At 35.6% G+C, this 288,358-nt stretch overlaps 1 protein-coding gene across 4 annotated transcripts; it reads right to left on the minus strand.

Annotated features, from left to right (window-relative positions):
- Nucleotides 1-20,460: 20,460 nt before the first annotated feature.
- On the minus strand, nucleotides 20,461-216,921 carry DPH6 (diphthamine biosynthesis 6). 4 transcript variants are annotated; one of them, XR_003611734.2, is made up of 10 exons: nucleotides 216,840-216,921; nucleotides 213,229-213,323; nucleotides 199,685-199,878; nucleotides 110,104-110,177; nucleotides 105,755-105,873; nucleotides 65,345-65,406; nucleotides 41,783-41,877; nucleotides 29,265-29,352; nucleotides 27,595-27,904; nucleotides 20,461-21,061 (listed from the first exon to the last, which is right to left on the minus strand). XR_003611734.2 is itself a non-coding variant. In XM_028119555.2 (9 exons), exons 1-9 carry the CDS (start codon nucleotides 216,860-216,862, stop codon nucleotides 27,851-27,853), a joined length of 804 nt encoding a protein of 267 aa, XP_027975356.1. In that variant the 5' UTR covers nucleotides 216,863-216,921; the 3' UTR covers nucleotides 20,461-27,850. The 4 variants fall into 4 exon arrangements, 3 of the variants coding, with proteins under 3 accessions (XP_027975356.1, XP_027975357.1, XP_027975359.1); XM_028119555.2 differs by having other exon boundaries at nucleotides 20,461-27,904; XM_028119556.2 differs by lacking the exon at nucleotides 216,840-216,921 and adding an exon at nucleotides 216,303-216,658 and having other exon boundaries at nucleotides 20,461-27,904.
- Between the last annotated feature and the right edge of the window lie 71,437 nt (nucleotides 216,922-288,358).

Below are 288,358 nucleotides of genomic sequence, written 5' to 3' on the forward strand. Positions count from 1 at the left end.
TCTGGCTCTCATGATTCCCAAGACAGCAGTATCTCCTTTGCATTAAGTACATAAATGAGATTTATGGCCACTGACCTAATCTTAGATGCCAAAATGTACAGCAGGAACAGCTTTCTGAAAAACTTAATTTAAAATTATGGTGTTAACAAAAGCACTTTAGGAAGCAGACAACACTGCCGGCGTGAATGCACACATGCATCTAGGAGAACTGACTCTAGATAGGTGCCACGGTTATTTGCATAAAGCTTTACAATACATTTCAGAGATACTTCAAATCCACAGGTTTTACTTTTTCTTCCTACCACCCTGATGTTTATGAATTTCCAAAAATGCATATCACCACAGTTGATTTTCATCACTAAGGGTCATTTAATACCAGACATTCATAGGTACAGGTTTTGAGGAGGCTTAGAATAAAGAAAAAATAAATAAACCTGTTTATTCCTTTTCTGAATTTTAAAAGCAGTTTCCTTACTCACTAAATACTTAACTGGATTAGCACCTTGGAGAAAAGAAAAGGCTTGAGCAGTTGCACTTGTAACACTTTATTCCCTGAATGAGAGAAAGGGGGCTGTGATACTGCTAATCCACTGGTAACCACTTGGAGGTTTTCCTGAATACACTGGTTTTTGACCTGAAAAAGAAAGACAAAAAAAGACCAAAAAAAAAAAAAAAAAAAAAAAAGAAGAAGAGGAAAGCAAGCAAGCAAGCAAGCAAGCCAGCAAGAAAATAGTAAATGAAACCTATGCTGACAGATGTCAAGTCAACACTTCCTTAAATAGTCCCATAAAACAGAATTCCTGGAAAAAATAACAACCTGTAGAATAAAATGTCAAGTTGAAGAAACACATCCTTTCCCTTATCATTGGATTTTAACAAGTGAACTATGCATAGTTAGAGGGGTAAACATAAAGTAAAAAAATGTTTCTCAAATGACTTCAAAAATTTTTACTTTTAAGTACAGATTTGAAGTGTACATTTCAGGTCTACTTAAATATATCATCTCCCTGAAACAGGTAAATCATGCCGCCATGTAACATGTACACAGGGCTAAAAAGATTTTCAAACAGTATCACTGAAATTTTGAAATTAAAATGCAGGGTTCAAAAGAACATTGAATTATGTAAATTATCTGAACATTCAATTCTAAATTCCTGTCTTAGTTTAGGTTGTCCCAGAAGAGAGTCTAAAATATGAACTTGGCTGTAGGCAATTTCTTTGGGAGGTGAATCTCAGGAAGCAGAGTGGAGAGGCATGGGGAGTGAGACAGGGAAAGAAAAACCAATAATGCTATTGAGTTCATTAATGATCTGGGCAACCAAGGATCAGTTCTACTGAGGATTCTCTGAGGAACTCTGTAGAATGTGCCTCAAAATTGCTCATCTGAAGGATGTCAGGCTGGTACCTTTATTCATAATCTCCTGTTTCCCATTAGATGAGGGCTGCTGCAGGTGGCAGGAAATCCCTCACACTTCCAAGGCTTCCCTGGCATAAGGGTTGAGTTAACGTCCCTTGGCTTCAGAGAAAGCCCCAGGGCAAAATGGAGAAAAGCACAGCTCAAGCTTCTGGTAGAACATTGTTGGTGTGCCTAGAACTGTTCAGTATTGCTGTAGTTGGGATCGGAGGTGAGGTGACAGCATGTGACAAGGGTATCAAACACCTGTACTCAGATGCTAGGTCACCTACAAAAGCTTTGACTACACTGAATCAGCTCATGGATGCAGATTAGTAAGGCTCTTCATAAATTCAAAGTTTTTGCTTTCATTATTATTCCTAAATTTTAAAAAGTTTTTCTGAAAATAATCTAATTTATAAAAACAATTTATATGTTCATGTAATTAATCCAATGTCCTTTCTGATTAACATTTGTATGTGTGTGTTTGTGTGTGTGTGTACTTTCAAAGAAATTAATGTTTAAACTAGGCAAAAGGATGGGGCACCTGGGTGACTCAAGCAGTTAAGTGTCCGGCTCTTCGGCTCTGGTCATGATCTCAGGGTTGTGAGATTAAGCCCAATCTCAGGCTCCCCACTCAGCGTGTAGTCTGCTTGAGATTCTCTGCCTCTGCTCCTCCCCCTGCTTGTTCACTGTCTTTCTCTCTCTCAAATAAATAAGTAAATCTTTAAACTAGGCAGAAGGAAAAATTAGAAATTTAAAGAAGAAGAGGAAAGAGAAGGAGCCAGTGATACTAAAGGAGAGAAAGAAAAAGTGTTTATGACAGGTATTTATAACAAATAATTTTCACATTGTCTCAACCCTACAAAATTATTTAAATGGAAAATAATGTAATTTGATCAGTTTTGGTTTTTTTTATCTCAATAAAGAAAAATCTGGCTTGGATTAATTTTACATTTTTCAAATGGTTGTGTCAGCATCATGAACACATTGCCTTAATTGTATTTTTTTTAAAAGACCATATATCATGGTGGTTAAAATTGTTCAGGCTTTGAGGTCAGATACTTATGTTTGAATTCTCACTCTACAACTTACCAGCTGTGCAAAATGTTGACAGTGACATATTCAGTAACATATTCAGTAACTGGTACTTTAGAGTTAAATTATATTAGGTTATATAATATATATAAAGCCTTCAAAAAAGTGTCCAACTCATAATAACTGCTCAGTAACACTGGTTATTATTATTTTATTGTATATAGTCTGCAAAAATTAGGTGGTAAAAAGTCATAACAGCAGTTTGTAATCATGTGTATATTCATATACTATTACACTACAAAGCAATAAAGGAGAAAAAGAGCTTCTGAGTAAAATACAGACTCAACTCTTTTGTAGAAGGTGAGTCAATGATTTGCAAGGGGAGGTGGAGTTTCGCTTTGGTCTTCTGTTAAGAAAGAGGATGTTGTCCTCATAATGGTTCACCTCACATGAGCAGTTACCCATAAACAGCTTGTGTGAGGATGCCAAATGCTAAGAAAAAAGATTAGTGAGCGGAATAAGAAATGATGAATCAGGAAGCTTTAAAAAAAGCTGAAATTGGATAGGTAAGTATAATTTACATTTACTCAAGATAAAACCAAGAGGAAAGGCAAAAAGTTTATGAAAATGCAATATATGAGAATGGTAAACAAGTCCATATTGGTGACACTATGCGGTGACTGGTGGAGAATAATAGAAATGCTACTACAGTCATGCAAATACTTGGTGTAGCACAATCATACAAGCAGCAAAAGCATTGTACAATGACAGCATAGAGTTGTGAACTGCTTAAGGGAAAGGGAAAAATAGACAGCTGGTAAAAGCAGAAGACACAAAGTAAGTGCATCAGTAAAAAAAATCTTTAAAAATTTAAAAATTCCAGTAGGAGAAAAGGCTGATCATGCAGTATCAGGCCAGCATTAGAAACTTGTATGTTCAATGGAATATTACTCAGCCATCAGAAAGGATGAATACCCACCATTTACATCGACATGGAGGGGATTAGGCTAAGTGAAGTAAGTCAAGCAGAGAAAGATGATTATCATATGGTTTCACTCATATGTAGAACACAAGGAATAGCCGGAGGACCATAGAGGAAGGGAGGGAAGACTGAAGGGGGGGAAGTCAGAGAGGGAGACGAACCATGAGAGACTATGGACCCCGGGAAACAAACTGAGGGTTTCAGAGAAGAGGGGAGTGGAGGGATGAGGTAGTTGGATGATGGGTATTAACGAAGGCATGTGATGTGATGAGAACTGGGTGTTATATGCCACTAATGAATCAATGAACACTACATCAAAAACTAATGGTGTACTATATGGTGGCTAACTGAACATAATAAAAAAAAATAGCCCCCCCAAAGAAACTTGTATGTTAGTGCCTGTTAATAAATGAGTTCATTTAAATAAGTACATGAACGTTGTGTAAAATAGGACAAAGTAGTATAAATGAACACAAAGTACTGGGCATACCTGTAAGAAACTAAATTTACATTCAATCTGGGTTAAATTTGTTATTGTACACTGCCGTAATGGATCTAAGTTACCACAGGGATCTAATGCACACCAAATAGACAGTAGATATCCATTTTTAATTCTTCAAAGTCCTCTAATTTTAAAAGTGGAATACAGAAGCATACTTGAGATGCTGTAATTTCAGCTTTAAAAGAAACATCAGTTTTTAAAAGATGAAAACGAAGTTTATTTATTTTTTCCTCCAAGACATTATTTAAATTCAAATTCATTAACATATAGTGTAGCATTAGTATCAGGAGTAGAATCTAGTGATTCATCACTTACAATACCCAGTGCTCATCACAAGCGCCCCCTTAATGCTCATCACCCTTTTAGCCCATCCCCCCCTGCCCACCTCCTCTCCAGCAACCCTGTTTGTTCTCTATAGTTAAATTGTTTATTTTAAATAACAACTTTCATCAATTAATCCCAGCAGATGATTGGATTTATAATAAAGTTTAGATTAAAATAGATAAGACACACACAAAACATATGTGAAAGGTAGATTTGTGTATCACAATAGAAAATAATGTACATTTCCCCCCAGTTTTTCCCAAATTGGTTTCCACATGGTTTTTTAAACTGGGCTTTCATATCAAAACATAATGTTCTTATTACATGGGTTTTCATAATATGAATTTAAGAAAAAGTTAAATGTTTTCCTGTAAAACTAACCAATAAATTTTTAGGGAAGTCAAAGATGATTAATTCATGCTCATCTGGTCTGTTTTTCTCAATAACATTAAATGGAGTTTCAATAATTCATGGATTATCTGATTTCTTTCCTTTGGATAAAGTCAAATGAGAATGCTACTCAGCCTAGTATTCCTGCCATTCGGCTTTAACATGTATCAATTCAAGGCTAATCTTTTTCATCTATACTTTCAACCACTTCTCTTTATCGTCACTGTGATTATGTTGAAGGGAATCGCATTTCATCTGTATTTATTTCAGTAAGTTGATAGAGAACTCATTTTTTCTTTTTAAATACAACATTAATATAATTATCACACCTAAAAAAAGTAATTCCTTAATATCAACTATCTTGTCTATGTTCACATCAAAATTCAATGGACTATAATAATATGTAAGATATCTTAGCAGATAGTGCAATAAACGGCCAAAGCAAAATCCACACAACTAATCTGAATACATGCCTTGGTTTTTAAAACACATTTGGTAATTAATTGCACATTGTTCTCAGATGAATTATTAACAGATGAAGTTCTTAAGTATCCAGTATTATTTAATTTAAAATCTCCATTAAGCAATGTAGAAGGACTTTGACTTTACTCACCAATGAGTAAAAGTGTGTTCACTTTTCTTCTGTGAATGCTCATGCTAACTTGTATTAACACATGCACAAACTAAAAAGAGATGATGAACTTCCATGTTCATAACACAGAAGTGCATGAGGTCTTTGTAGTTACACTGCTACCTTATTTTCTATTATATACTACTTCATATGCTAATAACTATTTTAACTGTGGTGACAATGAATAGGTAGAGTCTAGACTACTGTAAAAGATGGCTTTTAAATCAATCATCCTTTGACCAATTTAAAGAGTTGGCCAGTTCACTTCAACAATATCACAGAGGTATTTAGTGATATTTATTGCATATCTGTGATATTATATGTACTGTGATGTTAGCAGTCACTAAGAGAGAAACGGTCTCCCCTCTGATCAAGCTTATAATCTAGGGTAGTAGAAAAACTGTAAAAATATCCCAAAGCAATAAATGCCCATGTGATCTATTTCTTATATTTAGGAAATGTGATATTTAAAACAATCTCTAGCAACATTTGTTTCTCGTGTGGAAAATATGATTTTATTAAGAAAAAAACGAATGAGGAGAAGCGGAAAGGTTCGCATATAGAAGGCTACTCAATTATAATTAATGGGACTAAACTGATTAACTTAGGTTTTTTCCTCTGGATAAGGCATTCATTAATTTTCATGGTTAGCTGTTAGCTGTTTTTAAGGTAGGTGAAATAATTTATAATTTTTTAATAAATTATAATAATTTATAATTAAATGCGAAGTAATCAATTAAGATAAGTCTGAAACATCAAATCACTGTTTTATTATAAGATACCTTTCTTTTTCAGAAGTTTATGATTACCACTGATGACAAAGGGAAGCCAGACCAGAAAGAAAAAGGATTGGAGGGACATACACTAAGTTCAAAGAGAAAAAGTAACTGCCAATCCTAAATCCATTTAAAAATGTTCTCTCTCTCTTTAGAAAAAATATTTCTTCCAAGCTGAAAGCCCCATTATATGCAGTGGAATGGAACCTTAGCTTATTCTCAGGTTGAGTCAAAAGTGTAAACCAGGAATTCAAAATATACATAAATACTTAACCTGAATATGGAAGGAAAGTCTCCAGTTAAGTGAAAGCTGTGCATTTGAAAGTTCCCAATTACTATCCCTCATTCTTTTAGTAAATACAACTCAGGGGCAGCTTAAAAGGAAATTTAAAAAAGTCTAGATTCCCAAAGGATTTATAGTCTCTCATTAGATATTCACTTATTTAGGCAAATAAATAACCAAGTGATAGATATCAAATTGAATCAACAAACAGAAGCAATTAAATAGTATATGATATAATATATTATAAAATATTTTCCCACATGTGTACCACGGTTGAAATTATAAACAAAATAAAAAAATAGATTACCAGAGTCCATAATTTTGTTCTGAACTTTAGTTATAAAAAAGATAGAAAAGTCTTTATTTATGTATTAAGTTACAGTTAAAGAATGTGCAAAAATATAAGCAGATACCAGTATCTATCTTATTTCGAACTGAACTTGAACTATCTTTGGACCTAATCCAGGGAAATTATTTTTAAAACAGTGAAGAATCTTATTTTTATTTATTTATTTATTTATTTATTTATTTATTTATTTATTTATTTAATTTACAAACCCTTGTGTCGAGGGCTGACTTTCAAAAGATCGCAGCGAGAAGAAGAATCTTATTTTTAAAGGGACTTGAATCCTTCCCCCTTGGTTAAACTATTAGAAAAAGATACTAGAAATGTAATGTACAATAGGATGACTATGGCTAACACTGCTGTATGATACAGAGGAATGTTGTTAAGAAAGTAAATCCTAAGAGTTCTCATCATGAGGAGAAAAAGTTTTCCCTTTCTTTTTTCTTTTTTTCTTTTTATTGTATCTATGAAAAGATGGATGTTAGCTGAGTTTATTGTGGTGATCATTTCACTATATATGTGAGTGAAATCATAATGGCTTGTAAACCTTAAACTGTACATATTTGATGTACATCAAATATTTCTCAATAAAAAGTTTTTATATGTTTGAGTTGGATCAACAATCCATGAACTCACACATGTATATAAAAGGATCAACAGAGGCTGTCAAATATGTAGCTGCAAAGTATCATATTAGTGTTTGCTCAATAAGGGTAGAATTTTTGATGTAATGTGGCACCAAACATACTGCTAACATTCATTGTGAAAATACTATCACTTAAATAACATAACAATTTAAACATTTTCTATTAAACAGTAGCCGTTTTCTAATTAAAATATATTACATATTAATATTATTTAATAATATTAGCATTATTAGCATTAAATATTAGCTAATTTATAATATTTCAGACTGATGTGTTTTGGTGAGGTATTGCATGAATCATCAATTCTTGCTGAGACCTTTTTTCTTTTCTGTCGGCAACTATTTTACTGCTCCCAAGAACTTCAATTCCTAATCCCACTTTTAATATATTGAAAAGTCCAAATATAATAAAAGCATTACACTGAAAAAAATTCTTGTTTTCTCAAAGAAATTCTATATTTGCAACAAATTGGGAAGTCCCCCTACCTTTAATATGTAAGTATAGATTATGGCCTTAGATTATAAACCATTAAAGGATTATAAAAGGTTATTGCCTAATTTTAGCACAAATAAATTTAGAAGCAAAAAATCCTGACAAATCATTCTCCATGTTTCTTCTTGTCCTTTTTTTCAGATGCATAAATTTTACACAACTATAATCATACCATAGGCACAACTGTGCCTTTCATTGAAAGGTATGTAATAAGCAATTATCAATGGTGTATAACAAATATTTTCAATGGATGTATTCCACTGAATTGGTGTGCTGTAATTTAATTATTGCCATTAAAAAGAAAAAGCAATGGTGTCCATATTTAAAATGCTTAGAAGAGTATCTGGTATATCCAGTTAAGTTCTGCATTAGTGTTGGCTTTCATTATTGTCATTATTATTGTTATCACTGCAATTGTTCTTAAAGTACTGAAAAAAATAAAACTCAAAAAGAATAAATGAGATATAAAAGTATTCAAATTGAATGGATACATAAACAGTTAACCTTGAACAATGAGGTTAGGGGTGCTGACCCCCCTGTGCAGTTGAAAATCTGCATATAACATTTTTTTCATTTTCCAAATTTTTATTTAAATTCCAGTTGGTTAACATACAGTATAATAGTAGTTTCAGGCATAGAACTTAGTGATTCATCACTTACATACAACATCCAGTGCTAATCACAAGTGCCCTCCTTTAATTTTTTTTGAGTAGGCTCCATACCCAAAGTGGGGCTTAAACTCAGGACCCTAAGATCAAGGGTCATATGCTCTACCGACTGAGCCAGCAAGGTGCCCTAAGTGCCCTCCTTAATCCCCATCACCTATTTCCCCTATCCCTCTACCCACCTCCCCTTTGGTAACCCTCAGTTTGTTCTTTGTAGTTAAGAGTCTATTTCTTGGTTTGCCTCTCTTCCCCCACCCCTCTCCATGTTCATTTGTTTTGTTTCTTAAATTTCACGTATGAGTGAAATCATATGTTATTTGTCTTTCTTTGACTCACTTATTACGTGTATAACTTTTGACTCCCTAAAAACCTAACTACTAATAGCCCACTGCTGACCAAAAGCCTTACTGATAACATAAAGTCAATTAACACACATTTTATATGTTATATTTATTATATACTCAATTATTACAATAAAGCAGGCTAGAGCAAAGAAAATGTTATTAAGAAATCATAAGGAAGAGTAAATACATTCACAGTACTGTACTGTATTTAAAAAAAATCTGTATACAATAGACCCATGCAGTTCAAATCCTTCTTGTTCAGGGGTCACCTGTATACTCTTGTGAAATCCAAGAGAATCAACAAAAAAGATACCAGAAATAAAAAAGAACTTTTGTAAGTTAGAGCTATAAAATCAATTTATAAAAAATCCAAACTTTTATGAAAATAGTAACTTTTTAGAAAACATAATGTAAGAAAATTATAAAGTATAGCTAATACTTAGTAAACATTTGTTAAGTGCCAGGCACTGTTGCAAATACCTTAAATTTATCATATTTATTCATTACCTCTTCAAAACTACCTTATTCATCAAATCTAAGACAACATCTACTGTAGGACACATAATTTCAAAGATATTAAAATATGGAAAACGTGTGTCTTATGATCAGTAAAATTCAGTATTATCATCCCTAGTTTATTTTATTTTTTTAGCAATTTTATTTATTTTAGAGGGGAGAGAGGGAGCACATGTGCACAAATGGGGGGTAGGGGTAGAGGGACAGAGAGAGAGAGAATCTCAAGTAGACTCCACACTGAGTGCAGAGCCTGACAGGGGCCTTGATCCCACCTGAGATCATGACCTGAGCTGAAATCAAGAGTTGGATGCTCAACTGACAGCGCCACCCACGTGCCCCATATTATCTCTATTTTAAAGAAGGAGAAATTGGGACAAGAGATCAGAAAATTTGTTCAAGGGTGGTCAACGTGAAGGTGGAAGGCAGCCTGATTCACTTTCTATTTCTGGGTACACATAAATCAAACTTTTTTCTAAATTAACCTTGTATCCAGAAACTTTACAAAACTTAGCATTAATTCTAAGAAGTTCGTATATTTGTTTTACATTTTCTATTTATACAGTTATAATCTGCAAATAATAATACTTTTATTTCTTCCTTTCCCTAACATACATTTATTTATTCTCCACTGGTTGAACAGAAGTGATGATTTCAAGCATCCTTATTGTGTCTTTAAACTCAAATGAAAAGATTTCATCAGTTCATAATGAAGTATGATGTTTGCTGCATTTTTGCAATGGTTATATGTTTTTGTCTTTGTTATTCTGTTAATATGGTAAATTCATTGACTGATTTCCAGTTGTTAAATCAGCCCTGCATCTTTAGAATAACCCAATTTGGTCATGATGCAGTATTCATTTTATATCTCACAGGTTCAATTTGATAATGTTTTATGAAGGATTTAAAAATCTGTGTTCTTTGTTTCAGAGGTACAGGTCTGTGATTCAACAGTCTTACACAATTCACAGCACTCACCATAGCACATACCTCCCCAGTGTCACCCAGCTACCCCATCCCTCCCACCCCCCACCACTCCAGGAACCCTCAGTTTGTTTCCTGAGATTAAGAATTCCTCATATCAGTGAGATCATATGAAACATGTCTTTCTCTGATTGACTTATTTCACTTAGCATAATACCTTCTAGTTCCATCCACGTCATTGCAAATGGCAAGATTTCATTTTTTTGATGGCTGCATAATGTTCCAGTGTGTGTGTGTGTGTGTGTGTGTGTGTGTGTGTGTGTATATATATATATATATATATATATATATATACCACATCTTCTTTGTCCATTCATCTGTCGATGGACATCTTGGCTCTTTCCATAGTTTGGCTATTGTGGACATTGCTGCTATAAACATTGGGGTGCATGTACCCCTTCAGAACACTACATTTGTATCTCTGGGGTAAATACCCAGTAGTGCAATTGCTGGGTTGTAGGGTAGCTCTATTTTCAACTTTTTGAGGAACCTCCATACTATTTTCCAGAGTGGCTGCACCAGCTTGCATTCCCACCAACAGTGTAGGAGGGTTCCCTTTCTCTGCATCCTCGCCGACATCTGTTGTTTCCTGACTTGTTAATGTTAGCCATTCTGACTGCTGTGAGGTGGTATCTCATTAAGGTTTTGATTTGGATTTCCCTGATGCCAAGCGATGTTGAGTACTTTTTCATGTGTCTGTTGGCCGTTTGGATGTCTTCTTTGGAAAAATGTCTGTTCATGTCTTCTGCCCATTTCTTGATGAGAGATTATGGACTCTGAGAAACAAACTGAGGATTCTAGAGGGGAGGGGGGCGGGGGGATGGGTTAGCCTGGTGATGGGTATTAAAGAGGGCACATATTGAATGGAGCACTGGGTGTTATACGCAAACAATGAATCATGGAACAGTACATCAAAAACTAATGATGTAATGTATGGTGATTAACGTAACAATAAAATTAAATTAAAAACTGTTCTTAAAATTTCTTAATTAAAAAAAATTTTTAAAACTTCTTAATTTCTTAATTATCAGATTTTATTATTTCCATGTATATTTTTTAAAAATATTAGAATCATGAATCAAAGGTAAATATAGATTGAACATATATCAAATATCAGCAAAGATTGACTTTACTCACTAAGTAAAGCTTGTCCAACGCAATCTGAGAGAAGATCCGCTAATGAAAGAACTCTGGAATAAGATGGGGATAGAGATGCAAAAATGGCTAATATCCTACAGGGCAATAACATTCTAACTTTTGGGGTTATTTGTTCTATGTCACAGAAATCATTCACATCCCTACTGGACAAAAATCTGTATGTCAATTAGTAACATCACAGAGTCTAGGCCTTAATCAGTAAATTTTAAACGAAATAAAGTCCATCGCCTAGAGAATTAAATATTATTGTTCAACAACACTCCAGAATAAGATTAGAAGGACATGTGTCATCCACGCTGAAACATTTTCAACAGAAATGTCAGTTATACTTAACAGTAATCTACATTATAAAAACCTCATAAAATGAGTCTCCGATGTTTTTTTGAAAAGTTTATATAAAAATGGCAATTTTTCCCTTATATGCTTGGAAAAATTTACAAATGAAGCTATTTAGACCTGGAAATGTGTGGTTTTTAGTAATAAATTTAGTTTATCTAGTATAAAGGACTATTCAGATTTGGTGTATTTTTCTGGTGTCAGTTTTTTTTTTTAGAATTTTTCCAATTCATCTAGGTTTTCAAGTTTACTAGCATAAAGTGATTGGCAATATCCTCTTTTTTTCCTTTTAACGTCTGAATGAACCATAATGATGTCTTCCTTTTAAGAATCCTGGTACTGTTTACAGTTGACCCTTGAACAACATGGGGTGGGGGCTGGAAGCACCAACCCCTTGTGCAGTTGAAAATCCACATATAACTTTTGACTCTCCCAAAACTTAACAGTCATTTAACACATATTTTGTATGTTATATGTATTATATACTGTATTCTTACAATAAAGTAAAATACAGCAAAGGAAATGTTATTAAGAAAATCATAAGGAAGAGAAAATACATTTATAGTAGTGCACTGCACTCATGGAAAAAAAAATCCATGTTCAAGTGGATCCGTGCAGTTCAAACCTGTGTTGTTCAAGGGTCAGCTATATTGATGCCTTTGCTTTCATTTCAGTGTTGCCAAGTAGTAATCAAATTTAGTCATTTCCAAGAATGAACTGTTGGCTCTGGTGACCTCTTTATTATATGTTTATATTCTATTTAGTTTCTTTTAAAAACTTTATTATTTTTGTTTCTTTGGGTTAAATTGATATTTTTTATCTAACTTCTTATGATGATTGCTTAGCTTATTGATTTTCAGCCAACCTTCTTATCTAATATATATATAGAACATATATATATTTGAAACTATAAATTTCTTTAAAAATTATTGCTTTAATGTTATTTCACAATTTTGATATATCAAAATTTTCATTAGCAATTTGTTAAAGAAATTATTAAGTTCCTTTGGGATTTTTTCTTTGTGTCATGGATTACTTAGAAATTTATTGTTAATTTCCCCATATATGAAGATTTTTCAATCTCTCTTTTTTTTAAAAGATTTTTATTTATTTGAGAGAGAGAGTGCATGAGCAGGGAGGAGGTGCATGAGCAGGGAGGAGAGGCAGAGGGAGAGGGAGAAGGAGGCTCCCCGCTGAGCAGGCAGCACGATGTGGGACTCAATCCCAGGACTCTGGGATCATGACCTGAGCCAAAGGCAGACACTTAACTGAGCCACCCAGGCACCCCTCCATCTCTCTTTTTTTTAATTGTGGTTAAAAACGTGCAACATAAAATTTACTATCTTACCATTTTTTTTTAAAGATTTTTTATTTATTCATGAGAGACAGAGAGAGAGAGAGAAGCAGAGGGAGAAGCAGGCTCCCAAGAAGCAGGGAGCCCGATGCGGGACTCAATCCCAGGACTCTGGGATCATGACCTGAGCCAAAGGCAGACACTTAACTGACTGAGCCACCCAGGCACCACTCCATCTCTCTTTTTTTTAAATTGTGGTTAAAAACATGCAACATAAAATTTACTATCTTACCATTTTTAATGGTACAGTACAGCCCTGTTAACTATATACATATTGTTGTGCAACAGATCTCTAGAGCTTTTTCATCTTGCAACACTGATATACACTGAGTATATACTTACTGAAGAAATACTCATTTCCCTCTCCCGCCCAGCCCCTGGCAACATATATTATACTCACTGTTTCTAAGAGTTTGAATACTTAAATACCTCAAATAAGTGGAATCATGAAGCAATTGTCTTTTTGTGATTGGCTTATTTCACACAGTATAATAACCTAAAGATTCACCTATGTTGTTGCACATGACAGGACTTCCTTCTTTTTTTAAGGCTGAATAATATTCCAATGTATGTATATATCACTTTTTGTTATCCATTCATCTGTCAATGAACATTTAGGTTGTTACCATATCCCAATTATTATGAATACTGCTACAATGAGTGTGAAAGTACGTATTTCTCTTTAAGACCCTAATTTCAATTCTTTTGGATAAATACCCAGAAGTAGGTTTGCTGGGTCATGTGGTAGTTCTACTTTTAATTTTTTGAGGAACCTCTGTACTTCTTTAATTATACAATGGCTGCATCATTTTACATCCCTACCAAAAGTGCACAAGTGTTTCAATTTCTCCACATCCTTACCATCATTTGGTATTTCTTCTTCTGTTTCTTTCTTTCTTTCTTTTTTTTTTTTTTTTTTTGGATAGTTGCAATCCTAATGAATGAGATATCTCACTGTGGTTTTTATTTGCATATCCCTAATGATTAGTGATGCTGAACATATTTTTATACAGCTGTTGGGCATTTGTATACCTTCTTTGGAGAGATGTATGTTAAAGTCCTTTGCCTACTTTTGTTGTTGGGTTGCAGGGGTTCTTCATATATTCTGGATACTAATATGGTTTGCAAATATTTTCTCCCATTCTGTGTGTTGCTTTTTCACTCTTTTGTTGATTTCTTTGCTGTGCATAAGTTTTTAATTTGGATGTAGTCCATTTGTCTATTCTTGACTTTGCTGTCTGTGCTTTTGGTGTCATATCCAAGAAATCACTGCCAAATCCAATGTCATGAAGATTTTTCCCTATGTTATCTTTTTGGAGTTTTACAGTTTTAGGATTTATGTTTAGGTCATTAGCCCATTTTGAATTAATTTTTGCAAATGGTGCTAGGGAAGGGCCCAAATTTATTCTTTTGTATATGGATATACAGTTTTTTCAACACAATTTGTTGAAAATAGTATGCTTTCCCTATTGTGTAGCCTTGGTACTCTTGTTGAAGACATTTGACCATATACATGAAGGTTGATTTCTGGGCTCTCCATTCTGTTCTATTTGTCTACATGTCTGTCTTTATGTTGGTACCATACCGTTTTAATTACTGTAGGTTTGCAATATTTTCTTAAATTAGTAAATGTAAAGCATTGTTTTTTTCAAGATTATCTGGGCTATTTGGGGTCCTTTGAGATTGCATATGAATTTTAGGCTGGTCTTTTCTATTTCTGCAAAATAATAATTAAAAAAGCAATTGGGATTTTAATAGGGATTGCATTAAATCTGTGGATTGCTCTGGGTAGTGTGGATAATTCGACAATATTAAGTCTTCCAACATTTGAACATGGACTGTCTTACCATTTGTTTGTGTCTTCTTTATTTTTTTCAACATTTTTTGGTAGCTTTTAGTGTATAAGCCATTTACCTCCTTGGTTAAGTTTATTCCTAAGTATTTTATTATTTTTGAGGCAATTGTAAATAAGACTGTTTTCTTAATTTCCTTTCAGATTATTGTTAGTGTTTAGACATGCAACTGGCTTTTTTGTGTTGCAACTGGTTTTGTATCTTGAAACTTTGCTGAATTCATTTATTAGTTCTAACAATTTTTTTGAGTGGAATCCTTAAGGTTTTCTACATATAAGATCATATCATCAACCAGAGAAAATTTTACTTCTTCCTTGCTGACTTGTATGATTTTGTTTCCTTTCTTATCTAATTGCTCTGCCTAGAACTTCTAGTACTATATTGAATAGAAATGGTGAGAGATGGCCTTGTCTTTTTCCTAATCTTAGGGGAAAGTATTCAGCTTTTCACCATTGAGAATAATGATAGCTTATGGGCTTTCATTTATCGTTTTTATTATGTTGAAGTAATTTCCTTCTAATTTTAGTTTGAGTGTTTTCATCATGAAAAGGTGTTGAATTTATTAAATGCTTTTTCTGTATCCAGTGAGTCAAGTAGTTACTGTCCTTTAATGTGATATATTGTTTGAGTTTCATATGCTGAACCATCTTTGCATTACATGAATAAATCTCGCTTGGTCACAGTGTATAATTCTTTTATTTTATTATTTATTTTTTAGAGGTAAATTTGGCTATTTTATTTTTTTTGGAGGTAAATTTGGATCTTTATTTTTTTTTTAATTATGTTAGTCACCATACAGTACATCATTAGTTTTTGATGTAGTTTTCCATGATTCATTGTTTGCGTATAACACCCAGTGCTCCATGCAGTACGTGCCCTCCTTAATACCCATCACTGGGCTAACCCATCCCCCCACCCCCTCCCCTCTAGAACCCTCAGTTTCTTTCTCAGAGTCCACAGTCTTTCATGGTTCGTCTCCCCCTCCGATTTACCCCACCTTCATTTTCCCCTTCCTTCTCCTAATGTCCTTCATGCTATTCCTTATGTTCTTTTAATGTATTGTGGAGTTCAGTTTGCTTATATTTTGTTGAGGATTTCTGTATCACTATTCATCAGAGATACCAGACTATAGTTTTCTTTTCTTGTAGTATCTTTGCCTGATTCTGTGCCAGCTTCATAAAATGAGTTTGAAAGTGTTTCCTCCTCTTCACTTTTTTGGAAGAGTTTAGGAAATCATGTTAATTCTTTAAATGTTTGGTAGAATTTTTAGTGAAGCCCTCTGGTTCAGGGCTTTTCTTTGTGGGGAAGTTTTGATTACTGATTTAATCTCCGTGCCAGATACAGTTCTGCTCAGATTTAAAATTTCTTCATGATTTTGTCTTGATAGGTTGTATATTTCTAGAATTTTATCCATTTCTTATAGGTTATACAATTTGTTGGCATTGTTTATAGTAGTCTCCTATGATCCTTTTTATTTCTGCTACACTAGTTGTTTTCTCTGTTATTTTTTATTTTTGTTGAGTCTTCTACTTAGTTTAGCTAAAGGTTTGTCAATTTTGTTGATCTTTAAAAAAAACTCAGTTTCATGTTTTTTTTTCTATTTTTTCCAATTCTTTCATTTATTTCTGCTTTATTCTTTATTATTTCCTTTCCTCTGCTAGCTTTTGGTTTAGTGTGTTCTTTTTCTAGTTCCTTGAAGTATAAAGTTAGTTGTTGATTTGAGTTCTTTTCTTTTGTTTTCAATGTCTCTGTTCACTTTATAAATTTCCCTTTTGGTACTGCTTTTACTGTATCCTATAAGATTTGATGTTTTTTTTCTTTATTTGTCTTAAGATGTTTTCTAATTTCTTGTGATTTTTTCCTTTGACCCATTGATTGTTCAAGAGTGTAATTTTTGACAGATTTATAAATTTTCTAGTTTTCCGTTTGCTATTGATTTCTAGTTTCATTTCATTATAATTGGAAAAGATACTTGATATGATTTCAATCTTCTTAAATTTATTAAGACTTGTTTTGTGGCCTAACAAGTGATCTGTCCTGGAGAATGCTTCTTGTTTGTTTGAGAAGAATGTGTACTCTGCTGTTATTGGGTAGAGTGCTATTTTTATGTCTTTTAGGTCCAATTAGTCTCTAGTATTGTCCAAGCCTTCTATTTTTTATTAGTATTTTTATTATGTTCAATTAGCCACTGTATAGTACATAATTAGTTTTTGATGTAGTGTTCAATGACTCATTGGTTAAATATAACACCCAGTGCTCATCATTTCTGTTTCTTTATTGATCTTTGAACTGGTTGATCTATACATTATTGAAACAGAGGTATCAAAATCTCTACAATTATGGTGTTACTGTCTATTTCTCACATCAATTATCTCCGTGTTTGCTGTATATATTTGGGTACTCTGCTATTAGGTGCATATTTATTATTATACCTTCCTTGTTAATTGACTTTTTTAAAATATTTTTTTATTATGTTAGTCACCATACAGTACATCATTAGTTTTTGATGTAGTGTTCCATGATTCACTGTTTTTTTTTTTAAAGATTTTATTTATTGAGAGAGAGAGAGAATGATAGAGAGAGCATGCGAGGGAGGAGGGCCAGAGGGAGAAGCAGACTCCCTGCCGAGTAGGGAGCCCGATGCAGGACTCGATCCCGGGACTCCAGGGTCATGACCTGAGCCAAAGGCAGCCGCTCAACCAACTGAGCCACCCAGGCGCCCCATGATTCATTGTTTTTAATCATAATGTTTTTTGTCTCTTGCAACAATTTTTGCATTAAAGTCTATTTATCTGATATATGTATGGAAACTCCTGATTTCTTCTGGTTATCATTTTCATGGAATACCTTTTTCCATCCTTTCACACCCAGTTTATGTATGTCCTTATATCTAATATCTCTTGTAGACAGCATATAGTTGTATTTTATTTTTTTATCCATTTAGTCACTCTGTGTCTTTGATTGAAGAGTTTAATCTATTTACATTTAAAGGAATTACTGATAAAGCAGATTTGTTGTCATTTTGTTATGTCCTGTAGTTATTTTATCATTCCTGTCTTGCAGCTGTTTTGGTGTGTTTTATTAATTTTTGGGGGGTGTGGGCATGCTTTGATTGCTTTCTTACTTTTATGCATCTTCTATAGGTATTTTCTTTGTGGTTACTATGGAAATTACATGAAACACCTTATAGTTATTATAATCTATTTAAACTGATAACAACATCAGTCACATATAAAACTCTATTCCTTTACATTTTTCCCCTTCCATTTTATATTACCAATGTCACAAATTACATCTTTGTATATTTTGTATTCTTTAACATAGTTTTATAGTTATGGTTATTTTTTTATTTTTATTTGTAAAATTCCACACCAGAATTAAAAATAGTTTATACGCCACCATTACAGTTATTATAGGATTCTGTATGTTTATATATTTACATTTATCAGAAAGCTCTACATTTTCATATGCTTGTGTCTTTTTCTTCTTTTTTCTCTTTTCAACTTAAAGAACTCCTTTAGCAATACTTTTATGGAAGGCATGTCTACTGGTAATGGACTCCCTCAGCTTTTGTCTGTCTGGGAAGGTCTTTATTTCTCCTTCCTTTCAACTTTTCTGTATGTTTAAAATTTTCCTTAATAAAATGTTGGGATAAAGCAAATATGAAGTTAAGAAAGTTTCAAATAAAAACTAAGAAAATTTATTACTAGCAGACCCACAACAAAAAACATTCAAGACTTTAACATGAATGTTATTACCTAGAATTAAATATTTGCTTATTTTTTAAATTTTTTAAATTTTTTTTTTAAATTTTATTTTATTATGGTATGTTAGTCACCATACAATACATCATTAGTTTTTGATGTAGTGATCCACAATTCATTGTTTTTGTATAACACCCAGTGCTCCATGCAGTACGTGCCCTCCTTAATACCCATCACCGGGCTAACCCATCCCCCCTCCCCCCTCCCCTCTAAAATCCTGTTTGTTTCTCAGAGTCCATCGTCTCTCATGGTTCATCTCTCCCTCTGATTCCCCCCCCCTTTCAGTTTTCCCTTCCTTCTAATGTCCTCCATGCTATTCCTCATGTTCCACAAATAAGTGAAACCATATGATAATTGACTTTCTCTGCTTGACTTATTTCCCTTAGCATAATCTCCTCCAGTCCCATCCATGTTGATATAAAAGTTGGGTATTCATCCTTTCCGATGGCTGAGTAATATTCCATTGTATATATGGAACACATCTTCTTTATCTATTCATCTGTTGAAGGGCATCTTGGCTCTTTCCACAGTTTGGCTATTGCGGACATTGCTGCTATGAACAATGGGGTGCATATGGCTCTTCTTTTCACTACATCTGTGTCTTTGGGGTAAATACCCAGAAGTGAAATTGCTGGGTCACAGAGTAGCTTTATTTTTAATTTTCTGAGGCACCTCCACACTGTTTTCCAAATTTATTTCTTGAGGAAACAAATTATAGTGAAATGGACAAACCATAAACATACCATCAATGAATTTTGATGAATGAATTATTGTCATCCTAAAAGTATCCTCACTTTTATGTCTGAGGGATATTTTTGCTGGGCACAGAATTCTAGGATGACAGTTATTTTCATTTTGTATTACCAAATATATGATTCATTGTTTGGGTTTCCTTTTTTTTTTTTTTCCCGTTTAAAAATTAGGTTTTATTCTAATAGTTGCTTCTTTGAAAGTAGCCTGTTTTTAACACATTTTAAATGTTTTCAATTTCTTTACTTTGCCTTTTGTTTGTAGCAGTGTTATCATCATATGACTAAATATGGATTTTTTATTTAGCTTAGGGTTCATAAAACCTCTTGAATCTGTACCTTGGTGTGTTTCATCAACTTTGGAAAGTTCTCAGCCATTATCTTTTGAAATATTGCAACTTTCCCATTATCCCTCTCCTTTCTTTCTGACACTAATTACATGTATTCTAGACCACTTCATTGTTTCTACTTCTCTTAATCTCTAATGTATACTTTCTATCTTTGTTTCTCTCCATGTTTCATTCTTAATATTTTCTCTTGAACTTTTTTTCCAATTTACTGAATCACTCTTTGGCTGTATCTATAGGCTTCTCACAAGCTCATTACCACTATCTCCCATATGACCAAAAAGTCTGGTCTTATTACTCTCAATCTGGTTTAAATCTGTCACCATGGAAACCCAGGATTCTCATACTATGCTTATTCCATAAAATCGGATCCCCATTTCTATGGACAGTGAGGCAACTTTCTCACTGTTCCCCTTTTTTTATACATTAATTTATTTGTCTCGTTCCATCTTCATGAAGGAAATGATTTTTGAATGTTTAGCTCACTACTGCATCCCTAGTGCTAGGCATATAGATGTAAGCACTCAATAAATGTGTGTTAAATAAGTGAGCAGTATTCCACTTTTCTAAGAAATCACCAAAGTGAAACTTTATAAAAACATCAGAAACTTTATTTTTAAAACAACAATGATAATAACAATAACAAGCTGCATACAAGTGCTTAACAGCTAAATAAATAGTAGGGCAAAATATATAGTCAACTACAATTTGAAAGGAGAGGAGAAAATCAATTGATTGGTTATTTTTATTATCTTCCTCTAAACTGATAGGTCCACCACAGATTTTGGATTAAAAAACACTTTTCCACTGTCCAGTTTGATCCTCTCGACACAGTGGTATTTTGTTACTACTACTGAAATCCATATATTAGGGACAGAAATGAGTCAAGTAGCCCTCTAAATTTGAGTGAATCTGATGCTTGATTTATTACTCTGCTCCAATGACCATTTGCAGCAGCAGTGACTTAGTGCCCAAGGCCAAAATCTCTCTGAATCTCAAGTTATATCATTGAGGTTTGTAGAATTAGGATTTAAAGCTTGTGAAATGCTTTGCTCCCTCTTACCAAATCATTTTTCTGCTCTGTAGCTTGAAGACAAAGGTGGGGGAGAGGGTGGGGTAGAAAAGCTGCACTGAACACGAATGTTGGTGAGTAAAAATCATCATTCATCTTCCTTCTTCCTTTGTCCCTTCTGTAAGGAAATATTTTTGAAGTGGCATAAAGACAATGGCAATGTATCTCTTCGAGTTTATACATGTTGCTATGAGTGGTGAGAGCAAATTCCCATGCATAACAAACTCAAGAGGCCTGCCATCTGAATGCTTCTGGTCCTCTTTTATATTTATTTATTTATACACATATATAGAAATCTTTTTTTTATACACATATATAGAAATCTTTATACACATATATATAAATATTTATACACATATATAGATAAATCTATGGAAAGTTTTAAAGGGCCCTAGTATATATCTTTCCACCTAGACTACAAGAGTGTTGTAGAATAACATTTAAATATTTGTTTAGCACTGGAACTCACTACACCATCTCCACCTCCTGTAGTTAATTTTCTTAATCAAATTTTAAATTTACATGCATTCGCTCATTGTAAGAAGTCACAAATTACAGATATGTAAGTATTAAGCTTTTCTGTTTTTCTTCTTCAGGCCCCTTGCCCCCAAGATAGCCAATATTATCACTCTGGTTATTACGTGCCCACCGTTACCATCCTCATTCAAATATAAATGAATATATAAGCTCCTTGACTCCATCAGTATTTTTCAGAAAAATAGGATCATATCCTATACCTCACTCTAGACAGACTAGATATCTGTCACTGTAATCATGATGCTGGGAATAATGACTACCTGTAATAACTTTGATTTGAACTTAGAAATAAAATTACTTTGTAATTTGTTGTCATTTATAGTGAATTCCATGGGGGGCTAACAGTTTTTTAAACAGAGTTAAGTGCTCATAGGTATTTGTTAGATTGAAGCAAAAAATAAAAGCACAGAGACAGTTTAATGCTATAAAGTTTTTCAAGGTATTTGATGGTATTTCTGAAATAAAGCAAAATAAAATGAAAAGAGCCAAGAATGGGCTATGAGACTATGACATCTTTAAAAGCTACAACTTCTAGGAATGGGGGCTTTTACAATCATGTAAAATATACAATTGTCCCATGAGATTATTTCAACAAAAATCAAAATTAAGTACTAAGCAATAGTAGGCCATTAATAAAATTGGGGCTAAATTTCTGTGAATCTGTTTCTTTAAAAATGCAGTGGCTTTGTCAACAAGTAATTTGAAATATTATTTCCCATAAAGCTGTTTGGAAAATCTAAACAACTACATAAGAAAGAAAAAGCTTGTGAATTGTGGAAAGTAAAAGTCTTGATTCTTCTGTTAAAGGTTATGCATTTTAATATGATCTTTTAGCTGATTTATGTAAAGCTTTGTATTTTTCATTTTCTCAAGCCTGTCACTGCAGTGATGTATGGTACATTTTAGCATCAAGTTTGCCATAAGCAATAAAGTCAAGGCCCCAAAGAAATTTTAATATATTTCCCCATTTTTAACCTGGAGCTTTCCATTATTCAGTTATTTTGTTTGGGATCCTCTGTTTAGTTGACATAAGTTTTATACTCACATAAATAACTTTACAATTTTGACTTAAAGATAAAATTTAAATATTAATTATTAGATAGGTAAGTTTATGGGTCATCATATGTAAAGTGAAAATCTTAGTGATAACTTAAATTTTACACTAACAACCTGTCTAAAGGTTGTATTTTACATTCTAGTTTACTTTAAGAGTATTTTTCTCTAACACCAAGATGAAAGAAAAATGAACGAGAAAGTGACTTTCATTAAATGGTATGCAACATGAAAAGGAAGGATATGTCTATAAAATTCTGTAAGAAGAAAAAATGAAGAAAATAACAATCATTTACAAATTCAAAAATCTTATTCCAGAACCAAGAGCTGTTACAGAGAGTAGAAAAATGAAAAAAGGAACAGTCTTGAAGAAAGTTACAACCTAGTGGAAATAAGTCCTTAAATATTATAACATAAAGCTGATTATTTGTCACAAGAAAGGAAGAAACAAAGTGTTACAACAGTTCATCTGATGTGGCTAAATGTATGAGTATTTGAGTTCAAGCTTGCATCATAGGCAGGTTGTAAACAGTAAAAGGAAATGGAGAAAGGAAGACAGAGAAGATAGAATAAGCAAAGGCAAGTGAGGAGAGAAGAAGAAGGCACAGTAAGGGAGTATCTATCCAATGGTTCTGTACTACTGGAGCAAAGGATACACGTAGAGGGTTCCTGAGAGCAAGTCTGAGAAAGGATGTTATGGTACCATGTTATACAATCTTCAATTAATGTCTAAACATCTTGTTTATTTAGAAAACAATGCAGCTGTATTATGGATTTTTGTGCAGAGACATAAAATCAATATGGCAGTGGAACAGAATATAGGGATAATGAAAGCAAGGAGTTCACTTAAAGAGGCTGTATGTTATCCAAGAGTTTGGGCAAGATATGACTTTAACTAGAGAGATGGGCATGGAGATGGAATGGTGTAAAACATATATTAAAGAATTAGCATGTAAAGAATTAGATAACCAACTGAATGTCATGGTAAAGGAGAGACAGCTGTAATAGATGATGCCAATATTCTGTTCCTGAGTTACTAGGGGGAAAACAGTTGTATTAAAGAACAAAAACAGGCAGAAAGTAAACTTGGAGGGGAAAATGAGTTCAAGGCTTGTACACAATGAACTTGATACATATTGGCAGTGATGCCCAGCAGCGGGTCAGAAATAAGGATCTAGAGATAAGGAGAAAGTGTAGCTATCAGCAGAAAAACCAGAAAGAGAGTGACTTTAGAATCATCTGCATAGAGCTGAAATGTAGATTGTGGGAGAAGACAAAATCCCAGAGACAGAAAATGTGGAAAATGAAAAAAAATGGAACCTTAAAAAGAACTTGGGGTTATATACATTTGTTGAAGGTAAGAAGCAGAGAAACTACTGAAGGACATAGAAGAAATCTTGAGCGAGTAGAAGTCATAATGGTACAGAGACATATAACCATTACAGGGGAATTTTTCAAGGAGATGGTGGACAATATTATCAAGGAAAAGGATTAATTAAAGATTATGAAGATTGAGAAAACATCAACAGCAGTTCATCAAAGTAACCGAGGTCAAGCTAGATTGCAAATGTGTTATAGAATGAATTGAAATTAAAGGAATTTAGGGAACAGATACAGATTTTCAGAGTGATATTCACAGTACTACATTCTACATCTCACTGTTATCTGGGGTGGAATGTTAATTTACTATGAATTTGAAATAGCAATGTGATTTTGATAAAACATGTGAAAAGGATCTGTATTTTTGTCCTCTAGCATTTATTTATCTTTCTTTTGGAAACCATAGTTTGTGCTCCCTCTAGACAATACCCTTCTCTATTCCCTGAGTGAGGTCTGGAGTAAAGATGGTGACTTAGCCCAACCTTTGCCCAAGTCACTGAGATGCAATGGGATTTCTGGGAAAGAAACTCTCACTGTTTCCCTCTGGTTCCACACTAAGAATGTCATATCAAAGCTTGTCATTTGCAAAAAACAAAAAAGGTCTAAAGGAGGCAACATTTAACATAAGTTATAATAATGAAGACAAGTAAAATGTCTTAGCAAAACTAACAAAAGAAATCACAGAACTAAATAAATAAATTGAGAGATATTACATGATCATGGGTAGAAAGACAATATTGTCAAGATGTCGGTTTTTTTCTAATTTGGTCTACAGCTTCAATGCAATCCCAATCAAAATGTCAGCAAGTTACAAACTGATTCTAATATTTATATGGAAAGACTCAGAATAGTCTGAAGACAGAATAGTCAACAAAGTATTGAAGGAAAAGAATAGTCAGAAGGCTGACATTAATGACTTCAAGACAAACTATAACGCTATAGTAATTAAGACATTGTGGTATTGATAAAAGAATAGACAAACAGAGCAATAGAACAGACTAGAGAGTCCAGAAACAGAGCCACACAAATATAGTTAGCTGATCTTTGGCAAAGGAGCAATGCAAATAATGGGGAAAAGATAGTCTTTTCGACAAATGGTGCCAGAACAGCTATACTTCCACATACAAAAAAATGAATCCAGACACAGTCCTTATACTTCTTTATAAAAATTAACTCAAAATGGAACATAGACCCAAATGTAAAATGTAAAACTATAAAACTCCTAGAAGATAACATAAAAGAAAATCTAGATGACCTTTGGTTTGATGATGACTTTTTAGATACAATATCAAAGGCATGATATATGAAAAAAATAATTAATAATTCATTAAAATTAAAACTTCTGCTCTATAAAGGTCAGTGACAAGAGAGTGAGAAGACAGCCACAGACTGGTAGAAAACATTTGCAAAAGACATAGCTGATAAAGAACTATCCAAAATATACAACGAGCTCTTAAAACTCAATAATAAGAAAATAAACAACTCAATTAAAAAATGAGCAAAGATCTGAACAGACACTTCACCAAAGAAGATATAGGAATGGGCAAATAAGCATATGAAAAGATGTTCCACATCAAATGCATTCAGGAAAATGCAAATTTAAAACAAGATAACACTGCACACCTATTAGAATGGCACAAGTCCAAAGTATTGACAATACTGAATACTGATGAAGATGTAGAGCAACAGGAATTCTCATTCATTGCTGGTGGGAATATAAAATTGTACAGCCACACTGGAGGACAGTTTGGTAGTTTCTTACAAAACTAAACATAGTCCTAACCATATGATCTGGCAATCACACTCCTTGGTATTTACCCAACGGAGGTGAAGACAAAATCCTGCACATGGATATTTTTAGCAGCTTTACTTATAATTGCCAAAACTTAGAAGCAACCAAGATGTTCTTTGGTAGGTGAATGAGAAATAAACTGTGGCACATCCAGACAATGGAATATTACTCAACACTTAAAACTTATGGAAAGACATGGAAGAAGTTAAATGCATATTTCTAGGTGAAAAAAGCCAGTGTGAAAAGGCTACACATTGTATGACTGCAATTATATGACATTCTGGAAAAGGTAAAACTATAGAGACTGTAACAAGATCAGTGGCTACCAGGGGTAAGAGGGAAAGAAAGGATGAATAGGCAGAGCACTGAGGATTTCTAGGGCAGTGAAACTATTTTGTATGATGCCATAATGGTGGATATATGTCACTATACATTTGCTCAAACCCACCGAACGTGCAATATTAAGAGTAAGCCATAATGTAAACTATGTACTTTGATAAAGATGTGTCAACGTGGGTTCATCGACTGTAATAAATGTACCACTCTGGCACCAGAAGATGACAGTGGGGAAGGCTGTGCATGTGTGAGGTCTGGGGGGCATATGGGAACTCTGTTCCTTCTGCTCAATTTTTCTGTGAATCCAAAATTGTTGTAAAAAATTAAGTCTATTCAAAATAAAGTTGTCTATGGTCAGCACGGATAGTACCAAAAAATTGTGGTTTTTTTTGTAAGTTGGCTATTGTAGGTAATGCTGCTATAAACATGGAGGTGCATGTATCCCATTGCATTACTATTTCTGTATTCTTTGGGTAAATACCCAGTAGTGAGATTGCTGGATTGCAGGGTAGTTCTATTTTTAACTTTCTGGGGAACCTCCACACTGTTTTCTAGAGTGGCTGCACCGGTTTGCATTCCCACCAACATTGCAAGACAGTTCCCCTTTCTCCACATCCTTGCCGATATCTGCTGCTGCTTGTGTGATTTCAGTCATTCTAACAGGTATGAGGGGATATCTCATTGTAGTTTTGATTTGCATTTCCCTGATGATGAGTGATGTTGAGCATTTATTCATGTGTCTGTTGGCCATCTGTATGTCTTCTTTGGAGAAACGTCTGTCCATGTCTTCTGCCCTTTTTTTAACTGGACTGTTTTTTGGGTGTTGAATTTTGTAAGTTCTTTATATAGTTCAGATACTAACGCTTTATCAGATATGTCATTTGCAGATATCTTCTCCCATTCCTTAGGTTGCCTTTTAGTTTTGTTGATTGCTCCTTTTGCTGTGTAGAAGCTTTTTATTTTGATGAAGTCCCAGTAGTTTATTTTTGCTCTTATTTATTCCCTTGCCTTAGGAGCTTTTATCTAGAAAGAAGCTGCTACGGCCGATGTCAAAGAGGTTATTGCCTGTGTTCTCATCTAGGATTTCTGTGGTTTCAGGTCCCACAATTAGGTCTTTAGTCTATTTTCAATTTAATTTTGTCTATGGTGTAAAAAAGTGGTCCAGTTTCATTCGTTTGCATGTTGCTGTCTAATACTATTTGTTGAAAAGACCTTTTTCCACTGGATATAAAAATTGCATTTTTCATTGTTATAAAACAATCAGTAAGATTTAATGATATTCTTCCTGATTGTCCAATACTATTGATAAAATGAATACTATATCGAAACAAAAATGACAAGTCATGCCAGTACCCAGTAGAATAAACTTGATTGGCTAACTAAAGTGACTGCCTTTTCATTCTCATTTTCAAATGATCTGCATCATTCTATAATTGGCAGAGAGGAGAGCAGGAAAGAGAGAATGAGTACAATAAAACAATGGGATGAAAGTAAATAAATGTTATAGAAATGACAGCTGTAGAGGAAGTAAAAGGGGAAAAAAGGGCACTTACCATGTACAGTCATGGATAGGACATGGTAACTAAAGTCAGAGAAAGTGAATCCTGAGGAAGTCACCAATAATAACGAATGAGACTTTCACATTTCCCCAATTAATCAATGTTTCTATTAACTTCTTCTGATAAAGATATATATTTCTAAGAACAAAAAAAATGCAGAGAAAGAGCTGGATATACTAGCTGAGGAAATGCTATGTAGTTTTCTTCATACAGAAATGGTAGCTTAGTAAACAATGTCCAAAAATGTTCTTCAAGAATTATGTATATAATTAGATGTTCTGTAGTTGTCAGGCACTGGGGACACCTAAAAGAAAAAAAAAAAAGAAGAAGAAGAAGAAGGAAAATGCACCATATTTATTCAGTGTCAGTGAATATTCCACCTTAAAGAAATAACATTCTTTTCTTTAAGAGGGCAAAATGGACTGTGAAAACAAATGAAGTACTAAAACAACAAGGTGAACAATGAGCTATTTAGGTAAAGCTGAGCATACAATGCATACAATGGCTGATATGTATAAACAAAAATTCAGTGGTTTTTTACTTTGTGTGTGTGCACATGGCAGCAATAGTAGCAGAGACCTAGAAAGTAAGAGGTTCCTTTCCCTGGGTATGGAGGATGTTTGAATAGTACAGCTTCATTTTCTCGAGGATTACCAGCTTTTTGGGAAAAGGTCACCAATAATCATCTTCTAGCTTAATTCAGTGATCTACTTTCAATCCTGTCTATTCTAATTTTTCTAGACACTGATAACTATTTTCTTCCTTTGGAAACTCTTTTGTCCTGATTTCTGGAGTTACCATTCTTTTCCTTCCTTTGCCAATCTTCATTAAACCTCTTGATTCTTCAGATTCCCCTATCATGCATATATATACATAAAACTAGGCCTCAAGACTTGGTGGCAGAACACCAAAGATGCAGAAAACTTCTTCTAATCCTTTATATTTAAAGTAGCAGACTTTTAAAAAAACTTTATTTAATTCTAGTTAGTTAACATACAGTGCAATATTGGTTTCAGGAGTAGAATTCAGTGATTCATCACTTACATACAACACCCAGTAAGGAGGAGATCTTTAATCAAAGGGTCTAATCCAGATCTTTACCTATTCCACAAGACATCCTTAAATTGACATTCTGCTGTATCTTGACAATCAATGTATTTAAAATAAAACTCTTTATCACACTTTTGTTTCACTTTCCATCTTTCACTTGTACTTCTGTTCTCTTTGATATTTTTGGAAAAGCTCTTATTTCTTCTTTTCCTCCACTCTTAAACTTTGTATAATGAAGCTCCAATTCATTCCTAAACCTTTCCCCTCATGCTTATGTACGATAAACAAATTCTTTTTTTACTAGGTGACTTAATATTTGCTTATATACTGTCCTGTCTTCTCATTGCTTAATGTATGTATGATTCCCTTTTTAACTGAATTGCAAACTCTTCAGAAATGTAATTTCTTAGGCATCATACAGAGTTCTCAAAACCATAAATATCTGCAAAATTCTTAGTTACTGACTGAGGATCTGGGGGAAAAAATCACTAATGATAAAATGACTTTTTTTTTACCCTTTTATCTGTTGTTATAGAATTAAAGATACAGAGCCAATGCCTAAATCCCCATTTTCTCTTGAAATCACTGTGAAAGTGAATCTTAGGTTTACTTGCCTTGTCCTCCAAGTGCAATTCCAAAAAGCGTAGATAAGCAACAGGTGCAAATGCATCAGCTGAATGTGTGACCACTTCTGATGAATCACTAAAACACAAAAATTTTATAATGCATTTATTTACTACATAAATTGTGGCAAATTGTTCTCTGCTAGTGACTAGAAGAAACCAAAAATCCTCCTTTTGTATTTATTTCCACTGATAAACAACATGTAGTGATTAACACCTATTTTTAATAACCTAATATTTAATTGGAAAAGGATCAAGGATGCTAAATTTACAAGAAAAAGTAAAGAAGCTTTTGTCTTTGTAACGACACAGTTCAACTTTCAGGTTCACTCAAAGCTCTCTGAACAGTTTTGAGACTTAAAATTCCTATTCAATTTCATTTTCACAAATTTGCTTGGTAGGGGCTAACCATTAAACAACAGCGCTTTATCTTCATTATTCCTTTCATTTTCAAGAGGTAATTCATTCAGTGTTTCACACAAAATCTCAATTATCCTTCACAAAAGCAGTACTGGTGACGGTTTTAAGCTCTAGGTGAACTCTTCACACTGCAATATCATTGCTATTAAAATTGATTGTCTGACATAGTAATTACCACATTCAGGTAAAATGGTATGAACTGCTTGCCGGCACCATATGGATACATGTAAATTAACTCAACTTTTATCAAAGATACCCTGTAAAGCACATATGAATAACTAAGATTATGTGTGAAGTTCTAATAACTAATTATTTTTTATTGTTGTTTATTAAGAAAGCAATAGTGTTTTGCATTTCAACTGAAATTTTAAAAATAGAATTTCCCCATATCTCTTTAATGCCTTGGGAACTAGTTCCATTGTTTATATTAATACATTGCTAGCATTTCAACCTTTGTAGGATAGCAAAACAAACTGTTACTTTATTTGACTTTGCCATTAATGTAAGATATTTTTGAGTCAACTTTTGTAATGTAAAGTTATTTAGTGGCAATAAAAGGAACCTCAAAATACTTGGCTCCAAAATATTAAATTTTCATGGGCAAAATCTGTTTACTTTTCCCTTTGAACGATCAGAGATAGAGAAGAAAATGTCTGATGATTAAAAAAGTCAACTACCATTCATGAGCCTTTAATATCAAATATGCCTCTTGTTAATGCTTAGGAGGAAATAACATTAAGAAGGGCTCCTGTGACATTACAAGGAAAGCAACTTATGTTATAAAAGAAACAGAATTATTAAAGAGTCAGGATCCTGACAGAAAGATATAACTTGCCTTCACAGGCTACATAACCAAAAGATGTCTCTGGTATAACGAGGAGGAAGAGAAAGAGAAAGTAAAGAGGCCGGCTTGCTTTCTCCCATCTGCCCTTCTGGCTTGTTAGCCCTAGTCTTGTTTTTTCTACTTACTCCAAAATTGCTTGTTCTGGTTGTATCTTGGCTCATCGATCAGATTCAAATTCCAATTCCTATGTACAACCTTACTCTTACATTAAATGTCCATCTCCCTGCTCCTGATCTCAGCCTTGGAAACTGACCCTGAGCCTTAATTATGCCTAATCTAGGCATCTTGGTTTTGATATCCTTGACAATGGAGTGCACCAAAACTATCATTAACCCAGAACCAACGCTATGTCAGTAGAAAGGGTTTCGGGCCCTCCCTTCTCATGCCAGTTATCTGCATTAGAAACAGAAGGTTGACAGCAAATAGCTCATTTAACTAATGTAATTATTACATTCAGAATAAAGATGTTATACAGAAAAAAATATAGAATATTCTAAGCACCAAATAAACAATATGATTTTTATGGATTCTATGAAAACCCAGAATCTCTAATTGACTAACATCATTTCATTCACTTATACAAAGCCAGACAACTGGAAGAGACCAGATCTCAAAGGAACAGTTTTTAGTTTCAAACAGAATAATGTCCTATTGCTTTTCTTTTCCCTTTCAGAAACTCAAATGAAACTCAACTTTCAAGGATCTTTGGTTTCTGTCTGCTTCATGGATTTTTCTGAAACCCAGAGTAGGATCTGTTGGAAATCCTCAGAGTGACCCAGAAAATAAAGACCAATTGTGCCACAGCAAAAATGTTTTCCAGTTGGCTACTCTCCTCCCCTTTCCCTGTTAATGCAAGTAGTCTGGGCACTACCTCTTATTCAACCAAGGCTTTTCTGTAGCCAGGGGGTTAGCCCATGTTCCCTTTCACTGCTGCATTAGGCTTAGCCTTAGATACAATTTCAAAAGGACAGCTAAGTCAGGCCAGGCTCCCAAGGTGTGAGGCCAGGCCCTATCCCCTCACTTCAAAACAAAAAACCTGATGTTATCTCTTGAGACAGCCATGGTCTTTGTTCCTACCTCTCCTCTAAGAAGACAACTGTATACATGTATTCCCTGTGGACTCACACTTATCCTCATAGACATCTCCAGTATCATCTCTGTGAAGCCTTCCTTGACATTTTCCAATAGTCCTAGTTTTCTCCTTTTCTGTGTTTTCATAATGTGTTCACAGCCTTTTCATTGCACATCCACTACATTATAATTATGTGTTTGTATGCTTGTCTTTCTTCTTAGAGAGGGACCAAGTTTTGATCACCTTTGTCTGACTCTCCCCTACCCCACCCCTCTTGGCTCAGTACAGAGAACATTGTCTGGTACTCATCAAACATTTGTTGAATAAATGACTGTAGTTGAAATTCTGTTAAGTATTTTCACATTACACACTAACTATTGAACTCTCATAAACCCACACTGATTTTTTAATTACCTATCTTCTCATGAATACATACTTTTTCATATGTGTATACTGCAGGTATACATGTACATATATACATGCACACACACCAATGTACCATATGCCATCTCTAGCATAATAAAGATAACATTTAATAGCCTAAAAATTTAAATATAAGGAAAATAGTTCATAAATTTAAATAAATCCCAGGTGATACAGGATAGATGTCAGAGGGTAGATAAGTACTTGATTCATCCCCACTGCTAAATGCCACATTGTGACGCCCTGTGCTGAATTATTCCTTGAGTGGGTAGGAAACAGGAGTAGGTGGGAAAAATAAGTACAAAGTGTTTTAACCATAGATTTTAGTCCTTCTTTCCTTCCTTCCATCCATCCATCCCATGTGTAGCAACTTTACATTAGAGTATAGTAATATTAATAACTCAAATGGAAAGATGGGGATGTATCAAATACTCACATTTTGAAAATATGTTCATTAATAGAAGAAAATCACTTTCATTAATACAACATTAAGAGTTCAATTCTTATGTCTGAAAAACATACATATGTATTTTTAAAGTAAGAAGTAATATGAAAGTAGGCTCTTTGAGGACCTACAATTGTCCCACAATTATTCTCCTTTCATAAAGGCTAAACTGTAATTCTTTTCCTCAAGGCCTCTCAGAAAAAAACCCTTCACTTCCTGATCTAAAAACTCTATCCAGAAGTGAGCAATCACATACTAATTGACATGAAAAGTGAATTGTAAAATGCTCTAGTTAGAACATTTTTAAATTACTTCCAGATAAAGACTGTTATATCAGTCTTTCCTACAAGATTTTAAAAATGTTAATTGGGGCAAAATGTATCTTATAATAAGCTTCCAGAACCACCCCAATTTCTCTAAATTACTTCATTATACAAAAAGGATTCAATCTGTGTTTTTGAAAAAAAGTCCTAATGATAATCAAGTCATTTTGCAAGTAAATGTTTATTTTTTCTCCCCTTAGAGGTGATCTTCTCTTTTTCATCAAAAAAAAAAAAAAAATTTGAATCAGACATTTGAAATGGGATTCCTAATCATCAATTAGTTTTATGCCAATTGTGGCAGACCATAGAGCAGGAGAAATTTTAATTTGTCCAAAGAATGAATTCAAAGTTAAAAGATCCAGTATTATTAATGGTCAATTGTTAACAACTAGTTACAAGAACTAAACTTATCTTTTAACTGAATGTGCAATGTACATTCACTCACAGTATCACATTTAGTGCTTATTAGATAGGTATGATATGGACATTTTCTATTTTAAAGAGGAGTTAAGATTTTATATATAATAGGTGACATGCTTTTTCCACTAAACTAGGATATGTCCCAACCTATAACCTCCAATTATAACCTAAAAAGGAACACATACAAGTAAGTGACAATGGGGTAAGTAAAAACAAGTAAATAACAAATGACAAATTAATTCAACAATATTTAACACTTATTAGTGACAACTATGTGTTCTAAGAGTTCAAGAATGAGAACAAGCCCTAGAGGGGATGGCAGCAAAAGCCTTTAAAAACGGAAGGATTTTTACAGCATGGAAAATATAGCCAGTGGTACTATAGTAGTAGTGCTGTATGGTGACAGATGGTGGCTACACTTGTGGGCAAAGCATAACCTATAGACTTGTCAAATTGCTATGTTGTACACCTGAAAGTAATGTAATGTAATGCTGTGTGTCAACTATATTTCAATTAAAAAGAAAAGGAAAGAAAGGAAGGATTTAGTAAAGAGGAGAAAAATGGGAAGGCAAGCCAGAGAAAAGGCATTAAGTAAGAAAGTAATGAAGGTGAGGCATAGCCTATGAAGAAAAAAGCATAGAATATGCTTAAGCATTAGAATTAGATGAGTGATGAACTGATAAGTGAGTAGGAATGAAAAGACAGTGCTTCCGCTGTGTTCTCAAGATACACACCTGTATGTTAGCACTTATGTAATTGATTTGCCTGTCTCTCCTGTTACAGGAACAACTTCTACAGAGCAGAGCAGTAGCTTGCAGAGTTCCAACCACATAATTCACCTCAATAAATGACTGTTCAAATGAACCCAACAGCTCATTTCAGCACTAACATACCTCTCTGACATCCCTCTCTATAATAGCATGACTAAATTCTCTCATGCCATTGTCTCGGCCAGGCTCAGATTGCCTTGCCTACAAATGATATCCACAAAAGTTTCAGTTTGGTGGGGGGGGGGGGAGATGGCGAAGGAATAGGAGACCCTATTCCAACCAGTCCCCGGAGTTGAGCTGGATATCTACCAGACCACTCTGAACACCCACAAAATCAGCCTGAGATGTAAGAAGATAGATCTGGATCTCCACAAACAGAATATCACAGGCAGTTGGTTTTGAGGTAGGAAACGGGGAGCCGTGATTCTGCGGGCAGATATTGGAGGATAAAGAAAGGGGGAGGGAGCCGAGCCGTGGGGATCCCACACCACTGGTGAGCGATAGCCTCCCACGCTGGTGACTGGGCACAGACTCACAGACTGGTAGCGGCGGGGAAAGGACTTTAGGGCAGCCCCCTGGAAGGAAACTGGAGCGGCATAAGTGAACTGGGGGCGGCTGGTGGTTTGAGAAGCACAAAGGTTAGAGACGTGCCCCCGTTCCCTGACCTGGAGGTGAGGACTGGGGACATTGCAGTTTATAGCAGCACAGACAGAAATGGAGATAGTGTGGCCTGGAGAGCTCACTGAAGAACATACTGCGATCTCTCTGCTCTGAGGCAGAGGGTTGGAAACGTTTTTTTCTGCTCTGACTCTCCGAAGAGATGCGGAAAGCCACCAGGGAAAGCCACCGGAGAACAAGAGCCCATCCCCCGCCACAGGGGGCAGGGCAACTCTGCCCAAACAGGGTTGCCTGAGTAACAGCGCGGCAGGCCCCACCCGAGAAGATAGGCTGGGAAAACAAGAGGCCAGGAACCCTAAGGTCCCTAGAAAACATGTGCATCTTGCTTGGGTTGTGGTCAATAATTTGGACTCTATACATTCCTTCAACCACCCCTCAATAGAATGACTAGGAGGAGGAACCCCCAAAATAGGAAAGACTCAGAGACTATGACTATGACACAGATTTACAAATGGATTCAGATATAACCAAGATGTTGGAGATGGAATTCAGGCTAGCAATTGTGAAAACAATAGCTAGAATGGAGAAATCGATTAATGGCAACATAGTCTCTAGGGGCAGAAATGAAAGCTGAATTGGCAGAACTTAAAAATGCTATCAATTAGATCTAATCTAATCTAGATAATCTAACAGCTAGGGTAAGTGAGGCAGAAGAACGAATTAGTGACCTAGAAGACCAATTAGTAGATAAAAAGGGAAAAAAGGAGGCCAGGGAAAAACAACTCAGAATCCATGAAAACAGAATCAGAGAAATAAGTGACACCATGAAACGTTCCAATGTCAGAATTACTGGAATCCCTGAGGGGGTGGAGAGAGAGGACTAGAAGATATATTTCAGCAAATCGTAGCTGAGAACTTCTCTAATCTGGGGAATGAAACAAACATTCATGTCCTAGAGGCAGAGAGGACTCCTCCCAAGATCAAGGAAAACAGGCCAACACCCCAGCATATAATAGTAAAACTCACAAATCTTAGAAACAAGGAAACCATCTTAAGGGCAGTTAGGGGGAAGAGATTCCTTACATACAGAGGGAGGAACATCAGAATAACGTCAGACCGACCTGGCAAGCCAGAAAGGCCTGGCAAGACATATTAAGGGTACTAAACGAGAAGAACACGCAGCCAAGAATACTTTATCCAGCAAGGCTATCACTTAGAATGGATGGAGAGATGCAGAGCTTCCAAGACCGGCAGAAACTGAAAGAATATGTGACCACTAAGCCGGCCCTGCAAGAAATATTAAGAGGGGTTCTATAAAAGGAGAAAGACCTCAAGAGTGATATAGAAAATAAATTTACAGGGACAATCTAGAAAAACAAGGTCTTCACAGGCAACATGATAACAATTAATTAATATCTTTCAATAATCACTCTCAACATGAATGGCCTAAATGCTCCCATAAAACGGCATAGGGTTGCAGACTGGATAAAAAGACAGGATATGCTGTCTATAAGTGACTCATCTGGAACCTAAAGATACATCCAGACTGAAAGTGAAGGGATGGAGATCCATCTTCCATGCCAGCGGACCTCAAAAGAAAGCTGGGGTAGCAATTCTTATATCAGACAAATTAGATTTTAAACTAAAGACTGTAGTTAGAGACACAGAAGGACACTATATCATTCTTAAAGGGTCTATCCAACAAGAAGATCTAAAAATTGTAAATATCTACGCCCCCAACATGGGAGCAGCCATCTACATAAGCCAACTGTTAACCAAAATAAAGAGTCATATTGATAACAATACGTTAATTGTAGGAGACCTCAGTACTCCACTCTCAGCAATAGACAGATCACCTAAGCAGAAAATCAACAAAGAAACAAGAGCTTTGAATGACACACTGGACCACATGGACCTCATAGATATATACAGAACATTCCACCCTAAAACAACAGAATACTCATTCTTCTTGAGTGCACGTGGAACTTTCTCCAGAATAGACCACATGGGTCACAAATCAGGTCTCAACCGATACCAAAAGATTGAGATTATTCCCTGCATATTCTCAGACCATAATGCTTTAAAACTGGAACTCAATCACAAGAAAAAATTTGGAAGAAATTCAAACACTTGGACGCTAAAGACCACTCTGCTCAAAAATGTTTGGGTCAACCAGGAAATCAAAGAAGAACTTAAACAGTTCATGGAAACCAATGAGAACAAAAGCACATCGGTCCAAAACCTATGGGACACCGCAAAGGTGGTCCTAAGTGGGAAATACATAGCCATCCAAGCCTCACGCAAAAAAATAGAAAAATCCCGAATTCACCAACTAATTCTACACCTTAAAGAACCAGAGAAAAAGCAACAAATGATGGGTAAGCCACACATTAGAAGAGAAATAATTAAGATTAGAGCAGAGATCAATGAATTAGAAACCAGAAACACAGTAGATCAGATCAATGAAATTAGAAGCTGGTTCTTTGAAAGAATTAATAAGATCCATAAACCACTGGCCAGACTTATCTAAAAGAAAAGAGAAAGGACCCAAATTAATAAAATTTTTAATGAAAGGGGAGAGATCTCGACTAACACCAAGGAAATACAAACAATTATTAGAAATTATTATCAACAATTATATGCCAATAAGCTGAGCAACCTGGATGAAATGGATGCCTTCATGAAAACCTACAAACTCCCAAGACTGAAACAGGAGGAAACTGACAACCTGAATAGGCCAATAACCAGTAACGAGATTGAAGGAGTGATCAAAAACCTCCCCAAAAACAAGAGTCCCGGGCCTGGTGAATTCCCTGGGGAATTCCACCAAACATTCAAAGAAGAAATAATACCTATTCTCCTGAAGCTGTTTCAAAAAATAGAAACAGAAGAAAGCTTCCAGACTCATTCTATGAGGCCAGCATTACCTTAATCCCCAAACCAGGCAAAGAACCCATCAAAAAGGAGAATTTCAGACCGATATCCCTGATGAATATGGATTCCAAAATCCTCAACAAAATCCTAGCTAATAGGATCCAACAATACATTAAAAGGATCATCCACCAAGACCAAGTGGGATTTATCCCCGGGATGCAAGGGTGGTTCAACATTCACAAATCAATCAGTGTGATAGAACACATTAATAAGAGGAGAGACAAGATCCATATGGCCCTCTCAATTGATACAGAAAAAGCATTTGACAAAATACAGCATCCTTTCCTGATTAAAACTCTTCAGAGTATAGGGATAGAGGGACCATTCCTCAAGTTTCTAAAATCCATCTATGAAAAACCCATAGTGAATATCATCCTCAATGGGGAAAAGCTGAGAGCCTTTCCCTTAAGATCAGGAACATGTCAAGGATACCCACTCTCACCACTATTGTTCAACATAGTACTAGAAGCCCTAGCAACAGCAATCAGACGACAAAAAGAAATACAAAGTATTCAAACTGGCAAAGAAGAAGTCAAACTCTCTCTTTTCACAGATGACACGATACTTTATGTGGAAAACCCAAAAGACTCCACCCCAAATTACTAGAACTCATACAGCAATTCAGTAATGTGGCAGGATACAAAATCAATGCACAGAAATCAGTTGCTTTCTTATACACTAACAATGCTACTGTAGAAAGAGAAATTAGAGAAATGATTCCATTTACAACAGCACCAAAAACTGTAAGTTACCTCGGAATAAACCTAACCAAAGAGGTAAAGGATCTATACTTTAGGAACTACGGAACACTCATGAAAGAAATTGAAGAAGACATAAAAAGATGGAAAAACATTCCATGCTCATGGATTGGAAGAATGAACATTGTTAAAATGTCTATGCTACCCAGAGCAATCTACACCTTCAATGCCATCCTGATCAAAATTCCAAAGACATTTTTCAAAGTGCTGGAACAAACAATCCTAAAATTTGTATGGAATCAGAAAAGACCCCGAATCACCAAGGAAATGTTGAAAAAGAAAAAAAAAAGCTGGGGGTTTCACACTGCCCGTTTTCAAGCTATATTACAAAGCTGTGATCACCAAGATAGCATGGTACTGGCACAAAAACAGACATATAGACCAATGGAACAGAATAGAGAGCCCAGATATGGACCCTCAACTCTATGGTCAAATAATCTTCGACAAAGCAGGAAAAAATATGCAATGGAAAAAAGACAGTCTCTTCAATAAATGGTGCTGGGAAAATTGGACAGCCACATGCAGAAGACTGAAACTCGACCATTCTCTAACACCATACACAAAGATAAACTCAAAATGGATGAAAGACCTCAATGTGAGATAGGAATCCATCAAAATCCTAGAGGAGAACATAGGCAGTAACCTCTTTGACATCAACCACAGCAACTTCTTTCAAGATACATCTCCAAAAGCTAGTGAAACAAAAGCAAGAATGAACTTTTTGGGACTTCATCAAGATAAAAAGCTTCTGCACAGCAAAGGAAATAGTCAACAAAACAAAGAGGCAACCCACAGAATCAGAGAAGATCTTTGCAAATGACACTACAGATAAAGGGCTGGTATCCAAGATCTATAAAGAACTTCTCAAACTCAACACCCAAAAAACAAATAGTCAAGTCAAAAAATGGGAAAAGACATGAACAGACACTTCTCTGAAGAAGACATACAAATGGCTAACAGACACATGAGAAAATGTTCATCATCATTAGCCATCAGGGAAATTCAAATCAAAACCACATTGAGATACCACCTTACACTACTTAGAATGGCAAATATTGACAAGGCAAGAAACAACAAATGTTGGAGAGGTTGTGGAGAAAGGGGACCCCTCTTACACCATTGGTGGGAATGCAAGTTGGCATAGCCACTTTGGAAAACAGTGTGGAGGTGCCTCAGAAAATTAAAAATAGAGCTGCCCTATGACCCAGCAATTGCACTTCTGGGTATTTACCCCAAAGACAGAGATGTACTGAAAAGAAGGGCTATATGGACCCCAATGTTCATAGCAGCCATGTCCGCAACAGCCAAACTGTGGAATGAGCCAAGATGCCCTTCAACAGATGAATGGATAAAGAAGATGTGGTCCATATATATAATGGAATATTACTCAGCCACCAGAAAGGATAAATACCCAACTTTTACATCAACATGGATGGGACTGGAGGAGGTTATGCTAAGTGAAATAAGTCAAGCAGAGAAAGTCAATTATCATATGGTTTCACTTATTTGTGGACCATAAGGAATAGCATGGAGGACATTAGGAGAAGGAAGGGAAAACTGAAGGGGGGGAATCGGAGGGAGTGATGAACCATGAGAGACTGTGGACTTTGAGAAACAAACTGAGGTTTCTAGAGGGGAGGGGGAAGGGGGATGGGTTAGCCTGGTGATGGGTATTAAGGAGGGCATGTACTGCATGGAGCACTGGGTGTTATACAAAAACAATGAATCATGGATCACTACATCAAAAACTAATGACTACCATAACATAATAAAATAAAATTTAAAAAAAAGTTTCAGTTTTCAGGTCTAAAGCACTATAATAAATAGACCTTCTGGTTATGTAGTATAAAGCAGTACATCTTTATAATTCTAGATTGTTCATAAAGACTTCTAGGACCTCAAGTTGTCAAGTAAATGGGAAAAGTTGTATTCTTCGGCATTTTTCTCTTATCGTGCCTTTTTTTTTTTTTGCTAATTTAGTTAGTCCCATATTAATTAAGTAAATATACTGTAAGTTCCCCATTATACTGTAATTTCACCCACACATGCAAATACTCCTCTTTAATAACAAAACAGTATTTTCTTATAGAAGTAAGAGCTAATGTACACTTCACTCACGGATTATTTTGTGATCAGAGTAGCCAGAAGAAATATCTCCCACATATGAACTTATAACTTTTATCCCTTACCATCTTGTATCTTAATTGTACACAGATGTCTTCCGCTCAACCTCTGAAAGCATCAATGGTGCCCAGTAGAATGCGTTAGACAATAATAGGTACTTGATAAATATTTGCCAAATAAATTATTCTGTCGATGATTATTAATGGAAAAGAAGTTAAAAGAACATGAAAAAAGTAAGAGTGGATGAATATACATATATGATAATGAAAAATGCCTTGGCCATGTTTCACTAGATAAATGTATTTTTTAGAAAATTCACCTAGAGTTGTCTTAATTTTCTTTTATTTAAAAAAAGATTTTATTTATTTATTTGTCAGTGAGAGAGCGAGAGAGCACAAGCAAGGGGAAGGGCAGAGGGAGAAGCAGGCTCTTTGCCGAGCAAGGAACCCGATGCGGGACTCAATCCCAGGACCCTGGGATCATGACCTGAGCTGAAGGCAGACACTTAATTGACTGAGCCACCTAGGCGTCCCGTTTTAACTTTCATAGATCACTCCTCTGCTTGTTATTAATATGTAGAAAGAAATCACCCCTTAGTGGTGAACATGTTGAAGCTGTCCACTCGATACAGGACGCCAATCTTTCATCAGATGTGGTTCCTGAAGTCAAGCATAATTCTGCCAATCTTTTCCAAGAATAAGAGCTTAGGAAAAGCAGATAAAGTGCTCTCTTAGCATAGGAGAAGAGCAACACAAATTAGAGTACAGATAACAATGTTAACAGACTGAAAAAAAAAGAAAGTTCTTGTTTTTCATTACACTAATTTTAACAATCTAGGGCAAAGAAATCCCAGTGCTTACCATAAACCGAATTCACTCAAAAACAAAGTTTATATGTAAAAATAACCCCAAATAGTAAAAGAGAAATGTTTAGCATTACTATTCCAAGTTGTAAAAGCCAAGAAAAAGGAGAGGATGGAGTTAATGGAACCCACAGGCTACTGATGTGGCAGTTTATCAAATGTGGCTGTAATGAAAGATAAATAATATAGGCAATTCACACTTCATGAAAGGATAAAAGTGTCAGTGTGTAGGTACCACTTTTACTGCAGGGCATAATCAGCAAGTAAACGAAAGTGCAATGTCTAAAAAGTTTATAGCCTTCTACGAAGGCCTCGTCTTGTCAGGTATTGATTTAGGTATTCAGACGACTTCACTGGTATTAAACAAATTGAGTGTTTGTGAACTTAGAGGACACGTTCTATTTCTACCAACAAAAGTTGCCTCAAGCTTAATGTTAAGTTGTTTCCATCACTTCAATTTAAGGAAAGGGAAGAAAATGCTGAAATGATATCTTACACAATTATTTTCTTCTTAAATAGAGGGCAATCCAAAGTGAATGTTTCATACTCTCCACCTTCTCCACAAACATGGACTCCATACTTCTTAGAAAGCTGGAAGTAAGAGAACAACAACAACAATAAAACAGGAAACTTAAAATTAGACAGCAAAAATGCTCACTTAACTAATATTATTTTTTCCTAAAAAAAAAATCCATGCAAGAAACTTTAATTCCAAAATATATCACAAGCCACAGGAAAATAACTTTATATTTCTACTTAAAACATGTGTTTAAGGCCATTTGAAAATGTTATCATTAAAGCACAGGAGTTTTATTAATCTCAAAATCCTTATAAAAAGATGTAAAGGGCCAACACTTTATGTGTAACAAGAAAACTTAGAGATTACCATAAATTTTAGGAATGACACTAGCTTTAGATTCAAAGAAGGCTAAGGAGAAAAGGTACTTAGTCATGAGGTAGTAAATTAGACTGCATGTGGCCAAACTGGGCTTCCCCCTGCCCTTTGACCTATATGTGAATGGCGGTAAAAATAGGTTGTGTTTAGAGCATTTCTTGGAGACACAGAGAAAGCAATCTAAGGGCTCTCCTTTGGCCTGTGAACAAAAGGGAGTCAACAAACATGGTTATTATGCTTAAGGTTATTAATGGTGAAGTTCCAAAGGTACTGAGAACTGATGAAGTTCCAAAGCTGTAGACAAGCCTTAGGAACGTCTGACTCCAAGAAAGTTTGGGATAGCTTATCATGTTGTCTAATTAAACCTGAAATTAAAAAAACAAGCAAGCAAAGAAACAACGAACAACCTGCAATCTGCATTAAATATAAGCTATATTATTTAAATAATCTTGAGACTGGGAGTAAAATAATTTCCCATTCGGCTGGTATATGGCTGGAATCAGTGGCAGGGAACACTCTCACTGACGATGTCAGAAAAGCTTCCTGTTCTTGTGTTGAGGCTTTATTACTATGTTCTATCTCCTTCACTCTGAATTTCATAGCTTTCCCTGCTTATAGCCTCTCCTAGTCCAAAGTCCTCATTGCCCAAAGGAAGAGTGACTCCATGGATGTTCACTGTGCTGGCACTATGGCCTAAGTCTTCAGGTTTATATAGTTATGCATTTATTTCTCTAGTTATTTTTGTGGTTGTGCTATAATTCTGCATCCATTACATTTAAACTCTTGACTATGTGCCCTTAGCGACTTAAAGCATGGATCTGTGAGAATTCTACTGCTCTTTTCAAGGATCAGCAGTAATGTGAATGACACCGTAAAGCCAAACAGTAAGAAAAGTGAAGGAAAGAAAGCTGGGGTGGCATTTTCTGTATGAGTTCACAAGAGCAAAGCAGAAATTTTCACCACCTTGAGTCATGAAGTAGAGAAGCGGCAAGACAGAATTATGGCAGTTGGTCCTTATGGGAGCAGATAACAGGAACAGATTACTTTACCATATTAAATCAAATTAAATTAATATCTGCTCTGCAATATAAATGTAGAAATAATAACAGGATATGGGTTTCAGGGATGTTTCCTCGTTCTGCTGGCTAGGGTTTGTCCTCTTTTTTGATGATATCCTTTTCACTGGTCTTCCCATTCAGCAACTTTCCACCAAATGAACCTTCTGATCTCCCCTTTATGGTAAGTCTTTTTATGAGGGAGTATACCTTATCAATTATTAGCTTCCTTTCACTGGAAAATTTTTTACTTAAGCTTTGCATAATTTCTATAATCTACCACCAAAGAATAACTGGATTTTTAAATTAAAGTTGGCATGGCTGTTATCCTACTGAAGTAGTTCTATTAGTCTCTAGTAAAAATAATATAAGCTGCTATCTTAAACCAACATATTATCATTATAAAAAGACTGCCAGTATTTGGAAATCTAAAATTTGTATGTATCCAGTGATATTTTCAGTTCACAAAAATATCTCCATAATATTAATTCATATCACTTCTTCAACCAGTACTTATTGAACGATGATTATTAGGCAGGTCGTGTGAGATGAGGAAGATCTGAAGTAAACAAGACAACATCCCTGGTCTTTTGAAGCTTATCAAATATACTACACCCTATATTTCAACAATGCAAGATAATAAAACAGTGATGTAGCATCTATAAATAACACACACAATCTCCTCTCCCTTTCTATTACTGATTCATCAGCATGAACACAGATTTTAGGCCAAGAAATCTGAATAAAGAGCTCAGTGGTTTCTATAGCAGATGAACCAAGAAGTCGTCTATGTCTTTTGCAGCCACTCTAAACTCTACTAGCTTCAAGCTCTAATAGACATAAGTCCTCAGAGAAAAAATCCATCTTTATTGGCTTACTTTCAGCCAGCTTCAAGACCCTTTGATATTCTGTGAAAAGCTTCTGAAGAAGTGAAGCCCATGCTAGTCAACCACTTTCTGTAATGAATTTTGTGCTAAGACACAGCATTCTCTTAGAAATCGACATCTTTGTAGCACAAAAGCATGATGTATACCCATCATAGAGAGGGTCAGTTTAGGGAAGTGGAGAATCCAGACATGCACATTCCAGAAACATGTTTGTGGTACAAAACATTCAATTTAGTTTTCTAAAGCCTGTTAAGTCTTTGTTCTAATACTTGCACTGTTCACAGAAAGTTGCAACTTTATTCCTAACATGTCTCCAGTCTGTGTCTGGTTTCAACTCAAAATTGCCATTATTGCATGCTAACACTTGATCATTCCAAATATGGTTTTGCAATTCCCTTTGATAAGTTTCTCTATCAGTCTTACTGTCACTGAAAATGCTAAATAGGTAAGAGTTTTTCTAAAGTTTGGTTTCTCACTGAATCGTCATGATTCTTTCCATAATTTAAGTACACAAAATAGCAATCTTTATTGAAAAGTGAAAAATAAATATTTTCTCCTATTGCCTATTTCTTCACTAAGGCCCAATATTCGTTAATGATTAAAATATATTTAACAGTTTCAGTTCGTATGTAAAAAGTCGAAGTACAGTTATTCTCACCGTAGCAGCAAAAGTATGCCAGACAGGTTACAAAATCATGCTTTTTTGTTTTACATACAGAGAGGTGAGAATGTAAAGAAATCTGGATAAACTAAATTCCAGATCAGGGTGAGCCTTTCCTAGGTGAGTAAAGATCAATAGCCACCTTCCTAATGGGAAAACAATATTCTTCCACAGATGAGGGAATTCCATCAGTGTGTGTAGAAAGCAGCCAAACACATGACCATCTGTGGACTTCTGTGATGGCTTGTTAGAGTCCAGAGGAGACCCGGGGAGTCTGTATAGCCTACCAATTCTTTCCCATAGCTTTCCAATTCTTTCCCAAAGGCCTTAACCAAGTGCACATAGTGGCTACATGCAGAAGGCCGGGGCCAGGACAGAAGAGGAGAGAGATTCCTTTGGAAACATTTGCTCCTTGAGTCTTTTCTATTGAGCTTTCACCGTGCCAAAGGCTGGAGACAGGGCAGGAAAACTAAGATTTTTTTCCAAGGCTTGGAAGGTCAGGAAGAAGGTAAGGAGAGGCTCAGAGCAATAAGCCTGTGAAAAGGCACAAAACACTGGTGGCAGGATAGTAAAGCAGGGGAGGAGAGGGAGGGAGGAAAGATAGGGGAGAGGAAAGGGGAGGAAAGGGGTGAAAAGGGGAGGGGAAGAAAAGGAGAGACAGAGACAGAGATATCTAGACTCACTGAAGCATAGACCACAAGCCCTGATAAATGAAGAGACCTGATTACTACTCTTAAAGCATTTGAAACAAGTAGTAAACTGAAACTAAATGCAACTCATATCAGAACCAGCTCAACTGGAGATTAAACAGAATAAACACCCCAAACTAGCTGTCATACAGAGGAAGGGATGTGGCTTTTGGGGGGGTAATATTTACTATAATAATATAGTAAATAATATTTTACTTTAGTCTCTACTGTTCTTTTTTATTCGGTATCTACCATAAAATATGTAAAAAAAAAATAGATGTCAAAAAGTGAAAAACTGTGACCTATAATCAATAGAAAAACAAACAGAAAAGCAGAAACAGACACGACATTAATCAAATATCAGACTCAATAGGCAAAGACTATAATGTAACTATTGCAAGTATGTTAAAGGATTTAGTGAAAAAGATAGATGAAATTCATGAACAGAGAGTAGTTTCAGCAAAGATGGAAACCAGGGATAGACAGATCTAGGTTCACATCCTGGCTCCAACACTTATTAGGCACAGGACCTGGGATCAGTTACTTAACTTCTCTGAATTTCCATTTTCCTAGGTAATACCTACCCTTATTAAGGGCATGTTGTGACTGTTAAAACAGATAAATGATACATGCAAAGCTTTTAACTCAGTCCCTAATGCACAGGAAACATTCAATACATGGTATTTTTTCTCTCTTAGATTAATTTGTCCTTCCCTTGGGCCTTCTGCTCTTTTATCTATGTATTCCCTTCTTTGAGGATCATGACCACTACTATATCTATTACTTCTATGCAAATGGTTCTCAAAGCAAAAACCCTAGCCACTCATCTCTCTCCCATATATTAGTCCCCACTCAAAATTCTTATCGAGTTTTACTTGGGAGCCTTGTTTTAAATTTAACATGAATAAAACAAAGCTCTTGATTTTTTTTTCTCATAACCACTTCTCCCTGCTCAATCTTGTATTTCTGTAATGGTTTGATCACACTGAAAGCTTGAAATACTGAAGAACTTAACTCCTTCCTTTCCTTCTGTCATTCCTTCTGCCACAGAGCCTACATTTTAAAATTTTTTATTAATTCATTTATTGAATCAAATCTTTACTCAGTACTTACTAAGTGCCAGATCCTATTCTATATGTGAGGGGCATGGCAGTGAATAAGATGGATAGAGCGTACAAACGTCTTCTATTCTAACATCCTTCATGATCACTTCACACTTGAACTATTACAGTCATCTCTTATCTTCCTGCTTAGTTTTCACACCTCCCAATCTATCATATATATTATCACCATACTAACTTTCCTTAACAATAAATGACCATGGCACTCATCTGCTTAAAACTTTTTGGTGACTATTACCTATTCCATAAAAATCAAACTCTGTAGACTGACAGTCAAACACTTCAGCCATTTGGCCCCAATCCTTGCATGGATATAAAGATATAAAGCCAATACAACAGATAAAATAAAATAAAAATTCAAAAGGATCTTATGATACTAAATCTTATAAAATGAAATATAAACTGATAAAACCCAATATTTAGTTTCCTTTTCTTCAGCTTAAAAGGAATTGCCCTTGTTACAGTCTGTGTGACTATCCTATGCTGCCTTGTGATATATTTCTATACTGCATCACTATGTACCTCCTGAACTTGAAATTTTTCATGTGTGATTTTTTCCTCATGAAACTATTTTCTAAATCCCTAAGACTTTCTCCTAGTTCCTTTATAGCAGTGTGTAGCACTCAGTACTTAGTGACCAACTGGGTGTCCTCCTTATGGTCCAGATACCCATGCATACTCCCAGAAAAGGGCCTGATAGACATAACATGTAGATCTAATCTGAACTAGAAATAAAGCCACTCTTAATCAGAATTACCAAGTAAAAGAGCAGAGAAAGTTACTGACTTCTTTTTCTCTACTCCTAGAAACTGCATTTTTATCCTCTGGTGTTGGAAACCTGAAAAAGTAAATAAAATTCACACGTGACAGTCAATGTTTTCCTTATCTCATTAGCCACTGAATCAGTGATGTCACATTCTACCCCTCCACCCCCATTCTTAGCCATTTGGGGAATGTTATATAGAAAAAGATTTGGACCAGACAACCACTGGGTAAGATTAATACACATACTATTTTATCTGGCATCCACCATTTGGTCCTAACCTTTGTATGAATACAAAGATATAAAGCTAATACAATAGATAAAATAAAAGTTCTAAAGGATCTTAAACAATTGAAAAGAAATATGTTGCTGTTTTCTAACCAGTTGGATTATTAATAAAACAAGATAATTTTTTTACTTATTACACAATATAATTTTCATTGCATAAAAGCATGTTCATTGCTTCACATATATCTAAATTGTGCTATGTTCTCTTTTAGATAAAGCTTTTGGGGAAAGTGAGCATTGGTTTGCCATCTAACTGTTGTTAAGATAAGCATTTTGAAAAGCATTTTGAACAGATGTGGCTGACTTGGGTCATTTCATGGATTATAAGAATGCCTTGGAGTCTGAACATTTAAAAAGTGAATTCCTAGTAAAAAGGAAATCACTTATATGATTCTATTTTTTCTGGCATACTTATTTATATAGATGAATATTCATACTCATAATAATTTCATTTGAATGCCACTGATTATTGAACTGAAAAAGTTAAGGGCATCTGGTTTCCGTTTAATTTTTATCCCCTTAAAAGATTATAATAAACCCAATTGTGAGAATTTATTAAATCAAGATTTTTCTTCTTTTAAACCTGCCTCATTTATCTGTTAGTCATCTTAAAATTAGGATGAAAAAAGTCAAATCAAATCACACTTCATCCCTCTCACCATCTATAGAAAACCATGAGGTTTATAATAACTGCTAAAATTTCATTTTATAAATGATATGCTTAACATACAAAATAGTTTCATGCTGCATATAATCATTCATAGAACTTACTCAAGAAGTATTTATTGAGTATCTACTATAGGTTTGGCATTGTTTTAGGTGCTGGGGATAATGATGGGAGCATTATTATCCCCAGCCTTATGTGTTACTTTTTCTCATGAAACTATTTTCTCATGAATAGTTTCTCATGAAACTATTTTCTAAATCCTTAAGACTCTCTCCTAGTTCCTTTATAGCAGTGTGTAGCACAGTAGTACTTAGTGACCAATAGGGTGCCCTCCTTATGGTCCAGATACCAATGCATACTCCCAGGGAGAGAGGCTGGGGGAGAACAGCCTATTGTCTGGAGGTACAGGCAGAAAGTTAAACAAGAAATTACAATAATGGGTAGTGATTGCTTTGGTGGATACATGAGATGCTGTGGAATTGTAAAGTACAGTACCTAACCAGACGGAACCCAAAGGCTTCTCCAAGTAAAACTTAAGCTGATATCTGAAGAATGAGTTAACCAGAAAAGTCTAAAAGAGAGAGAGGGAGAGGCCGAGGGAGAGAGAGAAGACAGGAGAGAAGGAAAGACTGTTCCAGACAGAACAGTGTATGTTAAGTCCCAGAGCACATGATGGGTACTAGAAACTGAAGGAAGTATGGCATAGCTGGATCATAGCTAGATGAATAATGGTGAGATGAGGCTGACTAGAAAGAGAACATATCTTATGGGACTTCATAAGTCATGCTAAGTCATTATCCTAAGGTCCGTGAGAACCCATGATAGGTTTTAAGCAGAAAGCTGAACTGATCACATTTATCTCTTAGAAACAGTCTGGTTGCACAGTGGAGAATGGACTGGAGGGGAGTAAGTTACGAAGCACAAAGAACTGAGAAGTTGCTGGAGTAATCTAGGCAGGAGGTGAAGATTTCCTGAACTGGGGAAATAGCAGTGAGGACAGAGAGGAGAGGGCAGATATTTTGAGAGATATTGTTGGGAAGCTGAGTAAGTGATTAATTGAATGGAGGAGTGAGGAAAGTTAAAAAAGAATTAAGGAAAATCCCCAGCTTTCTGCATTGGGAAACTGGACGGATGGTGGTTGTGTTTATTGGTACCTCAGTATGAATAGGAGTTCGCTGGGAGAGTACAATGACCTTATCCTTTTCAAATTTTATGTGGCATGATACTATGATATATATACCATGTATGTTTCTAAGCTATTGTTAAGCTACTCTGATGCCTTCCTGCTGCTCCTAAACTATATATATCCCTCATGAATCTCTGTAATCTATTCTTCTTAATCAATTTATTCCCTTGGATATAACCCATGCACTCTGTCGCTTCAACCATCACCTTTATGCTATTCTGCTGCTGCAAAAACCAACAGTATAACTATTAATTAAAGACCATTTATCTTATGCCTTAAAGTTAAGAAGAATGATATAATTATTTAATCCTCAAAATGTCTTTTAAGAATACAAAAGAGCATAGGTTCTGAAATCAGATAGACTGAAGCACATATTCAACATCTGCTACTTCCCAGCTGTATGACTGTGGAAAATTAACTCACCCTCTGAATGATCCCTCATCTGTAAAATGTAAATATCAATGGTCACAACCTCAGGTTAGTTGATCAAATAAAATAATGCATAAAAAGCACTTAGCACAGAGTATGCCACTTAGTAAGCATTTGCTAAATACACAGCTTTACTATAAAAGTAGGCAAAGCACATATTTGTTGAAGACCCGAGAGTACGAATTTTAACAAACACTGTAAAATATCACGAAAATAAGAATACTCTTTTTAAAAAATTTTTTTATTGTTATGTTAATCACCATACATTACATCATTAGTTTTTGATGTAGTGTTCCATGATTCATTGTTTGTGCATAACACCCAGTGCTCCATGCAGAATGTGCCCTCTTTAATACCCATCACCAGGCTAACCCATCCACCCACCCTCCTCTCCTCTAGAACCCTGTTTGTTTTTCAGAGTCCATCGTCCCTCATGGTTCGTCTCCCCCTCTGACTTACTCCCCTTCATTCTTCCCCTCCTGCTATCTTCTTCTTTTTCTTTTTTCTTTTAACATGTTGCATTATTTGTTTCAGAAGTACAGATCTGTGATTCAACAGTCTTGCACAATTCACAGCGCTCACCATAGCACATACCCTACCCACTATCAGCCAGCCACCCATCCCTCCCACCCCCACCACTCCAGCAACCCTCAGTTTGTTTCCTGAGATTAAGAATTCCTCATATCAGTGAGGTCATATGATACATGTCTTTCTCTGATTGACTTAAAATAAGAATACTCTTAATGAACACTTAAGGAACAGTTCTAAACCTTTAAAATTTTATGCAACTCTTATATTAAAATTCATCTACTTTTTTGAACAATGAGAAAATAATCCTGGGGGAAAAACCCACAAAGGATAAAATAATTTTAGAATTCATTTGTTCGCTAATCAAATGATAATTTTAGGAAACTGCAGAAGTTTAAGAAGCAATAATAACGATTATTCCATAGTTTATTTATTTATTAAGTTATGTTAATCACCTTACATTACACCATTAGTTTCTGATGTAGTGTTCCATGATTCATTGTTTGTGTATAACACCAGGTGCTCCATTCAGTACGTGCCCTCTTTAATACCCATCACCAGGCTAACCCCTCCCCCCCCAGAACCCTTAGTTTGTTTCTCAGAGTCCACAGTCTCTCATGGTTCGTCTCCCCCTCTGATTTCCCTACCCTTCATTATACCCTTCCTACTGTCTTCTTCTTTTTTTGTAACATAAAATGTATTATTTGTTTCAGAGGTACAGGTCTGCGATTCAACATTCTCACACAATTCACAGAGCTCACCATAGCACATACCGAGCCCAACGTCTATCACCCAGCCACCCCATCCCTTCCATCCCCCACCACTCCAGCAACCCTCAGTCTGTTTCCTGAGATTAAGAATTCCTCATATCAGTGAGATCATATGATGTCTTTCTCTGATCGATTTATTTCGCTCAGCATAATACCCTCCAGTTCCATCCACGTTGTTGCAAATGGCAAGATTTCATTCCTTCTGATGACTGCATAATATTCCATTGTTTGGCTATTATGGACATTGCTGCTATAAACATCCCCTTTGGGGATGTCCCCCTTGCACATACCCCTTTGGATCCTTACATTTGTATCTTGGGGGTAAATACCCAGTAGTGCAATTGCTGAGTTGTAGGGTAGCTCTATTTTCAACTTTTTGAGGAACCTCCATACTGTTTTCCAGAGTGGCTGCACCAGCTTGCATTCCCAACAGTGTAGGAGGGTTCCCCTTTCTCCGCACCCCCACCAACATCTGTCATTTCCTGACTTGTTAATTTTAGCCATTCTGACTGGTGTGAGGTGGTTTTGATTTGGATTTCCCTGATGCCGAGCGATGTTGAGCACTTTTTCATGTGTCTGTTGGCCATTTGGATGTCTTCTTTGGAAAAATGTCTGTTGATGTCTTCTGCCCATTTCTTGATTGGATCATTTGGTCTTTCGGTGTTGAGTTTAAGGAGTTCTTTATAGATTTTGGATACTAGCCCTTTATCTGATACGTCATTTGCAAATATCTTCTCCCATTCTGTCGGTTGTCTTCTGGTTTTGTTGACTGTTTCTTTTGCTGTGCAAAACCCTTTTATCTTGATGAAGTCCCAAAAGTTCATTTTTGCTCTTGCTTCCCTTGCCTTTGGCGATGTTTCTAGGAAGAAGTTGCTGCAGCTGAGGTCGAAGAGATTGCTGCCTGTGTTCTCCTTTAGGATTTTGATGGACTCCTGTCTCACATGTAGGTCTTTCAACCATTTTGAGTCTATTTGTGTGTGTGGTGTAAGGATATGGTCCAGTTTCATTCTTCTGCATGTGGCTGTCCAATTTTCCCAACACCATTTGTTGAAGAGACTGTCTTTTTTCTACTGGACATTCTTTCCTGCTTTGTTGAAGATTAGTTGACCATAGAGTTGAGGGTCCATTTCTGGGCTCTCTAGTCTGTTCCACCGATCTATGTGTCTGTTTTTGTGCCAGTACCGTACTGTCTTGATGATTACAGCTTTGTAATAGAGCTTTAAGTCTGGAATTGTGATGCCAGCAGCTTTGCTTTTCTTTTTCAACATTCCTCTGGCTATTCGGGGTCTTTTCTGGTTCCATACAAATTTAAGGATTATTTGTTCCATTTCTTTGGAAAAGCTGATGGTATTTTGATAGGGATTGCATCGAATGTGTAGATTGCTCTAGGTAGTGTTGACATCTTCACAATATTTGTTCTTCCAATCCATGAGCATGGAAAGTTTTTCCATTTCTTTGTGTCTTCCTCAATTTCTTTCATGAGTATTTTATAGTTTTCTGAGTACAGATCCCTTGCATCTTTGGTTAGATTTATTCCTAGGTATCTTATGATTTTGGGTGCAATTGTAAATGGGATCGACTCCTTAATTTCTCTTTCTTCTGTCTTGTTGTGGGTGTATAGGAATGCCACTGATTTCTGTGCATTTTGTATCCTGCCACCTTACTGAATTCCTGTATGAGTTCTAGCAGTTTTGGGGTGGAGTCTTTTGGGTTTTCCACATAAAGTATCATATCATCTGCAAACAGTGAGAGTTTGACTTCTTCTTGCCGATCTGGATGTCTTTTATTTCTTTTTGTTGTCTGATTGCTGTGGCTAGGACTTCTAATACTATGTTGAATAGCAGTGGTGATAGTGGACATCCCTGCCGTGTTCCTGACCTTAGGGGGAAAGCTCTCAGTTTTTTCCCATTGAGAATGATATTGGCTGTGGGTTTTTCATAGATGGCTTTTGTGATATTGAGGTATGTACCCTCTATCACTATACTCTGAAGAGTTCTGATCAAGAAAGGATGCTGTACTTTGTCAAATACTTTTTCTGCATCTATTGAGAGAATCATATGGTTCTTGTTCTTTATTAATGTATTGTATCACATTGATTTGCAGATATTGAACCAACTTTGCAGCCCAGGGATAAATCCCACTTGGTCGTGGTGAATAATCCTTTTAATGTACTGTTGGATCCTGCTGGCTAGTATTTTGGTGAGATTTTTTGCATCCATGTTCATCAAAGATATTGGTTGGTAATTCTTCTTTTTGATGGAGTCTTTTTCTGGTTTTGGGATCAAGGTAATGGTGGCCTCATAAAATGAGTTTGGAAGTTTTCCTTTCATTTCTATTTTTTGGAACAGTTTCAGAAGAATAGGTATTAATTCTTCTTTAAATGTTTGGTAGAATCCCCCTGGGAAGCCATCTGGCCCCAGGCTTTTTTTGTTGGGGGATATTTGATTACTGCTTCAATTTCCTTAGTAGTTATAGGTCTGTTCAGGTTTTCTATTTCTTTCTGGTTCAGTTTTGGCAGTTTATACATCTCTAGGAATGCACCCATTTCTTCCAGATTATCTAATTTGCTGGCATATAGTTGCTCATAATATGTTCTTATAATTGTATTTCTTTGGTGTTGGTTGTGATCTTTCCTCTTTCATTCATGATTTTATTTATTTGGGTCCTTTCTCTTTTCTTTTTGATAAGTCTGGCCAGGGGGTTATCAATCTTGTTAATTCTTTCAAAGAACCAGCACCTAGTTTCTTTGATCTGTTCTACTGTTCTTCTACTTCATTGATTTCTGCTCTGACCTTTATTATTTCTCTTCTCCTGCTGGGTTTAGGCTTTATTTGCTGTTCTTTCTCCAGCTCCTTTAGGTGTAGGGTTAGGTTGTGTATTGAGAGAAGAAACAAGAAACTTCTTGTTTCTTGAGAAAGGCTTGTATTGCTATATACTTTCCTCTCAGGACTGCCTTTGCTGTATCCCAAAGATTTTGGACAGTTGTGTTTTCATTTTCATTGGTTTCCATGAATTTTTTTAATTCTTCTTTAATTTCCTGGTTGACCCATTCATTCTTTAGTAGGATGCTCTTTAGCCTCCATGTATTTGAGTTCTTTCTAACCTTCCTCTTGTGATTGAGTTCTAGTTTCAAAGCATTGTGGTCTGAAAATATGCAGGGAATAATCCCAATCTTTTGGTACCAGTTGAGACCTGATTTGTGACCTAGGATGGGATCTATTCTGGAGAATGTTCCATGGGCACTAGAGAAGAATGTGTGTTCTGTTGCTTTGGGATGTAATGTTTTCAATATATCTGTGAAGTCCATTTGGTCCAGTGTGTCATTTAAAGTCTTTATTTCCTTGTTGATCTTTTGCTTAGATGATATGCCCATCTCAGTGAGGGGGGTGTTAAAGTCCCCCACTATTATTGTATTGTTGTCGATGTGTTTCTTTGCTTTTGTTTTAATTGGCTTATATAATTGGCTGCTCCCATGTTAGGGGCATAGATATTTATAATTGTTAGATCTTCTTGTTGGATAGACCCTTTAAGTAGGATATAGTGTCCTTCCTCATCTCTTATTACAGTCTTTGGTTTAAAATCTAATTTGTCTGATTTAAGGATTGCCACCCCAGCTTTCTTTTGGTGTGCATTAGCATGGAAAATGGTTTTCCACCCCCTCACTTTCAATGTGGGGGTGTCTTTTGGTCTAAAACAAGTCTCTTGCAGACAGCATATCAATGGGTCTTGTTTTTTTTATCCAATATGATACCCTGTGTCTTTTGATTGGGGCATTTAGCCCATTTACATTCAGGGTAACTATTGAAAGGTATGAATTTAGTGCCATTGTATTGTCTGTAAGGTGACTGCTACTGTATACTGTCTGTGTTCCTTTCTGGTATATGTTACTTTTAGGCTCTCTCTTTGCTTAGAGGACCTCTTTCAGTATTTCTTGTAGGGCTGGTTTTGTGTTTGCAAATTCCTTTAGTGTTTGTTTGTCCTGGAAGCTTTTTATCTCTCCTTCTATTTTCAATGACAGCCTAACTGGATATAGTATTCTTGGCTGCATATTTTTCTCATTTAGAATTCAGAATGATGATTTTAAAGATACTAGCTGGGTTTGAAAAAAGCATGGAGGATATTAGAGAAACCCTTTACGGAGAAATAAAGGAACTAAAATGTAACCAAGTCGAATTGAAAAAGGCTGTTAATGAGATGCAATAAAAAGTGGAGGCTCTAACTGCTAGGATAAATGAGGCAGAAGAGAGAATTAGTGATATAGAAGACCAAATGATGGAAAATAAAGAAGCTGAGAAAAAGAGAGATAAACAACTACTGGATCAAGAGGGCAGAATTCGAGAGATAAATGATACCATAAGACAAAACAATATTAGAATAATTGGGATCCCAGAAGAAGGAGAGAGAGGGGCAGAAGGCATATTGGAGCAAATTATAGCAGAGAACTTCCCTAATCTGGGGAAGGAAACAGGCATCAAAATCCAGAAAGCACAAAGAACCCCCCTCAAAATCAATAAAAATAGGTCAACACCCCGACATCTAATAGTAAAACTTACGAGTCTCAGAGACAAAGAGAAAATCCTGAAAGCAGCTCAGGATAAGAGATCTGTAACCTACAATGGTAGAAACATTAGATTGGCAACAGACCTATCCACAGAGACCTGGCAGGCCAGAAAGGACTGGCATGACATATTCAGAGCACTAAATGAGAAAAATATGCATCCATAGTTAATTTAGAGTAATAAATGTACAATCCTTACAGTTGTATTTTTTGACCCAGAAATTATATTCCTGGGAATTTATCTGAAGCAGGTAATAATCAGAAATGTATAGGAAGATTTATTAGGAATAATCATAATCATAACATTGTTTATAACAATTTTAAAATAAGTAACATTGTTTATAATAACTAAGAAATAACAAATATTTCCAACAAGAGGTAACTCATTGAATTTGTCATAATACATTCATACATAGGATACAGATATGATGGAATCCACACAGCCATTAATATATTTTCTAAGCATATTCAATTATGTGGGAAAATAAATATGACATAATGCTAGAGAACAAAGTACACAAATTATATGTATAATCAAACCTAATTATGTAAATAAAATATTTAACTATGTGAACTTGTGTGAAAAATAAACTCTTAGGAAATAAATCATTACAGAGTATACCAACATGTTAGCCATGTGCATCACAGGACAGAAATCTATGTTTTTTATACTTCTCTATACTTAATTATATCTCAAATTTTCAGCAATATGTAGGTATTTTATGTTGTTTTTTCTAATTATGATTTCTTTGTATACTTTATCCCCCTTTTTTCCCTTATGACAGACAAACATTTAAAAATATTTAATGTATATCTTTTGTCTACATCTTTGCAAATGTATTTTGTGTGCCTATATTTTTAATTCATTTCAGTGTTACTTTTATGCATTCAACACTTTGCTGCTCTATGCACAACGAATATACTTTTCTAACTGCAGACTTGTATCTCATAATGTGCACTCACCACATTTTAACTATCTGCTCTTCCAGCAGTGGACATTCATATTGCCTCCAACAACCCCAACACCAACAAAAATAACCCTGCAAAGACTATATTCACTAATGTCCCCTTATGGAATGATAGGATGGGGATATTTAATCTAGGAACTGCAATACTGCCCTTCAGAATGGTAGTACCAATCTACATTTCTAAGGTTCTGTAAATCTTCACCTGTCAACATTTGGCATTATCCAGTTTTCTAATTTTTGCCAAACTGGTACAAGGTAACATCTCACTGTTTCTTTAATTTGTACTTCTCTGATTACTAAATCCATTTGAGCATCTCCTCACATCTAGATTTGGTTTTGAGATATTCTTTTCTGTATAGTAGTTCTCCATAGATTTTGCAATTTTTCTGTTAGAATTGTTACCTACATGTTGATATATGTCAGTTAACAATCTCCAGTTATAGTGTCTATCCAGTTTTGTTTTGTTTTTTTTTTTTTTGTAAGGCAGTAAAGTTTCAGAATTATTCTTAAGTAATAGCAAATTTTACTCATAATATTAAACATCACTAACATTTATTGAGTACTGAGAATGTGCCAGATACTAAGCTAATCACCCCTTACTTCTATTATATATGTGGGAAACTAACTAGATCAACATTTGAGGTAAGCAGTAGCATCAGGATTCATACCTGGCCTCCTGGGTACAGAGTTAACTTGCTGATTGCTGTCCTATGCTGCCTCTTACCCATGTGATCTGACTGAACTATGAAAAGGACCCTTGCCCAAAGGTATCATCTTTTCTCTACCACCTCTGCCACCAACCTGTCATTCTCACAAATAATATTAATTTCTTCAAGGGCAATCATTGTAATATATAAAAATTCCCTTAACTGAAAAATATTAACTCTTGGATACAATAATAAAGGATTAATGTATTAGCTGAAATAACATTACATTTTATAAGTCATGTCCACCCACATTACACAATGGGTACCTAACAGGTGGTTCAGGATATCTGAGGCAGGTGAACAAAATGGGTTCCTCTACTTAACCCCTTCTTCTCCCACCCCTACAAATTCAAAGGTTTTGTTTTCTCTCTTTTTGAATTTCTTATTCAGGAGAGTTGTGTCAACAAGATGAAAAATGAATATGTGGTTGATTTTTTATCTCACTTAATGAGGTTAATGACATTATTCATAAAGATAAGGACATATATATATCTAGTCCTTAAAATCTGATATGTCTTAGGCAGCGATGGAGAAGTCAGAGTCCTAGAAAATAAGTTTTTAAAAAATAAAAAACAGCCATACCCTCTAAATGCTGAAAGAAGATGAGAGTTTGACAAATGACGCATTTGCTTTTATATTAGAATCACTGTGCTCTAAGTACATCAGGCAACTGATTGAGTCTCCTTTATGAGCATATGTAAAAATGAAAGGAAAAAGAGAAAGCAAAAAACCTGGGTTAAAATCTGGGTTGTGTCAGATAACTGTTGTACATGTAGTGAAAAACAAATTGGTAACAAATTGGTGTAAAAATTTATTAGGCACTCACTTGATAGAAAGCTCATGTACACACAAATTAGACTACGCAGAAGCCAGAGAAAAAGACACTTTAGATTGTTTTGCATAATTTTCTATACCTATCAGGAAAAATAATTCCTGTTCAAAATGTGCAATTAGCCGTTAATATTCAATCTTTCCCTTTGAGCAACTTTTACCATTCTGAGAAGCTACTTGTCAAAACTGTCAAAAATAACTACAGCTAAATCCTACAGTAAAATCTCTTCAAACGCTGCTTCTGTTCTTTCTTCTCACTACTTTACTCCTGCAACTCCAGTTACAGGTATGACAAACTTCTCTCCCTTACATCTCTTAGAGTCTTCCCTTTACTTTCAATCCCGTTTTCTTTGGGCTTCAGCCTGGATACTTTATATCACCCTATCTTCTGGGTCTTCAATTGTCTATACAACTGTATCAAATCTACTGGTAAACCCATGTATTGTGTTCTTAATTTCAGGTTTTGCATTTTAAGTCCTAGAATTCTATTTGATTCTCTCATAAAGAGTCCAAATTGCCCCTAAAATAGTTCATCTTCTCGCCCAATGCCACAGTCACTTTAAAGTCTAAATCTGATAATTTGATCATATGGATCCTCTGACACTGTTTCTAGTATGTGTTTTTCTCTTGCTTTCAGTTCTCTCATCAGATCTCCTGATATGCTTGGTCATTTCTCATTGTCTGCTGAAAACTGTATGTGAAATATTTTAGAGATAATCTGAGGATTTGAATCTTGTTATCTTCTTAAAGAGAGAAATAGGCAATACGAGGAACACCAGATTACTTTAAGTCAGTCTAGAACTGATATGATTCAAAGCTGGATATAAGTATTTGCAAGGCCTGGATTATTTCTGGTTTGCCTTTACCCCTAAGGTGTAACCCATTCAGGAGTCCAACTGAATATGTGGATGGTTAACCAGGTCCACTCCACTCTGGTTTGCCCTGAATTCCAATTTTTGTCTCTTTAACACTATGAAGCTGCAGAAAGCCGTACTCAGCTTCTTGCCTGGAGTTTTCTCCTCAACTTCTTGGTATCCCTGTACCATTTTTTGAATTAGAAAATGTCTTAAGGGGATTAGAGGCTCTGTTCTCACTGGAATTCTGGCCCCTCAAATTTTCTCATTTTTGGTAATTCCCTAATGCCTTCCAACATTATTTTTGTTTTAATTCCATATAACTATTCTAATTATTTTAATAGGGAGAACTGGTCTGATGTAAGTTATTCCATCATAGCTGAAAATGGATATCTTCAATGTCTATTGCAATTAAAAATATACGTACATTCTGACCCAGTATTTCCATTCTAGGATTTTATCCTACAGATAAATTCATATACACCCTAAAATATATGCACAGTAATGTTCATTCTAGCATTATTTGAAATAGCAAAAGACATGAAAGAAATCAGTAAGGAATAAAGCCCATCAATAAAGAAGAGGCTCAATATATTATCCACATAGTGAAGTCATGAAAACAAATTACCTTGATCCTTATGTGTTAAAATGGAAGACGGAGAATAATATGCACAGTATGCTCCAATTTTGGTAAAAACGAATAAACCATGCATATACATTTACATATGCAAAAAAAGCTTTTGAAGAGATACCTCAGAATAGAGAAGAGTGGTTTCTCTGGGAAAGAAAACTGGGGGGCTTGGAGTCAGTGGAAAAGTTTTCATTATTTGAAAGTTTCATTATTTGCCGTTTGATATTGATTTGATAAAAAATAAATTTGAATTTATTTTTTACACATTGCATACTCTAATGTTATAATAAACATTAGAAAAATATATAGCATGAGAAGTGCTACATACATACTAGGAGTCAAAGAAGAAAATGGCAGCTCAAAGGAGGCTTATTTAAGCAAGAGTTTAAAACTTAGACTTTAACAACAGATTGGATTTAGTTGAGTGAAGGAGAGAGAAAGTCTGCAGAGAAGGGGAGTAGAACATGGAGGAAGAAGGGAGTACTCACTTTAGGGTAACCATTAATAGTTCCAAACTCATGAAGGATAGGGCGGATGTAGGAGACTGCCTAACTTACAAGACTCTTTTTCCCCAAGGACAGATTGCATTGTGTTAAGGAGTTTAAATTTTATTTGAGGGAATGGGGAACAATGCAAAATTTTATTTTGAGGGAATGGGGAACAAGAACAAGATCAGATTTGCCCTTCACATGTATGATGATGACAGCCCTGTGGCTTACCCAAGGGGTAAGGTGGGGAGGAGACAGACTTGAGCTAAAAGATTATAATAACCTAGGGGAAACCCTAATGTAGTGACAATGAGGATTAAATGGGACAGATTATAAGATGTTAAGAAGGTAGAATTAAAAGGAGCGGGGGCCTTATTTATGAATAATGGAATGTATGAAATAATTTATTACAATTCACTTTTTATTGGTCTTGGACAACTGAGTAGACAATGGAACACTTCACTGTCAGGGAACATAAAAATGGCATAGATATGTCAGCAAAGAAATGTTCAGTTCTGCACAGCTGAAGTTGAAGTGATTGAGTACATCTAAGAGAGGAAGGTATCTAGCAGAATACAGATGTCTGGAGCATAAAAATATGGTGGAGGAATAGACTTAATTGTCATAAGAATAAAATTGGTAGCTGAAGTCATGGGGGTGTTTAATATCACCACAGGCTATGGATGAAACAACTTATAAGAGGTGGAATATATCCATGGTAAGCCCCAAAAGGAAGCTAACAAAATACTCAGAAAGCTTTCAGAAGTAAGTAGTGGAAGCCAATGGATGACGATGGTTTCAAGAAGGCTTAACATTCTTTCAGAGAAATCTAAAAATACAGAGCCTGAAGTGTGTTACTGGTATTGAAGAAATAGGAGATGATACATTTGATCACTGTGTTAGAATTACCTAGTGCTTGTGGAAAGAGCCAAGATGTCCATCGACAGATGAATGGATAAAGAAGAGGTGGTATATATATACAATGGAATATTATGCAGCCATCAAAAGGAATGAGATCTTGCCATCTGCAACGACGTGGATGGAACTGGAGGGTGTTATGCTGAGTGAAATAAGTCAATTAGAGAAAGACATGTATCATATGACCTCACTGATATGAGGAATTCTTAATCTCAGGAAACAAACAGGGTTGCTGGAGTGGGGGTGGGGTGGGAGGGATGGGGTGGCTGGGTGATAGACATTGGGGAGGGTATGTGCTATGGTGAGCGCTATGAATTGTGCAAGACTGTTGAATCACAGACCTGTACATCTGAAACAAATAATGCAATATATGTTAAGAAAAAAAAAAAAGAAGATAGCAGGAGGGGAAGAATGAAGGGTAAATCTGTGGGGGAGACGAACCATGAGAGACGATGGACTCTGAAAAACAAACTGAGGGTTCTAGAGGGGAGGGGGGTGGGGGGATGGGTTAGCCTGGTGATGGGTATTAAAGAGGGCACATTCTGTGTGGAGCACTGGGTGTTATGCACAAACAATGAATCATGGAACACTACATCAAAAACTAATGATGTAATGTGTGGTGATTAACATAACAATAAAAAATTTAAAGAAAAAAAAAGAATTACCTAATGCTTGTTTAAAGATTAGATTCCTAGCCCTCTGAACTGAGATTTCTTAGGGTGGGAGAAGAGTGTATATTTTAACAAGGTCCCCAATAAATTTCACTCTCAGGTCTGAGAATAACTATGGCAGACTTTAAACTCCTTTAGAACAAGGATCTTGTTTAATTCATCATGTATCCTTAGTGCTCATCACAGCATTTGCCATATAACAGGTCCTCAATAAATATGAAGTAATTTAAGGATGATAGTAGTGAATGGACAGATAGACAGATGAACACATAACTGAATGAAAGAACTAAAGAACTAATGTCTTTGCCAAAATCTTGGTAGGATTATTGGAGCTTACATTCTGGTGGGGTGGGTGAAGGGGTGACAGATAATATACACGTAAGCAGGTAGACGATTTGTAGAGATAATCTGTAGAGATCTGTGTTAGCTAGGGTAGTCGGGGAAAGCTTTTCTGAGGAGGGAGCATCTGAGTTGTCACTTACATTACGAGAAAGCATTAACCATGTGGCGGTATGAAGGAAAAAAACATTTGAGGCAGAACAAAGTCCTAAGGAGAAAAGGGGTGAATACAGTGTATTTAAGTAATAAGGAGGTATCTGTGGCTCAGGCTCAGTGAGTTAGATAGAGGCTGGTGGAAAATGAGGATGCTGATCATATACAGTTTCATCAGTTGTGATCTCGTAAGAATTTGGATGTTATTCTATGAGAAACTATTTAAATTTTAAACAAAGCAGAGATGTGATTTGATTTACACTTTAAAAAAATTACTCTGGCATCTATATGAATAATGGATTGTAGCAGGACAATGGTGGAAGTAAGCAGACCAGTCAGAGGTTGATGAAGTATTCCAGACAATAGATGATTATCTTGTGGTGGTAGCGCCAGAGACAGTGAGAAGTGTTTGGGTTTAGAATATACTCTGGAGATAGAGAAGACAAGACCATGCTAATGGGTTGGCCAGAGTTAAGTAAGGGAAAGAGGAGTCTGAAGAATTTGTATTTTAGCCAGTAAGCAATGGGGACTCAAATTTTGTGAGTGAGTGACACAATTACAGTAGAATATATTAGAACAGTTATCTTGAAGCAGTAAGCAAAATGAATTCTTTGGGAAATAAAATGGAAGATAGAGGCAAATTTGGAGTTGTCAGTAATACTCTAGGCCTGAAGTGACAGGCACTGAACTAAGGTGATGACAAAAGGAATGGCAAAAAGTGATGGATATAAAGGCCACAATCAAGTTTATGGAGATTTAATTTGCAGTGCCTCTAGGCACTAGGACCTGGCAGAGAAATGTGGGCTAGAAATATTTGGGAGTCATCCAAATATAGCTAGTTTTTAAAGCCATGTGAGTGACTGAGGTCATCTGGAAAAAGGTGATAGAGTGAAAACGGAGCCTAGCCTAGGAACCGGCAAAAAAGACTAAGAGTGACGAGAACAAAAGGAGAAAAACTAGGAGAATGTGGCATCATGGATGCTGATGGAAGCATTTTAAGGAGGAGTGTTTAAAACTGTCAAATAAGGGCTAAGAAGTGTTGGTTGGGTTTGGTAAAATAGAGATCTTGCGTGAGCTTTGTCAGAGCTGTATCCATTTAGAGGTGGAAAAAGAAGCAAGGCTCCAGGTATAAGAGGTGTCTGAGACATGAAGAAGCACTGACCATCAACATGGATAACACTCCTAACTTTTTGGTTTTGAAGCAAAGAAGAGAAGTAGCTAGAGGAATAACTAGAGTGGAGGGAGGGAATCTTCAGAATGGCAGAGATGGTGGTATGTTTCAGTATGATGTGAGAGAGGAGGAAGCTACTGGCGGGGTGAGTGATTGCTGCTCATGGGATCCAGAGCACAGTAAAGGGGTGAGCCATACGTGGGAGGAAGTGTACTTTTCCCAGTTACAGGAAGCAAAAATATGCAAGGGTGGTGCTCAGAGGCAGAGGGATTCCCAGGATGATGGTTTCTATTTTCTTTGTGAAGAAACAAACCATCCAGGGGAAAAGTGAAGGGGACTGAATTTTGAGGAGAGAAGGAATGCAATAGCCATTATGGAGAATGGGTAGATAAGTTTTCCAGAGAAATATGAGATTGCTTGGCCATGCTGAAGATTGAATAAAATGATTTCTGCAATTTTGTGTTTAAATATTCTATGATAATATCCAGGTTAACTCATAATTGACATCATGGCAATCCCAAGCCTTATATGTCTATTCTACAAAGAACCTCTACATGTTTGACACCTGAACTCATAACTTTAAATTTATGGAGCAGCTTACAAAAAGCCCTTTTGTCAAAGCCCCAGTCTCTCCTTTCCCAGGTTCTCTTTCTTTTACACCCATAATTTTAATTTCATTATTTATCTACATTGTTTTTTTCAGAAGCAAAATTTAATCTGATGATAGGGAATAGATGTAAACATAGATATGTTGGCCATAACACAAATTGCTGTGAGAAAAGTCCTATCAGAGTAGCATAAAAAAACATGTCATCAACTTAAATTATCTAGAAATCAAATATAATTTGTCACAATTATATTCTCATTTCATTTTAATTTTTATCTTTACTACTTGCCTCACATATATTAGATGGTTACTGATGTTTAGTGAAAAAAGGAATAAACATTTCAGGGATTTCTAAGCATTTGGTACATATTGATAAACCATAAAATAATCAAGTGCAAATAACTGAAAGAAAATCCAAAAACCATAAAGTTAGTAAAGAAGGTAGTAACTGCTAGCACATCACATTAATTATATTAACAATATCCAGAGATAATGTTGATAAATTAAGAGATGGGGAGGGGAACATGATAACTTATTAGAGGAGTTCAGTTCTTTCACAGAAGCAAGGTAATTTTCTTTTTTCCATCATAACTGTGAAATGAAATACTCTCATCATTATACTCCTTTAGTTGTCATTGCCATGCAAATAACATTTGCCCCAATCTCTCATAAAATATAATAATAACAGTTAATAGAAAATAATGAAAATAACTAAATCTTCTTTAAAGTTTCGAACACATTTAGGATTTGACAATCATAATGGGTTAAATGATTGTTACTTGAAACCTTAAAATAATTTTTTTTTGCTACTCTGCAAGTTAATTTCCTAATTGGTAAAAGAGAAGAGATTAGATTAGATCATCTCTGAAGGAAGTTCCTACTCACATTTTTGATTGAAAAGCATCTGATCACAGAGACTATCAGCTACTTTAGGAGTATAGTACTTCATATATAGCATACAATGTCCATGTTAATAAAAAAAACCTTCTGACAGGACAGTTTTCTTTTAGGAATAGCTTACTTCTTTATTCAGACCAAAAAACTGGTAATGATTTTCATAATTAATTTTTGATATCTTCATATCCATTAATTTTTTTCACAAAACTATATCATGAATGCTATCAGAGTTTTTCCAAAATAAAATTAATTTTATAATCATATCATGGCCTTATTTTTTTCTTCCTTTAGATGCCTATATTTTGAGAAATAGTATAAATTCTTACCTCTAAGAGATAAGGTTCCATTTGATCCAGGGTTTTTCCAAGATGCTTATCTGGATCTAAACCTGCCAAGAAAGATTACAATTTTTTTTTTTTTTTTTAGGTAACTATCAGATTGGAAGTCTAAAGACATATTCCTCCCCTTCCCTTGGCCTCTCCTTGCCTAGGAAACCAGTATGTGATTATTTCAAATTGCTTTGATTCTAAAGTAAAATGTATTTGGCTCGTATTTACTTTCCTATTCCCCTTGGGTAACCGGTTTTCTTGCTCCTGAAAAATAAGTTCCATACCAAATCATTTCATTGCACTGTGTCAACTTCCAGATGCATTGTTTTAATCCATTTTAGAGCAACAGTAATTTAGATGGAAAAAGAGGTATCATTTCAAACATAGGACATTTATATCCTTGGTATTTTAATTATTACAGTTATTTTACTCATGGACAATAGTGAGAATTTTCTTATGTATCTCTGTTTTATCTAACTTTAAAATTCTAACTTAGAGAGTAAGAGTAGAAAATAGAAGAGCGGTAGACCCTTATGCCTATATATTTAATTCACTTCATAGGAGGACACAGATATGGACACAAATAATTATATTCTCAAATTAAATGACATTTCATTTCAATGACCACTTGTCTGATAATATATTTTCTAAACAAAGATAGAGACAACTCTGAAAAATCATTATTGTACCAATGGCATGTGCACAATCTTAAAGATGTTCAACTACAGAGTTTATGTAGGTGATAAGGTATAGGCAGACAAGTAAGGGCAATAAACTCTTCCCACATACGAAAACTAACTTGCCAGGGAAGAAAAAGTTACATGCCACAAGTTTGCTATGAAATGAAAGAATTCATTTTAGATATTACATCCATAATACATTTAGATATTTATACACATAATACATGTATTGACTTAGTCTCATTTAAATAAGTTATTTTTATTTTTTGTTGGCTTAAATTATTTAGCTTATTAATTACACAAACTGATTAATAATTTTCTGCTTCTAGTTGGATACCTGTTTTGGTAACATGTTATTTCTTATATCACATATCAGAAGAAGGGAAGTCAGGCAAAGATTGAAAACTCTTTTGCCATTGAGTATTTTTAGGTGAAACTCAAGGCAAACAACTCAGATCAATAGCACTAGACAGATTTTTCATGTCAACTCCCTTCACAGCAATCTTATTCTCATGGTATATTCACTAAAATTAAAATTTCCAGGAGATGGGTGAACATGTAGATGAACCAATCACTGATTCTGTCCAGTTCCTCTACTTCTATCACCATTTAGCAATTCAGTATTTAGAATGAATAAGTAAATGAAATACTTTGAAAGAAACACCCATGTAATCACCACCCAGATTTAACGAGCATTAATGTGCTGTATTTCCTCTACAACATTTTTTTAAAAGAAATAACCACCACCAACACAACAGAACATAACAGTGTATCTACTCTTAATCTATATCCCCTACACTTCTACATGGTAACCACTCTTTTGAAGTTGGTGAGTTACTAATAATGTTTTTATAATTTTACTACAAATGTAGGTATCCAGTGTTTAGTATTGTTCATGTATATTAAATTTTTACATGAATAATACAAACTTTAATTTGATTTTTTCAATTCACATTACTGAGATTTACTTATATTGATTACCGTGGCTCTAGTCCATTCATTTTTTTATTGTATTCTATTCCATTATATCGATAAGCCAGAATTTAATTCTACATTTTCCAGCAGATGGGTATTTGGGCCCTGGGTTGTTCCTAATTTCTGTTTTGCCACAAGTACTTTTTATGCTGCAGTGAATATGCTTTTATATGAAATTACCATGATATATAATTGTATATATTACTGTATATATGCACGTGTGTGTGTATAATCTTTAAGTCTATTAGATATTGCCAAATTGCTCTTCAAAGCAGTATTACCAATTTGTACTTCCACTATCAGGACATAGAATTCCTACCTCACATAATGCAAAAATAATTTAGTGGTGTCAGAATTTTAAATCTTTGCTAATCTGATATATAAATATATATAAAATTGTTTTAGATACTTGTTTTCATTTTCTTTTTTTTTTTAAAAAGGTTTTATTTATTTATTTGACAGAGAGAGACATAGCGAGAGAGGGAACACAAGCAGGGGGAGTGGGGGGAGGGAGAAGCAGGCTTCCTGCTGAGCAGGGAGCCCGATGTGGGGCTCGATCCCCCAACCCTGGGACCATGACCTGAGCTGAAGGCAGATGCTTAATGACTGAGCCACCCAGGCGCCCCTAATTTTCATTTTCTGATTATTATTAAAAGTAAGAACCATACCCAACACAGATGGTTTCCTAGGTGAATTCTACTAATTTTTAAGGAAGAGTTATTCTACTATATTTAAGGAAGAGTTAATACTTACTCTTCTCGAACTATTCCAAAAAGTAGAAGAGAAGGAAAACTTCCAAATTCATTCTATAAGGCCCACATTACCCTGATAATGAAAATCAGATAAAGAAACTACAGAAAAAGAAAACTACAGGCCAATACCTCTGATGAACATAGATAAAAATCCACAGTAAGATATTAGCGAACTGAATCCAACAATACATTTAAAAAAACATCATTCACTATGATCATGTGGGATTTATTCCAGGGATACAAGGGTGGTTCAGTATTTGCAAACCAATCAAAATGATACACCAAGTTGGCAAAATAAAGGATAACAGCTATATGATCATGTCAATAGATGCAGAAAAAGCATTTGACAAAGTACAACCTTCATTCATGATAAAAACTCTCAACAAAGTAGGTTTAAAAGGAACATAGCTCAACATAATAAAGGCCATATATGAAAAACCTACAGCTAACTTCATTCTAAATTGTGAAAAACAAAGCTCTTCCTCTAACATCAGGAACAAGACAAGCATGTCGACTCTCTTCCCTTTTATTTAATATAGTACTAGTGGGTGCCTGGGTGGCTCAGTCGTTAAGCATCTGCTTTCGGCTCAGGTCATGACCCCAAGGTCCTGGGATAGAGTCCCACATCAGGCTCCCTGCTCAGCGGGAAGCCTGCTTCTCCCTCTCCCACTCCCCCTGCTTGTGTTCCTGCTCTCGCTATCTCTCTCTGTCAAATAAATAAATAAATAAAATCTTAAAACAAACAAACAGTATAGTACTAGATGTCCTAGACATAGCAATCAGGCAAAAAAAGAAGTAAAAGGCATCCAAATTGGTAAGGAATAGGTAAAACTTTCACTATTTGCAGATGACATGATACTATAGAATATACGGAAAACCCTACAGACTCCACCAAAAAAAACTGCTAAAACTGATATATAGATTTAATAAAGTTGTAAGATAGAAAATTAATACACAAAAAATCTGCTGCATTCCTATACACTAATAATGATAGCAGAAAGAGAAATTATGAAAATAATTCCATTTAAAATAGCACCAAAAAGAACAAAATACCTATGAATAAACTTAGCAAAGGAAATGAAAGACCTATAATTCAAAAGCTATAAATCAATGATGAAAGAAAGTGAACTTGACACAAACAAATGGAAAGATATTCCATGATCACTGACTGGAAGAACCAATACTATTAAAATGTCCATACCACCTGAAGCAATCTATAGATTTAATGCAATCCCTATCAAAATACCAATAACATTTTACATGGAACTAGAACAAATAGTCCTAAAATTATATGGAACCACAAAAGACCCCAAATAGCCAAAGCAATCTTGAGAAAAAAGGACAAAGCTGGAGGTATCACAATTCCAGATTTCAGGATATACTATAAAGCTTTAGTGATAAAAACAGTATGGTACTGGTACAAAATAGGGTTATATAGATCAATGGAAAACAGATCTATAGTTACAGAGATCAACTGAACAGAATGGAGAGCACAGAAATAAACCCACACATTTATGGTCAATTAATCTATGAAAAAGGAGGGAGGAATAAAGAATATACAATGGGGAAAAGACAGTCTCCAATAAATGGTGCTGGGAAAACCAAATGAATGAAACTGGACCACTTTCTTATACCATATACAAAAATGAAATGGATTAAAGACCTAAATGTGAGACCTAAATTCATAAAACTCCTAGAAGAAAACATAGGTAGTAATTTCTTTGACATCAGCCATAGAAACATTTTTCCAGGTATGTCTCCTAAGGCAAGGGAAACAAAGGCAAAATCCAACTACTGGGACTATATCAAAATAAAAAGTTTTGCACAGTGAAGGAAACCATCAACAAAACAAAAAGCAACTACTGAATAGTTGCAAATGATGTATCCAGTAAGGTGTTAATATCCAAAATATATAAAGGGGGAATTTCCACAACTCAGCATCAAAAAACCCCCACAAATAATCTATTTAAAAACCAGCAAGAACCTGAATGGACATTTTTTTTCAAAGACATACATATGGCCAACAGACACATGAAAAAATGCTCAAAATCACTCATCATCAGGGGAATGCAAATTAAAACCATAATGAGGTATCAATTTACACCTGCTGGAATGGCTAAAATAAAAAAAAACACAAGAAATAAGTATTTGTGAGCATGTGGAGACAAAGGAACCCTTGTGCATTGTTGGCGGGACTGCAAACTGGTGCAGCCAATGTGGAAAACAGTATGGAGGTTCCTGAAAAAATTATGCTTTATGTATTTGAGAGCTATGTTGTTATGTGCATACACACTCACAATTTCTAAAACTTTTTGATAAGATTATTCCTTTTATCAACAAGTGATGACCTATTCATCTGCATATATCTTCATACATGATTTTTATCTTATATTCTATTTATCAACATTACAACACCAACTTTATTTTGTTAATATTTTACTGGCACATATTTTTCCATTATTTATTCTCAAATTTTCTGTGTGCTTTTGTTTTAGATGCCACTTATAAACTACATATAACTGGGTTTTTTAAAAATTTTATCCTATCTTATAAATACAACTCTAAAGAATGGAGTTTAACCATTTTACATTTTTAACATTTTATGTTATATGTCTGGATCTGTTTCTATCATCTTATAGACTTCCTGTTTTATTAAGCTTTATACATATTTGTTCCTCTGCTATTTTCTGCCTCATGCTGTATTGAAAGGATTTTTGTCTGTTTGCTGATTAAGAAGCTGTGGACTGAATTTCTACTCTTTCAGTAATCACTTGTAATTTTTTTCAAAGATTCCATTTATTTATTTGACAGAGAGAGAGAGAGAGCACAAGCAGAGAGAGCGACAGGCAGAGGGAGAGGGAGAAGAAGGCTCCTGCTGAGCAGGGATCCTGATGCAGGGCTTGATCCCAGGACCCTGGGGTCATGACCTGAGCAGAAGGCAGACACTCAACTGACTGAGCCACCCAGGCACCCCAATCGCTTGTAATTTTTAACATACATTCAAAACTATATTTTTGAAGTCTAAATGTATTATCTAAGAGTTATGAATCTTAGAATATAAATTTAACAATTTGTTTAACACCCTTTTGACTGAGGGAAGTTAGCATGTTTTCACTAGATACTAAATAAGCCCCACCATTTCAGTTGCTATTACTGTGTTAACTTGTAACATTTTGTCAAGAAAAAATTAAGCCCACCAACATATTTTACAATGTCTATGTTCCCAACTGTTTCTCATTCATTTCTCCTACAATTCAATCTATTTCTAACTGAAATCCATTCTTTATTTTTTTACTGAAGATCTGTGAGTGGTAAAGTCTCTGAGGTTTTAGATGTCTTATAATGTCCTATTTCACTCTCATCATTACATAATAATTTGGTTGTAATATACTACTTCTTTAGAAATTAGTCATTCTTAATAAGATTTATGCTGTCAGTCTGACAGTGGTTCCCCTATAAGAAATATTTATTTTTTCTGTGCAAAATTGTTTTTCAATGTCCTTGAGACACTCCGTAATTTTAATATGTGTGGATGCATGTTTACTTTTATTTATACTGTACAGAACCTAATATACACTTTCAATTCTAAAACTTACACTTTTCTTCAAGTCTAGAAAATTTTCAGTCATTATATCTGTAAATACTATTTTCTGCCTTTTCTTCTATTTTTTTTCTGAAACATCTATTACACAAATATTGCAATTTCCAATGTATCCTGCATATTTTTAAATGGCTCTTAAAATTTTTTTCTCTCTCTCTATGTTGCCTTTTGGGTCATTTTTTTCCTGCTTCATTCATTCTTTCTTTGACTTGGCTCACCTAGAGTTTATTCTGCCCACTGAGCTTTTTGTTTTTTAAGTGACTGTACGTTTCATTTTCAATATTTCTAATTGGTTACTTTTCATGTCACCTTGTTGCTGTTTCACTGTGACTTATTTTTCTTCTTTTTTTAAAAGATTTTGTTTATTTATTTGACAGAGAGAGAGAGAGCACACAAGCAGGGGGAGCGGCAGGCAGAGAGAGAAACAGGCTCTCCGCTGTCTCCATGCGGGACAGTATGATTTATTTTTCTAATTGATTGCTCTTTCTTTAATGGATGTTTTATTTTTCTTTATCTCTTTGAGGTTCTCCCTCATATGGGGCACTTTCAGTCTCTGCTTTCCCCCAGGATTATAATCTCCCAACTGTTTTTGCTTGTTTCCTAACCCTCTGTATTATAGCCCCATGGTTCAGTCCTGCTTACTATTTTGTGTCTACTCATTTCTACTTCACAGAGACGTTTATAATTTTTTCCAGCATAGATATGTCTTTCATACTTTTCCTTCATAAATTCATATAAAGCATGAATGTACAAGACTAGCATGAATGGAAGTTACTGTTTATCTTTCCTTCCAACTCCTTGATTCTTACATATCGGTCAAACAACATAACCTATCTTACTCAGCATTTAGGCACACACCATTAAAATCAAAGTCTCTCATGAATGATAATTTCTGTTTTGCTTCTTTGTAAGGGTCTGGGAATAAACAAATGCCTGTCTACAGTCATGAAGGGAATTTAAGAGCGTATGGTTTTACACAGGTAAGACTGGGAGATCAAACTGATCTTCCCATTTTTCTTACAATCTTTTAATTCATTATAGAATCATCAAGTCTCAGCTCTGAACTGTTAACGTATAGAAATGGCCGTTGCATCTCATTTCAGTGATTGCTGCATTCCATGATGTAGATAAAGTAATTTTGTTTGCCTTTAGATAAGAGTCAGTAGAATATGTAAACATAAGCCACATGGGGCACACGTTTTTCCACATGAATCTGTGATCAACACACAAGCACACTATGTTAAAAATTAGTTGATTATTTCAATATTTTTCTGTATTCATAGAAATATTTTCAATTTATTTATTCCTGGGCTAAGCACTGAACACTCTGTGGCACTAAAAATATTAGTTCAAAACTTAAAACTTAAGGAAGATTTTCAAATATTTTCCTGAAACACATTATAGACCATTTCAATACAGTCGAAAATTATTGTAAAGCTATAAAATAGCTAAAATAAAAGAGCTACATTTCTTTTCTGTCCAGAGTTAATAATGAAATAAGCTGCATGTGTAAGTCTTTATAGTATGGTAACAGGGTCTGAGTCATGTTCAGTGAGCATGGTAGGTGCTGCTATGATGGTCTGATGCTTCAGACGCTTCACACAGGGAAGACGACCAATCAGTAACATTTCACATACACAAAGCAATAGATGATTTCACTGGACATATAAAAACCAAGAGAATGGCAGGACCTGAGAAATAAACAACTTTGACACATTATAAATTTATCTGAGGTTAGATCTGGTGATTTTGGTGGGCTTCTTTGGCATGAAAAATGATTTAAAAGTTCTTATCTCATGATCTGATACTATTTTAATAGACTATAATTCTTTTCTGAAAGGTGTCTAAGTTTCATAATGAAACCATCTAGATTCAATCTAATAGTCTCCATATTCTCTTGAATGAATCTTTCTACTTTAAATCAACACTGTATATGATACACACTTGGGTCAGGCTAACATATTCCACTGTACGTGATTATGACTACTTGAGTCCTTTTCTCCTGATACTTTGCTGGGTAATCTGAGTGCAATCTGTCTTTGCTTCCATTTTTCTGTTCATTAGAAAGTGACAAATCATTGGGGACTTCATCATCACTGCCCATATGACATGCCCATATGAAATTTCAGACTGCTTTTATAAAATCTTTTCTTGGATAAGATCCAGAGATCACTAGCAATTCAAGCTACTCTCTTTGAGAAATCAACGGCCTAAAACCACCCTGATCTCAGAGATCTCTTCTAAATCAGTTGACACTATCACACGTGGGATGATATTAGTCAGGGATGTGGTAGGAAGATTATTCATCCTATCCCAGAATATAGTCAGACATGGAATTTTTCTTAAGAAATCTTTACTGCCTAGAACACTTATGATTCCATAAATATTAAACTACATGCAAATGAAAACTCTCTGTAACTTATTTTTATAAATATAATGAAAGATTGAATATTTAATTTTCTTACACATCCACATATTTTTTCACAAGTTTCCTCATTTAGAAACATTCTAGCATTGTATGTACAGTCTTTATATTTAATTTCTCTAAATGGAAAAATATTATTATTTAAAAAAATTTAAAACAAGGATCTGGAGAAACAAATCACTTTAACATGAAAAAACTGTTAGCTTATCTATAATTATGAAGCCCAAGGATGTCAGTCTTTTATCTCATGTATTTTTGGTTTGGGTATTTTTTTTTAAAGATTTATTTATTTATTTGAGAGAGAGAAAGCACAAGCAGGAGGGCCAGAGGGAGAGAGAATCTCAAGCACACTCTGTGCTGAGTGTGAAACCTGATGGGGGCTTGATCTCAGGACCCTGATAACACAACCTGAGTCGAAACCAACAGATGTTCAACCAACTGTGCCACCCAGGCACCCCAGGTTTGGGCCTTTAAAAAAAAATTTTATTTGTTTGACAGAGAGAGAGGGAGAGCGAGCACAAGCAGGGGAGCAGCAGAGGGAGAGGGCGAAGCAGGCTCCCTGTTAAGCAGGGAGCCTGATGTGGGGCTCGATCCCAGGACCCCAGAAAAATGACCTGAGCCAAAGGCAGACGCTTACTGACTGAGCCACTCAGGCGCCCTGGTTTGGGTATTTTTTAACTAGATGATATGCATGGAGAATTCTGATGTTCTTGAATGTCTCTCCTAACTGAGTCCTTCATAACTGAAAATGGAAGGTTGGGGTCAGATTAGTATCAAAAAATATTTTTATTATCGGGTTTATTTTTTAACTTTCATGCTTTAAATGGTTTAAAGAGAAACAGTTTAAATAATGAAGTCAATGTTTGAGTTAAAATTTAACACAAAGGTTAGACATTAATAACTTCTCAGTTTAATTTCTTGTTTTACTAGTAAGAATCCGCTTACACTTCTAAGTACAAGCAAAGATGCTAATATACCAATATATTTGTATTATATTCTATTACATAGTCATTTTATGTATGTATGTATGTATGTATGTATGTATGTATGTATGTATGTATGTAATCTCCATACCAATGTGGGGCTTGAAGTCACAACCCTGAGATCAAGAGTCGCATGCTCTACCGACTGAGCCAGCCAGGCACCCCATATACAGATCCATTTTAAAGTATAAGAATATATAACAATACCTCAGTAATTTTTAAAGCTATCGTATACATTCATTCTATTTTCAATTTCTAAGCAATAGCCATTTAACTGGTATATGTAGTCAGTCCCAAAGGCATATAATCTCTTTCTTTAAATAAACCCTACTATCTAGACCCAATACAATTTCAGTATAATTTGAAAATTTCTCTCCTAATCTTTGTAATGTGATCATTCCCATTTTATTTTATATAAAATTGCATTATGTTAAAACCCTTTGAGGGGCTGTGAAAAGCCTATGAAAAAGCCACAATGGTTCATGAGCTTTTTCAATGAAATTCAACTTTATCTAAAAGCTTCAATTTATCCCGGTCCTTGAAAAAGATGTTTCTTTTTTTATATACATTCAATTTTGGTGTCTTTTCTTGTGAAGCCTGGCTCATGAATGGACATAAACTATGCTTCCCCAAAACCATAACAGTCTGTTTAATTTACCTCCCTGAATCAGCAAGTGGTAGAATGCGAGTCTCAATGTATCTATCTCCCCTATGAAAACCTTTTTAATCATTGGGAAGGTTATATTTATTAATGTTAATATACATATCAATATCAAGAAATATCAATATTAATAAAGAAGATGATTACAATCCATAGAGTAAATTTTAACTCAAATACATAAATAAGTTACTTAAAAGTTACTAACAAATTTTTCTCCAAAGTGCAGAAAAAAATTTACTATAAATCCTGATACCTAACCATTTAATCATGTCTTATAGACATTCCTTGATGGAAGCTCGGTGGATGAATAAACCCACAACAAGACCTAGGCACTGGCTAACTCCATGCAGAATTAAGAAATTAATTAGGAGGAAGAACCATAATTTGCAGAGCTGACATCTATTTTACTTTACTTTCATGTATCAATGGGAAGCAATTACAGTTCAATTAAAATATTCAATTTTATTACTTTACTGACTGACCTTGAAGTTAATGCCTGTTTTATTTAATTGCATCATCTATGAATAAATGTTAACCCTACAGTGTTAAGCCCCATTATTTTCAATGCATTTTTCAACTTCTCAACTGAATTATATCAGTCAATTTATTATCTACTGTCATGAAAGCAAGTGGAGGTTTATTTCTTCATGACAGCCCAATATATGATGAGAGAAACATCACAAAATGTTTGATAATGCTATTTTTAAGAGTCAAGTAAAATGAATTGTGTTCTCATCTTAACTTTTGTAGCCTAGACTTTTACTGTAAAATCGGTAGGTGGTATCAGAAGAGGTATAATCACTCTGAGAAGCAATTTCCGGTTTGCCTATAATTCTTGATAAATTCAGTACAGACAGGAATGGAGCATTCCATGTATCTTCAAAAGCTATGCATACCACCCCCCCCAATAATCTTTTCCTATTTCTACCAGATTGACCAGCCACCAGAATAAGTAGATCCCATTTAAAAAACTAATGGTTTTGCTGGTAAATACAACTTCTTTTTTGTTGTTGTTGTTCCTAGACTCCAGTTGAGCACACCATTATTCTACAAATGAGCATTTTAGAAATAAAACTACTAAACTTATGTTAAAATGAACAGATAAAACTGATTATGCAATCTCCAAAGTAAAGACAAGCTCACATATTCTGAAAGTTCAATATTTATTTCACTCTCCAGATTTTCCATTTCTACAATTAGACCACTAAATGCTTAACCTTAGAGGCTGCACTGGAACTCATCTCAACATAGCTTCGTTCTGAAATCCATTAATTGGTATTTTACTTCAGTGTAAGTAATATAAAGGAGACTAAGATACTTTATAGATTCACCTTTAAGATCCATGACATCCATAAAATGAGTGACTAATAAATCATATTAAGTATAATTATGCAATTAGTGATAATCAATACTTGCTGTTGATCCCAAATGGTCCTTTTTTCTACCTTTAAGAACATTATACAGTTAACATGTAAAAAATGAATCAAAAATAAAAAATAATGAGTTTCAAACAGAGGGATTTTTTTAAAGGGGGGATTTGAAATTATTTATTTCAAAAACATCTTCCTAACTTTTCATAGTAGTATTTAACAAGATAAGTACTGGAAACTGGAAGAAGCTCAAAGTGAGTAGGGAGTGTCTGAAGGAGTAAAAGTTGTGGTTAAAAAAGTAGACAGAAGCCAGATCCTACAGGGCCTTGTGTTTCATCTTAAAGAATTTACACTTGAATATCAGGCCACAGAGAAGACAGAGAAATGCTAAGCAGAGGAATGACATGATCCAATTTGACTTTCAGAAAGATCATTCTAGCTACAGTCTAATTCCTTGGCAGGAAACAAGACTGAAGGCAAGAAGGCAAATAAAGGGGCTGCTACAATAATGCGAGAGAATGTAACTGACAAGGCAATTGGTATGAAAGGAAAAGAACAGATTTGAGAGCAACATATAATAGGTAGGATATATAGCACTTGCTGATGAACTAGGTATGGGAAATACAGGAAAGAGAAAAGCTAAGGATGATTTTCAGGTTTCTGACTTTTGGATAAATTTAAAGATGGTGATAACATTTACTTCAGGTATAGGACAATAACAGAAGAAGATTTGGGAAGGAAAATAAAGGTAGAATCAATTTAGACATGTATTTGAGGTTCCAGAGAATCACCCAAGAAGAGATATCTAATTTGCAATTAGATATAAGGGGTTAAAGTTCAGTACAGACGTCTGGCCTAGAGATACTAATGTAGGGATAGAAACTATGAGATAAAAATACTCAAGGAGGATATGCAAAGTGAGAAGAGAAAATACAGGAAAGAGCTTTACGGAATATCAAACTTTAATTGACACTGTAGTCAGAGAGCTGTCCAAAATACAAATCTGATCTGGTCATTTTCATTTTAAAAATCTTTCAGCCATATTCTGGGCAAGATGGTTATATGAGCACTGGCTTCTGATTCTTTCTTTTTCTTCCTGTGATGGTTAATTTTATGTGTCAACTTGAATGGGTCATGAAGTTCCCAGATTAAAACATTGTTTCTGGGTGTATCTGTGAGGGTGTTTCTGGATGAGACTGGTATTTGAATCTGTGGTCCTAGTGAAGTAGACTGCCCTCCCCAATGTGGGTGAGCCTCAATCAATCCATTAAGGGACTGGGTAGAACAAGGCACAGAGAAAGGAGGAACATACCTCCCTTTTCCTGCCTCAGTGCTTAAATTGGGACATAATCACATCTCCTCTTGCCTTTGGGCTTGGATTTACATCATTGGCTCCCCTCATTCTCAGGTCTTCCAACTTGGACTAAATTACAGCACTAGTTTTCTTGGGTCTCCAACTTGTAGGCAGCAAACCGTGGGACTTCTCAGCTTCCATAATCATGTAAGTCAATTAATTCTTCATAATACATCTCCTTTTATAATTTATTGGCTCTGTTTCTCTGAGGAATACATTGCCTAATACAGTTCTCCATTCCAAACCCCACTAAAAAAAAATCACTGAATAAAGGAAGAAAAGATCAGGATTGAAACTACCCAGAACTTGAACTAAATTCTGCTTGAGTGAAGATGTAATCAAATTCAAAGTCTGTCCTAAGACCTTTCCAGTGAAAGAATAACTTGTTAGAAAAACAAGCAAAGGGGACTCTAGAGAATCCTGATAATAGCCCATATTTCAGATCTTGCATTTTGACATGCAATTCCTCATCTGGTTCTTAACGTTAAGTTTATACTGACTGTGACCTATATACATTTATACAAATTTGGGACATCAACCAATAAAATAGTACCTATCTGAAAGAGAATTCACCAGAGGACAAACCCTATAAACTTTATAACATATCCTTACTCCAAGCAACTTTAATAGATAAATATTGGGCCCCTAACTAATATAGGATAGTCTCACTTTCCAACCATGGCAAATACAGAATAATATTGGTTTTAAGGTACTAAACACAAATATCTGTTTGGACAATATAGTGTTTAAATAGTTTTACAACTGAATAGACAAATAGAAAAAGATTTGTGGACTTACTTTCCAGAAGGAGTTTTCAGTTAATTGTTACATATTATCATGGAAGTTGTTTTAGTGTAAGTTGCCTGACACAGACAAATGTTACTACAGAGGGCTAGCTTTTTAATAGCTGCATTAAATAAGATCTTATTTTTTTGTGAATACTGCATTCTGCATATTTTTTATTTTTATAGAATGGAGAGAATTGGAGCTACTGGTTGAGATGAAGGTAGAAGGATAGGTTTTAGAAATATAATATAGTACATCTTTCTTATAAGGCAATATAGTATATATATTAATATACACAGTAGCTATGGGATGGACAGGATCTTATCTATTAAAAAATTCAAAGAACATATGCATACCAGCACCAAACAGTAATAGACACAACTTATTTTTAGAACAGCCTGCCCTACTGAGAGGGGAAAAAAAATGTTAGCAATAAAATGAACAAAATCAGCATTTATTTCCTTTGCTGTTATAATCTATTACTCCCCTTTACAGACTGAGCAAAGGCGCTCTATTCAGAGAGGGGGGCTGTGGGACTGGTAGTATTTGTATTTGAATCTTAAGGAAATATTATATCACATATACTCAGAATTTGATATTTAAACCTCAATTAATTTCCTCCTCAATTTAAAACAGTAGGTAATTTACAATATATTTGGGAAATGTTAAAAGTCTCAACTTTTGATGTTTTAACACTTAAGTTAGGAGTTTAAAAATTCTATGTTAAAGTATTTTGTATAAAGATAGAAATATATTTCTAATAGAATTAACTATACTTGAATGCACATTAAGTAACCTTTTTTAACAAAATAATTATTTGGACAAAGTTCAGGTAAAAAATGATATGTTAACTATAGAATATGAATGAATAATGCAAATTGCTTCTAACCTGTACTGTTCAGCATTATTTGCTAGGAAGGCTATTGTAATGAGTGGTTTTAATTATGTCCATTATTATCCAATTGAATGACAGAAGAGCACAATGTGGAGAAGCAATAATTAATATGCCTTATCTTGGCCAATTTGGGCAGTTACAAAAGAGGAAATAGATTAATATGACATACAGGAATTACCACAGGTGAGTATGTGTAGGAGTGGAACTCAGGAACTGGGAAGGTTGCAAAATTAAAGCTCATGTTCTAATTAGTATGGCCATCTTTGAATATTAACCCAGAGGGGCAGACTTTAAGAAGTATATATTAAAAATCTGAGGGGAAAAGAAAAAAGGTTAGCAGACCTCTAGGAGGGAAGTAAAGGACTTAAAAACTATCCAGGCTGCTTGGAAACAGATAAGGACGCTGGCCATGAGAGAGGTATGCACTATGTCATTATCTGAAAGGTCAAAAGAGAAATCTGTGGATTTCTCCACAGACATTTATGAACACACTTAAGGTATTTAGAACATTTTTTAACACTTAACATTTTTTTCTGAAATACTAAAAATATATTCTCAAAGAAAGAGAGGATCTGAAAAATAAAAAGACAAAAGGTAACATGAGGACTAGACAGCTAACATGAATGTTTGGACCAAGTGCTGACTTTCTCCCCATCAATGAGGACTTCCAGTGAAGACAGCAAGTGAGAGGAAGAGAAGCAGCAGAGAAGTTTAATTCAGTTTTGTTTGGCATTGACCTTGTCTGTACAGGATACTAGGGAAACGACTATTCCAAGGGCACTTTCTGAGAAAATCAGTGGGGCAGTAACAGAGAGCAATCTCCTAGGAGGAAATAATAGAGCAACTTGAGAAATTCCACAGCAATAAATCACCATGACCAGATGGTATTCAACTGAGAGTTACTGAAGTAAATAAAGTGTGAAATGGCTGAGCTACAGATGAGGATATGCAATGTATCTGGAAAACCAGAAACTGTTTTCAAATACTGCGACTTTGCTAATATGGTCACTTTTCTGTAGGAAAGAAAAAAACAATCAAATTAAGATTTATAGAATTACAGACCAGTGGCTCTCTTGGTGATAATGGAGAAACTGATAGAGTCTAATTAAGAATAGCTTCCTTCAACATCAGGATAAGGTTAACCTGCTAAGGTCAAATCACCCACTGAGTCTATAAAGAGAACACTGTTTTTCTCCATCCTATTAAACTTATCTGGAAATGTCAATAAAATACTAGATAGAAGTAAACCAGTAAATGTAATTTATTTGGGAATTACATGAAGCTTTTAACAAGGTCACATGAGACTATTGGGGAAAATAAATAAGCACAGTCTTTGGGAGGAGAGGCCACAAGAGAAACTTCTGTCATTAACTGTAAAACTTGCTAAGTATCGAGAACAAAGTTTCAGGGACAATTTCTCTTTTCTTCCCTAACACTAAGTTACTGCTTCCAAAAGTACAGATCACCTTCAAACTAGAAAAAAAAAGAATTTCACTATAGACAAGATGCAGAGTAACAGAGTAGAAAAGAAAGGTATGCTCTGCAATCAAGAAGAAAACAAGAGAACAAAAGACAATGGCAAGATAAGCATGTAACAAAATTTTTACCTATCCAATGGAATATGAATACCATAACTGGGCTTAAATTTCTCATCACTGTGCTCTCTGTAAGCATCAGAGTCTAATAAAACTAGCAAGTAGTAAAGTAATGAGATGGACTTCTATATATTCAAATGAGGGCTGTCACCTTCAAAGTGGTAGTCTTTGCACACTATATGTTTATTCCAATAGTACTAGATATTTGTCATTAAACCATTTCTAAAATTTTCTCTACAGAACCTGCCTTCAGAGCCAGTGGCATACACCCAAAGGTGACAAAGCTTCATCCTTCGGCAATGGAGCCAGAAGCCATTAGGGAAGGATAGCATTTCCCCCCAAATGCAACTTTTGTTAGCCCAATTCTACAACCTCTGATTACCATCTCTGTGACATACAGCACAGGGGAGCCATCTCATGTGGGAAGAGGCAAGAGCCATGGAATAGAGGCTTGAAGAAATCACACAAAGGCCTGGGGCAACCTCCTATGCTATTATTTGAGAGTTCTCCAAATGTTAGAAAGTTCTCATACCAAACCAAGACATGTTTTGCCATATAACTTCCACTTGCTCTTAGAGTTGTCCTCTGAAGCCACGAAAAGTACTAGCAGTCTTTCAAATATTGTGGGTTGCTATAAAAATCCCCATTCTCCTTGGCCCAATAGCCTGCTACCTTCACTTCAGGCTAAATAGATAGTTCCTTTAAATAGTCTTCCTATGGCCCCATTGCTTGTCCTTTCATTGTTATGGTCACTCTCCACTCACTAAACTATAGATGTTCCTGTGTCCCATTTTAATGCAATCTTTCCCTCTGTTTAAAAAAGCAATTTCTGTTCATTTTAGGAAATATAAAAAGCATTAGCAAAAATTTTAGAATTTTCATGTTAACATTTTCTCGTGGTATCTTCTGCTAATCCACTGTCATTTTTATTTTCAGGTTTTTTTTTTTTTTATAAATACCTTTTGCATAGATCTGAGATCCAACTATTTATCCTGACTTTTTCTTAAATTGCTATAGCTCTAAACTTCTTAAATGAAGGTGCTATAATGAGACACAATATTCCACATTAACTCTGTTAATGCAACCCCTCAGATCTCTTTAGCTGCTTTGGCAGCCACAGTGTACCACTGACACATATGTGATGTCACACAACCTCAAAGGTTTTTCTCTCAAGTGCTAGTATTAAGTGATAGCTCACCCATCCTGTATTGTGGAGTTGGTTTTAGGGATTAACATTCAGAACTCTTTTTATCTACTCTTACTATACTTTACCTGGTCAGATTTAGACCCTACTCCCAATCAATGAATATGAATCAGTATTCTGAATGTATCATTCAAAGTATTAGTGATCCCAAGAACCTCTGTGTCATCTACATATTTTATGAGCATGCCCTTCAAGGGCTCATTCAAATAGTTGTTTAAAGGAAGAAAAGTGTAGGATAAAGAAAGAGTGATACAGGCCTTCCTACATGTGATACTGACTTATTATCAACTTCATATTAGTTTTATTTAACTAAATATGAATTGACTATTATATCACTTGTTTTTATCTTAATTATTTACATATATACATTTTACATATAAAATCTGGTGTCTTTGAAAAACTCTAAGTAAATTAAAGCAAATTTTAAATATTAACAGAACTCAATATTGAAAGGATCTGTGTAATGAAAAAAATCTATCCCAAACATAAGTAATGCTTTGCTAACGCTGTTTTATTTTAACTGTATATTGGTGTGTAGTATTTATGAGTTAGGAGTGGTAAAAATTAAAACAGTGATTGAACAGGAGCTAGATCCTAGCAGATCATGGACATAAGAGCTAAAACTAGTCTGTGAGGGGAAAAAGTATGGGGGAGATTAATTTGTTAATGTGGAACTGTACCTTGAAACAAGGTTAACCTTGTTAATATGTAAAGACGGAATTAAGAAAGAAATAATCAAAATACGATATCTATCTGTTCAAATATATGTTAAGTGAACCTTGACCTTTTCCAGGGAAAGTATATAGAAAAAGGGGAACAAAGATGAAAGTAGTTTGAAGTCATGCTAATGCTAATGAATTAGGGACACAGATATAATAATTGTATACTATCAGCTACATTCACTTCTGAATGGAGTCTATTATTTGGTAATGCATTCATTACCACTTGGTTTATAAAGTACTACAGTTATTTACCTAAAAGATAAATAGATAACCTGTACTTTAACTTTTTTGCTACTTGATATGTTAAACAAGCTTCATACTTAAAAAAAAAAAAAAATGCAATTATTGAAGCACAGCTGAATGGCCCCAGAGCACACAGGCTCCATTAAATTTACTTACATCTAATTACTCCTGCCTGAGGCAGGTGAGAAATTTACTCTTATAAGATCTTTCTTTATCCGGTAGCCAAAAAATAAAATGAAATAAAATCAGTGATTTTCAATCTAATTACTATCTAAAACTATTTGTAGCACTTGCTCTTTCAGACCCTATAAAGCTGGGCTTTGTGCAATAAGCATTATAATTATGTTTTTAACTGCTTAATACAAACATTTCCTCCTAGAAAAATTAGTGTAAATCATCATCGATGTCAACTATGAATTCATTTCTTCTACTTTTCAAATTAAACATTTTAGGGTCATTTAAAAACATTGTTTTTAGAAACTGTGATACTGTTCCAGTTTCCCAAAACATGTAACTTTATATGATCTTAAATATCTTTTAAAAACCAAATAAAAATGTGAGATTAACAAGTACAGCTTAAGAAGCCAAAAAGCTCCAAGATTCAACCAACCATAGTTCAGACACTGACTTTTCTGGACCTGTCAAAAACAGAAAAATACATCTCCTAGCTCCATTTCCATTGAAAACCACAGGCTTTGGGGCGCCTGGGTGACTCAGTTGTTAAGTATCTACCTTCAGCTCAGCTCATGATCCCAGGATCCTGGGATGGAGCCCCACATCAGGCTCCCTGCTCTGCGGGAAAGCCTGCTTCTCCCTCTCCCACTCCCCCTGCTTGTGTTCCCTGTCTCACTGTCTCTCTCTCTCTGTCAAATAAATAAATAAAATCTTAAAAAAAAAAGAAAGAAAACCACAGGCTTTAATTGTCTTGTCTGTATTCCATCTCTTGCATGGGAAACTTCCAGTGATTTTTATAGGTGGAGATAGAAAGAGAGGTATATTAGATTTATGTTATAGTACACTTATACAGCACCCATGCTTCTTTTTTGCCAAACAGGAAAATGAAACAGCAAATGAAGTGTATGAGAAAGCTCACCCACTAAGTATATTTGTTCACATATGTCACTACATATCAAAAGTCACTCATGATTACCCCTAGACCCATCTAGCAGTAATAATAATGTGTGTAACACGTTAAGCCATTCAAAAAACTTTCATTTTAGTAATAAATGTTTAGTAGGACAGATGTAAAACATTTGTTTTATTGATTAGAAAATGGGAGCTGTGAAAATGGAGGTCCTGGGTCTAAGTGGATTCTCTAGACTGCAAGGCTAAGACATGATAAAATCAGGCGCTGAAATGACATATTTTGATTCTGAATCCAGTCCTCTTTCTTAAAGATCAAGTTAAACCATAATAAAATAAAAAAGGTGCCCCTTAAACTATAGTGCATAGGCAGCAATGTGCTACAGTCTATAATGACCCATATTAACATGGCATACCATCTTAGAACAATTTTGTTATAAAAATTAAAGAAATAAATACACAAAACAATGGAATATAATGAGGATGAGCATTCTGATATTAGGCATACACTGAAAAGTCTAAGAGACAGCACAACAGATTATTATAATAGGCAGAGAGTAGTCCTCACTTTTGGCTGCCCCTTAGAATTAATCACTCAGCAAACTTTTAACAAATACCAATATCTATGCCTCACCCCAGAACCACCAAATTAGACTATCAGGGTGTGGGACCTACACATAAATACTTTTTCAAAGTCTCTCTGGAGGATTCTGATGTGCAACCATGGTTGAGAATGACTGATACAAAATATTACACAAGTGGGTGAACAAAATATGGACAAGGTTCTTCCAGTTAAATACAAGGCAAAGAAGTACATGAAAGAAGAATAGAAGAAAAAAATCCTACATGTTTGAAATGAGTAAGAATGGAAAATATCTTACAGAAGAGTATATTGCTGATTTATACTCCTGAAAGAGATACAATCTTCCAGATACAGTGTTTGCTGCAGCTGAGTTTCCTACCGTCATTCACTATCCTCTTGGGTGGTTTTCCAGACTCACATATATAACAGAGCTCTCAGACTAGGCAAAGTCCTACCAGAAATTAGCCCAATGAACACAACTAGAAAGAGAGAAAAGGGGCCTGATTGTAGGGAAGGAAGTGAGAAGAGCTGTTTAATCAAATTGAAAGCATTTCCGCATCCCAGGGGAGGAGGGAATAGGTACATCAATAAAAAGTGTAGGATTATTGCCAAAGCAATCTCAAATAAGAACAAAGCTGGAGGTATCACAATCCCAGATTTCAAGATACACTACAAAGTTGTAGTAATCAAAACAGTATGTTATACTGGCACAAAAACAGACACATAGATCAATGGAATAGAATACAGAGCCTAGAAGTAAACCCACACTTTTACAGTCAATTAATCTATGACAAAGGAGGCAAGAATATACAATGGAGAAAAGACAATCTCTTCAACAAATGGTGCTGGGAAAATTGGACGATGACATGTAAAAGAATGAAACTGGACCACTTTCTTACATCATATACAAAAATAAACTCAAAATGGATTAAAAGACCAAAATTTGAGACCTGAAATCATAAAACTTCTAGAAGAAAACATAGGCAGTAATTTCTCTGACATGAGCTGTAGAAACATCTTTCTATATATGTCTACTCAAGCAAAATTAAACTATTGGGACTACACCAAAACAAAAAGCTTTTGCACAGTGAAGGAAACCATCAACAAAACAAAAAAGGAACCTACTGAATGGGAGAAGATATTTGCAAATGATACATCTAATAAGGGGTTAATATCCAAAACATATAAAAAACTTATACAACTCAACACCAAAAAAAAAAAAAAAACCCCAAATAGTTTGATTAAAAAATGGGCAGAGGACCTGAACTGAACAGACATACAGATGGCCAACAGACACATGAAAAGATGCTCGACATCACTCATCACCAGGCAAGTGGAAATCAAAACCACAGTATCACCTCATACCCGTCAGAATGGCTCAAATCAAAAACACAGTAAACAACAGGTGTTGGCGAGGACGTGGAGAAGAAAAAAACCACCTTGTGCACAGTTGATGAGAATGTAAATTGGTGCAGCTACTGTGGAAAACAGTATACAGGTTTCTAAAAAATTAAAAATAGAACTACCATATGATTCAATAATTCCACTTCTGGGTGTTTATCCAAACAAAATGAAAACACTAATTCAAAAAGATATATATACCCCTATGTCTATTGTAGCATTATTCTTATGGCTAAGATATGGAAGCAACCCAAATGTCCAATGATAGATGAATGGATAAAAAAGATGTGGGGTGTGTGTGTGTGCGTGTGTGTGCGTATACACACACACACAATGGAATATTACTCAGCCATAAAAAAAAGAAGAATTAAATCTTGCCATTTGCAACAACATGGATGGACCTAGAGGATATAATGCTAAGCGAAATAAGCCAGTCAGAGAAAGACATATTATTTCACTCATATGTGGAATTAAAGAAACAAAACAAACAAAGAAAAAGACAAACAAGAAAACAGACTATTAAGTACAGAGAACAAACTGGCAGTTGCCAGAGGGGAGGTGAGTGAGGAGATGGGTGAAAACAAAACAAAAGTGTTGAATTATCATAAAAAAATATAAACATGAATAAACAAACAGGTAAGTTACTTACAACAGTAGAAAACTCAAGTTATACATTAACCTGTGTAAGCTTTCATATGTTAAGGCAAAAGAAAGATAACCTGGGCTCAAGAAAAAAATTGTTTTTGAGATATAGACAATTCCTGAGACAGGTATCAAAGAGATATTCCACTTGAATGAATTAAGGAAAAAATGAAGAGATCACAAATAAGGAAGTTGAAACATAAAATAATTAGTGGTGAGCACCAAAACCTGGTCAGATATATAATTGTGTCAAATAAGTTTTACAAATCAGACTGTTAAATGTAAATGTCAAATTCATTTTTGAAAGAGAAGCAATATATATAATAATAATTAGTAAAAACAACAATATGGGTTCAAACTTCAGGGCCTAGAAAATGGTGGGGGGAATGGATTGGAAAAAGTAAAGAATGACAACAACTAGCATATATACCAAAACGTACAAGCAAAGGATCCAAATTCCTTTAAATTAGAATAAGAACTGTATGAAGATAGCTTTTCAATGTGGAAAATCAGTGGCATTCTCCCAGGCAGAAAAGCAAGATTTGAAGTTAAAACCCCTCAAAGATACCCAGCTCACAGTGAAATTGCCAGACTAGAATGAAATTCCATTAGGTCTCTCTAGACGAGTTTGTAAACCTCTCCTATACTAAGCTAGACAGTAAATGCTTTAGGTTTTGTGAGCCATGTGTTCTCTTTTGCAAACACTCAACTCTTCCACCGTACCAACACAGCAGCCATAAATAAAAAATGAACATGAATAAGCATGAGTATGTTCTAATAAAACTTTATTTACATATTCAGGTGGTGGGCCAGATTTAGCCTCAAGTAGTAGTCTGATGATCTCTGCAGTAGACCGGTAGTTCTTTACTTTAACTTCATATTGGGATTAGAGGCCTGAGGAGCTCTAAAAACACATATGTGCCTCGGTTCCATCCCCAGATATTCTAACTTAATCAGTCTGGGTTACAGCTTGGGCACAGGATTTCTAAAAGGTCAACAGTTGACTCTGATGTGAAGCCAAAGTTAAAAACCATTGTTCTAGAAACTTGACCCAGGTCTTTCATATATGCACCTATTGGGGTGGCGGGGGGGGAAGGAGGCAGAAATGTCTTTATTTGGCTGTGACATTCCCAAATGTACTACCTCAGGCTCTGCTATAAAATATATAAATTAACTGTGAGAGTACCAGAGCACGTAGTCCTGAAAATATTTATATTCATCTCTATTACCAGCTTATAAACTAGTGCATATCAGACCCAACACAACAAATATATTTCTGAAAAAATGCGGCAGGTCAGTTTGAATCAAAGGCCAATCCTCTGTATCCCTGGGATCTAAGGATCCCCAATAGGACTATGTTTCTGGCCTTTCTATGTGCCTACCCCCTTAAATTCCTTATATTGATTAGGAAGAACTGAAAAGATGTTATTGCATTTTTTATATCAATATTTAAAGAATAAGTTAAAGAATGTTTTTGAAAAGATTAGGCTAATCCCTCCCAGAAAAACAAAAAACATTAAAATATTCCATATAGAAAAAGTAGAAAACAAAGAAAAAAGCAGTAAGTCATCAAAAGCTGATGACAAAGTGCACAAAATAAAAAACTGAGAAATAACTTATTATATCATAAACTAGGTTAAAAAATCCCCTCAAAATTTCCAAGAACTGAAATATTTCCTGAGTGTATTATCTGAACAAAATGTGATTGAGCTAGAAATCAATTTAATAAAAGATAAATACAAAACCCTCATATTTGGAAACTAAGTAGTGCATGAAATTAAGCAATGCATATCTAAATAACTTATGGGTTAGAGAATAAATTCAATACAAAGCAGAAAATACTTTGAACTGGTAATGAAAATACAACTATAGCTTCAGTTAAAGGAAAACTTATAGCTTAAACATACCTACTAGAAAACAAGGGTGAAATTTAGTGTATATGTATGCATCAAGTAATTAGAAAGCATTTCATAACATATACAAATATTGAATCATTATGTTGTAGGGGCGGAGCAAGATGGCGGAGGAGTAGGAGACCTGGATTTCGTCTGGTCTCAGGAATTCAGCTGAATGGTATCAAACCATTCTGAACATCTACGAACTCAACAGGAGATTGAAGAAAAGAATAGCAACAACTCTCTGAACAGAAAAGTGACCACTTTCTGGAAGGTAGGACGTGCGGAGAAGTGAATCTGAGGTGATATTCGGGAGGATAGACAGCGGGGGAGGGGGCCTCCATCGGCCGCTTCTGGCAAGTGCTAGAGCCGCGGAGCACAAAATCAGAACTTTTAGAAGTCGGCTCCACTGAGGGACGTCGCTCCAGTGGCTAAGTGGGGGGTGGAACCCTCACGGGACAGTGGGGTCTCAGGACCCTCCGGGTCACAGAAAGACCGGGGGTGCCTGAGTGCGGCAGAGCTCCCAGGTATCGGAGCAGGGAAGCCGGCTGCAGAGACGGAGCTGAGGCGTGGGCTCTCCGCTCAGGGTTGTCATAAACTGTGATCCGTGGCACAGTTCGGCCACTGCTCCTCCAGCAGGGACCAAACAAGTGGCAGAGCCAGGGAGACTCCCCTTCCTCCCACGGGAGGAGCGGCGCGGGAGCACACCGCAGGGATCTGCTGGGTTTGGAGACTCCACACGGGGTTGGGTGCCAGAGATAGAAACGCTCGGTCACAGGCCGGGTGAGCACGGAGTGCGGCCGGAGACCGGGGAGACGGGAGTGACTGCTTTTCTCTGGGGGCGCACTGAGGAGCGGGGCTGAGTTCTGGGCTCCCCTGGGGGGAGATTGGGAGGCCGCAATTTTCATTCTCGTCCTCCAAAGCTGTACCGAGAGCTTGCAGGGAACAAAAGCTCCTGAGAGCAATCCTGGGCAGATTGCTTAGCCTGGACGACAAGGGCGGGTCAATTCTGCCTCGAGCAAAGACATTTGGGAACCACAGCAACAGGCCCCTCCCCCAGAAGATCAGCACCAACAGCCAGCCAAGACCAAGTTTACTGATCAAGGAAAATGGGAGAATTCCAGCGCTAGGGGAATACTGCACATAGAATTAATGGCTTTTTTTACCATGATTCATTAGTCTTTCAAGGTTAATTTTTTTAACAGTTTTTTTTTTTTTTAGTTTTCTTTTTCCCTTTTTCAACTAACATCTTATCAATCCCTTTTTTAAAAAAACATTTTTATTTTTCATTTTTAGAGTCATATTCTATCCCTTCATAGTAGTTACCCTTATTTTTGGCATATATATATATATATATATAGTTATCTCTTTAAAATGTTGACATACAGTTTCTTCTAACAGATCAAAATATACCCTAAATCACTAGTGTGTGGCTTTGTTCTAGTCTCCTGCCTGATCATATTCTCTCCCTTTTTCTTTCTTTTTTAAATCTTCTTCTTTCTTTTTTCAAACAACTTCTTATCAATTCCTTTTATAAAACCTTTTATAATTTTCATCTTTACATTCATATTCCATCCCTTCCTTTTATCAGCCCTTATTTTGTACATATATAAGTCTTTCTTTCTTTAAAATTTTAGGAGGTACTTTCTTCTAACAGACCAAAATACACCCCAAATCTAGTGTGTGGCACTGATCTATGCACTAGCCTGATCATATTTGATCATATTCTGTTTTTTTTTTGTTTTGTTCTGTTTTTGTTTTTATCTTTTTCTTTTTTTCCCTCTTTCTTTTCTCTTTCTTTACCTCTCTTTTCCCCTGGTTTCAGGTCTTTTCTGATTTGATTAGAGTATATTTTCTGGGGATGTTGTTAACCTGTTAGCATTTTGTTCTCTCATTCATCTATTCTCCTGTGGACAAAATGACAAGATGGAAAAAAATCACCTCAAAAAAAGAACAAGAGGTAGTACCGTCTGCCAGGGACCTACTCAATACAGACATTAGTGCGATGTCGGACCTAGGGTTCAGAATCATGACTTTAGAGATACTAGCTGGGCTTGAAAAAAGCGGGGAAGTTATTAGAGAAGCCGTTTCTGGAGAAATAAGAGAACTAAAATCTAACCAAGTCGAAATCAAAAAGGCTTTTAATGAGGTGCAATAAAAAACGGGGGCACTAACTGCTAGGATAAATGAGGCAGAAGAGAGAATCAGCAATATTGAAGACCAAATGATGGAAAATAAAGAAGCTGAGAAAAAGAGAGATAAACAATTACTGGATCATGAGGGCAGAATTCGAGAGATAAGCAATACAATAAGATGAAACAACATTAGAATAACTGGGATCACAGAAGAAGAAGAAAGAGAGAGAGGGGCAGAAGGTATATTGGAGCAAAATATAGCAGAGAATTTCCCTATTGTGGGGAAGGAAATAGGCATCAAAATCCAGGAGGCACAGAGAACCCATCTCAAAATCAATAAAAATAGGTCAACACCCCGACATCTAATAGTAAAACTTACGAGTCTCAGAGAGGAAGAGAAAATCTTGAACAGCTCGGGAGAAGAGATATGTAACTTATAATGGTAGAAACATTAGATTGGCAACAGACCTATCCACAGAGACCTGGCAGGCCAGAAAGGACTTCATTGATATATTCAGAGCACTAAATGAGAAAAATATCCAGCCAAGAATACTATATCCAGCTAGGCTCTCATTGAAAATAGAAGGAGAGATAAAAATCTTCCAGGACAAACAAAAACTAAAGGAATTTGCAAACACAAAACCAGCCCTCCAAGAAATATTGAAAGGGGTCCTCTAAGCAAAGAGAGAGCCTAAAAGCAACATAGACCAGAAAGGAACAAAGACGATATACAGTAACAGTCACCTTACAGGCAATACAATGGCACGAAATTCATATCTTTCAATAGTTACCCTAAATGTAAATGGGCTAAATGCCCCAATCAAAAGACACAGGCTATCAGATTGGATTAAAAAACAAGACCCATCGATATGCTGTCTGCAAGAGACTCATTTTAGACCCAAAGACACCCCCACATTGAAAGTGAGGGGGTGGAAAACCATTTACCATGCTAATGGACAACAAAAGAAACCTGGGGTGGCAATCCTTTTATCAGACAAATTAGATTTTAAAACAAAGACTGTAATAAGAGATGAGGAAGGACACTATATCCTACTTAAAGGGTATCTCCAACAAGAAGACCTAACAATTGTAAATATCTATGCCCCTAACATGGGAGCAGCCAATTATATAAGACAATTGATAACAAAAGCAAAGAAACACATTGACAACAATACAATAATAGTGGGGGACTTTAACACCCCCCTGACTGAAATGGACAGATCATCTAAGCAAAAGATCAACAAGGAAATAAAGACTTGAAATGACACACTGGACCAAATGGACTTCACAGACATATTCAGAACATTCCATTCCAAAGCAACAGAATATGCATTCTTCTCTAGTGCCCATGGAACATTCTCTAGAATAGATCCCATCCTAGATCACAAATCAGGTCTCAACCGGTACCAAAAGATTGAGATCATTCCCTGTATATTTTCAGACCACAATGCTTTGAAACTAGAACTCAATCACAAGAGGAAAGTTGGAAAGAACTCAAATACATGGAGGCTAAAGAGCATCCTACTAAAGAATGAATGGGTCAACCAGGGAATTAAAGAAGAATTAAAAAAATTCATGGAAACCAATGAAAATGAAAGCACAACAGTTCAAAATCTTTGGGATACAGCAACGGCAGTCCTGAGAGGAAAGTATATAGCAATACAAGCCTTTCTCAAGAAAAAAGAAAGATCTCAAATACACAACCTAACCCTACACCTAAAGGAGCTAGAGAAAAACCAGCAAATAAAGCCTAAACCCAGCAGGAGAAGAGAAGTAATAAACATCAGAGCAGAAATCAATGAAACAGAAACCAAAAGAACAGTAGAACAGATCAATGAAACTAGCAGCTGGTTCTTTGAAAGAATTAACAAGATTGATAACTCCCTGGCGAGACTTATCAAAAAGAAAAGAGAAATGACCCAAATCAACAAAATCATGAATGAAAGAGGAGAGATCACAACCAACACCAAAGAAATACAAACAATTATAAGAACATATGAACAACTCTATGCCAGCAACTTACATAACCTGGAAGAAATGGATGCATTCCTAGAGATGTATCAACTACCAAAATTGAACCAGGAAGAAATAGAAAACCTGAACAGACCTATAACCACTAAGGAAATTGAAGCAGTCATCAAAAATCTCCCAAGAAACAAAAGCCCAGGGCCAGATGACTTCCCAGGGGGATTCTACCAAACATTTAAAGAAGAATTAATACCTATTCTCCTGAAACTGTTCCAAAAAATAGAAATGGAAGGAAAACTTCCAAACTCATTTTATGAGGCCACCATTACCTTGATCCCAAAACCAGAAAAAGACCCCATCAAAAAGGAGAATTACAGACCAATATCCTTGATGAACATGGATGTAAAAATTCTCACCAAAATACTAGCCAGCAGGATCCAACAGTACATTAAAAGGATTATTCACCATGACCAAGTGGGATTTATCCCTGGGATGCAAGGTTGGTTCAACATCCACAAATCAATCAACGTGATACAATATATTAACAAAAGAAAGAACAAGAATCATATGATCCTCTCAATAGATGCAGAAAAAGCATTTGACAAAGTACAGCATCCTTTCTTGATCAAAACTCTTCAGAGTACAGGGATAGAGGGTATGTACCTCAATATCATAAAAGCCATCTATGAAAAACCTACAGTGAATATCATTCTCAATGGGGAAAAGCTGAGAGCTGTCCCTCTAAGGTCAGGAACGCGGCAGGGATGTCCACTCTCACCACTGCTATTCAACATAGTATTAGAAGTCCTAGCCACAGCAATCAGACAACAAAAAGAAATCAAAGGCATCCAAATCGGCAAAGAGGAAGTCAAACTCTCACTCTTTGCAGATGATATGATACTGTATGTGGAAAACCCAAAAGACTCCACCCCAAAACTGCTAGAACTCATACAGGAATTCAGTCAAGTGGCAGGATATAAAATCAATGCACAGAAATCAGTGGCATTCCTATACACCAACAACAAGACAGAAGAGAGGCAAATCAAGGAGTCAATCCCATTTACAACTGCACCCAAAACCATAAGATACCTAGGAATAAATCAAACCAAAGAGGCAAAGAATCTGTACTTAGAAATCTATAAAATACTCATGAGAGAAGTTGAGGAAGACACAAAGAAATGGAAAAACGTTCCTTGCTCATGGATTGGAAGAACAAACATTGTGAAGATGTCAATGCTACCTAGAGCAATCTACACATTCAATGCAATCCCCATCAAAATAGCATCCAGTTTTTTCAAGGAAATGGAACAAATCATCCTAAAATTTGTATGGAACCAGAAGAGACCCCGAATAGCCAGAGGAATGTTGAAAAAGAAAAGCAAAGCTGGTGGCATCACAATTCCGGACTTCCAGCCTATTACAAAGCTGTCATCATCAAGACAGTATGGTACTGGCACAAAAACAGACACATAGATCAATGGAACAGAACAGAGAGCCCAGAAATGGACCCTCAACTCTATGGTCAATTAATCTTTGACAAAGCAGGAAAGAATGTCCAATGGAAAAAAGACGGTCTCTTCAACAAATGGTGTTGGGAAAACTGGACAGCCACATGCAGAAGAATGAAACTGGACCATTTCCTTATAGCACACACAAAAATAGACTCCAAATGGTTGAAAGACCTACATGTGAGAAAGGAGTCCATCAAAATCCTAAAGGAGAACACAGGCAGCAATCTCTTCGACCTCAGCTGCAGCAACTTCTTCCTAGAAACATCGCCAAAGACAAGGGAAGCCAGGGCAAAAATGAACTATTGGGATTTCATCAAGATAAAAAGCTTCTGCACAGCAAAAGAAGCAGTCAACAAAACCAAAAGACAACCGACAGAATGGGAGAAAATATTTGCAAATGATATATCAGATAAAGGGCTAACATCCAAAATTTATAAAGAACTTATCCAACTCAACACCCAAAGAACAAATAATCCAATCAAGAAATGGGGAGAAGACATGAACAGACATTTTTCCAAAGAAGACATCCAAATGGCCAACAGACACATGAAAAAGTGCTCAACATCGCTCGGCATCAGGGAAATCCAAATCAAAACCTCAATGAGATACCACCTCACACCAGTCAGAATGACTGAAATTAACAAGTCAGGAAACGACAGATGTTGGCGGGGATGCGGAGAAAGGGGAACCCTCCTACACTGTTGGTGGGAATGCAAGCTGGTGCAACCACTCTGGGAAACAGTATGGAGGTTCCTAAAACAGTTGAAAATAGAGCTACCATACGATCCAGCAATTGCAGTATGGGGTATTTACCACAAAGATACAAATGTAGGGATCCGAAGCGGTACGTGCACCCCAATGTTTATAGCAGGAATGTCCACAATAGCCAAACTGTGGAAAGAGCCAAGATGTCCATCGACAGATGAATGGATAAAGAAGATGTGGTATATATACACAATGGAACATTATGCAGCCATCAAAAGGAATGAGATCTTGCCATTTGCAACGACGTGGATGGAAGTGGAGGGTGTTATGCTGAGTGAAATAAGTCAATCAGAGAAGGACATGTATCATATGACCTCACTGATATAAGGAATTCTTAATATCAGGAAACAAACAGGGTTGCTGGAGTGGTGGGGGGTGGGAGCGATGGGGTGGCTGGGTGATAGACATTGGGGAGGGTATGTGATATAGTGAGTGCTGTAAATTGTGCAAGACTGTTGAATCACAGGTCTGTACCTCTGAAAAATAATGCAATATATGTTAAGGAAAAAAAAAAGAAGATAGGAGGAGGGGAAGAATGAAGGGGGGTAAATCGGAGGGGGAGACAAACCATGAGAGACGATGGACTCTGAAAAACAAACTGAGGGTTCTAGAGGGGAGGTGGGTAGGGGGATTGGTTAGCCTGGTGATGGGTATTAAAGAGGGCACGTTCTGCATGGAGTACTGGGTGTTATGCACAAACAATGAATCATGGAATACTACATCTCAAAATAATGATGTAATATATGGTGATTTACATAGCAATAAAAAAAATTTAACGTATTATTATGTTGTACACCTGAAACTAGTATAATGTTGTTTATGTCAATTATATCGCAGTTAAAAAAAAGAAGTTAGAAATGATGAACAGCAATTTAAATCCAAAAAGAGTACAAGGGAAGGAATAATAAAGATAGAAAGGAATAAAATAGAATACCAATATGTAATACAGAAAACCAACAAAATCAAAAGACTAATAAAATTGATAAACCCCTATAAGACTGATATAGGCAAGGAAAAGAACAAATTACCAATTGGAATGAAAAAGACATCACTACTGATCCTACAGATGACAGGACAATGAGAAGACATTAGGAATTACTTTATACCTATTATTTTCACAACTTAGAAGAAATGGAAAAATTCTGGGAAAAACAAAATTTATCAAGCTGAAATAAGAAACAGAAAACCTAAACAGTCAATCTAACAAAGAAATTGAATTTCTAATTGAAAACTTCCCCAAAAGATAGCTCCATGTCCAGATGGCTTAAGCAATGAGTACTTCAAAACACTGAAGAAAACATTAATACCAATCCTACAGAAAAACTTTCAGATAATAAAAAAGAAACAACTACAAAGCTTTATGAAGCCAGTGTAACATTATTCACACCTGTCATTACTAGAAAAAAAATTATAGGTCAATCCCTCTTAGGAACATATATGCAAAATTCCTAAACAGAGTAACAGCAAAATGAATAAAGCAATATATGTAAAAGATAATTCATTACAAAATATTACATGCCAATAAAAAGAAATCAAATACTGATTCATGGTATAATATAGATGAATCTTGAAAATACTATTCCAAGTGAAAGAACCCAGTCACAAAAGACCACATATTTTAGGAGTCCATTCACATGAAATAGGCAAATATATGAAGATATAGAATAGGCAAATCTATAAGGATGCAAAGTAGCTTTGTGGGGCCTAGGACTACAGATGTGAAGGGAAGGTTGGGGAAAATGGGAAATGACTGCTAATGCATACAAGTTTCTTTCTGCTGATTATGGTGGTAATTGCACCATCATGTGAATATACTAGAAAACACTGAATTGTACACTTTAAATGTGTGGATTAGATATGTTAATTATATCTCCAAAACTGTTAAAAAATAGTGTACAGTATATAATAGCTTTATGCTCAGAATAAATAGATCTAGAACTCAAAAAAATGGTAGGGGAAATCCAAAAAAAAATGAATGTAAAAAGTTCTTTTTAGCTATTCTCAACAATCATATCGGTGGTAGTAGTAGCAGCATTGTTATTCTGAGATTGTTTCATATATTGCTAAATTTTTAATATCTATATTTATTAATATGCTGAATGCTAACATGAGTTTCCTGGAGCAGAACAGATGATTATTACTACTTACATATAGTAAGTAGATAATACCATTCTGGCTCTTCTCTGCGCCAGCTCTTAACCCAGGAGCAAGGTGATGAGAATGAGATGTAATCTTTCAAGTAATTGCATCTACAGAAGGTAAGGAATCCCCAAAAAATAAATCTGCATGTTTACTTAGGAAAAAGGAGACCGTTGTTTCCCCTTCCCTTTGGAGTTTCCTTGAAAATACAAAGGAAAAGACTTGTGTCTTCACACTTTAGAATGCAAAAAAAAAAAAAAAATCTCTCTGGGGGTAATAAACATCTCCAAGATCCTGGCCTCATCCCCCCATCTTGAAATACAAACATATACCTCCAGAGAAGTAAATCCCTCTGGAGTTCTCACCGTTCAGTCATACATTACATTGTAATGCTTGTGTTTTAGTCTAGGTCCCAAGTTTCTTTTAAATTAGCTCAGAAAACTCTAACCATGCAGCAATGAAAAAACACATCAGGGAGAGGTCCAGGAGCACGTCCTTCCCTGTCACAGTGGATATACTGCGGCCCAGATTAGCATGTGAGGTCAATTAGAATCATAGCAATGTTCTCCATTTCTTGTCCAACAAAAACAACTCTTCTCATGCACATTCACATTCACAGTGACTGGGGTGGTGACCAGAGCATACTGTTCAATAAATTCTTGATTCCATCTGGTTTGAGAATATAACTATATCCCAGACATCACAGTACAGGCTTTAATAGTCATTGGATTCCAGATGTCATTATGCAAGAAGCTCTCTTCAGGACAACACAGTGTCATTCCGTTATCCGTCCAATCTCAACCAATGTACCATGGGAAGGACAAATCCCCTTTATATCTCTCGTACCTTGGCCATTAGAAAACAAGCATAAAGGCCACACTGTCCAGTAATGTCCCACCATAATCTAGACCAACCACAGTATTTCCATAGTTGGCATCCTTAGCTTGGCTTCTGATACTCCTGATCATTGATCTTTAAAAACATCAAATGCCATAATGATTAGAATATTAAATAGTCTTTCCTGGGCAAGGATACAAGTCATCTTCCTGCACTGTTGACGGATATGATGTTCCATTAAAGTAAATACTCTTATTAGTCCAGTCATTTAAAGCTTTGTTGTCCCTCCAGGGCCATTTCTAGATGCAGCCAGTCTCCTGGAAGAGGGCTCCCTCTAGTGTCTCTATTTGGACTAGCAAGTCTTCTTCATCATGATGAGCTTTCAGGAGCGTTATTTTGGTCTGATATAGTACCCCAAATCCCTGCAGAACATCTGGCACAGAGAAGGCAAGAGCAATCAAGCTACAACATGGGTTATTACCATAGTATATTAGTAATATCTGTGCAATTTAGGAAAACTGCACACAAAAATAACGAAGTCCAATGAGGTCATCAATAGGTATATTATACCAAATACAGCTCTGCCTGGGTGTCATAGGTTTTCTGTAAGTGTATTTTGCATAACTCCACAAAGGAGTTATCAGTAATATTGATTCATTATATCTTCTCCAAATCTATCTCCCTCAAGGGTGGTGTTTCCTTAAATAAATTCCACTTTCACTGACATATTCTGTATTCAAAGGACTACACCAAGTTACGGCAGGCAACAGAAATCTGTTTACCATTATACCTAGGTAGATGTCTTAGCAACATACTGTTTTGATTTATGCCTACAAAGTCTACTGTTCAGAGTCTCCCACTATATAATTCATTAGTAATTATCAAGTCAGCAGAAGCATGATCAGAATGGTAACTATTGCCTTTAAACCAGTAACTGAATGGTAACTGCAATAAACTACCCTTACATTGAGTCATCAAGTGGCACTCTGTCATTTAGTTGCTCCAAATTATCCAGGTGGAATCTTTAGGTAGAGCTTGTACATCAGCAACTTCCCTTCTCTGCAAAAACAGGTCCTGAGTTTCTCTTGACATCAGTCAAGTAGTCAGCATCAGATCCGAGAGGGATACATAAAATTCTCTAGCTCGGAGGTCCTGGCACAGAGGTCACATGATTGTACCCCTCCATGGAATTGTAATCCACTTATAGGTGCCTTTCTATCTCCTATGATTCCCTCTATTTCCGTTTATTACCTGTTTGACCCATATATATCCTTTCCCCTATGATTGGTCTTTCTGGGTCTGTAGATGTGTTATAAATCCACAGGGCCAGTAAAAACAGCAGCCTTGTTAACACATCTCCTTGGAGTCACTCCCAGGCTGATATAGAATTTGACAGATAAAGAATCACAGGACACATGGCCCTCTGTTTACAGACAGACCTTAATTTGCCTACATAGGTGAAGCTATGACATAACCTTAAAGAGTCTTTAAGAATATGCACTGTCAAACTTAGTGGTTTTAATACTGTACTTAGTGCATTGATAATACTTTCCTTTGATACATGTAACTTTAAAGTCAGCCCTGGAGCCACCAGATCAAGCAAGACAAAAGAAAAACCATGAAATAGGAAAAAATATATAGTTGTGTACTTGCACTGTGCCCCATTATTTCATTCCCACCTCCTAATCCTAGAAACCTTTCCAGCAGAGTCTTGGCATTACTTCCTTTTATAGAAAACCATTTAATTAGTTGAACTAACCCTTAAATCTTTTTCTTTTTCTTAGCCAGTCATTTTAATTAACTAGTGCATCAATTGCCCATTACAATTTTCCATGACACCACTGTTCTGAGAGTGTTAATATTGTTATGTCCATAAAATATTTTTTGTCCATTTCTGTGTATTTGTAGCAGTAAAATATATTTCTCTAATTCCTGTGGTCAGAGAGTATACTTTGCCTGATTTCAGTATAATTACATATACTGAGATTTGTTTTATGATCCACAATATGGTCTATCTTGGTGAATGGTCCATGTGCACTTGGAAAGACTATGTAGTTTGCTGTTAATGGATGGAGTATAAGTGCCAAGTAGGTCAAATTGGTCGGTAGTGTTGTTCAAACTTCCTATATTCCTAATGATTTTCTGTCTACTTGGTTTAACTATTACTGAAAAGAGATGTTGAAAGTTCCATGTATAATTATGGATTTGTCCATTTCTTTTTGTATCAGTTTCATGTTGTATATCTTAAAGTCCTGTTATTGGTATATTAATCTTTAAATTGTTATGCTCTCTTGATAAACTGACCCCTTATCATGATGAAATGCCTCTCTTTATCCCTAATAATATTCACTGTTCTAAGGACTACTTTATCCGATGTTAATATAACCAGTTCAACTCTTTTAATTAGTATTACCATATCTCTATTCTTTCCATTTTAACGTATGTTTCTATAATTAAAGCACATTTCTTATAGAGAGCATATAGTTGTTGGGCCTTAGTTTTTTGTTTTTTATTCAAATCTGAAAATTGCTCCCTTTTGTTTGGAGGTGTTGAGATCATTTACATTTAATATAATTATTAAAATGATTATGTCTAAATCTACCATCTCACTTTTTGTTTTCTCTTTGTCTCATCTGTTTTATGCTCTTTTTTTTTTATCCTTTCTTGTCTTCTTCTGGATTATCTTACAATAATTCAATTTCTTCTCCACTACTGGCCTATTACCTATACTTTTTTTTTTAAAATAGTTTCTTTATAGTTTACATTTTACAACTTTAAGTTATCACAGTCTACCTTCAAACAATATACAATATCATGTATAATTTAAGAATCTTATACACTATACTTTCCCCATTCTGTTATTTGTGCCACTGCAATTATATATTTTACTTCCCATTTGCTACCAACCCCACAACACACTTCTTTTTTGCTTTAAATAATTTAATACATTGTTAAAGAGATTCAAAAAGTTAAAATAGATTTAGAATTTATCTACTCTATTTATTATTTTACTGCTCTTTATCCTTTATAAGATTAAATTTCATCAATTATTATTTTCCTTCTGTCCAAAGAACTCTTTAATATTACTTATAATGCAGATCTGCAGGTGATGAATTCTCTCAACCTTTGTACATCTGAAATGTCTTCATCTGATCTTCATTTTGAAATTTAACTGAGCATAAAATTCTTGGTGATTTTTATTGATTTTCATCACTTTAAAGATGTCTTTTCATTATTTTCCAGTTTACATCACTTTAAAGATGTCTTTTCATCATCTTCCAGTTACTTCTGAAGCAAAGTCTGCTGACATTTTTATCTTTACTTACTGTATAAAATTAATCTTTTCACACTGGCTGCTTTTAGGACTCTTTCTTTACCACTGGTTTTCAGCAATTCAGTTATGATGTGCTTTGTGATCTTCTTCATATTTCTTCTGTTTGGGGTTCACTGAAATTTTGGATCTGTAAATTTATGGTTTTCATCAAATTGGGAAAATATTTTGGCCATTATTTCTTCGAATATTCTCTCCATTCCCTCTCCTGAGACTCTAACACTTGTTAGGCTGCTTGATACAGTCTAAGAGCTCGCTAATGTTGTCTTAATTATTTTCAGTCCCCCTTTTTTCCCTCTATGCTTCATTTTTGACAGTTTCTATTTGTCTTTGGGTTTACTCATCTCTTCTGCAATGTCTAATTGCTGTACATGGTTCACTTCAGATAATGCATTTTTGAAGCTGTATTTGGGCCTTTTATATCTTTTATTTTCCTTGTCATAATCATAATTCTACTTTTTTTGAGCACACTAAGCATACTTATAAGAGCTGTTTTAACTTCCTTGCAAGCTATTTCCAAATCTGGGTCTATTCTGATTGATTTTCTCAGTATCAATCAAATGTTCTTGCTTCTTTGCATGCCTGATAATTTAGATGCAAGGCATTGTGAATTTTATATTACTATGTATTAGATTTTATAGTATTCCTTTAAATAGTTTAGGATTTTGTAGAATTACTATATGATCCAGTAATTGCTCTACTGTGTATTTACTCAAAGAATATGAAAACACTCATTTGAAAAGATTTATGCACCCCTTGCTTATTGCAGCATTGTTTACAATAACCAAATCATGGAAGCAGACCAAGTGTCCATCCACAGATGAAGATATATACATATATGTGTGTGTGTGTGTATTCTGTATATATATAGTATACACACACAATGGAATATTACTCAGCCAGAAAAAAGAATGAACTCTTGCCATTTGCAACAACATGGATGGGCCTAGAGGATATAATTCTAAGCAAAATAGTCATAGAAAGACAAGTACCATATGATTTTTCACTCATATGTGGAATTTAAGAGACAAAATAAATGAACAAAGGAAAAAAAAGAGATTAAAAGAAAGACTACTAACTATAGAGGACAAACTGATGGTTATCAGAGGGGAGGTGGGTGGGGGTAGGGGGTAGGACAAAATAGGTAAAGGGGATTAAGAGTACACTTATCCTGATGAGCACTAAGTAAGTATAGAATAGTTGACTATATTGTACACCTGAAACTAATATAACACTATATGCTAACTATCCTGGAATTTAAAAAAAAATGGAAAAAAATAGTTTAGGATTTTGTTCTGGCATGAGTTATTTATTAGATCAGGTTCATAGCAGCCTTTAGTCTAAGGCTCATGACTACTAAGGCACTAGCTGTTTGAGGACTCTGCTTGAGGTAAATCTACATTTACTGACATAGAAAAAATCCCTAAGACATACTGCTGAGTAAAAAAGTCAAGTTGTCAACCGGAGTTGACATACAGAGTATAATACCATTCATGTAATATTAAAAAACCCCATAAAACAATCATAGTATTTCTACTCATACAAATATACATACCAAAAAAAAAAGTGTGATCTAGAAAGATGATCTGTTATTACTCTGGTACATATTTCTGGGAAAGGGAGTGGTTGGAGGGAAAGGAGAGAACAGAAACACATGGAAACTTTATCTATAAAAATTTAACATGTGCCAAGAATATTTTCATGTAATACTCATACAATTAAAAAAAAGTATTTCTAAAAGTCAGGACTGTTCTTAAATACAATGTGTACATGGTTCTTTAAATAAGTCTAAACCCAGAAACTTCTTAAAACACTAAGCTGTTAATGTGCAGATTTCACGAGTTCACTGATGCCTATAAGAGACCAAGGTTATGTGACACAATTATCAGAAATACATTTTTTAAAGATTTTATTTATTTTTTTGACAGAGAGAGAGAGTATGCAAGCACACAAAAGCAGGGGGGAGCAGCAAAGGGAGAGGGAGAAGCAGGCTTCCTGCTGAGCAGGGAGCCTGATGCAGGACTTGATCCCAGAACCCTGGGATTATGACTTGAGCTGACGGCAGATGCTTAACTGACTGAGCCACCCAGGTGCCCCCAGAAATACATTTTTATTCATCCATGTAGAACTGACTCTTTTCTAAGACCACTCTATAACTAATGCGCCACAGAATTCTGCTGAATCCCTCTCCCTATGGAAAGGTCCTATTGTCCCACTTTTTGATTAAAAGCCTTCCTGAAAATTTTAAATAGGCGGGGAAGAAATCTTGGAAACCTACCTCACATCATTTATGTTTCTGCGTCCTTAGAAATAATGTCCCACTCAATAAACCATTCCTTAACACTGTTCTCAAGAATAACTTTTTCTTTGCACAATTTTAGGTAATCAATAGAAACTATGTGCTATAAATGTTAAAATCAGATCTATACTTTTGCCATTGGAATGATGAAGACAAATTAGCTCAGTTTTACACTTCATCCAAAAGTTTAACACAGTTAAACGCCATCTCTAACCCCTCCATAGAGGCAAACACACATCCACACAAATGAAAAAAATACACAGTATCAGTTACACTATAATAAAGGTGTCAGCAAGGTTATATCTTACGGCTCTTTCTTTCTAATGAGATAGGTTCTCTGGGTTCTAATCCATTCTATTGTCCACTCCATTTAGGTAAAAGTGACAGAATGTGTACTGTCCAGTGAGGTGTCACATGACCTTCATTACAGAAGTAGGCAATCTTAGAAAATCCAAAAGAAAGAGTAACAAACAAAGAGAAAGCAAGAGAGCATACTCTGTATAGATTTATGTAGAAACTCACAGGACAAATATATCTATAGTGAGAACTTCAATCATAAGGGTTGCTGAGCAACCTGTTCTCAAAAATGAGAATACCCCATCTCGGTCTTTTTCTTGTTAACAGCTGAGGAGATCAACTTCAGGTTCTCAATATAGCACTTTCCACTAAAGACAACATTTCACCTTCAACAAGGAAAGAGTAGCTTCGTGTTTACCAAGGAGAAATATTATGGGATCTTTCTTTTAATGTTGTTTAAAATGTGAATTTGTTTCAAAATCTTCCACAGCTTGAGACCTCGTTATTTCTGAGATCAGCAATGTAAACTTGCAAATGAGGTACACGATTTAGGCTTTGAGAAACCTGAGGCTCCAGGGCATTTACTGTAATAGGTTCATGAAATAAATGCATTGAGCTCAAACCCTATGGTTTCTTGAAAGTGAATATAATTATAAAAATTCAAAACAACAAATTAAGTGTGTTCGTATGTAATATCCATATTTGAATCACATTACCTACCACCTGCCTGTTGTGTCTATGCTAACTGATCAAATGACATTCTCTCAAAGATAATTTTCTTACCATCCCCAACAAAAACCTACTACTCTGCTTATTTCTGACACCACAAAGCCAATCATTCTATTTTAGCATAGTCAAAATATGTTTAAAAAATATATGAAAAAAATCACATGGTGTTCCAAATACAGATTTTAAGAAGCTTCGAAAAAAAGAAAAAGAAAAAAGAAAAAAAGAAAGAAATCAACCTACTTTTCCTGTTTCCTATGAACCTGGGTTCCAAATCCTATAAAAAGAACTTAAATCGAAGGACCAAAATATAATAACAATTTTAGAGACAGCTGTACATTTAAAAAAGAAAATGATGAGGATCACTTGTAATCACTTTGGTAAATGGTCAAAAGCCCATTTGAAACTTCCCCCTACTCAATTTGTTCAGTTGTGACTCCACATTTTTATATTCTAAATTAGTCTTCCTTTTCTGTTGTAACTGCATATTAGTGAATACAGATTATCTATGTGGTAACAGACAGCTCCCTTGAAAGTCTGGCTACATACCCAAAGCTGCTACTTTGATGATGATTGCTTGAATGTTAGATGATATCATCTCTCGGAGCAAATCTTCCTGGTTTCTCTGCCAAAGGTAAGCTAAAGGCTGGAGATTAAGCCTTTTACACCTATAAAATAAAAAGAAAAAAATCAGATGATATCTTGACATTCTATACTTGGATCCACAGCAATTACTTTGATTCTAAACATAATGCTCCTCTCAAGGATTTTAGCATTTAAAATGCTTAAAAAACATGTTTTGCATAATGACGTTTATATATACAACATAAACATATTTAATTTCCACAGGCTATGCATAAACAGATAAAAATGAAATCTCCAAGCAGATTAGAAATATTAATTTTAGTAAGACTCTAAGTTTAGAAATCTATGCTAAAAAGCTTCCAAATGCCGATGGATGGTTATTCCTGCTCTTAGAACTTCCTTGGGTATCAAAATTGTGAGGCATATGCAAAACAGGCAAATCAATTTATCCTAATAAAATGATCATATATTGATTAACTTTACAATACCTATGGTTACATGCACTATTCTTCTCTAACTCTGACATTTTTAAAAAGAGTTTGACTTTGAGTGAAAAATAATAATAAGAACAAAAAGTACAATATATCGAGCACCAAATATGCTGGAGGCATTGTATTACATACTTTACATTACGGTGCAATAGAAAGAATATAGGTTTTGGAGTCAAGACAAATCTGGATTTGAAACCTCCTCTGGCACTCACTAGCTGCATGACTTTGACAGGTCAACTAAACTTGAGATCTTTAGTTTCCTAGTTCATAAATCGGAAAAAAAATATCTCCTTTCAAAGTTCTTGAGAAGATTAAGAAATTAGAAAGTGAAGTCATCCTTTACTCCTTTTTTTTTTTTTCCTTCACATTTCTTACCCAATCTACCATAACACACAACATGATCATTCTTCATCAATACCACTGTTAACACTCAGGTCTGAGTCACCATTATCTTTCATGTCCATATCCCCCTAACTTCTTTCCTTGCTTCTGTCTTTGCCCTTTTAAAATCAGTTTTCAATGCAGCAATCAGTGTGATCCTTTTAAGACATAAAATGGATCATGGGATTCCTCGGCTCAAACTCTCCCCATCACTCCTTGTAAATCCTTGCAATAGACCTACATGGATCTCACTCTGGTTAGCTCTCATAGCTCATCTCCTACTGCTTTCCCTTCACTCCAACCCACCACCACTGGCCTGCTCACTCTTGTCTAATATACCAGCCATGCTTCCTACCTTCTTCACTTGTTTCATGCCTTTGCTTAAATGTCACTTTCTCAAGGAGGACTATAATGATTAAAAGTAGCATAGATAAAGAAAATAGTACAATGCCTGGATAAAATAGATATTCAATAAATGGCAGTCAAAGCCAAGTGACTTGCCCAAGTCAGAGTAAGAGGCTGAGATCAGATTTCAAATAAAAAAAACAGCTCTAAAACCCAGCATCTGTAAGTTTGCCTGGCTGACTACTCCAGCCCACAATGATCTTTCTCTCAGAAAACCCCAATACTTAATAAACATACCACATATTTGGTCATTTACTCATACATGGCCTTAAAAATATCACTCTTTTTTTCCATGTATATATACCCTGACTTCCAAAGACACCAAAACCTTCCTACTGCAGATTGTTTTACATACTTCCCCTTGGCAAAATGTCCCATCTATTGCAATGTTGAGGCGGTTAATAAACAAAAATAATAAAACTGAAAGTCCCCATGTAACAAAAGCATAATAATTCTAGCTGTCTTCCCACCAGTATTTAATGCCTACCAATCAAACTGGTCTCTACCTTTTTTAGCTAAGATTTTTTTTTTAATTGAAAAAACCTTATTCTCTTCCTATCTTTATTGTAAAATTCTTGGTTTTTGCTTGATAGCCATAATCTTTTGACTATCTCTAGACTTAAGTCAAGCTTTTTTGCTTATTTAAATTCTTTAACAGTTCAAAATATCATGGTTCAAATACACTTCCTCTGTAAGTCACTACTGCATTTGAGCTTGTGACATTTATTAAATACTTTATATCTTGAAAATACACTAATGCAATACAAACTACAAATTGAAGACAGACTAATTCAAAACTGAGCTTGTAAACCAATGGACTCCTAGTAACACTGCTTTAAAATTTCCAAGGATAAAATTATTGGAGATACGCTTTATTCTAAAATCAGAGTATTTTAACCATGTGTTGAAGTGCACCTGAGATTGTTTTAAGAAAAATCTTGCCTCTATCTATGGGTATGCTCTGGACCCTTCTCCCATATAGATATAAGGCAGCTTCCTAATCAGGAGCACATTTTCATTTGGCTTTAACTTTCATAAATATCAGCCCCATCTACAGTTTGGCTACCCATTAAACCATGTGGGCTTGAACTTATTAAAAAACACAGATTTGTAAACTAAATAATTCTCAGAGAATATGACCTAAAACTTGATGAAAATAGTATTTCTAACATATGGTTTAAGGGATATGCAATCCATCTCCATCTGTAGATCAGTCGTTCTCAAATGTAGGCGAGCAGAATGGAGGGAAATCTTTTTCAAACTACACATATGACCTCTCCCCACTTCCACCTCCACTCTCCCTTCTCCAAAGATACTGATACCCCCAAAATATGAGATCATCATATTCCCCTTCATTTAATTATGCTTTGTCCTATATTTCTTTCATTTATTTAAAAAATTTTGGATTTTTAAAAAAGTTTTACTTTTATTTATTTATTTATTTTTTAGTAATCTCTACACCCAACGTGGGTCTCAAACTCATGACCCTGGGAGATCAAGAAACACATGCTCTTCCGATTGAGACAGCCAGATGCCCCTAAAAATTTTGGATTTTTGACTGCCTTAAATTCACTGTAGAATTAAAAGATAAAATAAATGCAATTAAAAAAAGTTTAAGCCAATTAATATGTAAGTTTTTGATGTGATAGTCAATATGAATGCTTCTTTGTCAAGAATATAAAACTATGGGCGCCTGGGTGGCTCAGTCGTTAAGCGTCTGCCTTTGGCTCAGGTCATGATCCCAGGGTTCTGGGATCGAGTCCCACATCGGGCTCCCTGCTCAGAGGGGAGCCTGCTTCTCCCTCTCCCACTCCCCCTGCTTGTGTTCCTGCTCTTGCTATCTCTCTCTCTCTCTGTCAAATAAATACATAAAATCTTAAAAAAAAAATTACCTTTAAAAAAAAAGAATACAAAACTATTACACAAATACAACCCTTTTCTGATTTCCATTTATCCTTTCGAATGGCAAAATACTTATTTCTAGTTCAAGTTGTGCTCAAGATGAATCCTGGAGTCCATATTTTCTTTTTTGCTAATATAATTATATATAAAGTCTCTATACAGTATTTTACTTATCCAAATAAACTAAAAGTGAAAAATAAATTCAGGTGATGTTTTGCAAGCCGACATGAAATAATCAATATTATCATTAGACTTTATGGTTTTTGAATAGATCAATCCCAAAAGGATCAATACCAAAATATTCTGGTATTTGGAGATACAATGTTTTACCAGTGCTACATCCTTTGGAGGGTGAGGAAGATGAAGAGAGCAATAATCTAAAAAGTCCTTGAAAGTTGAATGGCTTTGTTATATAAGTATTCTAATCACATGAATATTTTTGGCCAAGAGTTGAATTCTGAAGACCAAAGAAGGAAAGATTCCTTAATAAGCTTTTTTTTCCCTTAAAATGTCACTGAATTCCTGGGGTGTCTGGGTGATACAGTAGGTTAAGCACCTGACTCTTGGTTTCAGCTCAGGTCTGATCTCAGGGTCCTGAGATCGAGCCCTGCATCAGGCTCCATGCTCAGTGAGGAGTCCACTTGGGTTTCTCTCTCCCTCTCCATCTCTCTTCCCCCTTCCTCTTTCTCTAAAATAAATAAATAAATTAAAAAAAAATACCACTGCATTCCTTTTACTAACTCCTGATTTTTATTACCAATGATGATGAGTTAAAAGGGATTAAAAGGTATACTGATTCAAAAAAGAAAACACTGAAAACAATACTTTTGACTTTAAAAATCTTTGTCCTGATTTTTTATTATAAATAATTTATTTTTCCTTATGTAAGTAAGCTGGAGTTTTCTCCATGTGTGATAGCAGGATAGAAAAAAAGTAAAAGTACAATTTTTATTATTTAGGTAATACAGGTAGGTAGTTCCATGAAGAATGTAGAATATACATTCTATTTATTATTTGGATACAATTACATTTATAATTTATTCCCATTCTTAAAATACATGTAATTTAAAAATATAGGACAAATTTTAAAAAATAAAATAAAGTATAATATAGGACAAATTAATGTTCTCTTACACATTTTCTACTCGAACACGCTGATAGTCAGAAAGTATAGCACCTACTGATATCCCCTCTACTTCTTCTTTTTCCTGAAAATAAAACAAAAAATATAACTTTAAAAATAAACATGTGGCTATGCATCATGCTCTGAAAATTATTAAAGAACAGTGTCTCATCTAGAAAACCATCTTGAAGCAGAATAATTTATGAAAATGCAATCCATATTCAGAAAAAATAAATACATAGATTTAAGTCATACTCTCAGCTGTGGGAAAAATAATTATTCTTTTTACTTAAAATCCAAATAACTAGAGAATATTTTCTGTGGAGAAGGCAAAGATTTAGATGGTACTTTCAAATGTTTTCTCACTTAACATACTTTTAAAAATTCGATGATGTTCAGTCAAAATTTTTGAGAAATTTCTATTTAAGGACAATATTTTCTCAGACTGAGTAACTTTAAAAAAAATAAGCAATGGCATAAGTAGAAAAGGGAACACAATGATTTTTATTTGTATCTCAGAAAAGGTGATTAACAGGAGCATCCAGGAAGCAGAGATGGTAGAGCTATTACCTGGATAACAGTATAGCACAGTGGATAAAAAATTCCATGATGAGAAGGAAGCAATGAATTATCATCAACAGAGTTACAAATGAGAATACCCAGCACTACATCCAGCAGAGTCTCATAGGAAAGAGGACTAGTCTACCCAGTGTGCTCATTAATGATGCAGGAGATGTAAATTCAAATATGATCAAGTTTGCAAATGATACAAAGCTACAATAGATAAAAAAAAAATGAAGAGGAGATCAATCAAGTACATGTATGGATACGGAGAACTTGGGTATTTAGAAGGACAGTTCTAAGAAGAGATTTAATGTAAAGAAGTGTAAGATAGTACACTTAGGGAAGAATAATATACAGTGTAGGTATACACTAGGGAACTGTTATCTAGAAAGCAGATGTGAAGAAAGTGACTAGGGGGTAATTACTAATAACAAACTGAATAGAAATTCTCTGAATAGGCATAAAAGAAAATCCATCCCAGCATATGGAGTATAGAAGAAACTACTTGAGAGAGATGACTTCATTATTAATACTCTTTCCATACTTGGAAATCTACAAAGAAAAGCAATAGTGTCTCACATAAAAACATATGTAATACTTGAAGACATAGTGAAATAACCGAGTGTGTCCTAATAGGATGCCATAATAAATAAACAACAAAATGCACAAAAGGAATCTCTCATGTCTTTGGAGATAAAACCAATTTAAAGTTTCCCCTCCAAAATGATAAAGAAATATATGCCCAAAATAAAATGATTCTATTAGATAAGGATGACAGGAAAAAGCAATTTCCTATACTTCCCTAGTTTAGCAAATCTGTGAGAGCATTTGCTTATAACCTTTCTCTTCACTTCCTAGTCATTTTCTTTTCATAAAAGTCATTGTATTCATTAGAAAAGGTCAAGGCATAGTGTTCCTGAATAAATACACAGATCAGAGTAGTGGACAGTGTCATCAAAAGATAAAAATCAGTTATATTCCTATACCATATAGTTGTTTATAAGTTCTGCCATAAGAAAATGTCAAGTACTGAATATTGTGTGTGTGTGTGTATTTCTCTAGACATCAAGAAAATAAAGACAAGAGCCACTGGTATTTTTCTCTTTTAAATTCAAGTTAACTTTAAGTCAAGACATTGTTAAAATAAAAATTGCCATTTATTATCCATTTAAAATGTACCATCCTTCTATGATTCTCATTACCACCCTAAATAGTTATTATTTAATTCTTCTTAGTCTACACTTTTTCTCTGGAATTCTCTACCATTTCTATCTCTTTTATTTTCTATTTGGTAATACCTAAATAATCAGCTCTAGAATTATATACCAAACTGAATTTGGACTATTCTTCCAAACTAGGCCGAAATCCGAATCATTATCTTTTTTAATGTGAAAAATTTTTTTTATTAATTTTTTAAAATTTTATTTCCAGTATAGTTAAAATACAGTGTAATATTAGTTTCAGGTGTACAATATAGTGATTCAACACTTCCATACATCACCCTGTACTCATCAAGATTGTTGTACTCTTAGCCCCCTCCCCCTATTTCACCCATCTCCCCCCTCCCCCACCTCCCCTCTGGTAACAGTCTGTTTGTTCCCTATAGTTAAGAGTCTGTTTGGGGTTTGTCTTTTTTTTTTCTCCTTTGTTCATTTGTTTTGTTTCTTAAATTCTCCATATGAGTGAAATCATGTGATACTTGTCTTTCTTTGACTGGCTTATTTTACTTAGAATTATACCGTCTAGGTCCATCCATGTTGTTGTAAATGGCAAGATTTCATTCTTTTTTAATGACTGAATAATATTCCATCATATATATAATATTCCATTACAGACACACACACACACACACACACACACACACACACACACACACACAAACTGTGTCCAGTTGTATAAAGGCTCTTCCCTTGCAGGAAACAGGGATAAAACTAAAGACTCAGTTTGGTTTTGCTGCTGAAAAATATACAAAATACCTTAGAATAAACAGTTGAGGTCAAACATTATGAACCCACTATTTATATCTGCCTACTCTTGATCTGAGGACAGTTAACAACCACAGTGCAAGGCAGAGTTGATGGTAGGACTGTCAAGTTCTCCATCTGGGAAATCATAATCTTAATATAGATCTAACTACTGACTTGCTCAACAACCATGATTACTACTACCCCCATTAAAAATCTAGCCCTACCACATACTAGCTCTGTGATTTTGAACAAGATACATAAATTTCTCTGTGTTTCAGTTTCCTTATTCACAGTGAGGATAATAATAGTTCCTATTTTCTAGTGTTACTGTGAAGACTGAGTAAAATAATCCAGATAAATAACAGTGTCCAGCACCTAGTAAATAGTCAGTAAATATTTTCTTCTGTCATTATCTGAATATTCTTCATTATTACTGCTACTTCTATAACTACTTCTGTTACTACTACTATTACTACTACTAACTACTACCACCCCCCCCCCCCACTACTATTACTACAATGGGATGAAGGCCTAACTTGACTGACAAAACCCTTCCTGGGCATTAACTTCTTGCTCACTACCACTCCTCAACCCTAGCCTACTAACCTGTGGTGGTTAGTTTCACTTGTTAACTTGAGTGGGCTGGTAAAATATTATTTCTGTGAGGATATTTCTGAAAGAGATTTTTATCATTTGAATTGGCAAACTGAATAAAGAAGATAACCCTAACCACTGAGGTGGGCATCATGCAATCCACAGAAGTCCTGAATAGAAATAAAAGGTAGAGGAAGGATGAATTTACTCTCTGCTTAAGCTAGGATATCCACCTTCTCCTGCCCTCAGACATTGGCACTCCTGGTTCTTGGGCCTTAGAACTTACACTGAAATTTATATAAATGGCTGCCCTGGTTCTTAGACTTTGGGGTTTGGACTGGAACCATACCACCAGCTTTCTGAAGCCCCCAGCTTGCAAATGGCAGATCACAGGACTTCTCAGCCTCCATAATCAGATGATAATCTCTCATAATAAATCTCTTTCTGTACATCTTTATATATCCTTAGTTCCATGTTTCTCTACAGAACCATGACTAATAAATAACCCTTAACCCTCAACTCTACAGTCCAGTTACAACAAACTTTTCCAACATAGTGAGTCCTAAATAAACCAAGGGTAAGACTTCTGTTGAATCCTTAACCATTTAGAACATACTACTAACTTCAAAGAAAGGCAAAATAGACCTTTAAAAGATAAAAATCTAACAGTCCATCTACTCCATGAAGCTAATAGGCCCTGACCCATGACCTATATCTCCTGGGGAAAAAAAAGTTACTAAATTAACGATAGTAGCAAAATAATAGCAGTGGAAGTGTCAACTAAGAAACGGAGAAAATGACTACTAGAATCAAAGATAAACTGAGGCTGCATGAAGACAGAGCCAAATAAACCACCCAATGCTATAATGGAAATAAAAAATGAATGTGTTAGAGAAAATAGTTAACACAGAATCCAGGATCTATAAATCTGGCCACATTCAAACCACCTTCATATGATACGATTCCATGACCACTGAGCAATCTTTAGACTTTAATTTAGGTTGCCTTTCAAACCCAGAAAGATTATACTAATCCATCAAAACAAGCATTCTCATCCTTTTAACACAAATGCTTACATTATAAATATAAATGAATGAGCTGACATTCTGGTTTACACAGTCTTAAACATTTGATTTATATTAATCTATACTCTCAGAGAGACTGACAACTTCTTGGTACATGGTCAAAACTGTCTCTACTCCTGAATCGCAGACCTGCACCTCTGAAGCAAATAATACATTATATGTTAAAAAAAGAAGAAGAAGAAGAAGAAGATAGCAGGAAGGGAAAAATGAAGGGGGGGAAATTGGAGGGGGAGATGAACCATGAGAGACTATGGACTCTGAGAAACAAACTGAGGGTTCTAGAGGGGAGGGGGTGGGGGGATGGGTTAGCCTGGTGATGGGTATTAAAGAGGGCACGTACTGAATGGAGCACTGGGTGTTATATGCAAACAATGAATCATGGAACACTACATCAAAAACTAATGATGTCATGTATGGTGATTAACATAACATAATAAAAAAAATTCAGATAAAAAACAAAACAAAACAAAAAACCCAAGTCTCTGACCTGGAGAACTATCCCACAGTGCTCACCAAAGTAATATTGCCAAGCTTAACCAGTCATGTAACCCTTTCCAACAATAATGCCAATTGTCATTGTTCTTTAAGTATTTACTTAAGTAACAAAATAAGGGGCTTGACATATAAGGCATGGTCAACAGTATGGAGTAGCTGCAGTGGAAAGCACGCATTAAGAAATGGAAGGAAAAAAAGGCTAGAAAAGGTAGTTTGGGATCATTCTGTTCAGAAATGTGGCCTGCAACCTGAAGGCAATGAAGGGCCCTTCCCTGTACAGATTTTTAAAAATAACTCTATTGAGGCACGATTTATATACAATAAACTGTATCCATTTAAAGTGCACAATTTATTGAGTTTTAACAAATGTATATTTCAGTGAAACTACCACCACAATCAAGGTACAAATCATTATGATAATACCCAAATGATACCTTGTGCCTCTCTGCAGTCCAACCCTTCCTTCACTCCTGGCTCCAGGCTTTATGTCATTATGCATTAGTTTGCACTTTCTCAAATGTCACATATATAGTATGATATAATATATATCCTTTTGTTTCTAGCTTCTTTCACTGAGTATGATTTTGAGATTGATTCATGTTGTGTGTATCCATAGCTCATTCCTTTGTATTCCATTTTAATCCATTGTATGGATATACCACATCTGTTTATCCATTCTTTTGTTGATGGATATTTGGTTTGCTTCTAGTTTGGGGGTTCTTGTGAATAAAGCTGCTATGAATTTTCCTATACGTCTTTGTGTGAATATATATTTTCATTTCTCTTGGATTGTGCTAAGGATTTTAAGAAATAAGTAATGATCATATTTACAAGTGGAAAGACAAGACTGGTGACAGTGTTAAGGGTAAACTAGAGAGTACAGAAAGAGAAGGAGCTTAGTCTGAAAGAATTGAAGGATGGAGATAAGAAGCTAAATTCCAAAAACAATTTAAAGACAAAATTAATAAAACTTGGGAACCATCAGCACAGAGACCAGAAGCACACACAGAGGGTGGGACCAAGTGACTATTAGCTAGGAACTACATGTCTTAAAACAAAATACTGAGTTTATTTAGCTTTGCATATGTTTTTCCAGTTTGTTTGCTAGGTATCCAAAGCAGAAAAGACTATTAGGTATATTGAATACTCTGGTGCTCAAGAGAGTATAGAAAAAGGTGGGGGTGTTATCAGCATATAAGAGAACTTAAAGCTGCAGGGGCAAACAAGAACCCCAAGAAGCAGGACATAGAGTGAGAAGAGGGCTCAGTGTAAGACTGTGAGGGTACAGTAAAATGTAAGGACTGTAAATGTAAATGTAAGGACTGTAAATGTAAATGTAAGGGCTGTAAATGTAAATGTAAGAAAGAGACTTCAGTGAAGACACTGGAAAAGAGTGGTGATGATAATAAGAGACGCAGCAAGGACAGAGTAATGGTGTACGCACCAATACTATTCTGATGAAAAGGAAAGATATTACCAAGTGCCTACTATATACCAAAATTTGTGCTCAGTAATTTGTATATCTTCTCTTGGTTATTCCTTATAGCAATCCAAAATACTATTAAACTGATTTTATATGTGAAAAAATAAAATCATTCCATTCAAGTTGACACAGCTGGTCAACAGAATAAGCAGCCTTTACATTGAGGCCTGTCTGCCAACCACACCTGTGCTCTTGCTTATATACATAGTGTCACACACTGTACAAAGTTCAAAAGAACCACTGTATTTTCCAATTAATAAGTTAGTTATGACCACTGTGGAGAAAGCTGTAGTCATGTTTGATGAAAGCAAGAATGAAATACTTGACAAGTACCATTGCCAAATTTTTCAAAAAATGAATTTCAGGTACTTAGTAAAATAACTGATGAATCAAACAATGAATATCTATTGCTAAATTCAACACAATTCATAGAATTTTGAGAGTGGACACATATTAAATTACATTCTTGTCATCTAGATGAACAAAGGCAGAGAAGATAAAAATAAAAAATAAAAATGTCAGTAATAAGTTAGAGACAAAGACTGCACCCTCAATAGCCGGGCATACTGCTGAGCCACAGGAGCGCTCAGACACAAGTGGACACTACTCAGCTTAGAACATCATCACTATCAATGACAGATGTGTTAGTCCAACTCAGGAAATAGTGAAGTCAGCGATGGCATCACTGAGTACTAGAAACAGCAGTGCATAATACCATGAAACATTTATATTAGTTATTGCTTTCAAAAATGCTCTAAGGTAGACTATCATCATCTTCTTTGTTTTGTAAATAAAAAATGCTAAAAGATATTTACGAAGTCAGCTAAGCACACATCACAGGGCCATTTGTTGCCTAGAGCACCCGTTCCCCCAATCTTTGTCAATGTGAGATACAAGCAAGACTGCTGAGAAGTGAGTCCAGGCAGCTATCTGAACAATATGGCCAGTTGTAACGACAGAGGGGACATTTGCAAAAGCAAACGCATACTCACAAACTGGCACAAACACAGCTTCATTATTCCCAGCATGTGGTACTACATATATAAGAAAGAACACAGGTATGGTTTGCAGACAGGCCTCAATAAAAACAAATTAGCACGTGGGAGACATACCAAAGATCAAAATTTCTATCATTCTAAGTAGTCAGCAAATTGTTCAATATCATTTTTTTATGTAGAGAATCCCCCCCACCAATTTTCACTGTCAACTTTATCATATACCACATTCCTATACATGTTTAAGTCTTCTGTGTACATTCTGTTCTGTTCCACTGATTTGACTATTTCTGGGTCAGCACCACATTGTTTTAATTATAGCACCTTCAGAATATGTCTGAATACCTGTTAGTGCATATCTAATCCTTGTCTTTTTAAGTTGGGAGATACTAGTAAAGCTTCTTAGATTTTTCTGCAATTATATTTGACAAATCGGCACTGCACTCTTAAGGCAGAGGATTGTGGTTTGACCTTCAGCATTACTTTCCTTTTGAAACAAATTGTATTGTGTTTTTAATTAAGCATAACCATCCAGAATACATAGATGATTTTTTTCCCTGCTCTTGGGAAACCATTCTAAACATTTAGAAAATAAGGAACATAAAAGCCTGAAAGATCTAAGGATCATTAACTCTATCAGCCTATCGGTATCTGTTACCTATAGATTCTGCCTCCTCCTATGAAAATGGTCTCCTAAGCCCTAAGTGCTCCTAAGCATCCCTTCGCATGAGATCCCAATCCATCTAGACAGCTTAAGGACTAACCTTTCTATTTTTGTTTTCCCCCGCACCATCAATTTTTACTCTTGGTTCATCATTATATAATATGCTGTGATAGCTGCCAAAAACTCATGTCCTCTTCCAGGTATCATTATTTCTATTAGAGTAAAATTCTTCCAAAGAGCTTATATGTTTTTCTCCATTTCCTTATCATCCATTCTCTTTTAAACCCACTCTAGGCAACCCTGAGTTCCCATCAGTCTATTAAAACCTCTCTTATCATGTCAGTCAGTGACCACTAGGTTTGCCAAATTCAATGGTCAATTCTCTGTCATTATCTTACTTGAATTCTTCTTCCTACCTTAATGGCTGTTTCTCATTTTCCCTTATGGGCTCCTTGTCCTCTTCATTACCTCTAAAAATTAAAGTGCCCAGAGTTCAGTCCCTGGCTCTCTTCCCTTCTCTAGCTATATTCATCCCCCGGTGATTTCATCTGGTTGTATGGCTCTAAATACAATCTGTGTAACTCCTGCCTCTCTCAGATCCACAGTCCAAATGTCTGCTCTAATGCCTATCTGAATATCTACTAAGTATCTCAAACTTGAACAGATTCAAATCAAAACTCTTGATTCAGGCATGTATACCCATCATACCCAGAGGTCCTTCCATATGGCTCCTCATCTTAGGAAATGACATTGCACGTATATTATTGTTCGGGCCAAAAATCTTAGAGTCATTCATGACTTTTCTTTCCCTTATGACCTACATCCAATCAAGCAATAGTTCTATTAGCTCCATCTTCCAAAAACTTCCAAAATCCAACCACTTATCATCTCCTCCACCATTACCACTAGTCCTCATCACCATCACTCTCAATCGGACTATTGCAATAGTTTTCTAACTGGCTTCTCTAAGTCCACACTTCCTCCCTAGAATTTATCTCCATAAAGTAACCAGGGATCTTTCAAAGTGTAAGCCAGAACACGCTCCCTGACTGAAAATCCTCTAATGGCTTCCCATGCTACTTAAGAGTAATATACAAGCTCCCTGTGAACAATATATAAGGTTCTAAATGACCTGGAACCTCCTAATTTCTCTGACATCACCATCTACTACTATCCTCTCAGCTCATTCCAAGGATCCACACTACACTTATTGTTACTCAAACACTTAAGCGTGTTTACATCTCAGAATTTCCTTACCTATGCCTATGACACACTTCCTGTAGATATTTACATAATTTTTTCCTTCACTTTCTTAGGGTCTTGCTCAAGTATCTCAGAGAGGCCTTCTCTGACTTCTTTCTAAAATAGTCCCACTCCGCCCTCACTATCCCTCCTAACCCTGTCACTATTTCCTTGCCTTGGCTTTATTTTCTTCATAGCATTACCTGAAATTACATCATATATTTACTTATTTAATTTTTAAATGTATGTCTTCAGCTATATGAGGGCAGGTACTTATCCTGTTTCCCTATAGCCCCAGCTCCAGAAAAGTACCTGGGACAACACTGAATCTTCAATAATTGCATTGTAATTGAATGAAGTTGATTAAATAAAATTACAGTACTTCTCTACTTCAACAGTTATCCAAAACAAAACTAAGCTAACAAATAAAAATAAAAATACCATTTTGTAACATAGATGACAAACAGTTAATGTCTTTCTCTTTCAAACTAGTAAGGAATGGGTTAACACCAAACAGTAAAAATGAGAAAAGGTATTACTAGGTATTTTTAAGAGAATAAATACAAATGACTAATTTCAACCTTCAGACGAACAAAGAAAATACAAGCTGGAATTACTTTTTGTCAAACAAATATATACATCTGTGGGTGTAATTTGATTAAAATTTGATTAACAGTCAGAGATGATTAGGATATGGAGTTGCATAAGCTCATGCACCACAGATGAAGTTGTTAGCAGTACATCCTTTCTGAAAACCAATTTTGCAATATGTATCAAGAAGTCTTATTATGTGTATTCTTAGACTCAGCATTTTCATATTTTACTTCCAGAAATTTAGTCTATAAAAATAACTAACTTTGCACAAAAGTTTATTTATAAAGATATTCATCTGATTTACATTCTTCATGTTATTGGAACAGAAATCTGAAAATCCTAAAATCTCAAATAATAGAAGAATGGCTGACTAAACCATGATACATTTAGAAGAGCAAAAACAAAGCAGTCATTAAAAAAATATTTTCAAAGGCTATGCAATATAAGGAACTATTTATGACATAAGGCTCAGTGAAAAAAATTTCCACAGGTTGTGTATTAAAATATATGGATTTTTTTGGAAATATCCATAGACATGGAAAGACCAGAAATAGACCAAATTATAATAGTGCTTATTTCTAAATAGTATTTAATGTTTCTATTTTATTTATAACTTTATACCTTCTCAAATATTTTTATACCATGTGGATTACCTTTTCTTTTTTTAAATTTTATTTATTATTTATTTGAGAGAGAGAATGAGCTAGAGAGAGAGAGCATGAGGGGGGGGAGGGTCCGAGGGAGAAGCAGACTCCCCGCTGAGCAGGGAGCCCGATGCGGGACTCGATCCCGGGACTCCAGGATCATGACCTGAGCTGAAGGCAGTCGCCCAACCAACTGAGCCACCCAGGCGCCCCTGTATTACCTTTTCAATCAGGGGAAATATTATTAAAAATACATTTATGCATATGTGTATTCATCATTTATCCCACGTGTGGATATACTGGCAGGCAAAATTACTCATGTATTTATTAAACAGCAGTGAATAAAACCCTACTGTGTGACCAATCCTATATTAGGAAGGGGAAAACACATTTGAAAGCAGCACGGCTGCTGACCTTAAGAAATTAAAATCCCATAGGGATGCAGGAGAATGGACATTTTAAATAAAATAAGTGATAGAAGTCTATACAAAGTATAATAAATTACAAAAGAAGGAATTCTTGTCAGAGAGGAATGACATTGGGAAATACATTTAAAAAAATCATATCCCAAGTATTGAGTAGTCAGAAATATTGATTCTTTGCCCTTCTTGACTATAGGAAAACAGGTAACTGCTCCTACTACTGTCTTCCTATATATTCCTTAATATACCATTTATGTACAAAATCCACCAAATATTTTTCTTCAAAGAAACAAGTCTGACTCTAAAAAGAAATATATATTATAAAACTTATCTGCTAACTAACTGACACAATCCTAATTGCCTATCTTCATTTGGTATCTGATTATATGGTTGAATCTTCTATAATTAAACAACCAATTAATAAGGGCCTAATATGCCATTAGTCCTACTCTTAATCACCAAAAGAAGTATGAACACAGACCTGCCCATAGTCCTAAAGCCTTATAAATGCCTACTCTTAAAATCAGCACCCTAAATATCATGAACACTGACACACAAGAATAGAAAGGGACTTCTACTATGAAAGGTACCAGATCTGATTTTCTCATCATATGTGAACCTATCACAGCTAAAAGGCACCCAACACAGGCTGGGATGGTGAAGGCATTTAGCCATCTGGTAATAGTGATAATTACAAGTTTATAAGGACGGTTTCAAGGTAGAAATCCAAACCCAAATTATATTTGTTTCACTTGTCCCCATATGAAGAGGTTGGTTCACAAAGACAACAAGATAAATTGAAAACAAGCTGTCCTTTATTTTTTTACAAATGAAAACTAGACCTACTTATTCCAAAGATAAGAAGATATGCAGCTTGCATTTATCGGGGAAATTATTTTCTTTGAAAAATGCCTCAGTTACCAGTATTATTCTGTTAATGAGTTCCTGCCTGTTGAGAAAAAAATGATCTGCTGAATTTAAAGTGTTTTTCATCTGAAAAGCATTCTAACATTTTTAATATGAACCATTCATTAAAGAAGCGCACTTGCATTAGAGCTTTGAGTGGTGATATTTGGACTTCTGGCAACATGACATTATTAAATAAGAAACATTTGTGAATGCCAATGATGTTCTAGGGCCTGGATAACTAAACAAGAAATTTATACGGCCAGTAAAGCACTAGATGCTTTTCCTTAAACTTCCAATTCTTCACTTGAGTAGAATTATACAAGTCCAGCTTTAAAAAAAAAAAAAAAAATAGAGAAATGAATACTGTTTTATATGAAGAAATTCTGAAAGTAATGCTGAGAATTTTCAAATGGCAATGATTTCAAATGATACATATCCTGACTAAAATTTTTGTTTGACTTATTAAAAGGCTTTTATTTTTCTTAGCATCATCAATATAAGACATTTCTGAAATGGAAAATGATCACCATCTGGAGTGCTTCCATTAAACAGTGAGCTCATGACAGAGTATTAGGTCACTAATTTGTACGATTATTGTCTCCCTTTGTGAGCTTTCTCAATTAAATAGGGAAAAAGTTGTTAAGGCTGAAAATTAAATGACAAAGAAATTGCAGAAAATCATAATCATTTGTCATTTATTTCTGTTTAAAGCTAGCGCCTTATTTTACGTTTGGGTCTCCACAGTGTGACCCTCCCAGTTCTGAATAAATTAGCTGTTTGCTACATAGTGAGTCCCAACTTCAAAGCAGAAACCGAGAGTTTGCTGTTCATCCTAGACCAAATTCAACCTAAATATGAAGCTGAACAGAAATCTAGAACTATAGTTACAGCTTTTCAATTGAGTTTCCCAAAAATATTCTTCTCGCTAAAGTGATAAGGAGACTTCTGTGAAACTCTTTAACAACAATAACAACATAAATAAAAAAAGGATTAAATTGTTAATCCTTGTTGGGAGAATAAAGCAACAATCAAAAAGTATTCAATTCTAAGCAAATCAGCTTGGTAGAAAGTATCTAATCTGTTTAGAAGCTGCTTTCTACACTTATTTTTTAAGCTTCTAAGGAAATTTCCTTTGATTCGTTTGAGATAACTTTGAAAATACAACTCATATAAATGAGAATTATTTTTATATGATTTAAAACTATTCCAGTTTTATTGAGTTATAACTGACAAATGAAATTGTAAGCTATTCAAAACGTGCAATGTGGTGATTTGATATACACATACATTTTGAAAGAATTCAGAATTCTTACTATCAAGTTAATGAACACATCCATCACCTATTTCCTTTTTATTTTTTCTTTTGTTGAGAACATTTAAATTCTACTCTCAAAGCAAATTTCAATGATACAATATGGTATTATGAACAATAGTAACATGTTATATATTAGATCCTCAGAACCTTATTCACCCTACAACTTGAAGTTTATACCCTTTTATCACCCTCTCCCTATTTCCCACATTCCTCAGCCCTGGCAACCACAAATAGTCCCACACAAATGTTAGGATTTTTTTTTTTTCTATATCAGTGAAAAATGCCATTAGAATTTTGATAGGATTGCAATGAATCTGTAAATCACTTTGGAGAATATGAACATTTTAACAACATTAATTCTTCCAATCAATAAGCATGCATTGTTAAGGACATTAACACTGTTGTACCATTAGACTTACATTTTTATTTATTTTTTTATTTTTATTATTTTTCAAAGATTTTATTTATTTATTTGACAGAGAGAGAGCAAGCATAGGGGGAGCAGCAAAGAGAAAGAAGCAGGCTCTCTGCTGAGCAAGGAGCCTGACACGGGGCTCGATCCCAGGACCCTGGGATCGTGACCAGAGCCGAACGCAGACACTCAAGTGACTGAGCCACCCAGGCGCCCCTAGACTTATATTTTTAAAAGATTATGTGGGAGTATTGATCAGAAAAGTATAAAGTTAGAAGCAGAACATCTACTCAGGAAACCCTAAAAGAAGTCTAAGTAAAAATATGATCAAGGCCTAAACTACGGTAGTGGTTATGATGATAACAAGGAAATGGCAGATCTGTGACATAAGAAAAGACCAACAGATTTTAGTGGCATGTGGCTGGGAAAGGAATCCAGAATGCTCTCAAGTTTTTGGCTTGGTCACTCGATGGAGAGCAATGGCTTTGATTTTATAAGAAATAACACACATTTGGGGAGGAATATTATGAGTACTATTTAGGCCATTGAGTCTTATGGGCCTTTAGTCATTCAGTGAGAACTGTCCAGTTGACAGTTGGGTATGGAGCTCAGAAAACAGGTATAATTGGTGATATAAATGTGTACATCAGTGGTAGCTGAAACCACGAGAAGAGATCAAATAGCAAGGAAGTGTGGACTAAAAGAAGATGAAGAATGAAGCTGTAAGGAACCATAACGTTTATAAAGTGGGCAGAGAAAGAAGGGTCTTGAAAGAAAATTAAGGACAGAGAGACAGATGGGAAACTAGGAGGGAGGAATATCACAGAAGTCAAGGTCAAAAAGGTTTTAAAAAGAAGGAAAGCCCACAGTTCTGAGTATCACAAAGAGGTCAAAGAAAGGAAAGAGTAGGGGGAAAAAAAACAATAAAATGTGTCCATCTGATTTGGTTGTTACTGACCTTAACAAGAGAAATTTTAATAAATTGGTGTTGATGGAAATCAAACTGAAGCAGGATAATAAAATGGGCAATGAGAAAGAAAATAAGTAAAAATATATATTCCAAAAAGACTTGTTAAAAAGACATGGTGTAAGTGCCTGAAAGGAAGGTAGACTCAGAGTAGAATGTAGTATGTTTAGTGCCTAAAGTTCACAGAACACATTGGTGGCACCACTATGGAAAAAATCTGGTATGCCATTTCCCTGTTCAGTCTTACTTCTACTAACATACAGAAACATGATCTAGTTCAAGAATGACAGTCACGAGAAAATGTACCTAGCCTTCATAATCTCGTAAAGCATGCGTGTCCTTCAAAAAGCAAAACAAAAGAAAATCCCTTACCTTTACACCTCAGTTATAAACAGTAATTATGATCTCAGAAGAAAAGCTTTTTTTAAGTTTGTATCTTTCCTTTAAAAACATGTACAAAATTAAATTTCCATGATTACTACAGAAAACTGATTTACAGTGAAAAGAATACATGATACACAATATTAAATGTAACGAAGGAAGTTAATAAAGTGAATTATTAAAGAAAGAAAAACAGGAAAAGGGAAGACTTGAATTAAAATGCTCAGCTTCACAGCATACCCCAAAACAAAATCTTGTATATATCTAACTCTAAGAAGTATAGTTTCTTCATGAAATACAAATGATAATATCTAGTTCAGGGTTGTGTGAGGCAACTAACAGAACAGAAAAGATAGTACTCAAATATTCATAAAAAGCAAACAAATATTGGTTGCTTTATTAACCTCCTTTATTTAATTTCTCTATTTTTGTCACTAACTTCACCCAGCCTCAAAACAAACAAGTAACTTTAGACTCTCCACTGTCTGAGGATGCTTGCTTGGAGCCAGACAGGCATTGAGACACAAAGACCCCCCATATCTAGTCACTACGTAGGGCAAATTAGGCACTTCACTATATACTCTCAGTTCAGATCCTCCCAGCTCTCCCTAAAAACATCAATGGGTCCTCCACTGCTCATTCGACCTCTAATTTCTTCTCCCTCCAACTGACCCAACTAACAATTTATCTTCCCCAAATCAACCTCTTTGTATTCCCCATCTGCCAAATAAATTTCTCTCTCTAATCTACATTTTCATAAATCCTTTACATAACTATCTACTAGTTAGGCTGACTGCGCTAATTTCCATCTCCCAACCTTTGTTCTTACTCAACTTTCCATTCGCAATTTTCTATCCATCCTCTGGCCCCAATCTCCACCAAGTACAATCCTACTCATTCTTTACAACCCATTAAGCCACACCTCGTTCCTTTGATCAGAAATGATCCCTCCCTCCCTTAAGCCTTTTACATCTCTTACTCTGTACATTTCTTGAAGCCCTTTACCTATGTTATTTTATATGTATGTTCTAAGTTCTATTAGATTCTTTTAGTCACCACATAGCACCCTAAGTATAGTGTCTTCTATTCAGTCTTCAAAAAGTACATGAGAAGAATTCAGTCTTTTTAAGGGATTCTACAGTTATTAATAAATGTAGAGGATGGCTATTTTATTAATTATTTAGCAATATTAAAGTTACACAAAATTAGGACTTCAGTGACTATATCAGTCAAAGCCCAACTAGAAAAACAGAAACCACTCTAAGAATTTAAAGAAAAGTACAGGGAATTGATTACACAGATGATTACACAGATGATAGTGAGGTAACCCAGGACCAGCAGTAACAGAAAGGAGTAACTGTTCCTAAGCCAAAGGGCAAAAGACTTCTCCAGAGCCCAGGAACCAAGTAGTATGGCAGCAGCTGGAACCTCAGTGGATGTGTCTAATAGGAATTGAAGCAAGAGGCAAGCCAGCCACAGCAGATACTCCACCCAGAAAGAAAAGAAAGTGTCAGGGTTTCTCCCTTCCTTTTGACTGTCAGTCTCCCCAGTGGCTTACACTGCCCAAATCCAAGGGAAAGCCAGCTAAAAGGAGCAAGGGAATCTAAGCCCCCCCGCCAAGGGAAACTGAGCCCCTTTGGTATACCGAACAGTGCCTAGAACGGTCAAAGAATGGGTATGAAGACAAAGAGGTCCAGGACCAAGCAGTACAATGACCTTAACAATATGTAATTATTTAAGAAAATTTAAAGAAAGGAAAAAAAAAAAGTACTTACCAAAGTAAAATGTCTAAAAATCAATAACAGACAAATCCCAACATTTTTTTTTTCTCAGTAAATTACTCATTATTTGAGTTTCTATGTGCATTCTAGATTAAGCAATACATGGGCAGACATCACCTGTACATTCATGGAGCTTACTGTCTAATAAAGGGCATTCCAGAATACATCATCCTTTTAAATAGATATAGAAATATCATAAAATTCAGTGGTTTCCAGCATCGCCACATAAAAGTTAAGGTTATCAGCGCTACTGGAAATTTTCTTTTCTTCTGAGTGCTAATCTGGAAAATGACAGAAACAACTTCACTGACTATACCAAAAATGGAAATTTAGGAGGAACAGTCTTTAAGATGCTTGATTTCAAACTAAGAAATACTTTGCTAGGAGTCAGGCAGGGATAGCAAAAGAATCTATGTTTACATGTGCTCATTAATAAATGCCACACAGATTACTAAACAAACAGGAGTTGTCTCATTTTTACATGGCCTGGTGAAAATTCTGGAAAAGAATGAAGTCATGGTGCCAGCTTAAAGATGAAGCAAGTGTTGAGATTTTCATATGCTCACCAAATAAATCAGAGGCATCATTATCAGGTCAAGGACTTAACATTGAGTTATGTATTCCCTTCATTAAAAAAGTAAAAAAGAAAAGCCTAGATTAAAAATAATATAATCGGGGTGCCTGGGTGGCTCAGTCGTTAAGCATCTGCCTTTGGCTCAGCTCATGATCCTGGAGTCCTGGGATCGAGCCCCGCATCGGGCTCCCTGCTCTGCAGGAAGCCTGCTTCTCCCTCTCCCACTCCCCCTGCTTGTGTTCCCTCTCTCGCTGTGTCTCTGTCAAATAAATAAAATCTTTAAAAATATATATATAACCATTGTATTAGGAAAAGCCCACTTCCTCCTGTGTTTTTCCTTCACTCTCACACCCAGAGTACTTCTGATGCCAGATGTGTGGGTTTTTTCCCCACATCAAGCAATTCTGCAATACCAGTGTCCTACAATTTAACTCAATTCTGACACTAGCTGCCTGGAGTTAACATCAGATCCCACAGTTAATGGCTCAGTCCTATAAGACTGCCTCCCCCCACCCTTCACATGCCAATTGCAAGTGGTAGGTCCCTAGGTTATCCACAACTTCTGTCACTTGACTACAAACTGGAGGTCCCCGTAAACATTCTGAACATTTTGAATTCTGAACCAGGTGAATGCACTGCCTCCTCAATAAATAAATAAAATAAAGCAACATCAACAATAAAATCCTCTAAATCTTTGCCCTTAGCAAATTTGGCAGGAAACTGATTTCTAAACCAAGTTAATTTCTTCCCATCTCTAAGAAAGAGAAAAATTCAAGGGAAAAATTCCAATTAGCTCTGATCTGCATATTATTGCCTGAAGTGCTGTTACAGCTACAGAGTCACTAGGTTTAAAAGTCTAGCAGAATGTTGCCACATAAACATATGGAATTGCACAAAGGAGAAGCAAATACTGAAGACCAGTTACATTCTTAACAATTCTTTGCCCTCGATAAACACACAGACATGTGTGCATGTATGCACGCACACACGCGTGCACACACACATACACCAGCCATAACATTAAAGTTTCAAGGCAGAGACTGTACTTTTCAGAATTATTTCAAGGTTAACCTACTGACGGCATGCACAGGGTTAGGCAGTTAAGACAAAACACAGATCTATTTGCCAATTTTTCATGGTAGATCATCTTTTAGTTACTCATTTTAGCATTCTTGAGGAAAAAGAGTGCTGACCACCAGCCAAACAGTATTTCTGTCAAACCATATTGGAATATTATATAAATGTAAAAAGTTAAAATAATTAAAAGATTCTTAAGGTTGATTATTAGTATCATCTAACTAATGAATATCAGCTTTATAATTGCACTGAAAACTATTAAGTAAATGCATGAAATATCTTCATTCAGATCTTTGATATCAAAAGTTGGGACATAAATGCCCAGTCCTATGAAAGGGGTAGTGAGAATACTGCCCCTCATGCTACCTGTAAACTATCACAATTGAGAGAACCGAAGACAGCTTAAACAGCTGAAATCATTCTTGATTTTATCTCTCCTTCAGGCTTCACCTCTGAATCTGGATAATGAAGCAGACATAGTGAAGTACATTTAATCTAAATGCACGGTTATCTTGGTTCCAGCTAGCAAACATTAGATATTGGTATAGAATAGAGATAGGATATTAAACGAAACTTGGAGATGGTCCTTTATAGGTCTTCTTTCCAAGCATTAAACTGCACATACATCCAAGAGATCACTGCTGTGACTTTCTAGGTCAGGGTCACATACCAGCTGTGGGGCAGATCTAGAAATAAACCCCAGATCAGTAATGGTTTCAGAAGCTATAGACATCAATATTCATTTAGTTTCTCCAAACTTTTCCTGCAATCAAAGGCCCTCAGAAATCATAAAACTAGAGAACCTAATTGGAGCCAGTATTCCAAACTTGCCAAGGTCTTTCCAGACTGAGCACTGACTGAGATGACATCCAGTTACAATTAAGGGACGCGATGCTATTGGGGCCACACTGATGAAGTTGAATTATGTATTTCTTAGGTCAAGTCTTTGATATTCTGTGGTCAATTTCAGAAAAACAAACTTTTCTGATACAGATGCTAAAAAATGGGGGATTTTAATGTTGTTTTGAGGCATTTTGTATTTTGCCAAAGTTATGTTAACATTTTATTATTTTATCTTTTTTTAAAGATTTTATTTATTTATCTGACAGAGAGTGAGATAGCGAGAGAGGGAACACAAGCAGGGGGAGTGGAAGAGGGAGAAGCAGGTTTCCCGCAGAGCAGGGAGCCCGATGTGGGGCTTGATCCCAGGACCCTGAGATAGTGAGCTGAAGGCAGTCGCTTACCGACTGAGCCACCCAGGTGCCCCTAAGTTAACATTTTAATATCATTAATTTCTGAACATAAAGCACCAGAGGAACCTGAAATTAATGTAAAAGAAGACAGGCTTAAAAAAAAAGCCAAGAAAAGGGATAAGGGTAGCAGAACAATAAAAAGAAAAAAAAAAACTGGGAGAATATTAAAAAGCAATGTAAGCCACAGTCTCTGCCTTCAAAGAGTTTACCTGTTGCTAGAAAAATAGATATATAAATGGAGAATTAATACAAAACAGTAAATGAAAAGAACAAGAATTTTTATAAAATAAAACATCAAAACATTGCTATAAGAGGATACAAAGAGTAAAGAAGAAATGAAAAGGAAAGATTTTAACAAAAACCTTGAAAAACATACAGCCATTTTCAATGATAAAAACTATTAGATGATTTATAAAAGCAAGAAATATTCCTAACTGACTGAGTTCCCATAACAGAAATGGTATCTTATAGGATATATGTTTCTGATAATCACTAACTGTGGATCTTTGGCCAAGATTCCAAACTTCTCTGGATCTCAGTTCCCTCACTGGTAAATGAGAGGTTTAGACTTCTTTTCATGTCTATTATTTTGATATTGAGCTGTTGAGACCAATAAACATGGTTGCGTCTAAGGAAAGGATGATGGAACAACATGATCTGAAGAGGTACATTGTGACTCAGTCCTGCTGTGTTAAATCAAATAAATGAAACACAGGCTCACTTTTTCTAAAGCCCACCAGAGGTTATCAAAGGAATTAGTATAAATAAATGCTAGCAATGATCTTTAATTCTGAAACACCAGAAAATTAGAAAACTCATTTAAACACAATCTAAAAACCTTAAGTTTTTTAAAAAGTTCACATAGAAGCACAAAGACACCACTTAATTTGATGATTTTAGTTTATTGCTATTACAGTATACACTATATTCCATTTACAACAGAAAAAATATACAAAAACTTTGTGATTACAAAGTCTTCAAGATCTATCCTATGAGATTACTCAGAGGTGAAACTTCTTTAAAACAAGGACCTATGATTAATTAAGTACAATAGGGAGTGACTAGATTAAGTCCCACTTGCCAGTAATAATGTGTATTATAAAGAAATCCCAATGTATTGATTTAGTCTTCAGAATATTCATTATAGAACAATTATAGCACACTAAAAGTGTTAAGAAAAATAATCTATGAAATGTAGGTAGCAAAAGACTATGCATATTTCTAGTTAATAAAACTTTTCATTTTTCATAACATTTTCTTTCCATGGGAATTACTAAAATTTTCTGTTCTAAAAATGAACATGAGACTTTCAAAAACTAAACCAAACAAAATAAAAACAAATACAATTGTAAATTATGACAAAAGACATTAAGAGATAGGCACAATACTTTATCATATCTATAAAGACTTCTTAATTATATGTTTTATTTTTCATACAAGCTGAAGTGATATTATTTTAGCTTTTATTATATATACCCTATGCATATCATTAATGAAAGTGGGAGAAAACCCTGGAGGCTTACTGCTAGATTAAAATGTACAATTATACAATAAGTATATATCAAAGTATAACATTTATTGTCTGAATTACATAAAATTTTAAATAAATCCTTTTTTAGATTTTTTTGTTGTTTTGTTAAGGGGTCTTTGGAGGGGAGGGAGGTTTTCTCTTAAATATTAACATGGAGTTACTTTGCTTTGTTATACAGCATAAAATATTTTTCCATGTTAAAAATGAATCATATTAAGCAGTGTTAAGAGCTATATAACAAACAAAGGTACTGCAAAGGCCCATAGCATCAGTGTACTTCATCAACCCAGCATATTCATTCATTAGAGTGGTGCCATCATACACTTGGATAGCAGTGATGTATTGGTTCCTGGTAGATGTATTACTTTTACAGGTCAGACCAGTGTAATATTTTATAAACTACAGTACACAGTGATTTCATTCATTTAGAAATTTCATTTCCTTGTCACAGCCTAAAATGAGTTTTTCTGAACGTTCATAGTAGTTTCATTTTCCATTTCCAAAATGTCTTAACTGGCCAACTAACCAATTGTTTAAATTAGTGTGACTTACATGGGTTTTCTTCAATTTCACATTCTCACTTCTTATCTAGCCATCTTAGGGTTCAGCAAAAAGAAAATTAGTGATAATGCTTTCAATTTAATTAGTATATTACATGCACTGTAATTATTAGCGGGAAATGTTATATTAATGAATGTAAAAGTTAGCAGTAAATTACCTTGTAGCTATTATCAATTTCCCAAGCTACTGCTCCTTAAGATAACCCTCTCCCTATGGTCCTTCCGGTAATTTTTCTTTGCCTGATAAACATGATGATTAAATAGCACACAGAGCAAACCTTTGATACTTTTTAAATTAAATCCATGCCCAGCCTAAGGGCTGTGTCTGATTTCAACTAAATGTGTCAGTTAATCAGATAAAAAATTATCAGTAACTCAAAGAAACAGCAGCCTTAGGCTTCATCAGTGCCAGGGAAAGCTGAACAAAATAAGACATTCAGACAATATCACATTATGTGTAAAGGTTACTGATAAGCCTACAACTAAACAGAACTGCTTACCACTGTAACAATGTCTGTCTGGAAAGAAATGTTATAGTCAACATTCAAATTCCTCTAAAATATTAAAGAAAAAATGTAATTTAGAAAAAAGGCTAGGGATACTTTATCCGTACACACAAACACACATGCACACACATACATTTGTAAACAATTCACATAAAGATAGTAAAATTATACAGTGGGTTAGGAAAGTGGAATTCTTAAAACTAGATTCTTGGAGAATTGAAAAAGAACTTATTATAGAACTTATTACCACTACTTCTAGGATACTTCAAAAATTGTACCAAGTAAACCAAATATTTCATGGTTTGTTAGGGGAAGGTATATATAAATTCAAGATTATTTATCCACAGAGTTCTACCTAGTGTCTACAATGATGAAATTTCACCATTTTTTTAAAAACCTGCAGTAGTCTAAGACTATAGCAAAATCCTAAATTAATTAAAAAGCAGATCAATTTTAACCTGTAACAATGAGCATCAGTAGTCATTTATTTTCAATATTAGCAATTAAAATAATACATATTATCAGGGTCCTGATTATTTTAATAAGAGGATTTAAAAACTCCTACAATTATTAGAGAGGCTGGCAAACCCTTAAACTTTCACAGTATATTATGATTTTCAAAGCATTCTCAGATTCCTAATTAAGATTGCTGTAACTACAGAAGGATATCTTATAAACTGATATATCAGTAACAACTGCAAGAAAGAAGCTAAATCTGAAAAGAATAGAAAATTATCATTGCAATACATAATGGGCAGTAGCTATGAAAAATGCATTTATAGAGCAGGAGTCCCAAACCTTCTAACAAAGAAAATTTCAAATTAATACTCCATTATCTTTATTCTTCTCTTCTACTATAATCAGATAATGTATTCAACTGCAACAGAATTCTCATTCCTCTTTATCAACTGCAACTTTTCAGGAAGTAGACCTATGACAGGAGAATTAGGCCAATTCTAAAATATAAGCTGCTAAATATCGAAGACCCATACAAATTAAAGTTATCCAACAAAATTTCACACTCACTACCCACATAAAAATATAAGATTATTATATCGTTAAGTCTGGATTCTCAATACATTGAAACACTTAACACAGACCCTCTGAAACCACTACTTTAATTAAGAATGATCTAGGAGGGGAGGGGTGAGGATGGGCAAAATAGGGGAAGGGGACGAGGAGGGAGAAACTTCCAGTTATAAACTAAATAAGTCATGGGGATGTAAAGTACAACATAGGGAATATAGTCAATAATACTGTAATAACTTTGTATGGTGACAGACGGTAACTAACTACACTTACCGTGGTGAGCATTTTGTAATGTATACAACTGTCAAATCATTATGTTGTACACCTGAAATTAATATAAGATTGCATTTCAACTATACTTTAATTAAAAAAAAAGAAAAATAATTATCTGAAGTGCAGAGGAAGTGGTTTTGCTTTCCCAACTGCTATAAGCAGCAATGTATACCCTTCAGGAAACACTTCTGACGATGGAAGTCCGTCAAGGACTAAAACTGCTTAAAATTAACACAGGCTATTGCTTCTCCAAGACATCTACACATTTCAGAGTTCACCAAAGAGCAACTGAAAAATTATCTTAAGGTTACAAGGTGAAATTTGAACTGGTTACCAAGAGGTGACTTGATTTAGATGCTCTTAGCAGTCCCCAGGGCTCTCTGGTCTCTTCCCATACCAGGGTTTGTTAGTGCATGCTCCCTTTGACCTCTGCATGTCTCACATTAATGGTCACAACACTGTCCCTCTGAATACTCCACAACTTCAAATCTATGCAAGAGTGTTAACAACTTGTTTAAATAAAAAAGAAATAATGATTTGTAAGTATTAGAAATTCTAACTGAAAAGAAAATTATCAAAAGCTTTAGTTGAGACTCTATAATTGCAATAGTAGGTCCACCCTCTACAAGTAACTGAAAGGAAAATAAGAATAATGTCATTTATTAAAATAATGTATTTGTTATTGGATTCTAAATATACTTTACTGTTTTTAAATGTATTTTCCTGAATAGTGAAAATGTTAGTCTTTTAAAAAATTACTCTAATGATAATATTTATTTTGGTATGTGATGACTGATATAAATCATATTAAACTTTGAAGAAAATAAAATAAAAGTTAATCTTAAATATTTGTATTTTATAGCAATAATCAAATTTAGCTCCTAGGGTGAGTTCAAGCCAATAAGAAGACTTTGTAACAATATTACCTAAAATAAATCTAATATCAGGTAGATAATTATTGGTAGCCCAATATATGTATGCATTTTGTTTTCCACTTTAAAAGTTCAGATATTTACAGAACATTTGCTTATAGATAATTCTTTCAGGAAATCCTATGTAAGGATGACCTCCATCAGAGACCTGATGATGACTCACATTTGAAACTGAATATAAGCTTCCTGAGACTTAATAAACTAAAATTATTCTGCAGTGATGAGGTGCCAATGAGCAACCACAACAATTAAATCTAAAGGCTAAAGGTTTCTATCCAACAGCAACTACATAAATAGCAATGCCTATAGAATGCCTGTAAAACCTATAGTAAATATTTTTATTCTTAAACAAAATCTTTAATGTTTAAAACAAGCACTATCATATTTTATATACCATTCTAATATTTAACTTAACTCCACTAAAATAATGGAATAAGAAAATCTAAACCACTTCATATTTAAGAGTGGGCATTGTCTTTAAGAAAATGTTATTTTTAAGATAAGAAATAAGAATTTGTCCTATTTTTCCCATATGAACCCTATCACTGGGTAACTGCTGGATAACCGAATAATAGGCAAAGGGATGACTCTCTTTATAGAATATTCCAACTAATAAATAAAGAAGGAATGACAGAATCAGTAATATCACCATTGTGCAACATCCTGTTAAATAAATAAATCTAAGGAACAATCATCAACAGTTGTTAACACCACAGAGACATAATTAAACATTATATGTCTCCTGATGGAAGAACATAAAACCATTTGTGAGGTATTCTTAAAAAACAAACAAACAAAAAAAACCCCTGAATTTGAAGAGAACCTAAACACAAACCTTTATATTTATGGCCAATTGATTTTTGACAAACTTTCCAAGGCAATTCAATGGGGAAAAGAATAGGTTTTTAACAAATGGTACTGAGACTACTGGATGTCCATATGCACACTAATTAATTTGGAAGCTTACCTCACACCATACACAAAACAATACTAAAAAATACATTTATATCGCAAATGTAAAGGTAAGAGCTAAAACTATAAAACATTTAGAAGTAAATGCAGAGGAAATCTGAATGGTCTTAGCTTAAAAAAACGCCAAAAGCAAAATTCATAAGAGAAAAAAATTGCGAATTAGACTTCCTCATATTTTAAAATTTCACACTTAAAAGATGAAAAGATAAGCCATGGACTAAGGGAAAACATTTGCAAACCATATATCTGATAAAAGATTTGTATACACACTTTATAAAGAGTTTTTTTAAATTTTATTTTGTTATATTAATCACCATACAATACATCATTAGTTTTTGATGTAGTGTTCCATGATTCATTGTTTGCATATAACACCCAGTGCTCCATTCAATACGTGCCCTCTTTAATACCCATCACCAGGCTAACCCATCCCCCCGCCCAGAACCCTCAGTTTGTTTCTCAGAGTCCATAGTTTCTCATGGTTCATCTCCTCCTCCGATTTCCCCCTCTTCATTTTTCCCTTCCTACTATCTTTTTTTTTTTTTTAACATATAATGTATTATTTGTTTCAGAGGTACAGGTCTGTGATTCATCAGTGTTACACAATTCACAGCACTCACCATAGCAGATACCCTCCCCAATGTCCATCACCCAGCTACCCCATCCCTCCCACCCCCCACCACTACTGAATGATAAGAATACAAATGACAATAGTCTAGCAAAGAAGACAAATGAATGGCTACTAAGCATATGAAAAGATGCTCAGCATCTTTAGTCATTAAGGAAATGCATATTAAAACTACAATGAGATTCCAGTCATACCCATTAAAATGTCTACAATCAAAAAGAGAGACAATAACAAGTGGTGAGGAGAATGTGGAGAAACTAAAACCCTCATTCACTGTGGGTAGGGATGTAAAATGGTGCAACCATGTTTGAAAACAATTTGGCAATTCCTTAGAAAGTTGAGCATAAATTTACCCTATATCCAGCAATTCCATTTCTGGTGTCTATACATGAGAAATGAAAATATATGTAACACAAAATCTATATGTGAATGTTCATAGCACCATTATATATATATATATATATATTAGCCCCAAACTGGAAAAAAATGTGGCATATCTATATAATGGAATGCCATTCTGCAATAAAAAGGAATGAAATAATGCAAAATGTACAACATGGATGGACCTAAAAAACATCATGGTAAATGAAAGAAACTGAACACAGAAGACTATATATTAGATTATTTCATTTATATGAAATGTTCAGAAGAGGCAAATTCATAGAGACAGAAAGGAGATTTAAAAACAAAGAAGATAGCAGGAAGGGAAAAATGAAGCGGAGGGAAATTGGAGGTGAGACAAACCATGAGAGACTATGGACTCTAAGAAACAGAGTTCTAGACGGGAGGTGGGTGGGGGAATGGGTTAGCCTGGTGATGGGTATTAAGGAGGGCACGTACTGCATGGAGCACTGGGTGTTATACGCAAACAATGAATCATGGAACACTACATCAAAAACAAATGGTGTAATGTATGGTGATTAACATAATTATAAAAAAAATGATTAAGTAGGTTTCCTGGGGTTGAGATATGGGAGCAAAGCCTGTGAATGCAAATGATACAGAGAAACTCACTGGAATAGAGATGTTCTAAAGCTGGATTATGGTAATGACTGCACTACTCTGTAGATCTACTAAAATCATTATACTATACAGTTATGGATAATCTTATATTACACAATGGGTAAATTTTATAGCATGTTGTAAATTATGCCTCAATAAAGCTATAAAAAAATCAACAATGAATAAGGGGTAGGGAGACACAGATGAAACAAGATTGGTAATAGCCTGATAATTTTTAAAGTTGGTTAAATATTAGTTTTCTATTGCTGCATAAGAAATTATTCCAAAATTTATTGGTTTAAAACAAGAAGTTTTTATTATTTTGCAGATTTTGTGCTTAGGAATCCAAGTACAGCTTAGCTGGACACCTCTGGTGTAAGGTCTCTCATGAAGTTGCAATCATGCTGTAGCTAAGGCAATGATCTCATCTGAAGATACAAGAGGGGCAATATCTGTTTTCAAGCTCACTTACATGGTTACTGTCAGAATTCAGTTCCTCATGGACTTTTACACCAACAGTGCCAGTTTCTTACTGACTGTTGCCAGAGGCCTTCCTCAGTGCCTTGCTATGTTGACCTTGCTCAAAGTGATTGAGCATTAGAGCCAGAAAGGAAGCACACAAGATAAAAACAAACAAACAAGTCTTTTTTTTTTCTTTTTAAAGGTTTTATTTATTTATTTGAGAGAGAGATAGCATAGTGGGGATAAGGGACAGAGGGAGAAAGAGAAGCAGGCTCCCCACTAAGCAGGGAGCCCCATATGGGACTCAGTCCCAGGACCCTGAGATCATGACCTGAACCGAAGGCAGACACTTAACCCACTGAGCCACCCTGGTACCCCCAAAACCAGTCTTTTTGTAACCTAATCTTGGAGTGACATCCCATCACTTTAGCTATATTCTTTTGGTTAGAAGTAAGTCACCAGGTCTAGCCCACATGCAAAGGAAGAGTATTACAAAAGGCCACAGATGCTAGGAAGCACAGATCATTGAGGGCCATCTTAGAGGTTGCCAAATGCAATTACCAAGGTGATTGGTAATTGGGTTAGTTACACTATATCCTACTTTGATGTAAGTTTGAAATTTTCCATGACAAAAAGCTCAAAAACAAAGAGAAAATACTATTTTTAGAAACTAAATATAAGGAAGTTTCTACAAAGTAGCAAGATAATGAAAGTATCATTAAATGAAAAAAGCCTGATCATTTTCACATTTATTGACCACTTACCATGCAGGAGACAATGTTCTAAATGCTTAACATGTATTAATGTAATTTAACTTTCACAACAATCCTCTGTGGTAGGTATTACTAAATCACAATTTTAAAGATGAGAAAAATGAGGCACAGACAGGTTAAATAACTTGTCCAAGGTCACATAGCTAGTGTGAGGTAGAACCAAAGAGTTCCATAGTGCTAGGGAGGGGGATGGGGATTGGATGGCACATAGAGAACACATCAAAAGTTTAGAATTAGGAATTCTTGGTGAAGGGGACTGAGATTTTTTGTCGTGACATATTAATGTTTAAATCATGACTACACTATTCATGTGTCATTTTATGTTACTATGTCAAAATAACCGAATGGTCTTAACTCTCCTTTGTCAACTCCATTACAAGATCAGGTCATTATGAAGATAAATTTATTTCGATGGTTCATCTTCTGCTCAAAACTTCAGCATGGATGATCTTCAGATATAAACAATTTTTAATAGCTAACCTAATTTCACATTTATACATATCATAATGTGGCCAACTGTTCTTTTCAACTCTCTTTTGTTCTACCAAATCACATGCCTTCATCAGTCTCTGATCAGTTGGCAAGGTAAGACTTCCTTTTCCCCTGCTACACTCTCTCTGTGTCAGAGTCAAATGTGTAATAATAACTTGTTTGGATAGCACACCTCTGAATTTATGAAGTAAGTTCATACATATTATCTTATTCGATCCTTCTCACAACAGACTGTGATGATTTGATAGTTTACTATAGCACTGCTAAATTTAGGTCCTGCTAAATTTAGATTATAGTGATAATGATGAAAAGGTAGTGAATTCAAATCTCAAACGCAGATGACTGCTTCTTAGTCCAGGGCCCTTCCCAGTACCCACTGTCCTTCTCTAGATAGTTCCGGAATTCAGGAGATCACAAATCACTAGCTACCTTAAGTAATTAAATATAAGAAAAAAAGAAAAAGGAATACATTTCACATCATGTAAAATTCAGTTCTGTGGAACTATAAAAGGGAAAAATGGTAAGGAAAGGAAATTATAATAAAAATGGAATTAAGAAATCTGGTTGAGTACCATAGACACTATAATTCAGAAATAATGAGACTTGAATTTTACTAAATTCCCTAAAAATACAAGATTGATACTGCAACTTTGTGCACAGCAAGATATAAAATCACTTAACAACTTGTAATTTCAATGAATGTAGTAAATACATATTTAGTTGTTTGTCCAGCATCTCTTTTCTGCAAACTGCCCACCCACCATCTATGTGGTAACCACAGTGATTTTAATGGGCACTCCAAGCTGGGTAATAGTTGACTTCTCAGAAGTTTGAAATTGGAATGAAGAGATTTCAATCTCAGCCTAAAATGGGCTCTTGAAAAGAGAGTTATAACCTTGGAAACTATTAGCAGCCATGTTTTCTACTACATGACCTGTGGATCTGAGAAAATCAATCTACTGAGAGAAAATAGAGTGGATAAACAAAGAGAAAGAGAAAGTTTTCAAAGTGCTCCAAACCCTAATCCTAGTTTCATGAGATTCCCTTCTCTCCTTAAAAGTTTTTTTTTAATTTTATTATGTTATGTTAATCACCATACATCACATCATTAGTTTTTGATGTAGTATTCCATGATTCATTGCTTAAAATAGTTTTTTCTAGCTTAACTTGGTTTGTCACTTGTAACCAGAAATCCAACTAATATGTTACACACACAGAATATTATGCATATTAATAAATACTAACTATAGTTATAACCAAAACTTATACTCTAAATTCCTGCAGGAAAAGACCTGTATCTTTCTCATGTTTAAATTTCTCTGAAGAGATCAAAAATATCTACCCCAGAGCAAATATTTGGAAAGATCTCCTTAATATAGTAAGTGGGGGGGAAAAAAACTGAGGTATTCAATAGTACATAGAATGAGATCCCTTTGGTTTACAAACTAAAAGATTAAATATGAAAACCATTTTTTTCTAGTGCAATATGCAAAAACTATTAAATGTTTGGCTCTGGGAGGATGGAAAACAAAGTCTACCTTCATGTGCAGTTATATCGTCTAATAATGCATCTTTTTTTAATACACTAACAAGGGTTACCTGGGTTATGGGATTCCAAGATGTTTTTATCATTCCTCTGAATTTAAAAACCTAATAATGATTACTTTTAAAAAATTGCAAAAAGAAATAAACAATTAGACAAAATGGTTGAAAATGCATAAGCCCAGAAGGAATGCCCCCCATGCAGAAGGGCCACCCAAACTTAAAGAAAATAGTCAATGCTAAGAGAAGACTGGGAAATTATCTCTCTACTTGGACTAAATCTATTCCAGGCTCACTAGTCCTTTTTCAACCACCTCAATTCTTGGGTTAATTGGCACTTCCCTTACCAGTCACGTCTGAGATTTGTGTAGCTCCCTCTTAGTCCTCTTAAAGAAAAACAAAACTAAAACACAGAAAGGACAGCCTGAATTGCCAGTCATGATGAGAGATGTGTAGTAGATCAAATGAATGTGGAATGTAGCTAATAAATGAACTATGTTCCACCACTGTAAAACAAATACCTTCAGACTGAAAAAGGAAAAAAATATAAATTACTATGTATATGTGACCACATAGAGCCATATAAGGATAGCAATCTGTCGTGTCAACATTTCATCTTCTTTAGGTCCGGTATTACATGAAAGAATATTTTCTCATAATAAATTCATGTGTGCCACTTCATTCATGCTATTTTATTTAGAATTTCTCTTTTCTAAGATAGCCTCCTGGGACATGCATCTCATTTTCATGAGGGTCCCTGAGAGACTTGAGCATACAGTATTTACTTCAGTACAATGTCAACAACATATTGCAGAACATTTCATCTAAAATAATAATAGAAAATGTTCAGCCATCTTTCCATTTGGAAAAATATATCTGGAAGAATGTGATGTCTGACGAAATCCACATTGTTTAAACACACTGTGCCATCTCAGCTTGCTTTGGGAATTTAAAGACATATATATGTATGTGTATATATATATATATATATATATATATACACACACACACACATACACACACACACATATTTTTTAAAAGAATGGAAGAATGTAGACAGATAAAAGTCTGTACAACACTAGGGAAGAGAAAATTAATGGATATCTACATACTGTTCCTGGCACAGAGTAAACAGGAACACCATAAGGTTAGCTGACTATCTGACTTGCCCCAAAGTAAAATGACCAGATTCGCAGATAAAGAAAAATTATCTACAAAGTAGACTGTTTCTGAAGTTAGTATCCTAAACCAAGCTCTTTCAAGTTCTTCCTATAATCACTTCCTCAGTGATTCTGTCAATTAATCATCCAGACTGTCATGGTCAACATCAAACATGAAGCCAGTGAAAGAAGAGAATTAAATCACCTATTAGGTTACTCAAGTTTTTCATTCAGACATGAGAATATTCGCCAGGAAACAAATGAAAATTATTTATCATATGGGTGCTAGGAGGTAATCCATAAAATTTCCCTCCCTCTTTATCAGTAATAGCAAACCACAGGAATAAGATTTCCTAAGATTCAGAAACGTTCTTTCTCTCATAAAGGATATTTCCACTGACTACCACTGACAGATTTGCAAATTGGAGAGCACTGCTAACAATTAGAGTTGTTAAACTAAATGCTTGCTCTCTGCTAAGAGTTTTAAATGTATTAATCTTATTTAATCTTCACTATAACTTCATAAGGTATGTTCTTTTATTTTTAATTTTACAAATAAGAATACTGAAGTAGAGAGGGACTAAGTAACTTGCTCAAGAACTCTTAGGGCCATATGGCATCAGGATCTAAACCCTGGCAAATTGGCCTGAGTCCAGGCGTATAACCACTACACTAAAAACCAGAGTAAAGGTATTGAAAAAAATGAATAATTAATTCCAGTATTTCGGTTTCCTAGACAATATGTAGAACTTACAAATATAGATCCAAATGTGTAAATTACTTTGATGTGATTTTTAGTGCTATCTTTAACGTTAAAAAAAAAAAGATGGTTCTATTTTCTACCATGAGAAGGCCACTAACTTTAAATTCTTTACCCAAGAATAGTGGATTCAGGGCGCCTGGGTGGCTCAGTTGGTTAAGCGACTGCCTTCGGCTCAGGTCATGATCCTGGAGTCCCAGGATCGAGTCCCGCAGCGGGCTCGCTGCTCAGCGGGGAGTCTGCTTCTCCCTCTGACCTTCTTCCCTCTCATGCTCTCTCTCTACCATTCTCTCTCTCTCTCTCAGTAAATAAATAAAAATCTTAAAAAAAAAGAATAGTGGATTCATGGTGATCTACCAACATTCTCTCATTTGCAAACAAAATAAAACATATTTGGGGTAGTTCTCCTTGGTTAAATTTAATCTATAGTCACAGACAAAACAAAGCTAACTGGCTCACCATTTCTAAATATATGAATTAAACAGCCACAAATATCAAGTGTGTGTGTATTGTGTGGCAAGTGTATACAAACTTCAACCCACAAAAAAGTTATGTTTTACAAATCTATTTTAAATAATGGTTAGACTCCCAGGCTCATTTGCTGAACTAATAATAATATTCCCATAGATACATGTAATGAAAAAAAAAAGTAGAAAGCAGTAGTTAAAATTTTAGTAATGAAACAATAACAAAAAGAATTGGATTTAAAACAACACAAAAAAGCTTTTATCTCATACATGTAGTACTTGAAGGAAAACATATTTAATGGAAGAACAAGGCTGGAGCAGAATGGGACATTCTGGGATACCTGAAGGGTTATTACAGGCATTTTAAGAGTCTTACTAGGTTAGATTTAGTCATTTTAGAATTTTAGAGATTAAATTATTCAATTCTATTTTATCACTTGGAAACAGGACTATGATTCTTCATTTATCTAATTTCACTGCATGACAGCTTTGTTGATATCGAAGGCATGTGAAGTACTTTGGTGTAGGAAGAGGAGTGTTGGGGCAGTCAGACTAGATGGTCTAGGAAGGAGGAACAGTGTACAAGCACACATATGGGGGCAAATAATGATGTCTTAATTCAGAGAGCTCTTATATTTCATTTGGAAGAATTTTAATAACATTTTTGTTGCTCCTGCTGTATTTTTTGAGTCTGAGATTAAAATGTATTATTATCCATCTATTTTAAGATTCTATTAAAATTAAAACTTCTACCCAGCATAACGTATCACAGCCTTCTAGAGAAAGCTCTGGAGCCAACTTTCTGGGATCGAATCATGACTCCATCATTTATTAGCTGTGTGACCTGAAGCAAGTTTCTTATCTTTCTGTGCCTCAGTCTTCTAATCTGTAAAAGCGACAGATAAAATAGTATTGTCAGAGTTATTTTAAGGACTTTGTTAATGCATGTAAATCACACAGAACAGTGTCTGCTCAAAAGCAGGCAATTTTTTTTAAAGACTTATTTATTTGAGAGAGAGAGAGAGAGACTGGGGGTGGAAGGGGCAGAGGGAGGGGGAGAGAATCTTAAGCAGAACCTGCGGGGCTCAATCTCACGACCCTGAGATCACGATTTGAGTGGAAATCAAGAGTTGGACCCTCAACCAACTGAGCCACCCAGGTGCCCCAAAAGCAGGCAATATTTAATTGCTCAAAAAAATACTACCTTTAGTTATTACTACTCTTACTACTATTATAGCTACCATTATGATTACTCCTTGTCATGCATCTATATCAATGACCCAAAGTACAGTCTGTGACATACTTTATAATGATTTCCAGATGGCTCTAAATGATAACAATTTGTGCAAAGCACCGTTTAATCTTTTGTACATTCTCACTTATTTCGGAGCACCAAACGCTGAAATAAAAGAAACTGGAGCAGTTATTTTCATTAGTAAATGAAAATAAATTATATAACAACATTGGATACCTGTGTAGCAAAAACTAAAGAAACAAAAATTGTGTTAAAATACTAAAATGTTGATCATAAATATCTAGAGATTCTGAAAGAGTAGATATCTGAGTTTTTAACTTTTTTAATGAAACTCACACTTCAAACTAATTTTCCCAGTTTCCTCCAAATCATTCCTTTCAAATTTTACAGGAGACATCACAAAACTAGGAGACATCACAAAACTTCAATTTCCAATGAGCAAAAAATTCCTGTCTTCTACTATTTTCCATATCAAAAGTATCCAACAGTAAATTCTATTAACTTTTCTCCATTATAGCAACAATTAAGATTCAAATAGTCTATGAGCTTCAAAGTTAGTTCAGGATTAAAAACAAAACAAACGGGTGCCTGGGTGGCTCACTGGGTTAAGCATCCAACTCTTGATTTTGGCTGTGGTCATGATCTCATGGGCTGTGAGATGGAGCCCCACCTTGGGCTCCCTGCTGGGTGTGGAGCCTGCTTAAGATTCTCTCTCTCCCTCTCCCTCTGACCCTCCCCCACCTCTCCGTCTCTTAAATAAATAAAATAAAATGTTTTAAAACAAAACAAATTTAAAAACTCAACAAATGAACAATGAGCAATAGAAAGAAAGCTATCCTAATCAGGTAAAAACTATAAAATTCCCATAGCATGTATGTTACTTAATAGTGAAATACTAAAGGCTTTTTATTCCGAGATCAGGATAAAAGTCATTATTCACAGGTGACATGATTGTTTATGGAGAATATCCAAAATAATTAATAGAAACACTTTAAGAATAAGTGAATTTAGCAAGATCACTATATATAAGCTCAATATTCAAAAAGAAATTGTATGTCTATATTTCAGCAACAAATAACTTGATACCATTGTGTTATGGGCTGAATTGTGTCCCCTTAAAATTCGTATGTTAAAGTCCTTAACCCTCAGTACCTTAGAATGTGACTGTATTTGGAGACGGGGTCTTAAAAGAGGTAATTAAAATAAAATGAGGTCATGTGGGCAGGCCCTAATCCTTTTGACTGGTGTCCTTATAAGAAGAGATTAAAACACAGACATGCTCACAGACACAGAAGGAAGACCATGTGAAGATACAGAGAGAAGAGTGTCATTTAAAAACCAAGGAGAGAAGTCTCAGAATAAAACCAATCCTATGAACACCTTGATCTTGGACTTCTAGCCTCCAGAACTATGAGGAAATAAATTTCTGTTGTTTAAGTCACCCACTCTGTAGTACTTTGTAATGGCAGCTCTAGCAAACTAATAAACATTGGCTGTAACATCAAAAAACACCCAGACATAAGTCTAAAGAAATATGTGCATGACTTCTACATAGAAAACTTCAAAATACTATTTAGAGGAATTAAAGAAGATCCAAATAAATAAAGGGACATACTACGTTCATGTATTAAAGACTCAATATTGTAATGATGTCAGTTCTCCTCAAATTAATCTATAGATTCAGTGTAATCCCAATCATAATCCCAGCAGATTATTTTTGTAGAAACTGGCAACTTGATTCTAAGATAGCTGAAAACAGCCATGGCACTCTTAAAGTACAAAGGTGGAGAAATTACACTACCAGATAGCAAGACTTGTTATAAAGCTGCAATAATTCAAAAAGTATTCTAGTGAACCCATGGTAGAAATCAGAGAATTCAGAAAAAGATTGACACATATATGGCCACCTGATTTATAACAAAAATGATAATGCGATATAATAAGGTTTTTTCAATACATAATACTGGGACCAATGAATTTCCATTCGGGAAAAAAGAGTGAATCTTTACCCCTAGTTCACACCATACACAAATAAATTTCAAGTGTACATCTAAATGTGTGAATAAACAATAGTTTCTAAAAGACAGTACAGGAGAGTGTGTTTATAACTTGGGGTTGGGGAAAGATTCCTTAAACAAGGCATAAAAACACCTTACCTAATCATGGAAAAAAAAAAAGAAATGCTAATTTAAAATTTGTTTAATCAAAAAAGTAGAAGATACTTTTCTACCACAGACTAAAAGATATTTGTAGTATGAGAGTCCCCCTTTTTGGGATTTCGCTTTTCTTGGTCTCAGTTACCTGCAGTCAACCACAATGTGGAAGCACATGTTCCTCCTTTCTGACATATCATCGGAAGGTCAATAGTAGCGTAATACCACATCACCATGCCTACATCATTCATCTCACTTCATCTCATCATGTGGGCATTTTATCATCTCACACCATCACAAGAAGGGTAAGTACAGTATAATAAGATATTTTTGAGAGACAGAGACCATGTTTACATAACTTTCATTACAGTATACTGTTATAATTGTTCTACTAGTAGTTATTGTTGTTACTTTTTTACTGTGACTAATTTATAAATTAAACTTTATCATAGGTAGGTATTATAGGAAAACACCATGTGTATAGGGTTCAGTATCCACAGTGCCAGGCATCCACTGGGGTCTTGGAACATATCCCCCACAGATAAGGAGGTGACTATAGTACATGTACCTGACAAAAGACTTGTATCAAAAACATAACTCCTAAATCAGTATCAGAGAAAATCAAATAAAAAAATGTGCAACAAACTTTACCAGGCCCTACCCCCCAAAAAATATCAAAATGGCCAAAAAAATATGAAAAATTTTCGTATCAGCAGAGAAATGCAAATTAAAGCCATAATGCCCAACATTATACCAACCAGAATAACTTTTTTCTTTTTAACTGTCAATGACAAGAGCTGGCAACGATGTAGAACAACTGGAACTCTTTTTTTTTTTTTTAAGATTTATTTATTTATTTGAGAGAGAGACAGACAGAGATAGTGAGAGAGAGCACGAGCAGGGAGGAGAGGGAGAAGGAGGCTGAGCTGACAGCCTGATGCGGGGCTCAATCCCAGCACCCTAGGATCATGACCTGAGCCAAAGGCAGACACTTAACAACTGAGCCACCCAGGCGCCCCACAACTGGAACACTTATATGTTGTTGGTGGGAGTATAAATTGGTACAGTCATTTTGGAAAGCTATATGGTAGCACCTAATAAAGCTGAACATATGCATACCCTGTAACTTAGCAATTTGACTCCTATACACATTCCTAACAGAAATGGATACATATGCAACACCAAAAGATACATACAAGTATTCACAGCAGCACTTTCTATAAGGGACCTAAACTGGAAATAACCCAAATGACCATCAAGAGTAGAATAAATAAGCAAAATAAGGTATATCCATACATTAAAATATTATGCTACAGTAAAAGTGCACATTTTACCACCACATGCAAACACAGAAGTATCTCATAGCCATAAAAGGATCAAAAGGAGCCAAACTCCTAAATATTGTGAGGCTGACTATATGATATTAGGAAAAGACAAAAATAACCTGTGGGGATGGAAGCCCTTGGTAAAGGGAGAGTTGTGACCAGGAGTGGATATAAGGGAGTTCCAAGGTGCTCTTTTGTATAAAACTTTGGAGCCTTAAACTGTTCATTCAAATGCATTCAAACCTTATTTTTGAAGTATAATGCACATATGGAAAAGTGTATCAAAGGGGACAGCCTGATGAATACTCACAAACAAAACAACCTATGTGACTGCTACCCAAATCCACCTACTTCTCCAGACTCTTCACACATCAGTCTCAGCTTTCACTCCATATACTGCGACCATACTGTCTTTCTCCCAGCCTATTGCTGCTTGCCAGGCCACTCTCCTGCTGCTAGGTTTCCATCTCTGGGATGGAAACACTTCCTTTCCAGCACTCACTCAGATACTGTCCAACTGAAGAAACCTCTTTAACACTCAAGCCTCACTTCAAGGAAGCCTTTCCAGGGGCACCTGGCTGGCACAGTCAGTTTAGCGCCCACTCCTGGTTTCTGCTCAAGTCGTGATCTCAAGCCCCTCTGTGCTCAGTGCAGAGTCTGCTGGAGTTTCTCTCTCCCTCTCCCTCTGCCCCTGCTCCCTGCCCTTTCTCTCTCTCTCTAATAAATCTTTAAAAAATAAAAAAGAAAGCCTTTCCAAATCTTTGACCAGTTTAAATTCCTTCTTATGGCCTCTTCTACCTCTCCTTTGTAGCACTTGTCATAGATGCAATTTTCTGTTTTAGATGGTTTGTTGGATTAATGTCTATAGACACTAATAACTAATTATGTAATTAATTAGTAATTAACATAGACATTAATTACTAGACTCTAAGCAGATGCTCACCATTACACTCCTAGCAGTGAGTGTAGGGCCTGTCAAACAAGTACTCAATGTTAAGTGAAGGAACGAAAAGAAATACAATGAATTCAAACTATAAAATTATATCATGCAATCAGGAAATGGTTTTAGTGAGTTTTCCTCTATACTGAAATTTTTATTTTTGCTGTTTTCCAAGAGTGAATTTCCAACAAGTTACACATTTTAGAAACCATCACTGACACCAAGATACAAAGCTATCTAGCAAAGTTGGAACTGACTGTTCTTTAAAATATGTGCCTCTTTCATACAGCATGTTTGCTTGCCCCAGGAAGGGTACTCCCAAGGTTTTTATAACCATACCTGTAGTCAGAAGGAAGAGCTCCGTAACATGGTTAACTCATTCCTAGTAAAAACAAACCAAAACAACAAACCCTTTTCATCAATCTCTACATTCTGTGGGGAAAAGGAAAATGACTACTAACTCTGCCAATATATCAAAATTTCAATCAACCCTCAATAAAATGGAGAGAAAAGGATGACTCAAAAATCAGTTAAAAGTGATAAAACCAGGGGCACCTGGGTGGCTCAGTCGTTAAGCGTCTGCCTTTGGCTCAGGTCATGGTCCCAGGGTCCTGGGATTGAGCCCTGCATCGGGCTCCCTGCTCAGCGGGAAGCCTGCTTCTCCCTCTCCCATTCCCCCTGCTTGTGTTCCCTCTCTGTCAGATAAATAAGAAATCCAAAGCACAAAATGGAACTAATTCAAACTTAGTTAAAATTATCCAATATCATTTCAAAACTATTTATTGAAAGTATCGGATATTTAAAAAACAACTGCTATTCTACTAACATTGCCCAATAGTGTAAAAATAATACAAGTAAAATAGTTTACAAATACCAAATACCACATGAGCTAAAAGATAATAGACCAAAAGAACTATCTGTTAAAATGGTATATTATTGTTCACAGCTGGGGAGCTGTGTTCTTTTTTCAACACTAGAAGAAAGCCTATGCAATATTAGTTCATCCCTCTGTAAACCAACCTCCTCACTTTCTATAGTTTGAGTAGACACAAGACCATAAATCCAGCATTGTGCAAAATCACTGCTGAACTTAACAGTTAGTACCTTCTCTCTCTTGGGTTTAGAGACATCTCATAATTCAGAAGTTAAAAACTCATGCCCTTCATATTATCTCAAATACCTTTCTAACTATGCTCCTGGATATTTGTAAGCTCTCAGGAGGCTTTTCTCAGATAAATCTAGAATGATGAAATATATACAAAACAAAACCCTCTGAGTCTCAGGTCCCTCATTTTTAACGGCAAGGTCATGAGCTGATAGGGGTACTAGTTTCTCTCTTTCCTGTTCCTCATCTTTCCTCTCCTCCCTACTCTCAGTCTGAAAAATCAAATCACTTCTTGGGAGAGAATCAGAGAATTCCCTTATTCCCTGACTACCCATAAGAAACATATTTCTGCACAGGTTGTCAAATGGTTATCAAAGTGTAAGATTAGGTTATCCAGGAATCTTCTTCTCATTCCCTCACTCCATCCCACATCTCTCCACTTCCAAGAAGTACAGTTAAGAAACTGCTGCTAGCAGGAAGTACATGCTTCCTTACTGATGGGAATGGGTCATTCTACTGTGGGATTAGGCACAATATGATCCTTAATAATTTCTATGTAATTCCAAACAACAGACACTTCCTGATACGTTATCACATTTTTTCCACAATGCCAAGTCTTACAAATTATAATTTCCTATCTAACACAGCCCAAATTCTTATATTTTTGTTATATTCCCTTTTAGTCTCTATCCATAGTTGCTTTTACATAGATGCTATTAAAGTGCATATGTAATTTGGTATCTTGTTATAGTCTTGTATATGTTAAAATATAGGCTTTAGCACCTACTTTCAGGATGCATAAAATATCCCACCTAATGGGATTATTTATTTAACCATCCCCACAATGTTATATACCTCTTAGAATAGCAAGTTCCTGTAGTTTGCTATTCCTTGAGAAAGTCACTCTATACTTCTTGATTTTCCTAAATTTGTCTCTTTCCAGCTCTAAAATACCAAATACAGAATGAAGTTGTTCATCCTTCTTACACTCCTTTCCAATTCCTTTTGTTATGGCCAAAGCTTCACTTGAGATGTTATGACCAGAATCAAACGAAATAGTCTAAGGGCAGGACATTCAGAGCTTATCCAAAAGTAGAATCCTTCCTCTCTCCCTTCGTTCCTTTCTTTCTTCCACCCCCCAAGTTCTTTTCCGGATTATTATGAGATTTAATGTATCTTTTCGGCTATAAAAACATATTAAGAGGGGCACCTGGCATGATCCTGGAGTCCCAGGATCGAGTCCCACATCGGGCTCCCTGCTTACCTCTGACCCTCTTCCCTCTCATGCTATCTCTCATTCTCTCTCTCTCAAATAAATAAATAAAATCTTGAAAAAAAAAAAAAGGGCACCTGGGTGGCTCAGTGGGTTAAGCGTCTGCCTCCAGTTCAGGTAATGATCCCAGGATCCTGGAATCCAGCCCCACATCAGGCTCCCTGCTCAGCAGGGAGGCTGCTTCTCCCTCTCTCTCTGCTGCTCCCCCTGCTTGTGTGTGCGCTCTCTCTCTCTGTCAAATAAATGGATAAACAAAATCTTTAAAAAAAAATATTAGAGGGGCGCCTGGGTGGCTCAGTCGTTAAGTGTCTGCCTTCGGCTCAGGTCATGATCCCAGGGTCCTGGGATCGAGCCCCGCATCGGGCTCCCTGCTCCGTGGGAAGCCTGCTTCTCCCTCTCCCACTCCTCCTGCTTGTGTTTCCTCTCTCTCTGTGTCTCTCTCTGTCAAATAAATAAATAAAATCTTTAAAAAAAATAAAATAAAAATAAAATAAAATATTAGACTGATGTCAATACTTCCTCTGTCCCAACCTACCAAATTTGGGCCAAGTGCAGATTTTATTAACAACACAGAATTCAGAAATATCTCTGTCCTTTACTCCACCCCTATAAAAATCTGGCAAAAGGTTTAGATTTGAAATAGGAATTTTCTATGGTTTTGGAAGAGGGAAGAGTTAAGAGAGATGGTCCCTGCCTACTACTATGGGATAGAGGCCCTAAGCCCCTAATGTCAATAGCATGGCCAAATCACTGCCATACCAGTAAGTGAACTTGTTTAAGTATTAAGGGGAATACCAGTTACAACAGCAAAAGGAAATCACAGGTTATGGGTCTAGCAGATGCTTGCCTTATAACTTTCTTGGAAACTGTCTGGCAGGTTTGCCTATTGGTCATCGGGGCAAGGGTGTCATGCTGGTGAGCTTCCCATTTAACTCACTAAGTACCCTGCCAATAGCGGCAGCAGTGTCAACAGAAGCAGGAATGATGTTCCTGGCAATAACATGCCCATAACAACCAGCTTGCTGAAGGGACCATGCAGTATTCTGGATGTCAGCAAGGTCACAGACTGCAATGGTGTAACTTGTTTTCCATAGTGCCAAGAGGTCAAGAAGTTGAGAGGTAAGAGGTGAAGCTAAAGTTGACATACTATTTTAGGTTCACTTCTATGATTAATATGAGAAACACTTTGGTCCTACCCTTTAAGTAAGCCCTCTATTTTTACGGAATAATGGATATGTTGTGTTTACACCACAACATAATCAGTTATCATAATCACCCCTTATGATGCTGATGGATCTTATCCTGGGAAGACAACAATAGGCTCTCCCTTGATCAGAAGCTTGCTATTTTCAGTCTTGAACTTCATATACTTTCCATAAGTAGAATCATAATGTTATGGTCAATGGAAGGGCGCAACATTCCCTACCTTGCAAATATTTTCAGCATACTAACAAGGAGCCCAATATGATCTAAGTCACTTTAATTTGATATTCACTATCTTTTCTTAGAACTGCATCTGCTAGCAATGCAACCTAGTGATCAAGGAGACTGAATGCCAGAGCTATTTTTACAAACAAGTTTATATTGACTTGGGGATCCCTGCCATGATTTAAATAATAATTCAACCTATCGTCCTAAAAGCAGTATTTTACTATATACTTGTTCACACGAAGCCTAAACTCCCAGTGCTTTATTCACTAGCATTTATTTATTCACTTAACAAGTAACTGGGAAGCTCAAATATGGACAAGCCACCCTGCCCACACAAACCTGGCTATTTTCCAGCATCTTGTTTCTATTAGGAATAAACTCTTCTAAGCTAGCAGATTTTAACATGTACTCTCTTTTTGTGATAATTAACTTTTAACATTAAATAAAAATAGGTCTTAGTTTGAGTACGCATTCTATGAATTTCCCCATTCAGAAGATTGCCCAATTATTTCTCCCCTTTTATCCCTGTCTCATTGCTCATTCTCTTTTCAAAAACTGCTTCCTCAACTTCATAATTATCAACAGTAATAACAACCTAAGATATGGAAAAACATTAGAAGCTTCCTCTCACATTTATATCACACTCTGTTGAAAACTATGCCTCTCATTATCATGTTTCTTTATTTTTGAGCAAAGTGATGCTCATGAATGCCAGAGCAGCCTTCCTGTTAGCATTAATGTTTAGCTCAGTTGAAAAACTCAACTGTTCTCTAAACTGTTGACATGGGTCAATTTCTGACAACTGTAACTTTTTCTAGGAACCTTCATCGTGTTTCACATGAGATGAAAAACAGAAAAATTAGTTGCATATTACTTTTCTGGAAAGTTAACCCAGCTGTTTGTTTGTTTTCAAATAAATACAGTGAAATGTGTTCCTCAAAAATTAACCATAAAATAGAATTCTAATCGTATTTTTGTTCCTTCATTAAGGAACCTCAGAAACTCAAATTACTACATTTATCTTCTGGAGAAAAGTAGAAAGCTATTCTGATTTAAATTTTGTTCATGTACTTTTAAGAGTGGCTATATTTTAAAATAGTTCTCAAGAGTTTTCATAATCAGGGTAAGAGGATTATTCAATGGGTCAAAGATGCTCTCAAGCCAGACCTTAACTAATCTAAGTTTAGCATTCCCAAAATAAGTCCAATTCTTATCATGTAGTTAGTAGATATTCTTAACTTGACTTTAATCTCTCATTTGATAAATAACCTAGAATTATGATGCTTTAATGGCCCCAACTGGAAAACAATAGCTTTAAAATGCTCACTTAGAGGACTGGGGGGTGGGAGCAGGAAACTTACTCCTTCAAAGCCTGTTTATGCAAACTGATGTTTAATTTTAGATGCTACTCTGGGTTTTTCTATGTTTATAATTAAGATACAGCTAATTATCATATCGGCACCAAGACATCACAGGAATCTGTACACGTTAAGTGAAGCATTCTATGTTGAAAATTATTGAAGCTGGAGACAGCTACGTGGGGATTCATAATGCTATTCTCTCTACTTTTATACATGCTTGAAATTTTTGTCAATCAAAAGTTAAAAAAGAAAAAAAGTTAAGCATTAAATGAGACTTTGGGTAGTTACCAGAGTGAGAAGAAATGAAACAAAATATCAGAGTCTCTGCATTTCTATTTCCAATCTCTCTCCCTTTATTGACAAATAATCTCCCAGAGTTTTGACTGTTTTCTATTTATGAGTCCAAACTATAAGCACTCAATCTCTCACAAGTTAAAAAAAAAGTGAGTAGTTGACATTGGGGTTATTTAATAATCCTTTGTAATATAAATTAATGTATACTAAGTGAAAGTATTCTAAAGATTACTCTCCATGCTAAAAAATGTTTAATAAATAAAATATAGGGGCCACCTGGGTGGCTGAACCATTGTCTGTCTTCGGCTCAGGTCATGATCCCAGAGTCCTGGGATCGAGCCCCACATCGGGGTCCCTGCTCAGCAGGAAGCCTGCTTCTCCCTCTCCCACTCCCCCTGCTTGTGTTCCCTCTCTCGCTGTCTCTCTCTCTATCAAATAAATAAAATCTTAAAAAAATTAAAATAAAATATAGGAGAAACACTTAAAAAGGAATATTTGGAAAAAAACTAATGAAATAACTCTTGAAACAACTTACATAATACAGAAAAACTGCAACTTTGTTATGCACACATTTATTTAACTTATTTGTGGATGTCTCATTTTGTTTTTAATTCATTTAGGTGGGCAGTCTAGGCATCTATGTCTACTTAGTCTCATTACTAATGCTAGGGTGGGAGGACTATTCATTTGGTTCTATAAATTGTTTTCTTTTTTTTTAAAAGATTTTATTTATTTATTTGAGAGAGAGAGCGAGAGTACAAGCAGGGGGAGCAGCAGGGGGAGAGGGAGAAGCAGCCTCCCCACTGAGCAGGGAGCCCGATGTGGGACTCGATCCCAGGACTCTGGGACCATCACCTGAGCCGAAGGCCATCGCTCAATCAAATGAGCCACCCAGGCACCCTATAAATTGTTTTCTGGCATGTGATTCTTTCATCACTGATACATTAAGTGACCATCAAAGAGTGACTGTATCATCTGTTGTTTGTTGCCCAGAAAATATTGTCTTTGAGCAGCTGTATTTGTTTAAATGCATAGTAATGCTGCATTCTCCCCTCCGAAGTATAGAGGGTGATTCTCATAGAAATTTTACTTAGCAGTTATTGTCTGTAATAATTTCTGAAATGCTTTATTTATATATTCCATAATAAAATACATTTATTACTTACCTTCGATATAAGTAACTTCCTAAAAGAGAGATCTTACTATCAAATATCCTTAATTTTCTTTTCAATTTAACTAAAATTAAGTTTGAAAGATTGTCTCCTTTTCAAATTTCTGGTTTCCAACCACACATGGGCTCTGGGCAGTTTGGCAATCCTCAGTCCCCTTTTCCTTTCTCCTAAGAGATCGTTCCAAATATTTAAAATTCTCCTCAAATCCTTTAATTACTTCCATCATCTCTACTCATTTGAGGGAGATGGCTTTGCCTCTAAGATCACAGAGCAAAATAGCAGCTACTGGATGGATAGTCCTTTATCATTCCGTTTCTCATTTCTAAACATAACTATATTCTTCTGCCTAGATCTAACCCACCAACCTGTGCTCTGCACACAATCATTTCCATATCTTCTGGATCTTATTCAATCACTTGTGCCTTGAGTAACTTTTCTATTGGCTGCTTTTTCTTAATTGATAAACATAACCCAATCTCTCTCATCTTACAAAACTCTTTCCTTCTATTGATCAGCCATCTCTTCCTCCTTAACAGAACACTTCATGGGGGAAAAACAAAACATCTATTTTCAACCCTAAATAATAGCATGTAACAATAATAATAAGCAACACTATATTAACTCATTCAATCCTCACAGCCACTCTATAAGGTAGGCAATTTTTTTTAAGTTTACTTATTTAAGTAATCTCTACATCCAAGGTGGGGCTTGAACTCACAACCCCAAGATCAAGAGTCCCATGCTTACCAACTGAGCCAGCCATGCACCCCATAAGGTAGACAATTTTTATCCCCATTTTCTGAAAGAAGAAACTGAGGTACAGTGAGGTAAAATAACTTGCCCAAAGTCACATAGCTGGAAAGTGGCAGCTGGGAAACCAGGTATCTGAGTCCATGTTCTTTCCCACTGTGCAACACTTTATCCCCATATTTACTCACATGATTTTGATTATTAATTATATGCTGATGATCACTACCATCAATTTATCTAGTCTTGATTTCTCCCTATTTATTTTTTCTAGTTCCTATTTTAAGATACCTTAATATATCTGAAAGACCCAGACTCCATCTCTCCTCTCCTTTGCTTCCTCTACCTTACTATAAAATACAACTCTATCCACTTTGCTTCTTAACTTACAAATCTTGAATGACTCCCCATTAGTTACAGAATGGGGTTTACAAATTCTTCAGTAAGGCACACAAGGTTTGTCATAACCTGTTCCCAAATTACCTTCTTACTCCTACTGCTGCCATTCTTTTACATATCCTCCAGTCACCAAACTTTAAGAAGTATGTGCCATACTTTGTCACATCCCATGCTCCACACATAATGTCCTCTCAGTTTGGAAAATCATTTTTAATCTTCTTGTCTTGATGAATCATTACTCATCTGTATTGTCCCAACTGCCCATGTGCCCCTTCCCCGGGTAAAAGCTAATCTCTCTCTCCTACCTCTTATGTTCCCAAAACATTTGTTAAAAAAAAAGTAATAACTCTATTGTCATAATATAAGATTGTATTGTCATTAATAATCTAGACTATGAGCTCTCAGAGAGCTGGGATATTATCTTATTGATTATTTGTATTCAGTACCCAGAACAAGAGCAGTCACTCAGAACACATATGATGAATGAATAGGTGTAGCTCTTTTTTAATATTCAAAATCAATGTGCCCTGGACATGGGAAGGTAAATTAATATATCATAATACATCACAGAAAACACCATAATCTTAATTAATCATTATTTGCCCATGAAATGCCTAAAAACTTAGCAACACACACAGCATATTTTTGTTTAAATATTAATACAAGTACAGATCCTTTCTCTGGAAGTGCCACTGAGCAAAGAAATCTACCATCTAAACAAGCGATCTTTAATAATAAAATACATGAAAACAGAAAGAAACCATAAATGTTAGGCCATCTCTGAGCCACAAAACTTGATAATGAATAGCCATCAAATTGTAAGTACTACAAAATATCCCCATGAACTAAACAGGGAAGTGTTAAGTCTCAATAGTTTCCCCACACTGATTCCTTGATATATAAAATATTTTGGCTCTGGTATGACACAGTCATGGCATTTACCAAATGGCTTATTAAATCATATTTATAAATCACAACAACATCAACTTACATGCCCGACTAAATATAAATGTGAGGTGGACTGAAGCTGTCTCGTTGAGCCTCAAGTGTGGGAAACACATTCCTCTTAAGTAAATTTTTAAAGAAAAACTCAACCATAAAGCAATGTGATTTCCACTATGTTTTTTTTTAAAGATTTTACTTATTTATTTGAGAGAGAGAGAGAGAGAGAGAGCATGTGAGCATGAGCAGGGGGAGGGGCAGAGGGAGAAGCAGACTCCCTGCTCAGCAGGGAGCCCGATGTAGGGCTTCATCCCAGGACTCCAGGATCCTGACCCAAGCTGAAGGCAGCCAATTAACTGACTGAGCCACCTGGTCGCCCCTCCACTATGCTTTAAATGGTTGTTTCCTCTGCAAGCATTTCCTCTTAATTCTACTAAGAAAAAAAAAAAGTAAAGATTACAAAATAAGGTGATGAGAGGAATTCAAAGTAGCACAGAGTATGGAAATGATGAAATACCCAGTTTGGTTATCTACACTATGATGAAGTTAATTAAATGTCTTATTTCTTTAAAAACTGATGAGTATCTCACCGACAGTTTTTTTCCTAATTTATATTAAATTCTAGTATCAACATTCTTTGATTGCATTTAATAATATGAGTGATTCTGATCCTAAAGTTACTGTGTTGTTTATATGTGAGCGTCCACATAAGGGCTGGTCTAAGTTCAGAGTTCAAAATAATTCAACTTTTAATACATATAATGAAAAATTACACCTAAGTCACTCACCAGAACACAAAGGCAACATTAATATTGCTGCTGTAGACTAAACAAAAGCAGGAGTGATCAGTCTTTAAACTTTTACTGTTTTTCTAGCCTTAAGCAGGAAAAGCATTTTGGAAATATAGGGCTCATTAAAGAACACCCTTTAAACTACTGTTGAAACTTAGGATTTTTACCTTATATGTGGAACTCTGAACAGAAATTTATTAACCATTCTTATTTACACTTGTCAGAATTTTAAGATTTTATACTCTACAGAGAACAGCTGACATTCAACATAGCAAAGTTCATTATTAAAACCATAGTATGCCAAGTCCAAGACACAAAAGAGAAATAAAACTTTGATTTGTTAAGAAAAACCTTATCGTGCACAATTTACTTTTCCTCCTACATCACCGAGTTTATATTTTTATCTTACTTAGGATCGATGGCCTAAAAATACAATGAATTAAAATTAATTAATTAAAAATAATTTAATACAAATAATAAATCTCCAAAATACTGGAACACAAACAAATCTTTAGGAATGCTTAAATAAAAATTCTGGAGCTTGAAAAAGAGCTATTTACATGCTTCCCTGCATTAACAAAAGGGCAGGTAATAATGATGGCTTGTATGACAATATTGTCTTTGTTAGTTTAGCCCCAACAGAACTAAAGATTTCCTGATTACAACTTTGTAATCTAAGTCAACTGAAAAGATTTCTGGGGAAGGGAAACAAAGAGGAGTCTGAGTGCTAGCATTAAAGTGGAATATATTACCTAAGTTTACTCTTCAGTGTGGGACACTGTAAATAAGAGGGGCTCCTACTTCAACAGCCCATGCTAGGTCATGACCTGAACTCACTGTACTGGTGTAAAAGAGAAAGTTGTACTGGAGTCTCAGATTTGCATGCTTCTCTGCTTCACCTTCAGGATCCTGTAATCACATAGGGCCTTACAATGAATTGTTCAGTCTGTACTGTATCTCATTGTCAGGATTTTTAAACAGTTGCTTTTTTATTGTAATGAGCCAATTATGAGCCAGTCACTCAAGCAGTCATTAACAATAGATTTTTTTAATTGCATTTTTAATGAATTTTATTTTGGATAAAAGCCCTTAAAAGTACCTATGGCAAAGGGTAATCATACATTGAATTAACAGCAAAATCTGTTTAATAATGACTTGTCTTTTATTTACTACAACAAAATAAATTCCAGTGAGAATGCTAACAAATTGACAGTGTCAGGGAAAAAAGGCTGGGGGTTGGGGGAGGGAGTTGTATCTATGCTGCTAAAAAAATTAAAATGAAAACATGCTTTTTTTGCATTTAGCTATGTCCTCGTTCTTTCCTCATTTTAAGGCACAAATAAAACATTACCCGATCAACACAGACCTTCCTCTATATTTAAAAAATAGTTATTAATATTTTATCCATAAGCTATCAATAATGTTTAATATAATTATAAAATAAGCTAAACTGAAAAAAAAACAAATTTAATGTATTCATTCCTAAAGATGAATGTAATATACAGGTAAGATATGTTAAAAGTTAAAACTGTTGCTTAAACAAAACACTAAGTGTAAAAATCTTCATTCATCTTGAAATATTTCTATGCATGTATGAATAGAAATGTCCTTGCTGAAGATAAAAAGTAATCTTAATGAAAATGTGAATAAGCATAGTTTATGATCAGATACAAAAATGTATTTTTTAAGTTGACTGTTGAAATCTCCTGTCTTAATCATAATTAAGAGTCCACTACTCAGCATAATTTAATAAATCCATTAATTAGGAAGTTTTAAGGATGCACACTGCCACTAGAAAAATTATCTCTCTAAGGGTTATACATGTCATACTCTGGTTGGATTTTAAGGTTTTTAATCCATTAAAATCACTCACATGCAAAGAGAAAAAATACCTCTATCATCTATCTATCTATCTATCTATCTATCTATCTATCTTATACTGTATATATATTTCAAGATTCCTAGAATAAGGGTCACTACACACTCTGATTCTGTAAAGAAAAAAACTTTTTTGAATGTTCAAGGTCTTAAAAACCTTGCATTATCTGCCTCAAGAATGGGCTGACTGAAAACACGAGCCTCTGCAGCCTCTGGTTAATTAATCCACGGGCTGAATGACAGTGCGCCTAGGGGCATGGCGCTGGCATCCTACACAGGGTCCCAACGTGCTTTAAGCCTTGGATAGCTACATTCTGCACGCCAAGACTTTGCCCAACAAATAGCAGAGGCCTATAGAGCCTTTTTTCTTCTGAGACGTTCCATTTAATTAATGTAATCCCTCTTTATCTTAAAGTTTTAATAAATTTAGAAGGTGAGAAAAAATCAACACATTTATGACACTGAATGCAGTAACTAGTTGCTCTAACACTTTTTTTTATGTACCCAAAAGGCTTCTTTACAAGGCAAAAGAAAATGAAAGCAAAAAATGGTGTAACACGTTCAGAATTTTCAAACTTGATCTGTTAAAAAATATATTTGTACAACCCAATGTTTAAGAATTCCATTAAATGAATCTGGTCATTTCCATTTTGCTGGGCTTAAAGATTTTAATGTTATAAAAGTATAAACCATACACCCACCCCAAAACTCTTCGAAAATTACTAATAACTAATCTTGAGCTAGGTAAGGCTATTTTTTTTAGCAACAGGATACAAAGGACATTCTCCTAATCCCTTTTACTGCCAGAACAAAACATCTTTCAAATCAAGATAAAATCGCTACATCATGAATGTTAATATCATTCTGAGAAAAATAATACCTTATGACTAGAAAAGACCATCCCTTTAGGGAGAAATGTTGTGTTAAAGTGGATTATTCTTTTAGTAGTGTAATAGAATGGCTTCTACTTAGTCCCAGATGGAAAATCAAAATCTGCATTTAAATGGAAATATTTTAAAACAGATAGGAAAAAGGCTTAAACCGTAAGGAATACCTCCTTCTTTACATTTTAAAAATCCAAAATGCTTCATGAGAACTTTTCTGGAAGGTATGGCTTTAAGATTTTATATGTATGTTTGTTTCATTTTCATGAAGAGCTTGCAGGGCAACATAATTTCAGTTTTGTGATTAACATATACTATTTATGCCTATTTTATCAAATTTATAAATTGGATCAAGAAGTTGAGCTGTGGAATTTTTAGCATTCCAATAAACAGATTTATGGTTTAGGTTTATGCAAAGTTAATAAGAATGAGTCCTCTATTATATTCCTATTTTTTAACCATGATGTTTTATATGTAATTCTTACAAAGCAATAGCAGTTTGTTGAAATCAAATAAAATCTGAGTTTCTCCTAGCATTTGACTCAAATCACCACCATGGTTAGAGTAAAAAGAAAGCAAAATGTTAGGCAATATTATAACAACTGCTCTTTGCAGCCTAAAAGATTATTTTCAGTTCTTCAATAGTTGGGGCAATTTTCTTAAATCCTGAAGGAGCCTGACAGCACTGCACATTTCTTAATGCTTGCATTTACTTTTACATTATAAAACAATAAAACAGCAGGATAATGTTCATGCAGTTTAGAGATCTGTAACATTACCACAAATAATTCTACTGTATTATGGCAAAACATAAGCTTTTTAAATGTAGGCTGCCTAAAGAAAGGGCAATCTATATTCATTGAAAGTACATCGACAGATAAGATTGGAAATATAACTTAAATGTTGTACCTAGTTCTAAAATAATGGTTGAAATGGTTTGAAAAAGCAAAATCCATGCTAGATGAAATTTTTTTTGGTCATAAATTAAAATACAATTAATTTTCAAGCATGGTGCTTACTGGCAAGGGAAAGGCTTCCCACATTTCTTTCTTTGAGTTTATAACAGACTACGTGGCTTCAGCCACCTCAGGAACCAACTACATTAGATAATTTGATCATTTTTCCTCAACAATGTTATAACTCGAGCTACTTTACAATTACCCACTTTAAAGATGCAGGTGCTTTGATGGTGACTAATGGATTGCAAATAATGGGCCAACCTGCAGAAGCTGGCCATAGCATTTCCGTTCTAAAATCAGCCCATCTTCCAGTCACTCTGTTGCAGGTTCTGATACGTCCTTTTTGTCGGAAGCTGTCCATTTTTGTACAGGAAATTGTGTGGATCTCTTTATTTAAAAGACATGAAACACATCTTATTTAAAAGCATAATGGGAACAACTCCTGTGTAGGTAATGGGTGATTTTCTCACTTTCATCAGGTAATTTATTTCAATCCAGCTGTCCATGATGAGAAAGAACAAAGCATTTCTCTGCTGTAACTCAATTCTCCTTTACACTGGCGCCTCCATCCCTGGTCCCAATTCCCACCTCTCACCCTCACTCCCAGAACTTGCACAAGAGAAGTTTTTCAATGGGAGATGACATATCATTAAATCTCATCACCAAAAGAAGCCCCGAGACACATCATCATTAGTCTGCACTAAGCAGCAAACTAAATCAGGGAAGCTGTACATGGGGCCATCACAGAATATCCAAGACTCGCAGATCATTTAAATCACCAGGCTCTACACTTGCCTACGCTAGAGAACTGTAGAAACATGGCAAATTACATTTTTAAAAGAAATTGTACGCCCCTCATCCTTGTAAATATTAGACTCTTACAGCCAGTGAATGAACAAACTGACCTTTAAATTCAAATATTTCTGTTCTAAATAAACGATACTTTCAGTTAGAAGGGAACCAGAGTCTAAAACCTCACCACCCACAGCAGGGCCTCAGATCAGCAGAACTGGCATCACCTAGGCACGTGTCAGAAGAATGTCAGACTCCACCCAGACCAACTGAATCAGAACCTGAATGTTTAATAAGATGCCCAGATGACTCATCTACATATTGAAGTTTCAGAAGCCCTGGTCTAAATTTTGTTCTAGTTGCACTGTGTATTCTTCATTGAGAGACAGAGAGCAGTTAAGGACGAACAGCTTGTACTCATAAAAACCCTTAAATGTTACAGATGACCACAATTTAAATAATGAAAGAGAAAACAGGGAGAAAATGTAAGTTAAAACTTCGGCAACTAAATTAGATCTAGACCCTGCAATCTTTGTTTTTTAACACTTGAAAATTCACGTAGAGGGAGGTGTGCACGTGCCTGCCCAAATGCATATAGCAGATGAGAGAGGAAGATGGGAAAAACAGAATGGAAGTGACAGGAAAAAGAATCAGAAGAGAATGGAACTACGAAGTATGTACAGTGCACAGAGGTAGGTAAGTTTAGAGCCTGAAAGGAGAAGAAACAAAGTGAAAACCCAGCCGCTTGGAGAGAAGCAGCAATATCACCCTCAAAAACACTCCCACAGGCCCCTCTTATACATACAAGCCCAAGTGTGCTGGAATGCTGGTCATATTACTAACAAGAAACTACCAAGAAATAAGTATAACATAAACAGAGTCTGTCACAGAAGCTGTTATCCCCTAATACTAATTATACAACAATACAAGTAAACACAGAAAGAATTAGTTCTGAGAAAGCAAAGAGACCAACAGCAAAAGGTAGTTATAATACTAAAAAGGTGATCTAATATTCTTTCTCCAAAGTCTAAATAATCATTTAGTTATAATTACCATAAAATCAACATTACCTGTTTTATTCTTACAAATGAACTTACTATTATTATAGTACTATTATTATTGTTATTATACTAAGTCCACTAAATTCAAAATAGTAGCACTATTGTTTTTAATGACATTAATAATATAAGAAAGCATAAGATATTTTATATGGGATATTTAGTGAACATAAAGTCATAGCTTACACCTGCAATAATTTGTAGAGTGTGAAATATGCCTAAAAGATTATGCTTGATATACCCCAAATGATTAATCTCCTATGATTAATCCAATAGTCTATCGAAAAAATTAGAAATAATTTCTAAATACTGCCAAACTTAATGATGCCAATAGAAAATAAACCAGTTGATAGCCAGAGAATACAATGTGGCTAGTCACAAAATAGAACCTGTCAGAAAAAATGAGTTATAATTAACATTATATCTGGAACTTAAAAAATATAGATATATGTTACTATGTCTTTATCTGTGTTCATCCACTTGGCACATTAGTATACAATATACTAAAATTCAGCCCATTTCTCAACTGATCATTTTTTGAATGTAATCTCACTGAAACACTGGAAAATGACTTCTCACAATATGGGGAGGAAAAAAATCACCCTATGCCTTGCATTAGATGACTGAGCTGCCCTAACACATATCTCTTTGGTTTTGTTCCAAGAGTAAAACGCAGTCAAAGATGGGCAGAATGCTACTCCCAGCTTGTATTCACCACATGCCAGGAACTGTAAAAATAGAATTCCAAGTTGAGGTTTCAGATACATTAAACAAAGACTTAGAATTTCAAAATATAAATAATGCATGCATAAATAGGTATATTATTTATGGAAATCAAGTAGGCAATATGTATCAATGGTCTTAAAAGTAATCATATACTTTGATCCATTAATTTTATATCTAGAAATCTGTCCTATGAAATTAATATTTTTAAATGTAGACAATAATTGATGTACCCACATCAAAGTGCTATAATTTATACTAAAAATTAGATTCAACCTAATTTATAAAATTAGGGAATCATTAAGGAAATTATTATACAGCTACATGATGGAAGTAGTCATTAAATTATGTTCACAAAGAGGTTTTAATGGCATGGAAAAATGCTCCTGATATTTTAAGTTAAAAGAAGGAAGTCTACAAAGTTATATATACAAATGATTATACATATGTGTGTGTGTGTGTGTGTGTGTGTGTGTGTGTGTGTGTGTGTGTGTGTGTATCTATGACAGTATGTTAAATATATATGTGCGGAAATATGTCAAAATGTTAACTCTGAATGACTGAATTTTGAGTAAGATCTTCACATTTTTTTATACTTTCATGTCTTTTCCTTAATTTAAAAAACAGTTGTAAGTAGCAAAGAATATTAAGGAGTAATTTAGATAAAAAAAAACAAGGCATGAAGAACAAGGGTGAGAACCCTGCAAAGTCACAACAAAGCTATTTCACTAAAGAGAGAAAGTGTGTGTGTCTGCAAGAGGAGTACTAAGAACCTAGTCCCAGAGGAAAGAAGCTTTTGGACTACCTGAAAGGTAGAAGACGGATAAAAAACACAGATAGGTAGGTATAAAGACAATGAAAGTGTAATAAAAGAATGGAGAAAAGTCCAATCTATTAGAATCTAATAACTAGACAAAGAAAGCAAAGGAGATATCATCAATGCCAGTGTTTTTACCATGCAAAAGCATCAAGTAGTTGCAGAAAGTAAAATATATTTATATTTATATATTTTAGGAGGCTTATTCCAAATCTTGGGTTAAATATAAGAAACTGGTTACTATCAAATCATAACAAAACACAATTTATAGATCCTCATTTTGTTTTCTACAAAGTTGATAACTACAAAGACTGCTTTTTTTCTTTTCAGAGTTAAAACATCTTTAAACTGTGCAGATAATGAAAATTATATACTTAAAAATGAGTATAATTCACAAATTGCATATTTTATAAAACAATATTTTAGCTACTTTGTTAATTAGTAAGTTTGTTGTAATTTACTATACTTTCCATTAACGTTCCTTGGTTGTAAATGCTTCATAATCATTTCTATTTCAGATTGCTTGATGGATCAGTTGATTTCAAATCAATAAAAACATGGGTTCAAGAGTAGCCACACTAAAGGCATTATATAAAACAGATAATGCAGTGAATGCAATGATTTTACACACAGTAGGGAATTGGTAATTATCAATTAACAATAAAGCAGAAAACATCAACATAAGTTTACATCTTCTAACTATGTAAAATCTTCACAAACTAGATTAGTTTTATCTGTTATATAGCATTGTTTTGTCTAAAATATACACAAATAACAGTCTGAGAAAAAACAATATGCATAATAGCATGAAGGAAAAATCAGGCTAATCAAGATGAAGACAGAATTTCTGTGTAAGTATAAAAGCTTAAAAACTCCAGCTGAAAACAAGACCCACTGATACTAACCTAAAATTAAAATTTATAATATTACCTAGCCTTTGACAGAACCTAGTCTATGATGGCCCTAAAGAATGTCTGAAATAAATGTGAAGATGCTTCTTTAAGTAATGGTGGGGGGCACTCACTGGCTTTCCAAAACAACTAATTTAAAATAGGAAAGTAAATACAGTCTAATTAATGATCTCGGGATACACTGAATTGAAAGTTTGATTTAATTTTAGTATTAAATCATACTTCATATTTTGGCAAACACCTTATAGTAGTACTGTGGTGGAAGCATTAAAAAACGATGTTAATATGTAATTATCTGCTCTCTGTTGGAGAGGACAAGGATAAGGAAGAAACCTAGAGACTGTAAGGCTGAATTGGCTAAGAATAAATGATAAGTTATTTCAAGGTATCAATCAAAAGTATAAGCCAAATCAAGAATCAAAAGTATAATTCTCAAACAGGCACAGATAGTGCAATACTGAGCGCCTTAAATATCACAGGATTCTTAGGAGAAACTCAAAAACAATGGACAGATGAGGAAGGATGAATGCTAAGTCATGGAACAAAGAGGTACACTATAAGGAATATGGAGTATTTTTAAAAGAGCAAAGAATTCACCACAAATAATAACTGTGATGAATACATAGCAGTAACCTTCTCCCTCCTTGAGAAAGGCACTGCGCCTTAATCTACATCTCCAGCAACTAGAAAAAAGCCTGCAACAAACCAAGAGAAAAAAAAGTATATTAACATTCTACAACTCATACAGCATGTGTAAACACTATGAATAACAGTTATATACTGTGTGACTTCTTATCTTTGCACCTCTAGAATTTATCATTTTATTGAAGTTCAAAGAAAAAGGCATATAGAATAAAATCATCTGACGAAGTTCCTCCTCATATTGTTTCTCATATAAACTTTTCCAAAATGTTGGTGATGTGTCCATTTTCTGCCCACAAAGCTTTCCCAATAAGAAGATTTTAGTAGATGGGACCCTATAGAAAAACTGAACTGTGGAAAATATTCAATTAATTCCAGTTGGTATCCAGCTAAAGCAAAGTCCAAAACAAACACATTGAAATGCACAAAATTTGACTTGATATTTGCCAATGCCAAAGCAACTGATACATGAATGACTAAGAGGAAAGACAAAGACAAAATAAGGAACAGGAGAATTTCTACCACACTATTCCTGAATTCACAGGACAGTTAGCTTCTCTAAGAACCAGATCAACAGAGAAACCATGACAGATAAAAATGATCTTATTAAACTAGTTAAGAATGAGCAATGCTCCATTGCTCCCATGCAAGAGAAACATTTTATCTAGTAACTTGGATAATATTATTAATAATATTAACAATACTATTAACGTTAGTTAACACTATTATTATTGGGGAGCCTGGGTGGCTCAGTCATTAAGTGTCTGCCTTTGCTCAGGTCATGATCCCAGAGTCCTGGGATGGAGCCCCGCATCCAGCTCCCTGCTCTGTGGGAGGCCTGCTTCTCCCTCTCCCACTCCCCCTGCTTGTGTTCCCTTTCTCGCTGTGTCTCTCTTTGTCAAATAAATAAATAAAATCTTAAAAAAAATATTATTATTATTAATGTAATAGTTAACATTTATTGAGGCTTCCTTTATGATCTATTTCACATGGATTATCCCATTAAATGCTCATGACAATCCTATGATATAGGTACTATCACTAACCCCAACTTTACAAATGTGAAAGCCAAACTGTAGAGAAGTTAACTAAACCAAGGTCATATAGGTAGCATGTGGTAGAGCCTAGAACACAGACACATCTGACACCAGAAGCCCCACTTATCTCTTGTAGGCAAAAAACCAAAAAACAAAAAAGCATTTCTTATTACACACAATACTGATTTCCCTAAATATATGTAATTATAAAGATATCATTGGACATCATTAAAGTAAAAGATGAAAATATACAGTGTAACACGGGTTCTCAACCTTTTTGGTCTCAGACACTGATACGTGCAACATACTGTCCCTTCTTACAATCCAGTGATGGAGTTGAGGAGGAAATACCATCCAGTTAATCCTGATAGACCCAGAGCTGTCTGTCCCACCCTGAGAATTCCACAATATACATACCTATATCTTTATGTATAAGCAATGCTACTTATAGCCCCACCCAAATCTTGCTTGCGGCTTAAAAAGATTAATAAATAAAATGTATATTCAAAGATTTTGCCACGATTCTCTCATGCAAGACTCATGTTAAAAAAAATCACATACTTCAATATTAACTCATAATAAAGAAAGCTGAATTAATAAAAAAGAATAAAATGTTACTTTTTTCTTGGGTTTAATCTGTTTCATTCAGCAGCAATGATCTCGTCTCATATTCTACCACCTTGAAGAAATTTAAAGGATTTCTTTGGAGGACTGCTATAAAATTATCATTGACATTTTAATTAAAAAAAGAAATGTATGTAGAATAAACAGGACATTTCCTCTAACAGTCTGCAGTGGCTGCTCCATTGCTTCTTTGTACAGTCTTGGTAAATTATGCAGGCTCTCACTAGACAGAGCAGCTGTATTTCACTGTCTTCAGTAATGTAATCTACATTTATCATTATTTTAATTAAGCAGATTCTTAATTTGGTACTTTCATCGCAAAGAAAAATACCTTATTCGTTTTTTTTTTTTTTTGGTAGACAGCATGTTGTCAGTCTTATAAACCAGAATTTAATTTTAAACATGATTCTTACTGCAACTGGTCGCTATTTTTTTTTAAAACTACCATATTTGGTTTATTAAAAGCTTGTTCAGTTTCATTCTATCAGTTTAAAACATTGGTTCCTTCTTTATAATGTCTAAAAAAAAAGGTACTTCCACAGTTCTCAATTTTAACCCAAGTAATATACTAAAAACAATGTGATTTATTATAATATTAAACTCAGGATTCAAAATTAATATAAAGCACAAATAAGAACTCTACAAGAAAAATAATGCTTTACTCAATGTTGAGAAAATTCAATTCACAAGTTCTTTGTGCAAGATTATTTTTATCATCAGGTCACTTGAAGTGTCTGAATCTGTAGCTAAATCCATCACTGTGGAATGCAACAGCTTTTAATCATCTTGAAGACAAGTTCTGAATATTTTTTATTCATTTCCCATTATTATTTGTAGTCACAAGTTAATTCCTAAAAAATAAATTGGTGAATTACACTTGAAATGTGCTTGCCTAAATGGTTCACATAGAAACAATTACTCTAATAGTGCAATGACACACTAAACTGTGCATTTTAATACATATGGTATCTCAAATATTCTATGTCAATAAGGGAAGTCCTGATATTAAAAAAAATTCTGTATTTAGCATATATTAATTGAGCATCTTTTATGTGCCAGGTAAAGAATCAGCTGCTTTGAATTCAAACCAAAGAACAAAGCCTCTGCACAAAAGAGACAAAGAGAGAACGTATGTGTACACACACATATACATATATGGTATAGTAAAGTGGTTTCTAAACTTTGTTCCTTCAAAGAGAGACTTTAGGCCCCCATCTCCACTTCAACCAGAAAAGCTCCATTTTCATCTGTTTTTTATAAATCAGTCTTTTTTTGTAACTGGGTAGAGAAAGCAAAATCCACTTACCTAGAAAATATGAAGAAAGGCTCTAGACTACTACTGACAACACAGGCAAATGCAAAGCATCCTAAGTTTTCTCAGATACACTAAGGGAAAACAAAAGACTCTTTCCTTGAGTTTCATTTATTATCAGTTTTCACATGTTGCCAAATATTGGTTTGTGGGTAAATGTCCACTAAAGTTTATAAACATGGCTTATTTAAGAAGTTTGGGGATGAAGTCTGTAAAGAATTGAAAGTTAATGTGCACCTCATTTTATCAGTCCACATTACCAAGAAATGCCATGTCGCTTTCAGATTCACATAAACCATCAGAAGTTATGAGAAGGAAATTTTTGAAAAATCTAAAGTACATTAAATGTGTTCTGGATTTTTATTAAAACTTCCTTGTATAAAACAATGCCATTTACCTTCACGCTGTGATTTTTGGAACAAAGTAACCACTTGGACATTTATAATAACTTGGCCAACTAATATATATCTAATCCCTCACAAAAACCTCAAAAGATAAGCTATTTTTACTCCCATTTTGCAGATAAGAAAGCAGGCTCAGAAATTCAGAAATGTGTTCACCATTACATAGTGAATACATGGAGAAGCTAGGATTTGGGCCCATGCCCTTTTTACTAAAACACTTTCAAAAGCAAAATAAACTTAGCCCATGGAATTATTCACTTCTAATCACAGCTAAATATGACACCTGCTTTTATTATCATTTAATAACTTCACATAAAGTTGTGTTTACAATGAAAAATTTAGCTATCAATATATATAATCAAATAGGTAACCAATAAAGAAAGGAAGGCAAATCTAAAATTTAAATCAATGCTAATGAATGACAAATACTTTAGACATTGTGTAACTCCCTTGGTTTGAATTTAAATAATGTCCTGTATAAAGCCTGGGTTGCCCAATTCAGGAACAAGTAAAAGTTAAGTTCTAGGCAGCCCACTTAGGCTCTAATTAAATAGAAGACATGAGTACAAAGGAACTAAATTATTTTTTAAAATACTCCTATTGGAACTCAACTTCAAAAAGATATTTCATGAAGAGACAGTACAGCTTGTAAGATTCCTTCTATCTCAAATTACTCTGATGAATGTCTGATAAAACTTGAGATTTACCACTAGGTAACAACAAGAGGTAGCCAATAATTCTAAATGAAAACTCAGAATGGTCCTTTGTTCCCTTTGTTTAAAGTAAAGCCGCTAGTGAAAAACAAGAATGTCTACTTAGGAAAAAGGAGTCTCTTGTCTGCACAAAAATTAAATTTAAATATCCTGCTTCCTACCTGAATATTTCAAATCATCTACATGTATCTACTGTTCACTAAAAGACTACAGAGGGCACTGTTGCATCAGCTTTGAAGCTTTACAATAGAAGCCTAGAAAAGCTGTAACGTAACAATTTCTTAAAGGGTCAAATGCATGAAAATCTACCAAGCTTAATATAAGGGATAAAACCAAAATGTACTTTTTTTAAAATAGGCTGGACTTCACTGGGACCAAAAAAAAAAACTTAACAAAAACAACTGTCAAATTGAGAACACTGCACGGCACACATTTTGCATTTCCTTTTGTAGTGCTTTCATGAGAAAGGTAACTAATCATAGCACCTCCTTATCCAATGGAAACAGGAGCCCATTGCAGAATCCTTTTTACAATCAATAGGAAAATGAATGTGGCACCTCATGCAATCTTTCCATAATTCCATCAACAGAAAGAATGCACTCTGTTTGCATACTTTTGTCTAAAAGGCCAATTCCATTTGTCCCCTCTTTGGGTAAAATGACAGCTACAGATCAATCACTCTTGCATGAAAGTAAACACACCGCAAAAAAAACAAAACAAAAAAAGAATCAAAACTGAAATCCTCACCGTTTTTAAACGTAATTTTGTTACACACATAGGAACTCAAACTCAAAGCAAAATAGAAAAAGCAGGTTTTTTTCTCATAGACATGCATTTTCGTGCTATTGTGCAATAGTACTGGGGGGGGATACAAAATTTTAAAGTTACAACTCACAAATATTATAATTAGATATGAATAGCATTCAATTAAGCTTCTGTACATTTTCTGTTCTCTCACATCATTCCTGCTACAATTCTTTGAAACTAAATTAATTAAGTACAGTGCCAGGGGTTTTTTTAATACATGTTTGCAATGTATTACATAAGACTAGTATATAAAATATGAAGCTTTTTATTACACTACCACTTTTTTCCACTTGCTTATTCACCAAAAATTTAAATTTCTGATACTGCAAATAATACAAAAATGAAAGAAAGTTATTTTATTTTGATAATTTATAAAAATAATGTCTCAAATTGCTTAACCTCTGTAGAAACACTAACATTAGCTGTAAGAATTACATCATGGCCAGGCAACTAGAGATAACACGTAAAATGAGAAAGGAGGATACTCCATTAATGCATATCAGATCACAATGCCACATCACATATTAGATAAATCAACATTAATACACATGTCATCATAAAACTAAGGCCTCTAATAAAGAATCTCAAATTCCCTAGAAAAACAGTATACAACTCATTTTGTCACTCTCAAACTTCCAGAGAGATTAGCACCTTCTCTGAAATCAAAGTGCAGAACTGTGAAAGTGTTAAAAATTCTTCAATAATATGTCAACCTACTCATAAATCAAAAAAAAGGGTAGGGGCTTCAGATGGTACGTAGATTTCATTTTACGACAAAAGCCTCGGTTTAACAAGTTATTTTCAGCCAATAAAAGTCAAAAGTAAAGCATTGTTAAAATGGGCAGCACTGACTCTAAGGCTGTAACTTATTAAGTTAACCAAAATGCTACTTGAGTATTGCTCCCTTAAATTATTAATTTATGAGTTTTGCTTAGTCTCCTCCTGAGGCAAGGTGGTTTGCAGGTATGTTGAATACATGTAAATAAACAGAAGGCTTTTATAATAGTCTAATAACACACCAAACATAATAAAATGAACACTGAATGCACAATCCTATGAACCAAGTTTATATAAATGGGCTATATAATTTAAAGAAACTGTAAGATCCTCTAGGAAGTAAATGCACAAATTCAGAAAAATTAAACACAAGCCTATTGATTTTCATTGATCTGATAAAATGCTTACAACAAAATTAAAATGTTGCTGTGCCTATGAAGAATATGTCACATGCAATTTTGAAGAAATATAAGAGAAAATGTCATAAACTGTTAGAAAATTTATTTGCAATATTGCTTTTCATCTACCTTAAGTATGACTGCAAAAAATAATCAGGTAATGTCTTTTTAATATTCAGTGTATTTAAATAGATATTTTAGTTTACTATTGTAGAAACAAACGCAACATATTAAAATCCATTTTAGTTAACTCTAATTTATGCAAAGCTTGATTGTGAGCAATAGCTGCTAAAAGGATGCAGCATTGTTGATTCATATACAAGCATTTTACTTAACTACATTGGATAATAGCAGTGCTCCTAAAGGAGTATAAAAAGCAAAGTGATTAGCAGTCATTACTGTTAATTAGTGCTCACATTACATTCCTTGGGATGAATCTCCTTTAAGTTGAATACATGGGAAGTTTATTTTTTAAAGAACTGCCAAACCTTGCCTAGGTAAGTATTAGAATAAATCATCAACTATCAGTAAACAGACTAAAAAACAGGGACAGATCAGCATCCAATTAGTATGTCTAAGTTTTTAAACAGGAAAAGGGTTGAGGGGAATGAGTAAAACTGGAAACTCATACTTCACATTCTGCAATCTCACTGATAAAAGGAGGAAATGTGTGTTTATCAAACTTGCTGTGAGTGCACAGTTCATTTGGAGTCCTGTAAACAATTGCCTGACTGCCCACTTCCAAATGCATGTGAAAATCTTGGAGATTCGGAGCATCATATTCAGCAAGCAAGGTCACTCTAGTGATGCCCTGGAAATGGGAAATTAGGAAAACGTGGCAATCAGAGGTTTAGGGCTGACCAGAAAAAGCCCTCAGGCTGGTTTACCATCTTTCACCACCAGTCAGGCTGTCTCTGCTTATTCAGTATTAACACAACAGGAATGGGAATGAATGAAAGAACTCCACACACCTAACTGGGACATTGGCTTTCTTGTTTAGAAAATGACAGGCATTTGTCACAGGAAAAAAAAAGTAAAAAAAACAAAAAACAAAAAAACCCCACAACAACCATAAAACTCAAACACGGCTTTCAAGAACAAGCACTGAAAGAAAAACAGGCTCCTCATGAACCTTCAGCAAAGAACCTAGGGAATGGCGACATCCTGTTGATTCTCAGGTTTCCTCTCTTCCGAAACCATTCTGTGCATTTTAAAATGGAGGCCAAATCTTTGACAAAGAAGCTTTAAATACAGTGTATGGTCGTTAGAGGGAAAAACGTTTAAAAATTCAATTGTGCAAAAATTATATAATCATTCTTATTACTTTGTATATGCAGATCTAAAATATGTCCTTCAATTATTTTTCTATGCATATATTCTACAAATAAGTTTTACAAAAATATAATCATATACCATTCAGGGTATTTGGTAATCTATTTGCTTCTCTTAATAACATACACAGATGTTGGGGTGCCCTAGTGGCTCAGTTGGTTAAGTGACTGATTTCAGCTCAGGTCGTGATCCTGGAGTCCCAGTATTGAGTCCCGTGTCGGGCTCCCTGCTCAGGGGGTAGTGTGCTTCTCCTTATACCCTCCCCCTTCTCATGTTCTCTCTCTCTCAAATAAATAAATAAAATCTTAAAAAAAAATAACAGACACAGATGTATTTCTATAATTTCATTTTGATGCTATATAGATACACCATAATTCAGTTTGCCAGCCATTTCTAAATCTTTGAATACATCTTTATTTCCTTAGAATAAATTTCCCAAAGTGGAAATGCTTGGTAAGGGAGTCTATTTTTTGGGTCTGATGAGATCTGCCAAATTACCTCAAAAAGGCTGAACCAATTTATAGGGCGGCTGGTAGCACATAGGATACCCACTGCTTCAAAACCAGTATCATTTCTTAATCCTGCCAAAGTGATAGCCGCGTTTTTGAGTTAGTGAAGTTGCATGTTTTTTGGCCATTTGGATTTCTTTCTCTACGAACTGCCTGTTCATATCCTTAGCCCATTTCTCTATTTGGAGGCCAGCTTTTAAAAATCCAAAAAATAGTGAGAAATTCTTCTCAAATGCTACATTAGAGGATCCCAAAAAGAGATTAGTTTGAAGAGGTAGATGGTAATTATATAGACATTTTCAAAGACCCTATTAGGGTGGGTAACTTCATATGAGACTCCTTTACAACATATATTATAGAAGGAGACTTCCCAACTCACCCAAAAAGAAAAATTAAAAACTGAACTGGTTTAAATATTATCTCATTGAAGCTCCCTTTATTTTCTATAAATGGAAAATCTATTATATTAATCTATTAATCTGGAATTAACAGTACTGTTCTGTTGTTGTCTCTCTCTCTCTTTTTTAATTTTCTGTTATTCCAGGGAACAGTTTGCACACACAAAAAATGCTAATTGTCTTATTAGCTATTTTGATAAGTCATGGAAACAGACTGTAACTATAGATGATGGACAGGTTCCTCATGCTATTATTACCCTGGATCAAGGACTTAATTAAAATGTGTCATTCTTGAGAAAAGTACTAAGCATAAGAAAAAAATGAAAAATGCCCTCTCCCCCAAGTGAGCTCAATTAGGGCCTTTTCTCACAGAACCAAGGAACTGACAAAGTAGCCAAATATACTAATTCCTACTTTATCTTTAGAAACAGGTTTAGATTAGAATGTAATTTCAAGCTATAGATCATGTCTTTTCTTTTTCAAACAAACCATAGATTAAAGCTGTTACCTAGAACAGTGCTTTTCAAACTGTGTTAAAGACAAGGTTTTTTTCCTTTTACTTTCCAAAATTTTGAAGACAGAAATGTCTGTAAAATACGATTAAAATAAATTACAAAAAAAAAGAAATTTTAAAAAGATATAAAATACAAAGCATTTTTTGTTATTAGACTCAACAGATACAAAATTACTCTCAAACAACCATAAAAGTTTCCAAATGCTTATTTTCCATTTCTATAAATAGCTGACCTTGGACCAATAACAATTACTTCATGGACTAGCACCAGCCCCTAGACCACATTCAAGTAGCAACAATTTAAAATAATTCTGAGAGCTATGAAATGAGATGAGATCAAACACAGATAGATCACTTTGATCCTTGACTCAATAATATCACTTCCCCTTAACAAACCACAGGCCCACCCCTCTGTCTCACAGTTAATTCGCACATGCCTGATTCATTTACATATATGTACTATATATGTACTATTATATGATAATATCTGCATGATAACATGAGATTGTGCTAGGAGGCAAAAGAACACAGTGATTAAAAGTACACAATGTACTACTTTCTAGCTGTGCAATCTTGGACAAGTGACTTAACCTCTCGGTATCTCAGTTTATTTATTTGCAAAACAGAGAAAATAAACCAGAGTTGATAAAGATAAATTAGAATATAATGTATATAATGTATAACAGTGCCTGACAGATAGTGCTGCATAAACAGCATCAATTAAATTATAATGCAGAAATAATTGAAAAACAAATCACATGGCTCTGGGCTTTCTAACAATTAATATAAAAAGAAAACTAGAATGAGTTGCATGATTTACAGTGTTCACACAATAATAACTGTCCAACAGTTATAGTAAGGCCAAACTATTACAAAGATCATGAGAAATTCCACCCCTGGAGTGTCATAGAGTTGAATGTGTGATATGGTAAAAATCCGGGGCGCCTGGGTAGCTCAGTCTGTTAAGTGTCCAACTCTTGATTTCCGCTCAGGTCCTGATCTCAGGGTCCTGAACTCAGGGTTGTGAGATCAAGCCCAGTGTTACACTCCATGCTCAGCAGGGAGTCTGCTTGAGATTCTCTCCCTCTGGCCCTTGGCCCTGTATGCACGTGTGCACACTCTCTCAAATAAATAAATGAATCTTTAAAATAAAAAAATATGGTAAAAATCCTCAACAGCACCCTTAGAGCAAATGTACAACAAAAATTTTGAGCATCTCATATGGACAAGGTCTCATGTTGAGCACTGAAGAGTATCCAAAATTGAAAAACACAGTCCTTGCCTTTAATAGGTATAAGCTAACAACGAAGATATACTGTATATGCAAGTAATTATATAAAACAAGGCATAATGTAATAACTTCCCTCAAGTCACTAAACACAACAGAAATTCAAAAAATGAAAGCTACACTTAAGGAAATCACCTTTTGAATCCCTATTCTCCTTCAACACAAAACCCAAGGGTCTATTATGAGCCAGCCAAACCATGTACAGGTCCCCAAGTCTATTGTTCCTTCTCTGGTCCCCATCACTTCCTACCTGAAATTTTAAGATACCACTTTGCACTCTATTCTCTTTGAAATTTTAATATCCTTCTTGAGAGATGCATGTCATCCTCATCTGTTCTCAGGTGCTACCTCCATTCTACTCTTCTCTTTACTTTTTGTAAGGCCTAGAGGGCCCCTCTGACCTTATAGCACCTAGCACAGTACGTGCTACAGGCTCAAAGGCCAACTGATTCCTGAGTTGAGTAGTCATGAATACCCTCAGGTTACAAGGTTTTCTGAAATTGATGGCTAAAACAGTAGTTATTAGACTTTTGAAGAGACCAGTGTGAGACTATAATAAAAATCCGGACCTCTCCCCAGAAAAATGTACATATACAAAAACTTTGCACGAAATTTCAGAGTTCAAAAACACGTCTCTCCCCTAGATTAAGAAATCTTGTCTTATAATATCACATTATAAGAATGTGATATTATATATGTGCACTGAATTCCACTAGACTGATTTTTATTAGCTTTCTATGACCAAGTCCAGGTTATATGACCACTCAAATTAGTGGAACTTTGGTGAGGGTTAAGAAAGTCACCAAAATGACTATGAGACCAGTAAAAATTATTGAAAGAGCTAAATTGCGAAAAGTTCAAAAGGGAGACTGAATTATTTACCAAATAACGATGATTCTCCCTACTCTCCTCACTTCCCAGCAAAATTAGTGTGTAGGAAAGAATCCATAAGGCAACTGGTCTTAAAATAGACCTTGGGTCATTTCAATGGCTCTGGAATCAATCCTATAGTAGGAAGCAAAGAATTCTGTATAAGGAAGGTTAATAAATGTCTGATAAATAATTTCTGCCTTTCTGATTTCTCTATGTATTTTTATAGAAATCTATCAGGAACAATATTAGCTGAATTTTGTCAGGGTTAGATGGGCTTAACTTTGTTCACTAAGTTTAATTTAACAACTGCTCATTAAGCACCCAGTGTGTGTAAGTATACAAAATAACCACATGACCCAGCACTGTAGATGTTATGAATAACTGTGAAGTAATTCCACTGGCATTGAGAGGTAATAGCTTTCACATACAGGATTGCACATAATGGCCCTTTTCTATTGCCACTGGACATTTAAAGAGTCATTTTAAAAATCTCTTAATTTTTCATATTCTCTTTCAAAAGTTTAAATTCTCTAAAGTCAGTTCATGTAACTTTCAAATGGAAGTTCTTGCTTGAGGCTTTTCATAAATGAGTTAATAGAAAATACACTGCTTAGATTTTAAAGATGAGCATAGGATTAAATCTTAAAAGAACATGCCAAAATAAGTTTTGATGGGAAGAAAGCTATAAGTAAAAACCTTTGTCATCTTTGGGTTCACTTCCTTATCTTCTTTTGAAATGACCCACGCGTCAGTTTATTCATGTAGGTAACTAGATAGAAAACATCAATTCCACATGTCCTTAGAAGGTTCAATTATCTGAATGAAAGAGTATGAAAAAGACTCAAGGGGGCCAAAAATTAAAGGCAACAAATGTAGAAAGATAAATTCAATCTAATATAAAATACAAATTTGCCTGTATTAAAACCCTTTTTCACAATTTGAATGATTACCATTTTTTTTCTTCTCTGTATTAACTTACTAATAAAGTCAAGAGGAATTACACTCATCTCAATGCCAACTTGCAGCTACTACTTAATATTAATGCACTAATGGAACTTTGTATGTAATGGAAAAAAAAAAATAAAACCCTGACTTTATTTAGCTTCACTGGATTATTTTGGAAGCAAAGGAATAAAGAAGAAAGACCTGGCACTAACATGTAGTTGGCAGGGTACAAAAACAACAACAAAAAATAAAACGAAACTAATTTATACAGCATCTTTCTTCCTAGAAACCTAAAGAGATTCTCATATATTTTCACCTTTATTCTCAAAACAGATAAATAAAAAAAGATATATCCATAGTTTACAGATGCAATAAATGAATTCCAGAGGAGTATAGTTAAACACAATGCCTGTATAGTTCAACAGTTGTATAAAGTTCCATAAAAAATAAAAAATGAAATACAATCCCTGCTTCTCAAGGTACTTAAAATCTTTAAACAAAAATCCACAAGATAAACAAAACAAAACAAAACCTAGTAGCTCTGTATATCGAGATAGATTAAGTACTATAAGAGAAACACAATGTTATATGAAGGTTCCAGAGAGGAAGATATTACATTCAGTAGGGGCATTTGAAGGAAAATACCAAAGGAGATGACATGTGAAAGACGCAATTGGAGAGGAAAGGTTATTTCTGCCTATAACACAGCACTATGCAGGAAAGACATGGACTGTGGGGGGAAAAATGAGCTCTAACATAGTCTAGTATAGATGGAAAGTAGGTTCCGTGTAGGGGAATACTGGGAAAAGATGAAAGATAAGTTGAAGTCATATAATAGAGGACCTGACAAATCAATGGTAAGCAACAAAGATTTTTGGTGAAGAGAGGAATGTGATTGCATCTACACTTTAGTAAAACTAATCTGGCAGGAGTTTGAAGGATAAATTATAGAGTGAGAGGAAAACCATAAATGGAATATAAGGGGTCAATTAATTTACAGGCCTGAAGCCAGGTTCAATCTGACATGATGCCCAAAAGCCTACAGAACCTATTTAGACTTTATATTTTGTAAATAAGTGCAGCTAAATCAAACTAAAAAAATCTGCATAGCTAGAGAAACAATCAACAAAATGAAAAGATATCTACAGAATAAGATACCTGCAAATCATATATCAGATAAAAGGTTAATACCTAAAATATATAAAGAATTCATACGATTCACTAGCAAACAAAACAAAAGAGCAAAAACAACAACAAAACCCCCTCACAAATAAATGGGCAGTGGAATGGAATAGGTATCTTTTCAAATAAGACATCCAAATGGCCAACAGGTACATGAAAAGGTGCTCAACATCATTAATCATCAGAGAAATGCAAATCAAAACCACAATGAGATATCACCTCACATTTGTTAAAATGGCTATCATCAAAAAGGCAATAGATAACAAGTGCTGGTGAGGGTGTGGAGAAAAGGGAATACCTGGGCACTGTTGGTAGGAATGTAAATTGGTACAGCTGCTTATGGAAAAACAGTATGGAGGTTCTTGAAAAAAACTAAAACCATATGACCCAGCAATCCCACCGCTGGGTATATATTCAAAGGAAATGAAAACAGGGTCTCAAAGAGATAATCTGCACTCCCATTGTTCACTGCTGCATTATTCCCAACAGCCAAGATATGGGAACAACCTAACCAATCAACAGATAAATGGATAAGGAACATGTGATATACATATATCTCATTATACTAAGTGAAATAAGTCAGAGAAAAACACATGTGGAATCTAAAAAAATCCAAACCCAGAGAAACAGAGACTAGAGTGGTGGTCACCAAGGGCTGGGGGGGTGGGGTCAATAGGAAGATGTTGATTTCTAGCTATAAGATTAACAAGTTCTGGGGATCTAATGTACAGCACAAAAAGGTAGATCTTAAATGTTCTCACTACAAAAGGAAATGGTAATTTAAGTGATGGAATGGAGGTGTTAGCTAATGCTAGGATGATAATTGTTTTGCAATTTATAAATGCACCAAGTCAAAGCATTGTACACCTTAAACTTATATAATATTACATGTCAATTATATCAATAAAGCTAAAAAGACTATATTTTACATGTAAATACCAGTAATTTACTGGTTTACCAGTAATTTACCAGTCATTACCAGTAATTTACTGGTAAAAACCAGTAAATAACGTTTCAATGCAATTATTATGATAATTTAAATCCCACCTAAATGCATTATTATGATAAACTCATTAATATACATTTTGCTTCCTCCTGTGAGTTCACAGTAGGTGATTTTATTTAGAATTGAGAAAAAAGGATAAAATATTTTAGTTGCTATGTACCACATATAATATGAAAAAAAATTAAATGTTCAATTAAAAGGACCATCAAGACTAACATTTATTTATTTATTTTTTATTTTAATCACTGGGTACTCATCAAAACAAGTACACTCCTCAATCTCTGTCAACTAACTATTTCGCCCATCTCCCCACTCCTCACCCCTCTCCCCTCTGGTAACCATCAGTTTGTTCTCTATAGTTAAAAAGAGTCTCCTTCTTGGTTTGTCTTTTTCCCTTTGCTCATTTGTTTTATTTCTTAAATTCTACCTATGAGTGAAATCATATGGTATTTAACTTCCTCTGATTTCGCTTAGCATTATACTCTCTAGCTCTACCCATGTTATTACAAATGGCAAGATTTCATTCTCTTTTTTTTTTCTTAAAGATTTTATTTATTTACTTGACAGAGAGAGAGTGAGAGAGCACAAGCAGGGGGAACAGTGGAGGGAGAAGGAGAAGTCTCCCCGCCGAGCAGGGAGCCTGATGCAGAGCTCCATCCCAGGACACTGGAATCATGACCTGGGCTGAAGGCGGACGCTTAACCGACTGAGCCACCCAGGCACCCCAAGATTTCATTCTTTTTTATGGCTGAATAATATTCCTCTGTGTGTGTGTGTGTGTGTGTGTGTGTGTGTGTGTATGTATAGATACATCACCTCTTTATCCATTCATCAATCAATGGATAGTTGGGTTGCTTCTATAACTTGGCTATTGTAAATAAAGCTGCTATAAACATAGCAGTGCATGTATTCTTTTGAGTTTGTGTTTTTGTATTCTTTGGGTAAATATCCAGTAATGCAATTGCTGGATCATATGATAGTTCTATTTTTAACTTTCTGAGGAACCTCCACATTGTTTTCTAGAGTGGCTGTACCAGTTTGCATTCCCACCAACAGTGCAAGAGGGTTCATTTTTCTCCACATCCTTGCCAACACCTGTTGTAAGACTAACATTTATTAGGAGTTAATCTTGATTAAATGACCCCAGCTTGATATGAGCATCTTCTATACCATCCTATACTAAAGAGATGACAAAGATAGGGTGCTGTAAAATTTAATATCATAAAATTTGTAATATATAGCTATTGTAATTCACTTTTATTATCAATACTGCCCAGTGAAATCTGAATTAATTAGCAATGGAACTGTTAGTTTACAAAGTACTTTATATAGACTCCCTATCACTTTTTATTTAAATACCATCTTTTTGTTTAAGCCACCATCAAGCCCTATCAATCCACCTCTGCTTTCATTTCTTTGAAAAAAGTTGATGGTATTTTGATAGGGATTGCATTAAATGTGTAGATTGCTCTAGGTAGCATAGACATCTTCACAATATTTGTTCTTCCAATCCATGAGAATGGAATGTTTTTCCATTTCTTTGTGTCTTCCTCAACTTCTTTCATGAGTATTCTATAGTTTTCTGAGTACAGATCCGTTGCCTCTTTGGTTAGATTTATTCCTAGGTATCTTATGGTTTTGGGTGCAATTGTAAATGGGATCGACTCCATCATTTCTCTTTCTTCTGTCTTGTTGTTGGTGTATAGAAATGCATCTGATTTCTGTGCATTGATTTTATATCCGGCCACTTTACTGAATTCCTGTATGAGTTCTAGCAGTTTTGGGGTACAGTCTTTTGGGTTTTCACATAAAGTATCATAACATCTGCAAAGAGTGAGAGTTTGACTTCCTCTTTGCCGATTTGGATGCCTTTGATTTCTTTTTGTTGTCTGATTGCTGAGGACTTTAGTACTATGTTGAATAGCAGTGGTGATAGTGGACATCCCTGCCATGTTCCTGACCTTAGGGGAAAAGATCTGTTTTTCCCCATTGAGAATGATATTTGCTGTGGGTTTTTCATAGATGGCTTTTATGATATTGAGGTATGTACGTACTCTCTATCCCTACACTGTGAAGAGTTTTAATCAAGAAAGGATGCTGTACTTTATCAAATGCTTTTTCTGCATCTATTGAGAGGATCATACGGTTCTTGTCCTTTCTTTTATTAATTTATTGTATCACACTGATTTGTGGATGTTGAACCAACTTGCAGCCCAGGAATAAATCCTAGTTGGTCGTGGTGAGTAATCCTTCTAATGTACTGTTGGATCCTATTGGACAATATTTTGGTGAGAATTTTTGCATCCATGTTCATCAGGGATATTAGTCTGTAATTCTTTTTCATGGGGTCTTTGTCTGGTTTTGGGATCAAGGTAATGCTGGCTTCATAAAATGAGTTTGGAAGTTTTCTTTCCATTTCTATTTTATTTATTAATTTTGGAACAGGTTCAGAAGAATAAGTATTCATTCATCTTTAAATGTTTGGTAGAATTCCCCTGGGAAGCCATCTGGCCCTGGGCTCTTGTTTATTGGGAAATTTTTGATTACTGCTTCAATTTCCTTACTGGTTATGAGTCTGTTCAGGTTTTCTATTTCTTCCTGGTTCAGTTTTGGTAGTTTATATGTCTATGAGAAAGCATCCATTTCTTCTCAAATTTGTTTAACCATAACAATTTAACAGCCTAGAATATACATAATATACATGCATACACACACATGTGAATGCACATTTCACAAAATATAATTAACCTTACTACGTACAATGCATTTTGATATTTTTCTATTTTATTCTAATCTCTTTCATTTAAAGGGAAAGAAAATGGTGTGACACATACCACCTTAAAATACCACCTTAGGGGCTTTCTACTGCCTAGATAACCCTTGGCTTAAAATTTAAGACACTCTTTTTGCTTCAATCAACCTTTCAGACTGATTTTCCACTACTCCTCAAACTCTGAGCTCTAGCCACATTGAACTTCTTGCTATTTCCCTAATATATCTCATGATTTCCTGCTTCCATGACTTTGGCTAAGCTCTGCCCCTAATTTGCAACTTTCTTTAAGCCAATCACCCATGCTGCCTTTGTCAAAATCGAAACAACCCTCAAGGATAACAAATGTAATTTCCCCCGTAAGACCCTCCCAATGCCCCAACACAAGATGCTTTTTCCTCAGAATCCCTCTAGCCCTTTAAATTGCATTCTCCAGTGGCAGTTCTACCTTGTAATATTTTCTTTGTGTATGTGTCTTATCTCCTCAGGCTCTGTGAAGGCTGAGACTATCTCATACATCTCTTTACACTACTGGTACATTATAAGCATCCTATTAATGTTTGCAGAATGAAAGACATAAAAGAGTCTAAATTGCAGTAGTATCAAGTTAAAGTTAACAGGAAAAGTCAAGGTCAATTAATACAATCTTTGGATTCACTCAATTTTTTCTCACATCAGCATGTCACAGAGAAGGCCTCCATTGAATCATCTCTTAACAATAATAATAATTTAAAAAACTCTAAATATTTATTGATCTTATCTTTGCTTTTTATGGCTATTGTATGATTTAGGAACTATAAATCTGCTGAATGAAGATGTTCCCAATTTAAAAGGGAAAGTCATGGGGTGCCTGGGTGGCTTAGTTGGTTAAGAGTCTGACTCCTGATTTCAGTTCAGGTCATGATCTCAGGGTCATGAGATTGAGCCCCACATGGGATTCTCTTTCTCCCTCTGCCCTTCCTCACCCCTGGTTGCATGTGCATGTGCTCCATCTCTCTTAAAAAAAAGGGGGGAGGGAAGTAGATGTAAAAAGATCAGTTTAAGATCTATCATATTGTTGTGTGATTATCAATAAAGTCCTGTGCTACAAAAATATGTTAAGGATGACAATAAATGAATAAAGTAATTTATATTTTTAAGTTTTGATAATATTTTCTCAGTCATTTAATAGACAATATAACAAAGACAAGGTAAACTACAGGTCTAGAGATGAAGTAAAAGACTGTAGGACAGAAACATACATCTAGTGTCTTAGACAACACAACTCCAAAGTAGATATCTACAAAAAGTTTCTTACAACATAAACGGTAGAATAGTCAGGAAAAAAGACAAAAAGTCAATAGGACACAGACAACAGAGGCTTGAAAGACAAGTCAAATATACCCACATACTTTAAAATATATAGAGTAGATGTTAAAATAGAAATCTACAGTTTGTGGAAGAATGGAATACACGTACATAAAAGTCAACAAGTGAATTTATAGAGGCAGTGAGTCAGGCAAAAAATATAGTATACATGTGCCTCTTTAATATACATACACTCTCAGTGATATTAGAGAAAGTTCAAGATCGAGGAGACAGAATGATCATTTTGCTACAATAAGGTAGTCACATTTTCTAGGCTTTAGGGGGAATCTACAGATGAAGACTCTAGATCTGTGATAAGTTTACAAACTATAATAATTGACAAGTATAATCCAACATTTTATTTCCAGACAGATCTTCCATCATGTGCTTTCTATGCATGCTTGACCTTATTGTCTGAAGGGCCGGCGATAACACAGCCTCAATAAAATCACACCTGGGAGTCAAAATGACACTTGTCTGTGCTAATTCCAACTATTCTGTTTGGGGTCCAGAATCGATACTAGCAAAACATTTCTTGCGCCAAGGGACCAGGTTTAATGTCCAAAATCTTAGGAACTGACAGGGCTTGAGGCAAGCTGTGCAATGCTGAAGAGCCAGGAGCAATCTCTACAGGGCTAGGTGCCTGTTTAATTAACAGTATGTCTGGGTCCTCCCTGAAAATCTTAAGGCCCTCTTATATGTTTCTCATACTCTAAACCCTTTGGATTTGCTTCAAGCCACCCAACCACCTAGGGTTTTTTTTCACCAAGATTCAAAGTGAAAAGAGATCCACAGAGCAATTTTCCACCATAATAAGCGTGTTTCCTAACATGCAGATACCAAAAACAATTTGAAAAAGTGTCTGTTCAGCATTTTTATAAAATATTCTGCAGCTGGAAATTATTCTTGGTACACTTAATAGTTACACTGCCAAATCTGATAGGATATCTTATTTTGCAAAGTTTCACAATGATGCCTATTCCATGTAAGCTTCTAAGTGGAAAAACAAAAAATGAATTTACTAATGCTTTTACATTGTATTTTGTAACAGTGTTGTGGCTCCCCTGAATTAGATAAATTATTATATAAAATATAATTTGTTAAAGTTTGGACTAATTTGTTCAACAATCCTTTAAAAGTCATCCATTTGCTGGAAATACTGTTGGACACTAGAGATATAAAAATGAAGAGTACTGCCTATGTCTTTTTTTTTTTTAAGATTTTATTTATTTGACAGAGAGAGATACAGTGAGAGAGGGAACACAAGCAGGGGGAGTGGGAGAGGGAGAAGCAGATCCTCTGCGGAGCAGGGAGCCCGATGCGGGACTCGATCCCAGGAGCCTGGGATCATGACCTGAGCTGAAGGCAGACGCTTATCGACTGAGCGACCCAGGCGCCCCTGCCTATGTCTTTGAGGGTCTCACGGTCTAGCAAGAGACAGTCACATAAGCAATCCTACTAATGTCATGAGAAAAACTGTAAAGGTATAGACAAGCAGACAAGGAAAAGATAGGAAGTAGATAAATGAGACCCAATTTCATAGAAGGGTATGAGGTGAGAAGAGGTTCTTCAGCATAGAGATCAGAGTATGGAAAAGGACAGGCAAAGATTTAGACATGAAAAGCAATCTCCTAGAAACCTAATTAGTTCATTATAACTTGAACCCAGAAATTTGTGTGGGAATGACAGAATCAGACAGGCAGGAATGCAAGGATCTCTTCTTAAAGAGTCTTTTGTATCAGGCTAATGTGTTTGTTGTTTGTCTTAATCCCGGGTTATTTAAGTATTTATGCAGATATGTATAGTAGAGGGGCTGAATGGTGCACAAGGCAATACTGAAGGCAAGTTAATAAGTTAGGAGACTCCTGCACACTACAGGTGAAAAACCAGGAATGGTGAGAATGAGAGCAAAGGGTCAGATATCAGAAGTCACGGAAGCAATATCAACAAGTCCTAGAGATCTAATAGTAGTGGTTGGCATGGGAATTGAGAGAAAGTAGTGAGGCTCCAGGTTAGACTTAGGTGATAGGGTAAATGAGGATGATTTTAACTAAGAGGGAAATATAGGAAATGGAGCAAGTTCGTGCAGAAAGAGAATGAGTAAATTTTGAATTTGTTGAGTTTATCATGCCTATAGAATATTAAGGTGGAGAAATCATGAGCAACTGAATACAAGTCCCAGAGTATAAGCTCACTGTTGTGGTTCCAATGATCAACTATTTTTGAAAGAGGGTAAGAGGGAAGGAGGTAGAGAAGAGATGGAAGAAAGGAGGGACGGAGATACTGAAAGAAGAACCATTTAGGATGGTGTCCAAGTTTGTAAGCAGCTGAAACCTATTTATTTTTCAGGAAACCTGCTGCTTTTTACCTCCCTGACACAGTTTGCACTTCTACCAGCAACAGCCTGCTTTGTATTTGGAGACCCACTTTATCCCTAATGGGTTCTTCCCACAGAACCACAGTAAAATAGGAGGGGGTGGAGCAAAATGGCGGAGGAGTAGGAGACCTGGATTTCATCTGGTCTCAGGAATTCAGCTGGATAGGGATCAAACCATTCTGAACACCTACAAATCTCCTGTTGAGTTCGAAGAACTCAGGAGATGGAAGAAAAGGATAGCAACAACACTGAACAGAAAAACGACCACTTTCTGGAAGGTAGGATGTGCGGAGAAGTGAATCTGAGGCGATATTCGGGAGGATAGATGGCGGGGGAGGGGATTTCCGTTGGCCGCTTCTGGCAAGTGATAGAGCCGCGGAGCACAAAATCGGAACTTTTAGAAGTCGGCTCCACTGAGGGACATCGCTCCAGTGGCTAAGCAGGGGGTGGAGCCCTCGTGGGAAACTGTGGTCTCAGGACCCTCGGGGGTCACAGAAAGACCGGGGGTCCCTGAGTGTGGCAGAGTTCCGAGGTATGAGACCAGGGAAACGAGCTGCAAAGATGGAGCCGAGGTGCGGGCTCTCAGCTCAGGGTTGCCATAAACTGTGATCGGTGACAGTGGGGCCACTGCTCCTCCAGCAGGAACCCAGCAAGCGGCAAAGCCGGGGAGACTCCCTTCCTCCCTGGGGAGGAGTGGCGTGGGAGCGCACCGAAGGGATCTGCTGGGTTTGGAGACTCCACACCGAGTCGGGTGCCAGAGATAGAAATGCTCAGTCACAAAGCAGGTGAGTACAGAGTGTGGCCAGAGACCAGAGAGACGGGAGTGATTGACTGCTTTTCTCTGGGGATGCACTGAGGAGTGGGGCCCCGAGTTCTCGGCTCCTCCGGGCAGAGATTGGGAGACCGCAATTTCACTCTCGTCCTCCAAAGCTGTTCGGAAAGCTTGCAGGGAACAAAAGCTTCTGAGAGCAAACCCGAGCAGATTGCTTAGCCAGGACCAGCAAGGGCGGGACAATTCTGCCTCCAGCAAAGACTTTTGGGAACCACGGCAACAAGCCCCTCCCCCAGAAGATCAGCAAGAACCACCAGCCAAGACCAAGTTTACCCATCAAGGAGAACTCCAGCGCTAGGGGAATACTGCACATACAATTCATGGCTTTTTTACCATGATTCATTAGTTTTTCAAAGTTAATTTAACTGTTTTTTTATTCGAATTTTTCTTTTTCCCTTTTTAAACCAACATCTTATCAATCCCTATTTTTTAAAAAAACATTTTTATTTTTCATATAGAGTCATATTCTATCCCTTCATAGTAGTTACCCTTATGTTTGGCATAAATATATAATTTGTTCTCTTTATAAAATTCTGAGACACACTTTCTTCTAACATATCAAAATATACCCTAAATCTCTAGGGTATGGCTTTGTTCTAGTCTCCTGCCTGATCACATTCTCTCCCCCTTTTTTTTTCTTTCTTTCCTTTTTTTTTTACTCCATTTCTTTTTTCATCTACTTATCAATTCCTTTTTTAAAGTTTTTTATACTTTCCATCTTTACACTCATATTCCATCCCTTCATAGTATCAACTCTTATTTTGTATATATATGTCTTTCTTTCCTTAAAATTGTAGGAGGCACTTTCTTCTAACAGACCAAAATACACCCAAAATCTAGTGTGTGGCACTGATCTATACAATAACGGGATCATATTTGATCATATTCTGTTTTTTTTGTTTTGTTCTGTTTTTGTTTGTTTTTATCTTTTTTTTTCCTTCTTTTCTCTTTCTTTTTTCTTTCTTTCCATTTGTTTTCCCCTGGTTTCAGGTCTTTTCTGATTTGATTAAAGTATATTTTCTGGGGACATTGTTAACTGGTTAGCATTTTATTCTCTCATTCCTCTATTCTCCTCTGGACAAAATGACAAGATGGAAAAAATCACCTCAACAAAAAGAACAAGAAGTAGTACCGTCTGACAGGGAGCTACTCAATACGGATATTAGAGCGATGTCAGACCTAGAGTTCAGAATCATGATTTTAAAGATACTAGCTCAGCTTGAAAATAGCATGGAAGTTATTAGAGAAACCTTTCTGGAGAAATAAAAGAACTAAAATCTAACCAAGTCAAAATCAAAAAGGCTATTCATGTGGTGCAATAAAAAATGGAGGCACTAACTTCTAGGATAAATGAGGCAGAAGAGAGAATCAGCAATATAGAAGACCAAATGATGGAAAATAAAGAAGCTGAGAAAAAGAGAGATAAACAATTACTGGATCACGAGGGCAGAATTCGAGAGATAAGCAATACAATAAGATGAAACATTAGAATACTTGGGATCCCAGAAGAAGAAGAAAGAGAGAGAGGGGCAGAAGGTATATTGGAGCAAAATATAGCAGAGAATTTCCCTATTGTGGGGAAGGAAACAGGCATCAAAATCCAGGAGGCACAGAGAACCCCTCTCAAAATCAATAAAAATAGGTCAACACCCCGACATCTAATAGTAAAACTTACGAGTCTCAGAGACAAAGAGAAAATCTTGAACAGCTCGGGAGAAGAGATATGTAACCTATAATGGTAGAAACATTAGATTGGCAACAGACCTATCCACAGAGACCTCTCAGGCCAGAAAGGACTGGCAGAATATCTTCAGAGCACTAAATGAGAAAAATATGCAGCCAAGAATACTATATCCAGCTACACTCTCTTTGAAAATAGAAGAAGAGATAAAAAGCTTCCAGGACAAACAAAAACTAAAGGAATTGGCAAACACGAAACCAAGAAATATTGAAAGGGGTCCTCTAAGCAAAGAGAGAGCCTAAAAGCAGCATAGACCAGAAAGGAACACAGACAATATACAGCAGAGTCACCTTACAGGCAATACAATGACACTAAATTCATACCTTTCAATAGTTACCCTGAATGTAAATGGGCTAAATGCCCCAAACAAAAGACACAGGCTATCAGATTGGATTAAAAAACAAGACCCATCAATATGCTGTCTGCATGAGACTCATTTTAGACCCAAAGGCACCCCCACATTGAAAGTGAGGGGGTGGAAAACCATTTACCATGCTAATGGACAACAAAAGAAACCTGGGGTGGCAATCCTTTTATCAGACAAATTAGATTTTAAAACAAAGACTGTACTAAGAGATGAGGAAGGACACTATATCCTACTTAAAGGGTCTATCCAACAAGAAGATCTAACAATTGTAAATATCTATGCCCCTAACATGGGAGCAACCAATTATGTAGGCAATTGATAACAAAAGCAAAGAAACACGCTGACAACAACACATTAATAGTGGGGGACTTTAACACCCCCCCCGACTGAAATGGACAGATCATCTAAGCAAAAGATCAACAAGGAAATAAAGACTTTAAATGACACACTGGACCAAATGGACTTCACAGACATATTTGGAACATTCTACCCAAAGCAATGGAATACACATTCTTCTCTAGTGCCCATGGAACATTCTCCAGAATAGATCCCATCCTAGGTCACAAATCAGGTCTCAACCAGTACCAAAAGATTGGGATCATTCCCTGCGTATTTTCAGACCACAATGCTTTGAAACTAGAACTCAATCACAAGAGGAAAGTCAGAAAGAACTCAAATACATGGAGGCTAAAGAGCATCCTACTAAAGAATGAATGGGTCAACCAGGAAATTAAACAAGAATTTTAAAAATTCATGGAAACCAATGAAAATAAAAACACAACTGTTCAAAATCTTTGGGATGCAGCAAAGGTAGTCCTGAGAGGAAAGTATAGAGCAATACAAGCCTTTCTCAAGAAACAAGAAAGGTCTCAAATATACAACCTAACCCTACACCTAAAGGAGCTAGAGACAAAACAGCAAATAAAGTCTAAACCCAGCAGGAGAAGAGAAATAATAAACATCAGAGCAGAAATCAATGAAACAGAAACCAAAAGAACAGTAGAACAGATCAACGAAACTAGGAGCTGGTTCTTTGAAAGAATTAACAAGTTTGATAAACCCCTGGCCAGACATCAAAAAGAAAAATGACCCAAATCAACAAAATCATGAATGAAAGAGGAGAGATCACAACCAATACCAAAGAAATACAAACAATTATAAGAACATATTATGAGCAACTCTATGCCAGTAAATTAGATAAGCTGGAAGAAATGGATGCTTTCCTAGACATGTATCCACTACCAAAACTGAACCAGGAAGAAACAGAAAACCTGAACAGACCTTTAACCACTAAGGAAATTGAAGCAGTCATCAAAAATCTCCCAACAAACAAAAGCCCAGGGCCAGACGACTTCCCAGGGGAATTCTACCAAACATTTAAAGACAAATTAATACCTATTCTCCTGAAACTGTTCCAAAAAATAGAAATGGAAGGAAAACTTCCAAACTCATTTTATGAGGCCACCATTACCTTGATCCAAAACCAAAGACCCCATCAAAAAGGAGAATTACAGACCAATATCCTTGATGAACATGGATGCAAAAATTCTCACCAAAGTACTAGCCAATAGGATCCAACAGTACATTAAAAAGATTATTCACCACGACCAAGTGGGATTTATCCCTGGGCTGCAAGGTTGGTTTAACATCTGCAAATCAATCAACGTGATACAATATATAAACAAAAGAAAGAACGAGAATCATATGATCCTCCCAACAGATGCAGAAAAAGCATTTGACAAAGTACAGCATCCTTTCTTGATCAGAACTCTTCAGAGTATAGGGATAGAGGGTACATACCTTAATACCATAAAAGCCATCTATGAAAAACCTACAGCGAATATCATTCTCAATGGGGAAAAACTGAGAGCTGTCCCCCTAAGGTCAGGAACGTGGCAGGGATGTCCACTATCACCACTGCTATTCAACATAGTATTAGAAGTCCTAGCCACAGCAATCAGACAACAAAAAGAAATCAAAGGCATCCAAATCGGCAAGGAGGAAATCAAACTCTCACTCTTTGCAGATGATATGATACTGTATGTGGAAAACCCAAAAGACTCCACCCCAAAACTGCTAGAACTCATACAGGAATTCAGTCAAGTGGCAGGATATAAAATCAATGCACAGAAATCAGTGGCATTCCTATACACCAACAACAAGACAGAAGAAAGAGAAATTAAGGAGTCGATCCCATTTACAGTTGCACCCAAAACCATAAGATACCTAGGAATGAATCTAACCAAAGAGGCAATGGATCTGTACTCAGAAAACTATAGAATACTCACGAAAGAAATTGAGGAAGACACAAAGAAATGGAAAAACCTTCCATGCTCATGGATTGGAAGAACAAACATTGTGAAGACATCAATGCTACCTAGAGCAATCTACACATTCATTGCAATCCCCATCAAAGTACCATCCATTGTTTTCAAAGAAATGGAACAAATAATCCTAAAATTTGTATGGAACCAGAAAACACTCCGAATAGCCAGAGGGCCGTTGAAAAAGAAAAGCAAAGCTGGCAGCATCAGAATTCCGGACTTCTGGCTCTATTACAAAGCTGTCATCAAGACAGTATGATACTGGCACAAAAACAGACACATAGATCAATAGAACAGAATAGAGAGCCCAGAAATGGACTCTCAACTCTATGGTTAACTAATCTTTGACAAAGCAGGAAAGAATGTCCAATGGAAGAAAGACAGTCTCTTCAACAAATGGTGTTGGGAAAATTGGACAGCCACATGCAGAAGAATGAAACTGGACCATTTCCTTACACCACACACAAAAATAGACTCCAAATGGTTGAAAGACCTAAATGTGAGACAAGAGTCCATCAAAATCCTAAAGGAGAACACAGGCGGCAACCTCTTTTACCTCAGTCGCAGCAACTTATTTCTCGAAACATCGCCAAAGGCAAGGGAATCAAGGACAAAAATGAACTATTGGGATTTCATCAAGTAAAAAAGCTTTTACACAGCAAAAGAAACAGTCAACAAAACCAAAAGACAACCGACAGAATGGGAGAAAATATTTGCAAATGACATATCAGGTAAAGGGCTAATATCCAAAATCTATAAAGAACTTATCAAACTCAACACCCAAAGAACAAATGATCCAATGAAGAAATGGGTAGAAGACATGAACAGACATTTTTCCAAAGAAGACATCCAAATGGCCAACAGATACATGAAAAAGTGCTCAATGTCGCTCGGCATCAGGAAAATCCAAATCAAAACCTCAATGAGACACCACCTCACACCCGTCAGAATGGGTAAAATTAACAAGTCAAGAAACGACAGATGTTGGCGGGGATGCGGAGAAAGGGGAACCCTCCTACACTGTTGGTGGGAATGCAAGCTGGTGCAACCACTCTGGAAAACAGTATGGAGGTTCCTCAAACAGTTGAAAATAGAGCTACCATACGATCTAGCAATTGCACTACTGGGTATTTGCCACAAAGATACAAATGTAGGGATCCGAAGGGGTACGTGCACCCCAATGTTTATAGCAGCAATGTCCACAATAGCCAAACTGTGGGAAGAGCCATGATGTCCATCGACAGGTGAATGGATAAAGAAGCAGTGGTATATATACACAATGGAATATTATGCAGCCGTCAAAAGGAATGAGATCTTGCCATTTGCAACAACGTGGATGGAACTGGAGGGTGTTATGCTGAGTGAAATAAGTCAATCAAAGAAAGATATGTATCATATGACCTCACTGATATGAAGAATTCTTCATCTCAGGAAACAAACTGAGGGTTGCTGGAGTGGTGGGGGATGGGAGGGAGGGGGTGGCTGGGTGATAGAGATTGGGTAGGGTATGTGCTATGGTGAGCACTGTGAATTGTGCAAGACTGTTGAATCACAGATCTGTACATCTGAAACAAATAATGCAATATATGTTAAGCAAAAAGAAAAGAAGAAGAAGATAGTAGGAGGGGAATAATGAAGGGGGGGAAATCGCAGGGAGAGACGAACCATGAGAGATGATGGACTCTGAGAAACAAACGGGTTTCTAGAGGGGAGGGGGTGGGGGGATGTGTTAGCTTGGTGATGGGTATTATAGAGGGCATGTTCTGTGTGGAGCACTGGGTGTTATGCACAAACAATGAATCATGGAACAGTACATCAAAAACTAATGATGTAATGTATGGTGATTAACATAACAATAAAAAATTTAAAGTGGAAAAAAAAAAAAGAACCATAGTAAACTATAGTTCCAGTAATCATGACTCCATCTCTTGCTCCAGGAATGGCATATGAACTAAGCCTACCAGTCAAACGAAATCATCTTCTCCCAACAACTGGCTCATGGATGATACAAGTCAGGCCACTAAGCGACAATAAAATATAACTGGGTTTTCCTTTGAGTTATTTTAAAAGACTGGAGCTTTTTCTACTAGATTTGAACCAGGAAGAATGTAACCAGGAACCATCTTCTGACTATAAGGATCTAGTTAGAGAATGGAATCAACAGAAAATAAAAGAAAGAGATGGAAACGGGGAAAAAAAGATTCTGATTATATAATTTGTTTCCTGTATCTAGTTTACTTGAAGCCAAACTTATCTTTAGGTTATTGTCAATAAAGTCTCCTTTTCTTAAAGGAACCCTTGTGCACTACTGGTGGTAATGCAAACTGGTGCAGCCACTGTGGAAAACAGTATGGAGGTTCCTCAAAAAGTTATAAATAGAACTAACATATGATCCAATAATTCCACTACTGGATATTTACCCAAAGAATACAAAACACTAATTTGAAAAGATATACGCACTCCTATGTTTACTGTAGCATTATTTACAATAGTGAAATTATGGAAGCAGCTCAGGTGTTCATTGATAGATGAATGGATAAAGAAGAGGTGGCATACATATATTCAATGGAATATTATTCAGCGATAAAAAAGAACGAAATCTTGCCATTTGCAATAACATGGATGGATCTAGAGAATATAATGCTAAGTGAAATAAATCAGTCAGAGAAAGACAAATACCAATGATTTCACTCACATCTGGAATTTAAGAAACAAAACAAATGAATAAAGCAAAAGAGACAAACCAAGAAGGAAACTCTTGTAATCAACATAAATCTAACCAATACAAACAGTAAAGTGGCAATTGATGTTTTCTAAAAATATTAAGTTAAAATCTAGTTTTTAAAAAATCAGTTATTTATAAACTTTTCTATAAAAAGTAAACATTCTGTTTAAAAAACAAAGACAATTACTCATTATCATATTCAAATTATAATATAAGTGTTAATTAAGGAATTTAAGATCATCAACACCAAGATAAAATGCCTAATGAGAAAAAGAATATGAGAGAAGAAAAGTAGCAAGGATTAGAAGAGGAAGACTGAAACTGAATATTCAACTTTGGGAAGAATATGAAATGAATTCCATTAGAATGAAATTAACACAGATTTCTGGATGAAGAGAGTTTATTAAAATAAAAACAAAGGTAAAACCTCTAGAAAACAAAGAGAATATGGGGCAGGCAGGGGCAGACATCAATGGCAAAAGGATTTCAATAAATTTCTTGAATCAACAGATCAAGAAGGAACAATGACTGATAAATCAGCATAAGAAGCTGTAACCTACTATTTGTATTGAAGAGAAGAAAGCCAAGGAAGAAAACAAACTAGGCTACATTATCCTGAACTCCAGGTACGACAAGTGTGAGATGTGGGGCTGAAAACTCTAAAATCAAAAATGTTCACAGTCAGCTTTGCTCTTGCCTTATTCTTAGATATGAATACACAACCAAAACAGCTGAGAAAAGACTACAACATGAAAGAGAAAAAAATAAAAGAAAAAAGACCCTAAAGAAAACATTAATATTTTAGGAAACAAAAGATGATGTTTAAAAAAACTAATTTGATGTTATATCTATTGAAGGAGAAATAAGCTGTTATAAAAAAGAAACAATCAATAAACAAAGTTACTGAATACTGAAAATATGATTGCTAAGAAAGTAGGGCATTTAAAAAGGAAATCTCACATAATGTACAACAAAATGACACAAGGGTAGAAAATGTGAAAAAAGACAAGAGACATGAAGATTCAATCTAGGATGTCTAACATCTGATCAATGAGAGTAACAGAAAAGGAGAATAGAGAGAATCAGGAGAGCAAATTATCAAATAAAGGAAGAGGATGTCACAGAGCCTTCCTCAAACTGCAATCATATGGGCTCTGCTATGTTTTGTGTCAGATTTGATATCAGGTTTTCTTCCATCCAAAAACAAAAAGCCATAGCAGTTCTAGGTCTTACATCCACACATCCTTCTGTACTAGAGAAAATGTTTATCTTTTGCCAACCATCTCTCATCCTAGGCTTCATTCTATTTGGTACACATAGGTTAACAAAACCATCCCTGATCCAATCACCATAGTCAGGAGAATGCCATGTTGTGACTGGCTTTCACCTGGATTAATACCATCCCTAAACGGTCATTATGGGAAAAAGGACAGGCACATGCTGTCACTCAACAGGAAGCTCAGAACAGATACTGGAGAAGCAACCTTCAATATCGAATGCATTATTGTGACATTTCAGTACACCAACCATAAAGACACAATCATAAAATTTAACAGGGAGGAAAAACGACTTAGCTTAAAAGAACAAAAATCACATCAGCCTCAAACTTCTCATCAGCAAAATGTTACCAGACCATAGCACAATATCTTCAATGGTTTGAGGAAAAATTACTTTTCAATCTAAAATTTTAAGTTCAAACAACGTATCCATGAAATGTGGTGGCAGAAAAGGAACATCGCCAAAATATAAGGATTTCAAAGTACCTTCTCTATGGAAGTTTCTTAAAGATGGACTCTACTTGAAAAGAGGGAATAACCAAGAAAGAGGAAGATACCAGGAACAGTAAGAAGTGCCTCCAAACCACTGGAGAAAGAATGAGTATGTTAATCCTTAAATATATTCCCCATAGGGATATGGTGTTTACATGTACCCTTCAGTAATGATTACATTTCTTCCATGACTTAAAAAGAAAACACAAAGAATTTGAAAATTACTGTATTTCCCGGAAATAATCCAAGTTATCTATATGCCAAATTAATCCAGATGAAAACCATGGAGACATTTTAATATTAAATAAATTCTAAAGAATTAAAAAAGGCTAGCTATATGAAAATCAGGTTATTTTGTAACTTTGAGATATACATATGTATCTACTTGTCATAATCACCTGGTAATCTATGAGACATAAAGGCTTATTACATTTCTATTAGTTTTCAAAACTTCTACAAAATAGTTAATCATTGCGACTTCTTTTCAGCAATTAGTCATCAACATACTTTGCAAAAAGAAACCTCTCCTACTCAAAAATTAGCTCTACTATTTTGGGGAAAAAAGAGATACAAAACCAAAAGACTGACGTACATTATAAAAGTCACAAAACTGCAACCTGTTATAAATAAATGTTTACAATGAAAATGAATCTAAATGCTTCCAAAGCTCATTAATAGTCAAAGGATTAAAAATTGCAATTCCATCTTTTTCTTAGAATGAGTAAACACTAACTTGAAGAATTATAGTTCTTCTAGATTCGTTTTTTTCCATAATTACTCAATTATTTGTTAGAATATGTAAGACCTCTATTGGAATCCTTACACCAGTGTTTCATAAATGGATTTAACTATAAAACCTCGTTATACAATATCTTCCATAAAAGCAATATATTTCCAATATTTATGTCCTTAAAATATCCTACAGTAAAATTACTATTTCTATACAGAAAAAGAAGGAATATTTAGTCCCCGACAACTTGATAACATCTCTTTCAACTATAGTTATAATTATCATGTACGAACTTCCAAAGCAGTTGTCAAGATTTAACATTAGCATTAATTTATGTCATAACTGACGGTTACTATAAAGATAATGGCAAAGCATCCATTTCTCCAAAGACAGCATGGATCAAAAGGGAAATTTCTTCTTAATTACTACTAATCTGCCCATTTTTAATTAAATTGATTAGTAATTTATTATCCTTCCCTTTCTTGGAAGGCTGTTATTATCACATAGTTTCTCCAAAGTTATCAGTTATCAGTGATTTTTAAGCAATCCAATTACTTCTCATGTGAGTCCCACCATTTTGTAATATCGGTTTATGCTAAAAACTTATTACCCAATTTCTTTGTACCCTGAAAAAGAAATTTAAAAAATGCAGACTTTGCACTCATTATTTCACACCTTAAAGAGAACAGTGTCAAGATCTTATTTATATAGAGAAGACCATTTAAGGTGGAACTTTTATGCCCTTCTCCCTTGTTTGAAAATCAAAATAGTTGTCATTAGTATGTCTCTTCCCACAGGAAAGAAGGGAGGTCCCTGAAATTTCCTTTGAAAAATATCTACTTCTTATGCTATCCATAACTAAATTATGGCATTATTCGAAAAATTTTCCCTATCAGTTTCTTTTTTAAAGGGTAAAAAAAAAATGAAAATGTTCTGACATACAAAATGAGAAATATTTCAATCAAGCAAACTTTGAAAGAATTTAAATGCTTCATATATTTTTCTTAATCAAAATCCTTAATTGGTATTAAGCTTTGATCAGCATCAAATTTAAAGTATAACACTGAAGTAACTATTTGAGACCAGCAAATTTTCATGACATTAGTTCATAATGTAACTTCTGAAAAGCCGAGCTTCTCTGAAGAATGAGAAAATGAAATGCAATGTCCCTTGGTAGAAAGGAAAGAAATCTTCCTTTCTTTTGTGAAAAAATGCTAAGACAAGCAGGAAATATCAGCTTAAAGTCTCTATTTCATTAGATATGCCTTGTATGAACTGACTATAGCTGACTGAAAAAAATTCATGTTAAGAAAAATACAGAATGTATTCAAACAGTTAACTATCAATGAAAACGAAAAGATAATGGCTTAGTATAAAATAATCTCCATGAATTAACATGTACTGAATATAGTATCTATTAGATATATGAGTCCCATACTTTCTCTCCTAAATTTTCTATTTAGAAAAATTAACAATGAATGCACAATGGCTGCTAAACTCTTAGGTACCAGGACTTAAGTATTTAATTTATACCTCTCTTACTAGATTTAAGCAAGGCTCAGTCTCTCACTTTCATTAGGTCTACTTAAATTTCACCATACCAAAAAGGTCTTGCTTGACCACCCCTCGTCATCACTCCTTATCACCTTGACTGTTTCATTCTTCTCCATAATACTCTTTACCACCAAGCATATGATTTGCTTGTCTATTATCTGTTTGCTTCCACTGGAAAGTAAGCTCCAGCAAAACAAGGCTTTGTCTGATCTGTTCATTGCCCTATCTCCAGTGCCTAGAACTATATACCATGCACATAGTAGGCATTCAATAAGTATTTGCTTAAAAAAAGATTAAAATTTCATCAGCTACAAAATCCTAAGGAAAACTTAATTAAATATCATCTGACAACCCTGAATGCCAAACAATACCAAAAGTTTTGTTTTTAAGTAGTATTTAATATAAAGACATAGTAAGTTTTCTTTTCATCCAAAAACACAAAATATCTTTTCAAACAATAGTTGGAACACTAACAGTTGTTAATTATTTATTACTAAATAATTCAGGTAATGGAATGAACAGTTTTTAATTATTTATTACTAAATAATTCAGTTGATGTAATTGGTCACTGGGCATACCTTAACAAGTTTCAAAAGCTCATAGAGATCTTCAACCTCATCACCTTCACATTTGGTGTACACTCGTCCTGTATCCACACTCCTTCCTCTTATAGTGCGGCGATAGAGGGGAAGAGCCATCGCTTCTGCATACAAATCAATTGCGTGATGACCCACTGTCTGATACATGTAGCTATCCAGCTCATCTGACCCCACTAAAACAATGAAAGTGGAAATAATCAGTAAAACAGAGTAAAAAAGAAAGATTTGAAAGTTCATCAGAGTTTCACTGCTTGGAGACTTACTATATCTCTCTGCATTTATGAAGTGAAATAAAGAGTTGCACATTTGTCCATAGCTGCATCCAGTTCACATCAGCTCTAGTCATCTCTACTGCTAATTACAAATACATATAAATTTTTAAAACTATATACAATAAATGTTTAAAGAGAAGAATATAGCCAATAAATTTTGATTAGTTTATTCAATTAAAGATTCTATTACATAAATGTTTCTCAAATCATTCAAGGTTATTTACAAAGTCATCTAGAGTTCTAGGAAAAAAAACCTTTTTTAACTAAATAGCTACTTGGTTAACAAGTGAAAATATTTATAAAAATAAATTACATGCTCTTGATATATTTTATATTCAGTATTTCAAACAAGACATATAAAAATATATAAATTATGAGGCAGTCAAAGATGGCTGCATAAAAAGAACATGAACTCACCTCCTTCCTCAGATATACCAAAACTACAGTTACATATGGAATAATTCCTGTTGAATTCTAGCTGAATAGCCCCCTCCACAACAAGGGATAAATGGGCCACATCAAGGTGGGTGGCAGAAGCAGAGACTCGATCTCACCCCAAACCCTAGTAGTGACCTACAATAGGGAGGGATCTCACAATACTGAAGCCTCTCTCTGAGGAGTGAGGGGTTTATGCTATCTGACACCCCAACCCTGTACGACCTGCACTGGAAAGACAAGGCCCCCCCCAAACATCTGGCTTTGAAAACCAATGGGGCATACACCCAGGAGGACTGGGGGAATGCAGGGATTTGAGATACTCCTTTTGAGGAGCTTGTGCAATGACTCACTCCTCCCAGGACCCAGCAAAAAGTCAGCAGTTTGAGAAATGACTGGATTATACGTGAAGATTCATTTGCTAATATAGAAGTGTCTGCTGAAGGAGCAGGGACAAGTGGGGACTTTCTTTGGAGATGGAAAGCATCATTTTCCCCACTCTCCATCTCTCTCTATTTTACTAGTACTGGTGGCAAGTGCAGGTGTCTGGCCCCCAGCACTTTTCTCCTACATGGGTAAAGTTATGGGCTTGCCCCACCCTCAGTGCTCTTTCCTGGCCTTGGTAAGTCCATGGCTAAGCCCCAGCTCCAGTGCTCTTTTCCTGCATTGCCAAAGCTGTGGGCATGTTCTACCCCAGTGCTCCTCCCACATCTTGCTAAAGCCATGAGTGTGCTCTGCACCCAGCACTCTTCCCCTGCATGACTATAACCCTCAGCACTCTCCTGCAGCCGCACTAAAGCTGGCCATCAAGCACAGTCCATACAAGGGATACCCCTTGATTACCCAGCCTGATAGCAGAGGGGCTTCTGTTGCTGGGCCCCACAGGACTATAAAAATCAGAAAGACAGTTCTACACAGGTTACCAAACCCATAGCACTGCACAGACAGCAATCAAGTGTGCCTGTGAAAAAGGCCCATCTACTTGTCCTAGAGTTTCAACCTGTGGAACAGGCTTCATGTTAGTCACATATCTAGAGATTACAGGGGTTCTCTCAGGGACCAAAGGCAGGGAGATACCTTCTTTGAGCCCTCCCGTGGCCTTATCACAGCTCACTGATACCTCCTGGAAAGAAGTGTATACACTTGTCTGAAGCCCTGCTTTTTATAACTGTTGCCCAGGGGACACCTCCAGATCTTCTGGTCTGGCAGCAGAGTTTACACTTGTAGTCCCACAGAAGTGTATATATTTGCATTCTTTAAAAGCTGCTGCCTGAGAATCTGTTTCCAGTCAGCCTGAAATGAGGTCTTGACTTGAGATCACTCTGTTTGGAACACTGACAGGTCTTGGCACTCCTTCAACAATGGGGACCAAGAATAAATCAGTCTACTTAGACAATCACAAAAGTTCATGAGACTACCAAGAGCTAGGGCAAAGCTGAACAACACAGTTCAACTCCTACAGAAGGCCAGCTTTAGTGAGGCTGTAGGAGAGTACTGAGAGTTATAGTGATGCAGGGGAAGAGTGCTGAGTGCAGAGCACATTCATGGCTTTAGCAAGATGTGGGAGGAACACTGGGGTAGGACATGCCCACAGCTTTGGCAATGCACGAAAAGAGCACTGGAGCTGGGGTTCACCCGTGGATTTACCAAGGCCGGGAAAGAGAGCTGAGGGTGGGGCATGCCCATAACTTTACCCATTCCTTACCAATTCCTTAAAGATTGGAAGAGGTGGCTGTTTCATCTAATACATAGAAACAAACAGAGAGAGTAAAGCAAACTGAGAAAATAAAGGAATATGTTCCAAATTAAAGAACAAGAAAAAACATCAGAAAAACATCCTAATGAAGTGGAATTAAGTAATTCCCCTGATTTAGAGTTCAAAGCAGTATTCATAAAGATGTTCACTGAACTCAAGCAAAGAATGGATGAGCACAGTGAAACTTTAACAATGAGGCAGAAAATATAAGAAAGTACCAAACAGAAGTCACAGAGCTGAAGAATACAATAACTGAATTGAAAAATACATTACAGGGGTTTAATAGCAGACTAGACAAAGTAGAAAAAGGGATCAGTGAGCTTCAAGACAAAGCAATGGAACTCATCCAAAAAGAGCAGTAAAAAGAAAAAAAAATTAACTGAAGATAGAGACTTACGAGACAACATTAAGGGTAATAACATTCACATTACTGAGGTTCCAAAGGAGAAGAGAGAAAGAAGCAGAAAGCTTATTGAAGAAATAATGGCTGAAAACTTCCCTAACCTGAGGAAACAGACATCCAGGTCCAGAAAGCAAAGAGAGTTCCAAATAAGATGAACCCAAAAAAATCCATACCAAGATACATTATAATTAAAATATCAAAAGGTAAAGATAAAGAGAGAATATTAAAAGCAGCAAGAAAAAAAGCTACCAGTTACATACAAGGGAAGCCCCGCGCCCCCATAAGACTATCAGCTGATTTTTCAGCAGAAACTCTGCAGGCCAGAAGAGGGTATTATAATATACTCAAAGTGCTGAAAGGGAAAACAAAACAAAACAAAACTTCCAACCAAGAATAATCTACCTAGCAAAATTATCTTTCAGAATTGAAGGAGAGATAATGAGTTTTCCAGACAAGAAAAACTAAAGGAGTTTACCACCACTAAACTGGCCTTATAAGAAATTTTAAAGGGGGGGCGCCTGGGTGGCTCAGATGGTTAAGCGTCTGCCTTCGGCTCAGGTCATGATCCCAGGGTCCTGGGATCGGGTCCCGCATCAGGCTCCCTGCTCCTCGGGAGCCTGCTTCTCCCTCTGCCTCTCTCTCTCTCTCTCTCTCTCTCTCTCTGTCTCTCATGAATAAATAAATAAAATCTTTAAAAAAAAAATTTTAAAGGGACTTCTTTAGGGTATAAAGAAAGGGCACTATCTAATAACTAGAACACATATGCAAGTAAAAATCTAATGGGCAAATAAATAGTAAAGGTAGTAAATTAACCACATAAAATCAGCTTAAAGGCTAAAGAGCAAAAGTAGAAAAATTATAACTGCAATAGTCATTTAAGGGATATACAAAATTAAAAGATGTACAATATTAGAAACATAAAATGTGGGGGAGGGAATGTAGCTTTTAGAATGCATTCAAATTAAAGTTGCTATCAACTTAAAACAGACTGCTATATATAGACTGTTATATATATATGAAACTTAACCAAAAACAACCAAAAACCAAAAACCAAAAACCTATAGTAGATACACAGAAAATAATAAGAAAGGAATCTAAACATAACACTAAAAAAAGGCATTAAACCAAAAGGGAAGACAGCAAGAAAAGAAGAAATTAACAGAGAGAAACTACAAAAAGACAGAAAACTTAACAAAATGAGAATATGTTATATACCTATCAATAATTACTTTAAATATAAATGGACCACATTTTCCAATCAAAAGACACAGTGTGACTGAATGGATTTATTAAAAAAAAAAGCAAATCACAAGACTCATCTCTTTTGCCTAAAAGAGACTAACTTTATTATTTTTTTAAAGATTTTATTTATTTGACAGAGAGAGACACAGCGAGAGAGGAAACACAAGCAGGAGGAGTGGGAGAGGGAGAAGCAGGCTTCCCACGGAGGAGGGAGCCTGATGCGGGGCCTGGGATCATGACCTGAGCCAAAGGCAGACGCTTAATGACTGAGCCACCCAGGTGCCCCAAGAGACTAACTTTAGATCTAAGGACACACAAAGAATGAAAATCAAGGGATGGAAAAGATATTCCATGCAAATGGAAACAAAAAGAAAAGTGGTATTGCTATACTTGTATCTGACAAAATAGACTTTAAAACAAAGACAGTAACAAAAGACAAAGAGCATCATACAATGAGAAAAGGGTCAATCCAAAAAGATGATATAAAATTTGTAAGTATTTGTGTGCCAATAGAGAAGCACCTAATTATATAAATATTACAAGATCAAATATTACCAGACCAAAAGGAGAAATTAACAGCAATACAATATAGTAGAGAACTTTAATACCCCTACTTACATCAATAAATAGATCATCCAGAGAGAAAAATCAACAAGGAAACATCAGCCTTAAATGACACATAAGACCAGATGGACTTGATATTTTATACAGAACATCCCATCCAAAAGCAGCAGAATACACACATTCTTCTCAAGTGCACACAGAACATTCTCCAGGATAGATCTCATATTAGGCCACAAAAAAATACAATAAATTTAAGAAGTCTGAAATAATATTGAGCATATTCTCTGACCACAACAGTATGAAAACTAGAGATCAATTACAAGAAGAAAACTGGAAAAATCACAAGTATGTGGAGATTAAACAACATGCTACTGAACTAATGGGTCAATAAAGAAATCAAAGGGGAAGTCAAAAAATACCTTGAGACAAATGAAAATGGAAATGCAACAATCCGACATCTATGGGATGCAGCAAAGGCAGTTATCAGAGGGTAGTTCATAGCAATATGGGCCTACCTCAAGAAACAAGACAAATCTCAAATAGATCATCTAACTTAACATCTAAAGAACTAGAAAAAGAATAAACAAAGCCCAAAGTTAGAAGTAAGGGAACAACACAGAGTAGAGCAGAAATAAATGAAATAGAGATTAAAAAGACAAAAGAGAAGATCAATGAAATTAAGAGCTGGTTCTTGGAAAATGTAAAATTGACAAAACTTTAGCTAGAGTCAGCAAGAAAATAAGAGGACTTTGAATAAATAAAATCAGAAATGAAAGAGGACATGTTACAACTGATACCACATAAATACAAAGGATCATTGGTGTTAAGAACAATTACATGCCAAGAAATTGGGCAATGTAGAAGAAATGGATGTTTTTAGAAACATACAGTCTTCCAAGACTAAATCTTGAAGAAATTGAAAATCTGAAGAAAGTACCAACTAGTAAGGAGATTGAATCAGGAATCAAAAACCTCCCAACAAACAAAAGTCCAGGACCAAATGGTTTCACTGGTGAATTCTACCAAACATTCAAAAAAGATTTTATACCTATCATTCTCAAACTCCTCCAAAAAAACTTAAGAACACTTTCAAACTCATTTTACAAGGCCAGCTTTACCCTGATAACAAACCAGAGTAGAATACCACAAAATGAGAAAATAACAGGCCAAATATCCCTAAGGAACACAGATGCAAAAATCCTCAACAAAATATTAGCCAAATGAATTCAACAATACATTAACAGGAACATACACCATGATCAAGTGGGATTTACTCCAGGGTAGTAAGACAGTTCAACATCTGCAAATCAATTAACATGAGGCACCACATTAACAAATGAAGGCTAAAAATCATATGATCACCTCAACAGATGCAGAAAAAGCATTTAACAAAATTTGGCATCCATTTACAATAAAAATTCTCAGCAAAATGGATATAGAGGGAATGTACCTCAACATAATAAAGGCTATGTATAACAAGACTACAGCTAACATCATACTCAATAGTGAGAAGTTGAAAGCTTTTCCTCTAAGACTGGAATAAGACAATGACACCCATTCTCATCACTTTTTTAAAAAAGATTTTATTTATTTGAGACATAGAGAGAGAACATGAGCAGAGAGAGGGGCAGAGACAGAGAATCTCAAGCAGACTTTGCACTGAGCATAGGGCCCGACACGGGGCTCGATCCCACAACCCATGAGATCATGACTTGAGCCAAAACCAAGAGCTCGATACTTAACCAACTGAGCCACCCAGGCACCCCGCCACTCTCATCGCTTTTATTCAACATAGTACTGGAAGCCCTGGTCACAGCAAGTAAGCAAGAAAAAACAGTCCACATTAGGAAGAAGTAAAACTGTCACTATTTGCAGATGACATGATACTAGATATATAAATATATATAGTATACTAGATACTAGATATATATATATATAAAACCCTACAGACTCCACAAAAAAACTATTAGAACTAATGAATGAATTCAGAAAAGTTGCAGGATACAAAATCAGTATACAGAAGTCTGTCACATTTTTGTACACTAATGACAAACCACCAAAAAGAGAAATCAAGAAAACAATTCTATTTACAATTGCATCAAAAAGAATAAAATACCTAGGAATAAATCTAACCAAGGAGGTAAAAGTCCTGCAAACTGAAAACTATAAAGATACTGGTGAAAGAAACTGAAGAGGACACAAATAAATGGAAAGATACTCCATGCTCATGGGTCGGAAGAATTAACATTGTTAAGATGTCCATACTAAACCAAAGCAATCTATAGATTCAATGCATTACCTATCAAAATTCCCATGACACTTTTCACAGAACTAGACCAAATAATTTTAAAACTTATATGGAACTGGGCACCTGGGTGGCTCAGTTGGTTAAGAGACTGCCTTCAGCTCAGGTCACGATCCTGGAGTCCCGGGATCGAGTCCCACATCGGGCTCCCTGCTCAGCGGGGAGTCTGCTTCTCCCTCTGACCCTACCCCCTCTTGGGCTCTCTCTCTCTCTCACTCTCTCTCTCTCTCAAATAAATAAATAAAATCTTAAAAAAAAAAAAAAAAAACTTATATGGAACTACAAAAGACCCTCAATGGCCAAACCAATCTTGAGAAAGAAGAATAAACAAGGAGGTGTCAAGCTCCTTGACTTCAAACTGTACTACAAAGCTATAATAATCAAAACAATATGGTATTGGCATAAAAACAGACACATAGAGCAGTGGAAAAGAATAGTGAGCCCACAAATAAACCCACACATAGTGGCCAATTACTTTACTACAAAGGAGCCAAGAATATACATTGGGGAAAGGATAGTCTCTTCAATAAATGGTGTTGAGAAAGCTGGACAGTCACCTTCAAAAGAATAAAACTACATATACCATATACTAAATGAATTCAAAATAGATTAAAGACTTGAACAAATTAGAACTCAAAATAGATGAAAGACCTGAAACCATAATAATTCTAGAAGAAAACAAAGATGGTAAGTTCTTTGACACTGGTCTTGGCATTGAATTTTTGGATTTGACTCCAAAAGCAAAAATAAGCAAATGGGACTACACCTATCTAAAAAGCTTCTACATAGCAAAAGAAACTATCTACAAAATGAAAAAGGAATGGAAGAAAAGATTTTCAAATCATATATCCAATAAAGGGTTAATAGCCAAAATATATAAAGAACTTATACAACTTGAGAGCAAAAACAAAACAAAAAACCAAACAATCCACATAAAAATGGTCAGAGGATCTAAACAGGTATTTTTCCAAAGAAGACATAGAGGTGACCAACAGGCACATGAAAAAAATGTTAAACATCATGAATTATCAGAGAATCAAATCAAAACCACAACGAGCACTTCATACTGGCCAGAATGGCAATTATTAATAAGATAAAAAAAAAATGACAAGAGTTGGAGAGGATGCGGAGAAAAGGGAATCCTCCTACACTACTAGTGGAAATGTAAATTGATACAGCTAATATGGAAAACAGTATGGTGGTTACTAAAAAAATTAAAACTAGCACTACCATATGATCCAGCAATTCCACCTCTGGGTATTCATCCAAAGAAAACAAAAATGCTAATTCAAAAAGATATATGCAACTCCATGTTCACTGCAGCATTATTTACAATAACCAGGACATGGAAACAATAGTGTCCATCAATGGACAAATGGGTACAGAAGATGTGGCAATATATATTGCCACATACAAGGGCATCATGCTAAGTGGAGTAAGTCGGACAGAGAAAGACAAATATCAAATGATCTCACTTACATATGGCATTTAAAAAGCAAAACAAATGAACAAACAAACAAAAACCCAAAACAAAACCATACAGATAAAGAGAACAGATTTGTGGTTATCAGAGGAAAAGGGAATTGAAGGCAGATGGGCAAAATGGGTCAAGGTGGTAAATTGTATAGTGATAGATGGTAAGCAGATGTATTGTGGTAATTATTTTGTAGGTTAAACAAATATTGAATTATTATGTTGTGTACCTGAAACTAATACATTATATACCAATTTTATCTCAATAAAAAAATAACAATAAATCACCATGTCTCAGGTGGACCCATAAGTTTTGTAATATATTTTAAATAAAATTGTTTATCTAAAAAAAGGAAAAAAGGGGCATCTGGGTGGATCAGTCATTAAGCGTCTGCCTTTGGCTCAGGTCATGATCCCAGGGTCCTGGGATCGAACCCCGCATCAGGCTCCCTGCTCTGCGGGAAGCCTGTTCTCCCTCTCCTGCTTCCTCTGCTTGTGTTCCCTCTTTTACTGTGTCTCTCTCTGTCAAATAAATAAATAAAATCTTAAAAAAAAATTAAATAAAAAATATAAAAATTAAAAAAAGAAATTCAATACTGTTAGAGCAGTTAAAAATGAGTACAGAAACATAACTTAAGGTAAGCAGTAAACACAATCACTGGTTGTCACAAGATTTCACAAATATTGATATAGGTAAAATATTCAAAATAGATGAGTTAAATCAGACTTTTTGATGATACAAATAAACTTACAAATATGTTGGAACACTTTTTGATCTCACATATTTACTTTTTAGAAAAAAGAATCATGAATGTACAAGATATTATTTGCAGATATTCATCATAGCATTATTTATAATATACTAAAAATTATAGTGTATTCATATAATGAAATACTATACAACCATTAATATAATTTTGAAGACAAGCATTTCCTTTTTTTTTAATTTATTATTGAGGCATAATTGACATACAATGTTATATTAGTTTTGATTTGACAATTCTATACATTGTTCAGTGCTTACACAATAAACATAGTCATCTGCCACCAGGCAACATTATTACAATACTATTGACTATATTCCCTATGCTGTGCTTTAGAACCCCATTTTATAAATATAAGTCTGTACCTCTTAACCTACTTCATCTATTTCATCCATCCCTCCACCCACTTCCCCAACAACCACTAGCTGTTTTCTGTATTTTAAGAGTCTGGTTTTTTGTGTTTGTTCATTTCTTTAGTTTAGATTCCACATACAAATGAAATCATATAATATTTGTCTATCCCTGTCTGACTTATTTCACTTAGCATAATGCCCTCTAGGCCCATCCACGTTGTTGCAAATGAAGAAGGAGCATTTTCTAAATCATGTTCTATAGAATAGGAATCCCATGAGATATTAATAGGTACTATATGCAAAAAGGATTCCATGGTCAAATAAGTTTATTAAAAATGGGGATAACCATGTTCAGTAGGTGTCTTTGCTGAATTCTTTCTAGGCTAACGTGCTTTAAGGTGCTCCAATAAGGGTAGAGAGTACGAACCATCTCTGAAATTTATGTATCCTTAGAAGACTTACATTTCATCAGGTATTTGTGTTTCAAAGAAGATACCTAGGAAATGCTGTGATGGGATAATATTTAATGACATGGAAGATGTTCACAATAAAAAAAAAAGCTTACAAAACAATTTGTTTGACCTGTATGTATGCATATATGCCAAGAATATCCAGTGAATGTGAGTATGAAGGATAAACTATAAAAAGGGATGAAAATTGTTACTTTAAGGGCCCCTTCTGTAATCAAAACTGTCACCATATGCCATCACATTTTTGCTTACCAGGTCTGAACCCAATCCACACATCAGATTGGCTTCCATGTACTTGCATTATTATTACATAACTATCTATTCCTGGTCTCAGTAGGAAGTAAAGATATAGCCAAAGTCACATAAAAACCTTTCAGCTTATCCTCATCTCAGACTTACACTGGATCTTTAAATGTATTAATTTTAAAGAATATTGATACAACTGAATTTATATATTTAAGAACTCTGAGCTTCTCAGCAAAAAACCTCCTGATGTTAGCATAATAATTAAAACATTTTACTGACTGGGATGCCTCAGTGGCTCAGTGGGTTGAGCATCTGACTCTTGTTTTCAGCTCCTGTCAGTCTCAGTCTTGAGCCCCCTGTCAGGCTCAGTGCTTAGTGGGGAGTCTGCTTGGGATTCTCTCTCTCCCTCTCCCAATCCCCCCAACCCCCACTGCTCACATGCTTGTGCTCTCACTCTTTCTCTGTCTCTCTAGGATAAATAAATAAATCTTAACAACAACAACAACATTTTACTGACTTCAAAAACCTAGAAAACAATTTTCCTTTAAGGCTCCATTTAGTCCTAACCACAACATAACTTGTATTAATGGAATCTACATTGCAACAATGGTTTGAGATCAAATAAAATCAAAAGGCTCCACTGTTGCCTGAAGCACCTCAATTAACATTTTACAAAAGTTCCTACTACAAATTTAAAGAGATGGTTTTGTGAATTTTATGACAAGTTCACATTATCCCCATTGATGGGAATAAATTCCTTTGCAGACTACCCACTGAAAACCCAGTGCCATGAATTCACTCTAACCAGTTTCATACTGGAGTCCTCTCTACCAGTCATTCCTCATTAAGGTTCCTTTTACAACATGCTTGGATGGGGGGAAAGGAAGTCAATCAATGAAACATTCAATAATCACCAACTTCCTGCTGACTTTAAATCAAGATTAGCTAAACCTTTCCCATCTACTAACCCACAGCCATCCATTCTCTTCCACTACAATTACTAGAGTTTCAGCTGATTTTCTAGCTTTTACCTCATAAGATTTTAATTCCATTTACTATTGAATTTTTTCTAACAGTATTCTAAGTAAATGTCTCCATTCCATTCTGAGGTATAATTTAGAGATACCCTTTATTTATCATCTTGCCCAACCTGCCAGTGAATCATGAGCACATGGAAGATTATACATTAATGATTCAGTACAAAGTAACTAAAATAATTCAAGTAGAAAAGCTTAAGACAAGATCAAAACTCCAGGGAGGGAAATTATATCATTGTATGTATTATATATATTATATAAACTTCTGCCTTTTAAATACCAAGACCTTCCAGACAGAAAGCTTAAAAAACCCACTTGGCTGATTAGCCATAGGCAATAAGGGAATTTTTTTCCTTTGATAACAGAACATAAGCCTGTAACAAAATTCTGCTTCTTCTTTTATAATATAGAAGTTACAGTATAGTTCCCACTCACCCTTAATCAAAGAATTTTCTCTTTATTATTTAAAGTCAGAAAAAGGAGGTCATTTTCCAAACACCTTATTTCTAAAATGCTGTTATTATTCGTCATTGAAATCCTAGTGCAAAATCCTAGAGTACGTGTTAACCTCTATAAGACCTGTTTTCTATTTCTTCCTATAAAATATTTCTAACCTCTATCTTCCCACTTCACTTCCAGCATTACTTGGGTCTTAATTGTGAAGGAAAGAAAATTCAAATATCTGACTGAAATAATTGCTTGCTCTTCCAGGCCTAATTCTGGTTAGGTCATTATTCATCTGCCCACCAGTAACTGAGTGAATGCCTACTAGAGGCACAGAGCTGTCCCAAGTGCTGAGGTGCAATTAAAGAAACATAGAAGATCTGACCTTCTTCTCAAGAATCTTATAAGCAATCTATTTGGGGATAAAAATCAAAGACAAAATAAACAGACAACAACTGTAAAATGACATAAAAACAAAAATTCAACAGACTGGCAGTCTTGAGGAAGGAAGGAAGAAAGAAAAAAGGGACATATTTAGCACTAGATTCAGATTCAACTAAATTTACTGGATGCTTACTTCATGCCAGGAACTCTAATTAGTGTTTTCACATATACTACTCATTTAATTCATCCTAAAATAACAATAGAACAAAAGCATGGTCTTGAAAAAAGCTGAGTAAAGGGGATGATAAAAAGATCTTACTAGAAGAGCCATGTGGAGAAGCAGTTTAAATAAAGTCAGACAAGTGTTAATCTCTCCCTATTATACTTTAACAGTTAATATCTATAGTTATATGGGTGTAAAAGAAGAGTATAAAAGGCAAATTGGTGAGTATTTTTCTTTTTAAAAAAATTCTAATTGGGAAAAAAGTACAGCCAGGTGTGGTGATAGATGTTAACTATACTTATTATGGCAATCATTTTTCAATATATACAAATACCAAATCATTATGTTGTACAGCTAAAACTCATATAATGCTATGTGTCAATCAGATCTCAAAAAAATAAAAGAAATTGTTGAAGGTTGAATCCTAACATCCAGAGTTCAAAATGTGATCTTATTGGGAACTAGGGTCACTGCATATGTAATAAGTTAAAATGAGATCATTAGGGTGGACTCTTAATCCAATATGACTCATGTTCTTATCTATAGAGGAAACTTGGACACAGAGAAGGACACAGGGAAAAATTTCTGATGAGGGAAATTTCACTGGGAAGAAAAGTGAAAAACACAGTTAAAATGAGATCTGTGAATTATCTGTGGATGTCCTTGTTATCACGGCAAATAAAAAGTAGAAATGTGTTGCTTTATGCCTCTCTCAAGTCTTACATGTTTAGCTTACATCTAAGATGGATCATTTATCAATGTATGTCTTATTTCCCAAGTTCCTAGAGGTTGTGTCTTATCTACCTGTATGTTGGTTACAACACCTGGAAATGTGGAACAGCAGTACACTCTGAAGTAAGGAGATTCAAGGGTTCAAGTCTCAGCTCTGCAAGTTTATTCTAGCTATTTACCTTGGACAAATTTATAAAACTAGGAGTCTCAATATCCTTGTCTAATAAAACTCTCTAGGAGTTCTTATGAAGAATAAAAGATATGCAATTAAAAACATTTAGCATAGAACCTAGCATCTAATTAGGTGCTAAATATATATTAGTTCCATTTTTGTCTTTGCAGGCTGCACACAATAGAACACAATTACGAAGTTGGAGTCCCAGTCATTTAGAGAATTTCCAAATAAAGGTATACACTTACCTTGGTTTTCAGCTGGTCTCAGATTTGCTAAAGCAACAATCTGATGCCCAGCAGCAATGCACTGCATCATATTGTAACAGCTATCCTTCCCACCACTAAAAAAGAAATAAAAAGATAAGTATCAGGTTACTGATCATTATTAAACATAGAATCATTAGATATCAAAATATATTTATTCAACTTTTCCAAATACTTGAGGGACTGCTATACAATTAAAATACAAAAAAAAAACACATGTAATTTCCATAGCATTGAGCAAATGAATCTGAATGCCTGAGGTTGCTACTCATAAAAGGCTTATGAAATTATGTGCCATTTTAACAAAGAGCATTCTAAACAAAATATGGTAACTCTTTGGTTTATAATAGTGCCTTTCCTTTATATACAAAGTGCTTTGAAAATAAAAAAAATGATTTCATTTTTATATTATATATATTCCTTAGATGAAATTCTCTATGGAAAAGTAGAAAAAAATCTGTTCTACTACTGTAAGAAGTCTACTGTAAGAAATCTAACAATTGGCCACCATCACCAATGAAAGGCTCAAATTAAAGATTTGAGATCCAATCTAATGACAAAGTTTGATGTACTTTGTGGGTTCACATTTTCTAGAGACAGAAAACAAAACGCTGAAGTTAAGTATCCGTACAATCAGTACGTTAGCCATCACTGTATATATGATGGCAGGATAGGCTTGAGCCTTAGAGCTAATAAACAGATTGAAAGGAACTTCTAAATTCTAGGACCAAATCTCCTGAGGGCAGGGGCAAATCACTTAGTCAAGACAAGTAGTTTCATCTATAACAAGGCTGAATGGCAACCTTTATGCCAACAGCAACCTTTATGACAAGTTCATCTAATAACAAGGTTGAATGGCAACCTTTATTTTGGTTTAAAATCGGCTGTTTCTCGCTAGACATATTTCTTCCTTCATTATCATTGCCTCTCTTTCTTCCCCTCCTTTTCCATTCTTTCTATTTTTTGCCTAAAATCTGCAAGTGTACCTCCAGGCAATAGTCAGATATACTTACAGCCCAAGAAACTTTTAAAAAGGGACTGCTTTTCCTAGAAGCTGGCCCTTTTGCTTTGTATTTTAGTTCCCAACATTTATCTGCCTCTACTACATCCAATCAGTAACTACCATTCCAGAACTTCTCATGGGAGATCTCAAGAGGCATAATGAAATTATACATCATGCTCCCTTTCCTCAGATTCTAATAGTCCCCTATTACATCTTCCACAACTTCCCCTATTGAACTTCACTGCTCTATTTTCTCAGGACAAAAAGATTTGACTAATTCTTTAGAATATTTAGAATATTAAAGATTAACAGGTATATAACCACAATTCTAATTCTTCAGAATATTAAAGATTAAAGGGTATACATCCACAATCAGAACTTAGCTTTATAATTCATTTGAAAATATGCTAAAATTTCAAACATGGTTTTAAAATAGTATTTCCTAGGGGCGCCTGGGTGACTCAGTTGGTTAAGTGTCTGCCCCTGGCTCAGGTCATGATCCCAGGGTCTTGGAATCAAGCCCTGCATCAGGCTTCCTGCTCAGCAGGGAGTCTGCTTCTCCCTCTGCCTGCCACTCCCCTTGCTCATGCTCTCTCTCTCTAATAAATAAATAAAATCTAAAAAAACCAAAAAACAAAAACACAGTATTTCCCAAACTGTGTTCTATGGAACACTAGTGTCCAATAAAGACTGTAAGAACAAAAGGTTTGGGAAACGCTGAGTAACTCACTCACCTCTCAGAACATTATGAAGTACATAAGCATATGTTAGGTGAGAAGTCCTACAAAAGATGAGAATTTTAGTTCCCAACTCTGGTATACTAAGCAAAGTCACTCAATGTGCTCATTATAAAACTAGAGAATGGTTTAGCTAATTCTCGGTATGTCATTCAACTGTGAAACTGAATAATTCAATCTTTTGTGTATAAGGAGAATAATGTTCTTTATGTTCTAAAGATATGTGAAAATCTTGGTTTCATTTATTCCTTAGAGCACACAAACATATTCCATCTCTCATTTTAGTACACATACACACACACACACAAGATATATTACAAATAGATTCACTGTATTTAAGTTTAAATTCATATATATTCAAATGTATATTCATATAAATGTATGCATTCATATTCATATAAATTATGTTATATATTCATACTTATAGCATTCATTCTCCTAACATTTATACAGATCCTACAATTTAGCAAGAATTTTCCAACACTGCCATTTTTAAGTAATTTGCTTTTTTATCTTAACAGTAATATATGCACATTACTGAATATTTACTGTAATGGATTACAGCAATCTTGTATCCTTCCTTCCAAGATCTGAATCTTCAGTTGGTGTATCTCACTTCAGTGGTTAAACTGGCAAACTGCATATGATGTGAATTACTCATTTCCTGGACTACTTTTTATTCTTGTCTATTTGATCAAATGAAGACCACAGTGGTCAGAGATTAATCACTTACAGAAGAAAATTTGCTGAATAACAGTAATTATTTTGAGGTTATAGAGTCCTAAAAATGGCATCGAAGTAAAATAAATTGGAATATTCCAGACACTACAGAAGAGATCAGAATGTTACATCAAGAGTTCTTAACAGGTCACTATTGTTAGCCAGTATCAGTTAATTAGATCATTGAACAAAAAAGTTTATGAAATCTTTAATGGGCTTACAAAAGAAAACATGGTTGTGGTGCATCTCATATATTCTATACAGGTCCAAATCTCATCAAATTTTCAAGTACTGCACTCTAAATTCCCTTTTAAATGGTACTACGTTTACTTTTGCTTCAGTTTACAGATTGCATATGGACACATTTAAACTGGCCAGTCTTAGGTTATTTTAGGACTTACTTCAGACACCTAAATATGATGAGCTACTATAGATTTCAAACTTCTTTTGGAATAGACTATGTTACCATAGGTCAATCTAAAAGCACTTAAAGTGTATTAAAAGCAACTGGCTTTAGAATAAAACTGATAAAATTCCATTTTAATCCCGAGGGAAGAGACCCTTTTCCTGTACTTGAGCCCCAAGGTAAAACACACCTTTGTCATAAGCTGGTGAGGGAGAGGTGGCCTCCTTAAGTGGGAGGGGCCTGGAGCTATTAACAGCCTCGGGGGATAAAGGCGGACCCGAAGGACCGACCAGAAAGACTGAAGGAACTATGGAAGAGGACTAAGTGAAACCGTGGCTTTCAAACGTCACTGTCCGTTACACTTTTTAAGAATGCGACCCTGGGCCGAGTCAGAACAATGAAACCAGTGCTCTGGCAAGAGAAACCAGACATGGGTGGGTTTTAAAGTTCCGCCGGTGAATCCAAGTTTGAGGGTCAGAAAATCAGAGAGGCGGGGACAGGGAGACAGGAGCAGCGCCGAATCCAGCGCCGCGGAACACCGAGGGCAATGGCCTGAAAACTCCGCCTCTTCCTGTGGCCGGGAGGAGCCGCTGGACCCCCCGACACGCGGTTCCCGCACACTCTCTTTACCGCGCAGCCGAAAGCGGTAGCTGCAGCTCCCACCAATCAGCAGGAAAGGATGAGAGGCTGGCAGGTGGGGAGGAAGGCCGCTCCGGCGCCGCGTTACCTGATCAGAGCAGCGACCCTCATGCTGGGCACAGTGCGCGTGCGTGCGGCGGGCGACGGCGGGAGCCGGGAAGTTGCGGCCGTAACCCGCCGCCGCCGCCGCCGCCGCCGCCCGCCGTGACGCGCCCCGGGGCCTCGCGCGGGTGTTCGCCTCGCCGCCTGTCATTGGCCCGGCACGGCGACCCTTGTGACTGCCTGCCAGACGCCCGGCCGGGGAGGATGCGCCACGTCGGCGCCTCGTCCCTGTGACGGGGACCTCCTGGCCCGGAAAAGAATGATGTTTAGGCACGTCCTGACCACCTAAGTGAGGGCACTGAAGCTGCTCGGGAAAGGGCAGGGTCGGCGTCGCCGAGCCCAAGTGCGGTGGCCGTGTATTTGTTTCGGTAGGAGAATATTCAAAGTCATTTATGCTGCAAATTGAAACACTTTGAACGTGCAGAGGGAGAGGAAGTTTGCCTTTACTTCCTTAGTCACCTGCAAAAAAACTAACTGCACTCTTTGTTTTTTTTTTTTTTTTTAACCTTATATCTCCTTTGTATTATAAATCTAAGTCTGGAGCTAGCCCCCTGATCTCGAAGCCACCTGACCTCGAAGCCCCCTGGGGTTTGGCCCTTTGCGTAGTACAGAAGCTGAGAAGCCGGGGAAAGAGAACAGAAAGAAAGAAAAAAGAAAATCTAGCTTCCAAATTCATTCACTAAGTATTGAATGCCTCTCGTGTACCAGGCACTGATTTAGGCCCTTTGGGATACATCCGTGAATAAAACAAGGATCACTATCCTAGAGTTTATATAGGGTGGATAGAGCAGACAATATACAGGTTAAGAAAATTATATAGTATGTTAAAAAGTGATAAGTGCTATGAAAAAAAAGTAGAGATTGAGAGGATTCAGGAAGTAGGGAGGATTTGGAGTAGGCGGAAGGGCAAGTTGCAGAATTAAAGGGCTAGATAGGACTTACTGGGAAGGTGGGAGTTGAGGCAACTTAAAAGAGGACAGTTAGCTGTGTATAACCAGGGGTGTGCTCCAGGCAGGAGGAAAAGCTAGAGCTTTTAAGAATACATCTATTAGGAGGCTAATGCAGCAATGAGGAGAGAAATGATGGATCCTGGAACCAGGATGGTACTAGTAAATTTGGTGAGAAGTAGGAGGAGTCTAGGTCTATTTTCAAGGTAGAGTCAATTTAAATGGACGGATTAGATATGGGATGTGAAAGAAAGAAAACCATGAAGGATGGTACCAAAGTCATGAATTAAATAATATATGTAAGATATTTAGAATTATGCCCAGTATATAACAGTCATTCAATTTAATTATACTGTAATGTTCTTATTAACTCCAGTACTCTTCGTATGAGTGACTACAGCAGTGACAGTCAGCAGTGACTTAAGCATCTAAAATGATGCATTTTTAAAATTATGCATTTGTGGATATTTACCAAATGAGTCAAGTATTTAAAGAGTTTATAGTGTAGTTGAGGACATAAGACAAATCTATTAAACAGATATTCACAATACAAAAGGACATATTTTGGAAGTAACAAGTTATGTAATGCATATGTCAAGAACCCCATGAGTTGAACCCAAGAGGGTAAATGCTAGAATGAGGGCAGGATTTCAAAGATGGGCAGAAAAGAGCAGGAGGAACAATTGGACCTTACAAACAAAGGTAACAAGACAGGAGGAGTTCAGAGCATGTTACCCAAAATATGCTGCTTCAACATGTTGATTATTTTACATTAAAGGCACTTGAGAAACAGTAGATGCAGGAAGGGCACTCTGACCCTTTTTATTCCTGAAAGGAGGGAGTAAAACTCCCCTACAGAAGGTCCCCTCCCTGTACCAGGGATAAAGAAGATATTCTTATTGCCAGAGAAAGGGAACTGAGGAATAGAGGTGATAATGACTTAAACATTCATTCCTAAGGGGTTGTAGACTTTAGTTATCATACCCTTCTTAGTCCAGGGTTATTGGGTATATCCATTCACAGGTACCATTGGGCAAGGGAATACCAGGAGGCACCCAAGTAGATCACCTGGGCTCCATAACTATTCTTCCTCGTCTCTGCTATGTGAAAGCAGTCCCATCTCTTCTCGCTAATAAGGGTCAATTATCCTTGGTTGCTGGCCCCTGGGTGCAAAGGGTTAAAAATGTCCTACCACTAAATATCTTATATTTCAATAGATCCCCACTGTTGTGCCCCTGGTAAGAAAGAAAACCTTGAAGACTGGGACTTCTAACTCTGCTCAGTTGTGGGAGGTGAAGCACAATATTCCCCCCTGGGTCATTGGGAGTGATTGTAAATGAGACCATTCTTGCTTTCACCCCTTAGTTCCCTGATCCATATATTTTTCCTATTGGAAACATAGTTCCATACAGAGATCTCTGATTTAGTGCCTATACTATATCGTGAAGGATGGTGCACCATCATTGTTGAGTATTGTCTTTGAGCTGCTGACCTAGCTGTTAACTTCAGTAGGCTTTTCCAGTACTCTGTGAGGACAGTTTCATGTAAATAGTACAGTATATGATACAACAATTAGATCTCATGGATATGGGCCCATTCCTGTACTTCATTCTCTGTGAAATGGGTATATTTATGAATGCTGTGCTAGATGGGATTCTGTGCTTGTAGAGTTAGCACTGCTAGCAGAGGCATTGCAGACCAGAAAGGCCAGTTAGTATCCCTTCTATGTTCAGTCATATTCTGGGAGTAGCCCGGCGAGGCATGGTATGCTATGAACTCCACAGTGGATCCAAAAGTATGGCAGTTGAAAGGTGTCAGTCATCTGTGCTTCCCACAGCAGGTGTTTTTGAAAGGATATCTGAGTGGGTCACCTCCATGGCTGCCACACCGATGCAAAATGACTTTTACAGCATCACATGATGAGGAACAGGAATGTTTACACTACTTGTTTCATATTGGTCCTGTTGGAGTAAGAAATGTAGAATGAAGAGTTCATTTAAACTTAGAATAGTATTTGAAGGAGAGTCAATCTGAATTTGTAAAAATCTAAATAATAAGCAACAGTATTTTTGTATTTTTTTATTTTATTATGTTATGTTAATCACCATACATCATTAGTTTTGATGTAGTGTTCCATGATTCATTGTTTGCGTATAACACCCAGTGCTCCATGCAGTACGTGCCCTCTTTAATACCCATCACCAGGCTAACCCATCCCCCCACCCTCCTCCCCTCTAGAACCCTCAGTTTGTTTCTCAGAGTCCATAGTCTCTCATGGTTCATCTCCCCCTCTGATTTCCCCCCCTTCATTTTTCCCTTCCTACTATCTTCTTTTTTTTTTTTTTTTTTTAACATATAATGTATTATTTGTTTCAGAGGTACAGGTCTGTGATTCAACAGTCTTACACAATTCACAGCCCTCACCGTAGTACATACCCTCCCCAGTGTCTATCACCCAGCCACCCCATCCCTGCCGCCCCCCACCACTCCAGCAACCTCTAGGTATTTATCCCAGAGAAATAAACACATATGTCCCTGCAAAAAAAATGTGTTACATGAATGTTTATAGCAGCATTATTTATAATAGCTGAAAACAAAAGCAACCCAAATCTCCATTATGGGTGAATGGATAAACAAATGGTATACCATGGAATACTGCTCAGCAATACACACAACAATATGGATGAATTTCAAAAGCATGCCAAGTGAAAGAAGTCAAACACAAAAGACTGCATTAAGGACGATTTTGTTTGTATGAAATTCTAAACAAGGCAAAGCTACTAGTGATAGAGGATCAGTGTTGTCTGGGGTCAGGGATGAGGAGAGGTCAATCAATGGCAAAAGGCCTTGAGGGGACTTTTTATAGTGAAGGTGCTGTTCTACATATTGCTAATAGCAGTAGTTATACAATGGTATGCAATTACCAAAATTCATCAAACTCTACACTTAAAATTTGTTAAAATTTTTATATGCAATTAATGTCTTAACAAATTGTCAGTAAGTTATTGATAAGGATGGAGCCAGTTTTTATTATTTGATAAATGATACTCCATTAATTCACTTTCTCAAAATGAGTATATGTATATGTACTATAGGAAATAAAATTTGAAGGAGACTAGAGTATTTGTAGCCATTGGTGGGATATCCTTTTTCTTTCATTCTTTTTCCCAAACAATGGGAGTTCTGGAATTCTGTTTCTAAGATGTTCTAGGAGGGGCTATGTATTTAAAAGTGGAGGCAAGGGGACTTGTCTTGAATCTGCATTTGTATGGTAAGCAATACTCTTATTTAAGTTGTGAGTTTATTCGAGAGTAGTATTAGACATTTTAGGGGAGCCAAAGCCTCCAAAACCATCTTTAGTTGCTTTACAGTTTCAAATACTATATTGATTTTAGGCACCAGTCAGTTATAATATCTGAAAGGCAATTTGCATTACACATTAATATTATCAACAACGTATTTTACAACTGCCTTAAGGGTAAGATTTTACTTTTGCAGTTATCTAATTTCTTCACTGTTCTGTGTGTCTTTTCATTGTTCTGTTTTACTATACCCAATTTCATAGAGAAAGATAACAGTACCATATGTGTTGATTTTATTTCCAAATTCTGACAAATCTTTACATTTAGACCCTTTATCCCTTTACAGTCTCTATGTGTATATTCAATAAATTAAAATGTAATACCAACCCTGTTTTTAGCCTGTGTCCTTTTTGTGGACTTCTGACTATATCAAAGGTTGAAAAGTTATTCCAGTATTTTCCTAAAAATATGTTTTGGAGTTGGGCATGCTTGAGTTTGAATTCTGGTTCTGAGATATTAGTTTGTAATTTGGCAAGATGTTTTTCCTCCAGCTGTAAAATAGGGATATCCATGCTTACCTTATGAAATGAAGATTAAATATAAATAAATGCACTGGTCACAGTATCTGTCACATGCAAACTCTTAAGCAAACACTACAAATTATAGAACAGGGCTTTATAACTAATAAGCCATAAAGGGATGAAGATGGGTTCATATAAAAATACTCAGCCCAAAAGAAGGCAAGAATAAAAGAGGAAAAGGCAAACAAAAAAATGAGACAGAAAACAAATAAGCTGGTAGATTTAAATCTAGCAATATCAATAATCCCATTAAATGTTAATGTCCAAACACCTAAAATACAGGTTGAAAGATTCAACAAAAAAGCAAGACCCAACTACTCTGTTTACAAGAAACACTGTATAAGCATGAAGTCACAGACAAGTTAGAAGTAAAAGGATGGAAAGAAGACATATACTATGCAAACACTGGTCAAAAGAAAGCTGGAGTGAGTGACTATATACACATCAGAAAATGTAGTTTTCAGAGCAAGGAATAAAATTAGTCTCTCCGCTTCCTTAGACCTCCAATCCCCCAGATCCCTTCCTGTGAGGCAACACATTACCCATTTTTCTGTATCTTTCCAGAATGAGTTTATGAATATATAAGCATATATCACTTTTATTTTTCACCAAGGGGAGTATACTATATTCACTGTCGTGTACTTTATTCTTCCAAATATATCTAGGACATTATTCTGTATCACTACATATAGATTTATCTCATTCTTTTTAACTACTGTATGGTAAAGAATGAAGTTTTTTTGAAGGTCTCCATCAAGAACACTAGGGCTCCAAATTCTAGCTAACATGGCTAAGTGAAAACTCCTCAAAATATGATTGGAAAGTTTAAAGAACTCTGGACACCTGCATTTCCAGCACATTCAAAACTAAGGTCAATATCCTGACATATCACAGTCCCACCAGTTATTCCAAGTCAAACTTCTACCAGTTTGTTATTTTTTGAGGACGTGTTCCTCCAACTATTTAGTCTCCATACTAAATCTTAACTTCCCCTTCTCCTTTGTTTCCCCAGTCTGTAACTAAGTCTTACAGTTTCTACTCTCAAGGTGTCTTAACAAGTTGGAGATGGATGATGAAATTCTTCTTGAAGTTCATTGTTAACCTATTCAATGCATTGGAGCTAAGAGTAATATCTGAAACCAGTTCCAAGCTCCTTTGCCAGATGTTTTGTCTATAAAATTGCATCATAGAATTTAAGAGGTTTTTTTTAAGTGATAAATTGATGTTTTTCATATTCCCTATTTGAAAAGTTTCTTTCCAGATTCCTTCTTTATAATTGTATTCATTGTTATTCTTATTTAGGAAGATATTCTGGTCTGGTGGGATATATAGCTTTATAATTATAAAGTGGAATTATGGATCATCTTTTGACAAGCTCCAAGTATTTTAACAAGTTCTGTTTCATATATCTTAATAATATCCCTTTGAAATAGGTTGAAGAAATTTTTTTTCAATTTACTAACGAAAGAACAGACACATAGATATATCAGGTAATTAGTGCTTGGCTGCACAGTGTGTTAGTGACCAAGCTAGAACTAGAACCCAGGTTTCTGACTTTCAAGCCAGATTATGTTTCAGAATCATAAAACTGTCTACTCTGTAATTTTGAAAAAGTAATGGTGTATACTCTCACACATTCTGAATTTCTAGAGCTGTAGCAATAATCCATTAAAAAAAGAAAGTCTTCCTTAGAGAACCTCATTGGAAAAGAACATTTCTCGAGAAATGTAGAGAAAGGCATGTTCAATCAGTGATTTTCTTCATTAAGTACTTCTCTATAAAATGAGCTTAAAATGTGATGACATCAGATTCAATGTTACATCTATTTTTATTCCTCTAAAATATTGTCCAAACATATAAATGCCCTAGACTCTAAATCAATCATTTGAAAGTAGTTGACTACAGCTTTGAAAATATTGGGAGCATTGTAAGCATCATGCCCATGTGTCATTTCTTTTTCATCATGGAACATATATAGCCTGCAGTCACTCATAGCAATATCTCATGGTTCTAGAAGAGTCTTATGAATAACTTTGTCCAGCTATGTATTTCTGAGTAGTTAGATGAACTCAAAATCCAACAAACTAAATTCTAAATGGTGACTCAATGGCAGAAGGAATAGTTAAATAAACTAGTTTATTTAAATGGAAAACCCATATTTCTTTGAAGTGGAGCAGTTTCCAAGAAGAACTGGAAAAACTAGCATATGAAAGGAGAATTTAAACTTGGAACATTTTCATTACAATTATAGAATACATTAGAATTTGATCAAACAACATTTATTTATGGCCTTTTCACTTTGAGCTTTATTTCATCAAGATTTCTGTACATTGGTGTTGTTTTTTTTTTTATAGAACCTGGGATATTTAAAATTTTATTGTGTTTAGCAATGTGTATTTTGGATTATGTGTGTAAATAATTCTAATATGGTTTTTCATCATCTATTATCTGAGTATGTGCACATACGTGAAGAATCAGTGATATTTGAGAACTATTCAGGTGTGAGGAAGGAGAACATAGAGTTGGTATGATTTAACTTATCTGCAATAAAAAACATGACAAATGAAATAGGTAAGATTTTTAAGCAAGCAAAATTTAGTTTATCAGCATCTATGGAATCAAAATAATGAGGGATGGTTTTGTTTTGTTTTTTAAGATTTTATTTATTTGTCAGAGAGCAAGAGAGAGAGAGAGCACAAGCAGGGGGAGCAGAGGGAGAGGGAGGAGCAGACCCCTCTGAGAGGGGAGCCCGATGCGGGACTCAATCCCAGGACCCTGGGATCATGACCTGAGCTGAAAGCAGATGCTTAACCGACTGAGCCACCCAGGCGTTCCTTTAATGAGGGATGTTTGTTGATAAATAATAGATAGTGAATACTTAAAACAGTTTATCATGCAACTGGCACTATAATTTCAGAAATTAAACAAAAGAATATTCTTCTGTATCTCCTTACAAACATTTATTTTAATTTTTCCACATTTAATTTTTGTTTGTACATATACACACATAATTTTAACATAATTATTTTGAGTGCATGTAATTTTGTATTTTGACCTGGAAAAATGAATGCTTTTTGCAGACAAGAAATTCTTTGGAAAATTGTGGTGGATATTAATTTGATTTGACATTTTAAAATATTGATAATAAAAATATTTAGGAAGAATCCTTCTCTAAAATCCCATCAAGTATTTTTTAAAATAAAAGGTGGAGTTATAAATTAATAAAGAACAAATAAATTAATGTACTTGATTTATTTATAGGATTTTCTTTCTTTTTCTTTATCACTAATTCCTTTGCCCCTCTCAGGCAAAAGAAAATTTATATGTCCTTAATTCTGCCTTCTTTTAAAATGCATAGTAAGGGGGCATCTGGGTGGTTCAGTCTTCTGTCTTTGGCTCAGGTCATGGTCCCAGGTCCTGGGATCAAGCCCCATATCAGGCTCCCTGCTCAGCGGGAAGCCTGCTTCTCCCTCTCCCACTCCCCCTGCTTGTGTTCCCTCTCGCACTCTCTCTCGCTCTGTCAAATAAATAAATAAAATCTTTAAAAAAATAAAATAAAATGCATAGTAAGTGTTGTCAATCAGTTGAAATATTCTAATGCTATTAGTGTAGAATACTAATGAGTGTGAATGGATGGGAACATCTTGCCCATATAAGTTAGATGTAATTAAATATTCAGTATTAATTTTGTATCTCATGGAAAAGACTTTTGTTTCCTAAGACTTACCAAGACTTTTCAAAACTACCTGATTTCCATCCATTGTCAAGATTCCATCTGGTAAATGTAGTAGCTTTTATTACTGTACACTAAATTTTCTAATTTCCTTCCTTATGGAAAGAAGGACTCTTATGGAGTCCCTTGCTGAGAGACCATCGATCGCTGCCCAGTGATCAAGTGATTTGTTTTGGCCAATGAAATGAGCAGTGGTCATAGAATTCACTTCTGGGAAGAGTCCTTAAGAGCCAGTACATGGTTCATTGATTCTCTTTTCCCTGTCTCAAGAGACTGACAATCATCAGCCATTGCTCTAAAAGCCTAGGTCTTGAAACAGAGCCCTTAGCTGTTTGGACATTTACCATGACTGAGAAGTGAACCTTTCTTGTTGCAAACCACTGAGATTTTAGAGGTCACTGAAATTAGGAGGCCACTGAGTTATCTCAGGGAGGAGATAATCCTTCCGATATAGGTGGGCAGCAACCAGGAAAGCATGTGTAGGAAAGGCTTCTAAACGCATTAGATCAAAGAAAATTAACTGTGACATTGAATAAGGCAAAATTTACCTCATCTTAACACTTACAAAAATAGCAAATGTTTTTCCTTAAAGTCACTTTTCAAGATCCTCAAATAGTTTTAGTTTACAGACCTCTTTGATGCAAAGACACAGAAGACTCTATTTGCTAAAACTTAAATACACATATACTTACCTCTTTACTCTTGACTATGTGATATTTAACATCTCATACAATAAACCTTCCTGGATATGGGAGGCTAGGCAAGATACCCCTCACATTGTACCTTGTGCTTTTTGGTTGTAACATATTAAATGTCTATATTCCCGCTACAATCTCAGGTTCACAAAGGCAAAGAATGTCCTGTTTTATTGCACCAGTCAAGCTAATGGCAGGAAGCTGGAATTTGAAAGAAATTGAATGAAAGGATTATTTGTGTGTGTGTGTTATGGGCAGGATTAAGTAATCACCCAGGGAGGTTGAGACACCCAGGAACGAGCAATACTGTGAAGATAATAGTACCTATATATCTGAAGAGACAAGGGAAGAAAATGATATCATTAGATCTTTTTTTTAAAGATTTTATTTATTTATTTGAGAGAGAGAATGAGATAGAGAGAACATGAGAGGGGGAAGGGTCAGAGGGAGAAGCAGACTCTGTGCCGAGCAGGGAGCCCGATGTGGGACTCGATTCCGGGCCTCCAGGATTATGACCTGAGCCGAAGGCAGTTGCTTAACCAACTGAGCCACCCAGGTTCCCCTCATTAGATCTTTTTTAGATACTAGAGCGATAGAAGAGGGGCCACTCAATAGGAGCTGCAATACTAGAGAGGACAGCCACTACCGAAATAGTGCACCAAAAAAGGGAAATCCCTGGGGAAGAAATTCCCTGGTCTCTTTCTCCATCTGCTCTGCCAACTCCTATGAGGGCCTCCCACTGGCTGACTCTCACAGAAAGTCAGAGGATAAGGAAGCCTTTTGATACAGTTCACAGAGGTCAACCCCTTACAGGCACAGAGCAAAGCAGAGAAGGATGAGGAATGAGTCTTAGGAGGGCAAACAAAAGAATGTACACACCTCTTTTTTGTTATATTTCCAGTTCCTGTTTGTTTGCCTGGTGCATAGGAAGTGCTTAAAGATAAGTGATGAGTGAAAGAATGAATAGAATAGACACCAAAAGCAAAGTAATCTGGATGCTTAGATGCAGGCTGCTCCTCTTAATTTTTAGGAAATTATACTTCAATGAGTCGTCTTGTCATTGAATATTGTCATAAGGGACTTTCAGATATTGATGTTAAATACTTCTAAACCACATTTTGAACTCCTGTGAAGAACACTGAGAAGCAAAGTAACTGGGGAAGCAATTATTAAAGAGATCATATTGGTATGCAAAAATGAAGTGACTCAGTTTGAACAAGTTTATTGAGTAGATAATTAAGTGAAGAAGGTAAGTCATAAAATGTAATTCATGGTGTGCAGTGACAACACAAGTACTCAAATAATCACTGGTATTGGTACTGGGTGGAATGTCAACCGGGGCAAGGCATTAGGAGATAATGTGGTTGTGACATTTGATCACTACAGCTGCAATGATGATTAAAAGATTTAGAGATGGGTTGGCTATCTCTTTGTTGTAAAGCTTGTAAGAAAGAAAAAGTGAAGCTTAGTGCTTGAACTCTTAAACCAAAACATGAAAGGAATATCAGAAAGTTTCTATGGAAGTTTTAAGGAAGATTTTCTAACCTAGGGTCCACCTTTAGAATTCCCATCTCTTATATTAGGGTAGGGGCATTTGTTGGGAAGAAGTGAAACACTTGAGATTTGAGGTGGGACATTTGGGCAGGCATAGGTGAGGCTGAGAATTTAGAACCTCCAGTTGTCTTGAACCTGCCTTGAGAGTGAAAGCAGCTCTCTTCCATTGTCTGAAAAACCAGTTTTTCCTTGTAGGAAAACTCTTCAGTAACTTCTTCTCAAGACACTCCTCCCTCATTCAACACCCCTTATTGCTTTTAGGGCCATAAAGAGAATTAAATACCAGTGGAACCCTGAGGGAAAATTACAAGGTCTGCTCTGGGGGGAGATCATCTTACCAATTTGTATAAGCAAGAATTGGCAGGCATAAATTAGGTTGAATTCTAAAGAGATTAGGTTGAGGCGAATGAACTGTAAGATTGAATTAGGACAGGGATTCTCAAAGTGTGGTTGTTGGGCCAGTCAGCATCAGTTATCACCTGAGAACTTATTAGAAATGCAAATCCCAAGTCCTGTCCTATACCTAATGAATCAGAAACTCTAGGGCATGAGGCTCGGAAATCTGTTTTAACAAATCCTCTGGGTGATTCTGGTACATGTTAAAGTTTGAGAACCACCAGAATATGCTAAATGTATGTATGTGACCTCTACTGGGATTTGAGGTTTAGTATTTTAGCAAGAACAGTTGGGAGTGAGTCTCATAGTTGGCTGGTATGGAAGCCTGGACTTAACAGTTGCCCATAGTCAATGAGGTTGAGATTAAGACCTGACATAATGTAGGAAAGGAAATTTGATACCTTAGAGAAATGAGAATGTTAGAACAGATTTAAAATGTTCCATTGGCTCTATTGTCCTCTCACCTTCGTTACCCCCAGAACATCCTGAGGTCACTTCTTTCATTCAAAACATATTAAAATGCATTGGTGAGGGGAACAGCCACATCCTTGAAAATCTCTGTGGTGGCTGTCTCTAACAGCTAATGATGGTTATGGGTAGTGGTGCCATGAAAATGAACTCCCTGACTTGAACAGAAAAAAATGGGATCCCAAAGTAGTAGGGCCAGGTGTGTATTCTTAACTGTGAGACAAGATGGCATGATTATTCTAAAAGGACATAGTTTCCAGAATGGTAATCAGGGTGTTTTGACTAGCATGGACATGTGCCAATGACTAAGTGATCATAAGGTTATTGGGAATTAAACAGATGGGCAACCTTCTAAGGTGTTTCTTGATTTACATAAAATTAAAACTGACTTATAGATTGTCATAGAATTCTTAGCCTCATATGCAGTTTCCAGACTTAAGGCAACATGCAGATCTGAAGCCCTTTAATTAAGGAGCAGGCCAGGTTCTTTTGAGGAAGAATGTGTCCTTCAATATAGCCACAAATGAGGTCCATGGCTTTTCCAAATAAACCTACTTATTTACTTACCAAGATAATTTTTTTGGTGGGGGAGAGGAGGAATTCCCAGGCCTTCCGGAGGTTTTTAGATAATGACTCTGAGATAATGTTAGTTCTTAAGCTATAAAACACCATGAGGTACAATAGTCATAGTATGGACTTAGGGAGGTCAAGTGATAAATGAAATCTTGACTCCATTCTGTCTGATAGTAGCTCTAATTAGTCCACAGACCGATCCTGTGGTTATTTGCACAGTTTCTGAATATATTCTCAAATAGACATTTTTCTCAGCTGAGGCACCAGCTTAGAGACAACCCCTGGTTGGGATGCCTGAGTGACTCAGTGGGTTAAGCATCTGACTCTTGATTTTGGCTCGGGTCATGATCTCAGAGTTCTGAGATGGAGCCCTGCAATGGGCTCTGCACTGGGCATGGAGCATGCTTGGAATTCTCTCTCTCCTTCTCCCCCCTATCCCTGCCTAGCCAAAAAAAAGAAAAGAAACAACCACTAGTGAATTTAGGTTGCTATGCTATAGAATGCAGTTGTGGAACCAAAGAGTAGAGGTGGAAGCTACTTCTCTCACTTTTATATCTTATATTTCATTTAAGGGTTCAGAAGGTTTAGAAGTTCTAATTTCCAAGGTAAGACAATTTCTGCCAGGCAACATAGTCACTATTCCATTAAATTAGAAGCTGAGACTGTCCTTTGGCTATTTTGGGCTTCTCATGCTGGAGAACCAACAGGAAGACCTTACTCTACTGGCTAAGGTAATTGGATCCAATTGCCATAGGGAAATTGGTTTACCATGATACAGTAGGGACAAGGACAACATGGTAGAACTAAGGGGTTTCGCTGAAGAACCTTTTACTATTCCTTAAGAATGGTCAATGGGAAAACATGGAAGCTCAATAAAGACAGCACCACTAAAGATTTTAAGTTGTGGGAATAAAGGTTTGGGTCACCCTACTGGGTAAATAAGCCCAATCAGCAAAAATACAGGGAAAAACAAGTTCTGGATAACTAATCTCATGATTAGTTACAGAACCAGATATTATAGTGGCTCTGTCTTATGTTGATTTGTTTTCTTTTTCCTCTTTTCTCTGCTACTGAATTTGAAAAGTTCTGATGGGAGCTTAATTATAATTTAAGTTTCAGGAAAGGGCATGGATGAACTGAAATTACTCCAGGATTATAGAATAGCTGATGGGATTTAGCATCACTTTTGTGTGAAGAGCAAGAGTTTCTTCATGAAAGGGCAAAAATAAATGCTGTGAGGCAAAGGGTGAACTGTGCTGGTTTTCTCTGACTTCTCTCCTTTCCCATGTATCAGTTATCTGTTGCTGGATAACAAATTTCTTCCATATCCAGCAGCTTAAAACAATTCTTTATCATCTCACAATTTCTGTGGGTCAGAAATCCAGACATAGCTTAACTAGGTCCTATGGCTCAGGTTCTCTCAGAGGGCTAAATCCTCATCCAGAGACTTGACTAGTGAAGGATCCACTTCCAAGCTCACTCACATAGATATTGACAGGATTTAGTTCCTCATGTGGTTGTTGAACTGAGGACCTCAGTTCCTTGCTAGGCTAGAGACTTTTCTCACTTCCTTGCCATATGAGGCTCTCCATAGGGAATTTCATAACATGGAAACTGGCTTCCCATAGAATGAGCAAATGAGAGAGCAAGAGAATATCCAAGATGGAAGCTCAAGATGGAAGCCAGGATGGAACCATATCATGGAAGGATATTCTAACACTTTTGTCATATGCTGTTCATCAGAAGTTTGTTACTATGTCCAGCCTACCTTCAAGGGGAAGATACTACACAAAGGAATGTATACCAGGAGGCAGGGATCATTGGGAGCTACCTCAGGGGCTGCTTCTTATACCCCCAATTCATTCTCTTCCCTAATATGAATGTCAGTTAAACTGCATTAGCCAGATCCTTGCCCACTAGCTTTCTGTTGGGTTTTGTCAATGAGAGTTTCAAGGCAGGAGACTAAAAGACAAAAGAGAAGTCAGAATATTTCTTTCCCTGCTTTCTGTCTTCATTCTGTGTTTCTGGCTGTATTCTTCTGCAAGAAGAATATATATATATATATATATATATTCAGAATACTGGTATTTCCTCCCTTACACACTTTAGGCCTGGGAATGGTTTAGGCTTCCCATAGTTGCCAGTCCTTGGACACCTCAACCTCCCTTGCTGATTCTTCACTTCTGCACACACCTCTATAAATGGTCCTTCCACTGAATTCTTTTGTTTCCCTGCTAGCACCTTGAATGATACATGTCTCTTAAGACAAGAGATTGTATATTATTTTTTTTAGTCCTAGTGCTTAACATGATAGGCACTTAGTTAATGTTGAATGATTAAGTGGATGGATGGATGGGTGAACCTAGTTTGAGTAATATGAAAGAAAAGAAAGAGAAAATATTTTAAATTACGTGAAAATTCTTCACTGACACAGAATGGGCCTAATGTGTTTTATCTGAGACCATAAATTAGAAAAGAATTAAGTTAATTAAGTTATTTCTAAAGAAAAATGATAATTTTAAAGAAGTAATTTTTTTTTCTTCTGATAAACTAGAGTGTAAGGGGAGTTTTTTCAGAGGATTATCAAATTTATGGAGGCAAAATGCATACTGCATTGGCTTAATATGAAATAACCATAATTAAAGGGTGTGGTTATTTTTATGCCATTCCTAAACAATTAAGATTATTCCAGCCATATGCGTCATTAAAAAACTTTTACCAGTGATTTTTAAATTTGTGTTAATAATCAAGGGCAATTAAGCTGATGTTTGAAAGTATTTAAGAGTTTTAGGTATAAAATGCTTCACAACAAACCATACTGTGTTCTAAATACCAATGTACAAAAAGTAAGGAACTTTAACCCTTTGAAGAAAGACAACTAAGAGGATTTACTGTGTTAGATGACCTCATTCTGCAACAGGTAATATTGTGGATATCTGGCATTTTCACAATTTCCTTTGTGAGGGCAAAGTACCATATCCTCTGAGATGTTGGCTTATGTCCCTTTGCCACTATAGTATAAAATTCCCTTAGTGTTCTGGGTTTTAATTTCCTTGTTAATATAATGCAAATCTTTAAAAAAAATCTGTTTTTATTTTGTAATGTGTGTTAAATCAGCCTTGCAAATAGTTTTCAAAAATTGTATTTTTCCTACCTGCCCTCACCTCAGGAGACATTTTTTTGGGCAGTAAATTCATAGTCCTTATTACTCCTAAGGCCCACATGGTTACTTACAGAGGGCAAGTGAATAAGGGAATATTTTCAAGACCCATGTAAAGACTATCAGGAAGAGCAAAATTTAAGGCAGAGTCCAGGCAACCCAAAAACATTTTATTAGTGGAAAATTTATTTTTTAAATGCATTTTTATATAGCCCAATTACGTAGCTAATTTATGTTTTAAAAAATATCTAGGAGTACCTTTTCTTGTCTTAATTGGCGGTTTTACTGGCACAGCATTGACAACAGCCCTCATTAATACAACATTCATTGCACTTAAAGAAACCTAAGATGGTACGCTGTACAGTGTAAAAATATCTCAAACAACTCTGCCCCTTCTTCCCAACATTTGCGATCAGTAAAATCAAAAAGCTGAGAGAAATTAATAAAGTGACAGAAACCAATAATATTCAAAAAGAAACTCTAACACTAAAAACCTCAACTTAATTAGGTCCTTTCTTCCATTTCAAACACAGACATGCACAGGCCTACATATATCTTTTTTTTTTTTTAAAGATTTTATTTATTTATTTGAGAGAGAGATAGCACGAGAGGGAAGAGGGTCAGAGGGAGAAGCAGACTCCCTGCTGAGCAGGGAGCCCGATTGAGCCACCCAGGCGCCCCCCTACATATATCTTAATATCAGTGTTTTCAAGGACGTGTTCATTTATGCAGATTTGAACTACCTTACAGATCCCAAAAGAAGCAAAAGGTCTAGGAAATTGTTCAGTTAACTGAGAATCAAGAATTGTTTTAATTAAAAATATTTGTAATCAACCTCCCAAGTGGGTAATAAAATATGTCTGAATGTGAAATAGGCAAAAGAAAAAAAATCACAAATCCATTTATTTTCCCCAAATCAAAACATTATATTGAGAAATCTGTTACTCACTCACCTGCCAAGTTCTAAGATTAGAAATCTTTGTTTTTGCTGTAACAGTTGATGCTACTGAAAACTGCTAAGTCGCTTGAGGTACCTGTTCCCCTGTTCCCTGTTCTATTTCAGATGTTTCTTCTTCAATAATTTTTTAATTAAAAAGCTTTACAGATCACCCTACACTTATAGTCATAAGTACAATGCTTTCAGATTTTTTCCCCTCTCTTGTGTGTATATGTATACCTGTAATTCTCCAGATCTCTTAAAATAAGTACTGTCCTATAGGCTAAAACAAAGCTACAAGTACAATCATTGTCTGTCTCAGGTCTCTAATTATCTCATGGATTTCTACCATTGAATTAATTAGCTTCTAAACTTCTTGACTCTGTTGACCATGTAGTAACTTTTTTCAGTATCATCTGCTCTTAGTCTTGTTCATAGTTAAAAAAAATAATAGTAAATCAACCTTTTTCTGTAGGTTTCATTTGAACATGACTTGACCTGTCACCACAGCCATCAGTCACCCTTTCATTAAGACAACTACTTCTTTATGCATAATATTACCATGGTATATTTGTTTCTTTGGAATAGAGAGAAATGTATTAAACCACTGATAGTATCATGTGTTACGAGGTGTTACAAGACCAGAGTCTGCTGAAAACCATTCTTCTTCCTACCTGGTATGGTGTATGAAACTCTTACCATCAGGGGCACTCCCTTTAGTTAAGCTAAAGGCGCCAGGACAATTACGTATTCTGATAATGTTACAAGGGAAGACATCTAATAACACAACAAATCACGCATGCTTGGGGTAACTTGAAACCTACCTAAACAAAATAAAACCCATAACCCTTGCCAGTAGGGTTGGGATCAAACGAAATTTTCCACTGAGACTTCAAATTCTACAACTTTTCCATTATTTAAGGTACATTCTTCAAAACTCCAGAAAGAAATTCCCAACACACCACCATATAGCTGAGGTTTAGAGAAAGCTTCAAAGATTAAGAAATGTGTGTAAAAGATCTTAAACAACAGAGCTGTTTTTGTTCATTCTCCCCTCCTCTTCTACAAAGAAAAACAAGAACATGGGTGACCTATGAGGATAAGGAAAACAGATCTCCATCTATAAGCCTGTAAGAGGCCATTGAAAACAAGAGTATGAAAAGAAGTTTTAAAAGTTATAAGGAACACATTCAGAGAAGACTTTCAAATGAAAACAAGCAATTAATGAATTGAGTAACAACAGAAATTGAGCATATGCCAAGGCCTGCCAAGGCCTGCTATCTATCTTATGCTTCTTTGGTGGGAGAAATTGCTTTCTTTTACTGTGTGACTCTATCCTGAGCTTTGTGCCATTTGGAGGAAAGAAATGTGCTCAGTAAATAGAATTATCATTACCAGTAGCAGAATGAGAAACTTAGTGGGTTTATTGTTTAGAAGCCATTCCAAGTAAGAATTAAAGTTTGTCTGAAAATAACTTTATACAAAGAGTGTATTGTAGCTGCCAGTCAATAAACTATAACGTACTAGAATAACTACATGGACAATATGAAATGATATTGTAAGCAGTTTGTTCATATGTGCAAATACAGTTGACCCTCGAACAACACAGGGGTTAGAGGCACCAGCCCTTTGTGCAGTTGAAAATCCACATATAACTTTTGACTTCCTGAGAACTTAGCTACTAAATAGCCTACTTTTTACTGAAAGCCTTACTGATAGCATAAACAGTCAATTAATATATATTTTGTATGATATATGTATTGCATACTGTATTCTTAAAGTAAGCTAGAGAAAAGAAAATGCTATTTAGAAAATAATAAGAAAGAGAAAATACATTTACAGTACTGTACTGTATTTATAAAAAAAAAATACGTGTATAAGCAGACCCGTGCAGTTCAAACCTGTGCTGCTCAAGAGTCAGATGTACTTAATCTGGATAATTTAATGAAGTAGTTATGACCTTCGGCAAGTTTGATGATCTTACTTTGTGTGCCTCACTTTCACTATCCTTAAAATAGGAATAACAAAGAACCTATCTTATAATTTGCTTTGCTACTATTAACTTGTACAACATTTACAAAATATCTGGAGCTGTGCCTGGTACAAAGTAAGCACTCAATAAATATTATTACCAGCCCCTTAAAAAATTAGAGGCTTTTGTTAAAATATCTAAGTGCTTCAATTCTCTAGTATACCTTAATGATACGGGTTTTGTATAAATGCCTATAATAGGCTAAATTATATCCCCCAGTGATATCCAGGTGAGTCCATCTCTGGAACCTATGAATATTCCTTCAAATGGCAAAAGGATCTTTGCATATGTGATTAAGTTAAGAATCTTGAGATTGTGAGATTTTCATGTATTATCCAGATGGGCTTTAAAGATTTATTTATTTATTTTTTAGAGAGAGAGAGAGAGAGAGAGAGCATGAGATGGGGGAGGGTCAGAGGGAGAAGCAGACTCTCTGCTGAGCAGGGAGCTTGAGGTGGGACTGGATCCTGGGACTCCAGGATCATGACCTGAGCCGAAGGCAGTCGCTTAACAAACTGAGCCACCCAGGCGCCCTGCAGGTGGGCTTTAAATGTAATCATAAACATTCTTATAAGAGAGAGGCAGAGGAAGATTTGCATATAGAAGGCCATATGATGACTAAAACAAGATGATGTTATACTGGCTTTTAAAGATGAAGGAAGGGACCAGAAGCCAAGGAATGCAAGGAATTCAGTTCCTGAAGCTGGAAAAGGCAGGAAACAGATTTTCTCCTAGAGCTTCCAGAATGAGTGTAGTCCTTGACATCTTGATATTAGCCCAGTGAAACTGATTTTGGACAACTGTAAAAGAATAAATTTCTGTTCTATTAAGCCACTAAGTTTGGGGGAATTTTTTATAGCAGCAATAGGAAACCGATGTACTGTCATACCATCTTATAAATGCATTTATTACACATGTACTATGGGGTGCAATGGTTATGGGAACGTGTGGTTGTCTGGTTTAGACAGTCAAAATATGGATGTATTTGCTTGAATTTTGCAAACTGATGAGATTTCTCTGGCCTTCTGTCTCACTCCCAGTGTCCACAACTGTTTTATTTCAACTATTTAGACAGAGCTATGGGCATTGAGTGGGAGGCCCTTTTAGCTTTCTTTCTATGCTTAAGTTATCACTTCAAACACGTACTCTTTAAGTTGCTTATCTCAGGTATGATGATAATACTTTTTAGGTGGCTGTTTTAATATAAGCACACAGACCGGCCACATTTTACAAAGCAAGAAGTGGTTGAAGGAATGGTGGTGGTGTAGAAAATACTGGCTTTGGAGCCAGGTAAATCCAAGTTTGAATCCTGGGTCTATTATAAACTTTGAGACCTTTATCATCCTTGGGCTATAGTTTCCTCCTGTGTAAAAAAGGATTTTTTTTAAGTGCCATATATGGTAAAAATTGTGTCATTTGCATTTATAAACAGATGACAATGCTCCAAGTCCACATTGCTCTTAGTGGCAGGAATTCCAGTCATTTTCCCAGAAGTTCCCCTCATCAAATGTTTCTGAGAATGTGAGTCTCTACTCATGGCAGCAAATCAGATGATGCCTCTAGCTGGACTTCAAAACTGTTGGGCCCTTAAGAGACCTTGGTATCTATTGGTCCCGGAAGCCGTGGTGGTACTTCTGCTGCCTGCTCTACCTCTGAGACAGGCTGCAACCTACTCTGGTGCCCTCTCAGAAGATCTACACTAAATCTCCAGAAAAAAAGAATACCAAGAATGGATTTTTTAGATGAGTGGCCAAAGGTGAAAAACGTCCTTTCTTCTATGTTATACTTAAGGCATATTCCAGAGCAGATAACTGGGTCACAAACCAGCATCTTGGAGATTTTATGTTTCAGCTCTTTTGATTCTCCCACACACGATTGCTTTCCCCTTGGCACAATCCCCAGTACTGAATTTGATGAATCCAGAAGGATGGTGGCAAGAATTTAGATAAACTCACATAGACAAATCCAACAAGTATTATTTGAGAGAAGTCAGCTTTGTTTAGGAGAGCTTCTTAATTTCTTATAGATGATACCAAGAAAGAACTGTGACCTTCTAGGAATAACCACAGTGTCTTGACTAAGACACAACACTTAGCCCAGATTAAAAATTTAATCTCAGGCTGGTCTCTGCAGAGAATAAAATTCATTAAATTTGCAGATGTTTTCCTTAGAACTTACCATATTGCCAATCTTCAGAACTTATGTGATCCTTATGAGCCTGGAGGTGACAAGCCAGTAAACTATCTCAGAAAACATCTAACTATGAAGGGATAAAAAAGGTTTATCTAGTCCTCTGACAAAATTTTCAAGTCCCATGACTTTCTCCACTGAGTCAAACATTTCACTGTGGACTAGCCAGATCATTCATTTGGTGATAAATGATTATCCACCTAAACCTACTCATAAAAGTATATAGCATTAGGTTTTATTTCCATTGGGGAATAATCTCTCTTGCCTACTGATTAATCAAATAGAAACAGTGTCCCAAGGTTTAAACGGTTCTAACTTTTGGGGATGACACATTCTCCCCATTATAATGAATATCTGCAAAGCCTACAAAATGTGGTGTATAATAAATATTAAGAGGCTTTTTTTTTTTTTTTTGTCATCCATGGACCCCAGGTTAAGAACTCCTGAGACACAAAGAATTTCAAATGTAAAGCAAGATTTTCAGATGACATCTGTGTGATAACACAAACTTCAGGGGTTCAGGTTGGATTTTTATTCTATCATGACATTGAGTTGCTCACCGTCAGTTGGATTATCTTTAATGCATTCGAATGGTAGAGTTGGTCAAAATAAATACTATATATGATTTGATATCACAAATAGATTTTTTTAAAAATTCCTATTTATATTGCAGAGCACATTAGTTTGCTAGAGCTGCTGTAAGAAAACAGCACAGACTCGGTGGCTTAAACAATAGAAATTTATTTTCTCACAGTTCTGGAGACTGGAAGTCCAAGATCAAGGTGTTGGCAGGGCTGGTTTCTTCTGAGGCTTCTCTCTTTGGTCTGCAGATGGCTGCCCTATTGCTGCTTTTTCATTTGGTCATCCCTCTAGGTTTGCATCTCTGGTGTTTCTTCACGAGTCCAAATTTTCTCTTTTTGGAAGGACACTAGTCACATTGGATTCGGACCCACCCATATGATTTCATTTATCATCGATGACTTCTTTAAAGGCCCTATTTCCAAATACAGTCACATTCTGAGGTACTGAGGCTCTGGGGCTTCACCATATGAATTTTGAGGGAGACACAATTCAGGCCATAACATAGTGTCTGGATTTAATTGCCTTTATTTGCCTCTAAAAGTATTATTTCACATGTCCAAATTTTTATAGTTAAATTATCCTTCAAGTTGTATAGAAATTGCACCTTATTTTCTTAGGTTAACCTGATGTCAATAAAAATGGTATCATTAATTTGTGGTCCAAAGAGAATAACCATAGACAAAGGTTTTGTAAAGTAAAATAGTAATACCTTGAGTTTGATGAGCTTTTCATGATTTTAAATGTCATCATGAAATAAATAATACTTTATATATAGTCTTAGAAAGATTTATAATATTTAATTGTTGTGTTTGCTTTTTATGTAGAAGAACTGGTATACAGGTTGTTCTTGGCAATGTAAGGACTGTACAAATGATATTTCGGTCCTTACCACCCTACTTATTTGGTTATGTTATAAGCATATCAATAACATATTTGCAAATCTGCCAGCTGAGGATGAAACTTACAAGGGAAAAATAATCGGTGGGTTTATACTACAATAGGCTAAAAGATCAAACATTAGACATTTATTTACAAATAGTATATTTATTGTTAACTTTCACTGTTAAATTAACCTTCTCAAATAAAATATCTTATATTGGTGTGCATGCAGAAACGACAAAAGGTGAATACAAAGAGGGGAAAATTATACAGCTGAAGCATGGCCACAAATCCAAAGCAAATAAAATTAATATTGGATATTAAAATGGTAAATATTTAGGCAATAAATCTTAGCATATCAAGGTTATCAGTAGGTCAACTTCCACATTTGTGAAAAAGGTATCAGAAAAGAGACCACTCTACTTAGTCCTTTTCCCTCACCAAAGATCTTTTTACAAACAGGAAATCAGGATTTTGTGAGAATTTGGCTTTTTTTTTTCCATTTTCCAATTTCCAAACCAGTTTTGAGCAATATTAAAGGCATTTAAATTCAGGAAATATGCAAAATATCAACAGAATTTTAACCCTAATGCACAGTGCGTCAGATGAACGACGGAAATAATTGCTGTCGGTTTGTACTTTTTTGACCAATAATTCTCTGTATTTCCTGCAAGTAACTTGAGTGATGCAAATGACCTTATTTTTACAGCATGCTTTTATTAAATAGTTTATTATTTTGGCAGACTAATAAAGATTTTGGTATTTGCTTTTATTTGCAATAATATTACCACCACATAAAAAAGGATTTTATGTTCTTTTTGAGGAACAAGGAGGATAAAAGTGGTGATGGATAGCACAACTGAGGCATCAGCAATGAGCTGGAAATGAGACACATAAATATGAAAGCAGAGCTAAGAAAATAGAACTGCACCCTTGGCCTTTCTTAAAAGAACATGCACACTTCATGGTTCATTCACACTGTTACAGAAACTCCTTTTGTTTCCAGTGAATCAGAGAATGCTCGCAGTCTGAAACGTTATTCTCGCTCATAGCTGACTGACTCCTTCTATTTAATTAGACTTATTCCAGGAAAATATTTCTAAGCTTTCTGAGGATGTTTTGATTTGAGGAAAAAAATAATCAATTGAAAAGTTGGTGGATGGAGGGGCTGAAGGGGAAATCAAAACAGATTTACTATTTTCACCATTATTTAGCACAGGGCACAGAAATGAAAGCGTTGTGCACTGTCACGTCTTTGTGGTTGGGCAGTTGTGTAGTATTTAAGGATATTCGATGAAGGTGGCTACGCAATAGAACGTGTCTTTAAGGACAAGTAATATTCAACATGTATATAGAAACATTGGACAGACCACATTAGATGGAGGCTTTGGGAATTATAGCATTATATCTTGCCAGTGATGGTACGTGTTTATTCAAAAATTGTAATTGTTTGCATGTTGTGTGTTTTCTGATTTAATGTCGGTATGTAAATTTTGCATGTCAAATATTATATATTTATTGTCAGCAGAGTATGTTTGGCATTAATTTTTATCTTCTTCCATTAATAACTTGTTTCCTCATAGCAGTATTTAATTGTTACCACGAATGAAAGCAGATTGTGATGAAGAAACCAGAGGGAAGGTAAATCTCTTATCAGGGCCAGAATCTGAATTGGCACAGAGTAGCTCTTAGCTAAGTAATATTCATACGTAGAACTATTTTTCTTTGCACATGGCAGTACAGCCAATAGATGAAAGTAGAAAGAAGTATTATGTTGTGAGCCGAGAAATCCACTGCTTCATTATCGACATAATTCGGATCTTGCAGAGGGAGAGAGCTCTACCATTTGGACTCTTGTCTCAAAGGCTTACAATAGACATGATTCTGACAAGAGGTTGGTGGTAGCAGAACAGACTTAACAATTAATGGTATGCCAAGGCTGAGTTCAGAGAATTGCTTTACCCAATGCCAATCATTCATTCCTGGCAGCAGTACTTCACATCTTTCCTGGGATGCCATCCAGCCACAGTGGCATCTAAAATATATCAAGCAGTGTTGTTACAGTTGGAGGTGAAATTGAAATTTGCGCCAAACAGAAGTGACAAATTCACATGGCTGAGTGTTGCCTAGCAATCAGGTCCAAGGGGGACGCGGCAATTCTGCCTTTACCCGCAGGGGTGTGTGAGGGGGGAAGAAACATTTACATTAGAGCCTAGGTGGTCTCACAAGTACAGCCAGGTATATGACAGACTTCATTTCCCTTCCAGGGTGTAAGGAGGTAAGGTATTAGAGCAGCATAGGGAAAGGAGGGCAGCAGCTGAAGTTGGTAGGGTAAGCAGCATTCAAGGCAGAGATTCTCAGCAATTAATCTGGGGGAGGGGGAGAGCAGCAAGATGCCAAGATGCCAGACACGCTGCAGAAATTCGTGGCAACTGGCCATCCTGCTGCCTTTTGACTGCAGGCCTCTGATGCACCTCTGTTCAGCTGACACTTGGCAGCTATGTGGCCCCAGGGTAAAGGGAGCAAATGGTGGCTTTTTCTTCTCAGAAATCCACCTGGGAGCCAAGCTCGGGGTGGCCAACCAGATTCAAAAGATTCATGGAAGGAATGGAATAGTCAAGCTATAAATCCTTGTCTTGTGCCCTCATTTACTATTTCTTTTTTGGGTTCCCCATTCCATCTATTTTGTACTGGTCTTTTCTTTACCTTGGAGAATACTACCCAAACTCCCCCTGTGCTGTCCTCTAAAGTGTGAAATGATTATCAAATCAATGATTAACATACGAAACAGCAAGTGGTTATACTAAAATACCAACTCTGGGGGAGGAGGCACACTGCTTGCTTTATAAAATATTCTCAGGTCACAGACTGAGAAATTTTGTGCAAATACATTATTTTTCAACCACACCCTTATTTGGAAGAAGCATAAACCTGGACATTTGTAGAATGGATTTAACTGTTTGATGGAGGGATTTATGGAGGTATTAACAGCGACCACACCACAGATTATTTTCCTCTTTGCCTACATTTCTTGTTCTTTTTCTCTTTAACTACTGGGGACTAGTTAACCTGCTGGGTCTAGTCTTCACTGTTTATGAGAGAGGAGCCCAATCTCAGCTGAAATGGTGGATGCTGTCATTTCCTGGTGTGATCCCCCTACTTCACAGGCTTACTCATAATGGGTCTCAGGCTTTAGTGAATTGTCAATGTTGCAAACCTTCAGCACCATGTCTATGGTGTTTGGCTGGATTTGTATGTAAACTGTTCTTTTTCTCAAAGAGACTATAAATTACTAAGGGCAGGAACCATTTTTTCTAAGCAGAGTCAGATAAGATAGACAGGTGAAACTGCAAAGTGCTATCCAATTAGATTTTGTTATTCCTATTATGTGTAGAATGCTCTCCATTTTGCAACAGATGTTCAATAAATGCTGGTGGATCAATGGATGGACTGAATAAACGGGTGAATTGATAATGACTGAGGACTATATAAAACTACACATGAATTTAAGAGATTATATAGAGCATAAAGCTAATAATAACTAATATGATAATAATAATAATGCAATAATAATTATATGGACTGCTCATTTTGTGTCATCCTAAGTTCTTTCCATAAATTAATTCATTTAAGTCTCACAACAATATGAAGTAGATATTATGATTTAAAGTGAGGGGATTGTTGCTCAGAAATGTCGATCAATTTTCCCAAATTTTAAGTAAGGAGAACTGCCTTCTAACTGGACTTCAGAAGTAACCTCCATTAATGGTGTTAATTACCTATATACGAAAATGTAAAATTTGGATCTATTCCATTTGAGTTCTGTAAGCATGGAGAGCTAAGGCAGAATGCAGTCAGTACACTATTGTGGTAGGCAGAAGAGTGGCCCTTCCAAATGATGACATCCCAATCCCTGGAACCCCTGAATATGCTAGTTTACATGGCAAAGGAAGAATAAAGTTGCAGATGGAATTATGGTTGCTAATTGACTGACCGTGATCTGGGGGAAGGTTAGCCTGGATTATCCAGGTGGGCCCACTATAATCACAGGATTCTTAAATGGGAGAGGGAGGAAGAGGAGTCAGTGTTAGAGAGATGCAGTGTGAGAGACTTGACTGATGTTACTGGCTTTGAAGATGGAAGGGACTACTACCCAACGAATGCACACCATCTCGAAGACGCTGGAAAAGGCAAGAAAATGGACTTTACCCCAGGCCCTACCAATACCTCATTTTCAACCTGGTGAGATCCATTTTGGACTTCTACCTCAGAATTGTAGGATAATAAATTCGTGTTGAAGTCATTAAGACTGTGGTAACTGGCTGGGCGCCTGGGTGGCTCAGTTGGTTAAGCGACTGCCTTTGGCTCACGTCATGATCCTGGAGTCCCGGGATCGAGTCCCACATCGGGCTCCCTGCTTAGCGAGGGGTCTGCTTCTCCCTCTGACCCTCTTCCCTCTCGTGCTCTCTGTCTCTCATTCTCTCTCTCAAATAAATAAATAAAAATCTTAAAAAAAAAAAGACTGTGGTAATTGGTTGTCGCAGAAACAGGAAACTAATAAAGCTTTCAAATTTTAAGTTTACAGAACAAATTTTGACTCCTTGCAAATCCAACACTGAAATTTAGTAACATAACTTTTGAGAGTTGGAAGTTGGAAGTCTTGGCCTGACTTAGCTTCATTATTAATTTCATTTTCGTTTGAACTATGTACAAGCCAAATCTCTCCACTTAACATTGTAGAATTCCTCAACACTTTTCTTCTCTAAAACAAGCAGTGTCTATTTTTATTCCATTTTAACCATATTATGATATTTAAAATTAGAAGCGCAGTCATACAAAATTACTCAGGAAAGAGAGACATGAAGTCCGATGGACCATAACTGAAACTTTTTTGTCCTGTTCACCTTCCTTGCTCTTGTTTTCCCATCTACCTCTACCTGTCCTTTGTTAACTCTCAAAATGATGATGATCACCTCAAATCTGGTAAGTCCCTGGCTAAAGATCCATAAGGATGCATTTTTTTTTTTTAAGTCTCAGTATCCTAGTATTTTTATTGTTCTTATTTTCCCCTTTAATAATAGTAATAACAACAGTAATAATAGATGAAATTTATGAAGCACTTTCTGATGTAGGAAAACATTAGGGTTCGAAGCCAATGGCCAAAAAAAAAAAAAAAATTCTTGAGACATCTTTGGTGCAAAAAGGTGATTTTGTTAAAACACGGGGACAGGACCCGTGGGCAGAAAGAGCTGTAGTGGGGTCGTGAGGGGTGGCGATTTTATACCTACAAGTTGGGGAGGGGGTTGTAGGGATAGCATAAGTCTCTAGGGAATTTTGGAAACAAGGTTCTCAGGATCTTGAGGGGACTTAGCTATTGTCGAGAAAAGGTCATTTATTACCATCTAAAATAAAACCTTAATTACGAGACCCTTCAGATGTGTATCGGCGGGTCATATGCATGGGGTATGATTGCCAACACATATCTTGGGGATTTTGAGATAAAGGATAATTTCTGAAGGAATTTTTCTATGTTAAAGCAGACTTGCAGGATGAGGGGGGCTAGGTGGGCCTTTTGATCTTAGCAAGGTGTTGACATCGACATAGAGGCAGTTGAGTCCCTAGACGAACGTCACTCGGCCTGTTTTAAGGATTTGTCAGTGGGCTGTAGGTAGTAAGGAAATTTAATCATTTTTCTTCCGCCTTTGTTTCCCACATCACTTTCTACATACCATTACTTTGTTAAAGGCTTTACAGATGTCATTTAATCCTCATAAAATTTTAGAAGGTAAGTACTTTTGTTATTTCTGTTTTTCAGATAAGAAAAATGAGGCATAAAGCAGGTTAGAAACTTGCCCTAGTCCCTTAACTCAAAAGTGGAAAAGCTGAGATTCACATCCAGAGGATGGTCTACCTTCAGGTGAATGATCTTAAACTTACACTCTGCTGCCTTGTTTAATGTCACCCTGGGAGCAGCTGCAAGCCCCTCTGCTAGTCAGGAAGTAATTGAATTATTCACAGTGCTTAAGATAACAAAAGATAACTGTTCTTAAGTGCTCGGTCTTGAGGATAGCCCTAGGTGGTCAAGAAATAAATAAACATGGGGGAGGTAGAAATCCTGGCAGGTGTTGTGCACTCAAAAGCCAAGGTTATCCATATCAGAAAGTAGACCCTGAGCATATCAAGGAAGGGCTCTTGGCTTATTTAATGTCCTATTTTGAGCATTTAGCGCCAAGCTCAGTTTATAGTGTTTCACCAGTGATTCTAAATATGGGTTTGCTGGACCACCAGGAATGTGACGATAATATTGGAGAATCCATGTGTTTTACAGTCACTATTCGAAAATGTCAAAGGAAATTATCCATCTACAATGATAAGACTGCACAGACTGTTTAAAAAGATGAATTTCTTGTCTGTTGGCTAGAATTCTACCAGTTTAGTAAGATTATATACTGGTTACTTCATCATGACCAGAAGCTTTGATTAATAGATGTGTATGTACAATAAAATGGGTAACCAAATATGGCTTAAAATGAATTTTGTTTGAAGAACAGAATGTTTCAAAACAAGGGTCCATGAATTATATAATGAGTACAATGAATTATGAACTTTACTTGATGGTGATGATGCAGGCAGGCTGAGTCTGAAAACCCAGAGGAGAGTCCTATAGGACCATCCAAGAAGGTCCTTGGCTTCATGCAGGTAGAAATCAAATGCGAGCCAGAGAACATGAAAACAAAGTTTACTGAATAGTTTAAGTGACAGAGACAAACAGACGGCATGTGTGGGAGACTCAAAAAGGAAAGGAGAATGAGTCTCATTGTTGCTTAGGGTTAGGGATTTATATTGGAAAGGGGTCTAGGGTTTGCATTCCTTTGGGACTCCAAGGTAGGGTCTGATCAAGGGTGAATGTCAGGGGAACAATAGGTGTTATTTCATAAATTACCAAAGGCAATGATGCCAGTGACAGCGGAGATTTGCTCAAAGCTAATGTCTTGGATCCTGCTTGAGATCTGGCTCTTCTTAGATGTTATCAAGTGTTTGGGGCCTAGGACAAAACTCAGAGATTAACTTTCTTGCTTCCCCCTTGAAATGAGAACATAGCTTCTTTGGCTTATTCAGAGGCAAAATATGGATCATGAGTAAATGGAGCCTAGAAGAAAAACAGCAGAGATGGAGCCTTTCTAAAATGCAGTCCCTTCAGTTTCCCTACCTCAGTGGAAACACTGAGAACCATAATGCATACTCAAGTGTTAATCACAAAAGTCGAGTGATTTGCAAAGAGCCGCATTATACCTTATGCTTGCTTCTGTTAATACATTACTTCATGCTAATTAGCTCAACTTTTGTGACCAGTGACATGTATCTGAGCTCAGGCCACACAGAAAGACTGCAAGTTTTAATTAGAGGGGAAGTAATTTTCTAGAAACAGCAACAAAAGTTTATCTATTAGGAAGTATTAAGGGGCTAGTTTCTTTTGGGTTGGGGGTGTAGGCATAGAAAATAACATAAGGAGGAGAAAAGTATTGAAAGAAGAGATGAGACAATACAGCTAGAGACAAACATTGTCTACTGTACAATTTGCCTATTCCTGGCACTTTTAACCAAAACAAGAGCAATTAATAAATAATTTCTCTACTTTAAAGTCCTGTGCTATACAGAATAAGGTTCTTAATCATTGTCCTCAAGGGGAAATGGGACATACACACAGAACTGGCGCTAGGGTGAGGAGAGGGAGGCACTTTGTCTAAGCATATGGAAAACATAAATGGTGACCTGAAATAAACCATAATTTTATCCAACAGTATAGTAGATATCATGAGGTAGTACCAAAAGAATTAACCAGGGACAGGAAATGATGCGAAATTTAAGGGAAGGAGCCATCATTATTGCCTGGAATCAAGAGGTTCAGAGCCAATGTACTGGGATCTGGAGGGGGCATCCATCTGACTTGCCCAGTATTCTCAGACATGTACCACACTGGATTATTCTTACTAAAATAGATTTTTTTTTTTCATTCTCCTCTTAATAAACAGAAGAGAGCGGGCGAAGCTCAAGAGACTTCTTTTTTCATTTCATGACAACCCTAGTATCCTCAACCTCGCTGGTCCATGCTGTTGCACTAATCAGAGTGCGGGGCCCATGGATCCACTTGATAAACAACTTCTAATTACATGGTAAAACATACAAACATTTAACTTAGAGAAGATCTCACTAAATAGCCACTTCACCACTTCCTAGCAGTACGAGGTTGGGTTAGTTATTGATTTTATTCTCCTTATCTGTATATTGGGACAGCTAACTTCTACACAAAAGGTTAAGTACACCATAAGCATAACTGAAATAACACATAAAAGTATCTGATATCTATCAGACCCTCAAATATTGACTATAAATTTGAAAAGTGACCATATGGGTATAGGCAGATGGAAGCTAACACCTGTAGTCTAGGGGAGTTGTGTGGTGTTTAGAAACTGGGTTCTGCTGGTCTTCAAATTTCTTTTCTACAAAACGAAGGGATTGAACAAGTGGATTTGGAAGGTCACAGAAATTCTCATGGTCTCTGTTTCTGAGAAGCAAGATGTTAATGAACCACCCTAATCAAATTCTTTCTAGGCCCCAAAACACTGATACAGTATTGAATATAAAAATAATGGAAACCATTAACTAAAAAGACAACATCTGTCTGCTCCTTGGGCATATGCTTATGGCTTGGATATATATCAGTTGGTGCCAGTCAGTAATGATATTACTGGATGGCAAAAACAAAAAGTAGTGCGCATTTTATTAAGCCAAATTATTCAGCTTGATAAGAAACTACATTTTATTCAGGGATTCTTCCCACTACGTTAGTATCAAATTGTCTTTTCATGATAGGATAGAGATAAAGATTCCTGAAAGGGAAAATGAAAAGTTGGCAACTCTATGTCTGTTTCCCCATTGTTTTTTACTGTTGATTAATTTTCAGGTTCATAAAATTGAAATCTAGAAATCACTGACCTGGAGCATCCTCCCCCCCATAAGTAGTTTTTATTTTGATCTTAGCATCGACATTATCAATAACAATGTTGAGAACAGAGTTTCTAAAAAGAATGTTTGATTGTTCATTGAAAAGTACCAAGTTTTTTGGAAGCCTCGCTAACCTTTCTCAGCATCAAAGTTTAATAACCCATCCTCCCCTTGCCCCCACTCTGAGGAGAAAAAGATTAGAAAGAAGGGGCAAGAGTCAGATTTTTTTTTTTTTTTCTGCTCCTGGGGGATCCTACTGAGTGCACTGTTTACAAGTGTGGAAATGGCACAGAGGAAACCCACTTACTGCTGGAAAGGAAGAGTCGGATCAGGCAGGCGACCTCCTCACATGAGCCTGCTCAGAAGGCTTGTCTGTTCTGACCTAGCTCCAGGCAAGTAGCTCTCAGGCCTGTTTGGGGTAAGTGATAAAAAGAAGATAGAACATCATCAACAGCAGTTTCAATGTCAGCGTGGCTGCTTGAGTTGCCACACTCCCAGCAGAATAATATAATGAAGTTTTGGAGGATTTTCACGAGATGAAATTTTAACAGATATATTAGAAAAACTGAGGGAGGTAATTTTATAGAAGTTGAAATTTCATGCATACTGATAGATTTTTAAATCCATTGTAAAGGCTTGGTTTTGATCACCTTCTGACTGACTTTTGAACACATTTCTATTGTAAATTAGTAAACTGTTATAATGACTAGAGACATTTTCTAACTTAAGAACTCAATTGTGAAATTGTTAATCCATAAGTGATTTATCAAATGTAAAAAACTGCTATTGTTGCTACCATTTTTCTGACATAGCAATATTTTTTGTATTCTTATTGTTGTCTCTCTATGGAATTTGCTTGAAAAATGTTTGTTTGTATATGTTAACCTTGAGTGTTACATTGAGTTATATCAGACCTGTTGTTCAGACATATTGACATTAAAAGAAACAAAGGGACACCAAATTGACTTTGAGAGTTCACCATATAAATCTGTTATCAGAACCGAGGACATGTATTTAGAAGTTTGGTTGGCTCAAACTATATCAGGCCCCAGTGATAGTCCTAGGTACTTGTTTCGTCTGAACATAGATTCATATATGATGGAATGTGCCAAACAACTTCAGGTCAGTGGATGACAGGAATGGCTGCAATAATACAAATAGATTCAACAACAGCAATGATATCCTATAAACGTTTATTCCCTAGAGAAAGAACATGCCCTCCAACACGTCATTGTCCTGTCCTCAGTTAAGGTTTGATATTTTATTGCTCAGTAAAGGATCCCACCCTTTGACCTCTTCTGAGTTGATAATTATTGATTGTAATTCAATTTATCTTTTTGGAAAGTACAGAAAGGAGTTTTAACTCTTTCCTATTCTTATGCATCACTTGTGACTTGTATCAAAATACCATGAATGCGGGGCACCTGCGTGGCTCAGTGGACTAGGCTGCTGCCTTTGGCTCAGGTCTTGATCCTGGGATCTAGCCCCTCCTGGCTCCTTGCTCAGTGGGGGTGTCTGTTTCTCCCTCTCCTTCTGGTTCCTCCCCCATGCTTGTGCTCTTGTCTCTTTTTTTCAAATAAATAAATAAAATCTTAAAAAAATACCATGAAAGCATGCACCTGTCTTCTTAAGGTTTATTCTGACTGTGTGTATCTGTTTGGTAGTGTTGGAAGGGAAGGTAGTAAGAACAGCCAGTTATATTTTAACAAAACACTTGAATTTCATAAAGCAAAGTTTATATTTAGTATTTTTCTCTTTTAAGCCAATAAAAGACTGTACATTTAGTTCATCTATTACAAGGTAAATTGACTTGAGAAATGTTTATTTTCTTTAGCTGTTTAATTTTGTATTTTGACTTTGAAAACTATTTTTAAATTCTTTCCCTATCCTCATTGCCTATAATTTTTAAAGATGCTCATCAGTAAGAGTAGATCTCCAGGTATGTATTTGTGAAGGTAGGGAAGGGGGACACATGCAACCTTATTGTCTCTCTATCCTTTAGACTTACTAAAAAATGCTTTAAAGGACATATTATGTTTTAATCACATCATCAACAAAATTCAAAAATGGGAATTTTTTTCATAATTGCCTCAAAACTAAAACAGTCTAAAGAATATCTGTGACCTCATGCTACCTCAAGAACGTAAGTCAGGCATGGTTGTTCAAGTGTGGTTCCCTGCCAGGTCATACAAGGTAGGATTTTTAAATTCTGGACTTTCAGACAAGAAGTTTTAAAGAATGAACACATAGTCTGCCTCTAAATCAATTTCTTTTGGAATCAGTATGTGTTCTTCTGGGAGTTTGGGGGCATATGCACACTACATTTGTGTGCAGGATTTGAATGGACCACTCTGGGAACAAGCTATATATTTCTATGTAGGAGTGTGTATGTATATACACACACGTTTAGTAGTCTAATAAAAAAGAACCCATAGGCCTATATTCAAGCGTAAGTGCACATATTCATATTTTATTCTCAAGCACAATTCTGACATCATTGACACTTTGTGTTGGAATAGGACAAAATGGTGTCACCAAAGAGGAAAATTAATTCACTCAATCCTTACTATGCTCTGGAAACCATACAATTCATTATAAGCATATTGCCAAAACAAAGACAAACAAACAGTATGTGTATCCTATTAGATCTAAATCATAGAAGGGAGCTGATCTGGTGGAAAATATAGTGCATCCGGCCTTGAGCATTCTGAGTTGTACTCATGAAGTACTGCATGCCTAGGTTCCATTCTAGTTTCATATAATTTACACAGGGTTATTATACATTGTGCCTCTTCCCAAATCAGCTAGCACCATAAGAGGCTCATGCATTATGGAGCCTGGGGAACACTCAGGATCAGTCCAAGAATGCTGTGTCCATGGGGGAAAAGACAAAGTAAAAATCAGTCCCTACCTAAATGCACAAAGAATGTTGCTCTCTAAATGTCAGATGTTCCTGATGCCCTACCTGTGAAAGTCTAATGGCTGGTCTCAAGAAGTATGTCACGGAGAGTTTGGATAGATAATTTAAGCTGTCGTGAAGTTGGGGAGAGTGGCTGGTTAAATCCTTCGTGAGCTTGCTTCTTCTCCAAACACACTTCACAGTGTCTAACACACAAACACACTTTATTGAGAACCAGAGGGTTGTTTTTCACCCACCCCTACTACATTACTAGACAGATATTAGAATTAAAGCCAATGAAAGGGAAAAAAGCAAAAGCCTAGACGTCTAAAAGTTCTTTGCTCAGACAAGATTTTTTACAATTTTAATTTGTATATTGTAGCACTCATTCATGAATCCTCTGCTTTTAAAAAGGCGAAAGATTTATGCGATCTGAAGAGAAACCAGAGCGTTGAATCCTCTGCTTTTAAAGTTCAGTATGACTTTAGTGATATATTTCATGTTAGAAACTATTCCTAAACCTGTATGGAGGGGATGTTTTGAATTCTATATGATACCAGGCTAACCATTTGACAAGTAAAATGTTCAGTTAATGCCACTCCAATCAGTGAGCATGTCTCTTAAAAAAACAAGATTTTTTTTAATGGAAATTAGATATAAACTCAAATAACAGATGGATTTTATGTATTTTGTTCACTAGTGTATTGTTAGTGACTAGACTGTAGTAAGCATTCAATACATACTTATTGAATGGGGGAAAGAAATCAATGCATATGACATGTCAGGGAGAACACAGCTCTGAGCAGGTGATATGTTCATCACAGAGGACTTTATTTCTCTATGTGTGTTTGCTCAGAAATCCAGAGGATACTACTTAAAGCAAGTTTTAATAAAGGATGTACTGATATCTGTTCTGATCTGATATCTGTGTATGGTCAGAACAGGATCCCCCTGTTAGGGGATATATTTGGCTGCAAATAACAGAAAACGTCCATAGTGGCCCTGGCAGGCAGGGCTTTGTTTCCTGCGACAAGAAGTTTTGGAGTAGGCAGTCTAGGGTAGGTGTGGCAACTCAATAATGCCACTAGGGAATCTATTTTTGTCCATCTTTCTTTTCTGCCAGACATAGTTTGTAGGCATTTGCACTCAAGCTTGGCATCTTGTGACTGCAAGAAAGATGCTTGCTGCCATGTCATATGCTAATATTTCATCAAACAAAAAGGAAAGTTAAAGGAATGAAGAAGGAATCAGGAATGGATGGTGACTCTATCAAGAAAGCAACAGCTTTCCCATCAATCCCAGTGGACATCTGCTTACATTTCATAGAGCAGGACTGTGCCACATGATTAGCATGCTACAGAGTCTGGAAAAGCAAATGTTTTAACTGGACAGTTTGCTGCATCTCCAAAAAGTCAGGGTTCTTTTGAGAAGCAGAAGTGAAAAAGGATATTGGGTAGGCAACTAGCCATGTCTGCCCCAGGGGCTGAATTTAGGGAATTAGTTTAATTGCCAGAACATAAAATCTGAGCAGGGCTCCTCTGATCTCACTCTTCTAAAAAATAAATTCAGACCAGAGTAGTTCTATGAGGCAACAATTTAAGTGGATTTTTTTTCATGATTGAGTTAATTCAGACCTTGTATTCATAAATAACTGAACTAATAGGCAAAGATTTCTTGATGGATTTTCATCCTGCATTTGTGGCTTAGAATAAAAAAGTTATTGCCTTTGTACTGCCTGTATTTAGGGTCTTCTATTCTCTGGATCAACATTTTCCTCATTTCTCCTTTCAAAACCACTTTTCCCAAATAGGAAAATAGAAGGAGTATGGTAAAGAAATTCATACCAAAATGTGAATGGTTGACAGTGTCTTTTTAAATTGTCCTCTTTGGAGGCTATTTGAAGTTTAATGGAATAATTGCCCAAAAGTCCATCTCTTATTTCAGAAGTGACTGAAAGAGTGGTTGAGAAAAACATTTTTGAACAGAAGAAACTTAACCTTAGCTATGTAGTCACCCATGTGGGCAGTTGTCTTTCTTATCTAAGTATAGGACTTTGTTTTCATTTACCAAGAGTGGTGAAAAAAAAGTAGTAATAATCTTCCTCTCTTTAATGTTTTGACAATGTGCCAATAGAACAATGATTTCTTTAGCAGATGACCTATATGAATCATGCAATTCCATGGTTCTTAGTTCATAGAAATTCAAAGCAATTTAATAGTAGTCAGGAGTTGGAGATGTTCAAATCTTTAATAAGGTTTTGGCCCTTTCTTGGATTTATTTTTTCATTAGAACAAATCTTTTATTAATATAGTGTAGAAGATATTTGGTAGAAAGGTATAATGTAAACTGATCTTTGCAAATTTAAGAAAACTAGAAAGAGAGGATGAAATAAGTCATTTATGAATAATACAATGGAGACTGTTGTTGCAAGTATTCGTGTGTGTTTTATGTGCACCCAGAAAGTCCTTATAGTCTTCAAAACAATTTGTCTTCACCTACAAACCACACAGCCTTATCATGTAATTATTTCTCACCACCCTACTTGCTGCTATATTTTCCTTTTCTGCCTGAAGACTTAACGTTCTTGGAGAAGAAGCCTTATGGGAAATAGTCATTGACTTCTTATTGAAGCAGTGTTGTTTCTGCATGGGAGCCAGGCTCAGGGAGTATTGCTACAGATTCCAGGATAACTTCCTTGATTTTACAAAGAGGACTCTGAGGGGCCCTTACGCCTCAACAATAGGAGCAGAAAGTCTTATTCTAAGGTCTCACAGAAATGCACACACTTGTATTTACTCATACCACTCGAAAATCTTGCCCTTGGAGAAGCAGACCCTGGGCACTTGGTATAACTGTATTGAGACATCTGAAGAGGCATCATCTTGACTGTTACTTGCTCTAGGACACCCATTCGTCCCCATCCTATTATCTTCCATGCAGGCCTCCTTCTAAGGCTGTGTGGGCCCTTCCTCTCTGCAGGACTATATAATGGCTTCAAACTTTCTGTTCTAGCACAGGAGTGGGGTATGAAGATGTGTAGATGAAATGTAAATGGATCTTTTTTCAATAATTGCCAAGGGACAAGGAATATTAGAGAAGGATTTTTTTGCCCACACATGGAGCACATTGTCCCTGGCTATTCAAAATAAGCCTCTCAGTCTCAGAGAATCCTATCCCTCAGGAATGCCTCAAGAATAGCCCCAGTTAGCAGAATGTAATTACTTGAGTGGGAATCATATACTTAATGATGAACCTCTCCTCCCAAATGGGATAAGCTCTTGAATAATTTAGAAGGCAAGAACAATTCAATAAAGGAGAACCTTCTTTAGAGTTAGGGGATGTTTGTGTCCATGTTTGTGCACATGCATGTTATAAGGGAGGGTTAGAATGAGAGAAGTTTAACTAGCTTTAAAGTGGAACAGAGTTGGTATTTTTCATCTATAAAGAGATTATTTAAATACATGGGATGACATCAAGACCCCAGATAGATAAATGGACTAAGGTTATGAAGAGGCAGCTTATCCAGGAGAGAATAAAACCAGTAAACAAGAAAAATGTGCATTTTCATGAGGAATCCAAGGCAATGCATATTAAAACAATACAGGCCCAATTTATATCTATTAAAGTAAGTAAAACTTAAAAATATATTATATAATGCTGGTGAGATTGTGGGGAAGCTAGTATCTGTATTTATTGCTGGCCGCATTGTAAAACTTTTGGAGACAAATTTGGTCATTTTATTATATCAAAAACCTTAATAAGCGACCAGTGATCCTGAGAAATGATTCAATAAAATCACAAAACTGTATGGGGCTCACTGCTCAGCGGGGAGCCTGCTTCTCCTTCTCTCTCTGTCCCCACCCCATTTGTGCTCTCTCTCTCTCACTCTATTTCAAATAAGTAAAATCTTTAAAAAAATTTAAAAAAAGGAAACACAATACTTACAAATTATAAAATAATTCAATGGAATGGAATGTTTTTTTTTTTTAGAATGGATGATTAAAATGTGCTAGAATATGATACAGGAAACAAAAAATACAAAATTTAGATTATACTCTGGGTGTGACTATGTAAAATGTGGGCAAGCACTAAAAAGGAATTTATGAAATGTAGCACTGTGTTAATGTGATATGATTTTCAGGGATTGGTTTTTATTCTAAAATGTATTTTAATATGATACAAATTTTTAAAAATCTGTGATGAGTTTATCAAGGACCCTCAACTCTTTAGGGATAAACATGAATTAGATTTATTTCTCTGATAACTCTGTACTTTGCTGACCTTTCCAGTTCTGGCTGAGGTACTACTTCCAATTCTATGACTTTCCAGTCTTTTTGGTTATCAGAAGAGTCTCTCCAGTTTTTTGTTTTTTTTAATTTTGTTTGTTTATTTATTTATTTTAAGTAATCTCTATGCCCAATGTGGGGCTCGAACTCCTGACCCTGAGATCAAGAGTCACATGTTCTACTCACTGAGCTAGCTGGGTACCCCTCCAGGTTTTTTTTTTTTGTTTGTTTGTTTGTTTTTAAACTCAGTCCTGTGTGTTTTGTAACTTAATCTTACATTCAATTCAAAACTTTCCCGTTTTCCCTCCAACTTCAATTAGATTTATGACTTGCTGTGGACTGCACGTTTGGGTTCCACCAAATTCATGTGTTGAAACCCAAACTCCTACTGTGATGATATATGTAGGTGGGGACTTTGAGAGGTAATTAGGTCTAGATGAGGTTATGAGGGTGAAGAGTTCCTGTTGAGATTAGTGCCCTTATTAGAAGAGACCAGAGAGCTAACTCTTGCTATATGTGAGAAGGTGGCCATCTTTAAATCAAGAAAGGAGTCCCTCAACAGAACCCAACCATGCTTGCACCCTGAACTCAGATTTCTCAGCCTCTATGGTTTCTATCAGAAATAATTGTTTTGTTGTTTAAACTACCCCAGGGCATGATATTCTGTAATAGCAGCCCAAACTGAGTAAGACCTGACTCCTTTCCCTTCCCTCTTTCCTGTATTTCTGCTCTGATGGACATGGCTTTTTTTTCTGATTTTTCCCTTCAGCAAGCCTTTTCTCCATTTACTGCTGACTGTCCTTCATCCTTCTTTGGTTCCTCAGAGGGTCCAGGAATGTCCCCTCCACAATCTCCTGGAATGGGAGATCTAGGTTAGCTTTAATCTTTTCCTTCTACCCTCAACTCTTCTTGCAGGACATCTACCTTACAGCTTCTTACTGCTGGAGTCCCCTTAGTTAGCAGGCAGTCTTCTTGGGGATGGGTTGATACTAGGAAGACAGCTGAAGCACAGCCATTCTATTCAGGATTTATATAGGAAATCATGGATCCTTGTTTATACCTAGTTGTGGAATGTGGGCTGTTTCACTGACTTTTCTCAAATACCATCTTCCTCTAACCCTTCATCCATACTCAGCATCAGACATCCTGCTAGCCTAGTATCCTGGAAACTTTTTAATAACTTATCAGCAATTGCCCACTTAATGGGGGGACAGTACTGTTCAGACAGTCACTGAGAATAATTCTCCTGGAGACTTCCTTTCTCTATTTTGGCAAAAATTATTCTATATCTTTTCTTCCTTGATTTTCAGCTTTATAAACATTACACTCTTCCAGGAAAGCCATGCCTCAATTCTCATATCCAGTGTTTTTCCTATATTAATCATAGTGGTGGTGGTGGAGGTGGTCTTTTTGGTTATATTGAGAGAGTGTCTCTCTGTAAGCCGTAGAGGGAAGATGCTGGCTCCAATTACTGGCATTTCTTTGAACTTAGAATGTGAAGTATTTAGATGCCAGTTCTGGCATTCAGCATCTAACATCATTTAACAGCAGAGAATTATCGTTAAATGGTAGTTTGAATGTAGTTAATTTATAGAATCAGGAGACTAACCTAGATGCACTCTAACTAGTAAATATAGTTAGTACCATCAGTGTTTGTTGTCTGAATGATTAAACGCTTTTTGAAAAGGTCAGGACAATAATTCAAAATGTTTTAGAAGGCATTCCTAAAGCATCCTAACCCAGCCACATGGATGTTTTATTTTGAATTACTACCCTAAGTAGTATCTGCTGAAAACCTGCTGAAAATCCTTTCTCTCTTTAAAATGCTTGCCATGCATACATCTTCTACCTGGGTTAAAATTGTCACTACTATGGGTAGAGGAAGAGGGTTGGGTGATGAGCCCTGGAATGAAGAGCCCCAACATTCTTTGGAGATGGGACCTCCAAAGCAAACTACTTCCCTTATTTTTTACCAGGATTAGCACCATCACTCACATGATAATGAGCAGGAATCTTATTTTTCCTTTTCAGATCTATTTGTGAGTAGTTATTAACTCATAGGCAATTAAAGGGCCTGAGGGCAGAGATCCTGTTTCCTCAGTGAAATGCCCAGGTATTGCCTAACACTAAATAATGTGGATACTACTATTTTGAATCTTTCCTTGAATTAGAAGACAATGGTACAGCTTCACATCAATCAAATTTTCATAGTTGAAAATGGAAATACTAGTTAGAGTTGACAGGAGAGAAAGAAAAGAGAGATTTTCTTTTTTTTAATGAACTTTTTAAAAGTGAAATTTAGAAAAAATTCATCTAAACTTAAGTCTCTGGGATGCTTTTAAATTTAACCCAAAATGTTATTCTAGTGGGGTTGTTTGTCTAGTTTCCAACACTGTCCATTTTTTTATGGATTTTGTTTGAGATGTGCATCATAGATGTATTTTTAAATTGATCAATTTGACATAGTAGTTTAACATACAACATATCCCTTAAGACCCAATGTCTTTGAAAATGGGAAGCTCGAGGTTGAAATAGCTGAAGGCAGAGTTAGAAAAATGGCCTATATTAATATCAGTAAGCTTGTTTTGCTTTTGATCATGCACAGACAGAAAATCATGTCTCAGAGGTGAAATTGTGTATTATCAACATGCCTTTCCATCGTTCTTATATTCTGTAGCGAAAGCTGCTAATGATGATTCTTTATTTAGAATTATGTGTTCAGTTTTACCAGACTATCCTTAAAATAACATATAATTGGATATAATAGACTCAGTAAAATATAAAAAATTACATGTTAGGTGAATCTATAGCAGCTTGCTATGGCAAACTGACTCTGGAAAGATAAGAGCTAAAGGGTCTGTTGACTATAATTTTGGTCTATACACGATGCCTACATGAGCTTCAAATGGGCAAAGTGAACAAATATTTGACCTTTCTTAAAAATTACATAGGCTTAGTTATATATGCTATCACCATTCATTTAACATTTAACTGGAAACTGTCTTGTTTTCCATTTAACTTTATATGTATGTAAAGCTTTTCTTTTTCTATTATTTTCTATTTCTACCCTGTGATCACTTTGGACCATAACAGAAAGATAAAGAATATGGAAGACAGCGGGGTGCCTGGGTGGCTCAGACGGTTAAGTGTCTGCCTTAGGCTCAGGTCATGATCCCAGGGTCCTAGGATCCAGCCCTGCATCAGGCTCCCTGCTCAGCGTGAGTCTGCTTCTCCCTCCTCCTTTGCCCCGCCCCACTCTGCTTGTGCTCACTCTTGCTAGCTTACTCTCATTCTGTCTCAAATAAATAAATAAAATCTTAATAAAAAAATATGGAAGACAATCACCCTAAACTACAGGATCAATGTTTTCTTGTGTTGTTCTGCTTATTTATGTTGTATATTGAACTTGGTATAACACTTGAATTCCTGACTTTTCCTGCCTGCAAACTTGAGATATCTAGTTCCAACTTTGCTGAACTTCTGGTACTCAGACATGGCCTGTCTCCAAGTTTTAGTCTTCTGCTTTCTATTGCTCACCCCATACCTCAGAATAGCAAGTAACAATTTGGTAACTTATTCAGTAAGGGGTAAACACTGGTAGTCTCACTCATGCTCCACTCCTTTTACTAGGAGTTTGTTGGCAGAAAGCTAGAAGTAGCTCAGTTTTGTCAAAATGATTTGAGTTGATTCATGGTAAATGAAATGAAATTTCTCACTTCCTACATGGTTAGGAATTTTGGTTCTCAGAAGGTACTGAATTTAAATAGTAAGAACTAACGGAAGCCACATCTGTAGCTCTGAGAACAATGGTTAATTATATCGGTTCTTGAAAATCCAATTCCAATCTATGTTACTAAAGAAATCTGCTGAAATTAGATTTTTTTTCTACTTCAAGAAATCAGTTCAGAAATTCCAAACTTTTGTAAGTCATGGTCTTCTTTGAAACCACATTGCTCATATGTTTTACATTTTCACTGCATGAGTTCTCTGTTCTTTTGATGTACTCAATAATTTATTACTTTTTGCATTTTTCTGGTGACACAGATCCCAGAGCTATAAGAAACTGACCATTTATTTCATATGATTTGGGCTTAAAATGATAAAAAAGTAAAAATAGTTATTGTATCAAATTGCATTACAAAAGGTGTTCTGAATAACAAAGCTTATTCCATTCGGTGAGTTTTTCTATGAAAGAGTGATCTTGTTATAACAAATTTTATGTAATGAATACTCTAATAAAATTCTTCTGTTTGTTTCTGTCTTATGATCATTATCACTAAGCAACAGACTTATTTGCTGCTTACAGTAATGATATATAGATGAATTTATTACAGTTGCTTCATTCTGCCATCAAATACCAATTACACATCAACTCTCCTAAAGTTTTTACTCCTTTATTACTAAAACCGTTCAGACAGAGACAAAGACCCAAATATCTAAAGTTTGATATCACTGTCACTGACTCCAAACAATTATGGTATCTAAAGCTTAAAATGATGGATATTTCATAGCATCTCCTGTTTTTCCTGACCACAAAACATTTTTTTTCTCACAAGCTAATTCTAACTAGGAAACCTATCAGATTCTTTTCATCTGTACCACCTGCATATGGTAAATTTAATTTCAAGTAAGATGCCATTAGGAAGCAATTGGAATGCTTCATGTAGTTTGTTACAATGCTTTTGAACTACAGCAACCTGGTAACATTAAATGAAAGCCCATTATAATTCTGTGTGTGTGTGTGTATGTGTGTGTATTTTATGGTCCATGGGGCAAATTGGGCAAAGAACTGTGTTTTTCTCCCCACCAGAAGCCAGAAATATAACACCTCCTTGCAATCTCAAAAACATTCATACCTTCTATGAACTGTTAAAATATAATCACTCGCTTGGATTAATAGAAAACATTGTAAAAGGTTCTAATATTGGAAACCAAATCAGACCCAATTTCTTTCAACACTTAAAATAAATGGGATGAAGGGAATATACCAAGGCACAAAAAATTGTATTTTTATCAAAGCCAGCCATAACTACCTACTTGGAGATAAGCATGAATCTATCACTCCTGAGCCTTTTTCACCCTCCTAATACTTTCTAAATCTGAAATCCCAAGCAATAGAACGCAATCATGATAAGGATCCTAGTATCCTTCAACTACTCTTGAACATTCTCTCCTCTCTATTATAGCATTGTAAAGTTTTATTTTTGCCTTTTAAGTATCACTTATTAGTCATCATTACTTTTCTATGGCCAGTAGTCATTTCTCATAAGTAAAATTTTATTGGTTTTTGTCCTCACACATTTTGTAGCATGTATGTTTCTATGTGGTTCACTTTTCTTTTTGCTGAAGTTCATCCCTTAATGTTTATGGTGAGAGCCTCTGTGTGACAGCTCTGTCTTTGTACGTCTGATAATATGTTTCCTTTGCCCTCATTCTGAAGTAATAATTTAAGCAGATGTAAAATTCTAAGTTGACATCTCTTTTTCTCAACTTTTAAAGATATTGGTCCATTGTTTTCTGGTTTCTATTGATTTAGAGGAGATATCTTTGATGGTCTATTTTCATTCCTCTGTATGTAAAATCTTTCTATAGTAGATTTTAAGATGGCTTTAAAAATTTTTGATACTTTACAGTTTAACATGGGTTTTGTGTGGGCTTTTTAAAAAATTTTTTTTCTGTTATTTGGAGTACCTTCTCTATTTCATGTTTTTCTTCAATTCTGGAAAATTCCCAGAAAGTATCTCTTCAAATTTTGCTTCTCTTCCATTCCCTCTATTTTATCCTTCTGGGACTTTTATTAGATGAATGTGAGAGTTTCTCAATTTGTCTTACATTCTCAAAATTGCTCTTCCTATTTTAAAAATGTCATTGTCTCTGGCATCCTGAGTGGCTTCTTTACTCCTTTTTTTACTATTGCTAATTCTCTCTTCAATTGTATCTAATTTAGTTTCATCCACCCATTGCATTTTTTATTTCAATGGCTATATTTCTAATGGGTCATCTTTGATATAAATGATTTCTTCTTTTTTTATAATTAATTTCTAAATAGAAGTTATTAACCTACTTATCTCCATGAGGATACAAACTATACTTAATCTGAAGAACAACTGTCTTTTATATAAAATTCACTTCCCATGAAGCAAATTCATGTTCTGATTGTTGTTTTGTGGTTCCTTTCTTATTGGTAGATTTCTTCATATGTTTGGAAACATTAATTTGCAATTTTATTTTGAATAAGAAGTTCTCTCTCTCACTTTTGGCTGACTCCATTCTTCTCTAGAAAATTTGAGGACTCATCCACCTGGATCCTTCTCAGTGCATGTTAATGTATTCCCCCCACATTTTCAGCCTTCCTTATATTACTTTGGGGTTATGAGACTAGTTCTGGCAAATGGGTTGTGAGTGGAAGTAACATGTATCACTACTAGTCCAAAAGACCATTAAGGGCATATGTGGAATAGCCATGTTTTGTAGCTTATAGATGGGTATAAAGATCACTGGATTGGCAGAGATGCTAGATGGAATTGTCCCAGATCCCTTGTCACTGTTAGAAGACAGCTGCCAAGGAGAGCCACCTGACCTGCAATGGACTGTGATGTGAACATGAAATAAAATGTTATTGTATAAATCTGCTAATATTTTGAGTTTATTTGTTACTGCAACATAAGTTAGCCCTAACTGATACACCACATGCCACTCTATCCCCTACTCCAACCTGTATCCCAGAGCCAGGTTATAAAATGATGATTTAAAGTTCCTATCCTATTTTGATATTTGAGATATCTAAGATAATTCACTAAGCTAGCAGGGAGGTTTCAGTCCTTATTATAAAGCTGGTCTCTACATTTGCAATTCCTTAGGCCTGAGGTCCTTGTTAGTCCCAGGCAGCAATCACCAGAAGTTCCCCTAACCTCCAGCTACAAGTTGTGTAGCTGACTCTGGTTCTTCATCTGGAGTACCTTATGCTTACGAAGCTGACCTGCCTGCTACCAATCTGCTTCTGGGAGTGCTGCCCAGCAAGCCAGGAGCTTCAGCCCCACTCAGCCTTATGAATTCTGGTTTATGGAGATGCTTATCTTTGAAAAAATATATAGCTGTGTATTTTTTTTCCTTCACATACTTGCTATATATTTGGAGTAGAGGGATGTGTTGAGGTATAAATTTACTTCACTAGCTTAAATAAGAAGACTTTCAGAGCACAGTTCTCCAATCTGGAGTTTAAAGATTAGCATACATGAAAAGCCATAGTGGTTTATGCAGGTCTTCTTAGAGCCCTGTGGGGGTGGGAGAATGCAGTTGTTTTCAGTCGTGGCTTCTGGAGTCACAATGGGCTTTATGAAGTTCTTGGCTTTCAGTATGCATTCACTATCAATTGTCCATTTCACACTCTGACAACTTTTATGGTGCTTTTTAGAGATGTTTTGGAAGCTCTGTTGGAAGCAATAAGCTAGGCTAGTGATTCTCAAATTTGAATGATATATGGCCTTTTTTTTAAGGACCAAAGAATTCAAGACCTTAATGTTGATTGACATTATTATTATTATTTATTCATTTACTTAAATATATACAAACATAAACTAGATATATGCTTCTTATGATTAGAGCTCAGCTACAACTAAAAACAAAAACAAATTTATAAATTAAATACAAATGAGTCTATAAAACCAGTAAGATTCAGAGTAACACATTTATTTTAATTGGACAGATGATGTTGCTTTGCTGAAACCAGATTGATGCTTGTAATACAAACATTTGTAATGACCATTGAGATTCATTGTATCAGACAGATCATGGCAGAAAATGAAACACATTTATTTCAGGAGTATTTGAAGAGGGTTTAATAAAGGAAATATATACAAGGTAAAGACAAAGTTGAGTATAGCAGTAGTGAAGAGCTATTATTATCCAGAAGAGTGTAGAGGCAGATGAAGGAGTAATAATCAAAGCCTGGAGTGTGGCTACAGATATAGGAGCAGAATGACTTAGAAAAGCCGTGCTTTTTGTTAGAAGGATACAATCAGTTTATAGGAACAGCAAGGAGGAAGCCATCAAAATAAATCTCCTGACCTTACTCTTCCCACTCTTCAACCTCCTGCTATCAACTCCCATTTGCTGACCCCACCCAGCAGCCAGAAGGCAAAGAAGCCTGGGAATGAAGGTTATAGGCCTTCAGAGTGGAAAAGGGTAGAGAGAATAGTCTGGAAAGGCAAAGGAAAATATTCAAGTTCAACTTTGAAGTTCAGTATGTATTACCAGGTACTTTGTGATAACATAGTTCTCCCATAACTTTTTTTTTTTTAATTCAAATTGGTGAAAAAAACATTTGCCTTTCCTTGGCATGAATACAAGTTTACATTTAAAGTCCCCTTTATTTTTTTATTAGTCTATGACGATTTAAATTATAATTAGTGCTAACACAATGATAAACAGAAAGAATGCATAAGGACTGAAGTTTGTGGCAATATTCAGTTATAATCATCTAGCTGATCCCTAATTGCATTTAAAAATTATCATCAAAATGAATACATATTTTTAATGTTAAAAAAACAAAAAAGCAAGCAAATAACAATAACAAAATCCCCAAAGAGAACTTCAATTTGTGCTTATAGAACCACCTGAGTTCATGGACCTCATTTGAGAATCAAATTTATGCTTCAATTGGATAATTTCTCCCTGTTCCAAAGCAACCTGCGCATAGCTGCTGGGAAAACTACCTGCAGCTGTGTTGTGATTCTGTTACTCTCTTCATAAACCTTTAGTGGCTCCTCATTTCCTACAGAATTAAGTGAAAGGTCCTCAGCCTGGAATTCTAAGCCCTCAATTTACTTTTCAAGCTTTATCTTCCATGACTGTTTCCTTAGATATATTGTATACTCTATAGCCAAACTAGGATGTGTATTATGGCCTGAATATCCTGTGTTTTTCTACTTTTTTATCCCTGTAACTGTTTTTTCTCTGCTTGAAAATGTCAGGTGTCTCATTTCTGCCTTTTAATATCCTACACACTTTTGTAAGCTCATTTCAAATTCCACCTTTTCTCTGAAGACTGAACTAACACTACAGATCAGATTGTTCAATCAGACTCACGCAATTTGGAGATCTTACCCGGTATCAAGTTTTCCAGCCAATTTTAAGACTACAAGCACTCGGAAGTTACAGGCAGGGCAGACAGAAGGCTGGCACATCCCATATGACTTCCCACATGCTTTTTTTTTTTTTTTTTTTTGGTAGACATGTGCTCTCCATCCCACAATACTAGATGAGGTCTCTAATGAGGATTGCAGGTCACCTTACACAATGGGGAGAATTTAAGTTAGGAAACATCTCTGCATCATGCTCCAGAGAGTTGTATGGCTTATGTCACATTCTACAGGGAGCCACACATCATAAATCCATAGATTGTAGGCTTGTTTACCCTAAGCAATCATAAACCAGGGACATCCTGCATCATTAGTCTATTTTCCAAGAATTCTAGTTATATTTGCAAGGATATTAAACTGAGTCACTGCCTACTTCCTTTTTCTGGAATCATCCCCATGGTAATTGAGAAAGGAATGGCTCACTAATCTACTGCTTTAATGCCTTCCTCCACAAATACTTTCTTTATTACTCCAGTCAATATAATCTTTCCCTTTTATCTCCTTGTGTCTCATCATAGCACTATTTTCTGCCTTGCATTGTACTTATTTAAATTATGTTCTCCCCTCTTGCAACTCAGCAGGAGGGACATGATATATTCAGTTTGGGGTTACTAACAATACTTTGCAAAGTGACTTGCATACAATAATTGTTTAATGAATGTTCAAAGAAATTAGGAGAAAGAGAGAATTTTCTATTTTCATTAAATTTGAAGATACCACTGTTGAGTCCTGGACAGTGGAGAGGAATAAGACCAACTTCAAGTGAGTGTAAATATCTTATGTAAATAATAACAATCCTTTAAAAAGTTGTTGAAAAGGTGCATTATGCAAAATTCTGCATTAGGTAAAGTTGTTTTCATGGCCTTTCCTTCTCATTCTGGAGCACCTTTCCCTCTCTCCTCAATGCTTATCTTAATCTTTGTAGGGATGAACTTTACCCAGGTGAGATGCTGGCTGGAAGAGTGATTAACAGTTACCAGGGAAAGTGTTAGAGGCTGTTATCTACAAATTCATCCTTGGAGTATCAGAATCAGTGGTAGGTAAGATAAGAGCCACAATGGAGTCAAGCTTGGAGGTGGGGAAATTAGAAAGTAGTCAATCAGTGCATCAACTGGAAGAATAAGGCAGAGACATTAACCAGTGAAACACAATGAGGAAGAGAGGATAGGGAAATGTGCTAGCTGTTGAAGTGAATGGCTCAATACCCAGGTCTGAAAACCTGGAGCATCCTTGGGGTGTTGCTTTTATGTGGGTCTTAGAAAGTTTGCCTGGGGGAAGGGCAGAGACTTAATAGCATAGAACTGGCCTCACAGACAGAGTTCTATATGAGTTCTCTCCATTCATATAAAATTTCATTCTCAGTACAGACACACCTCATTTAATTTTGCTTCAATTTATTGCACTTTGCATTTTTTTTTTTTTTTTTTTTACAAATTGAAGGTTTGTGGCTACCCTGCGTCAAGCAAGTCTATGGCACCATTTTTCCAACAACATTTGTTCACTTTGTGTCTCTCTGTCACATTTTGGTAATTCTTGGGATATTTCAAACTTTGTTATTATTATTATATTTATTATGGTGATCTGTGATTCAGTAATCTTTGATGTTACTATTGTAATTGTTTTGGGGCACCACAAACCGCACCCATATAAGAGGGCAAACTTAGTAAAGGTGTGTGTTCTGACTAGTCCACTAAGTGGCTATTCCCCCATCTCTCTCCCTCTCTTCAGGCTTCCATATTCCCTGAGACACAACAATCTTGAAATTAGGCCAATTCATAACCCTACCATGGCTTCTAAATGTTCAAGTAAAAGGAAGAGTCACATGTCTCTCACTTTAAATTAAAAGCTAGAAATGATTAAACTTAGTGAGAAAAGCATGTAGAAAGCTGAGAGAGGCCAAAAGCTAGGACTCTTGTACCAAACAGCTAAGTTGTGAATGCAAAAAAAAAAAAAAAAAAAAAAGGTTCTTGAAGAAAATTAAAAGTGCTACTCCAGTGAACACGTGAATGATTAGAAAGCAAAACAGCCTTATTGCTGATATGGAGAAAGTTGTAGTGGTCTGGATAGAAGATCAAACCAACCACAACATTCCTTTAAGACAAAGCCTAATGCAGAGCAATGTCCTATCTCTCCTCAATTCTGTGAGGGCTGAGAGAGGTGAGGAAGCTATAGAAGAAAAGTTGGAAGGGGCGCCTGGGTGGCTCAGTTGTTAAGTATCTGCCTTCGGCTCAGGTCATGGTCCCAGGGTTCTGGGATTGAGCTCGGCATCGGGCTCCCTGCTCCGTGGGAGGCCTGCTTCTCCCTCTCCCTCTCCCCCTGCTTGTGTTCCCTCTCTCACTGTGTCTCTCTGCCAAATAAATAAATAAAATCTTAAAAAAAAAAGTTGGAAGCTAGCAGAGGTTGGTTCATGAGGTCTGAGGAAAGAAACCATTGCCATGACATAAAGTGCAAGGTAAAGCAGTGAGTGCTGATATAGAAGCTGCAGTAATTTGTCTAGAATAACTAGCTAAGATAATTAATGAAGGTGGCTATACTAAATAACACATTTTCAGTGTGGATAAAACAGCCTTATACTGGAAGAAGATACCATCTAGGACTTTTATAGCTTGAAAGAAGTCATTGCCTGGCTTCAGAACTTCAAAGGACAGGTTGACGCCCTTTTAGGAGCTAATGCAGCTGTTGACTTCAAGTTGAAGCCAATGCTCATTTGCCATTCCAAACATCCTAGCGCCTTAAAGAATTATGCTTAATCTACTCTGCCTGTGCTTATTAATGGAACAACAAAGCCTAAATGACAACACATCTGTTTACAACATGGTTTACTGAATACTTTATGCCCACTGTTGAGACCTACTGCTCAGCAAAAAGGATTTCCTTTAAAATATTACTGCTCATTAACCATGTACCTGGTCACCAAGAGCTCTGATGGCTTTGTACAATGAGTATCATGTTGTATTCATGTCTGCTAACAACATCCACTCTGCAGCCCATGGATCAAAGAGTCATTATCACTTTCACATCTTATTATTTAAAAAATACATTTCAGAAGGCTATAGCTGTCATAGATAGTGATTCCTCTGATGAATCTGGACAAAGCAAATTGAAAACCTTCTGAAAGGATTCATTATTCCAGATCCCATTAAGAACATTTATGATTCATGGGAAAAGGTCAAAATAGCAACATTAACAGGTTGATTCCAACCCTCATGGGTGACTTTGAGGGTTCAGGACTTCAGTGGGGGATGTAACTGGAGATATGATAGAAATAGCAGAGAACTAGAATTAGAAGTGGGGCCTGAAGATGTGACTGAATTGCTGAAATCTTATGATAGAGTTTTAATGGATGAGGACTTGCTCATTACAGATGAGCAAAGAAAGTAGTTTCTTGAGATGGAATCTATTCCTCATGAAGATGTTGTGAAGATTATTGAAATGACCATAAAGCATTTAGAATATTACTTAAACTTAGCTGATAAAGCAACAGCAGGGTTTGAGAGTATTGACTCTAATTTTTAAAGAAATTCTACTGTGGGTAAAATGCTATTAAGCAGCATTACATGCTATAGAGAATCATTTGTAAAAGGAAGAGTCCATCAATATAGCGGACTTAATTGTTGTCTTATTGTAAGAAATTGCTACGGCCATCCCAACCTTCAGCAACCACTACCCTGATCAGTCAGGAGCCATCAACACTGAGGGAAGATCCTCCACCAGCAAACAGATTACAATTTAATGAAAGCTTAGATGATGGTTAGCATTATTTTAGGAATAAAGTATTTTTAAATTAAGGTATATACATTTTTTTTGACATAATGCTATTGCACACTTAATAGACTACACTATAGTATAAACATAGTTTTTATATGCACTGGGAAACTAAAAATTTCATTTGACTCACTTTATTGCAATACTCATTTTATTGCAGTGGTCTGAAAATAAACCCACAATACCTCCAAGGTATGCCTGTGTGTGAAAAGGATTGATAATAGTTTAAAATGTCCTCCTTCTGAGAACTATATACATATGCCTAGAACCCAAAGCCATAGGCAAAAGTGAAGAAGGGTGTATTTTTGTTCTTGGATTGAGGAGAATTGGGGCCATAGGGACTTTCCTAATACTTAAATTACCTGGATGGATATCATGTATGACACTCTTCTTATTTGGCTCCCTAACATTGAGAACTTAAAAACATTTCTCAGCCTAACCTCTCTAATTGATAATAAAATATCAGGTTTCATGCCTTCTTCCCTGAGGAGAGAGTGAAAAATCCCATAGTTATACTTACTTAATTTTATTGCCTGAATAACTGTGTGTTTTTCCTTATCTGTTTGAACAATGTTCTTCTTGGAGATTGTTTTTCTATTACTACATAACAAATTATTACAAACTTAATGGTTTAAAGCATTGCACGTTTATGGTCTCCCACAGTTTCTGTGGGCAAAGAGTCTGAATGTGGCTTGTCTGGGTCTTCTGTTTAGGGTCTCACAAAGCTACAGTGAAGGTGTTGGATAAAGTTGGGTTTTTACCACCAGCAGCTTGACTAAGGAAGGATCTTTTTCCATGCTACTTAGGTTGATGGTGGATTCATTGCTAAACAGCTGTAGGATTCATGGCAGCTCGTTTCTTCAAAGTCAGCAACAGAGACTCCAGAAAGTTGATGCTATGAAACCATGTAATCACATACACGTAATCATGTATATGCTACCACCTTTGTCATATTCCATTGGTTAGAAGCAAGTCACAGGGAAGGGGAGATTACACACGGATGTGAATATCAGGAGGTGAGATTCATGGTTGGGGGGGGCACCTTAGGGTCTGTCTGCCACAGAGGTATAATGCCATTCTAAGTACAAATTAGTTTATACTCATGTAGATCTTTCATGGATGTGTAGTGACAATGACTCTAATGATGATGATGATCATGGAGATGCAGAGCCTTGTGTCAGAAATTTGTGTAAGGGCTCTGAGGAAGAAAGAACAGCTTGAGGTTAGAGGCCTTCTCAGGCAACATTCAACTTGATGTATGCCATGTATACTGATGAGATGTTTTCTAACTAGGAGTTAAATTTCCATCCCATGCATTATATAACTTGTAGCTCTTAAATTTTATATTCCCTCCACAGTGTTTTCTGGACCTAAGGTGTCTGTATCCTCTGCTGTGACTTAAATATATGAAGTAGATGGTTAAAATATCTTGGCCTATTTAAACTCTGAAACCATGGGAAGGAAAAGAGCCAGTCTGGTAACTTGTGGCTGTTTGGGTTTTATAACTAATAAAGCTACAATAGGGAGGCTGATGCTGCTTGCCAATGCTTAGGAATTTTATACCCAGCAAAGGACCTGTGTGGGAAGATAGAACCTAGTTTCTTCACTGCATCAAGAGCTTAACATGATTAATTGTCTTGTTTATCCTAAATCTATTCAAGATAAAAAAGAAATATGGGGAGGAAGGGCATAGAAAGAACATCCAGTTTAGACAATTACCGTGGGAATCATTTCAAGCATCTGCAATTCACACTGCCTCAAAGAATGTCCTGTCACTGCTCATTGCCAAGAGGAAATGTGCCCTGTAGGAAGAGAGCAGAGAGTGGTGCCTGGGTGGCTAAGCCAGGTAAGCATCCAATTCTTGGTTTTGGCTCAGGTCATGATCTCGTGGTTGTGGGATTGAGCACCATGTCTGGCTCTGTGCTCAGTGTGGAGTCTGTTTCAGATTCTCTCTCCCTCTCCTCATTCACCCACTCTCTTTTCCTCTCTCAAGTAAATAAATAAAATCTTAAAACAGAACAAAAGGAAGAGAGCAGAGGAGCAGACTTGATTCTCCAAACTACTGGGCCCCATTTTTTTTCTTATACTACTATTTTCACCCATCCTGTGACTACTCATCAGAGCTGTCAACTGCTCACGGAACATGACCTATACTTTGCTGCCCTTTCTTGCCCCACTGAGGAGTTCTCTCTGTTTCTAGTACTATTCTTCCTCTAGTCAATCCTTAAGGCCCAACTCAAACACCATCACCTTCTTTAGTACTCTGATTGCTCTATCCTCCTTTATATTCTTGCAGTGGTTGGCAACTTTCTTATTGGCTCATCATATTGTATTCCATAGACTTTTATTTTGTGGTAAAATTCATATAACATAAATCTGACCATTTTAACCATTTTAAAGTGTGTAATTTACACTCACATGTATAATTTACACTCAAATATATAATTTACATTCAAAATGTACAACCATCACCATTATCAAATTCCAAAACATTTTCATCACCCCCCCCAAAAAAAATCCCCTGTCCCCACTCCTCCCACCCCCCAGTCCCTATAAACCATCAATATATTTTCTGTATCTATGGATTTGCCTATTCTGGATATTTCATATCAATGGAATCATACAACATGGGGCCTTTTGTCTAGATTATATCAATTAGCATAGTGTTTTCAAGGTTTATCCATGTTATAGCATGCATATATCAATACTGTTTATGACTGAATAATATTCCATTGTATGGTTGTGCCACATTTTGTTTATTCATTCATCATTTGATGGACATTTGGGTTGTTTCACTTTTTAGCTGCTATGAATAATGCTGCTCTGAACTTTCAAATACACGTTTTTATTTGAATACCTGTTTTCGGTTCTCTTGGGCATATACTCAGAAGTATAATTGCTAGATCGTATGGTAACTCTATGTCTAACATTTTGAGAAATTGTCACTGTTTTCCATAGCAGCTGTACCCCTTTATGCTCCCACTAGCAGCATGTTAGGGCTCCAATTTCTTTACATTCTAATCAACACTTGTTATTTTCTGAATGTGTGTGTGTGTGTGTAATTCTAGCCATCCTAGTAGATGTGAAGTAGTGTCTCATTGTGGTTTTAATTTGCATTTCCCAAATGACAATGATGTTGAACATCTTTTTGTGTGCTTGTTAGCCATTTGTATATATTTTTTTAGAGATATCCCATAGATTTTTAAGTTTATTTTTCATCTTTCCTTTGAGACTACAAGTTTCTTGAGGACAGGAAATATTTTATTACTATTTTAATTTCTTAGGGGATCTTTTAAATTGATTTGGGCACACTAAATGCTCAACAAATGCTTAATGACCTGAATTTAGGAATCATAACAAAATGCGGTATTGCCTGAGTAAGCCCTGAACTAAAGTCCTCATATCATGTCATTTTTGTACAAAATTATTTATTAATAAATCTATTGGGTCTTTCATTGGCATCTGAACTTTAGACCACATATTCCTTGAAATATTTTGAGGGCGCCTGGATGGCTTAGTCATTAAGCGTCTGCCTTTGGCTTAGGTCATGACCCCAGGGCCCTGGGATCGAGCCCAACATCAGCTGGCTCCCTGCTCTGCGGGAAACCTGCTTCTCCCTCTCCCACTCGCCCTGCTTGTGTTCCTTCTCTGGCTGTGTCTCTCTGTCAGATAAATAAATAAAATCTTAAAAAAAAGAAAGAAATAGTTTCCCTTGCTTTAAGGTATCACATTTCCCTAGCTTTACTTCCTGCTTCTTAGAAGCAATCTCCTTTGTGGACTCCTCTCCTCTGATGAACATTGAAGATGAGCATTCCCAGGACATCTGATCTTGGTCTTCTCTGTTCACTGGAACCAGTGTTTCCCAAACGCTGGTCTCCAAATGGTGTCATTTCATGATAAAGTCACTTTGTGATAAAGGATGATAAGGTAAATCTTTTATATACCTTATTTGGTTAATTGGAAGGATTATCCTTTTTAAGATTATATCATCCATATTTTTTACAAGTTAAAATTTCTTCTCTTTCTATGAAATAATAGTGATAGTATAAGGCTACTAATATTTTATACTTTTAATGTCCACAAAGAAGTACAAAATGAGCAACCCTTTATTGAGTTCCTATTCCTAACCATTTAAAAATGTACTGGACATGAATATTCTGTTCTATACTTATTCCCAAAGTAATTTCATTTATGGATAAAACTTTAGTTCTCACTTATGTGATGATGAACTCCAAGTAAAAAATGTCTCTATTAAGCTCAAAAGAGCTTATATATCCAACTTCTTATTAAATAAATTTCTCTTGATGTTCACAAGATGTTTTGATTTAACACATCTAATCTTGAACTCATTGTGTACTTACTCACCTGCTTCCCACTTCTCCATGTTTCCTATTTCATTGAATTGCATTATCTCATCACTTAAACCAGAAACAAGGAAGTCCCTCTGAGTACCCCCTTCTTCAACACATTTTTCACACCCAACTATCAACTTCTTTCATTTTTATCTTTATAGTATTTCTGTAGATCATCCACTCTACTCAATCCCCCATCTTCTTGCTCCTACCTTATTTAAGACGACAGCCAGGCAACCATCTATTCAACATACATTGACAGAGTCTATACTGTGTACCAACCCTGGGGATATAACCTGAAATCAGTATGAGAGCCTGTTTTGAGGAAACATTCTTTAGCATTACAGCCTAGTCTAGATAATGGTTGATTTTGAAATCATGAATATTTTGAAATTTTCCCATGCTTGGTCAGTGCTGTGCATATTTTAGAGGTTTACACTGGAAATATTTTGGTTTGATGAGATTTAAAGTGAATTATTTATATCGAGCAAAGAAGTTATTCCTTAAACCTGGACTGTAGTCTAAGGAAAGTCCCTTAGTTTCTATTCCAGTTTTCCATTTGGAAAATGGGATAGTTCTGTAGGAAGCTAAAGGAAGTTGGTTGGTTATTATGATTCAAGAGCTCTATGGGTAAAATTTTAAAGTACAGATTTATTTATTCATTAAAGATAGTTTTTGCTATGAGTTCCATGACTGAGGTATAACGGATTGTAATTATTAGTGCATATTTAAGAGCATTCAAATGTTGCCAGTTATTATCTTACCAGTCAAAAAGAAAAGAAAAAAAAAAAAAAAACTCCAGAAATCAAAACATGAGACTAGAGGGGATTGAAGGGATTTGACCCAGGTCCGTTAAGAAGTTGGGAACAGCATCTCCATCTTTTATACTGTGGTTCAAAGCAAGAGCTATTAGAAAATGCTACTTATCCTAAGTAGGACTTGCAAAATAAATAGAGGTCCCAGGGTTAGTAGGGGAAGGGTCAGTGTCTTGAAGGAAAAGGAAAAGCATCTGACTGGGTTCTAAGGAGGCAAGCATAAAAAAAAAAAAAAAAGCAGGAGAATTGGTTTTCTGGAATGGATTGCACCATCTGCTTTTGGGCAGTGTCCAGTACTTGATATTTCAGGACAAAAATATCCAACACCTTTTATACTTTTCACTTGGTAAATAATTAAAATCTGAAAACTGTCCTTCCTACTACCTTTATTTTGGCATTTTTTTTTCCTTTGAGACTTATTTCTTTTAGATTCCTTAGTTGGAATAGAGCTTGAAAAATATTAGTGATATTATTTTTTTTTTTAAAGGCTGGGATGCATGAGTATTGCCAGCTTACTGGCAATAAAATGCTTTGCCAAATTCAGTATCATAGGGAGTGTCTAGAGTTTCTAGAGAAGTTTGCAGAAAGAGAGCAAACACTTCACATGTCCTAATGTTCTTGAGATTTACCACTAGGACTTACATTTTTATATGTGTCTTGATTTTTTCAGCCATTTCAGCTATATTTTGGGTAAAGAAGTGAGAAATCAAGGAGGAGAATAGAGGAAATACATTCTTGTTTTATAATCCTTATCTCTCAGGGTTGGCACGCAAAAGATTGCCATCATGATAACTAAGATGTTACAGATTCAGAAAGTTACCCTTGTTACAGCATTTGTTTCAGGTTCCCAAGGGAATGTTTTACTCCTGAGTTGATGGTCTAGGACAGTATGTTTTTGAGCAACATTCTCCAACCAGGAACAAAAGAGCAGAGTTCATTGTCAATAATTGTTTGAATATTTCCATTATCCTCCTCTGCCGCTTTGGGCCATTTTTTAGAGTCATAGAATTTTTGTGCCTAAAGGGACTCAGAGATAAATAAAATCAAATCTCTTCAATTTGGAGTCCCATCATTGGCCTCAGAAGTTTCAGTCCCACAATTTGTTCATGGTGACTAAGTTATTAATGGCACAGTTGTGATTAGAACCCAGACCCTACTCCTTGTCCTGTGCTCTTTCCTTTTACATGATACCCAGTATTCTCCTTTCTTTGTTGATACTTTTCTTCAAAACCTCCTTTGAAGAAACTGAACAAAACCAGTTTAGAATGACTGCTGGCTTCATGTGAACTTGTTTTTTGTTCTTTCACAACAATAAGTTCTTCTGATGAAAAGAATCATGGAATATTAGAGCTGGGAAGGGTATTTGTGGATTCTAATCTCCTTATTTTATAAATATAAAAATCAAGGCCCACAGAGTCTACTTGCTTAATGCCACACAGGTAGTGGTAAGCCTAGGATATGAACTCAAGAGTTCCTGTGAGTTTATCGACTCACATAGAACTTCACTACCTTGAAGGAGCCATCTCTATTTCTGAGCCATGTATATGCTGGTTGAACGCATTATGGCTATTCATTAAAATTAAAAACTACGAAAACTTAGGACTCCCAATTCTTAGACTCAGTTGTCCTAGTATATCACGTGTCTTAGAGAATTAGTGAAGAAAGAAAATAGCAAAGTGAAAAAAAAAAATAACCCAACAACAAAGCTGTAAATAAAATCAACATTTAAAGGGAGCTTAAAGTGAAATTGCAGAGATAATAAAGAATGATTTGTGCTTTTAACAATTATAGATTAATTAATTAGCAGCTTTCCTGATGTTAAAGATTGGTGTCCTGTGTTTTTCTCCTCTATAAATACAAAGATACCAGCTTGTTTTAAGGCTCCAAGCCATTCCCTGTGGACTGTTCTTGGCCTCTGCTGTCACAGACTATAACTAGAAAAAGAAAATTGACAGATAAAAAGAAAAACCCTTAACAGCTGGAACTTTAATTTACCTACATGGGAAAAAAATATTTCAGTTTCTGAGATTTCTCTTGGGTTGCCTGATTTGGAGGTAGAAAGAGAAGCCAGAGGAAAAATCACCAAAAAAGCTTTTAAAAGAAACACTATGAAAAGAGCAAATCCTGAAAATTGTGTTTAATAACAGCAGTGATGAATTTCCTGGCAGTCTATACTGAGCAGTTAAAGACCAACCAGCATGTGAAAGAGGCTGAATTAGTTAGAATGGTCTAGAGCAGCTTAATAAAGAGTGCCAGGAGATTTATTCTCTCATATGTATAATTTTAAGATATGAATGATTCTATATTTAAGAAATGTATTATATCATCATATTAATTTTTACTAAGAGCTTCTAGTTTGACTCAAAGCAGGGTCTGAAAAATGGAAGAGCAAAGCTTTGAGCCACCAAGTTAGTGCCCCACAGAATATTTTAAAATTATTTAACACACATCATCTCAGTGTCAACAACTCATCACAGATAAACTATCTAATTAACAGAACCCTTCATAGTAATTTGATAACTGAGTCTTGGCTCAGTTTTTAGACCAGAAGGGCAATCCTCGATAAGCAGAAATTATAAAAGCAGATTTAAAAACCATTAATTCAGAAACAAAATCAAATTGGTCTCAAATTAACCCCCTGTTGGTATTTAAACTTATTTAAAAGCACTTGGCTTAAAGATAACACTTGGAGAGGCTGCCTTTGACCAGAGTCAGGCTTTGTCTGGATTGTCAGCCTCTGTATTTTAATTCCCTTTGTTGTGTACCATCCTCCTTATGCCCAGTGTAATTGATGTGGGTCCTACACTAGGGACAGATGAGTTTATCCTGTCATTGAAGCCCTTCACAAGATGCTTTAATTATTAGAAATAATTCAAGGATTTGTGCTCTGTGTTCTACTTAGTAAGCTCAATTGTTTTCTCTTTCCAATTCCATGTTGGCACCATTTCCAATGACAAATCCAATAAAGAATTCGTAATTTGGCTCCCTGTGGTTGTGGAAAAAGGACAGCGAGAATGTGCAACAATAATAGTTCCTGTTTGTATGGTATTTTTTTTAACTATGAGAGTTATTACTGCTACAGTTTAGGGACAAAGACCCATGAAAAAGTAGAGAAGGAATTTAATTCTACAAGGATTGTAAATTTTGATCTTTTTATCTCTGCTGATGATATCCATTTTGCAACTACATGGGAAAGGATAGGTTCCAAAGGAGAGAATTGGAGATAAAGAAAAAGTAAGACATTTCCATTAAAAATGGTATTCCTCTGTTTAGAATTCAAGGTGACAAGCAAGAGGAGACACAATTAAATTGTGGTTGCTGCAATTAGATAAATCGGGTTACCAAACTCTCAACATAGTGATTTGGTGGAAGTGAACTCTTTTTGGCTAGGAATCTACTCTTATATTTCTTTGGGACCACATGTTTAATTAAGGCTTGCTGAATCTCATCCTGCATAATAGCTGGAATAGCAGAGGCATCCATCTATTAACAGAAGAATGTACTTCCCAAGATCTCAAAAAATGTTCACTTCTTGCTTTCATTTTGGTGTTATGGATGGGTTAATGCATAGATTGTTGATAACCCAGCATTAATTGTGATTATCTCTGGGTGGCGGAACAATGAATAATTTTTCTTTGCTTTTTTTTTGTTTTATGTGTGTGTGTGTGTGTGTGTGTGTGTGTGTGTGTGTGTTCTGCTCTATTTTCTAAAATAAGTATACATTACTTTTGTAATAGCAAAATAGTCATTTCTAAAGTACTTGCTTTGCGATATTCCTTCAGATGCATACATCCTGATTTCCAACATTCAGTTGGGAGAAATCATGATATACAATATAAACAAACCCTCAACTGTTTCATTCTTCCTAATACACTGGTTTCTGGGGTTGATTATTATCTAGATTTTAACATAGGTCTGAAAACCATTTTCCAGACAGAGCAGACAGACCTGGAGCATACTCTTGGGACCTGGTGGATTTTATTTCTGACACACATAATTTCGAAAGTTTAAAAATTTTCCTCATCTCCATTCTTACCTACTACTCTTTGCTTATAAGTAGACTGACAAAGAGGAAACTATTGTAGTTTTTCTATATTTCATTAACATAGTATGATTTAGCAAGGGGAAAGAGGATATAGATTGTGTTTGTGTCAGGATGCTTTTGACACCAACTTGAGAATGGACACTTCCTGGCAAATGAACTTTGATGTCACTGTTGTCAACGTCACAGAGTGGCCCCCTTCAGTCTAGTCCCTCAGAGAGAAACTGAAATTCACTAGATTATCTTGTTGGGATGAGGACCATTTTACCTACTGTGGGATAGCTTATCTTAATGAACATTTGAGAAGATTCCACAACCTTGTTTGGAAGCCAACTATCAGAAACTAGTTTATATTTTCAGCTTAAATTTCTCATATTTCATTTTTCTGTTCTTTTAATTTCTGGCATTTGTGTCCAGATCACTGCATAGAGATCATTCATATACTTGCAGAAAAATATATTAATCAATCCCTTAACCTTCTCTTCTCTGAGTCAAATTTCCTTATTTCCTTTAGAAAATATATATCTTCTCTTTCTCCATATCGTCCTTCTTTGGTCCTACATAAAGGCTACCAATATGGTATAATGAAATTCTCAATTTTTTGTTTTTGAGAACTTAAGGCAGTAATTCTGATTAGTCATGGTTCAAATGACATGTGGAACCCCATCTCTGGCGATACTGACTTTGTAGATCTGGAGTAAGATATAAGCTTACCCTTACATTTTTTTAAAATGTATTTTTAAAAATTTATTTATTTGAGAGAGAGAGAGAGAAAGGGAACATGAGCGGGGGGGGGAGGGGGAGGGGCAAGCAGAGGGAGAAGCAGACCCCCTTGCTGAGCAGGGAGCCGGATGCAGGACTCTATCCCAGGACCCTAAGATCATGACCTGAGCCAAATGCAGATGCTCAACTGACACTGAGCCACCCAGGCACCCTACCCTTATATTTTTAGCATTGTCTTTTGAGGAAGAAATTTTTCATTTTGATTAAGTATGATTTATCAATTTTTTTATAGTCTGTAATTTTTAAGTCTAAGTAAGAAAATTTTGCCTGACCTTAACGGACCACAATTTTCTTCTAGAAGTTTTATAGTTTTAACTTTAGGTTTGGGTCTATGATACATTTTGAGTTAATTTTTACTTATATAGGTAAGGATCCAGAGTTATTTTTTGTTGTTTTGTTTTGTTTTTGTTTTTAAAGATTTTATATATTTATTTGACAGAGAGATAGAGTCAGAGAGCACAAGTGGAGTGAATGGCAGAAGCAGAGGGAGAGGGAGAAGCAGGCTCCCCACTGAGCAAGGAGCCTGATGTGAGGCTCGATCCCAGGCACCTGGGATCATGACCTGAGCCAAAGGCAGACGCTTAACTATCTGAGCCACCCAGGCATCCCTGTTTTTGTTTTTTGCGTGTGAATATTCAACTTTTAATTGTTCCAGCATCTTGGAAATCAATTTTATGCATTAAATTGCTTTGGCACTTTTATCAAATATCAACAGACTATATATGTATTGTTCTATTTCTGGACTTCTGTCCTTTTCCATTGATCTATATATTAATTTTATTTTATTATTTAATTTTTTTAATATTTCAAGGATTTATTTACTTTTAGAGAGAGAGAAAATGTGTACATGTGCATGAAGCAGGGGAGCAGTAGAAGGAGAGGAGAGAATCCCAAGCAAAATTCCTGCCTGATGTAGGGCTCCATCCTGCCACCACGAGATCATGACCTGAACCAAAACTGAGTTGGTCGCTCAACCACCTGAGCCACCCAGGCACCCCTGATCTATATATTAATTTTAATACCAATATCTTGGTTGCTGTTTATTATAAGTCTTAAAATCAGGTAGTGTAAGTCCTCTGACTTTTTCTTTTGTTTTCCAAATCATTTTGGACATTCTAGGTCCCTTGCATTTGCATATACCTATACTTTTTAGTATTAGTCTTATTAATTTCTGAAAAAGAATCTGTGGTTTGTGAATGTATTGAATCTATAGATTATTTTGAAGAGAACTGACATTTTAATATTGATTCTTTCAATCTGTGAGCATAGTGTATGAGTATTTATTTAAGATATCTTTAATATCTTTTAATAATATTTTGTATTTTTCAGCATAAAGTCTCATGCATATTTTAAATTTATCACTTTCATATTTTACCTGATATTTTAAGTTATTTTTTCTTTATTTTTTATCTCCTTCAGTTATTTATGTTCACAAATTTATTGAGGTATGACTGAAGAACAATCAACTGCACATATATAATGTATACAGTGTGATCAGTTTTGACCTATTTATATACTCAGAAACTAACATCACAATCAAGACAAAGAACATTTCCATCACCCTTCAAAATTTCCTCATGCCTTTGCAGTCGATCCTTTCCCCCTTCTCTGGCCCCAGATAACCACTAAGCTGGCTTCTGTTATAATATGTTAGTTTGTATGCTCTAGAATTTTATGTAAATTGAATCATCCAATATTACTCTTTTTTTAGTTTCTTTCATAAAGCATAATGATTTCAAGATTCATCCATGTTATTGCACGCATGATAATTGTTTAATTTTATTGCTGAGTACCATTCTATTTTATGGATATACCAGGATTTATTTCTCTTTTCACCCCTGATGGACATTGGGTTATTTCCAATTTATGGCATTTACAAATAAAGCTGTGATGAACATTAGTGTACGAGTCTCTGTATGGACGTATGCTTTTGTTTCTCTTGGGTAAATACCTAGAAATGGAATGGCTTGGTTTTATGGCATGTGAATGTTTAATTTTTAAAGAACTGCCTAACCATATTTTTGTGATTTCAGATTCTGATTGTTCAATGCTAGTATATGGAAATGCAATTGATATTTGCATTTGCTAGTATACAGAAATACAGTTGATTTCAATTTGTTACACTTACTTAATAGTTCCATAGCTTTTTTATAGAGCCCTTAGGGTTTTTCAATAAAGGTGATCATATAGACAGCTTTACTTCTTTTTCAATTTGTATGCCTATTATTTCTTTTTCTTGCCTGATTGCCCTGGATAAGATCTCCACTATAAAGTAAAAGTGGCAAGAGTGGACATTCTTATAATTTCTTTTTTTTTTTTTTTTTGCACAAAGGTAATGATGGTCACATATGAATTGAAAAGAATTCTCTTCTACTTTTGGCAAGAGTTTGTGCAGAATTGGCTTTATTTCCTTTTAAATGTTTGATAGAATTCATGAATAAAGCCTTAAGTTTGCTTTGCAGAACATTTTAAAGTTATACATTTATTTTTTCTAATAGATATAGGAGCATTCAACTTAACTACTACTTTAGTGGATTTTGGTAGTTCATTTCATTCAATAAATTGCTCATTTTATCTTAGTTAGTAAATTATTTGGCATATAGTTCATAAAATTATCTTATTAATCTTTTAATGCCTGTAGAATTAGTAGTGATGTACTCTTTCTCATTCATGATATTGGTAATTTGTGTATTTTCTTTTTTTCATGATTGGTATAGCTAGAGGAATATCAGTTTTTTGGTTTTTTTCAAAGAAGCAGCTTTTAATTTCCTTGATTTTCTCTAGTGTTTTTATGTTTTATAATTTTTGCCTTTTTCTCTTATCTTTATTATATCTTTTCTTCTGCTTGTTTCAGTATAATTTTTTCCTCTTTTTCTAATTTCTTAAGGTAGAAGTTTAGATCATTGATTGGATATCTTCCCTTTTTCCCCCTTTCATAATTATTTAATGCTGTCCTTCAAGCAGTGCTTTATTTGCATTTCACATATCTTGTTATATTGCATTTCTATTTTCATACAGTTAAAGATATTTTATAATTAACCTTGTGATTTCTTCTGTGACCTACAAGTTACTTGGCTATGTGTCATTTAACTTAAAATATTTGAAGATTTTCCAGATATTTAAAAACTTGATTTCTAATTTAAATCAGTGTGATCAGAGAACATACTATGTATATTTTCAATTTTTTAAATTTCTTTATTGATTATTGAGAGTGGGATATTAAAATCTCTACTTATAATTATGTATTTGTCTAATTCTGCCTTTAGTTTTCTCAGGTTAATCTGCATGTATTTTGAATCTCTCATATTAAGTACAAACACATATAGAAGAATTAATGCCTCTTGAAAAATTGTCCCCATCGTCATTATGAATTTACCCTCTCTATCCCTGGTAATATTCATTGTTCTGAAATCTACTTTGTCTAATCCTAGTATAGCCACTTCTTCTTTCTTTTGACTATTGTTTTCATAGTGTATCTTTTTGGTATCCTTACTTTTAACATATTGTATCTTTATATGTCAAGTGGATTTCTTTAATACAAGATAGAGGTTAGTATTGTTTATGTGTCATATAACTTAACAATGTATACCTTTTTACTTGAAATATTTGTTAATTTATTTCCAAGTATTTCATATTTTTGAGACTATTTTAAATTGTATTCTTTCTTTATCTTCTTTGGTTATCCATTTTACAAATTTATTCAGGCATAATTGAAGTACAAAAAAACTGTACATATTTAAAGTATATAATTTATTCAGTTTTTGACTTATATATGCGCCCATGAAACTATTACTACAGTCAAATAATGAATATTTCCATCACTGAACTGATGTATTACAGGAGTTCAAACCATTATAAAAATACTGATATGGTCAGATTTAAATCTGTCATCTTGCTATTTAGGCTTTATTTGTCCTATCTGTTCTTTGTTCTTTTTGTTTTGTTTTGTTTTGTTTTTTTCTGTTGCTTTTTCTTGTCATATTAGTTTTTTTAAATAATTCTATTTTATCTCCATTAGATAGCATATTAGCTATACTTCATTATTTCATTTTCTATATGGTTGATGTAGAGTTTACATTACGTACTTCTAACTTATCACAGGCTGTTTTCAAATAATATAATATCACTTTACATATCATGGAAGAATCTTATTAACCATGTATTTCCATTTTGGCCTTCCTAGGCTTGTGCTATTTTTGTAATAAAGTTTACTTCCAAATCTACAAGCCACATAATGTATCATTATTGCTTTTGCTTTAAAGAGATTAAAAAAATGAAAAAAATGCCTTTTATATTTCATTACAACTTAACCTTTTCTGTGATTTTCATTTTTTGAGTAGATCTACATTTCTATATACGTTTATTTTACTTCTGCTTAAAGAACTTCCTTTAATGTGTTCCATAGGTCTAGTCTGCTGGGAATGAATTCTCTCAACTTTTGTAAGCCAAAATAAGTATTGATTTCACTCTCATTTTTTAAAAGATATTTTTTCTGGGTATAGAATTCTAGGTTGACAGTTCTTTCCTTTTTGTACTTTAAAGATGTTGTTCCTTTGTCTTCTGGCTTGAATGGTTTCTTGAGAAGTTTTCTCACTCTTTTTTGTTGTTGTTCATAATGTGTCATTTTTAGTCTGTGCTTTCAGGATCTTTCCCCCAACTTCCTAGTTTCCATTAATTTTATTGTGATATGACTTTGCATAGTTTTCTTTTTGTTTCTTCTGCTTGAGTTGTGGTGAGCTTCTTGGATTTGTGGATTTCTATATTTTATCAAATTTGGAATATTTTTGACCATTATTATTTCAAATATTTTTTCTACACCTCACCTTTCTGGGTCTTCAGTTATCCTTACGTTAGGCTTATTGTTCTTTTCCCACAATCCATTGGTGCTCTTTTTGTTTTAATTTTACTCTTTTTTTCCTATGTATTTCATTTTGTATAGTTTATATTGCTGTGTTTATAAGCTCACTGACTTTTTCTTCTGTAAAGCTTATTCTGCTTTTAATCCCATTTGGTGTGATTTTTATTTCATATATTTTATTTTTCAGCCCTAGGAGTTCAGTTTTCATTTTTTATTTTCCATGTCTCTCCTCAACATTTCATACTTTCCTATATGCTCTTTACCATATAGAGTATCTTGATTTTAACATATTATCAACATATTTGGGTATGATTCTAGTAATTGATTTTTCTCTTGGTTTTGCATCATATTTTCTTCCTTCTTTGCATGTTTGGCAATTTTTGATTGGATGCTAGTACATATGAATTTTAGGTTGTTGTTTTCCAGATTTTTAGGGAGAGTAATATTTTAAATATTTGAGAGCTTAGTTCTCGGATAAAGTTAAGTTACTTAGGTCCAATTTTATCCTTTGGGGTTTCCTTACAAGGTTTGTTAGCAAGGCTCCAGATATGCTTTACTCTAGGCTAATTTGCTGACAGTACAGTACAGTTATTCTGAGGACTCTACCCCATACGCCATGTATTAGGAGGACTTTTTACTCTAGCTTGTGAGAATAGAACCTATTTCTGGATCAATTTAACCTTTAAGGATTGATCTACCTCTTTCTGGTGTTCCTTTCTTGGCCTTATACTCATGTGCAGATCAGTACCCAGCCAAGGACTCAAGGGGGAACTTTTCTACAGGTTTCCTGCATTCTTTCTCTTGGTAGCAACCTCCTCTCCTCTTTGATAATTTGCTTTCAAGATTATAGTCACTTTGGACTCCCAAAGTCTGAATTCTGAAACTTAGCAAGATTGCAGTGTGTCTTTGGATTCCCCTCCTTATGTTGTGGCTTGGAAAATCCCCTCATGTAGTGAGCTCAGGCTCTCATAGGGATCAAATCATTTGCTTTTACTCTCTGAGATCACTGCCCAGTGCTTTCTGTTGTCCAGTGTCCATTTTATTCTATCTCTTTTGTCTGTTTTTACAACTTTTTAAGGATGTAGGGTGAATATGGTATCTACTTCTTCATCATGGCTGGGCATGGGATTTAAATGCAGGAAAAAAAAGGAAAAAAAAATTATTGTAAAGATAGAAGAGCATATCACAAAACTAAGGGCAGAATACAACCAAGATTTAGGAATAAGTAATTTATAATCTTCAGTAACCCAGGCAATGGTTTCTTTTTTTCTCTCTCATCGCTTCATCTCTCTATCAGTCTCTGTTGACTGGCTTTTTGCTTCTCAAAGCTGTATGATTAAATGTGTCCACTTCATTGTTGCCAGATTTACATATTATTGTTCCATCAACTTGCAGAAACTTCTTTTTTAGGTATTTTCCTTTACAACATTAATTTGTTTGCAAAACAGTTTGAAATTACTAGAAAATATGTTATCAAATATTATTGTAACATTATTTTACCTATTTTTAAATATTATTAAGTATTATGTTAAGTAGTATGCTTAATGTTATTAAACCTTGATGAACTTAGCGCTTAGTAGATAAGAATACTGATTTGAATCTACTATTTAATATGTCACTATAGTTAATATCAAAATATTCTGCACATTATTTTTTTTACCCTTGCATAATCTAAAGTTTCATTCACTTTTAAAAACAGTTGTTACAGTTTTGTTGATTTACTCATAATGATGTCTCTATTTGTTCTTGAGTCAGTACAACTGATTTAGAACTTGTATGTATCTATAAGTAATTTAAAATTTTCTGCCATTTATATTCATGTGTATTCAATTTTGTATTTCATTCCTTTGTCTGATTAATATTAAGCCTTTCCTGGAAGCCATCATATCTTTTCAACTTTGCCTCAACTAAATTGTTCAGTGCTGTCAATAATTTTTATATTTTAACTGTTTATTAAATACTTAGCATATTAATTGTCTTTGTAGCAAATTATTCTATCATTAGACACTTTACTACTGACCTTTTCCCACCATAAAACAGATACTACAGCTTTATCTTTAACAAATTAAGAGCTGATTTGGAATAAAACTGAAAGTTTATAACTACATCTTCTGGTAACTTATAGTAAAATGTAAAGAATATGCAAGAAATACCACTGTTTTAAGAATCAATGTAAAGCTACAACATTAAAGGTTTTTGCATGAAAATGAGTGATAGGTTATGTCAAATATGTAGTTCAGTTCAAGCATTGTTCAAAATATTGGTTGAACAAAGAAGTGAATAAATATTGAATGCAATGTGAGCTATCCACGTTCATAAATTAACTATGACTCTCATTGAATTGAGAAGAAATGGATCATCTGCAAATATTGTGTAATAAAATATGTGATTATATTCACTATTACACAACCTGGTTGTCTTTCTTAATCAGAATAAAAAAGTCACAATAAAAAAAGATTACTCAGACTTGACACCAAAAGCACAATCCATAAAAAAAAAATTGATAAATTGGACCTTACCAAAATTTAAAACTTCTGCTCTGCCAAAGACTGTGTTAAGAAGATGAAAAGGCAAACTGCAGAGGAGGAAATTTTGTGAATCACATATTTGACAAAGAATTTGTATCTAGATTCTGTTAAGAACTTTCAATACCCAAATATAATAAAGCAAAGAATCCCATTACAAAATGGGCAAAAAACATAGACATTCCACTGAGGAGGATAAATATATGGGCAAATAAGTACACGAAAAGATATTCAACATCATTAGCTATTAGGAAAGGGCACATTCAAACCACAGTGGGGCGTCATGCACCCCTATCAGAATAACTAAAATACAAAAACAAAAATGATTAACACAAAATCCTGGTGATGGTGTTGAGAAACTGGTTCACTCATACATCGACAGTGCAGCTTTTAAATGGTATAGCCACTTTGCAATTTCTTAGAAAGCTAAACATGGGTTTACCAAATAATCCAGCAAATGGGATCTTGGGCATTTATCCTAGTGATATGAAAATGTGCATCCACACAAAATCTGTACATGAATATTCAAAGCATCTTTATCTTAATAGCCAAAAATAGAAATAACCTGTGTTCTTTGATGAATTAATGGTTAAATAAACTGTGGTACATGCTTCCTGGGGGATACCACTCAACAATAAAAAGAGAACTATTGATACATCCTTTGATGGATTTCCAGGGAATTATACTGAGTGAAAAGGCCACTCTCCAAAGGTTAAATGCTGTACGATTTCATTTATATAACAGTCTTGAAGTGACAAAATTATAGAAATGGCGAATATATAAGTGGTTTCCAGGGGTGAGGGAGAGGAGGTGGGAGGGATGTTGCACTGTGGTTGTAAAAGGTAATACCAAAAATCCTAGTGATGGAACTGTTCTGTGTTCTGACTGTTGTGGTGGCCATACCAACCTACACATGTGATAAAATTGTATGGAATTACATACACACAAAGACACAAATGAAGGCATGTAAAACTAGTGATATCTGCATAAGATCAGTGGTTTTTTTTTTATCAATGTTAATTTCCTGGTTGTGGTATTGTGCAACAGTTATGGAAGATATTATCATTGGGTGAAACTGGATGAAAGATATTTGGGATTTTACTGTATTGTTCTTGAAACTGCATGTGAATCTATAATTACCTAAAGATAAAAACTTAGGAAATGATTATTTACTGCTATTATGAATCCACTATTGTAGTCTGTACTTACCATTTCTATAGACATTAATCTGAAGAATGATATCAAGTGACTGATTGGGTCAGGTGAGAAAGTGTTGGGGGGAAAGAAGTGTTGGAGACTCTCCTGAGAGGAGTGATTTAATGAATCCTAAAGGGGATGCTAAGATGAGAGGCTAGAGTGTCTTGATTAATTGGAGAACATGATCAAGTCCTAGCATTCATGTCATAGGTCCAGGTTGGGTAGAAGGACACTGATAGAAGCTTGACTATAGGCTGGGTTTTCTGGAAGCAGATGATGAGACAGAATTTAGGGTGTTTATTGGGGATTAACACCTATGAAAGAAAGGTGATCATAATAGAGCTCTAAAGGGAGTCTTTCTTTTCAGAGTCATCCTGAGCTTTATCCAATGGCCTTGTTCAGGCATTAGATGAAGACCATTCCCAATGACCAGAACCCCAGGTGAAGAGGCTGTCTGCCACTAAAGCAGATCCTGAAAGAGCTGACAGCTGGAGAATGCTGACTGCCCTTCCCATAGGCGGGCAGCAAATCCTATCTGAAGGGAGATGCAGACAGTGTATTTTTATGTCTATCACAGTTGGCATACATAGACCCACGTTAGTGACTGAGTTAATATTGAACTCAAACAAATGGTAAAAAAAAAAAAAAAAGGAATTTGGAGAAAGAGACTGGGAATGAACATGCAGGTCTTCTTAACAACATGAATGGATGTAACTTCATCTAAGAATAGGAGTGATGTTGGAAGGCTTTGGCTTTCTCTGTAAACTGATGGGGCTATGCAATGAATGTGGCACAGACTTTGGTTTTTGAGAATTTACTTTTTTTTTTTAATATTCCATTCTAGATAGTGTTTGCAATTGTTGGATTATTAAGAAATACCAGTCGAAATGATGCAAGGGATTTTATTATTATGGATATTTTGACTTCGCAGGGAAAAAAAAATGTTTCAACCCATCCACCTTCTGATCTAAAGAACAACCTGCTACCTATCAGTCAGTTGCAGAAAATGTTGACAAAGTCTCACTCACTGAACTGATTTCACCCTCCATTTGAGCAATGTGATATCTTACAGATATGAGAAGCTGCTGTTTATTCTGCATTTAAGACTCCCTCAGTGTGTTCATAAGAAGATGGTTAGAACTGGCAGGTAACTTAGGAAAAGTTCTTCAAAGGAGCCCCTTAGCATTTTCTTATTCCTTCTGAATGGAACCTGAAAAAGCTATTGTTACATTTCTTATGGAGTTCCCCAGCGCCTCTTAGAAATGAGCCATATTGAGTTTAAAACAAATTTCCTGAAGTAAACAGTATATTTCCCTGATTTTCATCTTTCTTGGTGAGCTTCCAAAAAACTTGGAAGTGAATTAGTGTGCAATTTGCATCCAAATCTTAGCCAAGGGGATGTGGTTTATTATAATACATGGTCTTCCTAATTATTGAACAGCCCAAGAAAACTCGGCCCAGTGTGCATCTGTTCTTGCTTGACCACACTGCCAAACATAATTTGGCAAGCACAGAAATGTACATTGAGCAGACCTACAGTCTAATTTGCATTAGAGTTTGTGGTAATTATATGAAAGCTATAACTGAATGAGCTTGTCCTCTCTTTTTAGATCACTTCATTTCTAAAAAATAAACAAGAAGCAAACCCCTCAAAGAATTTCCTTTTTTATGTGTCTTTGAGGTTTCTCAATGTGATTTAATCATTGCCCAAGTGTTAGTTCTGCTTATACATGGAGAAAAAACATCTTTCCCACATATTTCATGCAGACTTTCTTCTATTATCCTTGATGTCTATGGGTCAACTGTGC

Source organism: Eumetopias jubatus, unplaced genomic scaffold (assembly GCF_037043125.1).
Source record: "Eumetopias jubatus isolate StellerSeaLion01/CBP00866 unplaced genomic scaffold, mEumJub1_p1.0 scaffold_7, whole genome shotgun sequence".
NCBI lineage: Eukaryota > Metazoa > Chordata > Mammalia > Carnivora > Otariidae > Eumetopias > Eumetopias jubatus.

What these genes read in the sequence shown, in the direction of transcription:
- DPH6 (XM_028119555.2), bottom strand. Translation starts at nt 216,862, where the DNA reads ATGAGGGTCGCTGCTCTGATCAG. An exon ending in AGGGTCGCTGCTCTGATCAG is followed by an intron (nt 213,324 to 216,839) that starts GTAACGCGGCGC and finishes TTTCTTTTTTAG; the next exon opens with TGGTGGGAAGGATAGCTGTT. An exon ending in GAGACCAGCTGAAAACCAAG is followed by an intron (nt 199,879 to 213,228) that starts GTAAGTGTATAC and finishes TCATTGTTTTAG; the next exon opens with TGGGGTCAGATGAGCTGGAT.